Consider the following 255,864-nt stretch of genomic DNA (forward strand, 5'->3'; position numbering starts at 1 on the left):
TTTGCATTGTATAATTTTTGAATTTATACAAAATAGAAATTCGCTTTAATATCGGACTATTTAACATTGATCTGAACTCATATTAATAAAGTTTAATAAACTCTTATAATTTGAAAATGAAATTCTTTTATCAAAATGTAAGCCTATTTTCAGAATAAATTTATATTTTAAGAAATTTTTGATTTTAATAAAATTCAGCTTAAGTAATGTACTGAATTTTACAAAATTTTAAAATTTTACTACATGTACATTTTCACTGATCATAATCGTTCCTGTACATTACAAAATAATATTCTTAAATATGTAAATATACAACTGTATTTATTTCAGTATAATAAAATGTCGTAATATCTTTAAAATACATACAATTTTCATTTTTTTCTCTTCCCTTTCTCTATTCTATTAGAACTCGCCATAATATCTTATATATTATAGTTGATTTAATATGAAATTTAAAAAAAATGTGAAACATTTAAATAAAGCTTATTTAATCTTTATATTATAATTATTTTTTATATCTTTTCATCTTGATTTTCCATTATTATCGTTTTTTTGAAAAAACCAAGAAAAAATGAAACCGAATTTTAAAATTAAAACATATTGCATATTAAATTTAAAATTTAATACAAAACTCTTACAAGGAATAAAAATATTTTGAACGATAGCAACCTCAAATTTTTATCAAATTTTTGCACTCCCTATTCCACTTAATATTTTCTCTTGAAGATTAAATAAAAACTATCAAACATCTCTTAATTTATTAGATGGTATATTATCGTAACACTATACAAAGTAATGCTCATTTTTCCTCTCGTTTAAAGGATTCTTTTCAAAATTTCAGAATAATAACTGGAATATTGTGTGTAATTTTTCCAAAGCGGGAATTTTGAATTCATCAATCACTTTTTTCTATCAGCCCGAGAAAATAATATAAAAGAGAAACATTCAATTTTCTAAAGATTACTTTCATCTACTTGCAACGCTTGAAATAATAGAGAGAAAAATCAAGAATTAAAAAAATTAGAGAAAACAAAAATAAAAATTTAGAGAAATAGATCTTTTAAATTCTATAAAACGAAAGTCTTTTTAGTAGTTTGCCCCATTTAATTCATAGTGTATTTTGTCTTTGATTATAAAATGGAATTATTATTGAATTCATATTCAGGTGACAATTGCAAGTTTTCGTAAAAACTTTCTACTTACGAAACTATAAGTTACATTATACATTTACCTCGTTTGGTTGAGGAGTAAAAACACCCACAGCAGACATGCTTGTGTTACGAATCCAGGCGAGTCAGAATGGACAGTTTCCTGGTGAATATTATGAAATGTCTAATATTAAAAATATAAAAGCGGTAGGGAATATCTACCAAAGTGTTAATTTAAGATCATTTTCAAATTATCACAAAAATTTCACAAAAATACATTCGTTTTAAATTGTCATTTAGTAATTTTTGTAAAATATAATCTATGGGTAATATTAATGATACAATATAATAACAGGCTATAGCGTAAATTACAATTAAATTACATAAAATTTCAAACTTTCAATATAGCTATACACCTTCAAAACTTACAATTTTCTACAAATTTTTAGATTTTATTTCAATTGATTAAGATTTATTATTGAATTTTTAAATATTAAATTAATATTACGTTATATACCTATATATTTAATTAAATTGACTTACATAAAAAAAAAATTATGTAAAAAAATTAATTTGATTAAATAAATTGATTGCTTATTTCGTTTTTTTAAGGCGAACTATTTCATATTAATAAAATAAAATGACAAACATAAAATTCGAATAATGATTTTCTTAAGTAAAAAAAAAACCGATATGTAGGTCAAAATTTTGTAAATAGATAAGTAAATAATAATTATTTAATGGTTGTGTGTAATATGTATATATATATATGTATAGGTACTAAATTTAACTATTAAATTTATTTAATAGAAAGAAAATTACTTTTGCATGATTCCTTGACCTTACCATTTCTTTTAATGTTAGTATATATTGTAATTTACATTTGTTAAGTAAACTTTTAAATAAAAAATTATTTTAACATTGAATCAAATGAAAAATGAACAAAATAGAATAAAATACAAAAAATTGTTATTATAAATTTCCTTTGAAAAAGCAAATGTCCTTTTTCATTTCTCAAATATTTTCAAACTTTATTTCGTTAAAAAACAAAATTTTTTTTTTACAAAAGCTAAAGGTTGAAGAAGAATACAACCATATTAAAGCATTTATATGTAGTATATATACTGTATATGACTATATGCATAAATTTACATATTAGTTATGCTCTAAATTTCACAATTAATTAATATTACCTTGCCTTCAAGAAATATCGTAAAAAAAAATTTTATTTGACATTAAAAATATCAAAGAATTTTTTATTTTTTTCAATGATAACATTTCTATATGATATATGTATCTTCTTGAGATATAAATCTAGGTATGTATATCTTAAGAAATATTTACATAAACTTGTATTATATAAATGCATTCATTATGTGTCTAAACTTAAAAATCAAATCATACCACAATTAAATCATAACGTAAAGGGTTTTTACCCATAAACTATTTATTTACTATCTAATCCTAGCTAGCTAGTTGTTATAAAAAGTTTTCAACTAAAATTCATGCAATACAGATTATTAAATTTAAAAAAAAAAACCATTTGTAGAAAGTTTAATCTTGCAAATTTCTGTATGATCAACACTAAATCTTCGTTGAGTCTTGGTGGAAATCTACATGTTAATATTTATATAAAAATTAAACATAACATTTTCTAACAAATTCAATAAATTACTTTACAAAAATGCATTCAATTCATGTATACAGCTGCATGAGTATATACACAATATATAACCTTTAAGCAAAATGAATAAATAACTGTATACCAAATTTTATAATATTTCATTTTGAATAATTAAATATCACCTAGACCTACTATTACATTGATATTTAATTCATTAATCCTAAGATTTCTATATTTTATTTCAAATATATTAAGAAAACAAAAAAAAAAGAAACAGAGAACTTTATTTTGCCTCTATAAAGCTAAAAATAAAAATTCTAAATATCTAAATTGAATTTTTAAATAATACATTTTAAATTTTTTACGTACATTCAATGCATATACGCATATATTTATTTAGGCATCAATAAAAGCAACTTTAAAACATTAATGCATAAATTTAATATTGTTATACTTTTATAACATATATACACGGAACTTTTAAGCACCATTATATACCTATACTTTAATAATTGACAGATGTTTGTAAAATTGTCGAGCGTTAAACGTATATTAATATTTTACAAATATAGAGAAAAAAAATATAAACATCACTCCCTATAAATATGCAATAAATTTTGTTTGAAATTTAAATTGTCCTATAATATTATAGGAAGAAATATTATAAACTGAATATCGTCTTTTTAATTATAGATTCTCACTAAGAGTTGACCATAATCATGCATCTAGTGTAATTTGTGATGAGTTATCTGTAATGAATTAAAAATTTTATTAGGAAACCTTATAGCAATATGTTAATGAACTTCTAAACTAGAAACTTCGTATTTATACTTACGCATGGCAGATTTTAAAGTTACAGCATTATTTTGTACAAGAAAACTAAAATTAAATTTATAAATAAAAATTCGATTAGAAATTTTTTTACTGGTTATTATTTTATTCCTTGCAAATTATGTTAACATATAATATATGGAAAGTTATAAAAATTTTAATATTTTATAAACATTAAAAATTGCACATACACATGCAGACATAAAATGAATTTTTTAATAACAATATTATTACGCATATAACAATTTCTAAGAGTACATGTATAATACATGAATATATCAAATTAGAATCATTAAAAATATATTATATTATTGTGTATATGCGAATATTATGATATTAAATATAAAAATTATCCTGACAATACAAAATTGTTGTCATTTTTAATAATATATGACCTAGAAATCTCAACTTATCTTTCTTTTCTAACTATACATTATGATAAATACACACATATATCTAAACACATATTTTTAAATATGTAAATGGTATATATAATATTTCTATGTATATATCCACTTAAATAGTCTTATAGAAATCATTGACATCAAATATACAAATATTTACTTATTGCATATGTATTTGTATTTATAAAAATATTCAAACTTACATCCTTACAAACATACATCCTTATTATTATTTTCAAACTCCAATGGGATTATATTATGTAGTTAAACTATTAAATTCAGGCCAGATCTCAAATAAATATTCGCAGTCCTTAGAAATTTTCTATATCCATTTCTAATTTATACACATACACTCTTACATATTAATAAACACATATAAATGAATTAAAAACGAAAAGCATACACAAAATGATTGCTTTATAACCACAAAGCGAATGCAATACAAAAAAAAAAATAAAGACAAATTTATAAAAATAAATAATAAAATTTTATTTTTATGTAGATATAACAGCATAAGTGTTATATTTAAGTAGAAAATTATATATAGAGAAATGACATTATAATCGTAGCGTATGCTCGTTGTACGTTTATTTTAATATTATAATGGTACAACATTGTGTAAAATAATAACAATCAATTCAAATCAAATGATAAATTTTTTTTTTATTGAGAATTAAATAAAAATTTTTTTTTAAATTTTATTTATATGAGAACTTGTAACCATATTATTGCAAACATATACATAAAAAAACGCGCATTGAACTCTTTTTTTTTCTATTTTGCATGAAAACATATTAAAAATATTACGATTTATATAAAGAGGTTATTGGTTCAATTTAGAAAATAAAATAGTATAAAATTATTAGAAATGGAAAAATTAAAATTATTATTGTATATAAAAAATTTGTAAAATTTGCGTAAAAATTTTGTAATTTCATGGGACTGGTTACAATTTTACAAATTTGTAATTGACACTTTTAGTGCAATTGGAAGTTCAAAACTAGTTTTCTGTAATTTCTTAAATCAAGGAAAACTAATTTTTTATTAAAAATCATTTAAAAGAAAAAATAGATGATAGATAGATGAAAAAATAGATGATGATTCCAATTTCTGTGAAATTAATGTACAATTTTCGATGGTAGGCATATAACCTTATAACTAATGAAATACAAATTATTATATGAAATATGAGTAGTGGAAGCGGTTTCCTTCTCCACAGAGAATGTATGAGGACACTTAATTGTATGCAAACTGAAAAGAACTTGTGATTTATTTTCTATGGTAATATCATGAAAATTTTTTCTTTTATTCATAATATTCTTAAATTTTGTTGTTATTATAACTAAAAGTAAAATTAAAAAGTAGCTATTCTCATAATGCACATAGAAATAAAGTAACAGCGAAATACGATATTGTTATAATATTTAATGAAACAAGCTTGATAATAATAATTACTCAGTTAATAATTGGATCGACTCACAGTAAATAATGCATTACTTCTTGTTTGATATTTAAAAAGGAACGTAATTTTGCAGATTTTAATTTACTTTAATTATTAATGCATTTTAATGGCCATACCAAAATTACTGTATTACTTATATATATTAATTTTAATAAACCAGTATCATTAGATTCAGTTCTTCAATTTCAGTTCAGTAGAATTTGAATATTCCTTCAGTAGAAATCAATTCCCAGAAAAATAAATTACTCTACTAGTATTTTGTATTAAATATTCATATATGAAATATTTACAAAATCTATATAAATTAGAAAATTATGATTATACTTATATAATTTATGTAATATGTCCATATACACATTATATACAGAATCATAAATATATTAATAGCTATCAAATAATTATTTATTGTATTTTCAAGGTTTAAAATGAATGAGCTCTCCTAAATATTTGGTTATTCCATTTCCATATTTCCATTTAAATAAAATATAATATTCTATATATTATAAGAAAATCATATATTTCTTTCCAAATTCATTTTTATTTAAAATTTCGGAAAAAAAGTTATTCTATTCAGCTGAGCACTTAAATTTTTTTTTGTGTTTTTTTTTTACGATAAAAGAATTTTTATGTTAATGATACATTTATTTATATTTTAATAAAAAATTAGTCCATCATGTGTTTTTTTTTTTTTCAAATAAAAATATGTAATAATTTTTTTTTTTTGTGGACACAAAATTTATGTTAATAAAGCAAAAATGAATAATAGAAAGCATGAAATTTTTTAAAATTCTTAAAAGAACATAGAACCAATTCATTTGCTATATAAAAGATTAAATAAAAGTATTGGTATATAAAAGAAATATATAGGACAAAACATGCATCTAATTTACTTGACATGTAATTTTTCTCTCATCATTAATATTATAGTTATGTATGACAGAAGAATATTAAATTTGTATTAATAAATTATTTAAAAAATTTAATAAAAATTCCTATAAATTTCCTAAATTTCCATAAAAGCTTTTATTGTACAACAAAATACTTTCAAATAAGAGCAACACTTTTTATAAAATTACAAGAATTCTTAGATCTGCAATTTTTCAGTTAAAATAGTGAAACTCAATGTGAGTCGGAGCTGAAAGTAGTGGTCGGAGTATAAACTTTACCTAATATATTGAAATCGCATAGAAATGTACCTATACTCTTTCAATAATAACAACTTTCTTAAATGAGAGTATTCTACTATACAAATATAGAAAATAATTGCTGAAAACAAAAATATCCTATTATTAAATGCTTCTTACGATATTAAAAAAAATTATTTGTAAAATTAATTACTATGCAAAAAATATAAAAGCAAAGACAACCATGCAATTTATTATAAAATGCAATTACAATTCGCTGTTGCATTTTTCAATCAATAAATTAAATTTTAAAAATTTCTCGAATTCAAATACCTATGTAATAATAATAATAATTTTAAAATATTTCAACATTAATTGAATTTTTCATATAACATACTATTCATATACATACACTTGACTTAACCACAAAAATATTTTTATACAAAATATTTTGCAATCATTATAAAAGTGTTTAAATAATGTTGTAAATAGAAATTGAAATGTCCTTTTTAATTTTCATTGAAATATCCTGTTTACAAAAGTGCTCTACGCTAAAGAGTTGTCTGTCAATTTAAAGAAATTTCATCATTTTTTAAATATAATAGCCTGGGCCAAAATAAAATGTTTTATTTATTTTATTTTTTTTTCGTATTTTACTTTAATCATTTTTGCTGTATAATTGATTTATCATTTTTTTTTCACTTTCAATTTTTCCTCTTAAATTTCACATACATTTTATTTTTTCTTTTTAATTTCAATTCATTGCAGTTCTCCTGAATTTTATTTATTGAATTTTTTTATATTGATTACTGACATTTTTCGTTTTTGAATAAAAAAAAAAAAATTGTATCGAAAATTTTTTTTTATATGCTCCAACTTTTATTCATTTACTCCATTTTATGTACAAGTTTTTAAGATTTCTCTTCATTTTTTTTGTTATTTTTATTTTTTTATTGAATTCGAAATGAGCACTTCAAATGCCAACGATAGTTACTATCAAGATGTAATTTTTTTTAAGATTTTGCTTTTAACATACTCTACTGTTATATATCTATACTATTTTTTAATATTCTTCATACAAATACATGTTTGCTGAAAAATTTACTACATGTATGTTATTATAAGTAAATGCAAATTTATGTTGACTTAATAGTTGTAACTAACAATATTTTATTTAATAGCATAAATATAAATGCATACATATACATATATAACTTTATTACAATAACAATAATATAAAGTTAGGAAAAGTCTGCAGTTTCATTATATTATTTCATTATATTCTATATACATATATTCATTTGTACATTCATATGAATATATTGCTCATTGTATATAAAGGACAAATAAAAATGCATGAGAAAAGAAATGAGAAATATATGCATATACATATATAATATAACAAAAATAAAATTAAAATATTATATAAAAAAATCAAAAGGGACGTAAAAATATGTTTTATGACAATAGAAGAGATTCCATTTTAAGGGATATTAAGGGATAAAAATAAAAAACAAAAAAATTGTTATCTATATATTATTTCCATTTGCTTAGCAACATTATAATATTGTTATATTCTTGACGCACTGTATAACAATAAAAAAAAAATATAATATATTTTTTTTTTAGCATATAAGGGCTATATTACATTATATTATTTGTGTATGTAAATTTTATTGTAAACAGTACAATTAATTCGAAACTGAACAATATTTACAAATTTTCATATTATTGTAAAGTACTTAATTGCATATCATTTGGCTGAAAATATAAATTGAGAACGGTAAATGTGAAATGATAATAAATTTTTACTCAAAATGTAGTATACTTTTTCTAAAAAACAATCAGTAAACAAATTTTACGTAATATTGGAACTAAATTTGTAAAATAAATATGTAATGAAATTTACATACGTATTATTTCGGAAGTTTTTCTAATTCAAGTTCAGTGAATCTAATTACAATAAAGTAGGGACAAATCACTGATTTATAAAGTAGCACTTTCCCCTTTAATAGACGAAAATTCAGCTTTTATAAACAATCTATGTACTTCTTTATTAAAATAACTTTCATTCATATACGAAAATAATTCAAAGATTGCATACACTTGAGATCAGGCAAACATACTGCTTCTTTTCAATGGTTAATTACGTAAATCAGCAAAAAGAACTGCATTTTTTAATATCATGACATTTACAGTCAGTATTCTGCATTTATATAAATTTGGAAAATATTGCAGTATCTGCTAAAAATCTGCTGTCTTAAAGCTGCCAAAATTTCATTCCTTATAATGATTTTCTTTTTTGCCATCTAAAATATGTTTCACTCATTTAATATTCTACTGTATTTACTATAACCTTAATTGTACAAAACTATGTATATTACTTGAATGGTTTTACAAAAACAACAAAAAATTAAATACAAAATACAAAAAAAAAAAACGCTATCCAACTTGGCAAATGTCCTCATGACATAGAAATTTTTTTTTGTTTTAAAAAATTTTTTTTTTCTTTTTGTTGTTATTGCTTTAAAAAAATCCTTCAATTTTTATAAACATGTTACTCCAGTATCATGTTTATTTTCTACTAGAGTTGAAAAAGGGACAAGAATATTGTAGTTTTGTTTATCGTTTTTTTTTTAATATTTTCCTATATTAAAATCACTCATAAAAAGAGTCATTTACAATGCTATAGATTTTTTTTTTTATATACTTAAATTTTTTTTCTTTTACTTGTGGTTTGATTTTTAGATACTGTTTGGAAAATTTTTTGCCATTTCTTTAAAAAACAAAAATAAGCGTACTCTACATTTTCTATTCGACAGTGAAAAAAAAAACAAACCAACTTGAATTCTACTTAAAATTTCTTAACATTAGAAATTCTGTTTAAAATGTTTTTCAAAAAAAATTTTTTTTTAAAAGTGCACTTAACAAAAATATTCTACAAAATTTTTATATTTTTTGACTTTTTAAAATACATAATATTTTAATTCCAAAGAATCAAGTAAAAAGAAAATGAACTTTAAATTTTAAAATTATTTACAATTTTATGGATGCTATGTTGATTTTTGAGGTTTTTATATGTTAAGAGGCCCATTTTTTTCTTTCGAATTAGAAAAAAGCTGCTAGTTGAAAAAATTGGTGATAAAAGACTCAAATTGCCGCTGATTCTTCAAGTCAAAATATTTGGACTTAAATAAAAAATTGTAATAACTAACAATAAACTAGATCTAAACGATGTGTAGAGTACTCGCTTGTCCTATATGACGGTTGTAATATAAAACCTATAGTCATACTCAAATATGGTTTGATAAACACTATATTTGTCTAAATCAAGTGTAATGAGTATGGCCTCCGATATGCAATAGTTCAATGTGTATGCTTATTATCTGTATAAGTCACCAAATAAAACGCATCAGTTGGGTTCTTAGTTTGAACTATAAAATGAGTACGCGCTCTATATGAATACAATAATTATATGAACGAATGTGATATTTTTACTTTGATCTACGGAAATTAAAAGTTTAAAATTGAAAATTTTAAGTAACACGTAATAACAACAACTAATAATAAAGGTCTTATAAATTTCTTTAGAAATTATTCTTTGCTTTGTTTATTTTTTTTGTTGCACTGAAGTTATTTAAGTTTTAAGAAGTTTATTTGTTGCACTGAACAGCTTGCCTATATAATAAATTTATTCAAATAATTTTTTTAAAAATTCTATTCAAATAACTGAAAAACATAATAATTTCGATTCAAAAACCAATTTCTATATTCTTAACATGAGCATTTTAAAAATTTCCTATATACTATATACTATAATGAAAAACCTTGCTTGAAAGTTCCTTTATGAAAATCCTTCCATAATTTTGATTATTTTTTAACAAGAATTTTAATTTTCTTTTTTCTTTTCGGAAAATAACATATAATATAAACCGCGTCACTTCCCAAAAAAAACAAAACCATGTTTTATTAAAAATAAAAAATGGATAACATGAAAAATTCTTTTCATTTAAAAATCATTATTTTTCCAGTTTAAGCTGCATATGAAATTATCCCCAAGATATACAAAAAAAAAAAAATTAACCTCCAAAAAAAACTTTTTCTTTTCTGCCCTGAAAATTATTATATTTCGTATAAAATATGAAAAAAAAAAAATTGGAGGCAAAAAGTTTTATGATACCTCATAGATGCCAAAAATGAGTAAGTTCAGTTATATATAATTTTAGGTATATAAAATATTCCACAGCCCAACAAGGATCACAATATTACTGAAAGAGCAAAAAAAAAAAATAATATTAAATTCTGTGCTTACGAGTATAAAAGAAAAAACTTCTAAAATGAAGAACAGAAAAATCCAAAAACTAAAAAATTAAAAAAATGAATCCCAGAATTGCAGGGAAGACTAGGATAACTGCAGTAATACATAATGAAAAGTTTAAATGGTTATAGTTTTTTTTTTTGGTTTTCCAATTTTTATTATAAAATTATATTTGTGACCGGTTAACCATTAAAACACGGTTTTGTAGTGGCAAAAAAAAAAAATATTACATAAATTTTTTCATCTTTTTCCCCAAAAAGAATTTTTCATAATTTTCTGCATTACTCGAAAATTTAATCCATAAGGAATTTACATTTAATTTTATGTGTTTGTATATTTATAAAGAGAACACAATACAGGTATTTTACTAAAATAAGTTTTGGATTCAATTTTTATTAAATTTATATTTCATATTTTTTTAAAACTCTTTCATAAGATTACAAAGAGATCAGATTTGAATCTTTATTTCGATAAATTTTTATATTTAACGCTAAAGTCAATTATTCAAACTCATCGATTGCCAATATTAAAAAAAAGAAAAATTTACAGGTCAATAAATTGGGAAAAATATTTTTTTTTTGGTGAAAAATGTAATATTGAAATTAAGTCAGTTTTGAGCATTTCATACTTATCGAACAACAATACCATCACATCATGCCAATAATTTACTTACTCTAAGGAATCTTAAATGCACACCGACCCGTTCAAACTAGGACAAATTAAGAAATATATTTTGAATTATATATCTACCTATCGTAAATTAAGGTGGAATCTACCTATTGTAATCTAAGGTGGAAACCTTACCATTTTAGGTAAATATTGTATATAAGATGTCAAAGCTGTATGAGCAGACAAATATTAAAGGATACTTAATTTTAATTTTAATTTTAAGAATTTTAGCTTTGTACGCACTCTTCATTCTTCTATTTTACATTATTAATCTTCATTTAATATTATTAATAAGAGTAGAATCAAATTTATAATACTAATCTAATATTTTTATATTAATTTAAAAGTACATAATACGGAGGGCGGTAAACTTCAATTTAAACCAATCAAATATCCTGTATAACATTATTGTAATGGACCATGCATAAAAAATATTTCAATAAAAAGAAAAATGTTGAATTTTTTTTTTTAATTTAAATTCTATTATTTTATTATTTTTTGGGTTTTCATTTTTAAAATTTTAAAATTTTATATACTGGAATACAACAAATTTTTGTACAACATTGTGGGTTAATATGTACCTATATGGAGTTGTATAGGGTTATTAAACACAAAAAATATAATAGAAAATTATTTATCACAAAAAAAAAGGAAAATATTTTGGTCATTGAATTTTTTTTTTTTATTAAATTTACAAAATTTTGATAAATATTCATTCTTAAAGAAACACAACGGAATTAGCTTCCGAACTAATTATTTGAAATCACGTCTTGTTGAGCCTTATGATACACTTCACCTATATGAGGCATTAAATTTGCTTATAAATTAAAAATAATATTTTTATTTTTAATAAAGTTATGAGAAATTTTCTTATTTTTAATAATATTATTATAAGATATCCGGAATAAAAGTGGCATAGAGTCCCTTACATTTACTTGTCTTTTAACTGCAACTATTAAACAACTAAAACTATATAAAATCCAGAACTCAGATTATTAAAACACTCACTTGTTTTTATATACCTAATATTTTTATTTTTATAAAACGAAATATTCTAATTGACCTGAATATTCACTATTTTAAAGCATTAGTCGTTAAACCCTTATACCATATGAAGTTTTTATCTGACATATTCCACGAAAATAACATAATATTTAGCAAGATTTGAGAGAAAAAAAGATGCAGGATATGGATTAATGAAATGACATAAAAATTACACTCTTTCACTATTCAAAATTTTTTAGTGACCCTTTTTATATTAATTATAAAGATAAGAAAAATTTGTTATTCAAAACTACAGGACTCTGTTATATAAATGAATGTACAAACATACATACCTTTAATACTAGGAATAAACATTTTATTTTTATTTTTTTTTTCAAAAAGATTAAAATTTATTGTCTTCACTCAAAATAAGTGTATATTCATATAAAATATGTACACTGTAAACATAAAAATTTGTGTATATACATATTTGTTATATCTATATTGCGGGTATGATTGTTATTATGCAAAATATATATTATAAATTTTTTAATGGAATATTTTGAATTTTTTTTTTAAACAGAAGTGAAAACATTTCACTTTAATCTTTCTATCATCATAAATTTTTTTTTGTAAATATTCACATGAAAAATTAAATGTATTTTATATACCAACACTTTTAAGCCACAATATATTTATTGATTTTTCTGCAAAATATTAAAAATTTTTTTATTAATATTATGATTTATTTTATATTTTAATTCTAAAAATAAATTATTTTTAAATAAAAATCAAAAAAAAAAAAAAGTAGGTCAAATTTTTAATACGATACATATAATATTTTATTTAAAATTTTACTATTAAATTTGAATTAAAAGATTCCTAAAAATGTGATTGCTGTGTGATTCCTAAAAATAATTCCAAAAGTTATAATAATTATTGTTTAAAAAATATTTATAATTCATAATTATTAATATAAATAATGTGCTATATAATAAGCATTAATTTATAAGAAATTATAAGAAAATATCAATTGATTCGCTTTTATGCTAAGAAAAATAAAATTTTGTTACTGTCTTGCAGTAACTTTAAATTTAAACTGTTGTCTATAACTATATTTTTACAATTTCTATTTTATTATTACTTGCATCGCATGAATTATAAAAAAATTTCATTCATGCAATTTTTTGAACTCATTAAAAAGTAAAAAGAGAGAATTTTTATTTTATATCTCATATTAAAAGTTACTATTGTCACGATAGTGTTTAACTGAATTTTAATATTATTATTTAACCTATAACATTTGAGAAATAATTACCAAAAAATTCTTTTTTATTATTCACAAATTTTTAAAATAATCATACGGGACGATACAAATGTAATAAATCTCTTATATACGTATTATTATAATTTATTATTAAAAATAAAATTTTAAAATTCTATTATCGGTAACAGTTAATGACAAAAATATTTTATGACACTGATAATTATATCTCAGTAATAATTAGTAATATTTAAAAAATTAAAATAAATGTATAGTTGCGAGGCAAACGTGTTCTGTATTATAATGCCATAGAACTGCAAAGCGCACGTCTCCTTGATGTCCCATAAATGGAAATATAGGCTGATTGGTCAAAACTATTTACATATTGTGATGTATGTTTTGAAATTGTAAGGTTTCCTCTTCCACATCTAGATTTATATAATATAGTATGAGAATTTACACACAGATATCAGCAAAATTCTAAAATTTATAATTTTACACTGAAATTTTCTAGTTCGAAAACAGTCCAATTCAATGAATCTGTAAAAATAGTTTTCTTACCTTGGATATCCGGTGGTTATATGATTTTCTGAATTGTAAAATTTTGATTAAATGTTAGAAAAGGTATTTTAGATCTAAATTTATCAGGTTAGAATTGCTGCAATCGAATAAAATTTTGCTATATTATGTACATAATTTGTATTTCAAAACGCAAAATTTCATTATTTCTTAAAACCTAGGTAATTTTTCCTTATTTTCACAGATACTGTATAGCATTATTATTATTCTAATAACAATAATATGATAATAATATTGCAAAATATAAAAATATGATGATCATTCTAAAACAATATATATAATAAAGTGTAATAATTTTTGACGATAAAGGTCATCATTATTATAATAAAAATGATAAAATATATATAATAAATAATATTATAATAAATTTTATTTAAATAATAATAAAAATAATAATTGTTATAATCAAAAGTTTTACATAATAATTATTTTAATACATAATATTATTATGGACATGATAGCTATGGTATTCTAACACCACATACCTCTATATTATAACAATAATAATAATAATATGCAATATGATATTGATTATAAACATTATTATTATATAATATAGAAATAGTTGAAAGTAATAATCTTACATTTACAATTAATCTTAATAATAAAAAGCTAATCACGATAATAATAGAAATCATTTATTCTTTTTTTCTTTTGTTTTTATTTTTTCGTGCTGTTGATAATGATCATAATGATGATATTTTTTATTACTGATGACGTATTAATGTTTTTAGTTATGCTATGATAATAATGATGTTGATAAAATAGTAATGATAATAAATTTTTTTTTATTATTATTATTATAAGGCCTCTTGTATTTGTCATAATAATTTGAATTTCTTATAGTTGGTTTATTCTTCTATCAAAAAAAAAAAAACAAAATTTCTTTTTCGTTCAATTTTTTTTATTGTTTCTTCTATTTGTTTTTTTTGTGTTTTAACAATCATCATTATTATGAGGGTTCTATATATGTATGCATGTATATGATATATATGATTGCTATTTAAAATTATTATTGTGATACTGAATATTGCTTTCACGAACAGAAATCATCCTTGAAACCAAAGGACATTCAAACAATTATCTATTAAAAATATATATAATTTTTTTTTTCTTTATTTTTATTTCTTTTTCTTTCCCTTTATATTGCTTGTTCCCCTCACACAATTCTTTTCGTTGGCTTTATATTTTCTCTCTGTGTGTCCTTTATTATTTTTTTTTTAAATAATTCGAATTTTTTTCTCTGTTTTTTTTTATTTTTTTTTACAAATGTCTAGGGCAGTGTTATTCCTTTGTTTTTGATTTTTACTATTATTCTTTTTTCATATTTTTATTTTATTGTTTTTTTTTTTTTTTTGAATATAAGACACAATAATAATAATAATCAAAATAATGATAATAATAATGGTAACAAATAATAAAAGAAGAAAGAAGAAATAGTAATGAATATAAGAAAAAATAATAATAATAATAAGAAAAATATATAAAAATAAAGGAAAAAATAACAATTCTCTTCAAATATTTTAAATATTTTTTTATTTTTTTCTTTTGCTTTTTTATACAACAATTTTTCTTTTTCGTCCTTTTCTTTTTGTATACTTTAATATTTATATTTTATTTTGAATTTATATTTTTTTTTTCTTTGTACCTTATAAATTTTTTGCATTTGACAAAATACATGCAGAGAGAAGACCTTAACCGAAAAAAAAAACAAAAAAAAAATTTTCAGGATTCTTTATTGAAATTATTAAAACAAAAACAGGAAAATCAAAATGATTACCTACTAGTATTATAGAAAATGTATTGCATAGGTAGGTAGGTAGGTGTTTTATTGTTTGCTCTTTGAAAGAGACAATTCAGTCTTATTGCACAATATAATAATATTTGAATATATACATAATATATAAATATATGTAAATAAATAAATAAAAATATAATTCGTCCTTTTTTTCTTCAATTATTATTCTTATTGTTTTTGAATTCTTCAAATAACAATTACAAATTATATATTTGTTATATTTTTTTTCTTAAAATACAAATAGATGCAATTTTTGTTTTTAATTTATTCATATACACATGTATACATATTTGAATATGCAGATTTGCATACATACTTACATATATTATATACTATACATGTATAAATGGTAAAATTTTCTGATTTCTCTAATTTTTATAATGGTTTAAAATATTTATTTGGTAAAATATTTAAACAGTTATCATCTAACAGTTAAATTAACACCAAGTGCAGTTTAATAAATAAAATAAAAAAATAAATAATTGAAAAATTAAAAAAATATGACAAAGAAAAAAAAATAAATGAGAATTTAGTGTCATTGTTAATATTTTACATGGAAAACTAAATACACAATAAATATATTTTTTATAATATTGAAATTTTATATAAAAAAAAACAGAACCCAAAAAATAATGACAAGGAAAAATATTAATTATTTTTTTAATATTATTTAATTATTATTACTTTTTATCAAAAAAATTAAGGTTTCAAAATGGTTAAAAAATAAAAAAAAAATGGTTTAAATTAATTTTAATAAATAAATAAATTATGACTTAAAAATATGACTTAAAAGAAATTATTAAAATGCAGGGAAATTTTAAATTTATTGCCTTCATGTTTTTAAATTGCACACAAAGAGAAAATTTAAAATTTAAATTAAATATAGAATGAAATGCATATAAAGTCGAATAATATTTAGGTATGTAATTTATTTAATAAAAAATAAATAAATTTTTAAATGTAGTACGTAAGAAAAATTTAGTATTCGTAACGAAATTTATAAAAAAGAGAAATTGGGCTCAAATGTTCACGAATTTTCATTGCGTTATAAAAGCAAAAATTCACAAATTTTCATTGCATTATAGAAATTTTAAGAATAATTGATTAATACATTTAAAGCACATTTTAATGTGAATAGTAAAAATATTTCTCCAAAATGAACAATATATTAGTATTATAAGCTCACTGACAATATTTTAAATTTCTATAATGAAAAAATGAAAAAATAATTCCTTTAATTTTAAATAAAAATCAATATTATACTCATAAATGAGTAATGAAAAATAATCCCTTAGTTTTTAAAAAACATAATATTATTTAATTTTTACTGCATTTAGAAATTAGAGTCATTTCAATTGAGTAATTTTAATTCGACTGATTAATCAATTCTTCAATTGTGCATGATAAAAAATCCCCTTTAAACAACTTAATGAGATTGTAATTTAATTTCAATGCTCTAATATTAATTAAAAATTTTAGTTCCCTCAAGTATATAATATATTAATCATTTTTAAGCATTTTTAAAAAAAAAAAAACAAATGTTGAAAAAAAGTGCTTATTAGTTTCACTCTGCCTGTCCGCCGACATATTTAAAAAAACTCCTATATCCTCCAATATAGAAAACTGAAATTTAATAAGTAGATACAAAGATCTTTACCAGAAACTTATTTCTGTAAAATAAAATTTTTATTTATTTCTGCCTCTAAGAGTTATAGCCTCCTCTAAGGAGAGGGGCTATAACCCTTCTATACCACGGACTGAAATTTAAGTACCTTTTAGGCAGTTATAAAAAGTTCATTTCGTTAGAAGAAAAATTTTTTTTACCTCCACTCCTTCTCAAGTTATTGTCTCTCAAAATTTGTAAAATTTAAATTTTTGGTACCTTATATTACCGAACTTGCAAGCTTTTCCGAAATTCTATAAATTTTCCAAATTTTCGATTAAAAAAATATAATTATTTTTCTTAACTCACGAAATTAATCTTTAAATTTGAGCATTACAATAACGCATCTTTAAATTTTTTTTTTCTCCGCCCCTAAATATATGCAATTTTTTAAATTATTTTCGTATGTGAATAGAAGTAATTTTAATAATGTAATGGCTAACTGGATTGTTTTTAAAAACAGTATTTTTATTTGTTGAAAAGAAACGTGCTACATTGGTTCGACCCTACTCTATTTGTTTTGTATTTTAATTAAAAAAAAGTAGAACAAAAACGTTCTTTTTTTATTTAGGGTTTTAGTAAAACGAATCAATATTCTATATATGTAGGTATATTTTCATATTTTGTTTATAAATAATAATATTCTATTGATTTTCATTGCATTTAATTATAGAAAATGAAATAAAACGCACATATAATTATACACGTTCTTCTACATAAATTTTTTCCTTATATGTTTTTACGTTTATTAAGAATAATTTTATTCGAACACGAAAAAAAAAAAATTTTTTTTTTATTTCATTATAGCTACCTCAAAATTCAGAAATTTAATTATTTCATAATACTCGTACATTATTTTTATTCATACTCTCAATATCATACTGAAAACCGAATAAGAAAAAATAAAAAGAAAATAATATAAGTTAATTTATTAATATCGGTTATAAATCAACCATAGTAATAATAAAGTATTTGTATAACTGCTGTTTTTTCTTTTTATTTTCCTACGTTTTTTGTTTTTCTATTTCATTGTTATTTCATTTTTACTTTTTGTTTTTATGTCCTTTTTGTTTTCGTTTTTATATACTTATGACTAAAATGACTTTATGAAGTATTTGGAAAATATATTTTCATTTATACAGTCAGATTCGACTGTTTTTAGTCCTTTTTTTGTCCTTTCACCTTACGGTGATAATATGTTTCGATAAAGATATTCAAAGTTACAATAGAAATCAATTTATTCCAACTTGGAAATTACGATTTTTAAATTATAAAATATTTATTAAATTTGATTAACACAAAATGTCAGTATAAATTTCGTTAGTATTGAATAAATATTCCATCTTTAATCGCATGCCTAATGACGCCCTGGTGATTACGGGGGCGATAAACGTGCTGTACTCGGAACCATGGAATAAAAAATAAATTAAAATTTTTTGCAAATTTTCTAATAATTTTTCATTTGAATTCAACATTTTTAATTAAAAATGGGGGTGGTAGGGGGATTAAGTGGATAAATACAGAAATTCTCATAACTTCAAATTAAAAAATGACAATAGTCTTTGACTTACATTTATAATTTCTTTTGAATTAGTTTCGATTCTTTAGTAATATATGAACTATCTCACTCATTACAACCTGTATTGAGTGAGAACAACCAAATCCACTGAAATAATAAAAATTTATAACACAATTCATTAATTTTTATTGCATTTTGTCTCTTAACAACAAATTTTAAAATTTATTAAATTATTTAATTAAAAATTTATAAATGCCATAAAAATAAATTTCACTGTTAAAAAATTCCTCACGATATTCCAATATTTTCACTTTTGATTTTGTAATTTCATTCTTAGGAAAATAAAGGCCTATATAAGTCTACCTCAATATTCGACCTAAAAAAGCAAAACAAAAAAAATACTATGCTAATCTACTATACACAACCTCTGCCATTATACACAACTGATTTCTTCTATTTTTACCTTTATTTTGATTTTCTCTCTATTTCTAATATTTTTACAAATTAAAACGATAAAAAATAAAAACAAAATACAACAAAATCGGCACATAAAACTTCATTCTTCTTCTTTTGTCATATCAAAAGAAAAAAAAAAAAACAGAAAATAGCGTAAGAAAAATTAAAAATCAAAAAACAAAGTAATAAAATAAAATAAAAAGTACAACAATAAGGAAAAAGAAGTAGAAAAAAGTTCAAGGGAGCTATTAATATACCGCTCAAAGTATATTATAGTCGATTATGACTAATGATTTTTATGCTAATCTTTTTCTCTTCTCTTCATTTACGTCCCATCTATATTTTTATATTCCTTTTTACCATTATTCTTTAGCCCTTATTATTTTCATCCTGTTTCATTTCATTTATTTTATAATATTTCCTTCCAATACATTAAAATGGCCTTATAGAAATTTGTATAGGTATTTTTTTTTCCTCTTTATGTTATAAAATACTAGACATAATGTCTAATACAATTAAGTATTAGCTAGTAAAGAAAATAAATAAGATATTTGAAAAATATGGTAAAACTTGGTGCTATTCAATGTATCGTATAAGATAGAGTAATTAAGAAGTTAAAAAAGTTTTCAAAAAAGAAATAGGTATAGCTAAAGAGGTATAAAAGAAATAGAGAAGTTTGGAAGAAAAGTTTTGTAGGGAAAATTTAATAATATATTGTTTTGTAAGAGTTAAAAAATTAAATGAAAATTTTTAATATATGCGTAAAATTTTTGCTATTATTAGAGTGAAAAAATTTTCTTTAATCAAGTAAATCATTAGCTCATTAATTTTAATCTGAAATAATTTAAAAAATTTAAACGAAAAGTGATTTCAGAATACGTTGTGAGTTTCGTAAACTTAATAAACGTAAGAAATGTAATATTAGATTAGACACGTAAGAAATGTAATTAAAATAACATGAATTTATTTAAATATTTTTATAACAAGCTATTTTATATAAGAAAAGTATCTAAACTACTTAAAAATAAGTTTGTACTATTAAAAAACATATTCAACCATTTATTAAAATTTCATTGAATTGTTCCGCATCTTGTTTAATTCTCTTTCTTCCTGAAAATTCTTTGTTTAATTTGGAACTGGCATATTTTTTGCTATATTCCTCCAATATTTATAATTTCCAATTATAAAAATTGAACTCTATTAGTTGGACACATTTACCAGTATGTGAGGAATTTTGAATTAGGAATGGAGTATGAACATTATATAATTCTAATTAATATTAAAATTACTTAATGTTCATTTCTCATTTAAATGCTAATTTATATGTCTATTAATTTTAGTAATTTCAATTTTAAGAATTTTAATATTATTTACAACAAATTATTATAATAATATTCCCATGATCTTCAAAAATTAATTTATAATGATGACATTAAACTTATTTTAACCTTAACCTTTTAAAGTTTACTTAATATCATATAAATATAAATAAATAGAAATTTCTCATCATATTTGGACAAAAGAAAAAAAAACTTTTTTCACCTTTCTTATTTAAAATATGACAACAAAAATTTTTCCTCAGCCCCTCCTCCTCCCACATTTTAGTAATACGTGCCATTTTGTTGTTTATTTTTGCAAAATATTTCCTACATAAAACAACTACATTAATAGGTTTTATCATATTTTAACATTTTATTCTCTTAATAAAAATATTGATACCTATTCAAGTTATAACAATAAATAAAATAAAAATAAAATTTTTTAACATGACATGTAATTTTTTTTTATTTCTGATATGATTTAATATAAATTTTTGCATATAAACTGTTATACATATATAAATTTCTATATTATAAACTCACTTATACACACGTACAGAAAATTAGGTTCAATTAACTTTTAATAATATTTACGATATCTACGATATTGTGCGTATATTACAGCGTTTGTATGCGTTTAGGTATTTTTGTTATAATGTAGGTATCTAAAAATACAGTAATCTTAAAGTAGCTAAATGTAAAAATAAAAAATTTCTTTAAAGGTTATACAATAGAATAAAAAATAAATGAAAGAAAAAATAATAACAATAATAATGATTTTTCTTATCATGGAAATTATTTTTTGATAGACAAGCAAATTTTACTCTCTTTTCTCTTGTATTTCTCATGATTTTTGCTTTCCTGTAAAGTAGTATTTTTATTTTGACTTATAATGAACTACATTGACAACATTTTTTATAATCTACTTATTATTATGAGTGTATATGTGTTCTACTCTTATATTATTAGACTATGTATGTGTATATATATATATAGTAAATATTATAATTCCAATTCGGAATTTAGATATTTTACATAATAATATTATTATTGATTTTCCAGATAATTTATTTTTTATCGAAATTATGTTATTTTTCGTTTGATTTTCTTTTACAATTTTTTTTTTTTGGTTTTATTATTATTGTCAAGGTGTTTTCACGCGACACAAAACCATAGTAAGAACAAAAGTTGAAAATAATATTCGAACCTATACACATACCGCATTGTAAATTTAAGAATTCTTAATTAATAAAATTTCTAAGACTTTCAAATTAGGTAACAATATTATTGTAACTAATTTTAATTTATGCTATGAAGAAAACTATTCAAAGAATGTTAAAAATAATTTCTTATTTAATAATTTAAGTAAGAAATTTGATAATCTAAATAATTAGTTTAATAATTTTTGTATATACAAATTAATGAAACACTTACAATATAAGTGAAATACAACTTTTCCTATCGATTGTCGCCCAAGTATTCGTACTTATTCCAATAAATTAAACCTTCATATAATTTAATACAACCACAGAAAAACCACTATATAATGCCATCTCCATATATAGAACATATCAACTTAACGAATAATTTTGTTTAGCTCTATAATATGGCCCTCTATATAAAAAATTTCTATATTAAGGCCCTCTATTTAACGATATTTTCTATATAACAAACAAATTAAATTTGCCATTTCTAGCAAATATCCTTTCCATAATAACAAGCAAAAGAAAAACCTTAAAAATATTTTTGTCAATTCAACTAAATAATTTTGGTGACACTGCTCTCATTTATTTGAACTGCCACTTGAATAATATTTGACAATTTTAATGTGCCATTATATTAACAGTGGTTTGTATGAAAATGAATTACATTTTGGCTATAGTTTTTTGTTTCTATCAAGAAATTGTAGTGTAAACATTTCAGTATTAACTTTAAACTTTGGTATATGTACATATTTAAATTTCTATAATGAGTATGTTCATAACCTGCATATAACATACTATTTTTTCGAAACTCCCTACACTACAACTTCTTGTTTGTAATAAAGATGATATCTCTATATTACGAATTGTGTTTGCAATAAAAAAAAATCCCTATTTATTGAAATCTCTATATATTACGAACAAAAATTTTAGGAATTATTGTTGTTCGTTATATGGAAATTAAACTTTCAAATGGTTTTAATTCACTAGACTAATATCAAGGCATATGAAACATTCCAAAACTTTTCTTCAAATAAATATTAAAGTACTTATTTCGGTAATTAAATGCAACTTGAACTTGAAAATTTCCATTCATTTGAATTTTTACAAAATATTTTTCTTTGTAATACTAAAATTACCCAAATATGTGTTTAAGGGATTTTATTAAATAAAATTAAAATTATTCGTTTTAAAACAGCTTTCCTTATTAGATTTAACATAGAGATTTTTTTTATATATTTTAATTCAGTCAAAATAAAATTGACATTTTGAGAACTATTATACAAATTACATAATTTTCTTTTATACTAATAGTTAATGTTTAAAAATATTCATTAAGTGCTCAATTGCTCAAGAAAAATTTAATTAATTTTTTTTTTATTTTTAAAAATTATAAACAGTTAAACAATAACTTGAATACTTAGAATATTTTATGAAATTCACCCCAAAAAAAATATGAACTAAACATAATTAAAAAAAAATAAAAAAATAAAATTTCTACCAAATTAATGCTTCAAAAAGCGAAAAATTTAAATATGAAAAATAATAACAAAAACGTAAAAAGAAGGAGCAGAAAATAAAAAATAAAAAAAAATAATCCGAAAATTGAAATACACAAGAGGGTGTAAAGGAAAAATTAGGTTAATAAAAAAATAAATCGAAATTTGATAAGACAATGTTTATGGAGAAGGGGAGGAGTCATCGTGTTGTCGTCAGAATTTAACATAGATTTTCCAACAAAAAAAAATTTTTTTCATATAAAATATAAAAATAAACAGAAAAACACGTTTTTTTTTCTTCTATTCCATTTTCGTTACCACAAAAATTTGATTTTATAATTTTTGTATTACTACACGACGGTTGCATGAAAATTATAAAAAGATGGGGGTTGGAGGGGGAAATAACGATAATTATAGAAGCAAAAGGCACATTAAAGAAATTATGTGGGTGCGTAAAGACAAGAATTTTTGTGGTAAAATTTTTTTTCTTGCTTCTTACTCATTTACTTTTCGTTTTTACTTTCTTATTATTTTCCCCCTTATATTTTTGTTTTTTTTTTTGCTTCTTTGAGAAATTCTCATGCATTGTTAAATTTTGTTGTTGTTGTTTCTCTTTAAATCAGTTTAAGGATTTAATGGATTTTCAAAGATTTTTTATTTTATTGTTTTTTTGTTTCTGTTTGTTATTATTAATGATAGCCTTTCAAGAGAATAATTTTTATTAGGTTATTATTAATTCATGTTATTGTTATTAAATATTTATTTTATTTTTTTTTTTTGGTTTTTTTTTTCTCTAAAATGAAAATTCATTGTTAAATTATTCGTTAATAATTTGATTTAAATGATTTCATTTTATCGTTAATTTATATATATATATATATAGGTAAAATTACATACATATTATTATTATATTATATTATCTAAGTATTTTATTTTGTTAACCTTTATTGTAAAAAATTTTATGGATTTTCAATGAAATTATTATGACTTACTTTTACTTACTTATATTTAAAGTTATTAATGTAATTTTATTATATTAACAATGTTCTTAAATTGATTTGCTTTTCCTTTCTATGGAAAATTGATTTTGAAATTTTTAAAGTGTTTTATTTCGTACAAAACGTATATATTGAATTAATTTAGCCGAGAATTTTCAGAATAAATTCCATTTAAGCTAAGAGGATTATTCTTAAATGTGCATAGAAAATGGAAAATAGCAAAGGAAAAAAAAAATAAATTTTGAATCACATTATCTATTTTTTAATTGATTTCTTTTTTTATAAAATAAATTACAAGTAACACAATTTTACTCGTATTATTGCTGTAAAAATACTGTGAGAAAAATATTCTGGAAAAATTATTTAAAATTAAAATTTTTACAATTTTTACAAAATTCAAAAATTTATTAAAGGGCTTAAGCAGCTTTTTCATTCTATTAATCAGCAAAAATAAATAATTTTTGTTTCCGATTCTCCAACGAAAAGGCTTAAAATGAACAAAACAAAAATTCATAGGTGATTATTATTAAAAATCCAAAATTTTTCTACTACTTCTTTCATGAAAGAGTTTAGTTATTTCTATACCTAATTATTCAGTATGATGATGTAAATTTGAAATGGGATCTTTTTGTTTTTGAATAAAATTGTAGAGCCTAATTATTTTTAAAAGAGAAAATCAGTAATTAAAGTACATGGCAACAAATAATTGAGGAGCTCAGCACATAAGTGGCCTAAATGCAAAAAGGACATTTCGAGTAAATTACAATTTAAATATTTAAAAATTTAATTTTTAAGAAAATCTTTAAAAGGCAAAATCGAACCTATGACAAAATAGAATTAAATTTTAAAATAGAAGTAAATTAATTATTTTGAAAATATAGAAAAATTCTTTAAGCAATTACAGTTCTATTGAACATAATAACTCATTTTTGCAAAAATGTTAGATAGTCCACTAATATGGTAAATTGAGAAAACGAATAATTTTTTTTACAAATTCCCTTAATTCCAGAAGAAATCATTAAAATTTTTAGTAAATTCCCTTAATTTCTTCCAGAGCAAAGTTCATATTATATTACTTCCCAATTAAAAGTTTCAATATTCGATCAGTACAATTTTGAAATTTTTATAAGGTAGAGCAATTTTGAGTCAAATAGGCAAACAAAAGAAACCTAATTTTATATATAAAAGGCTCGTAGCAAATGCTGCTTTCTTTTTTCCTTAACTCTCAAATTTCCCATGATAGTTTCGAGAAAACTAGAAACTAACTCCGGTGTCAGAGTCAAATTTATTTTGTATATAGTATTTCATATTAAATAATCGTAAATTTTAATGAAAACAAAAGAAGTGCACATATTATTTAAAAAAAAAAATAATTATATTAGAAAATTCAAAGTTTTAAATTAGATAAATTTTTATAATTGAATTGAACTACTAAAACAAAATCAATTCTTAATAAAAATTAAGTAAATAAATAACAAATTGAAAAAATTTTTTTTAAAACTTCAATATTATAAGTTTGTACATATGTATGTACGTTGATATGACAAAAAAAAATTTTTTTTTTTATTGAAAACATTTGGCAATTATTTGTTTCTTTATTAAAATATCAAGGACATTTTGTCGGCAATCCAAGGTAATAATTGAATTGCCAACTAAAAAAAAAACAAGAAAGCTTCATTAATCATACGAGCAATACATGCAAAAAAAAAAAATTATTTAATTCCAATATTTGATCAACTGTTTAGCAATAGAACGTGATTCAATTTAAAAAAAAAAAAACTGCAAAAAATGCCTATAGTCACGTGTTTGATTCAATTTCTAAAATTTATTAAAATTTAGAACAATTTGACAAAAAAAAAACTAAATTTAAAGCAAATAAAAATTTTTTTTTTTTCAAGAATTGATTACGTTGTCCTCAATAGAAATACAAAAGAAAATTAAAAGAAAAAAATGTTCATTAAGCATTAAGATTTCTTTTTTTTTTTGTGTCTCTCTCCTCCTCCCCCTTATTTATTCTTTAAATTAAAAAAAAAGGGAAAAATTAAGAGAAAAACTTGAAATGGACTCTTTTGTTTTGTTGCAAATAATTGCATCGTCATCAGCACTACATCAAAGAAAAGTAACGTTGTAATAGTAAAAAAATATGCAACAGTAAGCAAATTTTCCACTAAAATGTCGCTGTTCTTTTTTACACAAAACAAATGGAAAAAAATTTTCTTATTCATTTTCTTCTCGCCACCATTTTTTGTCCTTTAATGCACATAAAAACAAAAGTAATTTAAAAAAAAAACCTGAGCAACACAAATTTTAATATTTTTTATTTTTATTTTTTTAAATTTTAATAAAGAACTAAAAAAAAATAAAAGTTTTTCTTCTTTAGAAAATTTTCTTTATTTTTAGCTTAAAATTTATTTAAATTACTTGGTTGAAAAGTTTTGTTTTTACTTAAGTTTGTACAATAAAAGGTAAATAAACCCCATATTTTTTCATGAAAAAAAAAGAAAGAGAAAAAATTAAATAATAGAATGCAGAATAATAGTGTAAAATTTTAAACAGTCAACACCCTAATTTAGTAATATGCGAATACTAACCACTCGTTATTTCACTACTCGTTACTTTGAGTATTCGAAGTAATTGGTTCTTCATAGCTCAAGAATTTCTCGTTATTCAATACTCGCACATATTTCTTCATATTGTGGGATAATCAGAATGTGAAAGATTGGTATCAGAATATTTTTATGTGTCGTTGTTGTTATTTTTGTATAGGTGCGGTTATTAAATGTGTTGTGTATTACATTAAAATATTATTGTACTTATATGTCGAACATGTACTTATTTAACAATAGTAAGTGGTCAGAATTAAAGAATTTTTTTAACATTTAAGTACTGTCAATTATTTATGTATGTTAAAGCGAGAACATTAGCGTGAACATATAAATGCTCTTATAAAAGAGATTTTCATATCCTGAAAACCATAGCTTCTACCGGCTTAATTCAAAAAACGTACTATCCGATCCTGCATTAGAAGCTAACGAAATAAGAAAAAATTTAAAAAAGTCCCAAAAAGTGGCAGCATTTTTTTTGGATCCTACATTTTAGGCAAAGTCGAGCAGGCTTTACTCTTAAAATTTTTATTCGCAAATTAAAGAGCATTAATTAAATCAAAATCTAAGAATATGTTTTTTGAATAATGTCTGTCCGACTTCTGGTTCTCAAGATACAGAGCTTTATTTCAGAGCCTTAAATGTATTTGTTACTAGTATGATTGATCATATTTCTCTGACCGCTTATATAGGTATCATTGAAATCACTTCTATCTGAATGAGGTATCATTCAGTCATTGAAATCACTGTTCTTTTTCACTGTGATTTGAACTATGAGCATTCAGGGGTAATCACTGTAATTGAAAAATCGTAGGTTTTATCTATCTCTACTCGGAGTATGCTGAATATATCAAAAAAAAAATTAGGAATACCGAGTAACGAGTAAAAAGTAACAGTTGTAGACCAATAAAGTAAACGAGTATTAATGAATACCACAAAGTAACTGAATCACACATTCGTACTCTAAATACCTTTTGAATAAATTTTAAGTACATTGAAGCTTAAAATTTTTGTATAACAAAAAAAAAATTGAAATCAAGGAAATTCACTTATTATTTTTAAGTATAATTATACAATCGCTATTGAAAGTTTTTAATTGCCATATATTCATCTTTTCTCCATGATATATATATATATGTATATATATATATATATATATATATATAATTTAAATGTTTACATTTTAATCGCTACATTATAAAAAATCTAGGCTGTTAATTATTTCTACAATTATTATTTAAATCTAAATATAGACCATTATTTAAAAAAAATAGGTTAACAAATTTGAGTACTTGAACTTGAAAATGTAGAGCATTAACTTATAAACAATTTAAAATAGCTTTATTATTATTACAATAATAACTGTTATACAAAAATAATTTACACAAATGAGTAATTAACATTGAGTTAAATGGACAGGGAAAATTTATGCAAACCTAAAGTTTTTTTACGAATCTGAATGATTTTCAAGATTACTTGGAAAATTGTGTTACTTCTTATCATAAAAAAATACTTACGTAGTAAGTAATGGTGCACACTAAGCGTAAAGTAGCAACTTTAAATCACTTCTATTTTCGAAATCGAATATTTTGCATAATTTATTAGTAATACCAATGTAGTAGACATTTTGTATCACTTTCTACAATCTGTAATGTAACCTATATTGTGTTACAAGTCTAAATGACCCATTATGGTATACCACCAAAGTAAAATATAAATGGTAATATCCGTATTATTTTCATTTTCCTACAAAAGTAAATTGTCATTACCCTTTTTTTATTTTCCATATTATTCGTTTATTATTTTTCATTATACACTTTTATTAGCCCATTACCAACAAAATTGGAAAAAGACTTTTCATTATTTTATCTGGCTCTCTTTTCATAATTTTGGCTATTCATGGATCGGTATATGCAATTTTTAATCCTTTTAATGTATTATACTTATATAAGGTTAAAATAAACTAAAGTTTCGGAACAGCAGAAAATGCAGTCTTCTAGATTTAGGAATATTGAAGAAACTTAAGAAAAATTTCCAAAATTTTTGGAATTATAAAAATGTTTAATAATAAAATAATTAGCTTTCACTAACTTATTTCTCTTGCAAATGATCAGTTCCTCGAAAATTTCCTTCTATCAAATATAACAAATATAATATTAATGTGGAGTTGACTTCTTCAACCCGGCTGATTGAACCGAAATGTTTAATTTTTCGTCTGGTTTTTGAGATGTTCAATAAAACGTTATCTTATAGAAGAGTAAATTCAGTATAAAACCGTTTACCAAAAGGAAATTTGCTGTTTTCAAAACCGAATTTATTTTAGTTTAAAATCCATTTTTGTTTTAAACAAAATAACACTAAATATGCATATAAAAACATTACAAACAAAAACCAAAGTATAGTGAACTAAACAGATTAACTTTAAGAGGACAAAAAACAAAAAAAAAAATATAAACGAAGGAAAATCAAAGTTTTCCATTTCATTTCTATTTACCCGTTTTCTTATATTTAACGTTTACAATAATGTATAAAAAGGAAGGAACAACGACAATAACAACAACATCAACAAAAAGGATCATAATGACAATAATGATACACAAAAAAAAAAAAAACAAAAAAAGTTTAATGTAAAGAATATCCTTTCATTTTATTGGATCCTTTTACACGCCTTTTATACAAAAATACATAACATTTACCTATATTACAAGAGTATATAGCTAAAAAGAAAACATATTGAGAAAAGTAAAGAAAAATTTCTTTAAATCTTATGTTTTCTATAATTTTTGTTTGCGAATAATATTATAAATTTGTTACTCCATTGATCATTGAGACTTTGTTCTCACAAGCTTTTGGTTTCCTTTATCCTAGCACAAGAATGCTGTAATCATTTAAACGCAAGATAGTCAGCCAGCCCTTTGGAAGTGATCTTCAAAGAAGTCATAATTCAAGCGTTTTTAGAAAGTTTGAAGACCGGAATTATTTTTTTTTTAATTAATACTAACCCCAGAGCTCTCTGATAGAAAGTGAGAACAAAAATGACAGTTTTATATTTGTTTTATGTAATGGCTGCCTTCTAGTTACTAGCCAAACATTATTGTTTTGGAGGTATTTGTTATACATATCTATTATTTAAAATGTTTCTATATGAAAATTCTTAAAATAGATGGAATTAAACATGAAGAGAATCCTGTAAAAATATTATAATAAAATAGAATAAAACTCTTAAAAATATAATTTTTTTTTGTTATATAAACAACACATAAGTTCATGTACATTTTTATATACGCAAGTATATACTTTATATACAATGTTGTAGGGTGTAGAGTGAAAGCATTAAAGGAAATCCTTATTAAAAAAAAATTATATTCTATTCTATATTTCTTGTTGTATTTCTTTTTTATAATATTATAAAAGTGAAAAAATTTTTATTTTATTTATTTTATTATTATTTTCACTTAGATTCTGTTTTTTTTTTGTGTACCATCTAAACATTCACTCAGGTATTATATAGAATATCCTTTAAGAAGATATCCACAAACATTTGTTTTTTTTAACGATTTATTTCCCGTTTTTTTTTTCCTATTATCCTCCCGACATAAAATCCTTTATACTTCCTACTTAATACTTTTGTATATATATTTTTTTTAAATTTTTTTTGCAGATATTTTTCAATATAATATTGTTAAGTTAAATTTTATTTAAGGTTTAGTGTAATAGTTTAGAAAAGTTCATTTAAATGATGAGCACCATGCGAACTTAGACTAAATATGATAATGCTTTTTTTTTCTTAACTATGTATTTTGAATGGTTTTTATTGAAATCGATAGGACTATTGATTGTATTCATATGAGGTTTATCGTGTATATTTGAGTGTATAACAAAAAATTCAAATTTTTAATTACATTACACATTTACTCTACAATTTTCTCCCCATTATGCTTGTTTGTAATTTTAAATTATAAATTTTCTGCAATGAAATAATTACAATAATAGTTATGAAACACAATAATATACGCATTTTTTGCTACATGTATAACAGAATTTCAATAAAAATATTTTATTCACAAAATTTATAAATAAGATAAATCACTTTTAGTTTAATTATTTAATTTTTGAACGAAATATAATTATGTCACAATTTTCTTTATGAATTAGATCAGTATGATTTCTATTACTGAAATTATCTATATTCTCTTTAAAAACTGTATATGAAACCATTAACTTTCTTTTATTTTACTGATTATTCTCTAATGGGTACTCAATTTTTTGCTCTTATAATTTTAAAATTTCCCTCTCTCTCTCTCTTTATTTTATTTTGGGTAGAATTATTTAAAACATAGTTTTCAAATGTTGAAAGCGAATTTCCTTCCGGAGCCCCGTAATTCTTAAGATAGAATAGTAAAATTCAAATAAATTAAAGAAGAATATATAGAAGAGGATGCAAGTTTTTACAGATTTCAATTAAAATGTTAATATAATAGAAATCTACAATAAAATAATAGATTCTTTCAGCGTTAACACAAAAAAAATAAATATTAATTACAATGTTAACAAAATTTGTAATCAAAAAATATTATTTATGGCAATATTTTTTTAGTTCTATTGAAAATATTTGCTCATATATTGTAGCCTTATTTGTTTTCAGACCAAAATTTCAATACCCTATGATGGCAACATATTTCCTAACTATTTCTAAACTAAATTTTTTTTTATCAGCAATTTGAGTTTTTTTATAAATAATAAAAATTCAGAGAACAAAATTCCTATCTTCAATCATATATTTTACTAGCGAAAATTCAAAAATAATATTTCATTCAAAATATTTTTAAAAAAATTGAGAATATTATAAAAATTCTCAATTTTTCAGAAATGCAATTTTTTTCGTACACATTTAATATGAAATATGACAAAAAAATTTTTTTTTGTCATATGAATTTTAACAAAATATAATATAAAAGTTTAAATTAAAGATTTCAATATATTCCTTAAAACTTCATAATGCTCGTTGAAAAATTTTGCTTTTGAAGCTTGTTTTTTTTTTTTGTTTTTTGCATTACATACAATTTATTTATATTATAAAAGTTCTTCCTGCTTTGAATTATAAAAATTGTATTTGTATTTTTTTTTTCTTCGAAATACCGCATTATATTCAACATTATAAATGTATATAGCCATCCATATATATATTGTATTATAGTTTTTTTGAAAATTCATCCAAACTACCTTTATAGTATAACTAAAGTTTTTTTTTTTTGTAATTTTTTATTTTGAATGCAATGGACATGCAAACGTACAACGTTGTATACAAATACGATAAAAGGATGAACAGAGTTTTTAAAATCTAACAAGAAGGGGAGAAAAAAAAATTAAAGTATACAAAAAATGGTATACAAAATTAAAAAAAAATATATATATACAAATGTTTTTTTTACGATTATGTGTTTGAATAAAATCTATATTATATATTATATACAAAAATTAGAAATGGTTATATACCTATTTTGTAAAATATTTTAAAAATTGTGTATGTACATAACATCTGCTTGTGAACAAATGCAATAATGCAATATTGCAACATCTTACCCGAAAATAAGAAAAAATAAAAATATTTCTATATAAAAAAAAATAAAGATAACTGTTATACTGAGGATAAATTTTACTTAAATTAGGAATAAAGTACTTAAATTCTAGGTTATATTCGAAAATCATCATTTCGTTTCTGAATTGTTAATTTGTTACATTATTGCCTGACTAGAAATTAATTTAACATTTTAATCAATAAAATACTTTCCAAAAGCATAGAAACCTCACTCATTCGTTTCTTGAATAAAATCTTTGACGTTAAATAAATTTCATTAAAAAAATTTAATATTTAAAAAGAAAAATCACCTGTTTTATAATGTGTATAACAGTTTAAACAGAACAATACACAGTATAACAGATGAAAATCTGATTAATTATTATAAGTCAATATTACGTTCAATTATTTTAATTTTATAGATCCTGCAAAATCAGTCATAAGTGGTTCGAGTAGCTGCCTTACAACTTGAAAATTTATTTGGCTATCTTAAAAATAGAAGCTATAGTATCGGAATTTTACAAAAGCAAATGTATTACTTAAACTCTTATGTGTCAATTCTTTTTTATTATATATAAACTTTTTTCGTTTTATAAAAAATCAAAATATTGAATTAATTAGAAAAGGTTGAGTGTGAAATGTTAATATTTTTCATGTTATACTGAACTATTAAAAAAAATTTATATTGCTATACTTGCCATACAATAAATTACACAGATAGAAAGAGCCTAGCAAGTCTTTCTTAATACAAAATTATTCAATTATAAAATTTCGAACACTTCATATTATTTCATGTCAGAAAATTTGGAATACAGGTGAAAATCATTTTAAATGTTTTAATTTAATTTTCTTTTCTTTTTTTCTCATTATGTATGAAATGTACTTAAAATATATTCTTGTATATCATACATGCATAGGTACACAATAAAAAAAAAATGAACTCAAAAGTTTTATACAGCAGAATACGTTTTTATTCTAAAAAATATCAAATAGATAAAATGTCCTGTATACATCATTGTATATATTTGCAGTTATACACAATCACGTATATGCTATATTATTGTAGTATACAATATATTATAACACTTAAAAACTTTAAATTTATAGGACTTATTGCGTATTTTTTTTATTCTTATATATTGCATACTTTGAAGACAAAATAGATTACGGAAGTTTTTTTTCTATTATCATTTTTCAATTTTTTATTTACAAAATAAAAATTATACAGTCATCATAAAATGAAATTAAAAATCATATTTGTATAGAAAATGTTTCAAAGGTCCTTCCGGTGCACCATTAAATTGTGGGCCGGCAATTTTATAAGATCGAAAACTACTAAGATTATTAATAAAACTGTTTTAGAATTTTAATGTATAAAATGTTCTAAGAATTGCAATATTAATTTTGGAACTACTTTGGAACTACAAAAATTTTACTGAATAAACAAAATTTAGCTCTTAATTTATATTAATTTTATTCACCATCTTAACTCCAATTTTAGTAGAAGAATTTCGAATTTTAAGCTCTCATTTCTTCTGATCCTGATACGGTATTGCATAAGCATTTTTTTCGTTTTAAGATTCAAAGGAAACATAATAAAATTCAATTAGGATAACAATGAATCAGCACACATTTCGAGTTGCAGTGTGTTTTATTTCACATGTATTTGTTCCATACAATCTCACCACAAAATATTGATATTATGAAAGTTTTATATACAGTATACTATATGTGATGTACCCATTGCAGCTGCCATCTCCAAACATACAAATACAATCTGCAAAATATTTAAAAAATTTTAAAATCATAATAAAAGCTGTGTATAACAAAAATATTTTTTAAAATTGCATATAAAATAAAAGCTTAAAAAAAATTTTTTTTACAAAAAATTTAAAACCAGATTAATAGTTTTTCCCTTTTCTTTTTTAAAGAATACAATCAAAACTTAAATAACTGATGAACATTATGGTTTTCCAATGATTACATACACCTAGATTATTTTACTGTACATAAATGAATTTTCATTGTGCATTATGATATGTGCATGTGCACAATATAAAGTTTTCTATAGATAAATACCTTCACTTACAATCATACGTACATACATATATTATAATATTTTTATATACATATACTAACTATTGAACACGTACTTTAATTGGAATTATAAAAATTTTAGCTTCTTTTTTTCTTCATTTTTCATTTTATTATCATTGTCTCGTGCCATCATATAATTTCCGTACTTTTTCATATTTTTTTTTTTTTTATTTTTTTTAAAACTTCTCTATACTTCATACATTTTATATTTTAAAACTCAATTCAACTACGATAATAGTAAATATATATGTATGTATTATATGTATTATATGTATATATATATATATATATATATATATATATTGCTTTTTCAGTACAATAATCTAGTCTGAATTTTATTCTTACTGTGCTTTTTTGCGTAAATGTCCTCTTTTATACAAAATTAATGTGTATAATTGAAGTTTGGTAAAGGGAGAAAACTTTTATACTAAAGTGGACAAGAGTATATTTTTGAAATAGAATTTTTTAAATGTATTACCCAAACATATCTATATAGGTGAATTTATATGATATACAAAAATGATATTATGTAATCGGTCGAAAATAGGGGCTTATCTTTACAACATATTATCAAAGGACGCATATAGCTACACATTTTATATTAAACTATGCAAGTATACAAAAATTTATAAGAGAAAAGAAATAAAATCAAACAAAATAAAGTCAATGAACGTTTAAGTGTAATACCGTATCGGGGTAGCCATTTTATTTTTTATTTTTTTGGTTTTTCTCTTTACTTTTTCGAAAATATAAAAAAAAAAATTTTTTTAATGGAGTTGAAACTATAAAAGTAAAGACAATATTAAATTTATAATCTATTCACATACTAACATACATGAATGTAGGCATTATGTACATGATTATATGTGATATAAATGCGTCCTTATACAAACATAATAATTTAAAATACAAAAATGAAAAATAAGAAATCAAAAAGAAATAATATAAAATTTTTCTTTTTAAATTGAGATTTAAATGGAATTTTACTACTTGTTAAAAGTTTTATTTTTTTTTTATTTAATTTTATAACTATTTCTTGCATTCTATGCAATTTTTTCTTGTTTACGTTATTGTTTTTTTCTGTTTTTCTTGTTATTTTCTACGGTAATAAAATTTATTTTTTATTCATCTCTTTTTAATTTCATTTTGCTTCGGTTATATTAAAGTGCAGATAATTTTAAAATCTTTAAAATATTTTATCTTTAAAAATATAATTTTTTTTAATTATTTTATTTTAAATACTGAGAAAATCTTGAAAAAAGTAATAATAGCCATTATTTTAAATACAAAATTTTTGATTTCATTAAAGTCAGTTAAATATGTTAAAAATATATATTGGAAAAAATTGCATACTTTCAGGATGTATGTACGATTTTCTTATGTTGTTTCATTTTGCGGTAATTCAGTTTTATCAGTACATTTTAAATCGTCAAAAACTTATGAATTTCCCTTTAAAATTTAAGCTGATTACATTAAAAACGATAATAATGATACGAAAGGTCAGATACAATAAATAGGTATACTTTATATAGTAATAGTTCTAAAAATTGCAAATGATTTTATCGACTATTTCTTATCGCAGGCTTAATTGATAAAAATATATAACAGAGATTTAACAAATTATAAGAGAAATTTGGAAAACGGTATGAAGTAAAGATAAAGAGTAAATAATACTTAAATTATAAGAGAACGCATTTAATTAGAACAAAATATTGTCATTTTTAGTTCTCCTTTATTTGAAATATGTATGTTCTCTTTTATCTAGTCTCTTATGTTATTTTTTATTCGCAATTGAGTTAAAATCTGTTAAAAATTATTGAATTTTTCTTTAAAACTTTTCAATTTTGGAAAATTTTTCAACATTCAATATTTGTACGTGGTGCTAGACATACAATATTTTGCAAATACAAATCAAAATAGTGGCATATAAATTCAAATGCACTTAAATTTCTCATGTATATACTATGATTTATGTAATGTTCATTTCAATATTTGCATATAAAATTTAGAAATTCAGAAATTTCAAGTTAAATCGAATTATAAATAAAACCCATATACATTTAACTTTGAACTCAAGGAACAAATACTTAAAATACACTATTTTAGTAATAGCTATTATATGATAATGAAATTTTTGCATAAAAAATTTTAATAATGTAATAATTAATTAAGTTAAAATTTATAGTTAATTTATATAAATTATACTATATATAGATAATAAATATAATAATTATATTCTTAAATTAAAATACCCAAAATAATGATTTGTACAATTAAAAATTAATTCCGAAATAATTATGCCCTTACCAACTCTTAATATTTTACTAAAATAAGCATATATACACAATGATATACGTCATATATTTACAAAATAATTGTAGTATATTTAATATTGCAAGGATAATTCTTAATATTAAAATAAGAATAGAATATTTAAATCAATAGGAAAGGATAATAATATTATCTATATTAAATGAATATTACTTACATAATATACCAACAATGTTCTCTAATTTATAATTTTCTGTTTTATTTTAATGATATTTTCTATAGAATATAGAACATGATGATATAGCATAAAGATTATTATCATTTCTGTCAAAAAATACATGTTTCTTATCCTTATTTTATTCAGTTCATCAACTTCAATTTTCAATAGACTAATATGCTAAATTTATATGAATATATATATATATATATATATATATATATATGTAAAAATTTTATACCTTTTTTTTATGGTTACATAACTTGATTTTAAGTAATGCTTTTATTTTTTTCTTTTGATACTGAAAAATTATAGATAAATGATATTAGATAAACAATAAATTACTTTAGTGATTTGTTTTATCATTATACAATTTAATTTTCATTATATTTTTGTTTTTATTGTTTTAGTTTATTAAATTTTTTACTTATTCTATATATGTGTACTTATACAATCTAAAAATTTTTGTATAAGAAAAGTGAATTTACATAATTGATTTTAGTAATGAATATTTTTTTGCTTTATTGCCTTAATTTTTCTCACAAACTTCGGTATATAATTATTCTTTGATTTTCATTAAATTTTTTTTTAAAACAAATCCTTTTCTTTTATATACTGAAATATTGTCATATTGTTTTGCAAGTCCCAACTTAAATTATTTGTTAACTATATTCAAAAAAACGCAATTTAATTTTTCTACTTAAAAAAATTAATCGATTTTAAATACATATTTTGTTAATCTGTCTGTTTGTCAAAAAATGTACTAAATCAATTTGTATAAGTTTAAAAATTCTTTCTCTAAAATTGCTTAAGTCTTATCTTATAAGTTTAAGAGCTTATAAGAAAAAAAAATATATGTTTTTAAGGCTTGAAACTATTTTAGTTAAAAGTAAACGAGTAATAGACAAAATAAAGTGTCCTGCTCAATAACAAATCTTAAAATCTATAAATAGCAAAGCAATTTTAATTTCCTATTCACACTAAAAACAAATTTGAATAGAATTTAAACTTGAATCTTACACAATCCTTGAAAATCTGCTTTTTATAACTTGTATTTAATTCGACTGCTATCATATATTTGTGTATTTTTAAGACTTAAAATGTTAAAAAAAAAACGAATTTCTTGCAAAGTCACATTTTGTTAATTATGTTATCGCAACCACAACAGAAGAATGAAATCGAAGAATTAAAAAAAAAAACAAAGATAATATCAAAAAAACGGCAGAAAACAACAAAAAAAAAATAAAAGAGTTTTTCACAATTTTCTGTTCACAAATTTTTTTACACATATACACAAAACTTATCTGTAAGTATAATTAAAAAACAAAAAAAAAATAAAAATAAGAGGAAAAAGTCACAAAAATATAAAATCAACTTTTTTTTTCCATTTTGTAATTTCCACTCCTTCTAACACAAAAATAAAACAACTACACCCCAAATTCAAAAAACAAAAATATTGTACTTTAAGATTTCCCTAAAATAAAACCCTGAACTTTCAATGAAATAATCCAAAAAATTTTGAAGGCCTCATTCTCTATTATTTTTTTTTCCATTAATTCACTCTATATTGTGTACCTACACTATTATTCTCCAATATTGCCTTACCTACTCTATAGATTCAAAGTATATGTAGTTATTAAAGTCCTTAAGCAAAAGTATTAGCAAAAAGTCAACCAAAAAAATTCATCCCAACATATAGTAACGGTATATAAAATAACCAAACCAAACCAGGAAAAAAAGGATTACTTAGCATAATTAGAAAAACAAAAAAAAAAAAATGAAAACAAAATTAAACTGCAAACATTAAGGATGTACTTTAAAAAACGATTAATCAGTTTTGCTGCTTGCTATTAACTTCGACGATTAAATTTAAGATTCAAGACAAAAATGTATTTGAAAATAAAATTTTCATCATGTACATAAGTATGTGTATACGAGTATAAGAACGTAAAACATAAGAAAAAAGAACAAAAATAAAACAAAATCATTTTTCTTTTTACTTGTTCTTATGTTTTGTTTTTTTTTTTTTGTTTTGATTACTTTATTTAGAAAAATTTTAAATTGAATTGAAATTTTTCCAAATCACATTCTCATTCTGCCGAGATTTTTTTTTTTTTGTTATTAATGATGAATGAAAAAAGCCACAATCACAAAAAAAAAAGATTTTTTTTTTAACCACATAAAAAGAAAATTTTAACAGAATGAAAACGATTAGAAATCAAAAAAACAAAAATTGATGGATTAAAAAGAAAATTTTGAGATTTTTTCAATTGATTTACCAGAAAAAGAAATATTATGTAAAAAATTATAAGTAACAAAAGTGTAGTTCAAATTAAAACACTATGTTTTAGGACCAATAAATATTTTGATTCAATTCAAAATATAATTAGAGGAAAAAGGACATGTTTGTTATATAGAATAGCAGAAATTTTCTAAAACTATACGTAACAAATCTTCTAGTTTTTCATTACAAATTTGTTTTTCTACAAAAAAAGTTTCTAGCTCATTCAGAGCTATAACCAATAACTAATTGTCATATTATACGGATCCTTGTAGCTTTATTTGTTATTAATATTTTTGCAACTTTCAGGTTCTAATATAAAAGAAACTATGGCATTTTGCATGAGCAATATAACTCGGAAAACTATTATCCATATTTATATTAAATCCGAATTAATTAATTTCTATTAAACATTTAGGCAATCTGAAAATTTGAAATAATTAAAAAAAAATAATCTTTGAATTTGAGTACATAATATTACCAAATATACTACAACATAATAGCGTATAATATTAATTTAAACGAGAAAAAATAGAGTTAACCATGACAACTCTGTGATACCAGTACGAATTTTTTATCCTATAAAGAAGAACAAATATACCACAGCTGACTATGGGATAGATTATAATTTCAAATTTCCGTATTACCATAATAGTTTAAGCAAAATTTTTCTAATGTTATTTCAACAGTTTCTAAGGTTTAACTATATAATTCTATTGAAGTTGTGTGGCAGCTACTACAAGCATTCAAGAAATTTCAATCGTTAATTCTGAAAACCTACGTTATGCAATGTATAACTGCAGTTAATAAATATTCAAAGCACATCATAATAAAATTATATTTTTTTAATTTTTCACATAAAAAATATTTTGTTACTAAAAAAAAATTTTCTAAAATTAAAAAAAAAAATTAAATAAAATCAAAGTTCATTTTTATAAAAATAAAAAGATATTCAGATATAATCCTTCTAAAGATTTTCAAGAGTCTATATGTGTTTACGAAAAAAAAGAGTATAGAAACGAATTAGTGTATAGTATAAGGTACGTGTTTAAAAGGCAATACTCAAGTAGTATTGAATTATCTACTGTAAATTTATTGAGGTACACATATATATTTACATTTTTCTACTATATTCTACATAATCAATACATTATGACATAAAAACATTTCCTACTATATAATAAAATATTGTAACAGCTTTCTATATCTATGAAGAAAAAAAAAACAAAAATTATTATTTATCATCATTGATATTATAAGATTTTATTTTTCCTTTAAAAATACATAACCTAAAAATTTCTATATTTAACAAACATATACATACATATTTTATTTGTTGATACAAGATGTTCCGCTTTTCCACTGTATTTTACTATCAAACATTTGCAATTCTTTCTAGCGACTGAAAGTAGTTTAATTATTATTAATCACAAGCCAGTGTTGCCACATCAGCCCAAATTTGAATTAAATTTCAAATTAGACTACAAAATTAAGAGTTCTTCTTCTAAAATTAAGCATATTTTCAATTTTGGCGCATTTTGCTTAAAAATTTAGCCCTCTAGCTAATTTAAGCTTTTGAAACCAACAATATTTTCATTATTAATTAATCATTGAATTAACTTCTCCAAAAAATAACATATTAATATATTGCTGTATAGACTGAGTAATTGTTAGCCTAATTAGAGAAAAGAATAAAAATTATTTACATATTTGTTGGATTGATTCCAAATAGGTACGCATGTAAATTAAACGTAACCCCTTGCGCGTTAAAATATGCTCGCATATATTATTATGTATACATATTATTCATTAATAATTTGAACCTATACAATAATATTTTTGTACAACACAAGGAACAAAAAAGCATAATAATAATAATAATAATAAAAAAATAGACAAGAAGTTTCTGTTCTATTCTGTTATTGATTTAACGTTGTCATCAATATGCTTGAAAGATAAAATAATTATTGTCAATGTCAGCATTATTTGTTATAAATTTTAATAGATTGTTATATAGTTTTGTATATGAGTAAGTTATTGTTATACATACATAATATAGTATTTAGCTATACAACTAAGTATGTATATATAAATTACTACTGTTACATGAATATCTACCGTTATTATATTATTTTACTACATTTATAATTTACACAAAATTATAAGAAAAAAAAAGGTAAACAGTTGAAAATTTCTTGAAAGAATAATATACATAAAATTTTGTACATAATTACACATTATATGACATTTTATATTGTGATATTATGTATAACAGAAATTTTATGTAAAATAATAATTTATACTTACCTTGTCTACCAAACATAATCATCCACCATTGTGTATATTATGTAAGTATAATGTATATTTACTATATGTTATATTATGCGTGAATAAACAATGATCATTAAAATGACATTTACCTGAATTTTCAACACATATACAATATATAATATATATATATACATATTGGCTTGAATGTGCTCTAATAATACTCATAAATTACTCATATTCTATTTTTAGTACTTTTCAAAAAAAAAATGGAAAAAGTGCTTTGTAGTTTCATTCTGCTGGCTGTCCGTCCGTCTGTGTATTTGTTTATAAAATCTCTTAACCCTCTAAGGTAAGAAGCTGAAATATTGTATACAAATATAATATATTCGCTAGAAACATAATTTTCTAGAAGAAAATTTTTCTTATCTGACGAAAAAATTATAGCCCGTCAAGGCTCTAAAAATCTCATTTTTGACTATCCTATAGAATAGAAACCACAAGTATTTTTCAAATTCTGGAAACACAGAAAAGTCGAGACTGGCTTCTCTTACCGTGATATACAGTATAGTCAAACATTAAAATGACAAAATGCCGTTGAAGTTAACCGTTATCTGACACCCGTTTTTTCAGATTTTTAATATCATCCGCATTTTATTTACCCGCATTTACCGAAATCCACCTTCACCCAAGTTATTGTCTCTCGAAATTTTTACAATTTGAACTTTCAACGCTTAATATTTGCGAAAGTAATTGCTTTTCTTAATTTCTGCAAAAGCAAAAAAAAAAAAACAAAGGAAATACCACGCAACCAAAAAATATAATAGTTTATATTGATTCACTTACTACGCCGTCGAATTCGGCCATTATGATAGCGCTTCTCTTAATTTATTTTTTAGTCTAATCCTAAATGTATGCAATCTTAGATATTTTTCGGTATGAAAGTTATTTTAGTAATGTAGCAGATTATTTTTAAGAGCAGTATTTTCATTTATTGAAAAAAGTGCTTATTCAAAAACCATTGGTTTGATTCAACTTTAATAATAATTTATTATGAATTATTAATTAGTTTTCTTTAACATAATAATTATAAACAATTTATTTGTTATACACGTACATAAAATAACATACAAAATTTTTTATAAGTTAATTGTGATGTGCATATAAAATGTAAATTTTAAAGATGGTTCCTGTTATTTGAAATATGGGCTTATTATCTTGAATATACTTCAGATTCAAATATGTATGTACTTATGTATTTATCATAATATGAATATTAATTATATATTATTTTTAAGTGGATGAATACAACAAAAGAACAAAATAAAATATAACATCCAGTTCAAAAGTTTTTACAAGTCTTACGCGTTGTATTATTATCTACTAACTTAAAACTCAATCAACATAATATTATTAATACAACATTACTATGATTGAGGGTATAGTTATGTTTAATAATTTTTATAGAATAAATTCTAATCGATTGATTTTCTCGATGACTACAATATTTAATAAATTTACAATAAAAATTTTGAAATAATGCAAATATAAAATCTGAAAGGTTAAAATTTTGTTTGGTGTTCGGTCAAATTTTAAAATACGTGAATTAATTAAATTCTCTTTTAATATTTTTAATTTTAGTTAGTTACAAAGCCGAGGCTGCAGCCTCAATACTGCCATTGAGCAATAGACCAAGAGAAGGCCCATCAAAATCCCTCCAAGATGCCCCTTGAATAATCCATTGAAGCCCCTTGAAAAAGATCACCCAAAGGTGCCCCCGAGAGCTTCTCCAATCGGTCGAAAAGCGTTCCCTCCTTCGTATTAAAACGGAATACTCGCATAGCACGTTATGCAAATCCTCCACTACCCCAATGTCTTGAAATCTCCAGCAGATATCCGATGAAGAAATCATCAGTCTCTTAGCCATCTTTTCCAAAAAACAGTGTCCCGACAAAATGCTTTCTGCAATACTGAGATCACCTCTGCTTAGTGCCATCAGCTCTCTCGTCGTTGTATGTAAGAATCTGTATATTATAATGTACTATTTATTTAATTAAAATTACCCCCATAATAATTAGCCCCTATAATAATATATTTTCTATATATTCACATTTTATTATAATACCAAATGAAACCTTATTATAACCCCTCAGAAATAAACCTATATACAACCATAGGTATCAATTTATTCCCATGAATATTAAATTTCTTATACATAGCTATAACAAAATTTACCTTTGATTAAAGAACTACATAAAATACATAGATGAGTTCAACATTGAAAATTTTATTTGTATCGTCTATGTTAAAAAAAAAACGAAACAAAAAAATTCAAAGATTATCTTAAGATTCAAATATTTGTAACCCTTAAGTTTGCATAGCCTACATATACTTATTTTCATTTTATTTTCTTATATTACTTTGATATTCAAAGAAAAATCAAATTTTTCTGTCCTCAACCCAATTTTCTCTCTAAAACAATACAAGATTTACATATTATACAATTACAAATAATTTTTGCATTTTCAACTATTTATTTTGCTTATAAAATCAAAAAATATTATAACAGATTTGTTAAAATTTGCAAAAAAAAAAATAAAAGAATGGAAAATCAACCTTAAAACTTGACATTTAAACGAATTATAGCTAATAATTTTTAAAAAAGCAAATAACAGGGAAATTTTTGTTCAAATTTCAAAAGTTTCATTTATTTTTTATGTACATGTGTATGTATGATTGTGTACCAATATAAATGTCAACGTCAAAGAAAAAAAAATGAAATAATAATAAAAAGCATGCACTGGCAACAGCTGTGATTAGAAATGCAGAATAATATTTTCTTTTTGTTTCTTTTCTTATTGTTATTAAATATTTGTTTAAAAAAGAAGAAAAAAAAAAGAAAATTGCTCACACACATTGAACTATTCCTTGCACACATGTCCTTGCACACGAATACACAAACCAATATAACAAATGAAGAAAATATATGAGTGTATAAACCACGAAGAAAAATTTTATTTCATAATTCCTTTGCACATTTCATTATTAAAAATAGCTAGTATGAATAATGTTAAGAAAATTTTTCAGTTGCTTATAATATACTGATTTAATTAGGATAAGTGAAAATTTGACAAAAGCTAATCAAAGCAAGCTTTAAAAAACAAAAAAACCTTCTTTGATTTTTCAAAGGATTTAAAATTCTTATATAATATTATAATTGAATACCCTTGAATATTAAAAGAAATTTATTTAAATGTGAAACAGCCACTATATTGTACATACAATCAAATTCCTAAGTTAAATAAATAAAATAACCTAATACAAATCGTATATAATTAATTAAAAACGGAATATAATTTAATTATATTTAAATGAATTCTTTGAAAAATGTCTCCGACTTTATTTAAAATAAAAATTTTAATGAAAATAACTAAAACTAGTTTACAATCATTTCACGTAATCACAAAAAAAGAAAAATCCTCTGTATATAATCTCTTTATGCTTCTAATTTAATTTCTCTGCAGATTTATTTAATTTATGGCAAAAAATGCTAATAAAAAACCTTTAACTGTTATACATATTAAATATTGTTGTATTCTGAAGAATAATATTAAAATTCTGCTTATAATACTAAGGAATATTAGTTATATAATTTGAATATAACACTATTGTATTCATTTTTACTTGCATGCATGTCATATTACCCGCCATTATACGCGATAAAAATATTGCACAAAAATATGTCAAAATTGAATGCATATTGCATTATTTTTCAAAAACAAAATTAGAATAAATTTTTCTAAAATATTATGAAAATTCTTTTCTTTCTTATTTTTCTGAAAAATTTTTAATATTAAACTTTAATTTCTCGTGTTCTGAATTCAAAAAATCTATAATATTTTGATAACTACATATAAAAATTTATGTATATTTTGTGTATTATAATTATAGAATTAAAGTATATTATAACATTTATATTTTGATTTTTTTATCAACATGTTACACTATAAAAATATATCATTATAAATCAAAGTATAAAAGAATTTTTCACATTAAATATTTAATGCTATAGTATAAGCTATTTAGTATTTATTCTTAAAGAATAAAATGAAAATACCACAAATTATAAAAGGAAAAGTTAAGAAAAACCAAAAAAAAAAAAAAACAAAAAATAAACTAGAAGGGCAAAAATAAAAATTTATTGATTTTAGATTCATTTTCTTAAAACAAAAGTCACGCCAACTTTATGTCTCTTCAGTTCGCTTTTTTTCTGCTTTTGCTGTTCCGGTATTAAAGTATACGATTATTTTTTTTATATACATATATTTCATTCATTTACATAATATACAAAATTTACATTGACATAATATACAAGTATAAAAGTATATGTGTATAAAATGTTGTTAAACCTAAAATACTTACGGTAAATATTAAATCGCACCCACAAATTAAAAATGTCATTCAGTTAAAATTAGGATAATCTTGAAAAACAAAAAAAAAAAATTAAAACATAGAGGTCGTTTATTAAGCATACATAATATTATGTATATACGAATTTCTTATGTAAGTTCTATGCGAATATGTATGCGATCAAATTAACATACAACACATATACAGATACGCATGATATACTAAATATAAATATAAGTAATAGTGTATAAATTTGAAATGGCATTGTCAGTTAAAAATATTACAAAATTTTTTTTTAATAATAGTTATAATAATTTTGGTTAGGAAATTAAATTTTTTTTCTTTTTTCTTGTTTTTTGGTTAAAAATAACTAAAACATGTAGTATAGTGAAATAGTGTAACATGTATAAATAGTTGTATATATATATAATATTATTACAAATATTATATTGTATACTTAATATAAAATATAAATGTCAGAAAACAGCAAAACTAATAATAGAAGTATAGAAATTCGAAAAAGAAATCAACAATTATTAGTCTAACAAAAACTGGGAAAAGAAAATGGGCGAAAAATTGTATGAGATAATAGGTATATAAAGAAAATTATGATTTATGGCGAAATATTTATCTACACATACATACATCCTTATAATTTACAAAATAGCTGATTTTATAATTAAGAAGAGAATGGAATATGATACTTTCGTGTTATAAAATATTGTATAACAATATTTATAACTTTTAATTAGCAAATTTTTATATTATATCTATATAATATAAAATTATATGCAAAAAAATTAATTTATATATTATACTTCTTATGATTGTATAACAGAGCAAACTGTTGAAAATAGATTTTTTTATAGCCAAAATAGCAATAAATAAAACATGTTCTCTTATAATAATTATTAAATTTATATAATATTAGATTTTGTATAATATTTTTATTAAAAAAATAATATACCAGAATAATTTGAAAATTAATCCGAAACTCTCTTATTTATTATTAACTCAACTACATGACTAAGAGAGCTATTCTACTTATACTCTCATGTACAATTATATGAGTAGAGTAGTTAAGGCTAATGACATTATTATAATAATAGAGAGTAATAAAAATGTGAAATCGATCATATGCTTTAAGCATGTAATATAAACTACATTAAATTTTACTTTTATATAACAGAATTTTTCGTTTCATTTCAAAATGACTACCATCTCAGTTATTCTATTTTTTACTCCTTCTATGAATTATATTATTATAATTATTATATAATTATAAATGCATTATGGAGTGTTTAATTTTAGAAATCTATTGATTTTATTCTCTTCTCAATGTTTACAAAAATTTTCGGAGTATATTATTATGTTGTCGTATTCTTATTTTCGGTCTGTGCCATAGTCGTATAGGATTCACATATTCATCTATTATAAATGTTTTGGGTAATAATCTGAGAGTATAATAATCTCTTACTATAATTTATGTGATAAAAACAATTCCTTTAAATATTTATTAACCGTGTTTTAGAGAATTATCAAAAATTATAATATTCCGTAATCCGCTAGAAACCGACCGCTCCACTTAAGAATCTAATATCTTATAATAATTTTCTACAAATAAAACTATTCTCACTACTAAGATTTAATTAAACTATAGTTGCATTTCGTCTCGACAAGAGATCGCATTTATTTTCCGGTGAGACAAAAAATTTAGAACATTTTATTCCTCGAGACGAAGTATTTTAATATGTACATGTTTTTATATAGAAAAAAAAATAAAATTGTAAGTGCACATAATTCATACAAAAAATTTAAATAATTTTTCTTAAAACTGACCTACTAAATTTTACAATATCATTATTTTCGAAAAAAAAAAAATAACAAGAAAAAAAATTTTTTTTTTTACATTAAATTCTTAAGATGACCTACTAAAAATCTTTCTATTAAAATTATTTTGTATAATTTTACTTCATGACTAAAGTAATATACATTATTAATGTTTGTATATTATGTATATTCTTATGTGCTTACCAAGAAATTAAAAAGTATGTAAATAATTATATAGTTGACCAAAATTTTACATTGTATAACACATATATGTTTATTATCTTATATTGCAATATATGTATGTATGTACATGGTATTTTAAGCTTGTAAAATTTTAGAATATTATAAGAGAAAATTGTGTCAATTATTCTAATTTAGTATACATATATATGGAATAATATAATAAATTATTAATCTAATGTGCGTTATATGAATTCTTTAGAATATTTTCATAAATTCTTTTGCAATTTATAATATTATTTTATAGTAAAATGTATACAAATTGCAAACATTTATATTTTAAAAATTAAAAAATATTCAGTATAGTTATATTACTCTTAAATTAAGTACTTATGAAATTATATAATTGCAATATCCCAATTATAATTTTGGTCTCACAGCGATTGCAATTAATGCTTCATTTTGTAAATTTAATAACATATTGAAGGATGGATTAAAAAAAATTGTGTATTTTCTCAAAAATTTATAGACATAGGCATGAGTATACAGCTTGTAATGAAAAATTGTTAATAGATATACTTGTGAGCAATAATATACGTCATAATATTTCGTTGTTTACTTACATTACATTAATTATTTTAGAATTTTATTTCCTATTTATTCTTTGATTCTTATTAGGATATGTTATATACGTAGATTGCAAACTCCCTCAAAGATATATTACGGCACCCCCTCCCCCTCCTCCCCGACCACGAGCGCTCAATTTTTCACCTAGAGTACCTCCCCGGGATACTCATTTGTGATTAATCTGACCAAAATTTCCGAGAAAACATCCCAAAAAGGCATCGTCGTCCTCCAGCGCACCCTCTTTAAAAGATCAATGCTTTACACTTATTAAGAAGGTGCATCAGATTCTCCGCCCTTCCTTACAGTTCCTGTTAGACCCATTAGTCCTTTATCCCAATTTGCTTGGGTGAGAATTCTCATAAGATTCCGTGAGAATTCCCACAAGATTCCTGGGCATCTTTACGATTGCCTGAAAACGCTTCCGTTCATTAAGATAACAATAATCTTCTGAAACTAATGTGCTGATTTTAAAACCTTTATCACTTTATAAACTATAAAAATTCTTAATTAAGAACACCCTAAATCATACTGTTGTTATTTGATAACATTTTTATGGAATTTTTATTCAAAGCATAATTTTAAATTTACAAATATAAAAATACAATTAACAGTAATATTATTCAATTTAATTTAAAATTATTTTCATTAATTTTATTATTTTATATGAAATGGCAAATATACATCCTATGCCATCTATTCTCAAAATAATGAAAAATGACAATACACAGAATTTATAATAACTTCGTTAACATTCTATTGTTGACATGAAAAATCGGGGGAAAAAAAAAATTAAACACACAGAACAAACTAACTGTTCCTTATGTTAACCAAGTGAAAAATTGATAAAGTTACATCATCACATAGAGATTTTTTCTTGTAAATTATTCTTCCATAAAAAACGGTACCATGATGATGAAAACGGGTATTAGAAAGACAAAAAAAGAAAAAGTAAAAAATAAATAGATATGGATTAAAAATACAGTATTTTTAAAAGAAAAGAGCAGAGAAGAAAATACATTTTTGATTCCTTTATATTTGGTGCATATCGTTCTCCTTTGAAATATTGAGAGAAAAGAAAAAGGAGAGAGAAAAAAAAATAAATTTGCATTCCTTTGCCTTTAAATTCACTTATCCTTGAATTTTATTCTTTTTGTTTTTAATTTTTATTCCTTTTTCCATTACTCTCTTTTTTTTTCTCTAGTAGCGCCAAATTATATGCAATTTTTACTGCTTTTTGATATTGTGTCTCATGTGTATTGAAAAAAATGTTACATTTTTTTTATTTTTTCCTTTTTTTAAAGTTTTTCATATTTGTTTGTGTTGATATTTTTTCTTTCCCTCAACATAACTGCACTTTACTATTTTTTATCGCCTATCAGATTTTTTTATCCCATCCTCCCATCTTTCATTGTTTTTTTTGTTTTTATCTATACCAAAATATACTTAAGAAAACGAGTGAACGTGATGTTTTCGCGTAAAATGATAAAAATGAGAAAAAAAAAATTAAATTTAAAATATAAGGTGTTTTATATACATACAAACATACTAAAATATAAATGCATTTACATTAAAAATCTTATATTATGAAAAAATAAACAAGAAAAGAGCAAGAAAAGACCAAAAACAAAAAGAGAGACAGAAAAAAAATAGAATTTATTGGTTCGGTGAATTCTTCTTTTCATGTTAAATTTTTTTTTTTTCCGAAAAAATGTTCTTATAGCTGATGGGAAAAAATTTTCTAAGAAAAAACAAAAAAAAAAAAATAAATGACACAAGAAACATAGAGAGAAAAGCAGAGAAAAAAAAAATAAAAAAAATAATAACAAAAAGGATGCAATTTTTTTTTTTATTATTTGATTTGTGTTATTTGCCCCAAAACGAAAGAAGTAAAAGAAAAGAGGAAGACGAGATGCAAAGAAGATGAAGACGAAATACAACTTAAATTGTAAAAATGCTTCAAGGATCTAAGGGTTATAGAACAACGATGAATAGAATTGGTTATAAATTTTTTTCTACTTTTTTAGTTTAGGCACTCAAATTTTTTTTGTTTTTTTTTTAAATATAATATATAATTTGAAGAACATGCACATAGGAGCAAATTTTATGTACCTATATATTTTATGTATACATTTTGTGTATATGATGGTGATGATATGTATAAATTTAAAATTAGGATATGAATGTGATGTTGAAATTTTTGTGATTTTTGTTTTTCTTCTTCTTATTATTATTATTCTCAATTCTTTTTCTTATATTATATTATTAGATTGTGTCTTTTTTAAGACTAAAACAGTAAAAATTTGAAATTAAATAAGAGAAAAGAGCAAAAACAAAAATATATTATAAAATAAAATGAAATAGAAAAAAAAATTATTATAATTGAAAGAAATAAATTTTCTAAAAGTGGAAATAATAATCAAAAAAGAAAAAATTTTCTCCTCATTTATTTCTTCTCGTTTCTTTTTTTTCTCTTATATAGTAATTGTGATAAATTATACTATTTAAACATGACCCATTTTTATTGAAAAGTTTTATAACCTCTACACTACATACATGATTATTATTATTATTATGCCTTTGAATTATTTAAAATGATTCGGAAATTCCATGCAGTATGCACAACTTATTATTTTTTATTATACTAAATGAAATTATTCTGCATTTTCTCTTCTCTTTATATATACATTATAATAAAAAAATAATATGAATGCTCATCAATTTTAAGAATAAGAATAAAAACAAAAATGAGACAGAGCCAATAACCTCATTAAAAAGAAAAATTTAGGAGTAATAATAAATTATTTCTAAAAGTATATATTATTTTTAAAATAATGCCTATGACTTCATTTTAAGCATTTCTCCAAAAATATTTTGAGTTAAGAATTTATTTTGAGGAAAACTATTACTTTGTAAATATTTTGATAATAAATTTTGATAGTAAATTTTACATAATTTACAAAATGAATTCAAAATTTAATAAAATTATGAGGAATTTTAAATAATAGAGATTAATATTTTAACTGAAGATACTTCTAGTTTATCGCTTCAAATTAATTATTTTCAAATCAAAGCATTTTTGAAATAGTCCCCATAGACAAAAATGAAAAATTCTACTCAAAGATGTACATGTAAATTTAAAATTCTAAATTAAAAGAGAAAATAATTATTTCATTAAAAGAGATATTCGTTTTCTTCAGATGATTCCTAACGAAAATCCTCTTGCAATTCCTCCAATCAATGATCAGTAAATACTCATTAATTTTACATTCAAATCTGATATATTTTTTCTTAATGTATGATTATAAAAGGCTTATATAATGGTACTTTAACAATTTCGCTTAAGAGAACTATTTCCTGTTCATACATAATGCACCTAATGAATTCTCTTTATTTTTCTCTTCTTTAAATTTAGTTTTATTAATCATTAATATTTTCATATCTGTATTTAAAAATTTGAAAAATAACTTCAAAGATATACAAAAATTGATTTTAAAAATTTTATAACATTAAAATCAAAGGTATTTATTTAAGTAATTTAAAAAAAAATTGTTGCAAAATGTCAGCCTTCATAGAAGTAGCTTTAAAATTTTTGCTTTGGAAATTGGAAAATAAATAAGTCAAAAATATTAATAATTAGATATACACATGCCTGTACTTTATATATTATAATATTTCCATTAACATATAAGAATATAATATGTATATATATATGTATATATAAACATAATACAAATATACGCACTTAACATAGGTTTTCAAATACAGAAAGTTTAAAAAAAAATGATTTTAATTTAAAAATCAATTTAAAACATGGAAGAATAAAATAAAAAGCAAAAACAAAATTAAATAATTTAATTATAAAATATTCAATTAAACATTTTATTAATTATAACATTTATTGAGTTGTAAACAAATTAATTTTATTGAATAATTATATTTTATGTCGACATGAGGAAAAAAAGAAAAATAAATTACTTGAAAATATGTCAAAATTAATCAAATAAAAATTAAGAAAATAAATCAATAAAAACACAGTAAAGTAAGAAAATTATGTGCCTCATAACTGTTGTAATTGGATAAAAACTTCAATAATAATTACTTAATAATTAATTATTATACGTTTACAATATTACTGGTGGCCTTATTATAGTTGAATTTATTGAATTGTAACTAATTAATTAAAATTGAGCTACTAAAGCAAATGCTACTAATTCATAATTAGTTTTTATGACAGTTTCTTTAAGTTCATTACCATGTCTAACGATCATTAGTGCATATTATTCCAAAATCCAAATATAGCCTTACACATATATAGCGTGCTATGTAAATAGTAATGTTAATTTCTATCCTTAATTTAAGCAAAAGTATATACCGCCTTCAAACATAAAGTATATTTCTACAACTCAAGGGAAAAATCCTTAAGTAGTATTCAGTTGGTTTTTGGAAAACAGCTTTTTCTTTATAGTTTCCAGATTATTGATTGTACTAATAATAGTTGTACAAATGTACTTGAGATTAACAAAATTGAGATTAACAAAATTGAGATTAACAAAATAAACCGCTTTCATTTTGTTTTGAATATTAATCTTTAGAGTTTTAGGAAGATAATATTGTTCACTTCAATTTATTTTGCCAGAAATTTTTCTTAGATTTCAGTGACTAAAGTGATAGTGTAGGTCAATAGACGGTATAAATTTTTAACTTAAGTCGTTTTTCCCTGGAGCTGTAGATTTATTTGTTCTAATGCAATTATTAATCTATTTCACTGGGCAAAAACAAAATGAGCTACTATTATAATTTAGTAATATGAATTTCGAATTAGTCACATTGCTAAAATAAATTTTAAATAAAATTTAAGTTTGCCATACTGTAATGCATGGGAATGATCTTTACGCTAATCCAAATTATAAAAACAATAAGAAAGAACTATTTTTAGATTCATAATTTTTTTTTTTACATTTTTTGTTTTTTTTTCCTCCTGACATTAATATTAACTTTTATTATAAGTCAATGAATTGAATAAATTCCATTTAAAATTATAAAATCAAAATCCTGTAAATTTAATTTGAAAATAATTATTTAAATTGATTTTGACATACAGAGACATATGTAAAGCCACATATATATAATACATAACTAGCTATGTGTTAAGAATATAGAGATATCAATCAAAATTTAATTGATAATTAAATATATAAACAAAATATTAATTAAAATTTAAAATTAATTAATAAACATTTTATTTTGTATATTATTAATATTTTTATTTAATATTAAAGAGTTCAGGATAAATAAAAAAAAAATAAAAAGCAATATGGCTACTTTTATAATGCAATTAATCTTGGTTTTTATAAGTAAAAAAAAAAAAAAAACAAAAAGGATAATTGATGGAAAATTTTTTATTTCACAATTAAATTGAAATGGTAATTGTAAAAATGTTTAATACTTAATTTTTATAAATATTATTTTTAAAGAATTTTAATATTGTAGAAATTTTTGTTAATCCTTTATATTTGAAATTAGACAAGAAATTATTGTCTTACCGTTTTTTAAGAAATTGCTCTTGCACATTGAAATAAATATTATTAATACAAATCTGTTAATATTGTTAAATAATATCTGTTATAGAATAAATTGTTTATATAAAAATTTAAAAGTTATTATCCTTAATTCGGATTTTCAAAGTAAACCAAAAGAAAATTTTACAATGAATGAAATATTTTATAGTATGTCCGTGAGGCAATTGTTGTTCAAAGTGCTCTATTATGCAAATCATATTTAAATATTTTATTTGTGGTATTCATACTCATATGAAAATTACAATAAAAACTTTTCATGAAAAGAACCTACGTCATGACACCTGAAAATTTAATTTATTTTTTTGGGTTTTTTCCTATTCTTTGTAAAGAGTGTTCAATATAAGCATTCCTAATGTAATTCACATTTTGTATATTGCATTTAAAATAATACTAACTTTATATCTGCAATCACTTACCGCAATCCCTACTGATTCGCAATCACAACTGATTCGCAATCATTTCTGATTGTATTGAATTTTTATTCTGGGTTTTCTTAAATTTTTATGGTTAATATTATTAAATAAATTATATATGATAAATTCCTGTAAATAATTAAATTCGCTGTAAGAAATTATTGCTGTACCACTCATACCGAAGTTGATACATGTATATTGCATATATAACTATGTAGTAAATAGAATAAATAACTTAATCTATTTACTTTTTATTCCAATAATAATATTATTAATACCCCAGTATACACATTGTTCACATTTTTTACTATAAAATACAATTTATATTTTTTCTATATAATGAAAATAATTTGATTTTCCCATATACATTCTCGTATATACATATGTATATATTATATTTTAAAAATTTCAGAAAGAAAAAAAAAATTCAATAAATTTTCTATTTTTAGATCAATAATTTATTTTTTGTTGTTTCTTGTATACTCCCTTATATCCCTGATTGAAATTATCGGTTCTTGTCGTCAGAGTTAAAAATAATTTTTTTCTTCATTTTTTTTTTTTTAATTTTTAATAGAATTTTCATTATTCAGATTACAATAGCACCTTTTCTATAATTTGATATATAATAATATTATATATTACAATATACAATGAATATATGGTTCACTTATAATCGCATAAAATCTAATTTTCCATTAATTTTCTTTTTCATTTTATACGTCCACAATATCAATCAATATATTTGATTTTGTATATACATACAACAAAATTCTAAATATATGTATATGTAACGATAAACAAATATAGTACAGTACACTATCAATTAATTATTATCCTAGGACAGTAAATAGTTACATAAAATATATGTACACGTATGTATAAAAAAGAGAGAGAGAGGAAGAGAAAGAATGTTATATTGTGTATACATTATAGATATGGTATTAAATTAAGGGATACACAAACATGCTGCTAAATATAAAAACTATGAGCAGAAATTTAATTTTTTTTTTCTGATTAGTTAAACATCAATTCGATTTATGCACATACAAAATTCTTTGTTGGAAAAATATTCAAAATATATCCTTTTTAAATCTATACATACGCTCATATGAAAACAAATATACAAAGTATATAATAGAGAATATTTATATTCGTATTTGCTAATCATGTATACCTATATAACTACACATAGATTTTGAGGTGAAAATTAACTGTTTACTTGAATGAAAATTTCTTTACCGATTTAATAACCTGATTTTTCACATGAATTTTCAATTTTCACTTAAAGGTATACAATTTTTTTTTTATCTAATTTTTTTTTCCTTGCTTTTGTTTTCGTATTTTTAATTATGAGCATTTCTAATCCTTCTATATACTTAAAAACAAAAAACAAAAAATTTTTTTATCCTTATTCCCTTTACACTCATATTCTTTACCTACATGTTTCTGTTTAATTTTCGGTGTTTTTCTATTATCATGGCTTATGCTCTACCAATATAAGTATAAAATATTGGAAATATTTGTATAATTTTAAAAAGAGAGAAAAAAAAGTAAAAAATATTTTAATACGAATATCCTGTAGCTATTTCAATATATCCTTAGGCTATAGACACAACATAATAAAATGGAAATATAATTTTTTCATTGAAATATTCAAATCACAAGAATAATGTAGAAAAACAAATTTTTTTTTTCTACCTTTAGTTATTGGAAAATTTTTTAGATTTAGCCATTTATGTCAGGTATTTTATGTCAATCATAAAATCTAATTGAATAACGTAGTAATTCCGAATATACATATAAAAGAGACAAGAAAGAAAACAAAAAAAAATAAGAAAAATAAAAGGAAAATTATCCGGTATAAAACAAAATAAACAATAAAATCTTATTGAAAAATTAAAGAATGAAAAATATTAATAAATTTAAAAAGAGTTGTTCAATTAAAATATTTGTATAAATTCGTAATTTATAATTATCTAAAATATAGTGAATAAATATTGAATATCTCAATTAATATTAGACATCTTCATCTTTATTTCAATTATAATTTCTATTTGAATTGAGAATAAACAAGATATTTAAATATAGTTACTAGCCCTTCATTAATTACTTCCGTGTGGCAGTTGAGTCATTTGCTTGATTGTAATCAATATTAAACGAATAAATAAAAATTCAAGCTATTCCTAAAATATTTCTATAAATGGTCAGCTATTTATTCATTAAATTTATTCAATATTTATTGAATAAATTTAATAATAAAACCTGAAATTGATGTGAAAATTGTGACATCACAATTGATACGCTATTAAAATATAAGTTCGCATAAAAATTTTAAAAAATTCAAAAACTCATACAAATTAACTTAAAATTATAGGTATTTTAAAAATTTATTAAATTTGTTATTAGTATACACAATTAGTATCCAAAAAATAATTATTATAAAATACAATATCGTAATATTTTCTGAATAAATTTTGTAACTAATTATTGGCATTGTATTATATTTAATACAATAGAAATACAAAACAAATTCTTTTTATATTAAAACATTTTCTAAATTAACGTCATTACTATTTTTACTGAAATTAAATTGAAAATTGTTACATCACAGTAATTTAAATAAAAATATAATCAAATAATTACAAGAATAATAAAAATTAATAAGAATTCATTCATGAAATAATTGTTTCAAAATAAATTAGATCTATAGCCATTAAAACATTCAATTATGTTTTATTCTATAGAAATTAATCTATTTAATTTATCATAATTGTATTTCATTATAAAATCAAAATTACTCAAACACATACATAGATAATATACCCTGAAATATTCTATTTATAATATACACTGAAATTAATTGTCTATTTATTATATAATTATGGATATCTAGTCTTATTTAAAATTAATTTTAAATCGAGTGAATTTATATAACATTATAAAAAATATTACTCTTATTTTGTTCTTTTCATGATCTAAAAAATAAGTGGCTATTGTTAAAAATAATATCTATAATTAACATAGCCATTATTTTTCTTCATCTCAACAATTATTTAAAAAATTGTTCTTTAAATTTCCCGGCGGTATCAGATTAGGCTATTCTGGCCTACTTCTATCTTACAGTAGCCGCGTCGATCTCACTTAATATAACCATTTTCTTTAAATTTTAATTTTGTGCTTTTGTGCTTAAAATTCAGAACATTCACATTACCGAAATTTATTTTAATGTTAATATTAAATTTATAATAAAAATTCAAGACTTATAATTTGAATAAAATTTTTTTTTCAAATTCTTAGGAATATATAAAAATTTCATATGTCATATATGTATCATAATTCTTAACATAAAATAAAAAATTCAAAAATATTTGCAATAGTAGATTCTTAAATCATCAAAAATATAATTTATTTTGAATTTTGAATATAATATTAATTAACTTATATACAAGAAAATATAGTTATCATATTCAGTATGTTAAATGAGGATAAAAAATTTTAAAAGTTCCATATATAATTAACTACACAAAATAATTATTTTTAAAACTCCCATTTTATATCTAAATACATAATATCCATCAAAACATTTAAAACATGAAAAATTCATGTTAACACATTCTAAATGGAAAAAATTCTATCACACACTCCAAGTTATAATTATAGTATCATCAATATTATAATTACTATAATACTTTTATAATTATATTTTTGTCAAATAAGTACTTCAATTATTATTATTTCTTTTGTATCCTTCTCCTATAATGCAAGTACGTGAAGTATTTTACATATATACGAGAGCAATTATCACATATTTATACTATTAGAAAATTATATTATATTATATAAGAAAATTATGTTCACGTACATGTACACGCAGTAAATGTTAAATCTAATTTAATATAAATTTATTTTTATATTTTTCTCTTATTTCAAATTACATGTTATCATCTTACATGTAAATAGATATCTATAATTTAACATTCTTAACTAAATATATTTTAATTTCTTTAGAAAAGATTTCTTTAGAGAATATTTCGCTCTAGATTCAATTTTGTTACATTTATTTTATATTATGACAATCATAACTATAAAAATAATGCACTAAAATATCCTTGATAATGATTTCACGATATAATTATGATTATTTTCATTTTTACAAAATCTTAATGAATTTTGATTTTCATTTTTCTTGAAAAAATTTATTTTGGAACAAATTTTTTAATTTTAAATTTTTTTTTATGCAAATAAACTTATAATTATGAGATTCTAATGAATGGTGGAAAATATATTTACAATTAAAATAATTTTATATCATTCACTGTATTAGATTTAACTAAAAAAAAGCTCCGGAGAGAGTTCCGGCTTCATAAAACAGCTAAGGTTCTCTAATGATAATGCAAAAATTTCATAAAAAATTTTAAATTTAAATATAATTACTAAAATTTACTAAAATTTTTTCTGAATCCTAAAAATTCAATAAAATTCATAAAGATTTACCTTTTTAATACCCTTTTAATTTGAAACAAGATTTCTTACGTATATCGTATGCTTACATATTCGAAATTAATGTAATCGAAATTCATTTACGAATACCTATGTACATATACGTTATGTATAATATACAATATTCTATATCATTTTAATTTCACATTTTAAGACAAATGTATATGTTCGGATATATAAAGGTATTTGAATATTATTATAGTATATATACGACTCATCTAAATCTGGATTATTTTATTAAGGAGAACAAGGATTTTTTTTTTTGAGATTTCAATGATTTTTATACTTAATTTCATTTTTTCTTTTTGTTTTTGTAAATCAAAACATATTGATTAGATTATATTCAAGCTCATTTACATTAATTGTTTTCACTTATACCATATACATACATGTACCCATTATACATTCATATATATAGTTTAACTTAATTTTCATTATGACATTAAGATATAAAGTGTATAGTGTTGGTGTCGGAATATATTGATATTATGGAATAATAGTATATTGATTCTAAATATACCACTATTTAATAATGAGTACTTAATGAATAAAAGGTGTATATTTTTTGTGTGTAACAGGGTGTTCAACGTTAAATGATGATCCCGTATCAGTGTAACAGAACAAATTAGTTGGATGTTTATAGTTTTACGTTCTCCCTCTCATGGTATAAAGTAAATTGTCTCTTTTCAAATACCTCTGACACTGGAGCTGTCATTGTACTATATTATTACGAAACAACATTAAGCTTTTAAATGATTATCAGTTAGTAACATACGAGTAGTTCTCCTTTTGATTTTGTCTTGTCGTTTCTTATACTCTATTAGTCCAGAAAATAAAACCAATTGGTGGCATCTTTAAAAATTTCAAAAATTTTTTCTCTAAATGCAATAGGTTAAGCATTATTTATGTTGAATTGAAAATGTAGTCCTGAGTTACACATATTTTATTTTCAAATATATGGTACAGAAGCTAGTAAAATTTTAAAATTAGTATGGTTTGGAAACACTATCTAGTCCTCATCACCCTATGCATTTATACACTAATACAGAATATGTATATCAATATAAATGTTATACATGTATAAAGAATAAAGACATTATTTTTGATGCTATAAAATTAAGAATTAATACAAGTTTTCTTTTACCACACACACCATCACACACTAACAAAGACATCCTTTTTTTTTTGTTTTTTTCCTTTCTTTTAGCATATAATCTTGTTATTATTATGCTTCAATTTTTTCTCTTTATTTTTTTTTTTTTTTTTCATTCATTTTTATTATTTTCATATAAGAGAACAGATTGATATGAAATCGTCTTTTTTTTTTTGTTCTCTTGTTTTAGAATTTACGGTAAATTAAACAAAAAATTAATTTCCGTTTACAATGTACTGAAGGCTAAATATAGATTTGCAATAAAAATAAGAGAACGGGGGAAAAAAAGAGAGAAAGCCAAAATTATTTGAAATAAAACCTCACATACCTATTGTTTCTATAAGGATAATTTTTTAGTGAGATAGGGGATTACAATTACGTAAGATGCTTTAATTTAATTTAATAAAAAATTAAAAATAAAGCTCAACAATTTTATCGTTACGTGAATGAACACTTAGGCACAACAAATATTATTCGTGTAGCCTTAAGGATATTTCTCAATTATTAAATGTGTGTTTTAAAATCACAAAAACAAAATCATAGAACTACAAATTTTATCAAATAAAAATAAGTATGAAATAAAATAAATTTTGATACTTTAACATTTTAATTTTAATAGAAAAGTAAAATATTTTTGCTAAATATCCACTTTAATTATGGCAAAAAAAAACAGTCGTCTTTGGTTTTTCCCACACATTTTTCCCAATATGAAAATGAAAATAATCCTCTTGTTTTTTGTAATTTCATATGTTCAACAAATCAAAATCAAAATTTTTGATATTTTGAAATTATAAAAGTAGAAAAAACAAAAAAAAACTGTTTAGAGATAATGAAGCGAACATCATAATACCACAGGCTATTTTAATTAATTATAATGCTCGAGGTATTAAATTAAGGATAAAATGTTTTTCATATGATAATAATATAAAATATATGCCTACAAGTTTAAATTAGTTTTAAGAATATAATAAGTTTTCATTTATGTAAAAATTTCACGATGCATTTGAAAATTATTACTAATCACAAAATGTCGCCTGAATGTATGCAATTTTTTTTTTTTTTTTTTCTCAATTAATTTTTTTTGATACTTTAATTATTTTTAATTGAAATCAAAATAGGAAATTGTATTTAATTGCGTTTAATTAATTTCTGTGTATATTAATTGACAAAACATATTTTTTGTTTGATAAGATATTGAAAATTTAAACAATAATTGTGGTAAATGCTTTATTTAATATTTTTAATATTTTAAACTCAATATTATAAGCTCATTTTTTCCGAAGAAAACATTTTTATAATTATTGTTTTTCACGTAGTATAACACTATCATAATTAGTGTAGGCCCTTAATTTATAAGGGTTCCAGTAAGCTATGGGTTTACGCTAATTATGATTATCATTAGCTTCACTCGCATAATGTAATTAGCCGACAAAATCAATGTTGAGTAATAATTTATTTTCAGTCGAAATATGTGTAATTCAAAAAAAATAATCAAAAATATTGTATATGATTTGAATTTCATTAAAATTTTAAAAATTTTAATTTACAAATTTTTCGATTATTTTGATTATTTTAATAACAAAAATGACCACATCACGTTGCGTTCTTGTCAACTATTCTTTTTTATTGTTTATTAAAATTTTTTAATGAAAATTCTTGACATTTTCTATTTTTTTGACATAGTTTTAAAAAACAAATTATTTAATTTTTTATTTTTTTTTTGAATTTACAAGTAATTAGTTAGAAACTAGAGGTTCAAAAGAATAAAAATATTCATAAACTTTTTGAATTAATTTTAATTAGAATTTATTGGTAAATTTTTTAAAAATTTGATTACAACATTTCATTAATTTATGATGAAATAATCAGCTTTGAGGAGCAGAAATATAGTAAAAATTTAGGTTTTCATTTTATAAATCTAACTGGAATATATGGAATTGGAATATTGAATTGATTCTATAATAGTTCTCACCTGAATTGAAATATTCATAAATTTTTAAAAGGGTCAACAACCATATTTACTTCAATTACCAAGACGGCTCGAGTAACCCAAGTGGACACTCCGGAAAACCATGAGCAAATCTGTAATAATATTATATTTCAAAAAATTTTTTTAAGTTCTACATATCTACCCAATATCGCAGATAATTCAATTCATTTGAAATTATGAAGATAAATTTTCAAGATAAATTTTCATTTCTTTTTCAATTTTCCATTTTAAATAAATATTTAAATAAAATTTCTAAGAAAAAAACATAATCATTTAAAATATACAAAAAAAAAATAATTATCATTTCTCTTCTTACAAAATTTGATTTAAATTAACATTAATGAACAATATTGATTGACATTTTGACTTGCCGATATTGAAGCAAGTTCATAATTTTTATTTCTTTATCGAATTCAAAAAAAACAATATTAGAAATTGTTTACTCATCAGAATCAAAAAAAAAATTCTGTATTTATTTTAACATTAAAGAGCTGTTAGCTAATCGAAATTTTTGAAAATCTGACTATTACAAATTTGAAAATTTTACTTTGTAATACAAAAACCTTATCGTAAAAATTTTAAGCTTCAAAAAAATACAATTCTCCTAACACAACACACTATAATCGACATTTTTACCCAAAAAAATATGAAAAAAAAAAAATAAAGTAATAAAATTCTACTCTGTTTAATGTTATACACACATACATTCAAACTATAAAAATTATGATAATGTAAACAAAATATATTTTAAAACCAATAAAAATTCATTCAGAATGAAGACAGAAGAAATAAGTGAAAAAATAGAAAAAGAAAAAATGAAATACTCAACATATTTTGAAAAATTATTAAATTTATCTGCTATGACGTACATTTTTCAATCACTTTTAAATTTATTATATAAGCAGATATTTTTCTTTTTTTTTATTTTTCTTTTCTTTTTCTGGAAAATTATCATAATAAAAGAGAATTTCGCGTGTTTTCATGCACATGTAGCCAAATTATATTTAAATTATATACAAAAAGCTATGTATGTATAAATGTATGTATATTTGAAAATATAATTTTGTGTAATTTTTTAAATTCGAAATTAAAATTATCTCATGATTTATTCTGCTTAAAAAAAATAATTCAACATATAACAATTATTATTGTAGCAAATAAATCAGAAATGCAAAAAATTTTTAAAAATTTTTAAACACTCAAATTTTCTATATCAATTTAATCTAAATAAAATCATAAAAAAAAAGAAATGGTAATTTTATAAACTTTAAAACAAAAGTTACCACACAGTTTGCTCATAATACAATAATCATATAACACATAAAATTTATTTGAATAAAAATCTCATAATATTGAACGTATTCTATTGCGCCTCTTTTTAATTTTTAAAAATTTTATTTTAATTGTACTTAAATTTCTAAAATTCTTTTCCAGTATAAGACAATTTAAACCTATATAAATGTTAGTTACAACACATTTATTTATATAATTACCGTAATAAACTAATTTACCACCCCTAATTAAAAAATAAAACTTAGAAATAAATTAAACTAGCTATTCTTAATAGAAGAACATAATTAAATAAAAAAAATAAAATACTTGAAAATCAGAATGAATTCTAAAAAGAAAAAAAAAACAAATTCTTGAGAAATTAAAATTTTCAAGTATAAATATAGCTCATATTTTATTATAGAACACTTTAACATCTCTTCAAAATTATTAAATTGTTTTAATTAAAATATTTTCATACATGTTATACATATTTAAGTGTTAACAACAATTATACATATTCAAAAATTCAAATTAATATATTATATGTGTATAACAGTGTATAACAGTTATATTTGTATAACAGTGATATGTGTATAACAGTGTATTAAAATAACATGTGTATAACAGTGTATATGAAATTTTTATTTTTATTTTATATGAAAACATTCACATTATTTATATATATGATATTTTTTTATATGATAAATTTATACTATTAGTTTGCATTCACAATCACGTAATAACTAAAATTCTTACACGAAGAAAAATTGGTCCAGATAACACTATAAGCAAATAGACACACGTCATAATATTCAATATATGAGTAATCAAAATTAAGAATAAAATTTACAGAAAATATTTTTGTATTGAAGTTGTACTTTTATACATTTCATAGTTTACTAGAACGATATATCGTTAGAATGAAAATATTATCTAAATTCTTTTATTAAATTTGCTCTATATTTTTGTTAAAAGTGAAAAATATGTCAAACGCGAAAACTTTTAAATATTAAATTTGAATTAAAATAACTTAGGAAAGAGAGAGAAAAAATAACCTTCTGTTTTTTTTTTGTCACCTTAACTTACGAGTTATATTAGTTCTGGGGTACATAATATAATTATCTTTCTAATAATACAAAATATTTTTTAATTAATTTAGCTTTTATACAAATAATTACAAAATATTAAAAATATTTTTCTAAATTTTTTAATTTACATCATAAAGTATAAAAACCATTTGTATGACAAAATATTTTAACATTAAAAATCCAATTTAATCACCATCTGAATTCTTTTATAACACCTTAAAAAGCACTATGGTCATAGATTTTGTATATATATATTCATATATAGCTCTAATTAATAATAAAGCATTAAAACGAAGGATCGTTTTAAAAATTAATCATCAATCCCTAAAAGTATGCAATTTTTAGGTTTAAGAGAAATTTTGTGTTTTAACATTTTGACAATTCATACTTAAAATTCATATTCAAAATTGAATTTTTAACATTCAGTTAATATCAAAATTTTCAATAATCACGTTGAACAAAGTCCTTTAATATTATTAGGTAAAATGTAAAACGACACAGTAAAAAAAAAAACTTGCATAAAAATCAATGAAGGGAATCAATAATTTTCATTTAGAGAGACATAACTATCATATACACAAAATCTTCATCACTTTTATCTTGTCATAAGAAAATATATCTAGACTATTGTTTTCGGCTTCAACTCATAATACAACCGAGTTATTTTTTTAAATACCTTGCGCTGCAGAAAAATAAAATTTTGGAATAAATTTGACACAAAATTGAAACATATTTTATAAAAAAGGATATTTAATTTTTTTTTTGATTAATTCAAATTTAATTTCCATTATTGGTATTTTTCGCTATTATTTTGGCATTTTTAATGAAGAAATTTAATTTCGTTTTATTCTTTTACAATTTGTTTTATGTATGTATATTTTGATCCCATTCATAGAACATAACAGGGAGTCGAAGTTTAAGTGAAACCACAAAAATATTTTCACACATACACTTAACATTTTTATTATAATATTATTTATTATTTATTTAAGTAAGTACATGCATATATCATACATATATGTATAATGTATCAAAAAATTATAATAAAATCATTTAAAAACCGGATATTCCCGCTGTTTGATACTTTTTATTTTCTCCTTTTATTTTCATTTGTTCCTGGTTTTTTGTTTTAATTTTTTGTTTTGAATTTTTTTTTTTTTTTTTTGAACAATATTATTACAACATTTATACGAAAATGGCTGAATACCACATATTGTGGATAACATTATTTTGATTACTATATAAATAAATATATAATATATGTATATATAAACACTTATATATTTCATATATAAATTCACAGTCATTAACCCGTACACATCAAAATATTTAAAGTGATTATAAATTTTAACAAGTTTTTTCGATTGCTTTCCCATTTTCCGAACATTTTTATGCTTACCATTTATAGGATAAATTGGTAGATTATACAAGTATAGGTTTATAATATAAATTGCAATTCTATTTACAAAGTTTTATAATAATAATTATAAAAGTGACATGTTGATATTAAAATTATGTAGCCAGAAATTATTCTATATTTCCAAATGGAGTTCAATATATAATTATTATTAAAGCACTTGTATTTATTTTTATTTTATATATTTATAGAAAAATAATGATATAATAAAAAAAAATTTACAATCAAACAAAAATAATGCTAATATAAAACTTAAAACTGAATTGTTGTCAAAGATAAGCCGCCACACAAAAATATTTTATTTAAATATTTAATTTTTACTTAAAAAAAAAAATTCTCCATAAATTTCATAAATACTTAAAATTATTTGAAAATTAAATAAATTTTTCATATTTAGCTATTTTTCATATTATAGTCAATATAAATTTTTAATTTTTTTTTTAAAAATTAATTTATCAAAATTATTTTTTTAAATTTTTCAGTTTTAGGTGAAAAAAAATCAAAAAGAATTTACCATTTTCGGGCTTATACTTTACCATATACTTTAAAATTATTAAAATTTCCATTTATATTAGAATATTATTTTGTTATACACATATAAATATAAATTTTCATAAAAGCAATTGAGAATAAGATGACAATATAATATACATACTATTAAAATCTCATTCCTATTTCTTTAACAAGTCACATGTTCTTTAACTGTTCTAACTCCAAAATTTTATATTTTTAGATAATTAACCTAAACGTCATAAAATCGAATGCTCTCTCATCTGCGATTAATATGTTACTGTTAATAAGACAAATAAAAGTGTTCTTAAATATCTGAAAATAATAATGCCAAAGCTAGATATTTTCATGATAAATTATTTGTTATTGCTAAATCTTTGATTTATCAACATCTCCCAACCAATAATTGCAAATTATCTAGTTATAGCATTAACCTCACGATATAAAATTCTATTTTAGGCGCCTTATTGCCTTTTTGTGCCCAGAAAAATTGATTTATTACCAAATATGGTAGTTTTATTAGACTATATGCGCGACAGTTAACCTAAGTGCAGTCACATACTTGAAAAATTTAAGAATAATCTATTAAATTAAATCCACAAAGTAAATTTTCATAAAAACAATAATAAAAAACAAAAAAAACCGAAAATAAAATTGTTATTGCTTGGAAAAAAAAAAAACTATTTTTTTAAATTGAAATTTCCAATTGAATTTTCACATGATTTTTAATAATTTTACAAAATAAAACAAAAAATACAAGGATAATACAAACATTTCCAATAAAGCTCTGACTAATTTTCACCATATTTTTTTTTTATTTTTATATCCTTAAAGCAGTGTACTTGGTATTATATAAGAAAATTTTTTTTCCTTTTCCTCTTAATTTTCGAATTTTAAATCAAAAATTTATTTTATAAAACAGAAAAAAAAAAGAAAAAATTTTGATTTTATTTTTTTTTATTTAATTTTTTTGTTTTTACTTTTTAGTAAAAACCCGTTGTCTACCAATTTCCTCAACGTTTTCTTATTTCGTCCTTTTTTTTGTTTTGTTTTCGTATTTTTTGTGTCATACTTTATTAGTAGTGACATCTTTGTATAAATTTTATCCTTAATTTTGTTACAATTTTCTTATTGTCTTGTATTTTTGTTTATTTTTCTTTAAAAATTGTCTTGATAATAAAAGTTGATTTTTTTTTTTTGTGTTTCATTATACGTTAAAAAACAATAAAACAAAAAATTAAAAGTAGGGCGAAGTATACAAAAGAAAAGAAGGAAAATAGTATGAAGAACAAAACGAAAATTTCCACAAGCATGAAAATAATAAAAACGCAACATTAAGAAAAGAACAAAAGGACTCAACTGAAAAGTAAATCGCGAAAAAACAAAAACAAAAAAACAAGAAACATTACTGTAATTCAATTTTTCTTTTTTCATCTTTTGAGGTTTCTTGTCGTTTTCTTCATACTTTTTAATATTTTTTTTTGTTTTGTTTCATGACTGTTGTTATGTGTTGTTTCCAATTTATCTCTTTTGTTCTGTTTCTGGTGGGTACCAACTGAAAACAGAAACCCAATTTTTTTTTTGTTTATTCTATACAACATATACGATGTACATACATTATTATTTATTGTTGTTGATTGCTATGTATGTGTACATTCATACTTAATCGAGAATATAGAAGTACAAGAGTAATGTCTTAAGTATACTTATACCTATATAATTTTCTATTCAAAAAAAAAAAACTAACCAAAATAATAAAAATAAAATGGCAAAATTGTTAAATGGTACAAGATATCAAATATCATCAAGATACTTTATATCTTCATTTCTCTATCGTCTTCTAAAATCTGTTTTCCTAAAAAATATACATACATACATATATACACGCATACATTATTGTATAAGTTATAAATTTAGTACAACTGAAAACAGAAAATTTACACTTTAATAATGTATAAAAAGTATAGATGGAAAATATATGAAAAGTGGTTCGAGAAGCTATACAAAAAAAAACTGATGTGATCAGCACATAACAGACCGCAATTGTTATTGTCTAGTCTAACGAGAATGTTGCAAAAAATTATGAAAATTCGTTTTAAAAACTTCTTTACAATATTCAGGATATTAAGTAAGCTTTTAGTTAACATCTCTCGAAAAATGTAAATTTGGCTCTTAGTAGAGTTTCACTTTGTGCCATCCTAATTCTCTGAACATTTTTGCCATTCTAATTAACTGAAATAATAAATTTCAAAAAATTCCATCATTTAGTAGATGTGATAAAAAATGTAAAATCACACTCCAGTGTTCAGTTTCCGTGCCTTAATCTTTATCCTGAATCCCTGAAAATCTTAAATTTAAATATTAAATTTTAAGAATATTGGTTGATTATTTCTCTTTATATGTGCAAAAATGAATAATCGGGCTCGGAAAATGATCCAGTTGTCGAAGCATGATATATCTCAAAAGTTAATCAATCCATGACATAGCCATTAAAAACTCACATATAAAATTTCATAAAAATCGGTTCAAACAAAATTTTAATACACGCGTGAACACACAGATATTAAACCCAAAAGACTAACGGGCCAACATCCTTCTAAAAATAGTTTATTTACGCTTCTCTGTTATGGAGGTGTGCGTCCCCACTGAAGACACGACATCTAAAATTTGTTGCCATCACATAACCTTCCTTATTGTATGCAATGTGGTTGTTAAAAATCTCTTCATTCCTACAAAACAAGGAGAAGAACATTTTAAGAATTTAGAAAGATTTGAACTAATTTTGAATAAATGTTTAACAAAACTAGTAACAATAGTAATAAAAATAAGAAATGGAAGAAAAAGAGAAACAAAATTTTCATTTCGAATTCCAAAGAATAGTGGTAAATCTTTAATTTACCAATAATACAATTTTGTTTGTTTTAATTTGAAATCGAGTTCATATTAATTTGAATTTGATTTTTATTTTAATATTCGAAAATTTTTCTTCCACAAAAATTTCTTGACGTGATTAATCAAACCTATAGAATTACCATAAATATTTAAATTTAAAATTTTTTAGAAAACAATACCCAAAATGCAGGAGTTAGCTCGCACGCCGAAAAATAACAATATACTAAAATTTTGAATGCATTTTTATTTTGAAATAATAGCTGATACAGGAACTATTTTGTATGAAATATAAAATATAGAAAATAAAAACCTGTACTTCACGTGTAAGCTGAATACATTTCAGTTCAAGGTATTGAAATTTTTTTTTAAAATCATGAAAAACACATTATTTAAGGATATTAATTTTATATTATTTTTAACACAAAATGAAAATCGCTTTGCTTTAATTCAAGAAGAGTTCAAATTTTAATATTTTTTTTTATTAAGGCTATTCTAACAAACATTATTATTCTATTTAAAAATTTAAATATGTTGTAGCTTAGCGGCTTTTAGATTTTCAAATAAAAAATTTGTTTATACAAAAACCCAAAACTCAAAATCAAAAAATTTTGATAAATCGAACACAGATATGTAGTCGAACAGGTGAAAATATTTCCATGTTTCGAAATTTTGTAAAAAAAAATCCACAAAAATGTGTAAATGAATTTTATTTTCACGATTGCCATACTTAAATTTTCCAACAGATTTTCATTTTAAATAAATCACTTTTTCACAATTTTATTAAATATTTTAAAAATTTCAAGAAGATTGTCCAAACATTCAAGAGCTTAAAAGTGTAACTATAGAAAAAAAATCCATGTTTTTTATTTTTGTCTCTTTGGCATTAGAAAGGACCTTATATAGATATACAAAAATAAAAAATTATTTTATTTATTTTTATTTATTTTTATTTTCAGCTTTGTTTTCTATTTTATTCCTCTTATTATAAAAGAAAAATTCAGGAATGCCAAAAGGACAATCTTTTATCCTGTTTAAGTGAAATAAATAAAAACAGAGAAGTGGTGTAGAAAAAGTCTTTATATATATAAATATATATATATATATATATATATATATATATATATATATGTATATATATATGTATATACATATAACATACAATATACCTTAGAAAACAACAAAATAATGTAGAAAAATTAAGAATTTAAGAAAAATAGAATATAAGGTTACTATTATATTTGTATACAGGATATTTTTAACGTTGATTCATATTTTATATTGTCATATATATAATATATAAGTATGTATAGGTGCAAATTCTTTTGTTCTTTAAATCTCATAATCTGTATGGAGGAGAAATATTTCGTGGTTGGTTTTTTTCTAAATTTTTCTTTTTTCTTGGTGTTTACCTCAAAAATGCAAGAGAAATAAAATTGATAAATTTTAAAAAATTTTTTTCATGTCAAAGATTAAAGAAAATAGCAAAAAAAAAACAAATAAACATAACAAATATTTATTATATAAATTCATATGTACATTTGTATATATAGAATATCTCTTTACAATTCTAATTATATATGCACATACTTATACACGGCTTCAATATAGATATACATATTTAGAGATTTTAGCAAATTGTAAGAAATTGTAAAGAATTATTGTGTGAATGGGAAAAGCAGAAATAGTTTTAAATTTAATTTACACCTGGTATACTTGTGCCCTTTAAGCATTTTAAATATTTACAATATAAAGAAAAAAAATTTTATAAGATTATTTAAGAATGATGATATTACGTTAATCTTATGTATATTTTGACCTAAAGATAAAAAATAATATTAAAAGTTAAAGATGATCATTTAAAATAATTTTTTTTTTATACAATTTTTACTTCTGCTAATGAAATGAATTAAATAAAAAGAGCGGTTTTATTATTTAGAAAAATTTGAAATATTTATCTTGCAAATTAACTGGGAAATAAATGAATAAATTTCATCATTATCTTAAAATAAATAGAAAATTTTCATTCATGAATAATAAGTGCATTTTAAATGTACTTGAATAATTTTAAAGAAAAACTACAAGCATGAAGACCAAACATTATTAGATTGAACAGTATATAACGGAATATATGATGTACATTTCCTAAATTTATATGTTAACTATAAATTTCAATGCTATAATTTATTGTGCAATTGGCTGTAATTTTAAAATTTATTATGAATTACAACCAAAAATAGTAATCCCTAAGGTACGGTTCTTTTGACCCGATATTCACAAAAGACATAAAAATTGTTAAATCCGTTTTTAAACTATAATATAGAGGTTTCAAATTTAAGACAATAATTATGTCATAAAGCTCAACACAATAATTATGTCATGTTAAAAATCAATAATGTCTAAAATCTAATCAACTTAAATATAAATTTTTATTCAAGATCAGTTCAAACTGAAATACATGAAATGCCCTGTCAAACAAATCAGCTAAATAACTTAAGAATAATATTTTTAATGACGCTTCTTTACTTATAAGTGTAAATGAATTTGCGTTAAAATTCTGCTTATAAAATTAAGTGTACTATCAATACTCCACTAGTTGCAGTTACAATGCACATTTATTCCACAATTATATTATTATAGTTAATGAATTTTCCTAATAAAAATTTTAAAATATGCTTATATAACATACTTTTTTTTTTCGAAATACATAGATAAAAAATCTTTATAATTAATTAAACTCCTTATATCTCATCATTTAAAAAAATTTCATTTGAAATTATGAATGTAAAATTATACAAGTAGCTAGCTCTTTTAATTCTTTTAAATATTATTAAAGCTCATAATACAAATTTAAATTCCTTGTGAAATATTTCTATATAGCTCTGCCAAAGATAAATTTGAAACAGTTTTTTTATTATATTATTATTGCAATCCTCATAATTTTCTATTAAATTTTCATCTTATATTTATTTCTTTTCATTTTTTTCATGCTTTTATTCACCACAAATACCAACATCATTTCCTTACGTTAAACATAGTTCCTTCGCAGCGGCAAAAATAAAATTATACATATATATATATATAAAACATTATTTATATTCTAATGAAAATAATAATCAAGAGGATAATAGAAAAACAAAACAATAAAAATGCAATAGAACAAGAAAAAAAAAGGCAAACCTGGAACTCATTTATAATCAATTGTTAATTTGATCCTATTATTTTTGTTTTCTTCATATATTCTTGCATCCTTTTAATACCACGCGCTGCTTATTATAATCTTATAAAACTACAATATTCTATGCATATTTCTACCTATAAATACACATTATATATTTATATGTATTATGTAGGAAAAATATATATGTATATATATTTAAATTTAGTATATAGCTCCTCAATGTTTATTTGCTAGTTGAAAGGCATTTCATTAACTTACTTCTGATCAATTGATTACGGAATTTCTTCATTTTATATAAAAATCTACTTACATATAAAATTTAATATACTCAAGTATATAGTATATGTATATAAATATAATATTGTATAAAAAGAGAAAAACTAAATAAGGAATGAACTATAAAATCAACTTGGGAGATGTTAAAAACCTTCATTGAAGAAAATATAATAGAATAAAAAAAAATAATAATATTAAAAATAATAAAGAAAAGAAGAGAGAAAACATGAGAAATAAAAAAGGTTTTCTCATTTTAATTCTTTTATTTTATTATCATAACATTATTAGTTCTATATACTCCTTTACTATAATATCTATAATATATTTGAATCCTTCAACTGTTTGTACATATTATAAAAAGAAAATGAAATAAAAGAAGAACAATATATATTATTCATTGGTTATAATAGCCGCTTTTTCTTATTTCTTCTCCAATATTATATTTAATATAGTTTTCCTTCGATTCATATAAGCACTAAATAATTCAGTAGGTGTAAAAAAGAAAACAGAAAATCAGAATCTTAGCCATAAAATAAGAAAGAGAGAGAGAGAGAAAAAAAAGAGTAAAAATTGGAAAAGGAATTTTTAATAAGGAGTTCAGACGAATATTAGTTTTTTTTTTTCTTATTGTTCCTTTTTATTATACAACATTTTTCAATTCGACACTAGAAACATGCGATATTATATTTATATACAGATATATATACAAACATGTATGTGTATATATGAATTTATTATTGATAAAGTAAACAATTTACGATTAATGAAAATATGAGAGAACAAAAAAAAAATATTTAATGTAATAAATCTAATCATGATCATGTCCGCTAATAAAATATTAACTAAATAATTTTTTTTTTATATCTACTTTTATTCTTTAATAATGTATTTTAAGACAAAAAAAATTATTACTCGGTGTTATTTTGGGCTGCAGAATAATATACATTAAATGGCAATGTTTAAATGGTGAATTTAATTTTGAAGATTATTAAATTTTTTAGAAACGCTTAAAACAATGCCATATTGCAAGATCAATGCTTTGTTTAAATTCATTAAAATACTTCTCAATGTAATGTGTATGTGATGATTCCGAACTCTTTAACATTCACAAATAATTCTCACATAAAATTTGAAAATTTAAAAATGTTTATAAAATTTAAAAATGTTATAAAATGTTAACTTTAGAACCATACTCATTAATGCGTGTAAAATAGTTAATCTTTTGAAATATTCAACAGAGTTGTTTTACTTTATTGATTTTATTCCATTTACTTTTAACAATATATGCAATTTTAATTATGAATTGCATACTTTTAGGGAAGTGTTAACAAAATTTTATATAGCTATTTGAAAATTCCGCTAACATTTTGTAAATATTTTTTTGAGAAATTTTTTAAAATACTTTCTTTCTCTTAATACACATAAGTAATACTTGAGTACTGATCATGAATATTCAACGGAAAATGTTAAGTATTTTCATATTTTCATATGATTTTTTTTAATGTCCATTTAAAATAACGCTAAGTATTTAAAGGAAAATAATATTAACAATAAGAATTGCTTTAATTCGTCATATTTTTTATTAAATTTTTCAATAATATTCATTCTTTTCTGACACCAATAATATTTATTTCTTACATAGACTTCAGATGAACACCCGTAAGTAAAAATAATGTTTTTGCTTGAATGTTTTCTACTAAGATGTGGTAAAACCTTTGTTGGAATTTTTGTCTTTGGAACGCACAATTCACATGCCTGATTATTCATTTGATTCACAAGGAAAATATCCCTATTCATATGAATTAAATAATTTTCAACCATTATCTATAAGAATCACCTAAAACTATACAACTTCAATCCCAAAAATCAATGACAGCTCTATTTAATTTTCTAGTTAGAGCCAAATACGATTTAATTTTAAATTTATCACAAATACATACGTATACCATACATAAAGAAATGATAATCTAGTTAATGTTAAAAATAAGAAAAAAATTAACCTCCTAATTTTAAAGTTCATACTCCTCTGATTAACCTACAATTTAATTTAATTGACATTTCAATTTATAATCACAACAACAATGTCATAAAATGAATTATCCTTAAATCTGTCTTTTTTTTTTGTTTTTCATTTCTACCTTAATACCACGCTTATAAATGCTTTACAAGAAAAAAACATAAGTGTTAAGAAGCAAAAAAAAACAAAAAACACGAAAATATTTTTACATGACAAAAAAATTCAGAACGGAAGGTGATAAAATAAATGAACACAACAAAAACGAAAAAAAAAACTTTTAGCATCTTTAATGAAATCAACACGCTTCCTGCTGCTAAGAAAACTCAAAAAAAAAAAAAAAAATTGAATAAAATTTCGAAATGAATACAAAAAAATTATTTTCGTCTTAGACTCCTGGCAATATTCATTTATTTTTTATTCACTAGTTCTTTTTTTTTCTACATTTTAAGACATTTATTTTCTACACGACAGTAGTTTTCTTTTAATTTGTAACTATTATTTTCGTGTTTTCTCTAAATTTTCTTATACTTATCTAAAAACTATATTGTATATATACTTGTATACCACCTAATGTTTAACACGGCAGGCACGTTCATAGAACTAAGCAAGAGAAAACAACAACAGTAACAATACTGTCATATTTAAAAACATATTCTTTTACTCAAAAAAGCAAAAAATGTGTTCTTTTACTTTCTCTCACTTAACTCTCTTCACTTCTCTTCTCTTAATTTGCAAAAAAAAAAAAAAAAACATTAAATGTCACGCTAGAATTATGAATATTTTTACATTAATAACGGTTGTGATTTCATTTACTTTCTCATTCTTACTTATTGTCTAAATTTATTCACCGTAATATTTTTTTTTGCTCACTGTTTTTTGATTTTTTCTCTCTTCTTATTCATTTCATATCATTTCACTTCCTTTTCTTACTTTTTAATTTAATCTTAATGTTTCATTTTTGTTTTGTGTTTTGTTGTGTGTGTGTGATAATTTTATTATGATGTTGTTTTTTTTTTTTAATTTTGATATTTTTTTTTTACCATTCTTGTTGTTGGGTATGCTTATTGTAGACGACAAAAATCTTTACTTCCTACTGGGATATATTATAGTTAACCATTTCCAGTTCTTATTCTCTATGAATATTAAGAGTGTGCTGTCCTGTTTCTGTGTTAAAATACTTATAAGGTTAATATATCTAAAAGTGGTTTTAATTTTTTTGTTTTTTGTTATTGTTTTCCTTATTTTTATTTCACATATTAGATAATACAAAATACTCGTTTTGTTTTTCTTAAAATATACATGTATTGTGTACTTTATTTATTATACAATTTTAATAGGTGAATGATTGAGTGAGTGAATGAGTAAGTGTATATGTAAGTAAGTGAGTGAATAAATGACTGTGTCAGAGCAAAAAAAAAAAAAGCCAAGAAGAAAAATGTTTAAGCAAATAATGTGTAAAGTGATTTAATCAAATGAATAATGTTTATGTTTAAATTGTGTATAATTTGGTTCTGTTCTTAATTATTATTAATGGTTAATTTTTCTTTTTTTTTTGGGAGATTTTGTATTACCTTGAATTTTTTCACAGTACTTACATATAAATTTCTTTTTAATATAATGAGATTATTTCCAAAATATTGTATTACAAATTAATTTACTTGTTTTTCTTATTAATATGTAATTATTGTAATTATTATATTTATTATAAGTTAATATATTTAAGAAAGAGTATTAGATTTGTGGAATTGAAAATGCTTCCATACAATTCATGGAAATTCATAATTTTCATAATATTTCAAATTACCATTATAATAATTGATTAATTAATTACTTTATAACAATTAATTACTCAACAAAAGGCATTGCAATTATAGTCTTTTATATAAACGCATATCTGACCAATAATTCAGTGGTTATGGCATCGATCTTTTAACCCAAGGATCTTTGATTCAAACCCTGATCACAGTACTATAATAACTATGCTTAATATTATATAGCTTTAAATATAATTTTATTAAAAATAAAATGTTTATGTAAAAGTAATTGTATATACAAAACCACAATATTCAATATTTTACACCAACAAAAAACAGACAATTAATAATATCAATTAGCTTCAGGAGACTCGTCACCGCTTGGTTTACTCAATAACTTTAGAGTCAAGTGTCAGTTTTTACAGGTCCTAGTGTAGAATTAGGGAAAAAATATATATAAGTATATAATATACACCCTATACATAGGTGTAATATATAAGAAGTAATATAAAAAAAAATATATATTCACATTTATTCAGTTATCTCATACTTTTAAATGAGAACATCAAATTTTGAATATTTGAAATTATAGGTTAGTTTTGACTTCGATTAAGAGTTCTATATAAAGTTATTGTTATTTACCCTGAACGGGTTTAGACTACCATAGTCTTGCAAAAGAACAGCACACAATTCTGCATGCTCCATATGAATTAGAGTTTTTCATAATCTTTAAATCAAGCTAATTGGGAATCAGTTTGTTTAATAAACTCGAGCATAGTTTACACAATTTATTATGAAAAAATTCCATACTCAATCAAGAAATCAATATATAAAAACTCATAAACTTTAAATTTATCAAACAATTTAGAATTCGATTTTTTTAATTAAAAGATCTGCTGAGCACACAAGTGAACTCTAAAAAAAATTACTCAAAGTTTTTGATTAAATTTTTAAACTATAATTAATGCATTATTAATTCTACATTTTTTATTTGTCAAATTTTTTTGTTATAAGAAGAAAAAATAAATGTCAAACTTTTAAATAATTTTCCTTCATTTCTTTTTTGTTTTACTTATTTCAAGTTTATTAAGCCCGCCTTCCCTTCCATATTTTCGTTTTCTATTTTCCTCACCATTTCTCTTTTAATGTCAGAAATTAATTTTTAAAAAAATCCTTAATATTTTATAAAAAAAAAATATTATATTCGCACAATACAAGTTTTAAAATTGTGTATAACAATTAAATTTAAAAAAAAAATAGGCAAGCAATCGAAAATGAAGAATATGAACAAAAGTTCAATTCCGGTTGCTTTAATATTTTTGTTTCAATTCTTAGAATTTTGTTTTTGTGTACATATTGTTATTTTTTTCTATTTTCACTTTGTGAAAAACCAATTTCAGTTTTCATGAATTTCTTTTATACTTGTGTATTTTTATTTTATTTTTTTTAATGCAAAAGGAAAATAAATTTTTGATTTTGTGTATAGAAAATAAAAAGGAAATCTTTAAGAAAAAAGTTTTACACTTCACGACTCTATTACCCAATTCCTCTCACTATACTCATTTCTTTTCTGGTTCTCTATATTTTGTAATACCGAGGTAGTAGATTAACAACTTACTATTGTTTTATTACTATACAATAGTTATTTTTTGGTAAAATTGTGTCAAAAAAAAGGAAAAAAGTAGAAGTGTATAGAGAACCATCGAACATTGAATTCATCTTTGATTCTTTGACATTATTTTCTAATTCTGATTCTCTACAACTGCTGTTTTTGTTTGACACTTTAATTTCTTTTTGCACTAAATTTCGTAAAAATAATTTTATTTTTATTTTTCTTTATTTTTTTGCTATAATTTTTAATTTTTTTTTATATAATAGTCCAACAGTAAAATCTAGTTATAACAGACAAATAATACAAAATCATTTTGAATGAAAAAAAGATTTTTTAATTGATGCACTCAAAAAGAAAGTAGTGAAAAAACTGGTTGAAATCGGGATAGTGCGACAAATAACATTTTTAATTGCACTGCATTAGTCTTAACACTAGTTGCGATTTTTTCAATCTAATGCTACTGAAAAAACCACATTATTGCTGATGCAACATAAAATTTTATTATTTTCGTAATTATTTTTTTCAGTCAAGACTATGCAACTTGACTTAAACATATTCTCTTTCCAGATTTTGTATATAGAAAAAGATAGCTATGTAAATTGGACAAAAATCGTCAGCATATATTTTAGATATTACAGCAATATCTTATATTTCACTGTTAACAGAAAACTTTACAGTGAGAGCTGTGTTATGAATATGTTCTATTGCTTGCTGAAACCATCATAGTATTAAGCTAAATGTTCGATGTTATGAATAAAATTTTATAAATATTTTATTTGTAATGTATACATATAAAAAACCTCACAAGGTCAATTGAAAATGTAGTCATAAAGTCAAGCTACATGTTCCAAATCAACTATGTATATCATTACTGAATAAACATGTACTCAAAATGGAAGCAGAAATATTCCTATAATTTTGTAATTTTTGTTCAGCAACTTCATTTAAAAGTAGCACTAATAATTTTAAACTGCTTAACTTTTAATTTAGGAATACAAAGGTTACACAAACGAAATTTATTTTAATATAATTTAAAAATATGAAATATATAAAGTATATTTGTACATAGACTATCAATATTTATTTAATTAATTCTATTTTGTTGTTATGGTGGAATAATTCAATTCAATATTATTACATTTAATAAAATCGATAATAAGCCTACTCTATTTGTACATGGAATTATTTCTGAAGATTAACATCATTAATTACGATATAATTAGCAATTATCATAAATTTCAATTAAAAATATCTGAATTGTACTGTACACATAAATAGTTTACCGTATTTACAAATATACTTATATGACAGTATAACATTATAACATTTTTACGTATTGTATATATACGGAAGAGAAATTAACTTTTAAAAGTAGAACAATCAGATAAAAATTCAAGATAGATGTATGTGAGTATATACATAAAAAAAAGAACAAAAAAAAGAGAAAGAAACAAATTAAACTGTTATCCTGAAAATATCCTTAAAGTATTTTTAACTTTTTCTTTCATTTTCTTTATGATTATTTCTTGGTTTTGTTTTTTTTTTTTGTTTTTCATTCGCATGAGAATTATATGTAAGTACCTAGACCTAAACTTTAGTTTAAGAAAAAATTTCATGTTCAATTTTAAACGTAAGTTTCGGCTTTTTTTTTAGATTTCTACTGTTTTACTTTCAAATTTTGATCCTAAAATATTTCCTCCATTGTTTCTTTTCTTGATAAAGAAAAAAAAATATCTCTAATTCTTTTTTTTTTTTTAATAGAAGAAAAACTTCTTTTCATAATTATTGAAAACTTTTTATTTTAAGGTTTTATGTTTTTTTTTTTGTTGTTTTAAAGAAACTTTTATATAAAATTTAGGTTACTAATTACCTGCTAGCATAAGAGCATTCAGTCTTCCCCTATATTATTCTCAAATGAATTAATTTTTAAAGTTTAATTTTTTTTTATAAGGTATTTTAAATAAATTACGATAAATAAAATTTATTTGCTATTTTTCTCAAAAATCGATTAAATTTTATTTTGAATATTTATTTTTGTGCTTAAAAGAGGTAATGAGTGTTGCAATTAAAATGTTCTAAATTAATTCTGTAACTAGATGAATATCAAATTTGTATTTTAACTTAAAATGAAATCAGTGTACAGAAGATAGTTGAAAATTCAGGAAGCATAACTGAAATGTATAAAAATTTTAAAAAGTTTCCTTCTTCTTGTTAAAAGCCTGATAGTAGTACAATAGTTAATCAGTTAATTATGTTAAATCTGAAACTTTGTTGTTTGTACCAAATAATAACAAGAATTTTGCACACATTTATATTTGACTTATAATATTTATGAGTCAACTTAGAGTAAATTTATAAATTTTGAATACCTTCATATTTTAATAAATTCACTATTTGTGTTGTACATCAAAAGTAGTCTCAAAAATTGATTCATTCCTTATCTTGCCCAAAACCAATTAATGCAGCGAAATGATATTAATTAAAAGGAATTTTTGTAGTCTTTCACAATTCCCTAGCCCCAGGTTCGAATTAAGGTTTCTTATTGCGTAAAATTTTTCTGAATAAAATTCCATGAAATCAATGTTTTTGCAAAAAAAAAAAAATAATTTAATTTTATTTTGAGATTTCAAATACGTTTTGCTACTAGTTTCCTATTTTAGATTTCAAAAGTATTACAAGAGCTCGTCCAGAAGTATAAAATTTTCATTGAAATTATTACATTGAGGAAATCAGAACACACTCAAAAATTCGATATGCCAAAAGTATACGATATTGAAATAATTTATTCAATTTTCTATACTAATATTAAAATTAATTTTTTACAATATATCGAAATTAAATATAATTTCAGCCTTAGTCAGGGATAAAGGCGGAGTGTGGCTGATATGGCACTAGGCCAAGTATACAATAATGGCTTGAAATTTCAAAATGAAACGTGCAAAAGAATATACAAATATAATATTATTATTATTATTATTATTATTATTATATTAATATCATAAAATATTATATATGAATGTGTGATATTAATTTTATTATATACAACCCACCGTTAGCATTATAAAAAGAAAAGCAAGATTAAAAATCATTCTATCTCTTATCTTCCTATCTTGGAAATCAATGCGTTTGCTATTTTAAAATAATTTTCTTCTTTTAGCTTGGTTTTTCTCTTAATAACAACAATTCATAAATATATACGGTATATATAAATTAATTATACTCTTCAAATACACATGCACCCACATGTATATATTAATTATATTTATGTATGCACAAATACAATTAATTTATTGTATATATAATATGTTCTTATAAGGAATATCACTTTTAAGATCTGAATTATCTTATTCAGATCTTATAAAAGTGTCCTTATTAAAGAACCAATCTTATATTTTTTTCTATTTTATAATATTATTAAAAAGTAATTTGTTCTCTACTTTTGGCTCTCATATTTTTTTTTAAGTAAATGAACAACTCACTTGAGTCACGTTTTTTTTTTGTGCTACGTATTTCTTTGTTATATTTTCTTCTTCCTATTTTATTCAATTATTATTAATAAAATCAAGAAAAAAAAAAAAACAAGAGAATCCTTAACAGATAATCTAATAAAACAACACAGAACAGTAAAAATTAAAAATGGCTGACAAGTTTTACACTTCTATATTTTATCAAACAAAATATGTGTATGCAATATGCATAAATACAATTGTGGTCCTCTAATAAGCCTTAATATAGCAACTATTGTATATATTTCTAATACCAATGCATTTTGTAATACACAATCATTTCGATTTCTAATATATAAGGCATATTATATAACATTTTATATGTGGTATATGAAGTATATTTTATTATCATTATCTCTAATAATAACCAAAACATAAAAATAATAAATGCAATTTTGTGTATAACAGAAAATAATATAATTTTCATTATATTTAACAAAATTTAAAATTTAATTTTTACGATAATGATATGGTCGAGCCGAAATTGTAAAATATTTCTGTACAAATAATTTGACGATAATAATAAAATTGTTTAATTATAATATAGAAGTAAGCTTTAAATTAATGCTTGTATAACACTTATCCATGTATATAAATGTGAAAATTCAAAAGTTTAAATTAGAATGTGTGTAATAAGAAGATTTGTTTCTCTTCAATTTAAAATTATAATAATATTTCAAAAGTAATGATTATATTTTATATTCAAAAGGAAAATTGAAATTTTTTCATTGATTTTTCTGCATTTGTTTAGAGTTTTTAATTTTAGAAAATTGTATATAATAAAGGGTACCATTAGATTAACAATCATTTGAATATTGCAAGCAAAATAAAGGGACAGTAATATAGAAAAAGACATAAAGAAAAAAATAAGCTTCTTTGATGATTTTTAAAAGTTAGTTCCAAATAAACTATTGTCATTCAAGTTATTATGATTAATTTTTTAGCACATATGAAATCAAGCAAAATTTCCAATTTCCAGCTCCTTATTTTACCAAATCTATAATCTTTTCAAAATTTAATTGTCTTGCTATTACAAAATATAATTATTTCATCTTAAATTTAGCCATCGAATTTAAGCATAATGTTATATCTGGCTATAATTTTAATACTATTTCCGTATTATGTTTTGCGTATAAGAACACTTAATTAAAATAAGTTGAACAAGTTTTAATAATATATTCTCGCTGGTCTAGATCTAGAATTTTATCAATTAAGGTAACACTTAACCTAATATGGTATATACTAAAATTAATATAAGATTACTGATGGTAACCTTAATTATAATATTGTTTGCTCTCCTTTGAATAATCTTTTTTATAATTTGAATTTCTTAACCACAATATAACAATTTTTTTTCTGTGTAGAAGAAAAATTACATATGAATTTTCTTTAATATTTGTTATTATTGTTCTTTTTCTTTTTTGTTTACTTTTATAGTTTTTAATCAATCACTTCCATTTTTCCTTTTTTACCATATACTCTATGATTATAACTTTAATAGTCCTTTGGAGTTTTTAAAGTCAAATTATAACAATCTCTGATTAGACATAATTTTTCTAAAGTATTTTCTATTTTTCCCCATTTTGTTTAATTTTTTATTCTTATTTTGTTTTTTTTTTTGTTTTGTTATTGCTCTAGAATATTTTCATAATATAAAAATATCAAAAATTTTCCCTTCTAACCTCAAAAATTCTTTTAATAATTTCCAGGTATACTGCATGTTTATTTTACTTGAACATTTTACCTTTTAATTTTTTTTTTGTTTTGTAATTTTTACTTTCAGAATTTAAACTTGTAATGGACAATACAATATCTAAATGTATAAACACATACTTAAATATATATATAGTTACCTACTTAAATATCCTTTTTTAACATATATTCACATATCCACAATTTCTCACATGATATTATAAAATAAAAGAAATAAAAATTATTATTATTTTCCTTTTGAAATGTTACAAGGATAATATGTAACAAATAAATTTAGAACAAAATATTATAGTGATAGAAAATTAATAAAACAAAAGAAAAAAAACAAAATCTGTTAGAGTAAAAGAAAAGGACATTAAAAAATTAAATGATATCTAAGCAAAAAAAAAAGAACATACACATCAGTAAACGTTCGTAAAAGGAGGAAAGGACAAAAAAAGGAAAAAGTCTAAAAGAAGAACAAAAAAAAAAAAATCTGCATTTAATAAAAATGTACAGTAGAGTAGAAAAAACTTTGGAAATTTTGTAAATTATCCATTACTTTACGAAAACTAAAAGAAAATTAAAGTAGAAAATAAAAAAATTAAAAGTAGAAAATATTTCGAAATAAATTCATTCATATCCTTTATACTCTTATTAAAACAAATGTTACATATATACACACAATTTTCAAAATTACGGAGAAACAATAACAATCTAAAATTGGAAAACTATACTGATTTTAAAAAAAGATATCGCATTATATTTAACTCTTTAACTCTTTTGTGTCTCACAATGACTAATTTTATTCACTTACAATTGTAAAACTTTATCATATTCCAAAAGGAAATTTATAACATAAGTTCTTAATTTATTTCTTAAAATATCATCGAGAAATTCTCTTTGATAATAATGAGAGTTTAATTATAAAGGAACATTTCTTAATAAAATTTTTAGACTCTTTCTATTTCCAATATTCTATCCGAATATTCATTATTAAAACTATTTACAATACTGATAAGATTTAAAAATGTTCTAAATGTACAAAGAAAAAATAATAGCCTTTTCACGCAGGACTGTCGCAAATCTTCTGTATACTACGATAATAATTTTCGAATTAAATTATTCAGTATGCACCTTTGATTAGTGCCAAAATTGCCTGCAAAATGCACATATTATACACTCGGAATTCGTACTTAAAAATAAAAACTAGACCAATTATGTTAAATGTTATGACAATTTTTAGTTCCTCTAGCACAAATTTTTTATTAAAAATTTCGAAATTTCACTTAAGTATACTAAATACGAAAATTTGAATTCAATAGTTTTAGCTCAACTAAAAGAAGAACATAGGCATTACCTACTGCAGTTGTAGTTTCATCATTATACTACAGAGAATGACAGGGTACTTTTCACTACTTATTTTCTAAAAATTAATACTTTCTACATAAAATGTACACGAGTTTGCTTAACAAATTTTGAATTTAATTCCAAAAACAATAAAAAAAAATCTGATGTGGTCAGCACATAACCGACCGCATTGTGTATTGTCTAGTTAAATGAAAGTGTTACAGAATATTATAAAAATGTTTGTTAAATACTTCTTTCCAATTTTTAGGACATTAGTAAGCTTATAGTTAACATACTTAGAAAAATGTAAATTTGGCTCTTAGTAGAGTTTCGCTTTGTGCTACTCGAATTCCCTGAAATGCTCGCCAGTTAGTTTCGGTAACAACCAGAACTCAAATATCAAATTTCAAGAAATTCCATCAATTTGTTCTGTGGATATGATGAAAAATGTAAAATCGGCCCGCAAATCAGTTCTCGAGCCCTGATCTTTCCAAAAAAGTTATATGTTCATTGCTTTAATAGTTTAATATGAGGAATTCATATATTAAATTTCAATGAAATCGGTTGATTATTTCTCTTTATATACACAAAAGTGTATGTTTGGCCCGTAGTAAACGTCTAGTTGCCGATGCCTGATCTTTCCAAAAAATTTACATGTTCATTGTTTTAATACGGGGAATTCATATATTAAATTTCAATGAAATCGGTTGATTATTTCTCTTTATATACACAAAAATGTATATTTGGCCCGTAGTAAACGTCTAGTTGCCGATGCCTGATTTCTTCCAAAACATACAAATTTTTGCGGACGGTCGAGCTGAGCTTATATTTAAAATTTCAAGTAAATCGGTTGAATATTTTCTTCAAAATGTTCAAAAATGTAAAATAGGCCCGCTAAAAAGTGCAGTTCCCGAGGCCTGATATATACCAAAAGTTGATCGATCCGTGCCATGGTGGAAACAAACTTACATATAAAATTTCATCAAAATCGGTTCAGCCGAACTTGAGATACACGCGTGCACACACAGACCGATAGACCGACAGACCGACAGACCGACAGACCGACAGACCGACAGACCGACAGGTTGCTAAAAATAGTTTATTTACACTTCCCTACTATGGAGAAGTACGTTCCCACCGAAAACTCGATATGCAAAATTTGTTGCCATCACATAACCTACCTATTGTTTACACAATACGGTCGGTAAAAATAAATCAAAATAAATAATATCTGATTGGGTTAAAATTATTTTAATTTTATGGCAAGTAAAAGTACAAAAATTTTTTGTATATTTTGAATGCAAGGATTTTTATTATTACAAATTGTTTATATTATTTTATATATGAAAGGATTTTCTTGTAAAAATATTAGAGACCTTTATTTCAAAAGTTTTGTATATTTTCTGTTTTTCTTTTTATTATGTTTTAACATTTCTCTGTATAATAATGAAACTAGTTATTTCCTTTTGATATACGATTTCCTGATTAAAAGATTATTTACATTATATCATTGTAAAGGTACAATTTATATGCATTTCAGTTACTTTTATTCAGTTTTACTTATTTTCATTTTTTCTTTTGTTTTGTTTTTCATTTCTTTTTACTAATAAAGCAGTAATAGTAATTTTTTCCCTACTTATCCTTTGTATATTATTACATGGAAATAAATTACAGCAATAACAATGGATATTAGGTTTATATACATTTATAAATTTATATACATACAGATACACAAATATACATTTTATTTATATTCATATAATACTTCAGTTCCTTTTGGTCCAATAAATTTTAGTATAGTATATATGGAAGAAAAAGCGGAACTAATGAAATTAATTGAAATTATAGTTAAAGGATTATAGAAATAGAAAAAAAAAATTATAAGAGACTATTAAATTGAAATTACGATATATAGAAAATTACGATATTTTGATTAAAAATTTGAAAATTTTTTTCCTAAATTTAAATTATAAATTTTATGCATAAAAGTGGGTAGCAATATTAGCAAGACTTTAGCTGTATTTATTGAATTTTTCCATTAGGGTATTAGCTAACATTATTTTAAAATGAAATTTCCGGATGGATTAACCAATTTAACCTCATAAATATAAAATTTAATTTTATCAATTTAAGCATATTATTCAGAAAAAAAAACTGTGGGTAAAAAATATAATATAAAATTTAAAATAAATAAATTCATTTAAAACTTTGTGGTATACAATTATTATAGAACTACTACTGAATATGATTTTACCATTAGGTATACAAAAAATAGTTCAAATTTGTAAATTATAGTAAATTAATTATACCATACCTATTATATTAAGTGGAAAAATCGTTTGGAGAAAACAAAATTTTCAATTATAATAAAGCAATTTATATACATAAACTTTTACACAAAAAATCTATAAATATTGGATGTGATTTTATGACAAAATTTTGAATAGGGACTGCATCTTTTTCTTAAAAGTAAAATAATCATTTAATTTTGTTCAATCACTAATTTGAGAGCCAAATACAGCGTATAGTATTCAAAAAAATGTATGCAACAACATAATACCATTGGTTAGAGGGTCAAAAATGAGTAAAATTTTTGTTCCGGACTAAGTGCCAAAGCTGAAAATTTCAATTATCTGAAAAATTATTTTTTGAAAAAATCATACTTTTATTATTTCTATTTCATTCATTATATACTTATACAAACTTATATAATAAAATCAAATTTATACATAATTATTTTAATATGAGTATGTATGTATTTGCCTTTATTAGCACAATTTATTGTAAATTTATTATGAGATAAAAAATTTGAAATATTTTCTTTTTATATACATAAAGTAATAAATGTAATAAAATTTAATAATAATATTAATATTTATAGTCCTTCCTTATTTCATTATGCTTTATATGCACACAAACAGGCATACATATTTCTACTTTCTATTACAATTATTATAGATTTTTATTAAATGTTTATACTTGACTGAATACTACAAAACAAAAATAAAAAAAATGTCTTACTCACCATAATGTTATTTATGATAAATTAAAATTAATTCATTAACTATAAATATATTAATAAAAGTATAAGAATAATAAAAAAAAAAAAAATTATTCTTGAACTTTCTACATTAAAAGAAGGCACACGACAAATAACTTGTATAGCGCAAAATAATAAGAAAAAGAAAACAAAACAAAAAACTACGCGTGACTGTAAAAGTAAACAAAATTTTTTTGTTTTTTTTTTTACTTGCACCTAAAAGTATGTTAAACGCAAGGAGAAAAATTAAAACGACAAAACAAAATTTTAATGAAGACTTTTTTTCTTTCTTTCTATTATCTTAATTTTTATAACCGATCTATATTGCCTAAAGGTTCCGTTCCGTTTTCCCCTAATACGAATTCATTACATTCTTAAGGTATATTTGTGCTTATATACAAATTTATAAAACATTTTTAAATATAATTCATTTTTATGTATTAAATACCATTTTTATACGGGTGTTACTTGATTGTCTTTTTCATGTTGTATGGAAAAAAAAAATATAATTATAATTAAAATGTGTTTGTATTGTGTTTTCAAATATGAATCTTATGAGATTTTTATATTAGAGTTGAAATGAATTTTGAAATTTGTCTGTATTGTAGGCTTGCGGCATTGAAGTAATAATGCAATTCCATCCAATGCTATAGATTATATCTAGCTCCCCGAATAAGTATTAGGCAATATGTACGCTACAAAACTTACGTTATTAATAAGCTCGAGTATCTTGTAAAGGTTAATCTCCAAAGTTCTTTTGTCATTAATGACTTGCAACGAAACAAGACTCGTTTTGTTTATGGATCACATACCAGCAGCATAATTATATATAGCAGAAAATCTCAAACCGATAATACAATAAATCATGGTGATTGTTAAGAAACCACATGTCTTCCTAATCACAAATCTTCTCAACAAAATGTTTTCATATTCTTAAAACTAATAATTTAAATCAAAAACTAAACCATTCAAATTATGATGTGATTCTCAAATTATTAGACAAAATTTGGATACCTAAAATGTTTAGAACTTCAAACATAAATTATAAAATATTATTCCAATACCATAAAAATAAAAGGCATAACTATACTTAACATATTGAGTGACCTTATGTATTACCAAAATACAAAAGTATAGGAACATGGTTATATACCAATGTTGCTCATTAAAAATTAATTTTTTTTAATATTTAATAAGAAAACAAAAATTTTCTTCGTTTTCCTTATTTGCTACATACAATACTCAAATATAGAATTTAAATATATGAGAATTATAGAGTTGATTTCGAATATATAAGATTGTTTTATAAAGATAAAATTTCTATGTTCCTATTATTTTTAAGGAACTTATATTATTTGTATAATGACGTAATTTATTTGACAAAATTTATAACCTTCATATTAGAATACATAGAGAAAGTAAAAAGAATTTTATATTTTATACTTATTAACTATTAAATGTTGAAAAATTTTTTTTTTCAATTCTGTGAATATTTTGATATTGAAATGGTAAAATTTTCTAGTTTCCTATATCATAAAATATTTTTACAAATGAAGAAATGTAAAAGTAAAAATTAAATCAATTTTTTTTCTATGATTGATTTCCTATGTCGACATCGTGAGAAGTAAGATCAGATCAGAAATTTAAAATTCAAATTTATTTAAATATTAAAAATGTTTTTATTAAACAAGAGATTAGTATAGTTGTTAACATACACCGAAATCTACTTATTAAAATTATCGAATCATATACCAATTAAATTTATTAAAAATTATTATTGCTAAGTATGTGTCCTTAGGTATTATTCACAGAATATATCTAATTATCACAATACTTTTCTAATTTAATATCTAATTATCACAATACTTTTCTAATAAATATCTAATTATCACAATACTTTTCATGAAAATTTATTTTCAATTCCAAATTTTCGAATTTTGTAATTAATCACATTCGTAATCTGAACAGGCTCCGATACTAAGACCAACTGATTTTACTTAGAATTTAAAATAATTTAAAAATTTTAAAATTCAAGTATACACTTTAATAATTGTGATTATGTTTTATTATATTTATAGCATAATTAATGAAAAACTAAAATTTTTACTTAAAAATATTGTAAATTTTTATAATTTCTTACAATGAAGCTTTCTTTTTATTCTAAATTAGCCATATCGAAATTCTTTAATATTGCAATATTTTATTGATTGAAATTATATTGAGAACCACAATATTCTAATTTTATCTACACATTTTTATTATATATAAATTAATTTATTTTAGTATTACTATACCATAATAATTATAATAAAGTAGACATATAATACTGCACAGAATATTTGATTGACCGATTTTCCAATTATATTTTCGGGGTTATTTTATTTTAACTTGAAAAGAATAAAAGAATATTATATTTTTTAATGAATATAATAATAATTTTATAGATTTAACATTATAATTTTATTTAATTTTTTTAAAGAATAATATTTTCATAAACTAAAATATTATACAATTACATTTTATATATCTGAAAATCATAAAACTATGTTGAAGGATTCATACACTATAAGAATATCGTGTAATAATAAAATATAATATAATTTATAAAAAGCGAAAACAAGAATTCATTTTAATGATTTTCTATTAAAATTAATCAAATAAATTTTAAGTAATATCTTTCCCAAAAACATAATCATAAAATATTCTTTTTTACATTCACAATATAAGGACATTATTTAAATGACATAACATAATTTTCTAATTTTATAATAGATACAAAGAAAATTTTCAATTAAATTTAAAAAAAAAATAAAATTTTTTTACTGAGAAAATATTTATTTAAGATTTCTATTAAGATTTCTAACAGTATCCAATTATTAAGATTTTTAAGTATTGCTTTATTATTACTGTTATGATATTGTGATGCCATGATAAAACAAAACTAAAAAATTATATTAAATTTTGAAAAATCATAAACAAATTATTATTACAATGATTGAAACAAACTAGAATCGTAAATATTTTATAACTATCCTGGATGTTTTTCGAATTTTCTTTTAAATATTGAATCAATAATTTTCATTAAAAATTATTTGAATTTTTGTTTTTTCTTGTAAAGATTTTTTCCTGTTCAATTATAGAATTTTTGTGTTGAACTTTATTATACACTATTAAAAAGTTCACCACATTCACATTAATTAAGTGCTATAGTAAAATTAATAAAAATTTCCAAATTTAAATGATTACACATGGCGAATTTTTATATTCTTATAGGTCAAAAACGAGTCTGAATACTTAGGCTGTTCAATTAAGTTATATAATTGAAACTACCCATAAATTCTGGTATGTATAGTCACTAATCGAAAATTCGTTTAAATAAACAAAATAATATTCCCCTTTGAAAATAAAGGAATCGCAGGGATCCCTTTCTTTTGAGAAGTTTAAAAATAATGTACAAAAATTCATAATTTTTTCTCTGAATCATGTGCATTTTCGTTTTTTTATTTATTAGGGAAATTCAGGAATTTAGGAAATTTCGGAATTATGTTTTGATCCTTAAACTCGTACAACTAGAAGGATTCAATTCAAAGCCCCAAATATCTTATTAAAACAAACATTACACATTAATATGTGATAATTTTTAGTTTTCCTTTAAGAAAATATTTCGTATATATACTTACATGTGCATAAAAGCTCTTATAATCTGAAAGATAATTAAGCATTTAAGCCTTTTATTTTTTTTTATTTTTTACTTTTTTTACTTATTTGTTATTATATTTTTTATTTTCATTTAATTGGTAAAATTTTTTTATAGAAATAAATCACAATATTCTTAAAAGAATATTTCTCTACTAGGTCAGAAAATTACTATTGCATTACACCATTACATATTTGTAATATAGGCGCAATAACATTTTCAATTCTACATAGAATATATAGAGAAAATCTATATATACTATTAAAAATTTTATGTTATAACCTTATTTTTTTTTTTTATTTTTTATTAGATCTTAAACATATTATATGAACGCATATAATTGTATTGATTTAAAAATTACATACAATTTTTGCGTAGAATACCACGAATTTTTATGAAAATATAAATATACGATATAGTGGTATTCATAAGAAAATTCCAAGCGAAATTATATAGAGTATATATACATGTAACGAAATGCAAGGGCCAAAGGGGACATGAGTTCAATTAAAATGAAATTTATTTAGTATATAATCATAAAATTTAATATATATATACTTACATATTTTATTATTGTGTGTACATAATATTTGAAAATTATGATGATTCAAGTATATTCCGCAATAGTATTTTTAGCATATAATATGCTTATGAATTAAATTTATAGAATAGAAACAAACACAGAAATGAAAATAAGAATAATAAAAAAAAATTATGTAAATAATAAAAATAGGACTAAAATTTTACATGTTATACAAAATCGGCACATGGCTGTCTATATATATGAATATACAACAAAATATAATATTATCTACTTTACATAATAATTTAGTGATTTTTTTATGAACAATAAAAAATAAAAAATAAAATAAAAAAAAAACCAAATGGAGGCACACACATATGCATCTGAACAAATTATATATAGATATTTGAATATTACTATATGTGTACGTATACAAGAATAAAAAAAAAATTAAAGGATAAGCGTGCATACATATATAAATTATTAAAATAAGACCATGTCAAATTTCAAAGTCGCAAGATATTATACTTTATGCTATAGATAATAAAACATTGACATGAATGTATTATGTATATATAATTATGTTATTATAAGTGACCGAAATCTATGTAGATAATGCGCACAGGGTGTGTTTTTGCTTATTGTTTTTCTTTATTCGATTCTTCTTTTATCTAAAAATGATTTTGGTGTGTCCTTAAAGTTTTTATATTTGGGAGTTTTTACATTTTCATTTCACTCCCGTTTTGTTACGATATCTTATTTTTTTCTCTCTTTTTCTGTTTATTTTTAAAGCTTAGAGGGTATAAAATAATAATTTTTCGAATTATTATAGTAGATCAATATTCTTAATTAATTATTCGAAAATGAGAGTAAATTTGTTAAAAAAAATTAATAATATTCATTTTTGTCAAAATAATTAATAAAGGAAAATTCTACAATCTATTATACTGTTCTGTTCTCATAAATTGTTGAGTGAGCAAAATAAAATTCAGCATCAACATTATACAAAATATTAAAAGAGTCACTCACTCTATTTACTGTTCAAAATAAAAACAAATACGTCACCCAATGAGAATTTCTTATACTTTGTTTACTTTACAATATAATTTCTCTGTCAAATCAATTTCTCATTCAATTGGTACTCAATTTTGTGTCACAAAAATAACATATTCAGTTTATTCCCGAATAATATGAAAACTTCTCATGAGTCATTTAATTTTTCCATCACATAATATTTTTATTGTATATGAGTACATGACCAATACTAATTATAATATTATTATTTTAAATTCTATTAATACTAAAAAATCTGTTAACATTATACACTGTTGAACGTAAAATAATTTATGAGTTTTATGATTTATAATTTATTTTTTAAATTAATAATTATATAAACCCTGTACAAAATTCTATAATATGAAATTTTTTTTACGATGTAGAAAACAGCACATCTATTAAAATATGCTATATACCATAGAAAAACAATAAAAGAAAAATTATATTTCCTTATGGAAAAAAACTCGTATATGCAAAAAAATGGACGGACATAACATTTATATCCTTATGTTTGACTGTTAACAATATCATGTATACACTGAAAATCTAATTTTCCTCTTTTCTTCTTTAGGCTGTTTTTTTTTTTTGGCCTTGGCTTCCTTTGTCAATTATTCTTCAATAATTATATGTATACACCTATATTATATATTATATACATAAGTATTATATATAAATTTCTTAAATAATAAATCCTCAAAAGGATTTATTATTTAAGAAATTTTTCATTAATAAAAATTACAAAAAAAAAAATCTACCCTATAATACAACAATTCTGAAAATTAATTTGGTTATATGGTGGCAATACTATTTTAGGTATAGAGGTGGAAGCGGTGATAAAATGAAATAAGGTTTAGGTTGAAAATACACATATAGGTTTAGGTTGATGATACATAGAAAAGATGATTTTTTTAATGACAAAAGATTTTTTAAATAATTTTCACTTTACAAAGATCAAATCATAATAGAAAAAAAAGTGGAAAACAAGAAGGGTTTTTGGGGGAAAATATGCGATAAGGTTAGGGTTTTTTTTGTGTTGTGTTGTAAAAAGAAACTATTTTTTAAAACTATTCGAGTTTTTTAATAGGTGCGTATGTATTTTAGAAATTAATTTACATTTACATACATATTTTATATCATTCAACATTATTACGTAATAAAACGGCATAAATAAAATTATTGGACAAGCATTAAATTTTAAATAAATAAAAAAAAAGACAGAATGTGGGAATTGAAAATTTAGGATCATAAAGAGAGAAATTCATTAAAAGTATGAATTTACAGTCATGTTCCACGTATTTGAATGCATACTCTTATACGCAGTTTAAATTTTCGTTAGATCGAACTTAATATATTCATTAACATGATTATTATTCGACTTGATTTCTCAAGTTTCCTTTTATTATATTCTCCTTATATTCGAAAATTCTATATTTCAATTAAATTTCCGAGTATTTTAAAGAGATTTCAACTACAGAAATTCGAATGTAATTTTTGAATTATTAACAAAATTTATTTACTTTAATACAATCTGTGCAAAATGATATCGAAAATGAGCGAGGTTTTGTAAAATAATTTTCTTTTTATGGAGAGTATATTAAAGTTTTTCATATACATTCAATCAACCTGTTTAATATTTTAAATTCTTTAATTTGCAAAAATATCTTATTTGAACTTTAAATTTCTCAATTATATTTTTGACTAAAATTGCGACCTTCCAAAATATTCATATAGTTATTTTGTAATATACTAAATATTGTAAAAAAATATACAATTTTTGAAATATTTCTAATCGAATTTCTCAATAATAATTTATGTTTAAAATTCCAAAAATTTTTACAAATAAAATAAAATATTCTCAAACTTAATAAATCAAATTTTCATTATATAGTTTAAATTGCTTATACAAATCGAAATACATAAATGTATACTTGTAGCACAATAAAAATTTTCAACTAATTAAAATTCAATGTTCTTGAATTTTCAATTTAACACTATGAATCATTGCATATAATATGTAAAATTCATTGTTAACACTCGAACATACTAAAAAAATTTTAGACAAAAAAAAAAAATTATAACATATGTTGAGACCTTGAATATTGAATAATAAGAAATTAAAAATTCCATTTTTCTCCTTTTGTTTGCATGTATATGCGAGAACACTTGTGTATACATAGGTTTAAAACATTATAGGCAAATAATTTGTCATCAAGATTATAACAATGATAAAATAAAAGAAATTTTTTGAAAAATTTTATTAGCAAACAATTTTTTTTTCTTTATTTTTTGTGAAATGTCTACAATAATTTTAAAGGACTTTCGAGGAACATAAAAATAAAATTATTCTTTTTTTTTACATATTTAATTATTATTAACCAAAATATACTAAATTTCATGTATATTTGAATAAGGACAATATAAATTCAATTATTTTCAATTTTAATCGATGACATTCTTGCTACAATCATATAATATGCATTGTATTTGGTTTAAAATTTTGCATACGAGTATAATGTAAAGATTAATAAGTATACATGTACACATGTAAACATATAATATTTACTTAGAAATTTTTATTAAAAAATAAAGTTAGGTCAAACGCGTGGTGTTTAATGAAGCACTTTTACCTTCAACAAGTGAAAATATTGCTTTTTAAAAGTAGTCTAGCTATGTACTACATTATTAAAATTACATTGATTCATATAAGAATATATTTTTAAAAAAAATTGCATACTTTTAGGGTGAGCAGTGTTGAATACATTGAAATAAACCAAAAAAAAGGTGAAAGAGGCATTAAAATAATGGTCAAATTTAAAGGTTAATTGCATGAGTTGAGAAAAATAATCACATTTTTTAGTGGTGTGTCATTTACCGTTAGCTTGCATTTATAAAAATTCGAAAAACTTACAGTTTCGGAAGAAGCAATTCACAATTTTTTAGGGGTTTTAGGGATTATAATTGTTAAAAGAGGGGAGATAGGTAAAAATTTTCTTCTACCGGAACTGGTTTTTGGTAACGATCTATTGCGACGTGAAATTGCAGCTTTCTTTCTTTAAGGTTGTAAAAGTTTTGTCAATGGACGGACTGGCGGACGGGCACAGTGAAACTAAAAATCACTTTTTTTCGAAATTTTTTTTGTAAAAGTGCTAAAAATCAAACAAAAATCAATTGAATCGCATTTAAATTAAACAAAAATTTTTTTTGGATTTAATTTGTTTAATAAATGCTATAAAAACTACAATATGAAGTATATTAAACGCTCTATGTGCTTGTATACCCAACTATATCTACTAGAAAAGCACATAGTTGACATTTTTCCTTATTTCAAAGTCATTTCGATCGATTCAATAAATCTTTTTTTTTTTGCGTTTGCCTCTACATTTTCTATTTGGTACAACAACAAAAAAAAATACTATCAAAAAAACCTGTATAAAATGAAAACAGATTGTAAAAAAAATTGTATTAAAACCGAATATGTGTGTCAAGTTTTTTAACAAAAAAATAAAAACAAAAAATATGCACTTGATTCAATTTATTAATTTCAATTCATTCACATTGAAAATTTTTGTTGAAATCGAAAATATTGTTAGAGGTCCTATATTTTATAGATTATACCTATAAAATATATAGGTATATAGATATAAATACAGGAAATCGTCATATTATACTCAAAATACAATGATTATTTTGAACGAAAAAAAAAAAAATTCAATGTAACTATTGATTTTTGAAAAAATGGAAATTAAATCAACTATTTACGGTGGCATGACTTTATAGATTTATTGAAATAAAATATAATGAATAAAAGTGGCATTTGAATAAATAGTGCGGTAATTTCATTAATATTAGGTTATTAAAACAATTTTATTTTTAAAATTTACATTTTCCAATATATAAAATAGAATCAATAGAGAAACGTTGAGACAATTTTGATTTATATATTTTGAAGTATGAATTATAGCATTTAATTTATAATAGTAATAATAATATAAAAGTAATAATTTTACCATTATTTGTTATAAAATTTCAATAAAAATTTTTACAGCCTATGTTAACTCACACTTTAATTCAGGTTATAGATGTTATGCGTTACAGTTAAAAGGGATTTATTACATAATTTTAACCATGTTAATTTTAATGAATTTAGATACTCTTTATATAGTACAAATGTTTAAAAAAAATCTGATGTGATCAGCACATAAACTGACCGCAAGTCATTGTCTAGTTTAGCGAAAACATTATAAAATTATTATGAAAATGGTTTTCAAACACTTTTAAATTTTAAGGATAGGCTTTAACATTACATACCAATAAAAATATAAATTAGGTTCATAGTAGAGTTTCGTCTTGTGTCATTCGAATTCTCTGAAAGCTTCACTTGTTAGTTTCGATAATAGCCAGAACTCAAGCATTGAATTTCAAGAAATTCTATCAATTAGTTCGGCGCAGACATGGTAAGAAATATAAAATCTGCCTCAAGTTCGGTTTTTGACCACTGATTTTTCAAAAAAGATTTTCTAAAATTTATGGATTCATTATTAAAGACAATTTGGTTGGTTTTGAAAAAATTTGGTTGGTTATTTCTGCTTCTACGCACAAAAGGGTAAAATCGACCCAGAAAATGGTCCAGTTCTCGAGGCCTGACATATGCCAAAAATTGATCAATAGACCAACAGATTGTCATCTCTCTTAAAATATTTTATTTAAGCTTCCCTACTATGGATAAGTGCGTTTCCACCGAAAACTCTATATGCACATCCACATCACATCCATCACATAACCTCCCTTATTGCATGCAATGGAATCAGTAAAATTGAATTTTTTTATTGAATGATTTTATAACAAATACTAATATAATACTTGATAATATCCTTCTAAAATAATTGAACATTATTTAATCATAACATAAAACCAGAGTGACTTATAAAATACGGGAAATTTTACAATATTTTAGGATTTTTTTCCTATAAAATCACATATAGGAACCAGTTACTTAAAGCATTTACTATGGAATAGAATTACACTATTCGGAGCCTATTTATTTTGTAAATTTAAGAGATCCTCTATTATATTTTCTCTAGACGTTAAGACTTAAATTTACTATAGAATTTCAAATTCTAATGTTTTTATAATAATTTACATTCTAATTTTAAGTTTTCAAAATTTCTCACAATCCAGCAAGCTGTTCAATTTCTCATAATCAAGCAATTGAAAATTTTCAAATATTTAATTTAATTAAATTTATATTACATAACGTACCCCCTATTCCACAACATATTTAAAATAATATATTCAAAAAAAAACTCGATTAGGTGCCACTATTATTCGTACAGATTAAAAATAAGCAAAAAAAAAAATAACATTTTCATAAATATTTAAACACGACCAAACTATAAAAATAAAATTTTTAATCTTAAAAAACTTAAAACTCTTATAAAAGACATAAGACGATAGTAATGGCAACACATAAAACTAAGATTTTTCGAAAAAAGAAAACCCACAGCAAAGTTATAAAAGACAAAAAAGAAAAGGATTCAAAAAATTGGTTTTTTTCCCTTGTCCTTTCTTTTCAATTCGAATTTTAATTTTTTCATTTTCCGCTCAAGTCTTATTATTAGTCTAGTGAAAATGGAAAAAAAATCTTAAAATAAATTTTTTTTTGTTTGCAAGGCCAAGCATTCAATCATTCAACATAAATTATTATAGATGGTAGTATGTACGATATGTGTGAACATACATGTATAATCGCGTCTATATATGTTTGGACAGATTACCATAAACATTGGCATATTGTACACATACAAGGAGAGAGGATATTTTTATATTGATGTGAATTACTTCCTTTTTTATCTGTAATCGATCAGGACATCAATTTAAAACAAAAACAAAAAAAAAAAAGACTAATATTATAAACCAAAAAGAAAATTGTTAGGAAAAGAAAAAAAATTTCGAATTTCCTTTACAAAGTCTAAACTTATTTTCTCTAAGAAATTCCATATCCTTTTCTGAAAATTACATATACATATATAGATAATATTATACAACATTTAAGTGAGTATATCTATTAAAAAGAAAAAAGAGGGATGAAAAAAATAGATATGATAAAGTTCTTAATAAAGCTAAAAGCATCGGAAAAGTCTAGTAATCGGTTTAACAGACTACAAAAGAAAAAGTTGTAGTTGCTTCTGAATAGTTTCAACATTCTATTTGGCATTTATACACCTATAACTTATTTCAACTCCTTATTATGATGTATTAAATCACAAAGTTCCAGAGTACTAACATTGGTGATTTGCTTGGCATTGGTTTAAAATTGAGTTCTTTTATCCTTTGCAATTAAATGATATTTACAATAATAACAAAATAGTAAATAATTACAGTTAAGAGATGTCACCAACCATCTGAATTAGTATTAAATGATCTTTGATTGATCTGCAAAAAATCCTCAAGTAATAATAAAATCTTGCACAAATTTTTGCTAGAAGAAAACAACAAAAAATTAGAAAATTTTTATGTTTGAATTAAAATTATTTTAAGTAATTGACAACCTGATCGTGTATCTCGCTTTTTTATTCACTTTTTTATTCATTATCGAGTCAAAATTCTCAATATTTTCTAATGAATGTTTCACTTATTAAAAAAAATTATCCATAACGAAATAGATTATCAGGCCCTTAATTTGAATTACTTCAGCATCCTGAAAACATTTTGAAAAATTTTATGAAAATTAAACCTAAAAATATGCATTTTGTGTCTTGATTCTGAAGTTAATTAACTATTAGACTCTATTTAGCAACAGTTCATAGTGATCCTCTCTTAAAATAAATATTCACTTCATTTCAATATAAATTTTAGCAACAAATATTTGTACAAATTCAACATACACCATGAACTTTCGTTATTATTTTGATGAGCAAAAACAATAAAATAAAATAAGAAAAAATAAAATATTTTAAATATTTAAAAGGGTAAAAGTAGTGAAAAAAAAATGATAAGGATTCTTGGCGTTGGTATTTCTTTTTGATATAGATTTATAAGAATTACTTAGTATATAGATTTAAATTTTAAAGTATAAGAGGCTAAGGGAATTTTTTATGGAAAAATTTAAAATTTATTGTACAAATTACATTGGGTAGGAATAATTTTCTGAAAATTCAGCGACGATTTCAGTAGCCACTCGCCCTTCGATTAAATAAATCAGAAATATCTGTTTCAGGAATAGAAAATTTTTCAACAGGTTCGAAAATTAATAATTAAGGCTTTTGATATTAAAAATTTCAATTGTATTATTTAACAATATTGTAGGTGTAATTTTGAAAAAGGATTCAAAATTTTTATTAAATTTACAAATCACTATATTAATACAATTAGAGAATGTGACGACCATTATTTAATTTTGGAAAATAATTCTTTCAAATCACTCTTAATGGAATAAGAGATAGCAGTTTAAAAAATATAAGAAATTCTTTAAAAATTTTTAAAAAATTTGAAAAATTTAAATTAAATTTAAAAATTCTTAAATAATAAAAGAAATTTCGATTATCTCATTTTAAAAATATTATTCGTCTTACAAAATTACTGAATAAATTTAATAAATAACTTTAAATTATCCTTTGTCTTATTCACACAAGACATTTTTTTTTTCCTTTTTAAATTATTCCAAAAAATTTAACCCATAATTTAATTTTTCATTAAAAAATTTGAATAAATAAACAAAAGAAAATTGTTCTTGAAAATAATTTCAATGTTAATATCATTCATATAGCTTTCTCTTTTTAACCAACACAAAATTATTTGGTTTTTCTTACTTTTTTTTTACTTTTATTTTAATTCTTACAACTTTTAGTTTTTTGTTTTTTTTTTGAGTTGGTTTTTATTTACAACTTTTATCACCTTGATCAAAACAGCAAATTTAATAATTAACAACATTTAGAAATTTAATTAATTTAATAAATTATTCAAAAACGACAACCGTAAAAAAACAACAACACTAACAACAAAAATTACAAGTAAAAAAAATTACTAACAAAAAAAAAATTATTTCATATATTTTTCTAAAAGGATATCGTCCTTTTTGTAAAAATTTTCTGCATGTATACGTAAAAATTTGCTGTTTTCTTTTGCTTCTTCTTCTTCTTCTTCTTGTTATTGTTAATAAATGCTAATATTTTTAACAGTATATTATATTTTAATTCATATTTGTAATAATTAATGTAAACAAAAAATACCATTTAATAATATAGTACATGTAGCATGCTATTTAATAAAAATGCAAATATAAAGTAAATAATTTTCACCTACAACATTTGAAATTTTTGAGAACAGGGTGAATTTCAATAAATATAATTATGAATTTGCGAAAAATAAATTGTGAGAAATTTACAAATAAATATAGAAATTTTACATGAAAATTTTATTAAGAAATTAAAAACTATAAAAAAAAAATGTCATTTACAAAAACAAATTTACGATATTTGATTAATATAGAGAAAAAATTTTCAAAATAACAATGAAAATGCAAGCTACATGAATAATACAAAAATAAGCCACTTAAACAAGAAACAAACTAAACGATTACTGCAATAATTCTTAAAAAATTTAACGGAATCGGAAATAGAAAATGAACTTTTCCGAAATATAGAAGATCTTTCGATTTTCACATATAACAATCAATTTCAATCTTCTCGTATAATAATAATTTTCTGAAAAAAACGATATTGTACCTGCAACTAACTCTCATCTCGCTCAAAAAATGATGAACATTTCTAATTGCTAAAATCTAACTGCAAGTTTTATAAATTTTTAAACATTATTTTATCAGAATATTCGGAAAATATATAATCCGAGTTTTTGAATGGGGTTTGCTGCAATCCTTTATAAAAATTGTTAAAAACAGCAAAAATTTAATAAAATTATGAATAAATCAAAATATTAAGCTTTATTATTAATTGTTATCATTAAACTTAAACACCTTGTATAAAATATTTTTAATATGCATATTTTTTGTACAACATGAATACATTCTTGTCTCGTCTCGCCTTCTACATAATTATAGTTAGATTTTTTTTTATAACTTGTAAACAAATTCTCTATTTTTTATTTATTTAAATAATTTTTACAATATTTTTTTTTCTTCTTATTTTTTACTCTGCTCATATTAAAATTTAACAATAATGTCGTTTAACATGGAAAATTTATTCAAATAAAATTTATGAAAAAATACAATTTTTATTATATCCTTTTACTCCATATTTTCTATTATAATTGAGCTTTTTTTCTGTTTATTTTGTTAAAAATGAGAAAGGAAAAAAAAATATATAAAATACCAAACATATTTATTGTTGAACGTGCCACTTACTAGCGTGTTATTTATGATAGTTATAATAAAAAAAATGTTAGAATAAACATAACAGTTTTTTTTTTTTAGACTAAAAAGCATACTTATTTTTTTTTTGTGTAAAATTTTATTATTTTTATACAAATATACTTAAAATACTAATTAATACTTAAAATAACGTGGTACAACAATTAGAAAATATGGTGTGGTCTTTAACACTTTTACATCATGATATTAATAATATATGCATAATAATAATAAAAGTAATAAAAAAAAAACAAAATATGGGTATGTTACCACTCTATTAGTAAAAAAAAAAAACAAATATGGCATTTAGTTTCGTGTTTATAACTAATTTCAAAGGAAGTTATTAAATTAGTGAAAATTTAGTTTCTTTAATTCGAAATTAACATAATATGATATACAAAAGTAGTATAGGTGCTTTCACAGCGTGTGTGTAAATGATTTGATGAAAAAATATTATTGCTTTCACGTTCGCGTTTTTATAAATTTTAACAGCTATAAATGACACAATTTATAAACTGTAAAATTGTCCTTTTTATTTATACTGTGATTTATTTAATTATTTTCTCAATTAATTTTTATATTTATTTCAAAATTAATATTATATAAAGCGTTTTAATTAAAATTGAAAATAAAATGTGCTACCAGTCTAAATTTGACTAATAGTTTGTGTGTTTTTTAATTAAAACGAAATTCAATTTTATTGAAGAAGACATAAAAATATCGTCAATTTAAATATAAAAATACATGGCTGAAAAAATCGAAAAGATAACGGTAAAAATATTTCTTGAAAAAAGAATCCCGCACAAGTTTTCCCCTAAAAGTATGCAATAAAATGGGAAAATAAAAATTTGTTGTTGTTTATAGAAAGTAAGTTTCTATCAATTAAATGTATTTTTTGTTTATCATTTACAAGCTTTTCAAAATGGCGACTTCAATACAACAATTGTAGTAGTCTTTACATGAAAAATCATAATGGCAGCGAACAATATTGGAATTCGTTAAACGTCTTTTCTGATTAAATTATTTGAGATTTAGACCTATTTAATTTTAAACTTTATTAAAGATTAATTTTTTTTTTTTTTGGGCTGACAACAAATGAAACAAATATTTTGAAGTGCATTATGATATTTTTAAAGATTCACTTCTGGAGTGAATGCCAAGAATGATTGGAAATTTGAATATTATAAAATAATATAATTAATAATACAGAAAGTAATAACAAAATTAAAATTAATAACAAAAAAAAATTAAAAAGAATTTTATAATTATACATTACAGGTATTTTTTTTTAAAAAAAAACATTAATGCCAATCAACAAAAAAACCATCTCGTCGCCATAATTTTATAAAGGAAAACTCATTTTTAAATATTATTAATTTTGTGAAAATTTATTAATAGCAAAAATTTTTGCTTTAAGAATTAGAAAAAAAAAAGAAAAACAAAATTTTTATAATTTTATTGAACTAAAAAAGGTTTGTAAGCATGAACTTGTTCATAATAGATTAATAAAAAAAAATTAACTTTATAAAAAAAAATTGTAATTTTTACATAAATTTTTAATTTTAAGTATAGTAGATTTTGAGTTTCATAATGCAATAAAATAACTTTTAAATTCAATTCGGAAATTTATATTCAAAGTGTACAAAATCAGAGTTCAAAAATTTGTACTTTAATTATAGAGAAATTAAATGCAGTATGAAATTCAAGAGCTAGCAATTAGTAACTTTAACAAAAATTATTTTGTAGTTTCTATTTCTATTTTTAATATTTAATTTTTATTTTTGAATCACTTCTAATTTAGTTTATAGTTTTGATAATATAGAGCTTTTCTATCTATTTTCAATTACTTAAATATATTTACAAATGTACTAATAAATAATTTTTTTTTCTCTTTTTTTTTCCCCTCCCACTTACTCATTTCATCAAAATGCTCGAATTTTTATTCTCAAATACATAATATACATATATATATATATATATATACAGAGCATTATCTCGTAAACTCAAACCTCATTTGGTAGCTGAAACTGTTAAATCATATATTAGCCGAGCACAACGAACTCATACACATCAATCTGGTGCTGCATCATCATCACAAGCATCACAGGAAAAGCAACCTAACATGGAGTTTTTACGTGGTGTTTATGCGTTTATGCAAGTGAGTAGATCATCGGTGAGTGTCGATATTTCCTTACTAATTACATTACTAATCACAAAAAAAATGTTTTTTTTCTCTTTCTATATTTTATGATTTGCTCAAAATAAAAAAAAAAACAAACCAAAAAAAAACCAAATGTAATAATGTTGTAACTATCTACTACTTAATATTTTTGAATAACCATTTTATTCATACTATTTTTTTTTTTAAATATATTAAAAATTAAAATAAATAAATATATATTACATATAATAAATTATGTATATTATATAATTTATTTGAAAAACAAAATATATGAAAAATCAAATTTTTTTTTTCATTAAAAATATGCAAAACAAAAAAATCAACGAAAAATATGTATATCGAAAAAAATATATATATTTACATATATAAAATTAAAATCAAAATATTTTTTATGAAATTTGTAAATTATATTAAAAAAAAATAATATTTATTTGTAAATTATAAAATTTATACATGTATTTCGAAAAAAAAATTCCAAAATTCTTTCTTTATTTTTAATTTTTATTAAAATTTTTATACTTGTAATATTTAACAAAAAAAAAAATTAAAAAAAAAAAATTCGAAAATAATTGTAAATTTTTTGTTTTCGTATGTTTAAATTTTCTTTGTTACTTGGTCTTCCAAATGTAACGAGAGAAAAATCACAATAATAATTTCGATTTAAAAAAAATTAAAATATAATAAAAAAAAAAAAAATATGTTGTGTCTGTGTGCCAAAAAAATTAAAAAAAAAAAAAAATTTTAAAAATAATTAAAATTTAATACAAAAAAAAAAAAATGCTATGCAAATAATAAAAATAAAATCAAAATTTCTTTTAAGAGAAATCGTGAGACTCGAAATCGTCCAGTTATTGTTGTTGACGTCGAACGGATTAATAAAGATTCTAGTCAAAATAAAACGAATTGAAGTAAAAACTCTATATATATACAAAAAATATTTCTGAAGAAAAAAGAGAAAGAAAAAGAACAACAAATATTGTATAAAGAGAATTTTAGTTTTATTTTTTTTTTTTTTGTTTATGTTTAGGAGAAAATGAGAAAATCTCTTTAAACAATTAAGAGAAAATCTCTTTAAACAAAAAAAAAAGAAAAAACGCAATTTAGAGTAATTAAAAAAGTAATTCAACATTAAATAAACTTAGCAGAAAAAAAATTTATATAAAATTAATAAATAAATAAATATAAAATAATTTGAAAAAAATTATATTTAATTAAATAGAACAAATATTTTATACCTATATGTATATACATACTTATATTAGATATGTTTCTTTGGTTCAAAAATTATTATTTATTAATTTTATTGAATATTACGATTAATTTTTAATTTCCTTTTTTATTTTTATATTGATTTTTAATTTTCTCATATTCATAAATTTGGTTTTTATGTGTACATATATATAATAATATATTTTATATATTTATATCAAAATTATTTATTTAAATATAAGTGAAAATTATGTATATAAATAATATCGTAAAAAATTACATTATAATATCGTAAATAATTTAATTTGTTTAAATTACAATTTAAAATCGTATTTCGATTTAAATAAAATTATTTTTTTTTAAATAAATTTCTATTAAATTCTATTAAATTCTAATTTTTATATTGTGCATAACAATATTCATATTCCAGTTGTATGAATAGAATTAAAATGTTCCATATTAAAATGCTATATTTTACGGAATACAAGAAATTTTTTAAAATACCTCATTACTTGTTTCCGAATTTTATAACTAGTAAATTATTAGAAAATATTAAATTATTTATTTTTTTTTTCACTTATATTTAAATTCTCCAAAGTAAAATTTCTTCAACACTATAACATTGATGAATGAAATAATACAATAAGTGTTATAAAATTTCAATATAAGAGTTAAAGAAATTTTCATTAAATTTTATTTGTTTGTAGGATAACAAAAAATATATATTTTATGTATATGTGTATGTGATATTATACGTATATTATAAAATTTATAATTCGTAATTAATTTTTTTAAAAAATAAAAATATCAAAATACAAAATATTAATGTATATATGTATTTATATATTATTTATATAATTATACATATTAAAAATAAAAATTAAATAATAAATTTAATTAAAAATAATTTACAAAAATGGAAAATTAGAAAAAAATGATTTTGTGGTTTAAAAATTAAATTTTTTTCATCTAGGATTTTAATAATTAAGAACTATGGGTTTTAAAAATTAAATTTTTAAATGGATAAAATTTATTGCATTTTCTTTTCATATTTGAATTATTTCGCTATTTTTGAATCTAGATCGATCTAGATAATCTATTATCTAGATCGAGAAAATAAAGATAAAATATGTATTTTTAAAATTTGTGTAACAACATTATATAGAAGGAGTAAAAATTTATTGTCCTCATAATGCAAATATAACAAATTTCTGGAAAAAATTTACAAAAAATGCTCCGTAACATTCGTATCGATATAATGCAGCTAGATTTTTTGACCTATTTATGAAATATTTAATTCTCTAAACTTTCCAATAATAAGAACAGAAATTTCAAAACACGTTTATTCCCTATAACCATTTATTGAAAATAAATATTATAATTCGCTTATATAGTGAGTTGAATACGTATAGATATTACACTAAGAATAAATTATTAAAAAATTAAATCGTTCTTAAATAAATTTTTTTAATATAGGTTAGAATATAATTAAAATTTTAATTAATACAGAATATTATACAGAACAATATTTTAATAATAATAATAATTACTTTTCTAAATTATTATTCGTCTTCTTAATTAGCATTATTTTTATAATCTTACTTTTATTCTTATTATAGAATAAAAAAAAAACAAAAATATTTTTAAGACATCTGGCAGCACTATACTTTCTAATAATAAAAGTTTTGTTGTTTTTTCTTTCTTATTTTTCATTTTATTTTAATATTGTTTTTGCTAATTATTATTTTTCTTTTCTATATTCACAATGAATCAAACACATTGTGGCACATAAAATTTTAATTTTTCATAAAGAAAAGTTGAAAGACATCTTACAAGAAAATCACAAGAAAATTTTATTATTATTATTTTTTTTTTTCTTTATAATTTTCTGATTTTCTATTTATTTTGTTTTCTTATTAGTCGTTCTGATAGTTTTCTTAATTTTTAATTGTTATTCCTTAGGATATCTTTTAATTCATTTTAATTCTTAATTCTTGTTATTGTTATTGTTTAGACACTAACTGTATATATAGCAGCTAGTATGCTAAATCTAAATTCTAAATTTTTGTTTTTTAATATTTTCTTAAAACTTAAATAATTATGTCACTTGTGAATTTTTTTTTTTATTTTCGCTAAAAATAATAAATGAAATAAGGTCACTTCTCCTTAAAAATTTATATATATTCTTTGTTTTACTGATATTGCAGCTTTTAATAGTGTTTGCAGTTTTGTGGTAGGTTTTTTAGGGTTTTAACAATAAAACAAAAAAAAAACAAAAAATTATAATGATAATAAAAGGCAAACAAAAACAAAGTCATCCCCAATTGTTTTTTTTTTTCAAATTTTTGTCGCTCACTTTTGTTTTTGATATTCCTATTGTTTTGTTCCACTTCAAATATAGAACGCCTAACATAGTTTCCGTTAATTTTTTAAAAAATAAAAAAATAAAAGAAATTACATGAAAAATATATAAAAATAAAAAGACCAAAACAGAAAAAAAATGAATCCCGAACACAAACAGTACAAAGATATTTTTTTTTAGCTAATGGTAAGTTAAAAAGAAAAATAAGATGAGAAAAAAAAAACAAAAATCTAACAAACCCAAGCGTTCCCAATTTTAGTTGCTATTTTTTTTTTTTCAAATAAAATGGAACGTTTTGATGCAATTTCTTGTCGAAACTAAAAATAATGCATTTTCTTTTTTTTTTTTGTACTTTTATTCAAGTTTTCCTTCTTTTGAATGATTTCTATAATTTTTTTTTTCATATTATTTAAGAATAGTCAGAGACAGTATAGTTAAGCAGTCAGAGTCAGTGCGCGGAATAGATGAATACGTTTTTATATTTTTTTAATAAAAAAAAATATAATAATAATAATAATGAAAATAAGTATAATAATAATAATATGTGTGTAAAACAAAAGAAAACCCTAAGTGTCTATTAAAAAAAAAAAAAAAATTCATATAAAGACAAGACGAAAAAAAAAAAGCATTTTTCTATTAAAATCTACACCGTACACTTTATACAATGCACATGTGTATTATATAGACAACTACTAATATATTTACATGCATATATACGTATGTACTTTTAATAATAATAAAAATAAAAATTTCTTTTTATTATATCCTTTAGTCAAAGGATAAAATATATAATAAAAAATTAAAAACAAAACGCAAGAAAAAAATAATAATTAAGTGGTTTGTTTTTTTACTTACCCTCACACGTATTATAATACCAATTTAAACACACACACATACACGCGCTAATACACTCACATAATAATAAAAATAACAATAATAACAATAATAAAATAATATTATAGACTAGGCATTTATACCGTCATTTTATATTTTACGACGTGTCTTATCAATATCTATCTCTCTCTCGCTTAATTTTTTTTTTTTACACACATATTCTATATTTTTATTTTATAGTTTTTTTAAAGTTTTCTTATAAAATGGTTGTGAAAATAAGTGGCTTTCTTTAAGAAAATAATAAAAAAAAAAAAATAAAATTTAAAAAAAAAATAAAATAAAATTATTATATTATATTTATATTTAATTATAATTATTATATTAATTAGCATTATTAATCATAAATAAATAACAAAAAAAAAACAACTCAAATTCAATTATTAATTATTAATTCTAAAAATATCTATTGATTGCATATACTAAAATTTATATACTACTAAAAAATAATAAAAAAAAAAAACAAGAATATCATTCGAATAAAAAAAAAAAATTAATATTTTTTTTTAATAATTTTTAGTTATAAATTGTATTATATTCGAAATAGAATATAAAAATATTAAAGTTTTATTCGAAAATTAAAAAAATATTCGAAAATTAAAAATATATTCGAAATATATTCGAAATAATCGTGTGTAACAAACAAAAATATTTCAATTTAAAACAAAAACGCGCACAACCAAAAATAAAATTTCAAAAAAAAACTCGAAAGGATGTCTCAGGATTCATAAAATTCTATTATTTTTCCTTATATTACAAGTTTTATTGTAAAAAGAAAGATAATCGGAGAACAAAATAGAAAATCAAAAATATTATAAAAATATTTACATTTGTGATATTAGAATTTTAAATGCAAATGAATGATAAAAAGGTAAATTTTAATTAATCTTATTACACTCATAATTACTTTTAACATATTAATTTTAATTAATGCAAAAAGAAATTATTTATTTATTTTACATTTCGTACTGAGCTGTATGTATAATGTAATAATATATAAACATAACATTGTTTGTATATTCCATTACATAAAAAAAATAATATTTAATTACTGTACTTAAATTTTAATTCTTTAATTTTATATTAATAATAATTAGGTAGGTTCTGAAGTTTTCCTTTTAATTTTCAATTTCTTCTAGCAAAAATTTTCAAAAAATTAAGATTTATTTCATACTGTTAAAAAATCGCCATTCTGAATTTTACAAAAATAAGAGCGAAAAATTATTTAAAAAAAAAAATTGCATATCTTTGGGGGCAATAAATTTATTTTACACAAAAAATGATGAACACAAAATATGCTTTAGGACAAGAAGAAATTAATTTTCATAAAAAAAAAATTTATATTTTATATATATATACGAGTTATATATATACGAGTATATATATATTTATGTAAACATATATGTACAAGATATTATTAAAGATAACCTATTAATATATTATAATATTTCTTTTACTCTATATGAAATTTTTTCAATATCACCATGAATCCTTGAAGTACAAATAGATGATATAGTTAGATAGTGAAATATCATTACACACATGTAAAATTATATATATATAAAATAATATATTAAAAATATTATTATATGAGATTTAGGACACAAAACAATTTTTTTTTGTCTATTTACTATTAGTTTTAAAATATTTTTGGTCGAAAAACTATTAGTTAAAATAAAACGCGAGTGATTTCAAAATTTAAGAAAAAAAATTACTACGAATAATCAGTAAAAACTTTAGTTGCTCCCAAAATATAAAACAAAATAAAAAAATTAACAAAACTATAGCAAGGTATAGTTACTACATACAAAGAAAAATACTTATAAATTTCTGATTAGTGTAAGTTAGTGTCAATTTTTTAATTAACTAATAGCTAGTATGAATTATTAAAACCAAAATTTAAATAAATTTTTACATAAATATTATGAATCCAAATAAAACGTCTCCCAATAAAAATGTATTACACAAATTTACAGTCGAGCAAGGATTAAAGGAAAAATTCAATTTTGTGTAATAATTTTTACGATTCATAACAATTTTACTCTCTATAAGAGTGGAATTTCTTGGTATATAAAAAGCGAAATAAATTTCATGAAAGTTATTCTCGATTCAAAACTTAATAAATGAGAGCTTATTTCAAATTTCTCTCAAACAACTTCAATTTTAAGGTCAAAGAAAATATTATTTGTTTACTCTTATCAAGATTCAACTGTATATTAAAATGAAATCTATATATGTACGAGTATATATTTGTACACTTCATAAAAAGTTGTATACCACCAATATATCAGCAGTATAAAAAATATAAAATTATTTTTATAATATCAAAACTTTGCATATGTCTGTAAATTAATACTATATGTTTTATTTACATAACATTTATAACACAATATTGTCCTTGATCATTTTAAAACAAAAGAAAGAAACCATAAAGCTTACTTTTGAATAACAAACAATATACTTAATAGAGACAACAATAAAGAAGAAAAATAATAATTAAGAAAAAAATAAACAATCAATAATGTCGCTGGCACTTGATAAAATCCAATTCTAATTATAAACAGAAAAAAAAACAAGTGTGATATAAAAAGAAGGGGTTATTTTACAAGTGGTCGTTCTGAGACTCTACGTGTATCCGTTTATACTACATTATGAATTTATTATTAAAAATAAAAAAAAAACTGTATTTATACTTTTTAAAATCTGCTTTACTAAATAATATAATTTATAAAAAACAATACATATCATCCCTGTTACAAAATAGTGTTATCTCACAAAATATGAATTTACAGATTTCGAGCGCAAGAATTTTTAAGAGCTATTTCAATTCACTACGTTGACTCTTTTAATTACGCACCGACTCTTTAAATATAATATTTTAATTGAAAATTGTTTTCTTCATATTTTCGTAGAATCATTTTATTTTTGATTGAATCAACTTTTGTTCTAGAGGTGGCACTTAGACATAATTAAGTTAGAAAGACGCATACATTAATTTTTTTCTAAATTGGTACAAATCGATTTTTATTAACAATTAGAGTGTCAATGTAGGAAAAAATGAGCTTAAACCACTTTCAAAAGCAAAACATCTTTTGCTAGAAAAATTTTTAATTATTTTCTCATTTTGATTTTAAATTATTTAATAAAATATCAAACAAAATTCTAGTAATAAAAGTCTTGTAATAAAATAATTATTGTTAGCTTTTTTTTATAAATAATAAAATAATAAAAATTTTAAAACCACAAAATTGTTTTAAAAATAAAAATTTATAAAAAAATTTAATTTAAAATCAAAATTTTTGCACAAATTTTCAAAACAATCACAAAAGTAATTAATTTTATAACATTTACATTATATATACTCGTATTTGAATATACTATATAAAAATTTGCATAATTTTTTATAAAATATATATACAAAAATATTTACATAAATGTATAATAATTCTACTTTTTTAATATAACAATTTTCTTTTTAATTTTAAGTTTATCTTATTTTGTTTTTTAATTTTAATTTATTTTTAGAAATATATTAACCACCAATAACTATATTAGATATATCCAATAATATTTGTAATTTAGAAAATATTTTATTTTTTGTTTATTTAAAATAATTTTATAATTTTAAATAAAATAAATAAAATTTCAGTTTTTTCAAATTTAAAATAAAAACCATAGCCAGGGATTTTATTATTTATTTAATAAAATAATTTTCAACTAATAAATATAAACTCAATATATATGTATACTAAGTATATTAAAGTTATACATATAATGAATAAATAAACCAATATCCAATTCATTTTCATTTCTTTACATGAAAATTTAAAAAATATATTTAATAAACAATTTAAAAAAAAAACAAAAATCGCATATAATGTAAATGAAATAAAGAAGAATAGAATGAAAATATATACAAACAAATATAATATAAATATTTTAAATAAAAGAAAGAATTAAGTAAATAAATAAATAAATAATATAAAAAGTTTAAAAAACAAAACATTTACCTATATATATATAAACATATATATACAAAAATGATAGCAGACGAGCAAAAACATCAAATATTATTTTATTGATTAAAACTTTTTAATATAAACTTTAAAATTATAAAAAAAAAAAACTAAATTTGGAAAAAAAAAATAAAATAAAAATATTTTAAACGATAAAAAATTACCGCTCTATTAAAAAATTGTCCTGCATTAAGAAATATAAAAAAAAAAATTTTATAAAAACTTATCTACTTTAGAAAAAAAATTCGGACCTAACAATTTTTGTGTTTTCCTCTATATAATTAAAATATATGAACAGAATCTCATTTTTATTCATTTTATTTTTCACTTATTATATAAACTTGAAAGTATATACTACAAACTTGAAAGTATACACCATTTATATATATCACAAGGATTTATTATAATACCCATATTTTTCATTCATATATATCGAAGAAATATATAGTTGAAATTAAAACAGCTCTATATTAATTGATTCATATAATATATAGCTACTGTGAAGCAAAAATACTCTCATATGTATCAGAAAATTAAAGAAACTCTACAAACAAAATAAAAGCATCTCAATCATCTTTTAATACAAAAGAAGAACAATAAGAAAAAGAAGAAGAAGAAAATAACACACAATCAATTTACAACACTCAGGAAAAACAACAAAAAAAAAAACCTTTACAAAGAAAAATAAAAAGAATATGGATAAAAAACTTAAAAGATATAATATAATTAACAGGCTAACGAAACAATACAGAAAGAATATATCTTGATGATTAAGAGAAGCAAAAAAGAGAAAGAAATATTTCATAATACAAAGAGTAATATATAAGATATATTAATACATATATATCACTATATATCATATAAATTTATTATAAATTATTATATATACCAAAAAAAAAACAAAAAAAAAAAGAAATTACTGGTTAATATTAAAAAGAGATAATTTGCCTGTGATATATACATATACATAAAAAATATAAAAAAATACTTAGAGATTGTATACACATACGTATTATACATATATATATAATAAAAGAAAAATTAAATATAAATACGAAAGATAAAAGTAGATTAAAATCATACATCAACATAATAAAAAAAATTATTTCATACATAAGGATTCAAAAAAAAATTTGCATACTTTAAGGAGTTACTCAACGAATTTCATTCAAACTAGCTATATTTTGTTATTCAACACACATTTTTTTCATCTTTTTCTGATAATCATTCTATATATACCATATATAGAATATCAAAATAAAGCACAAAAATAAAAAATATACAAAATTTTTTTGAAGAAAGAAAAAAATCATCGAAATTATTTTATATTGTAAATATTGATAGTTAATATTACATATTTATTACATAAATTAAAGCTGCTATGCAGTTTAAGCATTTTGTATATTAAAACTACTGTATAAATTATATATAATAAAAACAAAATAGCATTCGCCATAAAATATACAAAAAAAAACAAAAAAAAAAAAAATTTATATTTATTTTTAAATTAAAAAATTCATTAAAATACAAAAAACAAAAAACCGAAAATTTTTTATATAAAAATCATCGATTTTCGAATTTATATATACATATATGAATAGCTATATACAAAACATTTATATATAACAAAAATTAAAGCTATATATAGAAAACTTCGTTGTTGAAAAAAAAACCAAATACATATCTTCATTTTTCATTCAAAGAATTTAATCATCGCCAACGCAAATCCATAATATATAAATTAATTACACCGCTATATATAAAAAAAAAAACAATTCAAATCAAACAAACAAACTTTTATTGACTTAAAGCTGACAACGCAAAATAATCACAAATAACTATAACATAAACTACAAAATAAATATAGTAATTTTACTATATTTTCTATTAATTTTTACTATATTATAAAATTAATTAAAAAAAAAAATAAATAAACTTTTTATTATTTTACAATAATATTATATAACAAAAAAAAAATAGTGATCGAACCTACACGATCTAATAACAAAAATGGTAAATTTTTTAAATTTTATTTTACACTTTTTTTATAAACCTATACAAAATTTATTTTCTTTCCAAAAATTTTTATTTTTAAATATATAAAAAAAAAATTATTAAAAAATAATAGTTTTTGTTTTAAATATTTTTTTTATTCTTTCGTTTTGTTTCTTTATATGATATTATTAATTAACTACAATATTAAATAGCGTTAATTTAGTTCACTCTTTTTTATATTAATTACAATATTTTTAAAAATATTTAAGATAAAAAAATTTTTTATCATTATAAAAATAATATTTTACAAAAAAAAAAAAAATAACTAAATTTTATTTTTTTTATATTAAATTAAAATTAAGCTGAACAAAATTTTTTTACAAAATTTACACAAATTTAATTATATTTTAGTTTTTTTACAAATTTTTTTTAGTAAAATTATTTTAGTAATTTTCTACGTGTATAATATGGTTTAGTAAACCTCATTCAATTCTGAATATTTTAAAAATACAATGTCTTTTTAGGACCTGATCGTATATCTCGCTATTTTACTCGCAAAGTGAGAAGAAAATGAGTAACTATAATATTTTTGTGTAATGTAATTTTCGATTGAGAAAAATTGCATTAATTTATCACAAAACAAATAGGCACATAAATACAAATTTTATTCACTGTGATTTACTCGTATAACACAATTATTCATTTTTTTTTGAATGTGAGACGTTCAGTCCATAATTTAAGAAAAAATGCAAAAATTTAGTTGAAAAAAACTAGTAATTTTATTGGAAAAATGAAATATCCATTAGTAAAACGAAGAATTCTATTATGAAAGTGGACAAAAAGTGGGTAAAAGAGCATGATATACGATTAAGTTGTTAATTTGAGTTTTTTGAGACTCCTCATTCTCATAAATTTCTCTTACCCAATATATTTCTTGAAACCTTTCATGAATAAAAAAGATAATATAAATAATACTTTAATATTAGGGATAATGTTTATAGCATCGCTCGCAAGTTATTGTTTTCTTAGTACAAAAGAGAAATAACTTATAGAAAATAATATAAAAAATTACTCTGTATATATCATTATAGAATTAAAATTAAATAATTTAAAGCTACATATACAATATACTTATTTTAAGATTATTTAATAAAATTTCAATAATTCTCAAATTTAAATGCTCGAATCCACTGTTATAACAATCACAAATTTTAATCATAAATTTCTAATAAATTGGGAATATGAATTTCTTTATCCTTTTCAACTGCTCATCTTTAAATCCAAATATTTAGTTACCACTATTATAATAACCATCACTTATATTAAATTTTTTTAATAATTTCATTTAATATAGGCCTTGTTTTTTTATGAAAAAAGAGTTGTTATACGAAAAGTTGAGACTCTCGAATAAAATTTCTCTTTTCTCAATTCAAGAGAATGTTTAATTGTATTTAATTTTATTTTATGTGACGCAAGACTGCAATATTAAGAGAATACTTACCATTTATACACGTAGCAATATTATAAACCTTTTATTATTAAAATTATAATTCAACAATTTGCTAATATTAATAATTTTAATTACCTAATACTAATTGACTTTTTAATAATTTTTATTTTTTTGTAATTTTTTCTATATTACAATTCAATTTTTTTTCAAATAGAATTAATAAAAAAAAAAAAACACAATTTTTTGAAACAAAATAATATTTTTAGAAGAATAAAAATAAAATTTGTAAAACAGTTTCTTAATGCAATTTTTTTTTAAATAAACAATTTTTATTAATTTAGAAAATATTTTTTTTTATTTAAATTTTTTCAATTATACCTTCTTTATTTTTTTATATTTTTACTTTATAATTTTAAATATTAAAAAACGATGCTACAAAAAAAAAATTCAGTTTATATAAATTAAGCAACAACAAAAATTAAAAAAAAAATTTTTTTTTTCTTTTTGTTTTACTTGTTGGGGATGCAAATAAAACAATATTACTTATAGGGTTCAAAAAAATTAAAATTAAAAATACCATAATCAATCGACCCAATCAAATCATCATCAAAACATCGATTTTTATACTTGTATTATAATTATATTCAAACATCGATTTTATACAATTATCATCGATCTATATACATATATATATATATCATAATTCTTATTGTACATCGATCTTTATGTTTTTTATTTAAAATCGTCCATAAAAGTTTTTTTTTCATATCTTATTTTAAAATATTTTTGTTCTATTCTATAAACCATTAATAATAATTAAAATATACATTAAATACCATACTCTCCCATATTTCATATAATATTAATTACCATAAATCAATCCATCTATTAAGTCTAACTTAGGACCTAGACTGAAAAATTATATATATATCTAACTGTTGTAATTTTATAAGTGTTTTTGTTTTTTTCAAAAAAAAATAAAAATGTGGTTGAAAATATTTTATTTACAATATTATTTCTATTAAAAATATTTTTAAAAAATTTTTATTCTAAAGTTATTGTTTTTTAATTATTTTGTTAATTCAAATAAATTATAAATGAATTTTGGTTAGTTTCTAAAATAAATATAACAGTTTAAAAATAATTTTCTTGAATTTTTCCATAAACCAAGTCTGAAAAATAATTAAATATCAATTTCTGAAGACCATAAAACATAAAAAAATTTATTCACCTTCTACTTGAATATTAGAGCAAATAGAAATTATAATAGGAGAAGAATTTGATTATATTTACATATTCTTTTATAAATAATATTTTTAATAAACTCCTAAAATATTTGAAAAATGAAATTTCATTTACAAAAATTTTCAAAAATATTATATTTTAAATTAATTTTTATTCATATAACAAATTAATTTAATTCGAATATAAAAATTAACTCAATGTAAAATGCATTAACAATAATTAATCTTTATTTCAAGGATTAATAATATTTAAAAATATATCAATATAAAGTTGTATAACAAGATTGTGATACAAGAAAAGAATTGCATGCAACTTCAATCATACAATATTTGCATTTAACAATCATATATCGGATGTTATACAAGACACACATGTATTAATTATAATGCGTGATTTATTAGAGTATATTGAATGTGCATTTAATTTCTGTCTCGTGTGTAATCCCAGTAAAAAAAAAATTCTCCACAAAAATAAAATTACAATTTGTGATTTGTCACCTTCTATTCTATTATTAATTGTAAAAAAATAGATATATATGCAAATGGAACTGAGGCCCTCACATGTTATTTATTCTATGATTGTGCTTAAATTAAATTTATTTTATTTTTTGAAATTCATATTAAAATAACTAAGGTGTACTCGTATATAAACAGTCTAAGTCCAAAAAATTAAATACATAAAAAACAAAAAATTCATTTCTTGAATTTCATTTTAAATTAAAATATACTTAAATTATTTATTTTATTTAAATGAACAAATCTTTAAAAATTCATAATATTTCATTCTTAATATACATACATCCATTTCTATTATTATTATTTAAAAAATTTTTTTGAATAAAAATAAATCAAAAATCCACAAAATAAGACCGTAAGAAGTATAGAATAAAAAAAAAACCATATTCATTTTTATATTGCATATACCATTTCTCTTTTTATTCTGCCTCAAATAAATCATTGTTATATCATTAATTAAAATAATATAATCATATATATGCATATATTTATATAACAGAAAATAGAACAAATTATATAACATAAAAATTTTTCCATTATTTTCCATTTTCTATAATTAAAATGCCATTTTTCTCGTACCAATATAACACAAAATATTTTCATTATATTTTTTCTCTCATGAAACATTAGTATTTGTTCATCATTTCTCAAAAATTCTCTCTCTCTCTCTCAACTCTTATTTTGCCATTAATTTCATATTTCCATAACATAAATAATATTATATTTTTAAACTGATCAAAATTTCATCTTAAAAAATAAAAAAAAAATCATAAAAACAAAATACAAAAAAAACAAAAATACTTAAAATTTTTTTTGTTGTTTGTACATAAATTATATAAATATATTTACATTATCATCAACCACATTTTCAAAAAAAAAAAAAAATATTTTATATAAATCAAAATTAAACAATAAACCAAAATAGCCTCCTAATAGGTATATTCTTTATTTTTCCTATTCTTTTCTCTTTAAATCCCTTTTAATTTAAAATTTCCCATTGATTCTTTTAATTTTTTTTCTCTCTTCCCAACTCTATACATTCAAAAATCTTATAAGTTTAACCTATTACTTAAAATATATGCTACATAAGTACTTCTTAAAACAAAATATTGTAGTCTATAAAAATATATTCCAAATTAATAAGATTATATACATAGTATGCGTATCTATACATATACATAAATGTGCGCATAAGAAAACAAAAATATTATTTTTCCTAGAAAAAAAAAATACCATCGCATGAAATCCTTTTATTTATTATTCATCCAAACTATATTTATCTATATTTTATGTTAAAATGTTTATAAACAAAATTATATACAAGATATTCCATTTATAAATTCAAAGATCTCATACTTGACATGATTCTAACTTCTAATCGATTTCAACTTTTATATTCTACAATTTTAATATTATATAAAAATACCAATAGTTTTTATATAACAAATTTGTATTTTGGCCATATTACAAAAAAATTTTTTGGTTTACTTACACTTTAACTGCTACGAGTATAAATAATCATTCTATAAATAATTTCAATTGAATCCTAAATTTTGTAGCTCTTAATCCAAATCCGATATTGTGATAAAATGAATTCGATCTCCAAATAATTTTTGCAATGATAAACAAGAAATTGCAATTTAAATATCAAAATTGTTTTTATTCTGTGATGTCATTTAATTTTACAAGATCTTATTAAATACAGAAACACACCGAGTTTCATATTTCTTAAAATTCTTTAAGCTTCTCTTAAATAATTCCAAATATACATGTACAAACGCACATAACAATTTCAATTTTAACGCAAATTTTTTTCATTCAATTCATATCCTTAAATGTGCTATCTTGTATAATATTATAAAACTTATGTATTATTTATAAATACCAATTTAACTTAAAATATAAAACAACATATTTTAAGGATTGATTATCAAGATTTGTTTTTAAGGAAAATACTATAGCTATTCTCAAAAACGAAACAAATACAGAGTCCTTTAAAAAAAAAAGAGAAACAGAAAATTGAAAAATTTCAAGAAAACTAAAAAAAAGAACCTATAAAAAATAAAAAACCCTTTTTTCATTTCTGATTAAATCTTATTATTTCCCAATTCCCTATATTAACTATCATTTTTCTAAAACACACAAGCACACTCGTATACATTACACACATATACATATTATATGCAATTCGAAAAATTTTGTATAAAGGATATCAAAGTTAAAAAAAAACAAAAATCAAACTTGGAAATAAAACAGAAAAAATAAAATAAATATTAAATAAAAATACGACCAGAAACAACATAAGGAACCACTATCCAATTGATTTGTTTGTTTGTATGTAAAATGAAAAAAAATAAAACAAAACAGATACTTTATAGGAAGAAGTACTTTATAGGAAGAAGAGATAAAACTAAAATTTATTATATTACTTAATCCATCAAAGACAATTTTATAATAACAGCAACAAGAACAACAAAAACAACACAATAAGAGAAATATAACGAAAATAAATAAGATAAACTTTACTTCTTATCTTCTTCACTCTTCTATTTTTCGCTCACTCTCTCAACAACATAATCAATTCGCTCGCATCAAATTTTCAACAGAACCAAAAAAAAAAGAGATTTGTACATAAAATCATAAGAGAGAGAAAATCCAAAGAACCTTTTTTTGGTTGAAAAGTAGAAAAAAAATAACGATAAATAAAAAGTAGAAAAAGGAAAATCAAGTAAAAACGGAAAAAAAGGAAAACTTAATGGGAAAACAGATTTTCTTCAAAAAAACCGCAACTTACTTGCACAAATACACAAATACACAAGGACTACATTATTTTAGAATAAACAAATTTAATAATATAAAAAATTCAATATGGTACAATGTTTTAAAATCAAAATACAAAATTACCATTAAAAGTTTGATAGGAACTTGAAAAGTTTATAGATTTTTCAGAAAAAGAAAAATTTAAAGTATTCTTTGTTTCCTTGTTTTTAACAGAACAGACTCATCAATGCAAGATGAAAATTAAATTTTTTCTCTTTTATTAAAAGAGAAAAATAGCATTGTTTCTTCTCTTAAATTGCAATGCAAATTTAAGAGGACTTGAATTAAAAATTTAAACCTTAACAAGTAGATGAAAGAAAAATTATTTTTATTTTTTACAGGAAAATTATGAAAAGCAAAAGCTTTATAATTAATTATAGCATTTAATTTTCAATTTTATAAAATTAAATTAAACAAAAATTTGTTTGGAAACAAATTTTACTGTAAAAAATTTTCACTTATACTCTAATTATTTTTTATTCAAGCCACAAATTTGTCACCATTTTTATTATTTTGAAAACTATTCGAAACAATATCCTTCAAATTTTAATATTAATATTTTAATAATATATAGTATATAAGCTCATAATTAAAAAATTTTTGACAAAATTCCACAGGGATTTCTATTAACTATTCCTATTCAAAACCATATCCTCATATCTACGTTTTTAAAAATTCTTACAACAAAATGATGAAAACACAAAAACTTAATAAAAAAAAAAAACCAAAAATTTGTCGGACATATTAAATTTTTTATCATTAAAAATATAAACTAATCTTTTGAATTTTTTTTTATTAAATTAAAATTTAAAAAAAAATATAAAAAATAAAAAACAACATACATACAAAGTATTTAAAATAAAATAATTTTTTTGTTCAAAAAAATATTTTTCTTTTGCTCGGATGCTTAACATTTATGCTGTCTACTATATTTTACAAATACTATAAAATTATCGATAAAAATAATAATAATAATAAAACAGAAGAGAAAATAAATTTTTAAAAATATATTTTTATTAAATATTATTTTTTTTTTAATTCATATATTATTACATATATATATAACAAGTTAATTACTTTTAAATATAAAATTATTAAAATAAAATAAAAATTTATTGTTTCTTTAGGAAATTATTGAAAAAATATTAATTAAAATAGGAAAAATTTTTAAAAACAAATATTTAAAAATGATAACTTTAAATTTTAATTTAGTTTTAAGTAGACGATAACAATAAATATGAATAAAATGAATAAATATTATAAAAACCAACATATATACAGAATTGAACTAAAATAATACAAAAATTTTTATTAACAAAATGTTTAGGATTTATTAGTAAATTAATTTAATACTAATTTTATTACTTATTGTTTGATTTTTAATTTTTAATTTTATTAATTTATTATTTCCTATTCAAAAATTATTATAATTTTGAGCACAATATATTTATTTACTTTTAATATTATTATTTTTAATTCCAATACTCGTATAAATAAATATTCCTGTCCCTATTGTAATTGTTAATTATTTTAATACAATATTCTAGATTTAATATTTTCTTATTCATAAAATTCAATTATAAATTTATTATACTTAGATTACGTATAAAATTTTAATTTATTATTAATTTTCATGTTTGATAATATTCCATAATATTGTTAAGAATTGCATGGTTACCCCATGTCATAATTAAAAATATATAATTAGACTTGTTAACATTTAAAAATTTATGATATTTTAAAAATTTTAATTTAAAATTATATTTTAATAATAAATTATTTTTATCAAGATATCAATTAACGTTAAGCATAAAACACCAAATTCGAAATTTTATAATAAAGATAAATTTTATTATACTTCTAAAATTTGGCATTAAATATGAGAAATTCTTGACTCTAAACTATATTTAAATCATTCGAAAACATAATACTATAAGGTTAACTTGAAATATTTTTAATATATTTTATTTTACCACGATGCTAAAATTTCAGGCTTCAATATTTTGATAGATATTAATGCCAATTAAACTGTTAAAGCTAGTTTGCATTTAAAGTCAAAATTTCAATATTTTTCTATTTTGTGTAGAAATTTATTTATACTGAAATGAAATAGAATAAAATGGTATATAAATTTTTCTATACGGAGCTGTACAGTTTATAAAAAAATGTATATTTATATATATGTCAGTACAGCAGAGAAAATTTCCTACTCCATACAAAATTTTCTATTAGTTTTTTTAGAAAACTGTTTGAAAATAGATGTTCGAATTGCAAAATAATGACAAATGAAGATCTTCAAATAATTTTTATCTGATCAGATAAATAATTAATGATCTTAAATTTTCAATTACTTGGTCTAAATAATATTGACGTAATTTCAAATAATTTTGGACTTAATCAACGACTTACTCAACTTCTTATTAAAACAGTCGTTGAATTCCTTAACCATTATTTTTCTGAAATTTATTTTTGCTAATTTTATTCTTTTCTTCAGCAATTAATCCCATTCATTTAATTTCTTTTTAATTAAGTTTTTCTTTTTCCATTTAATTTTTAATTAAAAATGTTTTTTTTTCAACAATTATTTCCCGTCTTTTTGGAACAAAAAAGCAAGAAACTCAAAAATCTTAAAATTAAAATAATCATAATTAAAAAATCTAATCATTGAAAATAAATTAATAAAAATTACTATATTATTAAAAATAATATACACATAGGTACTATATTTAAATTTTTTAAAAAATTTTAAATATATTTTTAAAAAAATTCAAATTATAGGGTTTTAAATTTAAAAATACTTAGAACGGATCAAGTTTGCTAAAAAACCGTAAATTTTATTATCGGGATTTATAAAAAAAAAATTAATTACAATCAAAAACTATAGTAACCATAAATAATATGATTGTATAGAAAAAGTACCATTAAAATATTTAAAAAAAAAAAAACAAGGAAAAAAATTATCATAATTTAAACAAAATGAAAATTTTATAAAAAAAAATAATAATAATAATAAGAAACCGTTTCTTAGCTCTTTTGCCCGTGTATATGACTGACTTTTATTTAAGTTCATTATTTAATAAAACAAAAATTAAAATTAAATTAAATTTATTACTCATATTGATTAAATTAATAAATAATTTAGAATATAAAATTCATACAAGATAATATAGATATATAATTTGTAATGGAAATATTAAATAATATAAATGAAATATAATTCAAAATTAATTAAAAAATTTAAATAATTTTTATAATTTTTTATTAAATTTTAGTTAATTTTGTTTTAATTAACTTATTTTAAATGCAAATATGTCATTTAATCACATATATATATATATATATATATATATATATACAAATAGAATACAAAATTCGGTTCACAAATTTCAATATATCACTGTCCCATAAAAATGTTAAGAGCAAATATTAATTTTAGGAATTGTAGCACTAAAATTTAATGCAATATTTAAAAACTTTACTTTAAAAACTAAGATTAAATTTCTAGTATTGAAAATTTCGTATTTGTTCCCTTATTTAAAACTGACCGTAAATTTTATGAGAATATTATAATTCACTCAAATATCACTCAAATTTTCTCTTTCTCATTTCTCTCACAAGCAGAGCGTAATTGGTTTTTTGAATAATTAAAAGAAACTCTGGCTCGTACTAGATATTCAGATCAGTGACGATTGTACTTAAAATCATATGGATTGGATTGATCCGGATTAAATTTGGTATTAATATAATGGACTCGACTATACAGATTTGAGAATAAGTTAAATTACTTCAGTTAACTCCAAAATCAATTACATCTCGGTGAACTTGCATAATTTTATTCCTTTGCGGATAAATTAATTCTTAATACTCGATTCTAACCATGTAATAATACTACAAAAGCAGGCCTTAAACAATTTTTTCAGGCTATTGCATTTAGCTTTATTTTTTGATCTTAAATATAGTACTTTCTGTGGTGCTCTAATTAGTTTCCACTTTGCACCACGTAAAACAAATTATTTTCATAGGGAATCTATTAAAATATCAATAATTTATATAACAAATTTTTATTTTTACAACAAACTTGAAAGATCTGATAGCGTATCTATATGTCTTTATAATATTTATAATCAAAGCAAATATATATCTATATAATATGTAATAAGTATAATATTTTGTGTAATAATTTTAACCAAAAAAAAAAAATAAAAAAAAACTTAGTAGAATATATTATTTTATATAAGTAGTTATTGCTTCGCATGTATATGTTAAATGTGCAAAATATAATTTTTATAATTATAAATAAAATAACAAAGTGTATACTTTAAAATATAATAATAAATGTGACGTATAATTGCTAAAATCGCTACAAGAAATATTTATATTTTTATAAAATTTTGAAATATTAAACTAGGTGTTATTATTCACACAATTTTAATTACAAATACAAATTATTATGATATTTTAAATGTTCACATCAATATATAGTTATACTAGTATAATATAAGTTAATTGTTCGTAGTTATATATACGTTCAAGTTAGAGCTATAAATAAAATAATAATAATTATTTTCACCTAATTATTTTGAACACAAAGTTCACAATTAAAATTCATAATTCTAACAATAAAATATTGTGCATTCATTCCTTAAACACTACAGAGTGCAATAATATTAAATGTACAAATTCTTATATAAATATAAATCTCTCACAATATTTAATTAATTACATAATAGTAATATACAAAATGTATTCAATCAAATGTTATTTAAAAATCACTTAAATAATTTTAATGTTTATTAGCTTTTATACCAGCAATTATTACTTGAAATATCGTTTTTTTTTTTGTAAGTGTAATATTAATATACATACACATATTATGTATAATTATAAGAAACACTATAATTTTAATAAAATTTACATATTTTATTAATTCATTAATAATTATTGCAGACTGCTGCTTTCTCTTTTAATGATATATGGTAAATGAAAGAGCTGGTTGTAAGTACGTTGATTGATGATTCTTAAATACAAGAATTATGTTTTATATATAAAGTTTAAAATAGAACAATAAGAAATCTGAGTCTGTTACGATTCCTTACCAAACCCAAAATATCAAAGAAAATAATATTAATTAAATTAGTAAAGGCTTACAATTAGTTTTTTATTGAAATGGCAAAACGACTTGATGGAAATTTTCACATATAATTACTCCTTATCGGACCGTATAATATTTACCAAAAATTTTCCGATATAACATCAATATGTTCAATTTTAATTAAAACGAAAAATAGTATTTTCACAAGTATATTCAAGTTATTTGCTAGTTACTTGCTAATTGTTTTCAAGTAATTCAAATTCAAATTTCTCTTAAAAATTATAAATAAGTTTAAATGTTTCACAATAATTTTTCCTTGATTCGTTGGTTGACGTGGGTGGTTCAGCAGATCCAAATCGCATCCAAATTAGCACAAATGTGCCATTTTATTATGACTACCCCAAGACTACCAGGCCATCATTAAGAATACAATTATAAGTGGCATAAATTTTTTTAATAAAACAAAATTTTTAAAATTTTTCGGAAAAATTTATTCTAAAAATAGTAAAAATAATGTTCTTTAAATATTGAGGAAGAAAATTCTAATGCATATATTGTTAAAACACCACTTATAGTTAAATGTTTTAACGTTATAACTACAATGCAACATAACCACAATAAACTACAAGAGATTCTAGTTAAAAAATTATAATAGAAAATATTTTACAGATTTTCAAAATTACTTTTATAACTCATATTTCATTATTTCAAATTGTAGTAACACTTAAGTGACTTTTAGGTTACCTAGGGCATTTTTTTCCAAAATCATTTTTTTCAATATCATGACGTAAGTTGTAAAATCGCACATCTAAAATAATACTGCAATAAGACAAAACAAAACCAGAATGAATTAACATATAGCTTTATAAAACTTTTTATAGATTTTAGAAATGTTAAAGGATAAATAAATATTACAAAATTTGATGAAAGAACCATACATTTTTTTAAAGTACAACGAACTTCATCCATCATTTCAGAGAATTTTGTGATTTATTAAAAACAATAACGAATCCTCTTAAATATTTTCATCCATTCGAAAAGAAAGTTTGAGATATAAACTCAAGTATATGTTTCTAGTCAGCATCGATTTCTAAGTTGATTTAACAATGTCAATTTCTCAGTTCCTTCGTCCGTCTGTCTGTCCGTCCCAACTATAACCCAAAAACTAATTTAGCTAAATTTTCACAAATGATTTATTATAGTTAATTCCAAAACTCTATTTAAATTAAATATGATCGAGTCACTGATTCGGGTAGCTACCATACAACTTAAAAAATTTATTTGGTCATACTTCAGAAATTCAACACATAGTTTTGAAAATTTGTACTTGCTGGTTGTTCATAGCTGAGAAACTCTTAAAGCTATAAAGCTGAAATTTTAAATAAAATATTTTGATGATGTGGCCATCATTTTCAGCAAAAACTCTTTTGGTTTATAAAGGTATTTTCAGTAAAACTCTTTTAGATTGTATGGGTTTACATGGTAACGCTATATGTATAAAATAGCAGAAGATACTAGACACATAAAGTTGTTTTGATTGCAGTGGATTTCGTTTCGAAAATATATCAATTCTTCTCATATTCCATACATACAAAGCAAAGCAAAATTTTAAATTTAAAAATTAAATTTTTCTGAAATGCAATAATCTTACTTTAGGTGTGCGCTAATATTAGTGTCCATATTTTAAATAAGAGTTGGTAAGAGATAAAAAACAAACATTAAAAAAATTAATTTTGTTATATTCAATTTTTATAAAATCTTTTTGTTTTTTTAATAAAATTCAAAATATTTTAGTCAATTAATATTCAAATAATTATATACTAATTACTCCATATTTGTTTACATACGTAAAATGAAAATCAATAGATAATTATTGACTCAAAATTAAAATAATTATTATTAGTGTAAAAAAAATAACAAATAAATTAAATTTATAATAACTATACTATTTAGTTATTAAATTCACAAAAAAAACTCTTTATATCCAATTTAATATATAAAAATAATTACAAAAGTGTAATATATTAAAAAAAAATAAATATATATAGATAAACACGGAAGATTAAAACTTTATTATAAAACACAAAATTTTAAATTTAGTAATAAATAAAGTTAATTAATAAATTAATTTTTAAATAAAAATCATTGTTGTGTAAATAACTTGTATATGTATGTAATGTTTTTTTTTTTAATTTTTATATTTTTAAAATATTCTAAATATTGTTATAATTTTTTTAATTTTCCTATATATATATGTATATTACTTTTTTATATTTTAAATTATTTGTTTTTATAATTTTTTTTTTCCTAGATGTTTAATATTATTATTTGAATATAAGATCTATTTTTTTTTTTTTTGAAAAAAAAATTTACTTTCATATTTTGATGTTGTGTATACTTTATGTTTATATTTATTATTTTAAATATTTGTATATTATTTTGTATAATATTATATTATAAAATAATATGTAATAAATGGACAGCATATATGTTGGCAATCGAGCAAAGAATGTATAAAATATATATATACATATTTAATTTTATTATTATTAATATACATATTTGTATTTAAATCAAATTTTTTTTTAACAATATAATAAACTAGTATATGTATAATATAAATATATTTATGTGATATAATTTACAAAAAATGCCATAAAAAACATAAATACCATAATATATGATCAAAATATTCACTTATTTTTTTTTTGCAAATTTTGCAATAAAATTCTAATATTTTTATACCATAAGTTTCAAATTTAATTTTTAAAAATTAGTTACTAAAAATATCTGTATAAAAGATAGCCCATCTTTGATTTAACGTAATCTAATAAATTTATTCGAACATATTTACCACATAAATAGCTCATATTATGTACATTTTAAATTCTACCTAATATTTAATAATTTAATATTAATTAATTATATTCATAATATCAAAAAAATTTTAAACAAAATTATTTTTTATATAACGAACACTCCATATAATTAATTCTATATTGTATTCATCTTCCGAATCCTTTTCTGAAAATTCTTAATTTTATGAATTTGATATTTTTTTTATTATGAAACAAACTTATGAAGTTTAAAATATTTGATATATAGAAATTCTACTGTATAACAGATTATATTTTAAATATTATATTATGTATGTTGAAAATTCTTATATTGGCATGTAAATATTTGTAATTGATATTAATTTAATAATTAACAAAAAAAAAAAAAGAAAGCAAAAGAATAGTCTATATTTTTTTTTGTTTTGAAAAATACTAACAATATTAAACTAAACAACATTATATACATAATAATAATAAAAATGCAATACATTATACGAACATAATCTCAAATATTGTAGTCTATTTTATGATAGAGTATGATAAAGTTTCACCATATTGAATTAAATTATACACTTAGCGAAAAACTTAGCGAAAGAAAACTAGACAAAAGAACAAAATATAAAACAACAAACAAATAAGCTTTTCATTATCAATAACAATATTTAGGCTAGTGGTTTCAAATACAAAATAAATTATGTTGTTTCAAAAAAAAAAATTCAAAAACAAAATTATTAAAATTTCAAAAAATACACACACACTATTTTTATTATAATAATTACCAACACAATTTTACCCATAGTATTTGTAGTACAACCCTGTCTCCCAACCATTCTTTCTCTCTCTCTCAATTTGCCTTAATTATTTTATATTTCTCACAACATGATGAACTTATTATCATCATTATTATAGTATATAAAAATAAAATAATATATTTAAAAGAAATGATATAAATAAATAAATATTTATAAAATAAATATATATTAATATAAAAGTATAACAAAAGTTTATATTGATAAACAAATAAACAAAAACCGAAAACCATAGAAAATGAATTAAAAAATAAAAAAATTGAAATTTCGATAATCAAACTTCAATATCAGAACTAGATATAAATTTAAACAAAAAAAAAAATATAATAAAACTATCAGAAAAAGCAAAAAAATAAAAATACTACAAAATAAAAAATTTTTTATTTTTGCACCAATTTCCAATATTCAGGCAACAAAATTTTTTAATTTAAATTCAATTTTCAAAAAATAAAAATGCAAAAATTAAATGCAATAATAAAAAATTTATTCACCTCACTTTTTCACCTTTCACTTTTTATATTCATACAAAGTATATAAAAATATATATTATATAAAACCACTTTTTGTACAACAAAACTTTGGCTAGTCAACAACAACAAAAACAAAACTCATATAAAAGAATTCAAATTTTCTTTTATTATTATTAACAAAACTTTCAAAATGCGCATTATTCTTATATTTTCATTATAAATAATTAATTAAAAAGAAATTACTTTATTATGCAGAAATTCAAAATTATACAATTTTTTCTTTAAATTATAATCAAATATACTATTTTTGTTACCTAATGCTTCTTCCCAGACCAAATAATGCTATTAAATTTGAATGAATTGAAAAAAAACAATTTATAAAAATTCTTTTATTAATTTTACCTTGCAAAATTTTCCTAATTTAAAAATCCGTTCTTAATCACATCATCTCTATGTGAAATATTAATTAAAATTTATTTCAATTTAATTCAATTATTCGGTTTTAATGCAAATAAATATATTACTTCTCACAAAGCGAAATAGTCACCCCGAAAAGTATGCAATTTTATTGCTTTTTCAACTAAATCCCGTTATGCTTCTCAAACCAAAGAATTTCAGATTTGGGATGAAAAATGATAGATTTACGCAAACCATAATTTTTTTCTCATTTAACTCTTGAAATTGCCGAAATCAGGTTCTATAATCCAATTTTCCAAAAAAACATTTAATGTGATTCTCGGACATAGTTTCTGGAGCTTGATTAATCATACAAATTGTAGTATTAAATTTAACTTAAAAACCGCCATCTTACTACAAATAATATAACAGTTACAATAATTAATACAATTTTCAAGCAATACAATTTTCTTTAACATGGAAAACTGCATCCATATTAAAAATCTCACATATACCGTGAGATATGGTCACAATTCAAGTGCTCCTTATTGTACGCATTGCATAATAAATAAAATAGATTTCCCAATTTTCTTTATTATATTTCCTTTGTTTCTCCTTTATCATTAAAATACTAAATTGCAATACTTTTGATGTTATGTAAAAATTTTAATAAAAAAACTTTCAAAATGGAAAACATTTTAAATTTGGCAATAATATTTCTGCATTTTAAAGTTTCAACATTTATTTCACCTCACATCACCACCTTTTCACGTTCTTTCCATTATTGTATTAACGTATATTTTTTACACAACAATAAAGAACAATAACAAATAGTATTAATAAAATTTACAATACACATTTAATAATATTATAAGTAATTCACTTTTCAGCAAGAAAAAAAAATTCAACATATTTGATTTCTTAATCATTCAATTATATTATTCATTCTTAATTCAAATTCACTTATATTAAAAATGCATTAATCACAATATTATTATTAGCAAATAAGGGTATTTTTCATCTTTTTTGAATTTTTAAACATAAAAATCAAATAAATTGTATTTTGTTTTTATTTATACATACTTGAAAAATTCATTGTTTTTTGTGTTTTTTCAATAACATTGTATTTTTTAATAATGACAAAATTATTTTTCTCTTCACCATAGTTATAATTCAACACATTTTTTTCTCTTTTTGTTGTCCATTTGACATATTCGTCATTTATATAGTATATATATGTATGGTATAGCTAATAATGAAGTATAATATTTAAATACATTAATATAAATAAATAACATTAAAATATTTGAATATTTTCATATTTTGAAAAAAAAAATTTTAGTTTATTTTACTAGAAATCATTGTGGTTTTGTCTAAGCAGCTAAAAAATAAATACCATTGCCATTATTATATACGAGATTTCATTTCATAAATAAAATTAAAGAAATCTTAAATATAAAAGAAAATCATCACTAATTTTAAAAAATTTTTGGATATTAATTTTTTTACAACGAAATTACAAATTTTGTAACAAAAAAATACTTTTTAATATTTTTTTTTTTGCATTATACAGGAATATTTTTACTAATACAAATCAAAAACCAGTTCACAAATTAAAAAAAAAATAGCAGCCTTAAAATTTTTGAAGCTCAGAAATTGATTCAAAACAGAATATATATATATATATATTTTTACCAGTGTAACTTAGCAGCAGAAAAATTTTTTATTTTAGTAATTTTTTTTTTAATTTCAAAATAATTACTGTAAATAAAAACTCTTTGATTTATCTATTATTGAAAATTTTCTGGTATAACAAATTTAATCATCATGTCTTTAATCTTACTCGCGAATTAAATTTACCATTTAAACGGTACCATAATTTGGTAAAAGCGACAAAGAAATAATTACTTTTACACAGTTTGTCATCAAATCGTAAACAAAAAATTGTAAAAATGTAAAATATATTAATTGTCGCTTAATACATTCTTTCTAGTAAGCATCTATTTTGAATAAGTCTGGATTCAAATAATTGTTACATTCAATGAATTTGTTTTACTTTGGAAACTGTTGGAAACATTTCAGAACCGGTCCTATTCATATTCAATTAAAAATATATCATATATCATCAACTGAGTTAACTGTTATATGATATATCATATATCTAATATGATATATATATCTATATATGTTTTACTTTGGAAACTGTTGGAAACATTTCAGAACCGGGCCTATTCATATTCAATTAAAAATATATCATATATCATTAACTGTTATATATATAACATGATATATTAGATATATGATATATCATATATCTAATATATCAGTAAACTGTTTCCAATTATTTATATATGAAAAATCGAATCGAATTTAGAAATTTTGTTTTTATATGTGCTATATGGAAAATAGTACTGACAAACTTACAAAGATTATAGAAAATTCAAACAAAATATAATATTAAAATGTGTTCATCGAAATTTATTGGAAAAATTCACTTCCAGTTAGTTAAAACTCTATTAACTAAAACCTTTTTAAAAATTTAGTGTCATTGAGTTATCAAGAGTTAATCAAATACTTGTAATTTTTTTTTAACAACACAATATAAAGTGTTGTCACAATTTTGACAAAATACATAAACTGTCTTACCAGAAAATCTTCAATTATCTCATAAAAGTTTCCATTATAAATTCCATTATATATAATATCTATCACTGTCATTAAATAAAATTCAATTTTTCTTATTAAATGTGGCTTTCATTTTGTTGCGATATTATCAATTATAAATTACTGTGTAAATATGTGTATTTAGTTAAATGTTAAATATCATTTTTGTGAGCTTTCAAAAAAAAAAAAAATAATTTCTCATAAAAAAAAAAATTTTTAATTTTTTAATTGCCTTTTGTTTTTTATATAAATATTTTTCAATTTTGTTATTATAAATGTTAAAATTGAAAATATAACTTATAAATTTGAAAAATGTATAATAACAATTTTGAAAAATATAACACTTTTCTCACTATTATATTATTATTATAAAATATATGAGCTCTATATAATCTCACACTCATCTTTCACTTTATCACGCTTTCTCTCACTATCACCTATAATACTCACTATAATAGAATATTTTTATAAGTTATATTACCAAAATGTGATGATTTGTAATATAAGTACTCAAAAATTAAGATTAGAATACTTAAATTTTTATTGAATAATGTTCGTCATATAACAAAGAGGGAGTTTCGCATAAGGTGGCAAAAATATTTTCAAAAATGATTCTTTAATAAATGTCTAGCAAAAAATACCAGATTTTTCCAGCATATAAATAAATTATTATAACATCGGAACCATGCAACATACAGTAACTATCGGAGGCTTGTTTTACAAGCAATTTATTATTCTTTACTTTCAGTCTTACAATCAATTTGATCTGAACCATAGGTCAGAATAAATTCAATATTATAATTGACTTCAATTGTATTTAAGTTTCAAAAAACCGAATCATCACATTTTATAGTAATAAAATTTCATAATCAATATAGCATATATTAATTCACATACAACTTTTGCCGCACACATTTAATTGCTTCTTTAAAAAATATAATATCAAATTTGCAATAATAAATGTACATACACTATTGAAATACACAATTAAATTAAAATTAAACATATTATATGTGCAATGAAAGCTTTTTATGTGCGTTAAAAAAAGTAAATATTTAAAAAAAAAGAAAAAATTCTAAAAAATTATTATTTTTAAAAATTTATTTTTATATGTTTTATGTGTATATTTGTATAAAAACTTTTTAAATCACATCCTATATTCACCATAGATTTTTTGGTTTTTATATAATTTTTATTTTAATAAATTAAAAAATTTTCGTTAATAATATAAAATATTTTTGCAAAATTATTAGAAAAGTAGTTAAAATTAATAATAGTTTCGGCTGATGTTAATTGAGACTTTTAAAATTATATATTTATTTAAGATCCCTAGTTAATTTGTACAGCCGAGGTACCAGTGCACCGAAACCCCATATAAGAATCTATTGTGCGCCCCTCCCCCCCCCTCCCTGAGTGGCGCATGCCTTACAATACGCGCTCGAGACCAACCGTCCTGATGAACTCAAACACCTTGTGAGACCAGAAATACTGCAACTCCGCCACCGTTAGAGGAAATCTTCCCAGCACTTCTCTTATGAGCGAAAGCGTCACAATTCCGCGAAATGTCTACCCCATTCGCACTATAGAATCTGTAATATGTCTTCACTTTCGAGGCTCAGCCTACTGAAGTACCCCCATTCAATTTCTCATCTAATTTCCGAAGCACTTTCTGACTATAAAGTATTATTAAGAGTTAGTAGATCTTAAAATTAAAATGTTCTTGTGCTACATTAGTTTTTTGATTAAAAGATTAAATTTATAATATAAATATGTTCGAACCTTTTTTTTTGGAACGAAATTGAAATGAGTCGGGAAGCTTATTCAATAAGTTGAAATTTATAGAATAACAAATGAACCCAGCTTATTAAAGTATTTCAAAATTATTTGAATTTTTTTTATTTATTTTTACTTCCATCTATATTATTTGAATTATTCAGAATACTTTAACATAAACTGCAAGCATTCATTTTTTTTGTATACAAAGTTTTTTGTATTCCTGTTGCAAATTACATCGTATGTCCTTTTTCATAATACATTTTTAATATAAGATTTTAAGAATGCACTTTACACTATTCACCTATGCAATATTAATTTATTTTTGCTATCGGCTTTACATTAACGCATGTTTATTATAAAATATATTGTATTCATTACATAGTCATATTATCAATTTTCATATTATTTTTAGTATATGTACTATTTTTTTCATATAATTTTAATAATTAAAATTTTCAGCTGCAATACCTGCTGGTAAAATCCTAAAAAAAAAAAAAATTTTCTGAAAATTAAAAGTATAATATTAGTTTTTTTTTTAATATTCTAATTAAATTATTCGTACGTTTTTTCCTATTTAATAATTAATAGTTTATTACCCTCGAGATTTTTATAACAAAATATTTGATTTAATATTTATGAGTACAAAAATTTAGAGAAAACTTTTTTTAATTCTTAAAATATTAATAATAAATATATCTAGATTCTTTTTTTTTTTATTGAATATTTAAAAACTGGTATTTTTTTAATGAACAATATTTAATTAAAAATTTTATTATATTCAAGAAAAACTTATGAAAAAAATAAATTGTGATGATTTCAATTTTAATATTTAAAAAAAACACAAAATTAGTTTCATTCATTTTGATGTCTAATATGAGGTAAGCTAGTTAAATCACCTTTATTTTTCATATAAATCATAATAATAAGCAATTGGTATATAAGTATATTAAAGTACATAATATTAGTACACCCAAAATAATATCGTAACAATAATTGAGAGACTTATTGGTGTAATCGAAAAAATAAACTATATTTTGTAAATTTTACTGAATTATTAAATTTCACTGAATCTTAAATTATTAGTTATTCTCAAATTGGTTTAATGCAACAAGATATACAATAAGTGATAGTTCGTTACTTACTGAATTATTAAATTTATCAAAAACTTATTGAATTTTTTACTATTGAAATTTAATTAAAATTAGATATTTAATTTAATTCAATACAATTTTCAATTTTATTGTATTTACATTTCAGTGCTTAGATTATAACAAGAAGTTCATATCAAATACTTGTCGAATTGAAATTTCTGAGGAAAATTTAAATAATTTAATGTAAAAATATTAGTCAAATTCACAAACAATCTTTGTTATTTGGGTGTATTCAAATTATGTACAAAAATATAAATCAAAATTTTCTTTATGTTCATCAAAAATTGCATCTTTAAAAATCTAAAAAATTTCTATTTTATTATTTTTTTTTTTTCATTCTATTCACTATTCTATTCTAGTATAGTAGAATCATGCATATTTTTCTATATTTATTTTCTTTGTATAGTTTTTAACTCATATTTACTCTTCACTTTTTCATTGTATCTAATTTCGTTTTTTCAAAAATCACCCTGTTCAAATTCACATATAAAATACAATGAATATTTTCATTAAAAAATGAAAAACAACTTAAAACTATAACAAATATTTTTTTTTTTCATATTCTCAAATCAAGCAAAGGATGCACAATAAAAAATTCAGCAATTTTTTTTGTTTTTCAACATTTCAACATTTTAGTCAAAAAAATTATTCACCATAATTTTTTTTTTTTCGTTTTGTTATACTGTTAAGAGCATAATATTTTATTCTATATAGTTTGTTTTCTTCATTACTTTTCATTCCATATTTTAATAGCATTAATATTATTCTCACATAAATTATGTTTATTGAATCGCTCGCCCAAGCCAAACAAAAATTCACCACTACCACCACCACCATCTTTTATTCTCATTGTTATATTGTTATTAAATATAAATAATTTTATCATAGTTCGTTTGTTTTTTTTTTTATTTTTTAATAAATTTCATAAAAACTGTTATTTCATTATCAAATCACTATATCAAAAAAAAAAAAAAAACAACACCGATATTCAAGTCACCATTTTTAATGCCAAAAATATATAAAAGACAAAAAAAAATTAGTAATATTATTTTGCAGCCACCTTTTATGGTAATTTTTTAAAAACAAAAATTAATTTATAGTTTTAAAAAAAAACTGAAAGTAAAAAAATTTGTAGCCCCACGTAATTTTTATTATTTTTTTCTTTAATTTTTTTTTTTTAACTTTTTTCAACTTTCAATTTAAAATTAAAATCTTTTTTTTTTATTTAAAAATTACTGAATATCTAAAATTAATTAAATAAACGCTACTGTATAATGCAAGTTGAAGGAACTATGGTGTGATTCGTTCATACGAAATTTGAATTATTCACACACGAAAATTGTGTTAAAGAGTTAGAGATTAAATAGTCCGAAGTCTTAGAATCAAACACTAGAAGTAAGGGGTTGTATAATTTTTTAATTCTTAAAATAATTATGGTTCTATAACTAAGTTCACGGTCGAATATATAAAAAATTTCTGTTTTTAATACGTAGGCCATAAACGGGTCATAATACGTAGTGGCCACTATTGATTTGACGCTGAAAAAAAAAAATTGTGTAATAGCCGGAGTCGAGATGCAAATTGAATTTCAAGTAGAAAAAAATTTTATGTGTGATCGAAGTCGGAGAAAAAATTAAATCAAAATTTAAAAGAAATTTCAAGTGAAAGCTGAACTCCGAAAAATTTGATAAATCGAAACTCCGAAAATATCTGATTTACATCAATAATTTTCGTTCTTTTTTTAAGTTGTAAAATTTTCAAAAAATTAAAAACATTACAATAATCCCCAATTGTGGTACTAAACCACATTTTAATGGAATTTTTTAAGATCTTAGGCTAAGAATATAATTAATGCAATATTATTATTTAATACTAAATATCACCCATAATATTAACTGCAATATGAGAACCCTAAAAGTATGCAAATTTCTCAATTTTAAAATTATGGTTATAAATCAATTTTTTTAAGAGCCTTGTAACAACATATTATTATTTCCAATTTCTTTACTCTGAAAACATTTGTTCAAACTAGGAAATGACAAAAACCTACCAATTTGAAAATCAAAGTTTTAAATCCATTAATAAATTGTGGGTAATTTTACCACATTATAGGCAATCAAAATTTACCACATTATAGACATTCAATTAATAAAATATAGAATTTATAGAGAATATAATTTTAAATTTTATTAATTTAAAAAAATAAAACGAAAACCATTGAACGAATTAAATTTTATATACGCAAGAAGAGCTGAGATATCAGAAACCATTTTCAATAACAAAAAAACTTTATAAGTAAAAATTTTAGTGTAAAATTTTATACTTAAATGTATATTATTCTTTAATATTTAAAATTCTTAACATAGTGTTAAATTTAGAATTTTAAAAAGAACTAAAAATTCATATAGCTACTTCTATTTATTTTTTGATTATTTTATACATTGCTATATTGAAACATTTTTCTAAATTATTCGTTATATAATATTAGAAAAAATTTCTATATATACGATAAATATACATGTACACCTATGTTATTTTCCCTTAAATTCTTATTTTGCTTCACGTCTATTCAAAAATTTCATATTCAAAAAATATTATACCTAAACATTTGCATACAAAACATATATAAATATGTATATATAAATCAACGTTTTGATCCTTCTATTTTGTTATATTTCAAAAAAAAAAGAAAAATTTCAATGTTGAGTCTTTTGTACACACTTATTTTTTTTTTTTCATTTTATACAGAAATTGAAAATTTCATTTATCTAAATCATTTCGAATAACCAGGACCCAACCCAAGAAAAATTTTCTAAAATAAATTTATAAATAGCAGAAATGTAAAAATACTTCATACTTTTTATATAACAAATAATGATACATACTTATATATATATATATATGTATATAAATATTTTATAGTTACTTTTTATAGTTGATGGTTGCATCTAAAATAAAACCAAAATATTTCCTATTTACTTTATTTTTTAACCAAAATGATTTACAAAAAAAACATACATTTACATAAAAAAAAAAAATATTTACATAATATCGTGTACATATATACGAAAAAATATTTATTCATATATCCTTAGGGTGTTAAAATGATGGAATGGTAATTGAACTATACAAGAAAAAAAATTTTTCTAATTTTAATTTTTCATTCTGTTTTTTATATAGTTAAGCTATATGTGGGTACCTAAGTGAAAATTTATATTTTCATTTTTTAAAATTTTTACTGTATGGCATTTTGTTGAAGTAAGTGGTTTTATTTGAATTTTCCTTGTTAGTAAAAATGTATTAGAGTTTATGGAAAATAAAAAAAAAAACTTCTTTCAGCTCCTTTAATTTCTTTAACACCTGTAAATTTTAAACGATTTCAAAGAACAACAACAAAATATCTATTCAAATATTTACATTATAACAGTATGTATGTATGCATTATATATGTATTCAGATTTTTTTGAAAAATTTACCTTTGATAAGAATTTAAGAAAAACATTCAAAAATCTTTGAACCCATATTAAAATTTAACCCAAAAAATAAAATAATTTGAAAATTTTAATTTATAAAAATTACCAAAAACATAGCCATTACCCATTATGCATATAGAATAATATAATATAAAATTTTCGACAATTTGCCAACTTTCATTGGTATATTCTAGAGCTCAATTTCTTATTTTTTGATGTATATATACGATTATGTTTATATTTTGTGTAGAGTGTTTTTATTGAGATATATTTGATATAAATTTTTGGTGACAACAATTTAATTTCCTTATATTAAAAATCTACTACTACTTAGATGTATATATGCAAATGAGGATATTTTATATATATATACATATTTAATTTGTATATAAATTACACAAGTTTTTTTTGTTAATAGCATTTTATTAATTTAAATTTTATAAATTCTTTAATAAGTTAATAACAATATGGTAGATTGTGCATAAAATAGAAAATTTCCAATATTTTTAATAATTGTCATTTTACATTTTACTATACATTGAGAATGTTATAAATGTAGAGAACTTATTTTATAAAATTCTCTTACCCGAAATTTTGTTTCATTTCGAAACAAATAGTATCTCAAATCAATAAATTTAAAATATATTTACAAGTATTTTAAATTGAATTCAATTTGGTTAGATTTTAATTACATCATAATATTATATTTGAAATTAATTCATGCATTTATATAATATGGGTATAAAAAGTAGAATGGTGTATTCACATATATGCATATAATATTACATTCTTCTTCTAATGAGGTAAATACAAAAGGAAAATTACCATATACCTTTAGAAAATAACAGATAATAAAAGAGAGTACCTATTTGCTACATAGAATTAAAAACATAAAAATGTCAATCTCTTTCATTATTTTTTCCCTCTCTTAATTTTTTTTACCAATAAATCTTTTAAAATAATTTCAATTGTATATAATTTTAATACAAAACAACACCTGCTGCACAAATCGACTCTTATATTTCAAATAAAATAAAATAAATAAAATTACAAAAAAAAATATAAAATTAAATTATTTATCAATAAAATTTGAAATATAAAAAAAATAATGAAATTTTTATTTATATACTATATTTCATTTACTTCATACCTTCATATTCAGGTACTTTATTGTATATAGTGTATAACTGGGGAAAAATTCATTTTACTCAAAAAAGAAAAAGCAAATATACAAATAATTATTTTTTTTTTTTTAACAAATTCTCTCAGAACGAGAAAATTATTGAATTGACATTTTAAAATGAAAATATGTAAAAACAACAAATAATAAAAAAACAAAAATTTAAATTAACTTTTTTATATTATCCTTTATTCAATTCTGTTCTCTAACCAAATTGAATTTTTTCGTACATATATTAAAAAAAAATAAAAAACAAATTCAATATATATTCTTAACAAATTTTTCATTCAATAAATATTTTTCAATTTAATAAAAAATAAAAATATATAAAAATTTAAAGAGTATTAGTAAAAACCTATGTTAAATTTTTTAGTGAAAGAAGTAAATTTAAAAATAATACACAATATGCATATATATATACATATATATATATATATAATAATATGGGTACATCACATATTTATATACATAGGTAAATTTATCTGATTTGTACATACATACTTTATTTAATGTGTGTTTCATGCTGGGAAAACTTACAATCAAATTTTATTTAAAAAAAAAAAACAAAATTTCGAATAGAATAAATTTTATTCAATTGAATTTCAATATTTTAATTTATTTAAAATTTGATATATATATTTAAAATATATATTTAAATTAAATAGAAATAAAATGAAATAAAGAATATAAAAATGAAATACCACAAAAATATTGAAAACCATAGAGATTTTACAGGATTTTAATGGGACTCGAGCATTTTCTCAAATATTTTATTAAATATGGTTGTTATTAAAATTCTCTTATATATATATGTAAGAAGAAAATGTCATCTATTAATATCTAAATGCCATTCAAAATTTAAGCAAAAAAAAAATATTTATATTATAAAATTTTGAATTAAATATAATAATTCTAATACTTTGCAAAGGAAATACAAAATATTTGAATTAAAAATTACACAATTGTTCAATAAAAATTTAGTCTTAATTCAAGCAAACAAATAAGTAGTATTGAGCAATCAAATAAGTTAATTTTAACTCCTAATTGAAATTTACTGTTTCAATTCAATAATTTATAGCCGACAACTTACTATGTTGACAATTTATATACCTATCTCAAATTTCAATAATTGTTACACATTTTCTTCACAGAGTACTAATTTTTTAATTGTTTTCACTGTGTGAATTGCAAAATTTTACGTATACTTATTCTATAGGTAATTTAAAAAAAAAATGGCAATACTCTCAATATATACTCTTATTTGACGCCATAAAAGATTTTTTTTTTGCATTATACAGAGCGTTTAAGCTTTAAATTTGTTAAATTAATTATTAGCACTTATTTACAATTATTGATAAATCTAGAAATTCAAATAAATAAATTTAAATTTAAACAAATATTAGAAATTTTTAAAATCAAAACCTTTTAGTAAAAAATATGGTAAGATTTTTTAAAAAAAGCGGTAACTATTTCATTCCAAAATTTCAATCTCTTTTTACATTTTGGAATGAAATTAGAATAGTATCCTAAAAGCTTAAATTTCTAATTTCAATACACTATAAATTTTATTTATCCAAAACCCAAGAATTTGTTTCATTAATTTCATTTGAGATTTTATGAATCATTTTAATAAATTTGTATTATATTATAAAACCAATTTTTAATATCTCTATTTAATTATTTCTATAATTTAATAAATTTTAATACAAAAAAAACTAGCTAATTTTAATTATTCTTATTTAAAATTTAAAAGTGCAAATGAATGTTCCAATTATATTAAAAATTTTCATTAATTTAAATTCTCTTAAATTATATTTTGAAGAAAATTACTATAGCTTCTCTTAAATCTCTTAAAAATAATTCAAAAAAAATCTCTTAAAAATAAAAGAAACTATTTAACTTTAATAATTTGTTTTAATTTAATAAGAATATTTTTGTTAAGCAAAATCTTACCATATTACAAACAACAAAATTTATATAGAATATAGAATTAAAATTTTATTCATAATTATATTCAAAATTAATTAAATTCAAATTTATTGGTGAAAATAAATTAAAATTATGAATGAATTATTAGAAAAAAAAAAAAAAACAAATTCTTCTTTTAACATTAATTCCTCTTTATTATTTTATATTTTAATTTCCTCCTTTTTCTTTATATAATATTTTTCTCTTTTATTAATTTATTTATTTATCAAAAAAAAAAATTAAATATATAATTAAAAACCAAAAAAACACTGTAAAATGAAGCTATTTTACATTTCCGAACAGAATAAAAAAAAAAATTTTAATATTTTTCTTTTTCCATTTATTTATTTTTGATTCTGCTACTTAATAATTATAATTATTTTTATATTATTTACATATATATATATATTTATATATATATAAATATATATATATTTAAATAAAATGAACAATTATTATATTATTAATTTAATAATATTTTTCACATATAATTATTATTATCGTTCAAATAAATTTTATCACATGAAAAGCTTTTAAAGGACTTTTTAATTTATTTACATTTTTTTCTGTTTTTGTTTCAACAATAATGATTATTCAGAGCAACAATAACAACAACCACCAAAAAAAAAAAAAAAAAAAATTAAAGACAATCCACCAAACAGAAAAAAAAATAATAATAATAATTTAAAATTTATAATTTTACAACACAATCTACAAAACAAATAAAATTATTAATTTTTGCAGTAAAAATTATGCGATACAACACTAATGAAATGGAAAATCACCAAAGTAACTTAATTATAATATGATGGAAAAAATAATTTATTTTAAAATAAAAAAAATAATTTATGATATTTTTTATTGGTTTTTTTTTTTTAATGTTTTAATTTAAAACAATCACAAAATTAATATATATTGAACATTTTTTTATATAGAGCTAATTAAATGGAATTATTTTAATATATAAATACAAAAGATTAATTTTTATTTCAATTAATTTTTATAAAAACTATAATATATATATATTTTTTTTTTGGTTTCAAACTCTTCTTGAACAAAAAATAAAAGAGACACTTTCTATAACTATATAATATATTTATATATACACCAAAAAAAAAAAATCACCACCATTTTACCACCTTTATTATTATAACAAGAAAGAAAAGTTCTTTATCTTTGTTTTTATTTCTTAAATTATATTTTGAATTATTATTTTATATATTTATTGTATACCATATATTTATATTATTATACATAGTAGAATTCACATTTAATGCTAAATATTTTAGAAAAAACTTTAAATTTAAATAAAATTTTTCACAATTTTTTTTTTTTATAAAACAATCGAAAAAAAAGCAATCGAAAATATAAAAATCGAAAAAAACACACTTAGCAACAAAAAAAAGGACAATAAGTAAAAACTAATAATAATAACAATTATACACCACCAATACCACTACAACCACTGAAAATCTTCACTAAAATAATAAATAATATATTTATATATAAAAATATAATATATTTAGATATACTCGTATATACTTTGAAATATTTTGAAATAAAACCAAAAAAAAAAAAAAAATTTAAAAATAAAGCCACCACAACTAATCAAAACAAAAAAAAAAAACAAAGACAACAACCACCACCACCCTCTCACTAAAGCATTAAAATTGAAAATATTTCGAGAATATTTACATATACATACATATTTAAATAATATTAATATATATATATATGTATATATATTCTATACTATATATATGTATATATATATATATATATATATATATGTTATATATATGAATATATTTTTAATTTTTTAATACATATTTAATATTTTTTTTTTGCGTTGAATTCAAAAAGCAAAAACCATTTTATTTTTTCTCTTTTTTTTTCTCGTTTTATTTGTTTAATTTTTCGTACTTGTTTAGTATAAAACCACGAATTTAGAAAAAAAAAATGCAAGTTGCAAAAAAAAATGGCTATGGTTAAAGCTAAATAAAGTGTTATCAAAAGCTAAAAAAAAAAAAAAAAAATTTTATATTTTGTTTCTGTTTTTTTAGTCAACTAACATACATACGTACAAACGTACAAGTATTATCCACATGTTTAATATATAAGCATTATTACAGTAAAACATGTTTGATAAACAAAGAGAGCTTAGAACAAGCAATTTTTCTTTTTCAAAAATTTTTTTTTTAGTTTAAATTGAAATTTTAAATTTTTTTTTTTTTGTTTTGTTTTAGAAGAAAAAAAAAATTAAAATAGTCAGTGCTAATTAAAATTTAGTAAACTTTTGATTACAACAAGTATTATACTACTTGTATGTTGTTGAAATTTATTTGATTTCATTGGAGTTTAATGAAAATAATTTGTCCAAACATTCATCAATTTTGTTCAATAGAAAAAATTAAAGAAATACCATCTAATTCTGATCAAACACAATCTTTGAATATAATATTATTATATTTGATATTAATTAAAATTGAAATTTTTCATTGATGACTTCATCAAACAAAATTTTTTTAGCGTATATCCTAATAATAAATTTAACCGTATATTTCAATAAAATCCTAAATTATGAATAACATTAAAAATTAATACAAAATTAATTAAAATATCATTCATAGAATCGGATTTAAATTTCTGTATGACTAGGTGAAATTTATTTCATTTCAAACATGTTTGATTCAATTAATCTTGTATTAAGCATACAAAATGTATTAAATTTAGTAATTTTAACAAATTATTTCTTAAAGTTTACTAATTTTTGTTTAACACTGGCCATATAATTTTAAACACACGCATATTTTAATAAAAATTAAATTATTATTTTTGGAAACCAAAAAAAAAAAACATTTTTTTAATCACATATTGTAATACCACAATTTTTATATATATAGTCATAAAGATCATTGTAGTAAGATGATCAGCTTGAACTATACACCTTAAATTTTTTTTTTTTTAAATTAAATTATAGAATTTCAATAATTATAACACAAATTGCAACTAAAACAAATAATAAATATCGATCCTGAAATATTAAAATATTAAATTTGCTATTATATAAACTAGTATAATATAATGATATATAAATGTATCTACACAATATATTATATAATAAAGTAATAATTAATAGTGAACATTTTACTTGAATTTCTCTTATTATTTTTTTGTATTTTTTTTTTTTTTTTATTTAAAAATATTGTATGAAATTAAATTAAATTTTTTTAAAATTCGGTATGATAACTATATTAAATATTGATATTATGTTCGAAATATTGTACATGCTTGTATAAATTAAATTCCACAAAGAAACATTGAATACTTTTTGTTAAATTATTTAAAAATTTATTAAAAATTTTTAATAATACTATAGGTATTATAAAATTTACAGAGTATAGTACAAATATAAGCAAAAATGGTTATAATTTAATTCGATTTCATACAAAATTTTTTTGCAAAAAAAAAAAGTTGTTGTAAAATTTTTTTAATAATCATACACAAAAATATTCTGCTAAAGCTTTAAAAATAACTTTTTATTTTAATATTTATAGAGAATTTTTTTTATACACCTTAATAGTAAAAAAAATTTAGTTTTTAATTTTAATAAATATTTTTATAATAAACATTATAAAACAAAATCCACCAAAGTAAATAACACCACAGTAAAAATAAGAATGAAAACGAAAAAAAAAATGAAAATATTTTAAAAACTTTTTACTTAATATTATTTTTCCATTTTGTGTTTTTTTTTCAACTCAACTTATTAATATCGTAAAAACACGCTAGTTTTAATTTAAAACAAAAAAAAGTACAAGAGAAAAACAATAGTAAATAACGTAACAGTAATTAAATTGTATTTTTTAATTTTGTTTTCTCTCAAATTCAAATATTTTTTAATATCGTAAAGTAATAAATAAATTTCTCTTTTTTTTTTTTTTTTTGATTTTTTAAAATAAACAATAATTTTTTGTCTTATCTTATAAAAAAACCAAACAAACTTTTTATAAATAAATAAATTTATCGCTCACAAAATGTAATTTATAAATTTACACACACACACACAACTCACTTTTTAAATAATAAATAATATATTTATTATATTTATATATTAAATTACATAATATGGTATGTAATTATTAAAAAAAAACATCGAAAAAATAAGTTAAAAAAAAACGAACTCAAATAAAAATACAAAAATTATCGAAATTTCATATAAGCAACGAAAAATATGTATAAAAAAACATCGAAAAATGTATAAATTTTTCTTAAACTTCGATTTAATTTCAATGATATTTTAATGGTATTTAAAAAAAAAAAAGTTATTAACGAAAAAAAAAACATCGCCTTAAATCAACGAAGACATTTTATTAAATTGGTTATATATGTAAATGAGCAAACTTGGTCTCGAAAAAAATGGGGGAATCGAAAATAACTGATAAATGAATATCGAAAATATCGAAACAAAAAATCAAAAACAAAATATGAGTAGGAATTTTATTATTTTAATTATAAATTAAAAAAAAAAAAACAAAAAAAAAATTATTTTATTTTTTTTTTTTTTTTGCATCAATAATATGTGAATTTAATTGGAATATCAAAATTAAAAATAATTAATTATATTATATTATATTATAAAATTTGTATAAAACAAAAATAAAATCACACATATTATGTTATGCTTAATTATACGAATATAAGAAAATATAGATGAAAATCAAGTAACTATTTTATTTTTAACAAATTAAGTGTGACAACACCATAGTTAATAGTTAAGAGAATATCATTTAAAATTTGTATATTTCAATTTGTCTAATACGAGTATTATTGAACCTAAATATAATTAATTTTTAGTATATAGATTAAATCTAAAATTAATTATAAAAAAATAATTATTATTTAATTAAATATTAATTTAATTGAATTTCTTAATTTAAATTTCGTTATTCAACAGAATAACAGTTTAACTTGATCAAAGCTCTGATCCTGTTCGGAATTCTGTAATTAATTGAAAAACAAAGTATTAAAAATTATGAGAGAAATAATACGAAATTTAAAAAGAATTTCTCTTTAAGATTTCTCTTTATGAGACTTCATTCAAAGTTGCATTACAATAATCAACAGTATTAATTAATATATACAAATAACATGCTACTCGTAATAACATTTTAATTTTATAAATTGAAAATAAAAATAAAAATATCTTCTCTCTCAAAGCAAAATTATTGTTGTCACTCGAAAATGTTAACAATTATTAAATTATTTAATAAATAAAAATAAAAATGCTAATTATTGCAGAAAAAAAATTTCATCTATATTTTATTATAAATGTTTTTTTTTATTAAATTTGTACATTTTTTTTTTTTTGAAAAAATAATTTTAAAAACTACTACAATTATTAAAAAGAAAGAATATAAATTTCTTCAATATGTAAGAATATTTACGTATTAATTTTGAGAAAAAATATAAAAAAAAATTTATATGAACATAAAAAAAAAAATATTTTGAAATCAAAATGTAATTTGCATTCCTATATTTTAATCTAAAATTTATTATGTTAATAGTATTTTTGGAAAAAAAAAAGAAAAAAACAAAAAAAAAATATTTCTTATTTTCTTTTTTATAAAGTAAATTTTTTTTTTTAAAAATATTAAACCAGAAATAAATTTAATTTTTTTTTTTTAATTTTTATAATAAAAATTCTGCAATTACAAAAAAAAATTTCTTTTTGTTTTTTGTATTTTTTGATTTTTTTCTAATTTCTTTAATTATTTAAAGAAAAAAACATTTTTATTTTTTTTTTTTCTTTTTAATTTTATTATATTCCCGAAATAATTGTTGTTTTCTTTTATTTCTAAAAAAAAAAATTCACATCAATTTTTTCACCACTTGCTTTAATTTTTACTCGTTATTTCTTCACATCTTCACTCACAATCACATAATATAAATTCAATAAAAATATTTTTTATCTTATATGTTGTTCAATGCTCATTTTTCTGTTTTTTTTTTTTTTTTTGTTGTAATTCATAACAAGCTCAGAATTATAAAATTTCAAAAGAAAATAAAACTCAATTAAAAACTCGCAAATTTCACATCACCATTATCACCACTCTACTTACCACTAACTACTAAAAAAAAAAAAAATAAATATAACCACTAAAATCACTTTTACCACTCAAATTTAGAAAAAAAAAAAAAATAATTTAATATTTTTTTTCTTTTCATTTCTCTAAAATAAAATTAAATGTTCATTGTTCGTTCTCGAAAAAATGCTTATTAAATTTATAGTAGAAATTTTTTCTATTTTTAATTATTTTTGTTTTTTTTTTATTATTTTTTTAATTATAGTTATATTAAGTAAATAAATAATTTAAATTTAATTATTTAATTTTTTTTTCTTATTTTAATTTTGTAATTTTTATATTCTAGTTTTTTTTTCGCATTTTCATTTAAATAGCGAATTTTAAACATTTTCTATCTATTTACTTTGCATGTCATTTTTCATGCCTGCTTTTTAAAAAAAAACAAAATGAAAAAAAAATCATTCAAAATATTTTTTTTTCTAAATATACATTCATTAATTTTATTTATTATATTTTTTGTTTTTTATTTAATAATTATTATTAAATATATTTTTAATTACTTAATAATTTTTATTAATTTAATTAAGTTCCACAATACTGTTAATTAACTATATTCACTTAGTGAATAAATAAATTTATTAATTACAATAATAATTCAATTGAAGAGAAATTATAGATTATTCCCAAAAAAATTTCTCAAATGTCATCGAAAGAGAAGAGTATTTAAGTTGAATTTCACGTAATAAGTGAAATTAAGAGAAAATTTTAAAGCATAATTCTAAGGTGAATTTCTATTCAATACTTTTAAATGAGCGTCATCAATATTAACAATAAATATTAATTAACAATATCCAAATCAAGTATGACAATAAAATATTTCTACAATATTTTATAATTAGTATGAATTAAATTTACTTTACCATTTACATTATGCTTTTTAAATAAGTTACATTTAAATATGAAAAATTACAAATTTTTATACATACAATATGCTAATTCATTTCAAAAATTTCTCAAAATCTGAAATATAGGATATGATCTATTCAACATTTAGAAAATTCGTATCACAAAATTTATTTCAAAGAATGTGTTATTCTTGTCTTATCTTCGACCCTATTCGCAAAAACCCTATCTAATGCCATTTATCCCATGTTTCTAGCCCTTCTCAAAATACTCGTACTTTTTCACACCTCAGAAGTAGGTATATAATGCAAAATAGGATGGTTTTTGAAGAGTTATACGAAATGTGAATAAAATAAATAGAATAAAATTAGAACTTGTAGCCAAGTGGGTAGCATGCTATTCTCATAACCAGAAGGTTATTAGATCGATGCTTGCCGAAATATTGTCATATTTTTTTTTTACTTTAAAACCAATTCAATTAAAATTTTAAATATAATATAAAAGGAAACAATTCTTTACTTATAATAAATATTAAAGGAATGAATTGCTTTTAAATTTTTTGTCTTAGGACATAATTTATCAATGATCACAGCTTAAGAAAATTCATTATGCGGTAAAATATAAATTAACCCATTCACCACCAACTATACAATTTATTATTAGAATATATTTTTGTATTAAAATCATAAAACACATAATATATGAACTTAATTGCCATCCATATAATAGTTATGATTATTAATAACCAAGGAAAAACAAAATTATGTAACTAACGACTTTTTGTTAATAAGTAACTATATTAAAAGAAATATATTTAAATATATACAAATAGGAGTTTATAAATAGTAAAAAAAAATTTATACTTGATATTTAACAATTTTTTTTTTCTCACATAAATAATAAAGATATGAAATGACCTCCTTTTTCTTATATATTTCTTTTTAATAATTTTTTTTCTCTTTTTTTATGTCCTTAACTAAATCATATTTTTTTTTTACAAGTAATGACCATATAATAACGGATATTATACATAAATATTCTTTAGAGAGAAAGGAATAGAAAAAGGAAGAAAAATATTAAATTCTTCTTGTTTTTTTATTTAATTTTTTTTTTATTTTGAAAATTATGATAACTACTCATATATAGTTAAATGATAACCTTGAACAATTTATTACGGAAACTAAAAGCAATTCCTAAATATTTTTTCCATATATTTTCTTCAAAAAAAAAAATTATATAAGTAATAATGATTACAATAAAATCAATGAAAAAGAAAAACTATAATTTTTTCTTATTTTCTATATTTTATTTCTCTATTTTATTCTATGGTGGAATTTTTGTAATTATTAAAAAAACAATTCTTAAACCATGTGTTTTATACTAGGAATTTTATACTAAACATTGGTGTGGCAATGCCATTTTCCTTGTATTTGTTTTCCTTGTATTTTATATTTCAAACCCAAAATTTGAGAAAAATATTGTATATAACAAATTGAGTGCATACGAAAAAAATTCTCTTTTTTAATAATTTTAAAAATTTTCAATTTATGAAATTATTTATGATTGTGAAGAATAAAAAAATCACAAAATTTTCACTAATTTCTCTAATTATTATTTGATCGTAAAATTTCACTAAATCTCGAATATATCAATCTGGAAAGAAAAAATTTTTTATTAATTTATTTTTGAAATAATTAATAAAAAAGGCTAACGCCATATATACATACCAAGCTGAAATTTATTTTCCGAAATTTTGATTCGGGAAAAAATTACAAAACAATTCTTAATGTTTTATGACATTAAGTAGACCAATTGTTTTAAATATTTTTTTTTTTTTCAAAATATTACTAAATTTTAAAAATACTAGATTAAAAATTCTTTTTATAATCGACATTTTTTAAATTTTGAATAGAACTTTCATTTCTTAAAAAATTTAATGAAATAATTTCAAACAATTCTATGAATTCAAACAACAAAAATCAAAACTGATTAACTTCCTAACATAGTTTTCAAATTTTTTAATTTTTGCCTCTTTTTCCCATTATGAAATGTTTAGTGACCTTATATGATGCAAAATTAAAAAAAGCACAGGAGATTATTATGCATATAATTATATACTTCTTATTTGATATAGATACGACAGAATTCAACGATATAATTCAACGATATTAGATTTTGTTTAAACTCTTAGAATTCATTCTATTGGAAGCATATTATATTATGCACTCCATTCCATATTAAATTTTCCCCCCCTTTCTGTATATAGTTATCATAATTTTCAAAATTAAATAAAAATTAATAAGTATATTGTATACTCAATAACTCCACATAGTATTCAGAATCATAAAAAGTATGTTCTCATACTCAAATCATAAAAATTTTTAAGTACGACATTTATTCATGTTTCCGCATACGTATATAAACCGTATATCTATAAACAAAGCATATTACTATTATATTCAATTAACAGTGGAACTAATTTTTATTATTACGAATTGATTTTTTATTATATAGTTTAATATTTTTTATTTATAGTTTGTTTATGATTTTTTTTTTCTCCTATTTTCTATATTAATCAATTATTTTTTTTTTATTTTATATATATTTAATTTGCTTTTTCACAATAATCACGCTCGTTCAAATTAAATTTGAGAGTAGTTAATAATTATGTTCAAAAAATACAAAAATATTGAGAGTTTTATCAATTTCAATTTCAATTTTACTATTTATATTTTAACCATAATTATTATTATTATAATAATATCAAAAAAAAAAAAAAAAAATCATAATTATAATCAACCTGTAATCAATAATAATCAATTTTCAATTTACATTTCCATATTTTTCATATTAAAATTTCATTCATATTCTTAACATTTTGTTTGTTTTATTATTAAAAAAAAAAAATATCATAGAGAGTAGAAATTATATTATCCTTTACGGTTATTAATATCATTATGTTAATATTTTACCATTTCATTTTTTTTTTTTAATTTTTTTTTTTATTACCAATTTCCGTATTCTTCTATTTTTGGTTGTTGGATTTTTCGTCTCATATTGATTTTTTATTACAAATTATAATTAGTAATTATGTTTTATTTTAGTTTTTGAAGTTTTTGTTATTTTTTTTTCATTTATACAGAGTGTTTACAAATATTAGAGTCATTACAGATCGTAATGACAATAAAAATATTTTAATCTTAAATAAATGAAATGGAGTCCTTTAATGTTATATCTTTTATTAAGCTCAACAATTTGTTGATAATACTATTGTTTATAAAACATAAAATTTTAATTATCGAACAAAAATTAATTGCATAACACAAGTATAACATTAACTTCCAACATTTTTCTATTTATATTCATGCTCATGCCATGCTACTATTGTTTATAAACAATTAAGTCGCTCTTCTTTACATTAATAACTTATGGCTTGTATTATTGCAATTTTAAAAACATAAAATAAATGAGATTCAAATCTCTCTAATCATATATTTTATTCTCTTTATTTCTCTTCTCTCTTAATATTGTATAAAAATTTTCAAATCATACAGTGAAACATGGTATGCAAAAAGTGTTTTTTTCATATTTTCAACTCAATAATAAAAATTCAAAATTACACTCTGTATATAAAAAAAAAATAAATAAATGAACAAAAAGTAATAAAATTATTAACGTAGATCATTCCATTCATCCCATTTACTTTTTTTATTAACATTTCTCATCCTTTATTTTTCATAATGATATGTCCTTTATTTTTCTCATATAAAATTCTTTATAAATACCTTCATACTATAATATGATCAATTTGTTTTTTTTTTATGTCTGAAAAATTTTCACCTAATCCTTTAAATTCCAAACAATTTTTGTATCCTAATCTTTTATTATTATTATTTTTTGTTTTATATAAAAATTAAAATTTTTTTCTATTTACAATTATTGATTAATAATATTAATTAAAATTTTATTTTAATTTTGTTTTATAATTTCTTTTCGAATTTTTTGGGTTCTTTTGAATATTTTAATTTTTTGGGTTTTTTTAACCACAAAAAAAAAATCAATATCAATTTTACCATTATTTTTTACTAAAAGAAATTTTTTCTCTATATTTTATATCTGTTATACTACTACTACTACTACTACTACTACTCTACATTAATTATGACTTCAAACATAATCATAAAATCTACAAAAATTCATGTTGATGATGGCCAAATAACATTTTCTTGATTTTCAAATAAAAGGTGTCTCACGTTAAAATTGATTCACCTGTTTTCCGATTACATACAAATGCAACTGTCATACTCTTGATTACATTTTCAATAGCTGTTACAACACGCCAATACGTTGGTAATCCAATAGACTGTGTTCATACAAGGTAAGTATAAAATGAATTTTATTTAATAAAAAAATTGCATATCATTAAGAATTTATATACATAATTTTCTTTTTTAATTTTCTTTCTTTTTACATAAAAACATGTTATATTAGTTGTCATACATTTTGTTTACGATTATATATTACGACATTAAAATGTTATGTACCTACCTAATATAAATATTAAGAAAAATGCAGACATAATATTTTCAGGTTTGTGTCTTGGAATAAGAGAACAAATTTTATTCAGGAATTTTAATTGAAAAATTTTATTAAGTACACAAACCGTATTATTTCAGTATAAAAATGAATTGCAATTTTGTTATACAAAAACATTATATTTCATTGTAATACAGTGATTCTCAAAATTTAATATTATGCTAGAAAAATATTTTTTACAAATTTTACGATATTAATAATTCTTCAATTATTTTATATTAAAGATTTCATGAATGTATCGATGTATTTATTATTTTAAGACAGTTTAATTATTTAACTGTTATATTAGTAATATATACATAAAATTTTAATTTTAAATAAACATTATGGGTACAATTTCATATTTTAGTAAAATTTAATATTTTAAACAAACATTAAATTTTATACATATTATATTATTATACAAAAAAAAAATTCAATCGAAATCATCATCGAATATAAATTCAAAAATAAATTTGAAAAAAATAATAAAATTTAAAAATAATTTTCAAAAATTCATTATTAATATATGCCATACTTTTCTTTTTATTTATTTTTACAAAATTTTTAAATTATGTAAATGCAAAAAATCTTTAGAGACATTCCGGAAGATGTCCTCAATACTTATTGTTGGATACATTCAACATATACAGTGGTTGATGCTTTTATGAAAAAGCAAGGTGCGGAGGTGCCTTTTCCAGGCGTACATAATTCACAAGGACGAGGTCCATTAACAATAAAACATACAAAATACTATCAATGGGTGGCGTTTACCCTGTTTTTTCAGGTAAGTCTATATTTTTTAATAAATAATGCAAAAATAAATTTTTCAATTCAATTTTGTAATTAAAACATTTTTAATTATAAATGTATGAAGAAATTTAATATTAACATATTTTAATATTTTATAATAAAATTATGCAAGGATTTATAAAGGAAATTAAATGTGATAATGAAATAAGTATAAGAAGTCTTTACTTATGCTTATTTATTTGATTCTGAGAGTGGCTTATAACTTAATTTCTGTTATACTTCTCTACACCAGCTGTTGTCTTTTTTAAAACATCGGTTTAAAGGAATTTTAAGAAAGGCAGAAAAATTTATTCCTATAAACCAATATGTAGAGCAACACTTCCGAATACTGTGCAGAACAATACCGCCAAATAATGTTTGCGAAATTACACTTACACTTTCGCATGTAAGCTATTATGAAGTTAGAATATTTCATTCTTGAATAGAGTTTTCTACAATTACCCTTTTAAATGAAATTTAATTATCTAACAAGAAATAATGTTCTTTTCTTTTTATTGTTTACGAAAATTTTTACTTGTAGTGTTGTTGTTGAAGTTTTGTTCATGAAAAATAATTGTTTAGAACAAGGATAGAACTATAGAGAACTGTTTTAATACAATCCTAAACTGAATAAATGAGAAATCTCCTATTATTTTAATTCTTTAAATGTATACTAGTTGTCTTATGAATGTTGAACTACATAGAATGCTGAGTAATAAAAAATACTTGAAATTTTAAAATAATTATTGCACATTCCATGTAAATTATAAGTCTACAATAACATAATAGGTTTATAAAACATAAAATTGAACAATATTTTGTTTTATTTGTTTAAATAACTCAATAAAATTATCAATAATAATATTTTATTACATATATACAATTAATATGCCTGTATATAATTATTCTATTTCAATTATTTCTGATCATTTTAATTATAATTCACACTTTACTATTATAATTATTATTTTATATTCGTATCAATACAATCAAATGTAATAATAATAATTATAATCATTTCATTTATAAATTACTTATAATTCCTGTACAAAAGTATAAAGACTTCCACAAAATAATTATAAAAATTTGCTCCGAGATATAGGAACATATATAATACGAGTATATACAATAAGTATATACCAATATAATAATTAAAAAATTTCTATAATATTTCAATTATCATGTTATAAAGCAATAAAAATAATAATTTTTTATACACACACACATAATATATAAGCATATATTCTACCTTCTCCTACACATAATATTATATGGTTATACATTTGAATTCATCAGTTTAGCTCTTATTTTGGATATACGTCATTTTTAACTTGTTGAATTAAATATATTTCTTTGTTGTATTTCTGACGGTAATTTTTCGTTACGATTTTTTAAGATTTGTCCTATCTTCAATAAGTTTTATAGATTTGAAAATTTTATAAATTAAATAAGTTTTATAGATTTAAAATATTTAAAATATTTTTATAGTTAGTTTGGGATTTCAAATTAATATGAATCCGTTTCTAATGTGAAGTTATATGAATATTTAACAATTCATTGTTATTCAGTTTCGGAAACCTCTATAAATATTTATTTGCTGAACACCATGGACTACAAAACTAAAATTTTTAAGGAATGTGGCATATCATAAAAGAAATTTACGAAATTATTTTCATAACATTGTTTAAACTTATATTTTTAGCTCTCAAAATTTTAAGGAATAATAAAAAACGCAAGACGTCAACTTGATAACCACAATGTATGTTATTAAAATTTACAAAGCAGTTTTTGAGTAATTAAGTTTTAAAGTCATTTTCTCCAAAAATTGAATTTGAAACGCTCATCCGAATCTAACACTATGCGAACAAATTATAAAAATAATGAGTAAAAAGTATGTAAAATGAGTAAAAATATTTTATTTTTAATTTATACATCTTTCATTACTTCATATTTTTATTATCCCCACACACACATACATACATACACGCATGCATTGAAAATATAATATAATTAACTTCTATCATTTTATGTTTAACAAATTAATTTAATTTTCAAAAAAAATTTTTAAAATATTTTACACAAAAACATAAAAAATCCCCCAATTACACTTTTGACTACTTTAAAAATTAGAATATTTACCACATTTTTGACATTTATAACCTCACTTTTACACGCATTCAATTAAATATGTGTATAAATGCGTGTATTTATTTTGTACTTTATTTTTGTGTTTACATAAAATTGTAAAAAATTCATTATTACATAGACTGAAATTACAAAAAGAAAAATTTATTTCATAGTTTAAAACAAAAAAAAAAACTCAAAACAAAAATTGCCTTTATTTTTTGTTATTATATTTTTCCTCTTCATCCCATAAAAATATTAAATTTTTTAAAAATAATTTTAAATTACAAAGAAGTGGTTGCATTTTTGTATGAAATTTAAAGAGTATAGAATAAATAATATTTTTTATTTTTTCATTTTATGATGGAAAGAAATGATGTTGTTGTTTTTCACGCAGATTTTCCGGAATAAATTATAATTTCATTGAATTTCAAAGTGCATTGTAACTTAATTTCGAATGTGTAGATATACACCATAGATAGAGCATGGTGTATATCTACACTTTCGAAATACAGATTGTAAACAAACATACAATATAGCACTGCTATTTTATTTTGTATAACACAAAATTTTAAAATAGAAATAATTAAAAAATTATTATATACACAAATTATGGTTTGCCTACAATATTCTTACATAATATATGAGTGTATGAAAATTTAAATTTTTTTTTTTTTTGAAATATCAAAGGGGTCGATAAAACTTTTATTTTGCAGTAAATTTTATAATTATTATATGAATTTACATTGTTCATATATTAAATATAATAGGTAATTATACAATTTTTAATGAAAGCACTTTGTTTATATATTTTTGCAGAATATAACATATATATATACATAGATCATTTATGTAATAGAAATTTAAAAAATTATTGAATAAGTAATATTAAATTTAGAAATATTATATTAATATAGGCATAAGTATATGGTAGTTGACTGCCATTGAATCACGGTACTAATACTATCGAAATAGCAGTTGTACCGCAGAAAATATTCCTGATTATTTCTTATAAATTACAGTAAAATAAACTACCAAAATTTCGGTATTAATTTCAAATGTTTACAGGAAACTTTTCTTTTCTCATAATTAGAAATTAAATATTTAGGTATTTTAATACTGTATTTATTGTAAAAAGAAATTTCGTAAATTAATTTGAATTCCAGTTTAAAATTCATTCCAGTTCATTATATTTTATCACGTATACATAATCTTACCATTTGTATTTTTGTATACGTAAACTTCTTTATTTAATTCTTCCATTTATTGCACAGTTTGTTCATCAAATAGTGTTGTAATTTTAAATAAATCTACTAAAAATTTTAACTCTTTAAAAAATTATTCTCTTCTCTTTAACAAACTGATGATTCACAACCTATTATATTTATCTTTCATCTTATAATTTTTTAATAAATTATTACTAATTGTCTCGCCTTTAGTCATAAAAGTATTTCTCTTCAAATAAATTTTTCTCTTCTTTAAATCTGTTTTTCCAAAAATTTCTTTTAACAAATTTATATTAAAACCATAAGTTAATCACAAAATTTTTATTAAATTATTTAAACCATTTAAACCAAAAATTTTATAATTTATATAACAGTTTATATATATATATATGTTTGTATGTACTTGTGTACAAATATGCAAAAAATTAAATTCTCATTAACAGATTTTTTAATTACTAGGCAAAACATTTTTTTTTTCTTTAAATTCCCCAAAAAATAACAAAACTAACCAAAAACAACAACAACAAAAAAAAAGTGCCCATAATCCATTAACCCCTTTTGATTCTATCTTATCCAATTAATTCTCTCTCATTTAATTTCATATCCAAAAAAAAACAACAAAAAAAAATTAAATTCACTCTTTTACTCTCCTTCTCTATTTTTAATTTTATCTTAAAATAAATTTCCCTAATTTATGTCCTTTTTAATTGACCCAATTTTTCTTTACAATTTAATTCTTCTTTTTTTTTGTATTTTTTATTTTCATTCCTTTTCGGTTTGTTTATTGTTTTGTTTTCTTTATTTTTTTATTATTCTCTTCCACCTGATGATAATCATGTTTTAATAATTTGTTTTTGTTATGTTTATTACTTTAAGAAGTAAAAATAATCTGAGCGAAACGTTGTTACCGAAATTATTAGGCATGAATGGAAGAGAAAATGAATTTAGTGCATGGAGAGAGAGAGAGTAAGGGAGAGAGAGAGAGGAGGGAAGGGGAGGAAGAAAAAAAAATATGAGTTTAATACCCTCCTCCAAGTTATACTCTACAATCTACAGTAATGATTTAAGATTATATCAAATTAACAGTATAATAAAAGGCCAATTAGTATAATATTAAAGATAACAATTTCTTGAGGGTGTTAAGTGAAAACAAAAACAAAAAATATATAAAAATAAGAAAAAAGCATTTAACGTCTAAATAAATCTAATAGAATCCTGTCAACATAATTAGAACCTTTTTTTTTCTTCTCCTTGCTCCCCTTTTTCTTTTTATCATCTTTTCTTCTCTTTACTCCCATGTTTTTTCTTTAATTGGTTATAATTTTGTATTAAGATTTTAGTGTTATTATTTTATACATGTACATCATAATATCATGTACATTTAATGTACATATATATATATATACATATATATATATATATATATAAAGATAATATACCCATGTTCTTGTATATACAAAAATATTTTTCTTTTTGTTATATTTGTGTTATATTTTGTATATGGAAACTTAACACAATAAATTTGTGTGACATTTGACACATTTGATGACTGCCTTCGTAATTAATATCCCAAATTTTTATGCTGTTGTTTTTTTTTTTTGGTTTTTGATTGTCTTTTTTTATTTTTCTTTATAATTTTATAACAATTTTTTTTTCTTATTCTCATTATATTTTATTTGGAGAAGTTGTAAATGTTTTGGATTTTCTTTTCCTTTTTATTTTATTTCTTTCCTTTTTAATGTTGCTTGCTGTTCTTCTAAATTATTGAGTATATTGTATATAAGTTGGTTTATCCTTTATTTATATGTATTCATTATTTTAGATTTAAAAGGATATATTATATCCTTTTTAAATGATTTTAATTGCTTTTCCGCTCATTTGATATTTAATCCTTTCTGTATAGAGACAATATTACAAAAGAAAGGATACAATGTATATGTGTATATATACAATAACATTATTATACTTAACAGTATATAAATGTCACAATAAAAATTGTGATTTCATTATTGTTGTTCTTTGTTCTTATTCTATTGTTATTCTTTCTATTTTTCTTTTTATATTTATATATACAATTTTCAAATAATTGTTTTCATATTTTTTTTTCTTTTCTTTATTGTTTTCAATGAATTTCATTTGTATTTTTAATTTGAATTTGTCAACTTGATATACATATAAGAAACGGTGAGGGAGCAAAAGACAGAGAGAGAGATATGTATGAGTAAATTGAAGAAAAAAGAACAAGAAACAAAAATTTTTTTTATAAGGGGGTTAATTTATTGTGTATTTATTTTACAAATTATATAATCGTTTGTCTACACCGGAAATCAATTTAAATGAATTGTTCTGTTAAATAAGGAAGAAAAATAACGAAAAAAAAAAAAAATACTCAAATTAAAAATAAAAAATCACATTTTGTTTTGTCATGAAATTGTTATAAAGTTTTAAATGTCAAGGTTTTCTTTTTAAATAAAACCACAAAACCAGAAAGCAAATACACAATATATAAAATGTAGATAAGATTGTTGTGTAATGTTATTTTTAATACCAGAAAAACCACATATTAAGAGGGTTATAAATTGAAATTCATACAAAATTGCATACTTTAAGGCTTGATTGTTTCATTTGTTTTATTATTCTTTTTTAACAAATGTTGTAGTCATTCATGCTAACAAGAAAATGAAAATTGAAAGAAAAAAAAACAAAACAAATAAAATTTATCGTTCACATTGAATTTTATTTTCAAAATAATTCAAGGTTAAGAGGGAAATTTTAAAAAAAAAATTTCAATGTGCGTAAATGTTATTTGTTTTTTTGTTTTGCGTAAGAGATACGTTTTAATTAATTGAACTTAAATATGTACTTAATTTGACTAATTTGTCTTTCAGAATAAATTAGAAATAAAATCAATTATAGGAACAAATAACAAATAGGATTTTATTAAATTTTATTCAATTTAATTTTTTTAATTTAATCTAATTTTAATTCAAAAAATAGTTTAGCTAGTTTTTATTTATTTCTGAAAAAAGATCGAAATTTACCTTTAAATCAGCTTAGTTTCAATTTAAGTTTTCTAAAAAATCTGCAATGATTCATTTACAATAGGTAAATCAGTGCATTTTTAAGAAGTGAGTCATATAGATTTATCATTGAAAGAATTATTCCGATATAGATGTCAGTAATATTTTTATGTAGAAATTAATTTACAAATTTATGATATTCAGGATTTTAGAATAAGTTCAACTCGTACATTACGAGAAATTCAAAAATATTCAAACTACAAACCAGAAGCAGCTCCTCTCCTCACATTAATAGAATTCGTGCAATGTATTGAAATATTTATTTTAAAATATTGAAATAATTATTTTTTCATTAATCATTTTATTTGCTTATGTCTAATTTTAATTACATAATATTCTGGTGTAGGTTTAAACATTTACCTTTATTAAAAATATTATTTGTGTAATAATACGCATTATATACTAGCATATACTCTACAGCAGTCAAGAACAAATTTTTTACATCAATATTTAATAATATTCATATAAAATGAATATTTACAGAAAAAAAACAAGGACTATGACAATTTGAATAAACTTGGTCTTGAACTTGATTATTGTCCTTATTTTTTTTTTCTCCAACTGCTCCTTTATTTATAAAGAAAATTTTTAAAAGAGAAAATTATTTTTTGACTAAATTATTATACTTGTATACAAGTATACTTACTAAATGGCATTATTCCAAAAAGAAATTATTATCATTTACCAAAAAAATAAATATATATCTATGTATGTATTATATACTTAATTCAATGATATATTAACACTAATGTCTAGACAATTGAAAATTGAAATTATAAAGGAATTTTCAACAAAAATGGACAATAATATTCATACATGTTCTTCATACAAAAGTTAATAAATATAAATTTCATTGATCTTAAAAAATCCTTTCATTACTTCTTAAATAAAAAGAAATATACAAAACATTTTTTCTTTTCAAAATAGAAAAGAATCACTTATAAACTTTTATAAATAATTTTCCTTTAAAATTTTAATTAAATCCATTTTAAGAGTTATTTATGATAAGGAAATAAAATATCATAATATTCTAGTATATAAATATAATATGGATATGATATTAAGAATCTTATGTTTTTTTTTTTGCCAATAAAACTACCATTTATTGCATACTTCATTCATAAGGAATATGAAAACCATATGGTTTCCTTTGATTTATTATTTTGAAAATTTAAACAATTTTTGTAATATTCTTTCCGTAGAACACAAAAATTTTATATAAATCTAATTGAAAGGCTCTTAAGGAATAATATACTAATAAAATATTTTGAGAGTCTCAAAAATAATTACATCTAGTTCATGTTGTAAATAATACTGTAATATGTAAGTAATTTTAGAGTAAGTAGTCATTTAGGTTGTAAAAAAATAAAAAATTTTTTTATTAGGCATAAGAATGTTCTGTACATCTCACAAATCTTATGTTGAATTGGAAAACTTTAAAATTAATTTCAACAAAAAATTTTATGTACTTAAAAAAATTTTGTAATTTTTTGTATTAATATTGTTTTAAATATATCTAAAATAATTGGTTCCCCTAATTATTTCAATTATTTTTTTTATAATGTCTTGAAATTCATATAGTATAACACTCGATTTCCTGGAAAAAAAATTCCAGTCATTATTTTCGAATTTGCATTGAATTATGTATAAATATTAGGAATTTTTATTTTGTCTGGCATTTTCCTCCTACATGCCAACGTATGGTATTCAATTGTTTTAATTATTAGAGTACGGTATTCAATACAAAATAATTCAAATTTTAAATTGAATATTAATACAAAATTTAAATTAAAAAAAATATTGAAATTTTATTCAATAAAAAATTTATTCTCTAAATTAATTCAATTTAAATAATTAAATTTCAATGCTCATTAATACTTAATATTATGTTATTATTAAATTTTATTTGCCTATCAAATTTCATTAAACTAACTAAATTTTATCATCTTTAAAATATAATGGTATTAAATAGCCTATTGTTATCATTCTATATGTATAACAATTTTTAAACCATTATCACCAAAAAAAACAAAAAATAATTTCTCTTGTAAAACATAAAATCTTTGTTATTATTCTTGTTATAATTTTATCCTTATGTCGAAATAAATTATTACATTATTATACCATATTATTCTTATTTCCTAATTTAAATGTGCGACGTTGTTACACCATTATCGGCATTTTAATACGGTATTTATAGAAACAAAAAACAAGAATACCCGCAAAAATCATTCTTGGGACTTTCTAAAATGTTTTCTTTTTTTGTTATTTGTAATTTTTTCCTTGTTCACTTTGAAATATTTTGATGATTCTTGAATTACAAGAAGATTCTTGATTTTCAAGAACATTATAATAATATATTGTATAAACAAAACATATACACTCAGACGCGTAAAATACTTATGTTCCCTATCATTCTTTTAAAAGTACATTTACTTATACCCATACATTGTACATATATTTATATATATACAATAAGCTTAAAGAAAATTCAATAATTTCCGTTCGTTAGCATATTTTCATTCCTCAATATAAGCATCATATTTTTCTCTTGCATTGTTTATTGATAACTCGCGATGTGTTTTGAATATCTAATTTTTTCTCTTAAATTTGCTTTTTTTGCTCTTTCTTCTTTTTTGCATATTTGATTTTATTTGAAAAATCAGATACGATCGAAAATCTATGATTCCATAATGTTTTATAATGGTAACATTATACATGATATTGTTTCAAAAAAAAAAAAAAAAAAAAAAAGAGAGAACAGCAACTAAGGTGAGGAGAAAATAGCAGAAGAGCAAAAAAAGGAGAGAGAGAGGTGAAAGCGATACTGTACAGAATTCATATGAGAAAATATACCTATTGGTATAAAATAAAGAGAATATGATTGATTTTCTTTAATAATATATTCAAGTTGCTAGAAGAAAAACTCACATCTGCTGTGCTGATGGTTTTCAAGTAAATAATAAGTGACATTAAAATTACATATGTATATACATAAGTACAAAATTTATACATAAGATATATAAGGAAGAAAATGAGAATAAGGATAGCTAATTTTTGTATTCCTTGCTTATATTTCGAATTTTTACATTTTTGTTTTTTAACTTTTTGTTACTATTATGACGCGTCAAGGATACTTAGGAAAAAACTTTTTTCACTTTCTTTCTCTTCTGATTTGATTTTTTCTTTAGTTTCTTTCGTCAATAAAGAAGAATTTTCTTTTTCCTGGAAAACGCAATTTTCTTTTAACTTTTTTAAATATTTTATATGTATAATAGAAGAATATTGAAGAATATTGAATATAACTTGTGTTTAAATGATTCTCAAAGGATATTATAAGAGATGTGTAATATATTTTTAGAAATTTTGAAGAAAAAATTAAAATCAGAAATATTTTTTGTTGGAACTTTACAAAAAAACAAAAATGTTTCCAAGTTTTTGTTTAAATACCGTAAAGTGAGAAAAGTTAAAAGCAGATTTATTTATTTTTTTTCTTTTTTTGGTTTATTCATCCTTTTGCATTCCCAATGAAAAGTTTATAAGAAAAGTAATATATTATATATATAACGAAATATTAATATATATATGTATATATAACATATTTAATGTGAACATTAAAGGTAAAATGTACATACATGTATATGATTGAAATTTTTGATATATTTCACGTGATATTTCGAAGAAGAAAAAAATTTTTTTCAAAAGCATACACAGAATAAGATTTTCGTTTTATATACTCGTATGTGTGAAATATATTTACATAGATAAATATATCCTTGCGTACATGATATTTTATATATTTTTAAATTGTTGTAATACATAATATATTTATTTAGCTATTTGTTAAAGTATTAAAGGATGTTTTAACTTTTTAAGTACATATAATATGGTATTCTATTTTTAACAAATTTCTTCTAAAAGTGTTATAATTTTTTTCTTAAATTAAATGATTCAAGTATTTTTGAAGTACATTTTGAATATTAAATGAGAATAAGATATAGTTATGTAATGTATAAATAATAAATACTTAAAGGAAAAGAAAAAAATATATTTACTTTTAAAATTAAGAAAGAAAGTATATTTTTGAATTAAGCCGAAAGAATTCTTAAGAAGAATTTTAAATGCAAGTTAGTTACTTAAATATTTTACAAAAAAATTTGGGTATTACAAAAAGACATTTATTTATATTAGTAAAAGAGTTAGATTATAAAGTGTAAATTGTGGATTTTAAGGGGAGCAAGTGGAGTAAGAGGAATTAAATAAAAACAAATTTAAATTCTATTTAAACAAAAAATTATTATTATTCACAATATACGATATAATGTAGACTTGAAGACTTATACAACGAGTGCAACATTGCACCGCGACCACGTACAAGGAGAGTGCAGGTTATACCCTACAACACATGGTCGAGACCCACCCTCCTGATGAACTCAAGCAACTTATGAGGACCAGAAGACCGTAACTCCACCACCGTTAGAGCAAAGCGCCCTAGCACCTCCCCCCTCTAAGAGTAAGAGCATCACACTCCTCCAGGAGGTGAACATATACAAAAATAATTGAAATTATTCATAATAATTGTACTATATTTTTATTATTCATAATATCGTATATTACTTGTACTACCATATTTACATAAAATGAAATGGATGAATTTTATTATATTCATATTAAGGTAATTAAGAAATTTTCCGCCCAATTTCTTTAACTTTCAGTGTCATCATATTTTGTATGCAAATATACACGAATATCATGAATGTGTATCGTGCGTTAATATTATGTAGGTGCCCATATAAACTTAAAAACCGTAAAAAAAATGCGATCATCATCACATTCATATTGCGATTATTAACATTTAACAAGAACAATTTACCTTAATGCTAAAAAATCTAATTCTTCTTCTTTAGACTAAATATGTCTCAAAATACTCCTCCACCTTCCCTCTTCTACCACTTTTATTTTTCCCACTTAAAAATTCAAAAACCTCAAAAAAAAACAAAAACAACAGCAAAGTCAAAAAAATATAAAAATTGCCCAATTTAATTTTAACACTATTTCGTGTGAAAACTATTTTTTTCTTTTTCTTTTATTTTATTAATAAAAAAAATGTTAAAATGTATACAGTTAGTTTAAATGCGGACAATTTAAACCTATAATGTATGTATATATATATAGGTATACAATATTAAAAGTAAATAATGAATGAAAGATGAAAAACAAAAAAAAAAACAAAAAAATGAACAGGACCTCTTGAATAAAATGTTGGAATTTTTTTTTATTTTTTACTTTTATTCCTTTTTTTTATTATTTTATTAAGGAGAAACAACACTTTTATACCTCTAAATTTTTCACCTTCATATCTTTTTGTATTTTTTGTTTTCTTTATTTTATTTGTATGGAAAATTATAATAAAAAAAAAAATATAGAAAAAAAATTTTTAACTAAAAACTTATTCATACCTTTTTATTTTTTCTCCTTTTTTATTGTTTACTTATGTTTTTCTTTTTCTGTTTGGGTAACTTGTTTTTAGTTTTTATACTTGCATACTTACCATATACCTTCTTTTTCCTTTTAACATTCTCTTGAAAATATTCTCGCCTCCTCCACACCTCCCCTCCACAATTTACACATTTTTAATATTACTTAAATGAATGTGTTATATTGTGTATTTATGTATTCATATAATATTAGGTACACATACAGAACAAACATTTATTGTATATAAATTAATATACAATATAATGAATATAACAATAACAAATATTAGGGTATATACGTCTGTATATAAAAGAAAAATATTGTATTGTTGTATTCTTGTATATATATATATATATATGTATGAGACAAAACCACTCAAAACACTTGTTGATTCGGATGGGTATAACAAACGAACACAAAAAAAAAAAAAAAATAAAAAAAAATAAAAGTTGAATCCTTGTAGTTTTTTATTTTTTTTTTTTGTTGGTTATTTTATGTATGCTTCTTTGTTTTATTGTTAATAACGTGTTTGTGTTAAGTGGTTTTGTTTTATTAATAATCAAAAAATAAAGGATTTTTTTGTTTTTGTTTTTAGAATTAAATTTTCTATTACGAACACGTACAAATAAAAAAGTTAAGTACTCATCATTTTATTATTATGTTTTTATTATTTTTCATCTCTTGATTTTCTCTTTTTATTGTTGAAGAATATAATTTGTTTAATTTGTGTACATACATTGTACATATATAAGAAAAAATTTTTATAATTGAAAATAGAATTTGTGCTTGCAGTTAAAGGTCAAATTTTTATTTTTTATAACAATTTCATTTTTTTAATAATAATTTTATTTATACGTAAATTAATAATTTTAATTGTATATGAGAAGTTATTCAAAATTTTATTTATAATTAAATTTAATGATATTTAAAGATTTTAGGGTTAATTTGTTGACAAACCTACTCTAGCGGGTTGTCAATAACTTTTGAATAAAATTTGAAATTTATAACACTCAATTTGGGGGCTCTGTGCCCCTTAATTGAATGTTATGTTTATAGTTTACTAAAATGAACAATAGATTCTCAATTAATACTACCTTTAAGTATTAATATAATTAATCATAAATTTATAATTTTTACTTTTACATATTTGTATTTCAAATGGAAACGAGAAATCTCATTTTATAATGATAATTGGCTCTTGAATCAATCTGTTGTCTAAATGGAAATTGACATTTTTTTTTCTCCAATTATTTTCCCTTATTATTAGCTGTCTAAATTCTCTCAATTATTTTCTTCAAATATCAATATTGTCTAAACTTCTGTGAATTGATTTTGATTGCAATTTTGAAATCAACTTTTTAAGCTACAACACGCCTAATTTTTTCATTTAAGAATTTCGAATATTATTTTGACTATTTACACGTCCATATGGAATTTTATTTGGATACTCATAATCGTGACACTATTCTAAAAAGCAATTTAATTAAAATTTAATTTTAACAGTGTATGATACCTCTCAAGATGGAAATAAAATCAAAATAACAAGAATTACAAAACATTAATCCGCATTAATCCGCAATCACTTTATATACAAACTAAGTTTATAGTTAAATTTCTATTCAAAACTACTGCATTGCAACCATAAATTGAAATTTTTATTAATGAAAACCAAGATGCAGTTAAAAAAAGTGGCAAAACATACATTAAACAAAATATTTATAAATAAAAGTCCTTTACGCATTTTTAGTTAATAACATTTAATACAACTTTATCTCCTGAGATTTTTGAAAGCCGCCGATATTAGATTACTTAGCTACCGTCTAATGAAGTAAATATGCAAATAAATCAACATTTAAGTATACTCTTTTTAAAATCACTATTTATGGATTCATAACGCACACAACCATAAGTACCCTATAACAGGTATATTAAAAACAACTTAATGCGTATACATTAAAAATTATTAAAAATACGCATTATATTAATAAATTTGTCTGCAATATATCCTTGAAAAATTATTATATTTAATATAAAAGGGTTTAATATCCTGGGGGTTTAATTAATCAATTTTTTATTGTTATAAAAACAAAATCCATTTATTAAAAGTACACCTTCTAATAATGAATATTAACATCACATTATCACACATTAATTGACTTAATACAAAATGAACATAAGGATAATAAGTGTATATTATAAAAGGATTAAGTTAATTTTTAATAAATATTGTTTACAACAAAAGCTTTGATAAAACAATAATAAATTAAGTTTTGTAAAATCAATAGTTTATAAAGTAGCACTTTTCCATATATTTTATATTCAGAAATTGCATACATTTAGGATGAGAGAAAAAAAAAAATTACAAGAGGCGTTAATGCTCGAGTTTAAGAGTTATTGTATGAGTTACGAAAAATAATATTTTATTAATGACATTGCATTTACCGTTAGCTTACTAAAGTAAATATATTTGCTAATATCTAAGAGTTGCTAAAATTTCTAGACCATAATAGAAATCACTTTGTCTTTTTTATAAATTAATTGTGCTATACCACAATAGAAGAAACTTACCTCTACTTTTCTGCCATTGTAAAATTTGAAAAATATTTATGGTTTATTTAAAATAAATGGCATTTTCTGGTCTTTGAGGAACGGTAACTTTTAAAGGGGGGAAAATAGGTAAAAATTTTCTTAAATGAATTTAATTATTCCTAATATTAATTGCAACATTCTATCTTCAAGGGCGTAGAAATATTTTTAAATGGGTCTACGGACGGTCGGATAGACGGACTCACGAACCGAGTAAAACTAATACGCACTTTTTTCAAAATTTTTTTGGAAAAGCACTAGAAGGGAACTTCAATTAGAATTTTTATAATCAATATTGCGTATAATCATAAATTTTAGAAAATTGTCAGAGGTCAGCAAGAGCATCACATCCATAATTTTAAGAAAAAAGAATTAGAAGAAACAGTTTTTTCCGGTAAATACAGTTTTTTCTGTGAGCCATAGGAGTTTCTCTTAAAAAAATAGTATTGAATGTCACTCAAAATTCACTTTATGAATTGTATATGTACATCCCTTTTTTTCCTCTATTGCATTACATTATTTTATTAATCAAATTTAAAAAATTTAACAAAAACTGCTCTAAAGGTAAAAATTTATAATTTCAAAAAACTATTTTCAAGTTCATAATATTTATTTCAAAAAAAAAAAAAATTGTCTCCTATAAAATGCATCACTATTGCCAATAATATACTTGTTATTTATTTTATGCAAACTCCCAGTGGCATTTCGCCATTAAATTCTTCTCTTTATAAGAGAAAGTCAATATAAATAGTTTATTATGCATCATCACATCATTATCATAATAATCAACCAATCTTCTTCTTCTAAAACGTATGCTTGTCTTCCACTCTCGCCTGATCGTATTTAAAATTAAAAAAAAATAATAGTGCAAAAAAAATTTATTTGTGAGAATTTACAAGAAGAAATTCAATGAAAAACAGAGAGATAGAGAGAGAGAGATAGAAAAAGGAAATGTGAGATTAAAAAAAAACTAACAAAATTCTTAACATAGAATAAAAATTATAATAGCAAAAAAATAGAACGAGAAAACTCGGAAGTTCGAGCACAAAAAATATTGAATAATAGAAAATAACAAAAAAAAAGAACAATAAAATTATCATACAATATGTTAACAGTTAGTAAAAAAAAAACTGACTAGCCATCATCAGCGACAACAACTACTATGTAAGCATAATATCTATGTTGTTTCTCTAAAACATTAATCTATCTCATTTTCTCTCATTTCATCTCGCACAATTTCATTTATACTCAACTAAGCTTTATTATTACTCAAAACAGAAAATACCAAATAAACTCAAATTAAAAATAATATAATCATGTTTATGCTGCACGCACACAACAATAAAAAAGTAAATAAATAAAATAATTCAAAAAATTAAAATAAAAAAAAAAATCACTATAAAATTTCAATTGCTTTACTCGCCGCTTCGCTTCTTCTTAATCTTGCTTGGACACTGAAAAATTTTGTATGGTAACAAAATTTTTTGTTTTTTTTTGTGTGTGTTTGATTTGGTCTCATATAAAATAATATTAATGTTTGAGAGAATTCAAGAGTCAAAAATTAAAAAAAAAAAATTCGCCAGAGCATATTAATAAAGTATTGGAATGAAAACATAGAGGAAATTGAGGAAAATTTCTTTTTTTTTTTTCTTGTTGGTAGTTTGGGACAAACAAAATTTTTTCTATTTTCCGTGTGTGTGATTGAACAGCAACTTTTTTTTTTCTCTCAATTATTTTTACATAGTTTCGTACTATAAAAATACGCTCACTAATATGAGATTTTGTATGAAAAATAAACACAAGTATGTATAGGAAATGAGCCGAAAAAATTGCAAACAAAATAAAAAAATTTCAATTTTTTTCCAAAATAACTACAAAAAACAAGAAAAAAATCAAAATTTTTCTATCGAAAGTTTTTCTCTGCTAAACTGAAAAAAAAATTAAAGAATCACTCAGTCGAATATTAGGCGTCGGATTAAACATATTAAAAATGTTTTAGCATCAAAAATCGAACAAGAATATAGACAGAAAAAAAAAATCATAATAAAAAAAGAAAGCACATAAAAATACGCGTAGCGTTTAATTTACGTTTCCGTTACGTACGCACACATACTATTAGCATATAGACAAACGTACATAATATTATGTAAATATTGTATATTTTTTGTAAATAAATTCAAAAAAAAATATTGTATGTGTAAATGTATAAACTTTGAAATTCATGATTATGACATGTGAGTGCGTACGTACATATATATGAATATGTATTTAAAATATAAATAATGCGATCGTACTTTGAAACCACCGACGTCGGTATCGTCATCAACAAATTTTGACATTTTAATCAAATTAATTACAATTGTTTTTTTTTTTTTTCATTATATTTGTGATTTTCTTATCATCTTTTTTTTTTAATTTGGTGTTTCGCAATTAATTATTTAAAAATAATTAAAAATTAATTTGAGAATTAATATTTAAATCACACCTTTTTTTGGAAATTTTTGATTATTAAATTATTTGTGTTAATTATTTAAGAAATTATTAGTAAATGAAAATATTAATTAATATGAAATTTTAATTGAAATTATTATTTTTTGAAAATTATCAAATTAAATTTAATATAATTTTCTTTTATGTAATAGCGTTCATGAAAAATATTCAAAAATTTTAAAATTTTTAAAATTTTGAAAATTCATATTTTATTTTTTTCTCTCTTTTGTTTATTTTCTGAGTGTACTGATTTTTCTTTTACACACATGTATACGCTATTATTAAATATTTTCTCTATTTATACATTTATATTGTATAAAAATTTTTATAATTGAAAATATTTTCAAAAATTACTTCTATTATACTAAATTTTTAAAAATTTTTATTGAAGACAACAAAAAAAATTTAAAAATTCTGCATTTTGTAAAATGAAAAATTTCACATACAAATTGAATATGACAAAAAAATAAAATTAAAAACTTTTAATTTATTTTCCAAACAAAAAAAAAAGTGAACAAAATTTACAAAAAAATATTAAAAATAATTTAAGAAAAAAAAAAATTTTTTTAAAATGCATTTTAATTTCAATTGGAAAATTTATTGTGAACGCCTGCGCAATATAATATTTAATATCAGCAGCGATATGAGCGATCAAATACAAAATCAAATCGAAAACAGAGCAAAGTGTTCTGGTTTTAAATATCAAAAATTAACAAAATACTATAATAATAAAAAGAAATAATAATAATAATAAAAAATTTAAAATAAAAATCACAAGAGTATAGAAAGTAAGAATAGAAAGAAAATTCAATGTGAAAAAAAAAAAAGAAGAAAAAATTTTTTTATGTTTGTTTTGTCGGAAAAATTAAAAATTTTCATAATTTTTGAAAAGTGAAAAAAAAATTTTCAAATTTTTTTTTTTAAAAAGAATTTTTTTTTTTTTTCATTTTATTTATTTATTTATTTTTTGTTTTTGTTGTTTTTTATTTTAATAGTTTATTTTGTTTGTTAAAAACGAAAAAAAATTTTTTTTTGTATTTTCAAATTTTAAGTGTATACCTACGTATGTACGTAGAATTCTAAATTCAATTTTAATAAATAAATAAATAAAATTGTAAAAGAGTACAATTTCAATTCTTTAAATTCTTTTAAGTTCATTTTTAAGAAAAAATTTAATTGAAAAATTTTAGAAAAAAAAAAAAAAATGAATTATTTTAAAAGTTATTGAACTTGTATTATGAATTTTAAAATTCTAATATAAAAAATACTAATATAAAAAAAAAATGGTCATATATTGTTGAGTAAATATATTTGAGTATAATAATAAAACATAAAGAGAGAAATGCCAATATTCTTTATTAATTAAAAAGAGAAATTAAAATATATGTATGTGATACGAATATGGTTTAATCAATAATGTTATACTATGCTGTAATATACATATAATTTGAATTGAATTAGAGATGATTAAGAATAGTAATTTATTATAACAGGCAGCAATTTCTTTTTTTTATAATTAATGTTTTAATAGTAGTGTTACCAAATATTTGTTCTTTCTTGTGGGATTTTGCATAATTTCTATAGCTATGAAGAATATAATTTGTGTATATTCAATTCGACTAGCAAAATTTTTAAAAATATTATTTTTTATTGTATTATATCGACGGTGAAATGCACAAAATTTTCTAAATATCAAATTTTTTAAAATGCCTTTTTTTTACATCAATATTAATTTCGAATAGTTCACTTTCTGTAGTGCAGGTTTTAATCACGAACCTGTATTAGTTTCTAAGATCGGCGTGATACAAATTTATTAAATGCAAGATTTGAATTATTTGAAAAAAATATCTAAGTGCTTTTTCTTAGAATGATTCTATTACAAAAACTGATATAGTGATGAAACGCGAATATGCTCAGTTGTTATTAGTAATTTTAATACTATTAGTCATTTTATACTAATTTAAATAATTTAAGTAATTTATTTAGAAAACAAAAAAAAAACAAATAATAAAAATTTAACTATACAGCGTTATGCTAATTAACTGGCCTTTTTTTCGAAAATTTTTAAACTTTCAAAATTCTCCCTTGAAAAATTTTAAATTTGCTACTTAGCATATCTGTGCGTTTCACCACCAATATATATAAAAATTTTTATAGAACATATAAAATCGGGAAATTTTATTCTATATTAAAAAAAAAAATATATTATTTGCATATTAATTGACAATTGCTTTATAATTAAATCAAACAAAATTATATCTCAATCATAAAAATTAGGAAAATATATTTGAATTCGAAAATTTAATAGTAACAAATTCAAAAAAAAAAGAATTTTTAAAAGTAGATACACACAAATATCCAAACATATATTTACAATTTGTGATTGACATTCAAGTACTAAAATGATTTACATCAGTACTCATAACCTCTCTCTATAATATTTTCAGTAATAATTAACTAACTACCTTCTAAAATATAAAAAAAATAAATTAAATATTTTCATTAAATTTGCACTTAGGTGCGATTTAAATAATTTGGAAACCAGTTTATTATCAAAAACCTATGTACTTGTATACTCGTATAGTGCTTTCTTTAAAAGCAAGAATTTGTTTGACAAAATATTATGACCATTGACTCTAAAATTTAACAAAACTAAATTTATAATTTTATATAAAATTAATTCCATTTATTTATAAGTATAGGTTTATCAATTTTATAGAAACAAATAATAGAAATTTTAAGTAAATACGTATAACAGCTGAATTTGATCATTGAATGTTGAGCTACTTTACAGATAATGTAAATAATAATCATGTATAAGTTGCTACGTTAACATCATCTGTTAGATTAAAAATTAAAATGTTATTTAATTAGATGTAAATCGAATTCTTAGATTTACAGATGCCACAACACGAATTACAATATAATATTATATTTTTTAATAATATACAACCTATATTACCGATTATTAATTAATTTCTTAGCTCAATTGTAAGTGGATAAGGTAGGCTATATATTAATTTTCCGACACATTGTAACTAGATTTCAATCAATATTATAAGCTTTTCCACTAAATATTCTGAAAAATTCAATGAAATTATTAATTACCTATAAATTTTCGGTAGAAAATAATTTTTTTACCTCCCATGAAAGTCGAAAATCAATATTAATTAATACATTTTAGTTTTACTTCATTGCTCATTTGTTCGTCGAATATAATTATTTAGAAAACTTAAATTTTGAACTTTCTATTTTAATAAATGACCTTTCTATTCAATTTTTAATAACGTTTCACTAGTCTTAGATCAGAAATATTTTCTTTCTGTTCTTAACTGATCTCCGTCTAAATAAGTAAAACAATAATTTTGCTAAGAGAACTATATGACTGCTTAATGAACTGAAAAACAATTTTTGTTTTTGCATTATTGTATACATTTTCCTTGAATTTTTCATTTTAAATTTAACACAATTCTTTTTTTCTTCAAATATATTTTAAAGACAAACATTATATACGTGATAAATGATTCTTTAATAATATTAAAATATATTTAATAAATTTGAAATTTATTATTTATAAAAGAAAACCAGGAAATTCTTTTGTGTCATATTTATCAACTTCAAAAAACAAAAAAAAAATTAATAAAAAAATTTAGAAAAAAATGTTCACATTTAAAATAAATTTTTTTTTAAAAAATTTCTTTGAAAAATTTTTTAAAATTGTTTTTTTTTTTTTAAATTAATAGAAACTTTGTACTAAAATTTTCTTAACTTTTATACACAATGACGATATTTATATACCTATATGTTAAAGCAGAAGTTGACAAAGTTCGGCCCACCACAGAAAATCAATATTATTTTAGCCCAAAAAAGATTGCCGATCGCTGTCTTAAAGTATTTGTTGTGTTGCACAAACATACACTTCTTAAATACCAAGCTCGTTTAAAAAAACAGCGGTGTAGAATATGAAAAATTTATAGATAAAAAAAGAATTATTAAAATCATTTTTATAAAAATATAAAAAGTTTTATAGCGGAAAATTTTCCGATTTTGTAATTAAAATGCACTATAAACTTAATAAAATTATTTTTTTTTCTGCTATTAAACATTTCTTTGTAATTTTGCCCCTCATTCAGGTTTCAGGGTCATTAAGTTTTGAATGACTTTATTCATTTTAATTTGCTCTGATTTTTTTTTATTTTTAATTAATTGATTCAATTTCAGATAATTAGCAAGACAATTTGGTTATTTGAAAAATCATAATGAAAATATAAAAAATGCATTAAAGCATTAACAAATTTTCTTTTTTCTTTTTCAGTTTTTGAACAAAAAAAATTTTTTTTTCGGGAATTTAAAATGAAAATTTCATAAATTTTGTTAAGTGAAAAACAGAAAATTCTCGATGTAAACTTAATGTAGTTGTTAATGTCAGTCATCGGGTTTTAGTAAAGTTTTTCAATATTCAAATATTCTGAATAAAATAAAATTTAATTTTTAAAAAAGTGAAATTGATAAATCAAATATTTGTTTTTAATGTTAAAGAAGTCGAAATATTAAAATTGTAGATTAAGGCCAGAATTTCGCATGATTTTGATCTAATTAGGAAAATATTAAACTATTTATTGAATAAAACTTTATGAATATCTTGAACCAGCTTAATTTTATACGGCTTCTAATAGCTTCTATTGTTAAATAATTTTATTATATGATTAAAAATTTTAAAAACTGATTGTGATATCTTCAATGAAATGTTCAATATAACTCTTATTCCATTTACATAGCAAATATTGCTACAAGCACAACTAATAAAATGCATAAGTTTAGCTTTGTTTCTTAAGGAGTATGATTAAACTAATTCGATACATTTTGAACTATAAATATTTTAATAAACAATTTTTGTACTCAATTACTTTATACCTTGACTTTGTAATAAAAAATATTGCCAACCCTATTTTTTCCCAATTTTTGTTTTGCATTTTAATTTTTTTTTTAAATATAAGAGTCGCTTGAATAACTTTTAAAAATTCTACAATATTTTGATAATCAATTTCTTTTAATTTTATACTCATTTCATTTAAAATTTAAAAATTTTCATTGCTTTAAATAAATATGTATGTATGTATGTATATATATCGTAAAATAGACATAATATACATGCATACAGATTACAAAAATACTTAAAATTTTAGGGAATTACTATATGGGAACACCCATTATTTGTGTCAAAAAAATTTCTGCTTCAATGGAATTCTGCTTTATTCTTTCTACCTCTTTTTCCATCTTTGAAAACTAACACAATTATATAAATATAGAAAGATTCTGTAAAATCAGTAGTATCACATTACAATGGTATAATATAAATATTACACCAGAGTTGTATTATTTACAACTTAATTCGGTTTAGACTATAAGTACAGTTATATTTCTCACTATTTAATAAGTGCAGTTATAATTCTCACTATGGTAGTAAAACATATTTGTGCTCTCTCAATTAAATTTTAAATCGATTTGGCTATTCTTGTTCAGCCCAGTGATTATATAAAAACAGATTCTATAATTGAGAATATCTAAAATGCACAAGAATAGCTTATTATTGTTTCAGAGCCAGCCAATTCATTTAATATGACTAACATTTTAAAATTGACTTCAAATTTACATTTAAATATTTTTTAAATAATAAGTGTTATAAACTTTAAACATATAGTAGACTAGTTCCAGAATAAAATACAATAGACTCTAAAGAATTTTAATGTTGAGAAAAGTATAACATTAAAATTTAAAATTTTAAGAAAAAAGAAAGAAGAAACAAATTAAGTTCTAAAAATAACTTTTTTTTTTTGGTGTTTTAGTCTTAAAGTTAACTTGGAAGATCTCAAAGTTTAAATATTAATACAACCATTTTATTGTGTATACAATACAAAAACAAAAATAGAAAAAAAAACAATTTAATTGTATCTGGAAAATTTATGTTTTTTCACCTAAAAATTTTCATTATGCTTTCACTCTTTATTTTTGTGCCCTGTACTCTGTTATTTTATTGTAAGTTTGCTTTTTTACGTAGAAAAATTTTTTAAATACATTTTGTTTTCAAATTAAATTTAAAGTTTGTAAAATATGTAAAATAAAAGGAGTGAGTGTATTCCAGTAATTATTGCCTTCTCCTGCATTTACGCTGGACTCATATCAATTATTTCATTTTTGACTCATATCAATTTATTAAATCATTTTTGACTCATATCAATTAGAATTTCCAAAACCCAGGACTAGAATAAGATCGCATACAAATTGTAAGTAGCACTTTGCTCTCGATTGACTGACCTTTATTCCCAAATCAATTTTATTCATTTAACGTTCTTTTACCTATTAGGAACATCTTAAGTTAAGCAAGCTTTATAGTAGTTAAAAACTATAGTATTTTTGCTTTTCATTAGATTCGAAAACTATAGTATTTCGTCAATTAAATTAAAGGTATTAAAGTATTCATTTATTTATTATATGATAATGCTTCGTGCCTGTACCAAGAAAATAAAGAATTAATAATTAAATTATACTATGATATTAATTCAATAAAAACCAAAATTATACTATTTTTTCATTCAGTAGACGCTCTTATTAGTTGCCGTTTTTATTTTTATAATTATTTAACATAGTAAATAATTTATTTACTGAATTCTTTTGGGAATTCAGTTATAATGTCAATGAAATAAAATTCCCAAGATTAATATTTCGGTTATAAGCTAGCATTATATTCAACAGTCATATTTACTTGACCAACATTAAGACCAGAAGACAAAACCCATTTGCGTTTATGAAATTTAGAAAATTGTTAAGATTAAAGGCACATCTAATTAGTTTTTTGAAGACCCATAGAAATTGTGTACAAAGATGAATTTGCACAGTTTATAACACTTTAAAAGAATTAAAATTCTCATAACCTTTAATATTTTTCCGAAAATTATTTCAATTATATACTCAAATTTTCACTCGTTTATGTATTCAATGTAGCATTTTAAATTTATTAATTTTATAAACGGAAAATTCTTTTGTAAATGATAAATTTATAAGCAAAAGCGCCTATATACATGTAAAATAACATTTGTATTTTCTTTGTTGAAAAATTTTCAAAAATAATCCAAAAATTGTTTATATTTTAGCAATAATTTATTTATACACTGACAATTTTTACATGAAACATCAATTAGAAATAAAATAATCAAATAACTAATTTTTGATTAAAAAAATATTTTTATAAAAATATTTCCTATTTTCTTATTACAATAAAAACTAAACTAAAAATATTACGTAAGAATTTTCACTGTGCATTTTTATTTAAATATTTAACAAAAAAAAAAAAAAATAATTTTTTTCATTCATTCTAAAGATAATAATTTACATAAAAGTTTGTTTAAAATTTATTAAAGGAAAACCTAAACATATTACTAAATTTAGTTAATATAAGCAAAATTTTTTGTTATAATTTTATTTTCTTTACAATTCTCTAATGAATATTCAAATCGATTTCCAATCGCTTGAAATACATACACATATTAAATAGTTTTTCAAATAATATTAATATTAGTATAAAAATATGGGTGCGCGATTGATTATATTTGAAAAAACCAAAAACAAAAAAAAATATAAAATAAATATTTTAGTAAAAAAAATAATGAAAGAATTTTCATTAACTTTCTAATTGAAAAATATCTTCTCTTTTTTAAATACAATATTAAAATAACAATTTTATAAATAAACAAAATATAGTTTTAATATTAATATTATTAACCCTTTCTTTCCCATCTATTACCGATGAACAATGAAAATCTAATTCAAGTCACTCTAAAACACTCTAATTAAAAATTAATTCACAATTAAATCCGGACACATACTTTAATTATTTAATATTTGCTACTTTGAATTCTTAAGAGAACGAAGTTTAATATAATAGGGAATATTTAAAATAATAGGGAAATTTAATCATTATTGAAAGACCTTAAGCCCCGCAATAAAACAGTATTTCACTAAGCACTAAAAAAAGAGTATAGAAAGCCCTTCTACATTTCAAGAGTACATTTTCTATATCAGGGCATATCATGTGGATAATTTTCATTGTATACAAAAATCATTGATATTTTCATTATCAATTGTTTTGATTGAATAAATCAATGCTATATAAGAATCTTGTTTGGTTTAATTTACAAATGACAATCCTATAAACTAAAAATTGTTTTATCATTATTATATAATAACAATTGAATTGCATTCTAAGCAAATTTTAAAATTTTCCTTATTAGCTACAACTTTGTTAATTAAAGAAAAATGAAAATGTTGATGCAAGCAAAAACAATTCTAAAGATTTGTCATTTTAACAAAGAATCACGTACAAAAAACATTTATCGCACATTTGCTGCAACAATGACTTAACTCAAAAAATACGAGTTCTGAATTATGTGTATACAGAAATAAACGCTCTAAATATTTCTTTTTAGTGGAAAAACACCATTCCTTTTGATTGAAAATTGTTCCTTACAATAAAATCTAAAATAATGCTATAACGAGAAAAATATAATATCTCAAAAACTTTAAAATTAGTTTTTTCTCAAATAAACAAATTTTGAGTTGTACCAATATTGCAGCGTACCAACGACATGAGAAATGTAATAAAACAACAAAAGATACATAATATATGTGATATGAATATGTAAAAGAAAAGTGATGCAAAAATTTACATATTATGTATACAGAACGTGATTTGTGTTATACATATATGCTGAAAATGAATTTTTGAATGTACAATGCGTTTCATTATGATTTATATAGACTTGCATCCAATATATTCAGTATATGTTTCATATTGTATAAAATATTTGTGTGATTTACAAAATTTATCTATTTATCGGGAGTATTTCTTGGAAATTTCAAACTTTCATTAATATAAATGAATAAGGTAACAACAATTAGTTATAAAGAAAAAATTTAATTGAATAATTGTTTCCAAAATAATTAAAACAAAATGAAAGCTAAACTGAAACAAAAATATAATAAATTAAATTCAAAATAAGTTTATCCATTCGAATCAGGTTCAACAAATCAGGAATCAGATTTCGTAGAATTAAAATTTCAATTCGATCACAATCACTAGTAATATTTTATGGTTCATAATCACTTACGTTCAATAATTACATGAATATGATATTGCAATATAGTAATAAGATATTAAGCATGCTCAAGTTAGCTATTGATTAATGTTAAGAGATTAACAAAAAATTTAGAGTATTATGCCCCTAAAAGTATGCAAAATTTTATTTATTAAATTTATTTTTAATAATTATTATTACAAATTGATAAATTCCAAATTTATAAAATATAAATTATATACAAATTTATAAATTATAATTGATTCCATTAATATTTATTATTTTGCTTTTGTTAATAGAATTCTATATTGTACAGTAAAAAAAAAATAAATTATATATTTTAATTATTTTTTAACTATAAATTTTCATTTAATCTGGATTAACCTTATTTTAAAAATATTTTATCAAATATAATAGCAATTATTAAAAAAATAATAATAAATTTTTTAAACATATTTTAAACATGTTGACTGATTAAAAAATTAAAATTCAGAAATATTAATCCTTCAAACCCTTATTTTTACTCGTTCTGGTTCATTTCCCAGCAAAAATACTTTAATTTAAAAAAAAAAATTCAATTTCACTTTAATTTGACCTTAATAAAAATTTAATCATTTAATAAATTTTCCATTTTTCTTTGGAATATAATAATTCATTTTATATCCAACTTACTTTTAATACATTATTATTATATTCTTGTTATATAATATTTTATTCACGTATACAAAATAAATTTAATATAATATTATAAGATCACATATAATGATTATATACAAAAATCTACTTTAGATAACTTCTTAAGCAACAAATTTTTTATAAATTGCTAAAACTATAATAGTATATTCTTAATCCTATATCTAAATAGCCTATAAATTTATATGTTATGTGAAATCCTTTTATTTTAATCAAATAATTCAGAAATATTAGAAAATTTTATACAGATACTCTAAATATAAATTCATTTCTCTTGTATGTTCTAAAAAATAATTATACTCAACAATATAGGCTTGTAACAATATAAAAATATTTCATAATTTCATCTTTTTTTGAATTCAAGAAACCGAATACATTAAATAAATTTTATATTTTGAAATAAAATTAAATACCATCGAAAAATAAAAGTGAAAATATTCTATTTAATTAAGAAATAATGTTAAATATAAAAAACAACAACAAAATGAATTAGTTTCCTTTTTTTTAATTTTATATATAAATATATTTTTATTATTTATATTTTATCACACAAAGTGCCTTTATAATAAAATAGGAAGCAAAAAAAAAAGTGAATTATGAAAAAATCATAATTTTTTTAGATTAAATTCAAAATACACACAAACATGCATACATAAATGTATGTATATATGTATGTATATAAAAATATAATAATAAAAAATAAATAAATAAATTGAATATAATAAAATAAATTCAAATAATAATAATAATAAAAAAAAAATGTCCAAATGTGATAAAAGTGCCAAAACAATTAATAAAAAAATTATAAAAAATCATAATAAAATAAAAATTTTGAATTATAATAAAAAAATAATAACGACGGTGCTTAATCCTTTAATTTCAACAACATTAAAATTTTGTCATCGTTGTCGGCGTAAATTATTACGTAATCAACAACGACGACGACATCAACAACAACAGCAACAACAAAATTTACAAAGAGAATTTATTCAAAATTTCAATAATAAAATAAAATTTTTTACAAATAAATTTAATGAAAGAAAATTATTATATTTTCTATGATATTTCACCAAAAAAAAGAAGAAAAAAAAAAGAGAAGGGATAGGAAAATATAAAAAAAATCCCCATCTTAATTTTCAATTTAAAGAAACAATAAATCTTAAAATTTAGTAACACTTTAAGAATTCAAAAAAATTTTCTAAAATAAATTTTTGGAAAAAAACAAAATTGAGTCAATTTAAATTTAAACAAGTCAATTCTTATGATATTAAATCATATTTCATAAAATAGTATATACTAAATAAGTATACATAAAATACATATGAAAAAAATAATAATTTAAAATATATTTTCTTAAAATTTTATTAAAATTAAAATAATTATAATATAATATATACATAATCTTATAAAACAGAAAAACGTCCTTAATTAATTATTTAAGTAATAATTATATTATCATTATTATAATTAAAGCAATAATAAAAAAATATAAATATTAATGCCATATTTAATAAAATACTCATTATTATATAATTAGATAGATATTTAATAATAAAATCAAAATTAATTAAAATATAACAAAAATATCATCTACATATAACATATATATAAATAATTATAAAAGGAGAAAATTAATTATTAATTAAAAATATAATCTAAAAATTAATATTATTTTTTTTTTGTTTTTTTTTGTAATAAATATAACTGCATTTCTAGAATATCAAAACAAAAAAAAAATTAAAACAATAAATGCAGTTTATTAATATAATTTTAGATCTTAAAATAAAATGTTAGATATATTTCGTGGTCTAAAAAACCTTATAAAGGTCAGTACTATTAAAACTGATTCACCAGTATTCCGTTTGCATTATTCCATCACTGTGATGATACTAATGGCATTCTCATTAATTATAACAACACGTCAATATGTTGGTAATCCAATTGATTGTGTACATACAAAAGATATTCCAGAGGATGTATTAAATACATATTGTTGGATACATTCAACATATACAATAAAAACATTATTTAATAAAAAAATTGGTTATAGTGTACCATATCCAGGTATTGGTAATTCAGAAGGTTTACCTGGTGATAGAAAACATTATAAATATTATCAATGGGTGTGCTTTTGTTTATTTTTTCAGGTTTGTAAATATAGAAAAAAAAAAAAAAATAAACAAAAAAAAAATTATTTATGCATGCTTTCAAATTATTCATTTTATATACCCTATATAAGTTTATTATAATTTATTTATATTAATTGTAATTTATTATTTACGATATTATTTTTTTTTTATTTAAATATACCATTTTATGTTTTAATAGTATAATTAATTTTTTCGAAAATTTATTCTTTAACAAAAAATTTGTTTTATATAAGAAAATTTGAAAAATACGGTAATTAAATATAATTAAAAATTCTTTATATCGTAGAACTCTTAAAACTCGATTTCACCTTAATATCAAAACGAACACAAAAAAAATTAACCCAGTTAGATGTTGGGAAATCTTAAGTAAATAATATTGATTTCCAAAATAATGAATCTCCTCAAATAATAGGAGATTCAAGTAATATTAGTAAAACTGTACATATTTTATATTGGACTGAGAAACAATCAATTATCATCAGGTTTTGGAATTTTATTTCATTAAATAAATTTTTTAACCTAATACTCTATTTAAAATTTTAATAAAAATTTATAGAATAGAATTTTATTTTAATATAAAAATTTTTAAAAAGTTTCGAAAATATCCCATATTTAATTTATTCTCTTAATCTCTCTTGCTCTTAAATGTTCATATTGAATCGAACCAATCAAGAATTTTTGAAATTTACTCAATTTATTTACTCATTTCTCTATACTTACGCATTCAATTTATATATGAACAAAATTTTGTAATTACTCTTATTATTCAAAATAATTAAACTTTTCTTTTAAATATGAAAACAGAGATGAGAGGGAATTTAAATAAGACAATTTAAGTAACATAACAGTACATGAAATATTTATCGTATAATAATTGATATTATTATTATTGTTAATATTTCCATATACACATTATTATGAATGAAAATATTTAACATTATTATATTCGTTTAAAACGGATATTATATACAATTTCCTTTTCCGATTTATATTGAATGTTATAAAATTTTGGATTTATGAATAATTTTTTGAATTATCTCATAAAATTTCAATTACTTTAATCAATTTAAATTCAATGAAATTTAAGAAAATCTAAAACTAGATAAAATTAAAAATCAAGTAAAATATTCAATTAAATATTCAATTCAAAAATTTTCCTTCAAATTTTTTCAGAAATTTTAAGTTTTAAGTAATTTTGTTTTTGTATATTTTCGGGCCTATTATTTAAATTTATTTTTATTATTCTTTCTTATTTTTTGTATATTTAATTTTTGCTAAAATTACAAATATCTAATTACACCCTTGATAACATTGTTGAAAATTAAAAATAGAACACAAATACCAATTAAAATATAATTTATTTTAAAGAAACAATAATTTTGCAATACCATATTAATCAAATTTGCAATAGTACTTTATAGTCTTACTCAAAAATATAACAATATTATTATGTATTCAGTGAACATTATATTGAAAGCAAATTTATAATGAATACTTAAATGAATATTTATTTCAAAAAACTCTTCCTATAGTAATTCCGAATTTCACATAATTTACTACACAAATTTTAATATATTTTTAATATATACCTTTTGCTATCACGAACACGATCAAGTAATAAAAAATATAATATTATTCCAAAAATATAATATTATAAATTTTTTATTTTCCAAATTATTATTTTATTATGGTAATAAATTTGTTAATTTAGAACAATCATTTAAATATACGAAATTTTTTAATACTAAAATTTTAGTAAAAGAGAAAACAAAAAACTGCTGAAAATACCTGTGATTTAATCACATTTCAAAGTCACTCATATAATCATATATAGGATATTAAAAAATTACATTTATGAAAAACATATGGCGCATATTTCTTATTCACATAAAAATCAAAAAACCAATATTAGTTTCATTTCACTTTTACTTTCATTTCATTTCATTTAGAAATATTAAAAAACATATAAAAAAAAAGCATTCATGTAAACGACCGCAATCGCTTTCAACGCAATCAAATAATAATATTAACGACGTGGTCGGAATAATGCCTACAAAAAAAAATATATATATATATACAAAGAAAAAATGGAATTATATATATATACAAAAATATATAAAACAAAAAAAATTTTATGGTCGAATCCATCTGATCTTTACTTTGATGTTTTTTAGACCTGATATTTAAAATCAAAGCAAAAAAAAAAAAACAAAATTTTGCTTATTTTTTATTGTAAATTTATTTGAAGGAATATTTTCCATCATTAATGTTTCATCAAGGCAAAAAATCAGCAAAAAATCAAAAAAAAAAAAAATCCGCAAAATAGCAATAAAAAATAATAAACTAAAAAAAATATTAAATCATTTTCATCAAAATTCGGAAATATTCCTTGACTTTCAAATTTACAAAAATACCATAATAGTAAAAATAAATAAAAATCATAACATTTTATTGAAGAAAAAAAATTAATTTAAAATTAATTTATAAAAAAAAATCAAAAAAAATAAAAAGAAATAATAAAAAAGAGGAAAATTCATTTTCATATGAATTATTTAATCTCTTTCTTGTCTCTCTCTCTCTCTCTCTCACTCTCTCTCATTATTTCTGCAAAAATATGGTAAGTACAATAAGGTGTTGGTTGAATTGAGTTCTGTTTTAAAATTTTTTGAGTTGTATTTTTTTTTTGAGTGACTTTGATTTATGTTTTACAAATATTTTAATTAAATATAAAAAATTGTTAAGACTACACAATATTTCGGAAACATATGATTTCAAAATTTGAAAATATAAACTATATGCACATACATATTATGTGACAATGTATATAAATTTATATAAAAAGTACATAAACAATTTATTTTACTTCGATTATATTACATAGCTGCTGCAATTATAACAACCTTAATTACATATTACGAAAATTAATGTACATAATTGAAAAATACTGCAAATAATCGTTTCATTTCTGAAATTTCGAAAAATTTTATGGTGTCTTGTATTGCTGTAATTCTAAAGCAGTATCGGAGGTAATTCTATAAGTGATCGGTGAAAATCATAAATAAATTTGTCAGAAATGAATCTTTGAAATTTTCGTTTGATATGTTAAATTTTACCAGAATGCAGATCTAATGATCATTTTCTTTGTACCATCACTATACAATTTTCATTTATAAAAATTCTTTTGAACACTCTATTCGGAATCATTAGTAGTGTATATATATTTAAAACAACAATAATTTGTTTTAACTACAACTAAAACACCACTGATATGAAGATCAAATAAACGAAATGTGTCCCTTTTATGGAAGAAATATTTGAGTAGAAATATTTCGGTCCCTTGGAATAAATTAGAGTACCTATCCTATGTATTAGATTTCAATTATTTATTTACTGTAATTAAAATACTGCTATACACATTTATATAGTATTACATTAAACTAAAAATCATAAATAACATTTACATAAAATGAGGTTCTTATTTTTCCAAAAATATTGAACAATTTATTATAATATCGTTTCTGTTCTACAGAACTGAAAAATTAAATTATCTAATGCCATTCAATTAGCTTCAATAATCTTTATCTTATGAGAAGCTCAAGACTAATGAAATAAGAACATATTATGTTTTATCCACTAGATTAAAAAAAAATATTTTTCCAATTTTTAACTTTTAAAACATAATTATTGTTTCGGAGGAATTATTTAATAATTTACAAAATATAATATACATGTATGTACTATCTGTTTATCAATGTACCATAAATATAGAATACTATATAGAAATGTACTATTGTATATACTGTATAGAAATGTACTATGTACTACATTTCTTTATAGATAATAAATAAATAGCAATTTTTGTATAAGAAAAATTTGAATTTTAAGTCAATTATGAGTACGAAAATTTCGAAGATTTTCGAGAAAAAAAAAATGTAAATTACCATGATAACAACTGATAAAAAAATTTTAAATATTTTTTTTTCAAAATTTTCATTCCTAATGGTAAATTGGAAAGAAAAACCAAAAAAAAAAACAAGAATTTTTTCATTTTTCCGGCAATTTTAAATTCTTTAAAAGATATTTAGATTTTTATTCTACATAATAGCATTTAAGGTTTAAGAATTTTTAGGCTGTGTGAATAAACTATATATATGTTTATTGTATATATTATATATATATAAATTCAGATATATATATATACATGTTTACGTAATATTTACATATAAAAATCACTCTTCATCTTTTGTTTATCTAAACTAAATTTCAATTTAGACATTTTTAAAGCAATATTTTGACTTTTTCTCTTCTTTTTTCTTGCTTAATTTCGTCTTCTTTATACGTTTTTTTCAATATATATTAAATTGTTTAGAGAAAAGAAAAATAAAATCATAAAACAAAAATTATTTTGAAACAATTTACAATATACAAAATGTTTTAAATGAAATGTCGATATAAACTTTCACAGTCTCCTTCCTGAGTTTTATCCACAATTCAATAAGCAATATATATATATATATATATTAATTATACAATTAATACATATCACGAGTAATATGTGTATGTGTGAACCATATAATATATAGAAATATACATATATATATATATATATATATATATATATATATATATATATATGTATATTAAGACACTACATAATATGATTCTACTATGATCGACATTAATGTTTACGTAAAACTTCTATAATAACAAAAAAAAATAAAAACTCTTAATTTAATGGAAATTGTTTTAGCATTAATAACCAAGCCAAATTTATATATAAAAGTAAGAAAATAAAAAAGAAAATAATTTAATTTAAATTAACTCAAAGGCAATATTAAAATAATTATAATAAATTGCATATCTATCTTGAATCTATTTCCAAATCGAGAAAGAAAACATGTTTATAGAATTCGGTGTATTTGCCTACATATAATTTCTATATTGGTAACATTATTAAGACTGATAATTATACAAATCACCATAGATAATCATAATGACTTTCATTGAATGACCCATTTTTAATTAATTCGATAATCTTGTCAAAAATTCTATATTACTGTTAAAAAGTGGAAAAACCCATTTAATTTTAAAAATTAGGGGGTCGAATTACAAATTATTTATGGTTCCTTACATTATATTAAGAACAAATTAAAATACATAACAGATGCAAGGATTGCTACCTCATTTCAACACAAATTTTTGCTTTATTTAGGTGAAACTCGTTTAACTACACACAACAAGTTATAGATGACAACAGAGAACGAGAACGTAGTTTGAGTAGTAGAGATATTACTCTTATCCAAGACTAAATTGCTCCTCTTTGTTGATTAAAATAATATAAAATTACACATATATTTTACTAGCAGTAAAAACTAATTTTGATTTACGACAGATTTATATTTAAGACAAATTCCGTGATAAGTTGTGAATTTCAATTTGATAGACTCTCAAAAATTTCTAATAAAAAATTTTTAACTACAATGAGGTGCAAGAATATGCAGAATTATTCACATCCGTTAAAAAAAGACTTATTGAATTTGGAATTATCTCAATACCTTGCTTGTTGTATGTCATACGATCAGTAATTATTATTTTGAATTAAACAAAAACTGTGCGTGTAACCACATTTACTACATGGTTAACAGTCTACTTATCGAAAATCATTTATTTTCTCTTGTTTTTCAAAAAAAAAAAAAAAATTTCTGACCCTGAAACACGTTAAATTTTTTTTTTCTATGATTCTATTTAGTTTTATTTTATATTTACATTAGTATATTGGCATTCGTTTTTGTAACTTGTGTATATAAACACCTTCATAAATATAATATAAATATTTTTATTATAAACTTAATATAAAAATATTTTTTAAAATTGTTGTAAAATTATGTTGTATTTTACTAAATAATACATTGTTGTGATATTTTCATATTAAAACAATTTTCTTTGAATATATAAATATACACATACATACATACGTATATCACGGAGATAATAATATGGATAATAATTATGTATTTTGGCAACTAGTCATAACTCCCAAAGGAATAAATACTATTGGGAATTATTTTTTAACATACATTAAGTTAAAATTCCATTGAAGATTGTAAATTAACAGAAAAAAATAAAAATTTAAAAGCCTACACATACTAGACATTGAAAATGAAAATAAATTAGAAATAAAATTTAAGTATTAAATTATACATGCTCTTTTGAAAACAGACTCCGGAAATTTGTTAATGAAATATAAAACTGTATTATTCATCAAAATTTACTGTTTTGCCTTGAATTTGTGATCAGGTTATTTTATAAAACTGGTCTTTATGTTCTTGGCGTGAATTTTCTTTTTAGTTTTCTTTTAAATTTAATAAAAGTAATAATTTAAATTTTGTAAAACTTGAAAAACTCCAACAGGAATCCTCTCTTGATATTGCAAAATCGTCTTCATTCATTACTTTGACAGAATAATATCAAAATGTTATGCACACCACCCCACCCTTTACCTCTTTAATCTCTTTAATTGAATTGAGGATTGAGAAACTGTAAAATTGTACATAACTAAAAGTAATTGAAAATTAAATTACTACTTAGCAATTTCAAATATTTCAACGAATATCTTTATTATTTTTTTATTTAATAGTATTCCAAATAAAACGTCATTCTGTATTTCTCTTTTTCAATTCATTGAATGATAAGAAAAGTAGAATATTTTACGTGTCTCGTCTTTTACCAACAATATCACTGAATATATACATATATAAAAATTTTAAGAATCTCCTAATAATGTTCCATCCGAGCAGGTACCAATTCTTGTAAGCGTAAACATAAAACATTTGTGGAAGATTCCGTAACCAGATTAAAATTATCATTTAACACGTCATGTCTCAGTTTTCGGAAAATAGCAAAAGAGGAGTCCTTCTTCATTCACTTTGCTAATGTCTGGCTTTCATTAGAACCAAATTACTCTTAATAGAGAAGAAGGACACTGGATTGTCTGGTTTATGAGTCTTTGCTTTTATATCTTTTGATATGAATGAGTCTTTACTTTCATATCTCTTGTCGACCAGTCATGTTTCAACTAATCGGGAAGGAATTAATCATTTTATTTTATGAAAATGGGTATTCTAGCTAAATGCTGCTTCTCAATTCAGCTTTGAATGTATTTTAATAAAATATTACTGTGATCAAAATATTGCTTGAAGAAGGAAATAGAAAATTCTTACAAATCAAAACTCACAATATTGGCTTATAATAATACAAAAAGGATTATAATTTTTTTAAGGTTATACATAAAAATCTTATGGACTTTATGTTCTAAATTCCAAAATAAATTTAAATTATTAAGTGTTTTTACGTATACAAAACATTTCTTTTGTTTATAAATTATTATTGTTTTATTTTTTATTATTTTTATTTTTTTTTGTGCTGTGGTTTGTGTTTAATGTTTGACCAAATATTTTATAAATATTTTGAAAATTTTTTGTGTTTTTTGTTTTAAAAATTGTTTTTCTTTTTGTTTTATTTTTTATTTTATTTTAAATTATTATATTGAATTTATGAGAAAATATACAACAATATTTCAATGTCTATTTTTATTACAATATATTTATTTGTATACGATAACAACTATAAGTTTAGTGATGGTCCAATGGACTGTTTAATATTTAAAAAAAAAAATAAAAAAAATAAAAATTAAAACAAATTAAAAAAAAAATATCAAAATTCTAAATCAATTAAGCCATCTGTATAATGTTTTTATTTTTTTATATATTTTTAATAAAATAAAAGAAAAACAATTTTAAATATTTCAGAATTCATTAATCTTAAATGAAATATAAAGAAAGAACGTTAAGAAATGATATTTTAACTTAATTAATTTATTACTTTTTTGATAAAAAATAATGTTCAAGAGTTTTTTAAGAAAAACAAAAGAAAAACGGAAAAGAAATAAAGAAGTTCATTTTAAGTTTTTTTTCTTTGGTGTAAAAACTTTCCTTATGAATGGACGGACATCAAACATTCCATTTAAAATCTTAAATTAATCCCTTAAAATTTTGTATGAACTATAGATATAAAACCATGTTTTCTTTGATTTAGTTTCATTTTTTAAAATATATACATAGTAAATTTGGTTTAAAACATGAAAAATTAATCAGTTCGTATTTTACATACGAGTATTCTATGCTCTTAGAAGAATTAAATAGTATTGTCCTTCACAAATGTTTCACAAGAGAAAAACTAATGTTCTATGGTTTTGTTAAGTAATTTTTTATTCTTGGAAAAATTTTAAAAAGAAATTTGTTTTATGTCATTGGTACATAATATATACATTCTTTGAATTTTTACATATTACAAGGTTTTCACAAAATATAGAAACAAGATAATTTTTATTATAATATTTGAATTAAATAAATTATATTGAATTGGAAACGATAATAACCAAAAATTAAATAACAAAATTTTTAATAAATAGAAGAATCTTTAAAGATTTTTATATTAATTAAATTTGTTTAGAGATCGTCATTACCTTTTAGGAGTATGGAAAAAAAAATTTCAAAAAAAGTGCTTATTAGTTTCAGAGTGCCCGACCGTCTGTCCATCCGTCCGCCCGTGGACATGTGTACAAAACTTCTACATCTTTGAGTATAGCAGCTGAATTGGGATAATTGTCCAGGCTTAGCAGCGGTATATCATAAATAAATATTGTTAAATAATTAAATATAATTAATTAATAAAGGCAAAATGGCTGCTAAAATTAACCGTTATCTGAAATCTATCTTTTTTCAAATTTTTGATATTGTAGCGACCTAAAATATTGTCGACTTCTAGATATTAATAAATTTCTTATTTCGATAGAAGTAGAATTTTTTTTTTCCACCTCCGCCACCTCTCAAGTTATCGCCTCTTGAAATTTGAAAAATTTTAATTTTCGGCAACATATATTTTCGAAACTACAAACTTTTTTAAAATTCTATAAATGCAGAAAGTTGTCATCAAAAAATGCCGTCAAAAAATGTAATTATTTTTCTTAACTCACGCAATTAACCCTTTTCACCTTTTTTTTTTGCCTCATCCTAAATATATGCAATTTTTTAAATAAACTCGTATAGAAATGAAAGTAATTTTAATAAAGTAGTACATTGTTTTTAAAAGCAGTATTTTCACTAGTTGAAGGGAGAAGTGATACATACATTACAAATCATTTGTTTGACCCAACTTTATTAGTAGAAATTCAAATTTAATTGACTTAAGGTTGGTTCATTCATAACTCTGTTAAATTGCTAGAACGCATTGAAGTAACACTTTCCCATTCAGAGAAAAACCAACTAACTAATATGAATTCAGTGTAGTATTCAGTGTATCGAATATGTAACTTCATTGCAATTAGTCGAACTCCATTCAATATTCTTTTAAATGAAATATAAAAATTAATTAAAATTAAATTATTTAAATAGCTTTTAATGGTGTTTAAATTTTCTTAATGAATTTTTTCATTTCTTACAATAAATTTAATTCGTCCCCCTAAATTGTTTTTAGCAATATAATTTTATGTCACTTTTTTACACTATTTTAATAATTATTTTTCAACCGTTTGTGGTTGTCTTTTTATCTTTTTAATAATTTAATTTTAATATTTTTAATACTATTACAAAATGTTTCACAAAATCCAATTAATTAGAAATTTATGATAGTGTAACACCTACGTTTTACGTTATTTTTTCTTGCTATTAAAAAAGGAACAGAAAATTTAAAAAAATTCATGAGATAATCCCTATAAAGCTATTAATATGAAAAAAATTTATCAGTTGAGTCTATCATCAACTATTATCAAATACAATAAGTTTTTGGACGAAAAAACCTAAAATATGCTCATTTAATTAAATTTAATGGTCGGTTGAAAAATTATTTCCATTGATGTAAAAAAATGATACAACAAAATAAAACTGTTTTAGTTGTATACAACCGAGTTATACTCGTAACCTAATGATTGATTCTAAGGTTAAAAAAAATTAAATTTGAAAAAAAAAAAGTTAAACTGCTGTTGTAATCTAATATTGTTCTCACAATTTAGTAGAACTCTGGTGAAGCAGAAAATAAAGGAATTGTTATTAAGCAAAATTTCTAACAAAATCATTCTTTAAATAAAAACTAAGTTCAAAGCGCCTTCGTGAAAGGTATATTAACTTTGGTATGGAGTTTGTACCTATTTGGCGAGTTGTCTACCAAAAATTCTGCGTTGATATACACATGTCCATACTTCTGTTCATCGAATCCAAACCGTCCAACTTTCTTTGCCAAGGACATTTGCAATTGTAATTGAACCAATTCGAACGTTCTGGTAGCAGCCATACAACTCAAAGAGGTTATTTTGAATGTTACAAAGACAAATAGAGATATTAATATCACATTTTTTAAGGGTGTGTCCGATTACATTCATTTTAAAAATTTTAATGGAATGGCTGCATTTGTTCGGGTAACTACCACAAATCTCCAGAATCTCTAAAAGATCATCAAAAACGGAAAATTATATTCTTAACAAACGAATGTGAAAATAAAATTTTCTGGATATTTTTCATACTTTTCCAAAAAACATAAAATTGAAAACAAAAATAAAATTATAACACAATTAAATAAGAACAATCAAAAATAAAATAAAGAAGAGAACGTGACTTGGTAATGAGTTTAATAAAAAAAAATGTCGCTGTCGTACCGTCACCAATTTTAAATACAAAATTTAAAATATAAATGATGAGATTATCAAAATATTAATATGCATATAAACATATACGCACATATACCAAAGAGAATATGAGATGTGAGACAATCGCCGCGCTAATAAACTATCAATATACTCATTTTATGCAAAACTATACGTATATATGCATGCGTATATGTTAGCGATATTTTTTAGTCTGGTTAAAATACATGTGTACATACATATTAAAATGTCAAAAAAGATATATATATATGTATATACATAGCTGTTTTTTTTTTGTTATACGAAAAAAAAACATAATTTATCTTCAAAAATAAAATAACCAAAAATTCAAATATAAGAACATTGCCTATATACTCATAGAATATCATGAAAGAGGTATAAGAAATGACAAGAATATGGGATGAAAATAGGAAATTGTATACATTGTATATATATATATATATACCGTCATGGTATGTATAAACGAATGCCAAAAACACATGTTACAAAAATTATTATGTGATTAATTTAATTATAATAGTATATCACTTAGCATAATATATTTAACGTGAGGGTGTATACCTATATCTACATAATATTCATATATGTATATACTACATTACATAAATTTTATTAATATACATATAAACGTGTATAGTGTTCTTCTATTTATAATATTTCTAATTTTAACTTTGAAAAAACACAAAAAAAAATCTCTATTAATAAAATTTCGTAATAAATACAAAATTTGATTTTTGTTAACTCTTCATTATACACACTTTTTGAACTTTTAATCAAAAAATTTATCATTATATACATTATGATAACATTTTGTCCGAGTTATCAGCTGAATGGGCTACAATTGAAACAGAAACCACTTATTATTTGGATACTTGTCAAGGCTTACACCAAAGCATTTGCTACAAATACTTCTAATAAAAGAATATATTTTTGATCTGGGAATTCCAAGGCATTTTTCTTTAATTAAAATGCACAATTAATTTAATATATTCCATAAAATAAAAATTAATACACAATATAGATAAAATTTTGCAAAAGATTTTCTTTTCCGTTTTCCTTAAATAAATTAATTATTAGTTATTGAATGGTTAGAAATTACTACTATCATAATAATGCCAACAGCAAAGGAAAATATTTGTATGAAATTCAATTGCAAATTTCTATCAATTAAATTTTTTAAAATAAATAAATTGATAAGAGTGACAATCGTTTTTTTAATAACCCTCCAAAATTGAAAAATTATTGTGATATTGGGCTGAAAGGATAATTTCTTTGTGAAATAGTAAAAAGTAAAGAAATCTAATTAAAAATTTTTCCCATTTTGTTTCTTCGAGTAGAACAACATTCCCCAGCTCTAATACAGTAGTTTGAAATAAAATAAAGGAGTCGAATGGCAAAACAATGGAATGAAATATTATTGACTATAGTAAAGTTACGATTTCACATACAATTTTATGCTCATAGAATTTTTATATATGACGAACTTATATTTTATGTCTCTGTTATATACTTATTTCACATTTACTAGTTTTTTAAGAAGATTAATGATACGCGTAATTCCGTCATATTATTTCAATAAAACACAAATAAAATGTAATTTTAAAATATAAAATTTTGCAATAGATCAAACAAAATAGTAATAACACTATGAATTCTTTCAACATTCTTGAATTTATAATCTTTAAAAGAAATAATTTTGTTAACACGTGCTATACTTTCTTTTATACGGATATACTATATATATAATACATGAGATCTATAAATTATAATGTAACAATAAATCACATTATATGACCTTTACTAAAAATTCATCATTATAGTCCGCCCAAAAATAACATTTCCGGTGAGTAAAAAAATATAATTAAAATGAAAATTTCCAAGATATTTTCGAAAGAAAAAAGAAATTATTACTCATTTCGCTATAGAAATTTATATACTGTTTTATGTTCTACTTATTTTAATATTGCTTTTTTTTTTTATTTAACTATTAAATTTTTCGAAAAATTTTTTCTAATCCACAGATAAATAAATTGTCAGCACTGTACCTCTATTGCATAAATTCCAAAACAAAAACAAAAAAAATTCTTATAAAATTTCCAAAATTATTTTCTTTTTAGAAATTTTCTTGAATCATCAATGAATATAATATTATTTGTGTATAAATATGCATGGTGTTGTGATTATTGATGACTATTTCAAAAACTCGTATGAAGAAATATAAATTAGAGAAATTAAAAAATATTTGCTATATTAATATTGAAATGTAGTCATAATACAACTTTGTAAGAGGCCCAGCTCTTGAATATCTTCAAGTTCGAATCATGTTGACATGGTGTATAACACTATCATAATTTGTTGTCCTCAAGAATAACGACATAATAGTTTATTTTGTTAAAAAAATATTTTCCCAATTTGATTTAGTGAATTGCATTCGAACAAAGTTTAATAGAAGTTTGATGGAGAATCATACATTGTTTTATCTATCATTTATCTTCATTTTTGCAAGAAATTGAGTAATTTGACTCCGGTTTCTATACCCACGTAAATATTGCATTGAATTTATTCATGAATTGCAAACAATTTTTCACAAATATCTTATATCTTATTACAAATAGCAGATTTAAGTATCTAAACTTCAATTTCTGGAGCATTCCAATGCAATATTCGAAAGTATGGAATCAACCGCAATTACAATTATACTTTTACCAACAACAAAATTGATTTAAACTTTTACCAACAAAAGAACTGATTTAATAATCTATATATAAAATTTTTTCATATATATATTTATATATTGCTAATAGAATTCAAAATTACGAGTTAATATTATCAAAACTATTATTAATAAAATTTTTGACCTTACGGAATTATTAAATTGAGTTGACTGAACTCACAAATAAATCTGTAATGTCTAATTATGATTAACTATACAAAATAATTGTATATAATCATTAAGATCATTATTTAATCAATAAACCCAAACCATATGCAAAATCATGAGTAACGTAAAAATTTAATCGACCAAGAGCAGATGTTTAAAAGAAATTTATATTTATATTGCATTTAAAAATAGAATATAAATATAGTTTACATATTTCATAAAACTAAAAGTATGTGAATTCAGTAAAAATTTATATGATAAAAAAAAATGAAAAATTAATTTTTTTTTTTTTGCCCTATTTCACTTTATTTGGAAGCATAGGGCTTCCACAAAGCTTTTCCATCCAACTCTATTTTACTCTAATATTTTCATTTCTGCCAAAGTTTTTCCAGCTGTGGCTAATTTCTGGGGATTGTTTGTCTCCATGTTAGTCGTGGTGTCTTCATACCCCTTTTTGCTTTGTGGTTTCCACTCTTTAACTATTGTACTCGGCCCCCTTCAGACTATGTGTTCAATCCATTTCCATTTTCTTCTTCTGATCTTTTATAAACTTTGTTCTATAACATTAAAAGTTATAGGGTTTTAAAAGAACAAACGAGTGCCGTGCAGACTGATGATGGTTAATGAAAAAAAAACTTTCAATACCTATTTATAAAAAATTAAAAATCAATTACTTTTTCCATATTATTATAGCAATAAAAAATTATATTCGTGTCAATGAAAATATGAATGAAAATTTTAGAAAATTAATGTCATATTTTCAAAATGATGACCGCAATCATACACATTTCAAATATATTTCCTTAATTTTTATTATTAATAAAGATCAAAGACTTGAAAAAAAAGTAAAAATCAAAAATGTAAATGAAAAAAAAATGAAAAACAATAAAATGAAAAATTTTTTTTCTTTAATTTCACTATAAAATAACTCACGTGCTAAATATTTTTATCAATATTCTATGTAAAAATTTATGTGAACGTACTCGTATAAACTATAAGTGGCAATATGTACTTAACCAAAAAAATGTTTTCAATAAATTTTAAATATTCTTGAAAATTAAAGAAAATTCTTAAATTTTTATATGCATACCTTATATTTTTTCAAAAAACTTCGAACTAAGAGTAATTTTAGGCTAGAAAATAATACTCATTATAGGCCGTCTTGTTATCCAGAACCATAAAATTTATAACCAGTATAGAAAAAATATTATTTTTGATAACTGCTCTATAAATCGAAAGTATGCAAAATCAGATCGCAAATTTTTCTAATTCTTTCAAAATTAGAATTTTTTCAAATTCAATTCGATTTAATATTTAATTTTGTATCCATATTGTAAACTCTTTTATTCTATCAAATATTTTAAAGCCATATGGTACGTCTTTATGGTATATTTTTATAATTTTAAGAATAAATGGCAGCTGTAATAAGTTAATGATAATTGGCATATTAAAAAGATTTGTTCTCCCCTTGTTTTTTATTATAATTGACGGACTCACATCAATCTCATAAAATAATTTTATATACAAAAATTTCTCATAATTGTTCTTAAAATTATAAAATTTTATTGTTATATTATTCAATAACGAAAAGTATGTAAGTATAAGAAAAGAATATTTTTTTTTTTATTCCAAAAAATTTTAATTATTAATTTTTGAGGTGTTTCTTTTTCGTTTTGAGAAAAAAAAGAATATTCATATACAGTTAGATGTAAATAAATGTGTTTCAAATTTAAAAATTTTTATAATTAAGATACCTGGGATTAAGTTATCGAAAATGAAAATTATTTAAAACTTGACCCTAAAATTATGTATTCAAGAATAAAATTCCATAGCAACTTTAGTTCTGATTTTTGTAGAGTAGAGAACTACTTGGGGTCTTTCACATCAGTTAATGTGTTAGTAAGCCTTTATTAAAAATAATTTTTTTTTATTAACTACGTTGAATACAATATACCCCGCAAAATGTGCAATTTTTATTTTTAAAACCATTAACAAATGAATACCTTTACGGCTCTGCATTGTGCTTTATTTTAATTTATCTTTATTCTTTTAAGCAATCGACATCAGAAAAAGTAGTATAAATCATTTGTAGTATTATATTCTAAATCAAAAATCATAGTGTTCATCATTCTAAAATCTAATTGGGCTAATATAATTTAATTTACATATTCTTAATACCAAATTATTAAGCAATATCGTAAAAAGTTCAAAATTTTTTCAATTGTATCAAACTTGTTATATGTATATACCAAAAAATAAAAACATCTCAGTTCAATAAAACAATTTTTTTTTACAATAAAATTTTTAAAGAGTATTTTCTCTACTCTAAACTAAAATTATCAACACTCAATCAATATAAATTCAAATTATTCTTTTTAAATGAAATAAAATTTTTGTATTTAGAGGGTTAAAGTTAAAATAACAATTGTTAATTTTTCTGTTTTATAATTATGTTTATTATTTTTACATTTCCTTTCGTATATATATATATATATATATATATATATATATATATATATGATATATATATATATGTACCCATATATTTTTAATAAGAAAATTTTATCCAAGAAACATTTAAAAGTATTGACAGCTGCATTTCATTTTCAATAAATGCTTCAATTAAAATTTCTTTAACATTTTCAAGGATCGTTGCACTTTTCAATTAAATAAATTTGTAATAAATTTTTTTGTAATATTGTGATTTTTTTTGTGAAAAGAAAAACTCTTAGTTTACATATAAGAATCATGCAATTTTTTTTTTTGTTTCTAATTATTATTGAAAGAAAAGAAAGTGAAAATTATTTTTTTAAATGTTTTGTTTTTTCTTTTACATCCTGATATTTTTATATGTTAATTTTTAAGTTAACGTAAACATATGCGCTGTGGTATCTTCTATAAATAGTTTAAGCAATTAATATGTGAGTTTTACTGAATAAAAAAAACGAAAAAAAATAAATTAAATACTCATATTGAAAGTATTGAGAAGAACAGAAGATCTTCAAAAGAAAAAATTAAAGCAAAAGTTGCATTTTCTAAAAATAGAAAAAAAGCAAATAAATTCAAAAGATTTATTGATTTCAACATTTCAACAATTTTGCTTTCTCCAATATAATCACTATACAAATTAATATTATCATACATGGCATGCATATATGCTCTGCCCATATACTCTTATGGATTCCTGTGAAAACATCTATATTATAAATATAGCACAATTTTATATTTTATTCTTTCATATAGTTTTGGAATTATTGCAGAATATTTTCTCTGTTTTTTTTTTTACAATAAATACAAATGATTTAGAAAATATCAAATGATTCTGATAAAATTCAATGGAAATTTTGAAAAAAAAAAAAAACAATATAGAAAATTGAAAAATTTTTTTCTTTATTTTCTCTATATAAATTTCTCTTTGTTTTTCTCGGTGTTTATTATAAAACAAACATTAATAATGAAATTGGAGAAAAAAAAACTGGAACACTAAGATAAATAAATCTTATAAAATGAACTCTTTTTTTTTTTTTTGTATAAATTAAATATTGAGTCATTGTTCTTAATTAGGAGTCAATAGAGCAAAAAGTACTCTCTGTTTTAATTAACCAATTAATATTTATATACAATATACTGAAACATTATATAAACTGTACAATAAATTTTTTGTTTTTTTTTTTAAATATTGTGTTGATGAATCAATTTATTAAATTTGGTATGTGATTTATTTCGTGTAAATTGGTTTAATTATATGTAGGTTTTAATTATTCATTTTAAATTTATAGAAGAAATTATAGTAATTTTTGTTATAGTGTAAATATCAAGAATGTTAGTGTGGTCCCGTCAAAATGAGCCAAGATAAAGTAAAATGCAAGCAAATTATATCTAACTTTTCTTGAACACCTCTGTCGTTTATTTTTGAGCCCCCTAATTTGGGTGTGGACAACACTAATATTTAAACGTATTCAATTTAAACGTATAAAGTTTCAATTATATTGTTATTCGAGTTCCGATTCTGTCACTGACTCACTGATTATGATAAAAACTTTAAGGCTACTTTCTGAAGTTTTTAAAAGCTCGAATATCATATGTAAATTAATATCAGTTCATTGAAAACAAACATGTTATTAGGAAGATGAAATTTTTGTGTTTAACAAGAATTCTTATTCTAATTATTGTATTACAAAGCAATATTTTTATTATAAACTACTAAAACACATTTTGTTAGGAAATTCAAATTTTTATAATTTGCAAGGGTTTTCAATAAATAAAATTGATGCATCTGGGAATAACAATATTTTGTTATACTTTTTATTACTCATTTCCGTGAGATCAAATTTCTTCGATTTTCAAATATTTATGATATTTTTGTTATTTCGAAGGAAGTATTTTTTACAAAGACAGTTATTTATTATTGTTTTTAAATGTGCTGATGTTGGAAATTGTTAAATAATGCAAAAATTATCCAATATAAACTTTATTCACGCTTAATAAATGTACGTTAAAAATTTTGGAACTTGCTAGGAGAGCTGAGATGATTGTGGCGGATGTTAGAGGTATTGCAATATATTTGAAACTAACATAACGGATTCAAAGTGTTTTAAAGCATAGAAATTAGCGAAACTGGTCCTATAGTAAATAAACAAGTATTTACACAACAGATCTTACTTTGCAAACCGAAGTTAATACAGTTTTGAAAACCGCAATTGACTTTGGTCGTGGTGACTGTATTAACGATCCTGATTTTAAAATTGACAACATTCAAAAGCAAGTTTTCGGGTCCTATTGGGCATGTGAACATATCTGTAGAGATAAAAAAATATGAAAGGCTTTCTACTTTTATTCTTTTAAGAAAAATCCTTTTACAATTTTGCCGAACGGTTAAAAAAATTCGCTTCATCTTTCGCGACCGGGCTTCCTGAATGCACTCAAGTACATGAACGCTCGAAACTGACTCGTGGTCAATTTGTATGGAGTCTTAATTGAAAAGTAAATGCTGACAGCTAAAATAAAAATGTCGAGCAAACTTACAATATTCTTTGTTTATTTGATAATCAAATACTTATATACTCTATGATACGAGAGCAAATTCCGAACCAATTTACTTTGCCACAACTTTTTACGGAGATCTATATACTTTTTACGGCAGAACTTAGAGAAAAACTGACTCACAAACCATTCTCTATATGTAATTAATAATACGTCTCCAAGATTTAATTGTCACAAGTATCGAATTATTATTTTCTATACGAGTTCGAGTTCACTATCAAATTTGACTTTTCATTACAGTAGTTGTAATGACTCACACTCGATTTCAGTTTGTTTTCGATTTAAAAATTTTAATTAGTTCGCATTTAGTATCATTATGAACAAGTAAGAAAGTCATATGGACTATAGTACATAAATAAAATAACAAACACAAAACTCATAAACTCATTTCAGAAATTACTTTATGTGCTCATTTTTACAATAATGTAACAACTTTGTCAGATCCGTTGCACAATGAAGCCTTTTTGTAATTGAATTACTTTTTAAAATTCTCTTAAGTGGAAAGAGTCGCACCACAGATTTCAAAAAATTGACTTCCAAATATATTTTACAAGAACAGTTTATACAAAGATTTTTTATATTTTAAGACGAGGTGTTAACTAGTTAGATTTTCAAGATATACTTCGAATTGAAGAAGAAGAGAAAATTAGTCCAAAAAAAGAAAAACTTAGAGTACTTGATGCAATTTATTGATCCTTTGGTTCACAAATTTTACAAAAAGATTAAGACTGGAGATTTAGCAGATACTCATCCATATTTAGTTGAAGAATCCGAGAGAGAATAAAAGATACTGTCACCTTTCTTAAGTTTAATGAAAAAATTATTTTTAAACTTTTAGAAATAATTTTTACTTGAAGTTTATTCATTTTTTACCTCAATTTATGTTTTTAATGACAATGATTTGAAAAAAGAGTGAAAAATCAAATAACGTAAAGATAATATATATATTTCTTCTCTTTTTAGTATAACTTAAGTCACCTAAAACCATATCTTCAGTTTTGCAACAACAGCTTAAGTCGACTTAAGTTTGACGAAAATGCAAAAGTAATTTTTCACAAATCGCCTAAGTCGAGATACGCTTTGCAAAGTGCAATTTATAAATTTTGTATAACCGCCTATCTCACTTTTTTTATAATTATGAGAATACTATTAGTTGTTTTACTTCAGATTATGAGTTAATCGCTTCCTTTTTTAATTATCTTTCAATCAAAAAAAAAATTGGTTCAAAAAACTTCATAACTTTTTTCAAAATTTAATTTAAAGTTTAAAATGCATTTATCTCGAAATCACTAAAACAGACTTAAGTCGTTTGTGCTTGAGGCCACTGATATGTAAATTAATATCAGTTCATTGAAAACAAAGTAATTCTAAAACTAGGAACTCTTACCCCCAAATTCTTCAAACTGAGAAAAGGAAATTTTTACGATAATTTCGTTTTAAAGATCCTTTTTATGAAAAAAAGTTATAAAATACTAGTTTTGTAAATAACAATTCGACAACATCTCGTACCAAACTGCTCTCCCCGTCGCAGCAAAAATCAAAAGTAGTTATATCATAGTCAGTGAGCGCGTCCTTTGTCTTGTTGAATATAACACTTTCAGAATAATTACATAAATATATCTTACGCATATTTACATACCTATGTAAGGTATATATAATATTATCAAGTTCTTTAAGTTAGCTTGAATTAAAAATTCAACAGTAAAATTTAACCTAAAATATTTCCCCGTAAAATGTTGCCATAAGACGAGACCACATGGCTGGTACCATCAAAATATTGATCAAATTAATTATGTAGATCGAAGTTTCTAAGTTTACCAGCCCTAAGCCTACAAGCCCTATCCATTCATATCAAGACTTTATTAACTCTACATTCTTGGTTCACATATGTAGCAAGAGATGCTAACAGTAAAAATTTCACTAACAAACTAAATTAAAAAATTTTAAAATAAAAAATATATTTAAACCCAAAAAAAAATATTTTCATAACATACACCTTATACTTTTAATATGTATTTAATATACCCTTACTAATAAAATAAATTTGTTTTCCTTAAATAATTTCTTAAAAATGCAATAACATCAAATTGATTAATGATTTGGCAATTAACCTCTTTAAACAATTTCATTTTATATACGAACAGAAATACAATCGATCATTAATTTTAAGTACATATTTTAACAAAATTCATTGCATTACACTTTAATGAATTTGTACTCTTTGAATGAATTCTTTAAATTATTGGATACTTTTGGAAATATTTGAAGATCCAATTCTGTTAAAATTTTATAAAAAATTTTGTAAAACTCTTAGTAATTTTAAATAAATTGCCAACAATCTAATCGATGTAAAATATTTTAAAATTGAAAATTTTAAAAATTAAAATAAGACGAAAATAACAACATAATATAGAAAAATATTTTTCAAGAATTAAAATGAAAATGAAAATTTTATCTATTGCCTATTCTTAATGTTAAATATCGTTTGTATTTCTTTAAACGCTAAAAGTTTCTAATATGGTAAACTGAAAAAACGTATATGCGTATGGTTCGGATAATTGATTTTCAAAGTTTAATCGAATAAGGAAAAGTATTCCTTTTATTGATTGAAATTTAAAATTATATAATATTTTCAATTTGATAAAAATAATAATGAAATGAAATTTTTCTATCATTACGAGTATATTTAATTCCAATTAAATAATAATCAATAAAAATCATAATGGAGAATGTTAAATATTATTTTGGCATTATTCCAAATATACTGAACGTAGATAATAAAATGTAAAGAGTAATTTTTTATTTTCTTTAAAAAATAAATACATAGTTTAATAATATACTTTACAAAATAAATTTATTCTTTTAAATATTTTAAGTAAATAAAAAAAAACCGCATAATAACTGCAATTTAAAAAAGATCCGCAAAAGAAAATATTTATTTGACTTTAATAGCATTCATTTTAATTTTGCACAAAATAGATTATATTTTGTATACTTAAGAACAGTATTTGATAAATCATGTGTGCCAGCTACAATGTTCTATATAATTCTTCAATAAGTACATATAAATTATTTTTTTTAATAGTATTGAATAAAATTAAGAAAAGAACAGCATGTTCTTTTATTATAATTTGTTATTATAATATTGAAATAATAAAAGTTGTATGAGACTTGAAAATTGATGTTCCTGTCTTTTTCATACTTTCAAGACATTTGAGCAAAAATAAATCATTTATCAGTTTCAGTTTGCAATATTTCGAAAAATCACTTCATCTTGGTGATCTGATAATAATTTTATATAGCATTAGTTGCACAAACTTACCCCGTGCGCTCATTCGTAAATAATAAAGCTTATGAATATCTTCTTAACAAATAATATAATAGTGTGTAACATGTAAGTACAGTCATTTAAAATATTAAAAGACTGAGTCGACCATGTAATCCATCATTAATTAACGTGTCTTTTACCTTGTTTTTCACTCCTAAAAGTATGCAGTCATACAACATTTTATAATACTAAGTACTAAGAGTATACATACTGCAAATACACCATCATTTAAAACAAAAAATTCTTATAAATCTGCTATTGTACAAATTAAATATTTTATTCAAATTCGTAATAACATCATTAAAATTACAAATATTTCCACCATTTTCTGTATTTGTCTTAATTAAAATTTTAATTTGAAAACAACTAATAATCATTAATTTATAGTCATATAATTTTAAATCAAATATTTTTTTTATATTAAAGTAATTTTCCTTTTATAATTTCAATTAAAAAATAGGACAAACATTTATGAAACTACAGAAAATTACACCAATTTACAACGTAGTATACTAATTATGTACATAATATAGCATTTTAAGTGTATACGTATATAGATACATACGGTTGTCACATTAAGAACACTGTCTTCATATTATAAAAACTAAAAATAAAATTAGAGTTCCAAAAGTATCACATTTCTCGAAAATATCATCGCAAATCAATTCTAAATTATGATTTTTTTTCTCCCAACATATTTAATGAAAGTTGTATAACAGTATTATAGTGTACTTTATTACGAGTATATGACGTATAATTGTGTGAAAACCTATTAATAAAAACAGAATAAATTAAATTTCAGGAAATATCAAGTTCATGGATCTTGTCTTATTCTTGTTTATTAAATAATATTTATGAGAATTAAAATAATAATGAACACACTTATTTTCATATTTTAATTTTTGTTGTAAATCAATATTTTATATTTTACGCATATAATTTTATATTTTACGCATATGTAAGTAATTAGATCATTTCAACATTTTTTATCGACCGCATTGAATACAATAAGGGGGGTTATTGTGATGGCACAAAATTTCGGATGTCAAGTTTTCGGGGGAAATGTATTTCTCCGTCTTATGGTAGGGACTTTTGACTTCCATATTACGATATGAAATTAGGTGCCAGCAACTTGATACTTATTACAGGCCAATTACAAGTTTTTGCAGATACAAAATAATTAAACGATTTCTTTGAAATTTAATATATGAATTTAGGATGTTAAAAGAATGAAATTATAAAATTTTTGCGAATAACAGCGTTCGGAAATTATACTGGGAGCCACATTTACATTATTTAGCATATCTAAGAAGAAACAAAGTGATGAAATTTCTTGAAAATTAATATTTGAGTTCCGGTTATAAAATAATTTCAACATCTTTTTACAGAAAATTTGTACAATCATTTCGAATATAATAAAAAAGACCATTAAATATTATTCAAGATTTTAATTTTAAATTGAACTCCGATTTTACTTAAATGAATATCAATTAAAGATTATCATGTCACTATATACTACTATTTCAATGCTATCTCAAGCTGATTATATTTCAAAATTATACAGGTCACGATACTTTAGTCAAAAAACCCTTGATTAAATTCAATGCCCCGATTACGGCAAATCAACACAAATCAAATTATAACAGATATTTATTCGGAAACAAAAAGTATTCAGAACAAGTAATTTATAATTTTAAATAAGAACTTTAAATATGTTTAAGAAAGAAAGATCAAAATAAAAAATGTAAAATTGTCAATTACGACTGCAGTTCCATATTTTTTTAAATCTTCAAATTATTCTCATATATTTTTACAAAAAAAAAATTTTTGGCAAGCATCTTAAAAAAAAAAAACAATTTTTTTATTTTTTTATTTTTTTACCATTTAACACCTCGTAATGACTAAGAGTTCAATTATTTTGTAAATCAAGGGTATTACAATTTTTATTTTTTTTTAAGCAATTAAAAATATAAAAATTTGCAATACCTTAGATTTTTCAAATTATTTTCTATATGTGTTTATTATGCAATATTCTCAATTTATTTTATTTTTCATAAAAGAATGGCCATTGCCAAGAAGAATTTTTTTTTCAATTATTTTCTTTATTAAATTCATTTTGAAAATTCCATGATCACGATCACTACACTATTTACAATATTCAAGGTACCATTACGTTTTTTTTGTTTTCTTATTTAATGAATCAACAAATTTGATTGTATGATTTTTAAAATTTTTTGATTCTCATTTGAAATTTTAAACAAAATTCTATTTTATTGTATACGTTTATTTTCTTTAAAATTATAAACGCCTTAAAAATTTATAATGTTTATGAAGAGGTGAATTTAATTTAGTGCATCATTGCAAAAAATTTTAATTATTGCAATTGTAAAAATACGAGTGTAGAGAACTTTTATTGTATTTTTTCATTCTAACTTTGATCCCTTGAAGATTATGAAAAAAAAAAATTTGTTTTAATTTTTGGCATAATAACAATTTAAAAAAATACTTAACATTTTCTGGGACAAGTTCAATATACAAGAGGTTTGAAAAAAATTTTCATTTTATTTAAAATTATTTATTTTTATAGAAACAATAAATTCTCATATAACGCAAGTACTCATTATATCATACAATCATAGTATCACCTTTTTATAAATATAAATTATATTTTGGCTTCATTTTCAAGGTGTATTAATAATTATTTATATAATTTTTTTTCAAAGAGATAAAAACATTTTTGTCGGATTGTAATTAATAATTAACAAAAAATGTGGAATCTGTGAAATGTGTGCAAAATGAGCAAATTCAAATAATATATTATTTGAAAAACAAAGAATATACTAAGAAAAATTTGCCAGAATTTGAAAATATAAAATTGTCAGAAGCACACTTTAATGTTGATTAATTAATTTAAAATAATTAATTATTGAAAATAGTGTGATAATCTTTAAATCTCACGATAAAATTATTGTTAATATAATCTTTTTTTAATTTAATTTAATAAATTTTTAAATAATTTTAAAAAATCAGTCATCAAATTTATCATGATGTATATTTTATCGAAAAAGAAATATTCACAACTCTCTTACAAATTCGGAAATATAAGAAATTAAGATGATGAATAATCAGAGGTATGAAAAGACTATTTCAAGTGTTAAATTTTCTGTAAAAACTGAAGTCAACCGTCTTAAATAATTTCCCCGTCCCAAACATAAAAAAATTTACATAAATCGCGTTTAATATTTTTTCTCAATAATTTAATAACAATAACTCGACATTCAATTGATTTGAATAAGACACGAAAATAGATCACATATAATATCATCACATAGAATATTTTTCTTTAAAAACTATATTTTCATATTTACAAATAAGAAGCAAAATTGAAAAATTCTATAGGAAAACAGTTTTGAAGAAAAATTTTTCAGAAATTCTAAATGTTGTAGGCCATCTTGTGACAGGTAATAAATATGTTTCGAAAAAGAAAACCCAGGCAACTTAAATATCAAAATAAAACTAAAAAATATTGTAATAATTATAAAACCCATAAATTGTATGCATATATATTTTGTATATAAAGCCTAGCATACATATTGCTTCAGTTTTCGTCAATATATATAAGGTGTAATTTGTAATGTCGAAATAAATCTAACTCAAATGGTTCATAAAAAGAAGACTTGCAAATATCTTGCTTTTCTTTTCTATCATAAAAAAGTAATAATTATAGTAATAAGATATCATGTAATATATAGGATATAATATATAAGATATCAAATTCACAATATATACAAAGAATTCTTAGAATTGGCAGCAAAATCGAACAAAATAAATATATTAAATATACAAGAAAATAATATCATCGTGCACATTAAAATGTAATAGAATCAAATTTTGTTAAAATAATATAAAATTGTATTTCGGCAGAAAATTCCATATGATCTGCTGAACTGTATATATACAATTATATAAAAAAATTTTTTGATCCCAATTTAATATTTGTCTTATATTTAATTGATAACTTAGTTATGATTACTTTATTATTTCTAATATTATTTTATTTCAAAAAATAATTTAAAAAATTTCAAAATAATTCCTTTATTAAGCAATAATTATACATATATTATGACAAATTTAAGAGACATGTAAATGGACCATACTATATCCAAATACATAACTTAAAATATTCTTCGTAATTCTTAAATTATTTCAAAATATTTGAATTGCATAAAATGAATTTGAAAAATACTTATATATATATAATCATTGCATGTTATGATATAATGTACATATAATAATGAAAACTAAAATATTATCTAATAAAAAACAATTAATATTCTAAATAATTTTCATAATCAAATAATCATGATTTTCATATAATATACAGAATATTTTTATATAAAATAATTATGAAATTTTAATATTTTTATAAATAATTTTATTTTTAAATTTTTTACCACAATAATAATCATAAATATACATACATACTCAAAAATATAGGGGTTAAGGTCGGTAATTTCTTAACATATACACATATATATAACATATATACATATATATATGTATATTTTTTTAATTTAATTTTTCATAACAATGTCACACTCCTATAATTATAACATGTGAAAAAAAAAATAGTGGTTATGGAATCTTCTTTTATATTTTTTTTTTAAACATGACGTTGACAATGGCAATGACGTATAAATATATTCCGGACATAAAAATATTTAATTTTTTTTTTTAATATGTATGTTACCCTTGAATTTTTTTAATCCATTTGGACAAGCATTTTTTTTTGTGCTGTTGAAAAAAACAGAAAACATTTGAAAGAATTTTTTTCTTTATTTGTGATTTCTTTTTATTTTTATTCTAATTAATAACACAGATTATAATATTTCTTGTCGCCCAGTTTATAATATTTTATATACATGTATTATACAAAAATATACATATTATGTAATTGTAATAATTATTAATAATTGAAAATATTTTAAATACCAAAACATCTTAGTTTTGCATTTGAATGTTGAAAAATTTGAATTGTGAATTAATGGAAAATGAACTTTAATTATAAAAATTTCATATTTATTTTTTAAATTATTAAAAAATTACAAGGATTATTTTAATTGTGATAATAATAATAAATTATATATTCAGTATGTATGTATTTAATTTGCAAATTTTTAATTATTTTCTATGGATATTATGAAAATTAACATGTTCAAAATTTATAATTTTTCACATTTGTCGCAAAATCCGGATCTTGTTCAGAAATAATTTAAATGGATTCATATTAATAATAAAAAAAAAAATCTTAAATTATAAATGTAAATTATTTAGTTGAAGATTATATTCCTAATTTGTTAATGGTAATAATTATGTGACATACTACGTCGTATCACAGATAATACTAGATTGGAAGTTTCTCTTTCAGTTATTATAATATTCTCTCTGCGAAAGCGTTCGTTTCTTTTCTTTTCTTATACATGGAAAATTACATTGAAAAAATCTTTTGCCTTTTAATACATTATAACATTTTTCCCCTTATATCTTTGCACATCTGTATATAGTTCTTCCTCATTATTGTGGCCATACATAATCGTTTCAATATGTTGTTTCGTTTTATTCTACAAAAACAAAAATTATTATATTTTGGTGTTTTTTTTATCTTTTAATTAATCATTAATTTAAATTTTTATATTTCATAATATTTGTTGTTTATAGTTTCAGAAAAAAGTATAATATAAAATATATATTTAATTAAATTCAGCTATAGTATATTACAAACACTTAGTAAAAGGAAACATGGTTAAAAGAAAATTGATGCAGTTTAGTGCTTCAAACAAAACGAAATTTCTCTTGTTCTAGAATCTAGATCATCATCAGAATACTATCAGAAACGCTCACCGGAAGATTACTTATGAATAGGGTTTACTTAAAAAAATTCTTAATCAATTTGGAGCGAATAACGAAATACCAAATTTATTATAACCCTTACACAGATCTAAATATGATCAGAAATGTGTAATACAAGACAAATTAAAAACAAAACCGAAAATAGCTGACATAAAACATATTATTTATGTATATAATGTGTGCTTTATTATAAAAATGTATACACATAATATTATGTATAAAACATCAACCTCCTGTGGTTATACTAAATCATTGTTAAACATAATATTTATTTTAATTTTTAAACTAAAAATTATCCGATTTATTTTATTTTATTTTTTTTTTCATAAAAACAATTTAAATAAAATTTAAAATATAGGAAAAACTTATATTCGAATTCGAATATATTCTATTATACAATATGACATATTATATATACATGCATACTATGAAAAACATAATTTGCTTGTCATAGCAATAATCTTGTAAAATTTCGTTAAATTTCTTGTAATTTCTTGTCAAGCTTTTATTTATGAATTTGACATTATGTCAAATAATTTTTTCGAAAATACAAAAATATTTTTTGCCCACTATTATGTATTATTTTTTTAAATAAGATATATGGCGTACGTATATATACATATATTATATGTACATATTATACGAATTTATATTGTTCTAATAGAATATATAATATAATATAATATGTACATACATATGTATCTTATAATTCCACATGAAAATATAAGAAAAAAATTACTATTAATCATTTAATTTATGATTTTTTATATTTGGTACAAAATCAGATTAACGGTGGTCCATGATCTCTTATACGATAAAAATCGCTACTTGTCAAAAATTATAATTGTTTGTTGGCTTCTATTCAACACACGAGATCTTTCTTAATAATATTTACCGCACTGTAATTATTATACTTGTATATTTACATAATTTGATTATATGAATGAGAAAAATTAAAATAAAAAATAATCAAGAAAACAAAAAATTATTTAGCAAAAGTTTCTATTTTACAAAAGAATACATTTTATATAGAAAATGATATTTTCAAAATATTCAACATAAATTTAGTTAAATTAATGTAATTTTATGATATTACGATATTATAATAATATTACGATATATCGTAATTTATTTACGATATTAATGAATATCGTAAATTAAATCTGTACAACGAATAAATTATATTTATATTTATATAATTAAAATATAGCTATTAAAATAAATTTTATTACAGATATACATATAGATATCATATATTATATACTATAAATATTCATTTTTAACGTTCATTATTATAATACGTTCAGTGGCGGATCGTAAAAGAGTTCGTGTAAAAGAGTCCCCAACGATTTCATTTTAATTTGCAATTTCAATTATAAATATTAAAATTTAAAAAACAAAATTTAAAATGCTTTTGTAACATGAATTCCTTGTTTTATAAGTTAGTCATGCCCAAGTATTATTTATTGGGATTTTTCGGAAATTACATCGTATTTTCTTTTTCACTTAATTGCTCAAAGCGCTTTTATATTTTTACTTAAAAATATTTAAGTCACCTATACAATGTGTATCGTAATTGTATCATTTGAGAGCAGAAATACCTTCATGCTGCAATTTGTTATAAATTACACACCATTTGATAAAAAGAGCCTGTAATGGAAAATTAATAAAAATACAATTCGAGAGAGAAATGTGAATGTGTTTAGAGTGGCAAGAATAAATTATTAATAACTATAATTTCATGCAGAATTTGATATTTTCATTAATAATGTGTAACTTGTTTTAGAATTATATCATCACGACACCTTAATCCTCAAACAAAATATTTCAATACGCTAAAATCTTAGTTTGTGTTAATATTTTAATTTCTACCAATAGAATATATTAAACCATATGATATTACTTTTTAAAGGTGAGACAACAAAACTACTTATACTAATTCCATATACTTTTTAAAGAATTTAAACCGGTCATTCCTTTCTTCCGACTTATTTTCAAGAAGTTCGCATAATTTGTCTTTAAATTTTATTATGTTGTGATTTTGCCGATTATGCGCTTCCCAAAAAAAAATTTTACCTTCCGACGCTTTTAATTTTATTCACTCGCCCCTGGATTTTGAATCGAATTCAGTGTTCCTAATCTATATCAGGTTGTAATATTATTTTGTATTTTAAATAGCAACAATATCTTTATAGAATGAAATTTATGCAATATAAAATTTTGCAAACAGATGTAGAATGTGTAAACGTCAACAAAAGAAAATGAAAGCATTTATTTTTTTTTTTGCACCATTTTGCTTTGAATGACAGAAAAATAATATACATTGATAGGTCAAGTCAAAAATATGTCAACAATGGAATTGAATTTTTTGTTTATTCAATTTTTTACTGCAGAAAGAAAACTATTATAGCATTTATATATAACAGAATTATATATATATAAATTATAATTTAAAAAGTTTTGATAAAATTGCTTAATTATTAATATTAATTTAATTCGAACAACATGAAATGTTAATCGTATTGTAACTTTTTCTATAAAACTAGATTTAATTGAAAAATTTTTAAAATCTTAACACAAAATATTACATAGCAGCAAACATTTATTATCAGTTTTATAACTCTAAATACTTAATTTTTAAAAAACAGACACAATAATCTTAAGTATGTCAAAATTTTTTGATTGCAATTTTTAAACGATTATTCTAATTTTATATTTAGGTCAAAGACCATACACTTGTTTTTTAAAAATATATTCCAAAAAAAAAAAAAATTATTTTTTAATTTATTTTCATTATTAACGAATATTTTAAAACGAGAAAAAAAATTAAAATATTAAAATGTTTATAAATTTTTTTTAAGATTTAGATTTTAAAACAAATAGCCAATAAAAGTGAATAATTGCTAATAAATTGGGAGAAGAATAGGGAATAATCCAGTAAAAAAGTATAAAGAATTTTCTCTTTTTGAGTGAATTCCCAGGAAATTTTTCATATAATATACTTAATATCAATATTAAAAACTGCTTTTCTGTTCTAGAATTTTTACTTATATTTGAAAATGTTTATTTTAAATACAAATCCATCCCGCCATTCGTTCCATAAACATTTTAATGTTGGATCCACTTAATTAACACTATATTACTAACATAACACTAATGTTGCATAAGAAATTCTTCCATTTAAGTTATACTTAAATAAAATTTATTTAAAATCTATCTTTAGGACCAGCTTTTTCTTCCTTATTATTTTCAAAATTTTGAAAACTATCAATTATATTAGAAATCGAATTAAATCTAAAATTCCGATTCTTATCAAAACAATTATCTTAAAGTCGTTTTTTTATATCTTCTGTAAAATTTAAAATTTGAGTTTAAAACAAAAGTATTACCAGTGGTCCGATTTATTATCCAGTTTGAATAACTTTATATACACACTATATAATGAAAATTATCAAAAAAAAAAAAAAATTACGTGGGCTAAATTTTATGACCTCATAAATTCTATACTATATACATACATACTACGTATAAAATATAGTATTAATTCTTTTCTTTTTTTTTAATACTCTAAAATATTCTTTATTATTCATTAGAGAATTATTATAATATAGTAATATTTTAGTATTTATATATATTATATTATATTAAATAGTATTTTTTAAAAATTTCATAAGAAATATTTGCAAAATTTATTATGGATTAGATTATGATAAAAAAAATTAGTTTTAAAATAACTTTAAAAATGACCTGTTCGAAATTTAAAACGATTTTGTTCTCTGCTTTTATACTTTGCTTAAATTTTAAAATTTGTATTGAATATATATTTTTTTTTAGTTGCAAGTAACAACCACCTGTACAGCGTCGAATGTCCTTCATTTTCTTCGCAATTCCAGAATCTATGTAACCTAAAAATATTCATAGTTTGTATAAAAAGTCAATAATTTCAACGTTTCTCCTCCTCAAAGTACATCTGCTTACACTAATAAGATATTAAAAATAATAAGATTTTGATTCAAACAACATCAAATTTTTGTTGTACTAATTCAAATCATCAATTGCTTTGTTGTTTCAAATCATCAATTGCAACTTTGAAAAATATCAAATTTTTTGCAAATTTTTAAAAGCAAAAAACACGCAATAACTATAAAATTAATAAAAATTTTTAAAATTGCTTTAATTTAATACCAAAATGTAATACTCAACTCCTATAAGTATGCAATTTTTCTAAAAGTTATTAATAATAATAATTTCGTGTACTCAAAATAAGCTTTTTAATATTATGTGCTCTCTTTTTACACTTAATTGTAATGCAAATCAGGAACAATAAAAAATCGATATATCCCAAAAGGTCTCAAAATATTCAAAAATTTCCTTCAAAAATTTTAATTAATCAAAAGTTTCTTTCGTATCAAAATGATATTGCAAATTATTTATACTTTACTAAAACATAATATTTAAATAGAAAACTGTAAAAAGTAAATTTTCCAAAAAAAAAATTTAATCAAACAATTTTCTTTTTCCATAAAAACAAAAAAAGACATCTCATCAACTCATAAGTTATGCGTGTCTCGAAAAAATGACAAAAAAAAAACTTTTTTTTTTTTCACTAATATTTTATTTTTTTACTACTTGTGTATTTCCCACGCATATTTATGACGGTGACCAGACACCTCATCATACGAGACATTTCATCATTGTAACATTTCATCATTGTAACATTTCATCATTATAGCAATTCATCATTGCACATTTCATCATTATAGCAATTCATCATTATTGTATTTCATCACCATAACATTTTATCACTGAAGATGGTCGCCCACAACCAAAAAAGAAGAAGTATAGGGAATTAAATGATAAGATAATTGCAGCTGTACAGGGGTATTACAATGAAGAGGATAAAATGAAGTACTTGAGAATATTAATTAATTTGCAGTAGCAGACCATAAACTCAAAACTTAATCTAGTCAGTCATGTTATTTTTTATTATTAACCCTTTTTTACAGGAGTCTATGCACCTGGCGAGTCAGAAAGTTGGAAATATTTTCAAGAAGTGATTTGATACATTTTTGTGTGTTTCGACATTAAATTTGTTTCATGTGTAATGTCTTTGTGTTTTACTGTAATGAATTCTGTTGTGGGATAATAGATATATGAAATAAAGTCAAAAAAAAACAAAAAACAAAATTGCCTGTTTGTGGGACAATCCTTTACGTGGCAAAAAGGATAAGTAACCAAAATTAGTGAAACCAATATGTCCTTTAATTTAATTACCTGTACAAATTTACTTTACATCCTAATCCTCTTAAATTTTTGTTCCATTAGTTGCACTATGCAACAAAACTGCAAACTGCTTCAACATGTTGCCAAAATTGCTCAGTATGTTAATTGCTTAATTACACCTACATGTACTTATGTTTGCAAAATGCACTTTATGCAATGATGAAATGGTGATGAAATACAATAATGATGAATTGCTATAATGATGAAATGTGCAATGATGAATTGCTATAATGATGAAATGTTACAATGATGAAATGTTACAATGATGAAATGTCTCGTATGATGAGATGTCAGGGAACCATTTATGACGTATACAATCTTCATGTGGATGCTCCTAATTTCTTATATAAATATTGTCGAAAATTCGTCATAAACAAAAGGCCAGAAAAAAAATTGTACCTATATTTTTTTTTTCTTATTTGTTTTTCTGCTTTCTTTTCGATATTAAAAATAACATATCGGAAAAATTTATTTTGCTGCTTTCATAATGCAAGAATAAGAAAAAGACAAAACAAAAAGCCTATCCATCATGCTGTACAGGCTGTGAAACAAAATAATTTTCATTTTTTCTGATTTTACAGGTGGCCCTATAAAATTCATTCTTTTTTCACAGGAAAAATAATATTTAAATAAGTATTTAATATGGTTGAAATTTTTAAGAACAACCTCTATCTACCATATTTTGTATTTCATACATTTATAATTACAAGAAAAATTTATATTGTTTAAATTACAAAATAATTTTAATGATTTTTCTGCTGAATATAAAAAGTTTCTAACCCAAAACTTTTCTTATATTATTTATTTTTTATTTAAATATATATAGGCAATATTATTCTATACACCGCGGTGGTTATGGAAATCCTGGGAAGGTGGGAAAATACATGCACTAATTATGGACTTAGATATAGGAATATGTTCGGAAGCTGAAAAGAAACAAAAAAAGAAATTACTTCTAGATTATTTATGGGAGAATTTAAGGTGAAAAAAAAATTTGTGAAATTTGATATCTTATAAAATTTTTTACAAAATATATAAAATTTTTTTATTTAAAATTTCTTTAATTAATTTTTAATATATTTATTAATTTTTTATTACGTTTTTAGGTATCACAATTGGTGGGCCTATAGATATTATATGTGCGAACTATTAGCGCTGATAAATGTAATAGGTAAATGAAAACAAATTATGTAAAATTAAATTTGTTCGTATTGCTACATTGGTTAAATTGAACAAGGAACAAATTTCGAATCGGAATTAAACCAATCAGCTGCTCATACGTTACTTACTAAGATTGTAGACTAATATGACCTAATATTAGTATAATACTTAAAGCAAATTTGTAAAAAAATTCTGCTTTTTAAAATTCGAATGTATTATAAATTGTTGTAATTTCCAAATTATTGAATTAAATATGAAAAGCTGGAAAAATTTACACAGGATGTAACGTATCAAAGTGCACTGCCATATATAATTGTATAGGCCCTCATGAGTAACCAAAAATTTTGTATGCAGACAATGTTGACAATTTTATGGGAGAATTTATGGTGAAGAAAAAATTTTGGAAATTTGGAATCCTATAAAATTTTTTAACTCAAGCTGCGATATTCGAACTATAAAATCATGTGATTCCAAATTCTGAACGGATTATAACTAATGTAGATATTTATAAGAAAGCCCTTATTTTGAGGCTGTCATATCATATTTAATAATTTGCCTATGTTGAAAAGGCACGTTATATTAAAAATTTTGAAAAGCAAAAAAAAATCAGTCAAAATTGAATTTGGATCCTGTAACTACGAACCTGTTGAGCTGTGAACATTGTCTCCATACAAAAGTTTTGTCTACTCATGAGATTCTACACAATGGTATATAGCAGTACACTTTGATACAAGACAACCAGTATATATAGTTTAATTATACGAGTATAGAAACATGAGCAATTTTATCAAAATTATAATTTCTAATACTTCATCGCATTTTTTTACACGTATACCAATTATTATCCATAAATTATATCACTTGCTAAAAATTTATTACTTTTTACTTATAATGATCTTAAAACATTATTTGATTTCCTTTTAATAATTTATATTTTAATGACATAATTAGAATAATGTCAAAACGAAAATAGCATGAAAATAATATATAAAATATTCGACTTTTTTTTTTATTTAAATTTTAATATACTTAAGATAAATAAATCAAAGATTGTCTAGAAAAATATCGAATTTATAAGAAAAAATAATTAATTTCGCAAATTTCAATTTAAATAGCATCATAAATTAATAATTTCAAAAGATTTACAAATTATAGAAAACTAATTTCAACCTAGTTTATTATGAAGGTATTTATTTGAAAAAAAAAAGTAAAAATTTTAAAATATTATCAATTTATTTTCCGTCAATTTTAATTTATTTAATTAAAATATTAAATTATATTGAAAAATTTATTACATTCTTAAAAACTAGTGCTATATTTTATGATGATATAAATTCTAAATGGAATTAGTACAATTGACTAGGAAGTAAGATTTATTTGCATTTAAAATAAATTTTTAATCTGAATATTTGAATTTATTAGGTGATCTTAATCAAATAGTTAAAGAATCTAACCTTCCTTGTAAAGAATTCACAATTAATCAACAATAATGTTATTCCATAGTAAATTAAATTAAATAAAATTAAAAGCTATAATTAGAGAAGTTAATTAAAAACGGTTAAATGAAAATTATTCCAGTAATCGAGTTGTTATGCTGTTGTTTTTATTAAAACATCACAAACCTTTCAAAAAAAAAAGCCTTTATTAAGATATTTCATTATTTTATTTCAAATTGAAGCCAATGTTAATTAAAATCTAATTTAGAAGAGTTCTAAATTTAATAAATTATAAATTGTTATAAAATACGCAAAATACTCGTACAATATGTTTCATACATTCAAAATTATTTTTAGGTCAAATGTTTTTAATGAATCGATTTTTCGATGGGGAATTTATGACATTTGGTTTAGAAGTTATAGCATATATGGAAGCTGATCAAGAAGATCGAATGGATCCAATGATATATATATTCCCTAGGATGACCAAATGTACATTTTTTAAATACGGTTCAAGTGGAGAAGTAAGCATTTTATTTTCATTTTTTTTTATTATTTTAATATTGAATTAAATATTAATTAAAAATTGTGCTTCGTTTTCTTTCTCTTGATTAATTTTAGGTGGAAAAACACGATGCAATATGTATTCTACCGTTAAATGTTGTTAATGAAAAAATTTACATATTTCTTTGGTTTTGGTTTATCCTGTTAACATTCTTAACGACATTAACACTCATCTACAGGGTAGTTATAATATTTTCACCGCGAATGCGGGTATATTTATTTCGTATGCGATTTAGGTAAATAATAATTTTTTTTTGTCAATTCTTATACAAATTTTAAGTATAAAACAAAAATTTTTAATATAAATTTCATAATTAAATAAAATCAAAATTTCTTTAATTTTTACTTTAAAAACTAATATTTTTTTTTTCTTTTTTCAAATTTGTAACAAAAAAAAAAAAAACAAAAAATTTTAGGTTAGTGCGTCGAGATGCTATTGAAATAATTGTCCGTCGATCAAAGATGGGCGATTGGTTTTTATTGTATTTATTAGGTGAAAATATAGATACAGTTATATTTCGTGATGTTGTACAGGATTTAGCAAATCGTTTAGGACATAACCAACACCATAGGGTGCCTGGCCTAAAAGGTGAAATACAGGATGCATGATATTGGGAGTACTGAGAATCGTTAAAATGCTAAATTTTAAGTAAAATTTATTATGAAAAAAAAAACGAAAAAAAAAATCCAAAAAAAAAATGTAGTTAAATTAAAAAAAACCAAAAAAAAGAACAAAAAAAACAAAAAAAAATAAAACATTTTTTTAAAAACAAAATGAAAAAAAAAAATGTAATTTTTAACCCTTTTGTATTCAACTATAAAAATATCAAATCAAAAATTTACTTAAACTGCCATTTTATTAAAATTTCAATTAATAATATTATTAAATTATTTTTTTTTGTATTATTATTATTATTTAAAATTTTATTAGAAGAATATTTTAATTTATTTTGAAATTATAATTTAGAAATTTTTTCAATATTAACTTTTTATTAATTTAAGTAAAAAGTATGACACAGTAAAAATAATGGCGTCACAGTATAAAATTTTAATAGTGATTTTCTACTTAAAACTAGATGGCACTCTAATTTTGTTTACCTTGACGATAATTAAATAATTGCTATTTCGCAAAAAAAATTTCGATATAATGAAATTCAATTTATATAAAAAAAAATGCCATTTTCAAATATATGAAATATTACTGTGTTTTAAATTTAATTTATGTATGTATGTATGTATATGTATGCAATAATTGTGATACTTGACGAAATTTTGATATTTTTCTATTTAATTTTAAAAATATATTGATTTTAATTTGATAACTTAATATTTTTATATTATGTATATCAAAAGGGTTAAACATACACAAAAAAAAACTAATAAAATCAAATAAAATAATTTAAAAAAAAATTGAAAAAAAAAATGAAAATAATAAAAAAAAAAATAAACAATGCATTTATTCCAAATAAAGGCATTAAATCGATATTTATTATGTTAATAGTGTTCTTATTAAAATTACAAAAAAAAGAAAAAGAGAAAAAAAATACTAAAAAAAAAAAATAATAAATTAAAAAATCGTTTTGTTTTTTAACAAAAACATTATCAAAAAAAAGTAAAAAAAAAAAAAGAGAAAAAACTTTTTTATACCAAAGGACTCAAAATATTAAAAACAAAAAAAAAAAATTAAAAAAAAGGGAAAAATTTTAGTAACATATTATTATAATTATTAATTATAAAAAATTAAAAAAAAAAGTATATAGTTAAGTAATAAAACAAAAAACAAAACAACTTCTCTGAATAGTACTTATGTAAATTACATAGGTAATTTATTTCTCTTTTCGTTTATTATAAAAATTATTCTTGAAGTAAATAAAACGAAAAATTGATTTTGAAAATTATTTTACTATTGTTTTTTTTTTTTATTACAAAATAAAGGCAAATAATGTTTAAATTACATTTTATATTTCATATGCACAAATTATAATTGCGAGACATTTCCAAATTAATTTCTTATTTAATTGCAATAAAATATTTCATCATTTTTTCCTATACTCTCATATGTATAACAATTTTTAATTAATTATGGAATTTAAAAATCATAATAATTCAAATATAATTAATTTAATTATTTATTAATGCCATCTTATAAAATTTTTTATTTCATTATTATGAATTATTTCATTACTTATTATTTTTATTCCTGTATTACACTATATTACTATTATACAATAAAAAAAAAAGAAACAACTACATATCTATTACCAAAAACTAAATTTTATAAATAATTCAACTAATCAAAATTTAAAATAATTCCAATTATCATACGAGTATTCAAAATTTATCACTCAATTTTTGCTATTTTTTACTCAATTTACTCTATTACTTAATTTCTGTTTATTAATAATTATACATAATTTCCCTTCAAATAACTGTATAAAATAGTTAATTAATAGTTATATAAAATAGTTAATTATGAAAATAATAATTACAAAAGTTATATTAAAAATATTTTTTATTTTGAAATTATTTTTTCATGTAAATTTCAAAATACATGAGTGCTATTTTAATTCAAAATGTTAAAATTATGTTAACATTTTCTTTTTGAATAATTTCAAATTACAATTAATTTATAATTGCTATTGTCTTCCGTTGTTACTGTTCATATCCGTTGTTACTATTCTAATTATTTTTCTAATTTTGTATTTTTATTATTATTGAAATTGAGTTAAATAAAATTTTATATTTCCTTTGAAATTCTTTTCGAATTCTTATACAATTCAAATATTTTACACAATTTTATTTTATAATATATACATAAATAATAAAATGTAATAACTACAATATTTGCCTTAAATTATTTCCCGATTATTTATTAAAATAATTCAATTACATAAAAAATAAATAAAAAAAAAATAAAAGGCCTAAAATATCAAATTATAATATTCATAATAATAAAAACCAAAGCCTTATTCTACATATTGTAAAAATAAAAAACACAAAAATTATTTATCATTTTTTTAATAATTTTATTTAATCACTTCAATAATCCAATTTTATATATATAAAAAAATAATCAAGAAAAAACAAACACAAAACAAATTACCTATGTAATATCATCAATAATAAATTAAATTTAAAAAATCCAAAAAAATTAAAAAAAAAAAAACGAGAAAACTTAATAAATAAATTAGTTTTTAGCACCGTTTATGTTATTTAAACAGTAAATAAACCAAAACAAACAAACAAACAAAAAAAAACATAAAATTTCAAGAAAAAGTTCTAAAAATCGAGTATATTATATAAAATTTATTAATTAATAAAAAAACAAACAAATAACACACAAAAAAGAATGATTATTTTAGTCAAAACTGATTTCAATAATATATATATATATATATATATAAATTATAATAAAACGAAAACTCAAAAAAAAAATCAATACACATATATATATATATACATTTATACATATATATATTAAATAAAAAAAAATAAACTAGTCTTAAAAGATAATCAAAACCAAAGAAAAAAAAATAAGTAAAGAAATAAAAAATTTATAATAATAATAATAATAAATTACTTAATAATAAAAAAGAAAACAATTATATAAGTATTAAAAAATCAGTATATGGAAACCAAAAAACAAAAAAATTAATTAAAAAGAAAAAAAAATTTTTTTTTTCATAATCGAGAAATCCGATTGATATCAAAACCAAAACACTTAAATATTATTAAAAAAAAAAACCAAAAAAAAAAAATTAATGAAAATTGAAAATATTAAAGAACAAAATACAAAAAACAAAAAATATATAATATATAAAATCTTATACTATACATATTATATTTAATGAAACAAAAATACAAAAGATATATAGAAAAATATTAAATTATTTTATTTTACGAGTCACAATTACAAAAACGAACAATATTAATTTTAATTAAAATCGGAAACTGTTATATAATTTCAAAATTTTTATAAAATTTGTTTTTTTTTTTTTTCTGAAATTATATAATTATTATAGAATTCGTATTCATTAAAAACTTTTTCATTGCCGAATCGAATTTTTAATGAATCGATTTTTCGATATGGAATTTATAACATTTGTATATGCGTTAAGCGTATAAACAAACACTTACTTTGCGCTTCTCACATCCTTAATCTTGCAAAAAAAAAAATTAGTATTTTTCATGAAAGAGAAAGTATGAGAAACATAAAAGAGAAGATGTAAATAGTATGCTCATAGAATATACACGTGTAAACAGGCCCAATAATATTATTCACATATAATTAATTTTAATTTGTTCACTTTCAATTTATTCACTTTCAATTTATTTTCATTCAGCATTCGTAATTTTTATATAGTTCAACTACCAATTTCTCAAATAACTGTAATTATTTAATACAAAAAGAAATTATTTGTTTTTTATTTTAAATAAAATTAATTCGAATTTTAATTATTTTAAAATATTTTGAATTAACAATAATAATTTGTTTTTAAAATGTACAAATTTCCTAATAATTAATACATTTTTTATATTTAAATTAAAAATACAAGTAATTATTATTATTATATAATATATTGGTATATAATTTCGTATTGAATTTCCTTAAACCATTACCTATATTAGGAGTACTAATTTTTCTTTTTAGAAATTTTCTTTAAATTTATTAATTAAATTCAAAAATATTTATTAAATATTTTTAATTGTATATATCATTTATTTTGACTGTTAATTTATTAATTACTATATATAGTCGTCCAATAAAGATCGTATAGGAAATGGGTTAAGGTATATTTGAAATATCAATAAAATTTAAAATTTTTTTTTTTATTTTGATTTTTAAAATTTTTCATTTTTATATTCATAATTAAATGTTATTCCCGTATATTTCATTCAAACCGGATCTTTTCTTAATGTGATTCGTATAAATAAAAATTTAATTAAAACTGAAAACAAAAAATATATTATTTAAATATTAAAATAAAATAAAAAAACCAAAAATATATCACAATTTAAACAAAACCAAACCAAAAAGAAAACAAAAAAAAACTCAATAATCTTTTTATATGAAAAAACTATATGAAAACAAAACAAAAAAACTAATTAATAATAAAATTAAAAATTAAAAAAATATATATAATAAAATAAAATTAAAAAATTGTAATAAAAATAAATAATAAGCATTTCCGTCCAAGGAAATTAGCTACAAAAAAAAAATATAAAAAAAAACAAACAAACAATATGTATATAATATATTATATATATAAACAACGTATTTATATATGAATAAGTAAATAATGTATTCAAAACCCAAAAAAAAAAAAAAAATAAAATAAAAACTTACAAAAATAACAAACAAAATTAATATATTAAATTTCAAAAAAAAAACATCAACAACATTTATATTGTATGTAAATTTTCTCTTTCAAAGTTTTCGAATACCAGCAAGAATGCCACAACAATATAACAATAATATATGATTATATCACAATCAAATATAATAATAGTTATACAATATTCAAAATTTTGTAACTATAATTCTGTATCAAAATTTCTCTCCTTTTTCCTCTCCGTTTCACTCTATATATATATATATACTAAAATATAGTATACAATAATATAAATACAAAAAAAAAAATACAAAACTGCCATGCCAGTAAATGCATTAAAAATATTATACAAGTTAAATTCAAGCAAATGTTTGTTTACATATACGATATCAATTTTTATGATATCGAAATAATAATTAAAATATTAAAAAAAAATTTACTATTATATGCGTGGTTCTAAATAAGTAACCAATATTTCTAAATTAAAAATAATTTCACGTAAACTTAAATTAAAAATGAATATAATTTTTTTTTAAAAAACACAACTTCATAATAAATTTCAATATCGTTTTTTTTTCAAATTATTCTCTTTTCAAATTATAATATGGAAACCAAATAATTGGAATACTATGCGAATCGCACAAATCGAATTTACTTGAAAAATCCTAAAATTTTTATAAGATTTAAGATAATTTTTGTCTATTTGGCATATGATTTGGAAATAGAATTTCATGAAATTTGAACAATTTCAATAACAAATCTATGCTATACCTCGATTATCCCTATAAAATTGTGTTTTTTTAATTCTCTTTAAAATCAACAACAATATTAAAATATGTGATGACTATATAATAATGACTCATATTATGATATTTATTAAATTATATTAAAAATCGATTATGAATACTGCCCAAATATCTATATATTATGTATATGCATAAATACTATATATAAATTTAATAAAATATTCTTTATTATATAATAACAAAAGAGAATAGACTATAAATTATAACATAGCACTGCCTTTAAAACTGTGCAGTTTTAAATTCCATTTTAAAATAATTAAAAAACTTAAGAAAAATATTAACAATTAATTTTTAAATTAAAAAAAAGAAAATTGTTTTTTTTTTTTTTTAAATTTCAACAATCCAATATAGTATGTAGTATGCACCTACATATATATCTACCTTAACGATAACACATAAAAAAAAAACCTTTATTCACCTAAAAATTTAAAAATACATAGAAAATTTTCAATTAAAAATAATAATAAAAAATTTAAAATATTCGAAAACTTTGAAATAAAAAATATTCACATTATAAATTTTGTCATTGAAATTAAAATGAAAAACACAAAAAATATAAAACCCCATATCTGTTGATGGAACCATACTTTTTTAAATTTATTCTTACAATTGATTCAAATACATGAATATAAAAATAAACAAAATAATATGAGAACAAAAAAAGAAAAACAAATTTTACAATATTTTTAAAAATCGCAGAAACTTAAAATTCATTCTACAAACAATACCAACACGAATCAATGAAAAATTAATATTAAACACCAAAATGCAATTTTAAAATTAACTTTCATTTAAAAGAACTAAATCGTGTTTTAATTTTAATAGACTTTGTTAATTAAACTTTAAGTTGATCTTAATTGAAATAATAAAATTTAGCTCCTTTACAATATTTTAATCATAATATAATGATTTATATATTATAGCATAAATGCGCCTTCTTCTCATGATCAAATCTCAATTAATACTCGTATCAACAATAAATAAAAATTGTGAATTCAAATTGTGAAATTAAAAAAAAAATTATTTTAGAATTCCATTTAAGCAGCTTTCAAATTGAAAATTTATTCTATATAAATGCAAAAATATTAGGTATCTATATATTATATTTCTTGTGCTTTAATTAATATATAAAAATATTTAATTTAAAATTTTAATATTATATTAATTATTATATAATTATATAGCTATATATATACATATATTATTCTTCTATTCTATAATATAATAGTTTAAATAGCTTAAAAATAAAATAACTACATATATACTGTTAAATCAACAAAATTCATTTTGAATTAACAATTTAGTTGTTATTTTAAATTTAATTCTTTATATATTATATATAAAAATTTATATAGTTAACTTTTTTTTTTCTAAATAAAACTTAAAACAAAATTCAAAATAAAAAACTTCTTAAACTTTCCATCATCAAATTACATAATAATGTATGTGTGGATCCAATAAATAGTGAATTTATAGTTTCTAAAAATTTAATTAAATTTATTAAAAAATTAATAAAAAAAAATTGTATATATAAAAAATTAAAATTTATACATTTTATCTTATAAAGCTTTTTTATAATTTTTCCTATATTTTTCCCCATTTTTTCTAATATTTTTTTTAATTATTAATAATTAATTAATACTATTAAAATTAAGTCAAAAAAAAAATAGAAAAATTTAAATTGAAAATTTTTAATATTAATATTTTTTTGTTTCTTTTAAAACTGTGATAGTTTCAAAATAATTTGTGTATATGTATATCCGAATACATACACACATTTAATTAATATGCGTGTATTAATAAATATATAAGTATTTACTTGTACTCTATATAATAATAATAACGAACACATTAATTTCGTAAACAAATAATAGTTACCTATTTGTATAAATAATATTATATACATCTGATATATATACCCATGTATATATATATATTATATACCATATATATATTATAATGTATATATACTATAATGTATATATATTATATGTATATATATTATAATGTATATATATATATATATAAACACATGGGTATATATAAAAATTCGTATACACATATACATATAGTATTTAAAATATTAAAATTTATGTTATTTGTTAAAATTTGATATATAAAAATTAATTAAGCTTAAAATTATTATTAAAATTTTTAAATACTTAAATACTTAGCAAATTGAATACATATAATAATAATTTTATTTTATTACCATTTCAATTTTATTTTTTAAATTGCTTTATTATTTTTGAATAATATAATATTTTCTTCTTTATATTATTTATCATATATAAGTAGGTATATATTAAAAATAATATATAATATTATAATTAGCAACAATTCTAACTTATTGTACGAGTTTATAACACAAAATTTTATTATATATAATTCTATATAGTAGTTCTATCTATTATATTCTTATGCAATTCTATGCACCAATTATTATATGTAATATTATAATACCAACAAACATAATACGAATATGAGAAATATTTTACAAAAGCTAAGTAATTAATTTTCTTTTCCTTAAATTTTTTTCGAATTTCTTACTGCAAACTCTGAGCAAAGTTGATTTAAGAAAAAAAGATAAATTTTTTAAATGAAACACTTATTTCATTTAAAAATCATTATGTAAAATTTTTTTCGGTAATTGAATTATAATTGATTTTCAAAACTCGTACAATAACAATATATATTCATTAAACAAATTATAAAAGCAATAATCATTGCTTCCGCAAAAAGCCACAAAAGCCAATGGAAGTCAAACTTTTATCTAAGCATAAATATACTCGTATATATACATTTAAACTAATCATAATAACAATAATTATATTCTTTATATTATATATAGTCTTATATTTTATTTTTTTTCAAATTGATTAAAATAATTTGGAAGAAAATAAAAACCCAAAAAAAAAAAACAATAATTTTTAATTAAAATTACGTAAATAATTTTAAATTTTATAAATTTAAATAAAAAAAAATAAAAAATTGACTTAAAAATAATTAAAATTAAAAAAAAATTAATTTTACATATATATATATATATATATATATATAAAATTAAAATAATTAAAACACTGCCATTATGCAAAAATTAAAATTGATTTAATTGAAAATTTAAATTGAAATTGAAAAAACAAAAACAATTAATCAGAAAAATAAAATTGAAAATCCAAACTAGTTGTTCCTTATAGAAAAAAAAATTAGAAAAGAAAAAAAAATTAAATAAATTGTTTTTATTTTCATTATAAATATATTAATTAATTGATAAAAAATTAAGCAAAATTAAAACGAAAGTAAAAGAAAATTTATGAAAAAATAGAATTTGAAATGAAAATTTGCAAGAAAATTAAATAAATTAATAAAAATATTTAAAATAAATAAAAAAAAAAAACTTGTATAAAATATATAGGAATTTACAACACCTTAAGCCTTAAAAAAATACACACACACATTCATTTCTAATTAAAAGAAGATTTAAATTTAAACAAAAAAAAAATCTTCAACTATTAGAAACCATTATTAATCTTTTTATTACACACATACAAACAATTTGTTTTTTCTTTCTTTATTCTATTTAAAAATTAAAAAAAATAATTTATTAATTTTCTCTCTTTTTTTTTTTTGTAATTTAAAAATTTGTACTAAAATTTTAAAATTTAGTAAACACAACAAAAATAAGGAAAATTTTTTTTAAAAGTATGGATCTATCAATAAAAACAAAAATAAAAATAAACATTAAAATTAATTAATAATTTATATTAATAAATAAATAAATAACAACAAAAACAAACTATACATCTGCAATTTAAATAATATATATATATATATATGTATACACATATATATTATACATACATAGAAAATTAGTACATACCTATACCATTATATTAAATAATAAAAAAAAAAATAAAAGAAAAAATTCACATACATATACATACATTTATATGTATATATCGAAATATATATATATATATATATATATATGCATATATATATATATATATATATATATATATATATATATATATATTTATACATTAAATATATACATACAATAAAATTATATAATAAAAAAAAATTTTTATTATGAAAAACAAAAAATAAAGAAAATTGAATGAACAAAAAAAAAAAATATTATAAATAAATTAATTAAAACAAAAAATTAAGAAGAAAAAAAAAACAAAACAAAAACATGTTAATTATAATAGGGATGATATTAAAATTAAATAAAATTTAGCAATAATTATAAATAAATTCAAACAAAAAAAAAAAAAAGAAAAAAAAAATGAAAAATAAATTTTCACAGAACTATTTTTTATTATAATTTTTTTTTATTTTTTTTTTTTCTTAATATATTTTGTATAGATGTTGCAAATGTTATTTTGAATGTTTTTCGAATGTCTTTTTATTTTTTTATTATTTTTTTTCTCTCATTTTCTTTTCCAAATATAGAAATTCTCTTAAAAATAATCAAAAATAATTAATTATTAATTTATTTATTTTTGTACGAATTCCAAAAAAAAACAGAAAAAAAAACAACACAAAAAAAATACAATAAAAAATTTAATTTTTTTTTAATTTTTATAATTTTAAAAAATTTTTTTTTATATATATATATTATAATAATTATATAAATAATATAATCTATGTACGATAAAATGAAAAAAAAATTGTTAGTATATAAAAATTATTATAATGAAATGGAAAAAAAAAATGAAAAAAAAATGGAATACTTGCGAAAAATTTAATATTAATAAAAGAAAAAAAAATTATCTAAATATTTAATAATAATAATAATAAAAATGAAATATAGTAATTAAATAATTTAATATAATAATTAAATAATCATATTAATTATTTTAGTAAATTTAATAAAAATAATAATTTTTTCTTAAAAAAAAAAAAAAACAACAACAAGTTTTATTTTATTTTCAAACAGTATATATATATACATGTATTTATATCTATATATATAATATATTTGTAAACATATATACACTATATTAATATATTATATATTTATATACAAATATGTAATAAAAATAATAATATATATCACATTTAATCCCTTATTACAAAAACACAAAATATTTGAGAAGGAATATTAAAAATATAAAAAAAGCCATATTGGCTTTAAATTTCTTTATACACATTATACCTTGGCAACATTAAATAGAAAACAATTTTCCACACTTTTTAATATTTAACACCATTATACATATTTATATTTTTACCATATCCGCATTATATAAAAATATTAACCGTAACGAGCAAACTTATAAACCAAAAAACACATTTATTATATTTCATATTAAAGAGAGAAAATAACACACTTGTATACAATATAGAGAAATATCAAATTTGATACTCTTATATTACGCTTTCTATTTTAAAGAGAACTTTAAATTTATTGCCTTTATGTTTTCAATAATTTGTATTGTATAACAATATTGACATACACTACATAATTAATATTGCTGTATTGCTAGTACGATTGATATTAGTAACACTGAATAGCTTCATTAATTTGAAATCACATTCACCACTATATACAAATTAATAAACTATATGTAGAGATAAATACATTATTATAAAAAATTAACACACTATACATATATGCATTTATAAGTTACTGCAATTTTGAGAAGCTACAGAGAGTCTTTTATAATAATATTAAAGAGTTGGTATCCTTGTCAATGAAAAGAGAAGAAAAGTACTAAAAAAAAACTTGTATATTCTATCAATAATCTAGTTTAATTTCGATTATTTTATTTACAATAACAAATGCCCGTACATATATTAAAGACAGAAATAATAAAAAAATGAGAAACTGAATTAAAATTTTGAGATGAGTAGAATTATTTATAAAACTTTGAAAAAATTTTTAATATTATGATGTCCAAAAAAAAACTCTTAAATGAGAAAAAAATCAACTCTATGAATGTTATTAGTGTAACTGATGTTGTTTCTTTCAAAGAACTGAATGACAGTGACATTATGCATCACTCTCAAAATGTCATCATATCTTAAATTGACATAAAGTTTTAGTATGACATTTGCAAAAAAATTATTCACAAATTTATATTTTTTTGACTCAGAAACTATGGGTATAAAAAAATAAAAAATTATAAATAAAGCAACGCTATCCTTTTATTTTCTTTTTAGTCTTATTCATTCAAAAATGACAATTATTATATTTGTATTTATAATTATATTTTATCTATTAAATATAAAATACACAAAACACAATCATTACACACATTTTAATTTTAAAGAATTCATCTACTGTACACTGTATAAACAATTTATTTTTTATTTATTTATAAATTTAAATATTTTATTGAAATGATTTATTAAATTATCAAATTAAAATTTATTTACTATAAATTACGAATGGGAAAATGTATAACAATTTTTAATTTCTTTATCATATTTTAATAATGTATACGAAAGTGTATATAGTCTCCAATTAATATTACCAAGCATCAGTTACGAACATTCTTAAAATTTAAAATTCTTAAAATTTTTTCAAATTATTTATGACGGTATACACATTAATTAAACATTGTATTTAATTCCAAATTATACGAGTACCTTTTATTTTAACCCTTATAAAAATGTTAAATACATTTTAAAATAAATAAATATACTATTATTCTTATAAACTGGGTAAAAAATTATCATTATTCTAAAATATTATGTTAATTTAAATTATACGGTTTCAATATTGAAAATTTATAGTTATTTATATTAATAATAAGAATTTCTCTATTTCAAAAACCAAAATTTTCAGAATTTTCAAATTCCCATTCTTATATATTATAGTATCCAAAATATCGTACACAAAACAACTCTGCATAATAAAAGTGTATTTTGTCAATGCCATTACTTATATTGCCAATAAAATAGTGACAAATGATAAAACATTGTGAAACAATATGAACTTTTATTATTAAATTTTTAATAATTTTAATTTTATTATAATTTGTTTTCCTAATTTATTCGTAACACTCATACACAAATAATTTGTTATTATTACTTCAGTTTGTATAAAAAAATTAAATAATAAACAATATAATTGAATTAAGTATTATTAATAATATAAAATCAAATTATCAGAATAAGCATAATATAAAATAATAATAATAATAAAAACAATTAATTTTCATTAATTTAATTTAATTTTTTTGTGAAAAATTTATTATAATTAGAAAATTCTTTATAAAATTTATTGCAGAAAAAAAAATTTAATAATAAAATTAATAATTTAAAAAAAAAAATGAAAAATTACCAAATTTAGCAATACTTTCAAACAACGAAATTAAATTAAAATTTAAAAAATAAAATAAACTGAAAATTTCAATAAATTTATAAATTAATAAATAAAAATAAATAATAAATTTATAAATTAAAATATTTAAAAGGATGAAAAAAAAATAAATAAACAATTTCTTAACACAAATTGTAAAAATATTTTGAATAAAATTATTAATTATTCGAGTTAAAAGAAAAAAACTGATTAGAATTAAAAATTTTGTTTAATAAAAAATAATTATAATTATATAGTTAATTCATTAAATTAATTATACTAGAGTTTGTTATAATTATACTAAAAAAAAATTAAGAAGAAAATTAAAAAAAAAAACATTTGAAATAAGAAAATGTTTTTTAACTATAATTTATTCAAAATACATATTTTATTATGTGTTTGTCGCATATTTGCTCGTGTTCATATTATTCCAAAAATTTTAATTCAAATTTATTAATTATAATTTTATAATTTCTTAATTAATTTATTTCTTTTTATTAATATTAATATTGTATACGTAAATTACAATTACATACATATATGTATATATATATAGATACATTATATAACTACAAAAATAACACTCATGAAAAACTTACATAATAACAAATAAAATGAAATAAAACGAAAGAAAATATCATTAAAAAATAATAAAACAAAAAAATATTTAAAAAAACTTTTTTTTTTTCATTCAAAAACACACACACACTCTATATTGTTAATATGTATAATTGTTATAATTGTTCATTTTCACTTCGATTATAGGTAGACATATAAGTTAATTTAATTTTAAATAAATAATTAAATAACTATACATAATTATAAAAATACTATACCCCAATATAAAAAAATGGAAAAGAAAAATAGAAAAATATCTTAAAAAAATGCGCGCGTATCAACAATGAAAATATTGATTATTGTAAATATTTATAATTAATAAAAATTACACATACATGGTTATTTAATTAATAACCAATACATATTTATGTATATGCATATAAAATGCCTACACGTAATATAAAAAATTTATAAAAGATTTTCAGTTCTAGGAAAAATTTTTTTTTCTAAGAAATTTGAATTAACATTATTTTAATATACTAAAATAAAAATTCATTTTTCATTATAATTTTTTGTGCTTTAAAAGTGTTACAAAAAATTAAATTTATCACCTTCTTCAACTCGAGTAGAATATTATGAATCTCTCCCGATAACAGCATATTCACAACCTATATTTATTTAATATATCAAATTAGTAATCAGCTATTTCAAAATCAAATTCTCTAATTATATTTTTTCAAAATTTCATATTCTTTAAATTATTATATTTCAATATAAAAATTCATAATAAATTTAATTTAAAAATTTTGAATCTTAATTTACTCAAAACAAGTTTTCGAGACTTATATATAGCACAAATTCCTCAATTTTGTTATAATAAGAATTGTGTTCAAAATAATAATACATTTTGTTGGTTATCATCATCAAAAATATCTTCCAAATAAAATAATTTTCAATTTTATTTTCTGATAAATAATTTATAACAAATATCGTATAACTTTAATAATTTTCATTTAGCAATTTAAAATAATATTAATATACACAATTGTATATATTATATAATATTTAGTGTGTGAATAAATTGCATGTACATAAAAAAAATTGCTTTTACAAATAAATTAAATAATTAGCATATAAAATACAATTAAAATATATTTATTAGAATTAAATAATAATAAATAAAGAAAACAATCTTTTCATTTTGTAAAATATTTCACATCAGTAATAAAAAACATATGAGAAATTAATTAAAAAATTAATTAAAAAACAAAAACTGAAATAATTAGAAAAATCAAATTTTTATTCTCATTCTCTTTTTTTTTTTTTGGTTTTTATATTCACATTTAATTTTTTAAAAGTTTTAACTTTTTCAAAAATAAAAGACATTTTCACTTTAAAAGCACAATACACTATATAATTTGTAAAATACTTTTTACCTTTATATAGGTAGTTCTATAAAAAAAAAATTCAATAAATTAATTAAAATAAAAAAGGGAAAATATGTATATTTATAAAAAATGTTTATAATTTTAATTTGGGTTATAAGAGAAACGCAAACCCTTATCTATGGATCAATTCTTTAAATTTTCTTAATTGCTATTATTATAAAATAAATGGTAATAATAAATTTTTTCACATACAATTTTTCTTATGCATACAATAAAAAAATTTAATTTATAATTTAATTATAAAATATATATATATATGTATATATATTTGTTCTATATATTTATATACCTAATAAAATAAAAACACAATTAACCCCAAAGAAAACACTAAAAGGAAAGCATTAAATTCTAAATGATTAAATATGATAAATACGATCATAATAATTATGCGTTTTAATTCTCATAATAGCCCAAATTCTTTAATTAGAAAATTATAAATAATAAACATTTATTATACATTATGCACATCACACATGCATACATTAAAATAATAATAATTATTAAAAAACTCCTCCAAATTATTAATTAAATATTATACCAATTTTAAATTATACATAATAATACTAATAATAATATTATACACATAATTTTTTTAATAATAATTATAAATTTAATTTTTCATTCAAATTTAAACAAAAACACATTCCATCAAATTTAATTTTTTGCATATACATTCACAAATCCATAAATAAATATATATAGTAAGTATATACAAAATATTAATAATTAAATTAAAATATGACATTAATTAATAATAAAATTAAAAATAAACAAAACTACTCTTTCTATCTCTACTTTTCTCAAATACACTGTAAATATTTTAATAAAAACCAAAAACTAAAAAACAAACAAGAAATCATTCGTTATTTTAATTAATCATTATATATATATATATATATATATAGTAATAATTATTATATAATTAAATTATTTTATTGTTGAACGAAATTATATACCATTAAAATATAATAATAAACTTAACATAATATATATTTTTTATTATTAATATTAATTATAATAAAATTTCATAAAGAAGAAGAAAAAAGAAAAAAGGATTTGATTAAAATCAAAATAAACATAAAACAGTAACAACAAAACAAAAAAACTTCAAAATTTTTTTTATATATATTATACATTTTGTTTCTCTTTTAAAAATATTTGTATATAATTTTTTTTTATAAATTAAAATAATGGTTTCGTTCTATATATTAATAAATATATAGTTTTATAAAAAGTTTAAATATCAAATAATAAACAAAATATTAATATTTAAAAATTATTATACAAGATGTTTCTAATTTAATATTTTTCATAGATTTTCCAAAATAAAATTCTTGATTTATTAAATTAAATATAATAAAATTATATTTAATATATTAAATTAATTTTAAAAATTTTTATTTTAAATTTTCAATGATTTTAATTATAAATTATTATTATATTTGAATATAATTTTAAATACAATCATTTTGATACATAAAACTCTCCTATATAACAGTTATAATAATATACAATTTATAGCTTATAGCTTTTAAGTTGCAAAACTGCAACTACATAACATACTCAAACAAAATTCACTTACTCGTATTCTCTTTTAAATACCAATATACATTGCATTTTGAAACAAAAATTTGCGATCAAACCTTTTGTATGAAATAAGTGATGTATGAAATCATACAAAATAAATGTACATGCTTTTGAGCAAGATTACAATTATGTTTATTTTCGAGTATTACATTAATATTAAGTTAATTAAATTAAAAACTCAATATAAAAATATAGCAACATCAAAATATTAAGAATATATATACAAAAGCATCCCCCATGAAATCTTCAATAATATATTATAATTTAATATATTATAATTAAAGAAATAATATACAATATATTTTAATTAAATATATTTAAATAAAATATATATATGTAATTAAATTTACCAACTCCATATAATTTAATATTAACATAAAAATAACAATATTTAATTATTTAATATAGTTATATAATTTGGAATAGTTTAGTTTCCAAAAAAAAAAAAAACCATTTAATCTTAAATCAAATAGTAAATTAAAATAAATTTAATTAATTATTTAAATAAGTGAAAACAATAACAAATTAAAAACAAATTCTTTTTTATTTCATATGAAATATTTAATAATATTGTGGAATTTCATGGCCCTATTATAATAAAAAAAATATTAATAATTAATTATTTTTAAAAATTTTATAAAATTTATTTTATTTTTAATTTAATTTTTAATTTGATATTCCCATTTTTTAGTTTCTATAATATTGTTAAAGAGTAGAGAAATTAATTTAAATTATTTTTTTTTTAAATTAATAAATTGCACTTTAATTAATAATTTATATAATATATTTTCACCTGAAAGCAGCTAATTTTATGCACATAATATATTGAAAAAATTTAGCACTTTACAAAAATTATTACTTTAATTATAATTAAAATATTAATATTTCGATAAAATGAACAGTTTCGAATACCATTAATACGGATTACGGGAATAAACAAATTCTTTAAATTACAATTTCGAAAGATTTTCGAAAATTTTTGTGTTACATACAGTGATTTTGAACTCTTAAACTTTGACATTTTCTATTATAACAATAAATTGAAATGACTTGGTTTTATATTAGAAAAGAAAAAAGAGACTATTATTTTTTATTTATTAAATTAATATGATTAAAATCAATTCCGTTCCCTATATATTACAAATGTAATAATTTTATGAAAAATAATCAATCTTTCCATTCGTACAATCATTACAAATCTTTGTACGTATATTCAAGAAATTGTTGTATCTTGAAAATTTTAGACCGCGGACTATTAATAATTATTGTTATAAACAAAATATTATTGTTATAAACAAAAAAAAAATAGAATATCACTGTCGTTTAATTATAAACGGGATGTATTTGAGTAGTTTTATTAAGTTAAAATAAATTTAATTTTGAAAGTTATACGTGTATAATAATTATAATAATGAAAATATTTAACATTTTTATTTTTTTTTTTATTGTTATACATAAAAACTGTTATAAAATATAATTTTTGTTTTTATTTGAACAAAAAAAAAAAATTTTTACACAAAACAAGAAAACACTATTTATACATTTAATACACACTGTATAATATTTTTAAAAGCTGGTAAGTACTCGAGTAAAATTTTCTCATTTTATTACAAAATATACATATTCTCTTTGGTTTATTTTCATATTTGCTCCTTAAAGTATGCATATATGTAAATTGTTTGGCATAATATTTTATAACTTATTTGCATGCCATGAATATTTTTATTTTTACTCTATATAACAGCTGAAATTTTAAATTATTTTAATCATTTAATTTTGAATATTAAAAACTTAACTTTATTCAAATTTTTCGACCAAAAATCAATCGATATTTTTGATTGTAATGACTCTGATTTGCTGCAATTTTCCAAATAATTTTTTTCCCACTTTTTAAAAATTTCTATAATTTATGATTAATTTTATGTTTTTATTTCAGAATTTATTCTTTAAATATACATTTTTAATGAATGCAAATTATAAATGTTATATAAATTAGAGTATGAAATTTCACATATTTTATATTGATTATTTTTATTAAATAAACTTTTTAATATATTTTAATCTTCTCTAATATCATTCATATATCTTGAATTCCATACATTTATTAAAAACTCAATAAGAAAAGAAAAAAACCAAAATAAATCAAATCCATTTAAATCCAATCGTATTATTAAATTGAAAATAAAATAAAACAATATAAATAATATTTCCATAGAATTAAAAAAAATCCAAAATTATGTACCAAAAAAAATAAAAATTCAAAATGAAAAAAAATTTAAAATATCCAAGAGAAAAAAAACTCATTAAACATTTTCCAAAAATAATTTATATTTTATCAAACAGCACTTTTAAATAACAAAGAAAAGTAAAAAATCAAAATAAATTATACATATTTAAATTTTCACACTCAAAACTTAAACACATAAATTATTATATGACATAATATACCAACCATTACATAATAAAAAACCATTATATACATTATACATACTATGACCGCTTTCTATATTAATTCATCCTAAATACTAAACTGTTATACATATTATATACATAATTAACAAATAATTATTATTATTATTAAAATATTTTCTGACATTTTGCTTATTATGTAATTTATTTTTCTTTGATTGTTTTTTCCCAATTAATTTGCTTTTCAGTTATAACTAATATAATTCAATTCCTTATTATATAATAATTAGATCTAAAACCAAAAATTCTAATAATAAATAATATTTGAATAAAGAAAATCAAATTTTATTAAAAAACTCAAATAATTACGAAAAATTATTTCAATTTTTATCTTTCTTAATTATTTTCTTCTATACATATAATACATAAAGTAACATAATCATATTAATTATATTTTATAATAATAAATAATATAATTTTGAAAATTTGCAGAATTACATTAATTTTTGTTTTAATAAATCCTAAAGACAGTAATTATATAAGTTTAAATAAATTATTTTAAAATTAGCATATTAATATAAGAAAATGTTATATAAAATATAGCTAGAAATTTAAATTTTTATATAAGTTTCATATAATTATATATATAAATATATTATGTACATATATATAAATTTGAATTGTTTATCACATTTTGTTTAAATATTTCAATTAATTTTTTTATTTCTTACTTGTAGTTTATTCCTTAATAAACTACAATTATTTTAAATAAAATTCCTTTGGTATATACATATATATATATATATATATATACATATACATATATATATATATGTATATATATTTCATATAGAAAAAAATTTATGATTATAAAAATATTCAGAAATGCAACATACATACATTACATATATACAGTTCATAAACTTATTAATAAAAATTTTATATAACTATAAAATATATCATATATAAATTAATTATATATAAATATATATGTATATGTATATAAATAAAAGCTTGAATCCTATTTAATAGAAACAAAATACAAGTATATATAAAATTAAAGATAATTAAAAAAAAAAAAACAAGAAAATTGCTAAATTTTTTCGCTTGATTTTCATCAGATAATAAATAAACTTGCATATATATACATAAACGCATATATATAACATATATATTTGATTATTATATATCGCATATATATATATATATATATATATATACGAGATATATATGCACGCATTTGCATATACTAGATATATGTGTATATATACCAGATAAATATATATATAATATATATATATATTTATATTTATATTATAAAAAATCAATAATAAATAAATTAATTAATAAAAAAAAATAAAAATAAAAAAAAAATTGTTTTCAGATTTGAAATGAGCCTTAATATTTACGTCTTGTAGAAATAAATTATTAATTAAATTAATAAATATGTATATATATATATATACACTCATATACATATGCATATATATATATATATATATATATATATATATAGGTGTGTTGTAATATACCATGCATATAATATACATATATGTGTATATATATAAATATATATGTATGTTTGATTTGAAACAATATTATTAAATTAAATTAAATTAAAAAAAAAAAGAGAAAAAAGAAAACAACAAAAAAATTAAAAATTAAAATAAATTAAATTAAAATTTAAATAAAAGAAAATTAATAATTTAAAATTAATATTAATAATTAAATACAATTAATAAATAGAAGAAAAAAATCAGTAAATTGTAAAATAAACAAAAAAAAAAAACAACATATTATCATAATATGCTCGAAAATGTTTTATACTGCCAATTTATTATAAAAAAAAAATTGTAAGTCATTATGTAATACAAAAACAGAAAGAAAAATTAAAAATGAGAAAAATGAAAAAAAAAATAATTAAATAAAAATAAAAAAAAAAAAAAAAACAAAAAAAAACAAAAATTTTTTATTTTGAATTTCAAAATTTATAAATCAATTAATAGTCATTAAATTATAAATTTATTAAAAAATTCAAAGTGAAACAGCAAATCGAGAATTAAAAAAACTTTCATGTATAGTATTAAGTTTTTTGAGTCCCCCGCGTCCCTCGCGACTCCCTTATGTCATGGTCAGTAGTAGAATCAGACTTTATATACTCTGTTTTGTTCCGTGCAGAGCTAACATGCTTTATATTTTAATTGATTCCCTTGAATAAAGAAAAAAATACATCACTGTCTTGCATTTGACATGAAATTTCGATCAATTCTAAAATTCCAAGGCTATCATGCAACAGAACTATGTAATTAAACTTATTTCAATACAAAATATTAGTCATATTAAAAAGTTCCCAACTAAATTCAAAAATTTTACAGCAAAATTAAGGTGAAAATAATTCTTTCAATTTTTTTCCTTATAATAGTAAAAAAAAACTGTAAAAATTACAGTTATAAAATTCTGTTATTTCAAGTTAAATATGAAAAAGAGAATATTTCAAATTTTCTAATTTATTCTCTTTACTGAATATAACACATCTCATGTTTATTGGTAAGTAATGCAACGAATTTATATAGTATATCGTATACGATATACATTCTGCTTTCTAAAACTAAAGAAGATAATCCAAAAAAATTGCATAAATTTAGGATAACAATCTAAACAAATTCTTGATAAACTTTAATGTTACATTGTTACCACACTTTTAGCTGCGTTTTTTTTTATTTTAGTATCATGGGTGATATCTGATTCTTTTGCATACATCAGTTTTGCATGCATAAATTTAAAAAAATCTGCTTATCAATATTGTAAGGTATATGATTTTGCATTTCTCTCTATTAGCTTATATATGCATCATTTACCCAAAATTTTCCATTTATTCACTTTGGTGCTACAATTGCTATAGATTATATAAGCATTGTAATATTAAAATATTTTACATATTTTAAAAATATATTAACATATAAAAATGTGTGTTTTTTTTTTTGTATTTTAACCTCAACATTAATCACATTTGAATGCATATACATTATATAAGAACCTAAGGTTAAAAATAAATTATAAATCATTTACACAAGAATGTGTATAGATATATGAAATATGAATAATGTTCAACGTAAATTTTAATACTCTTATGAAAATATTATGATGAATGTATGTAAAATATAAACATATGTATAGTATGTACATACATAATTATGTACATTGTCAATTGTACATGCAAAATTTTATAGTAATAATGTACAGAACCGGACTTAAACTCTTTTATCTCTTATAAATTTAAAATGACGGTACAAAAAACCGCATAGAAAATATAAGAATTTACGTTTATAATTACTCATTTAAACTGCAAGTTCCATAAATTTTTAACTTAATGACATTAACGTTATTTAGTTTGCTAGTTGGAATAAGTTTTCAAAATAATTTTAAGATTTCAAATTTTGGAAAATCTTTCAGTGTAACGTACTCCAAAATTCGTTGAAATTTTAGGCAAAAAATTTATGTATTTCAATAAAACTTGTGTGGCTATTGAATTAAAAGAAATTTTGCTCTGCGTGACTTACATACATTCAATTTCAAATTTAATTATAGCCGAACGGACTAAGTTATTAGGATCTTAAAATAAATTTCAAAGACAATTGAGTCCCAATGAATAAGCTATGGAACATATTGAAATTTTCTTGTTGGAGTTTTGCTATATATCAGCACTTTTTCATCTACCAAAGCATCTACGAAATATCGATTGACAATTGAGTAAAATATCTTCAAGAAGATATAAGTATTCGAAAAACATATATCTGAAAGAATAATTTACACAAAATTGCTTAATACGCGTAGGGCTCCAATAAATAAATCAATTGATATCCTAAGATTGAAATGAATAATTTTTTTTTACTTCCAAGTTAATTTTTTTTTAATTTCTTCCCATTTTAACTCACTTTTTTTTTATTTTAAATTTCGTTAAGTATTTTTGTAGCTTGCGGCGTTAGTGTTAATGTATTTTCAACTATAAATATATAACTATTTATATGTATATAATATAATAATATTCTTATACAAAATTTATTTTATTTATACACGAAAAATGATATTAAAATATTGTAGTAAAAGATAAATTATTTTCATCTTTTTTATTCGTTTCTTATATGTAAGAAAATAAGAAAAGGTAGTTATATTTTATGACTTTTTAGTCTAGTCAATCAAAACTATTTTGTTATGACGTTATACTAGATTTATAGTTAAAATGAAAAGAATATATACAAACGAAGAATTATTTCTCTTATATAAGTTCTTTTTCTAAATATATACATATATTATAGTCTTATGTATTTGCGATTAATTCTATCCCAACTAGCTCGCTTATTTTAAAAGAATCGAAAAAAAGAACAAAAGACTTTCAAAGTACGCTTAATATTAAGCAGAATATTGTTGCTTTTTATAAATTTTTGAATATAAATCGTAGTAAAAATTATAATTAACATGATGATTCTGAGAATTTTATAAGAAAAAAGAAGTATTATTACTATTACTACTATGATCAGATAGACATCCTCTTGCAAAAAAACAAATACATAAAAATAAATCGTATGTACTGAAATTTGCTCTCGGATGTGACCATAAAAAAGGTATAAATAAATTCGATTGTAATTAGATATTATAAATTTTTTTTCAATATTTTACTAAGTACATTTCCTTATTATTTTTAAGTACATTTTATTTTAAAATTTTCTATATTAAAAAATTTAAATGTTTTATCAACATATAAGAATTTTGTAGAAATAATTGTGTGAGAAATTTTCAGAGAACATGAGGCTGCTATATGAAACGCTATCATAAAATAAATTCACATTTCAAATATGATGGATTTTGAGTTTAATTTACTTACAACACGTATCTTTGCTAATTGGTAAAGTAATCTTAGTACAGTAATCTAAGTATATTTCTTTCTTGTCAAAAACATATTACATTGATATTGTAGTAGGAATTTAATAGAAGAATATTTTCTACATTCACAAATTGAGAATAATAGACAATTTCTGTGAATTTTCCATGATAAAGATGTGACGGCCAGCCATATAATATCTGAAACTATGCCGCATTAGACCGAAAAATCGCATGTGTCAATAGAGGTAAGCGCTGCAAAAAATATTGTTATAAATATAAATTTTATAAATATTGTTATTTAAAATGGAGTCGATTCTTGCCCAAAGAAAATTTTATCTAATATAGAAAAACAAATTATTCCACAAAACAAATTATTTTATTCCACGAAACAAACTAATTATGAAATAATGAATTCACTTTATATAAACAGATATAAAACTTGAAGGCTTTAAAGCTTATGTAATTAGAATTACCGTGCGTCACATAACATTATTTGTTATGACAAAATGTTTTTATGTATAAAAAAATTTATTGCTTTACTTTAAAAGGCAGCTCTATCAAAAATGATTGTATTTGTTTCAGCATGCTTATAATGCAAACATTTTTTTAAATATTAATTCTTTAAGAATACATTCTTCAATATTCAATAATTTGTCATAAAAATTAAATTAATTAATTTATTACAGAATGTAATAAACAAAATTTATATATAAGGCAACTTGTATAAATTTTTAAGAAGATTAGTTGTAAAGCATTGAAAAACTGCAAAGAAAACTATTTTATTAGAATTTTTGAATTTTCTGTTAATTTTTATTTTTAGATTCTATTTTAATTTTAATGAATGAATTTAACTAAGATTTAACTAAATTTTTCTTATAACTACATAATCATATTTTATTATAACTACATTTATTCATCTAAAGTTTATGAATAAATTTCAACTTTCATTTACTCTCGCAGAAGTTTTGTAAGATTTCCGCAAAAAAATGTCGGTAGATAGTTCTAAACACAAATATTAAAATTTTTTCTTTTCATATTGAAATTTGACAATATTACCATTAGCAATACAAACAAAATACAAAAGACTCAAGTGAAGAACTTGAAAAATTATTAAAAATTTGAAATTCTTAATATATTCGAAACCAGAATTGAAAAAAATATTAATAATTAAAAATGTAATAATTAATAAGAATAACAGTGATTTATGGCTGTAAATATGAAAAAACGGGTTTTTTCATATCGAAAAGTGTGACTTTGCTTTATTGCATTTTAATTTTTTTATTTTCATAGTGTGATTTGCTTCTTAAACCGTAAAAAATTTTTTCATCTCTTAAAAATTAATTATTAAAATATTTTTTATATTTATTTTCTTCTCTCGTTTTTTATTCATTTTTGTAAAATGGTAGTTATATTCTATATTATAATTTGAACTTTGTAGCGAATGTGTACATTGTAGCAAAAAACTAAAAACAATGGTTATGGTCACTTACTTACACTTGATTTATTATTTATTTTTTGAATTTAGCTTAGAAGATTTACCTTTACGTTTAAGCCAGTACAAAGAAAGAAAATTAAGATGATTTAATGTTTGAAAATTATTAATTAATTTTTTTTTTGTTTTTTAAACAAAAGAATGTGATTTTTTTATGCTTATTTTAAATTTATTTGGCCTCATTTTGTTAGATATTTTTAAAACTAACTTCATGCATATATAATACGTTTAAAAATGTGGTTAATAGTTGTTCAACAAGAAAACCATAGATTTTGTTCATTTTAGTGACAATTTTGCAAAATTTTCATACATTTTAATATTAATTGAAAATAAACATGTCGAAGTGAAGCCATGCAAATCTTGTTATTTGTAGATATGAATTAAAAAAAAAAGACATTTGACAACACTGAAAGATCCGCTTTTGTATATTGTTAAACAACTTAATCCAAAACAAAATTTTAATACACTTGAAAAACTTATCATGCTACTGCTAAAATCTCGTAGCCCTATATGTATCCGTAACAATATATTGAGACGTTGTTTGTTTAATATTCGCAAATAATTTTTGTGCTCATCCAAATGAAAAAACTACACCATACTAATTTTATGGAAAGACGCAATTTCATTTTAATTGAGTCCAATCACAAGCTTGATTCTAATGCCATACTTGAAACCAATATCAAGCAGAAGAAAAAACTTTTTCACGCTGTACAACAGAAAGCGAAGTTTAACTTAAAATATGTGAGCATGATTAAACTTTTTCATTAATATGAAAATATTCTATCAGTTCCAATTACTTTATGCTAAGTATTCGCAAATCAAACAATGCCGTATATTTCGAATTTCATATTCATTTACAATTTTTCCATATAAATTTCATTTAATTTTAAATAAATTGCTTTTGCTAAAGAATCTTGAACAAACTCACTAATTCTTATGTGTCTCACAATAAAAAATAAACTTACAACAATTTTCTCCTGACAATTGTGTAAACAATTCTTAAAAAGCTTGTATCGCTACTTGAACTCAAAATGCCCACATTAAAAAAAAAATTTGAAATTATAATTTTTTAAAAAATTAATATTCTAATATCCGCATCTATTAATTTAAAAATATGTACTCAACCTTAATAATTTGAACGTAACCAAAATTATGTGATCAAACACAAATATTAAAAATCCCGTTAAATAAACTAAAACTTTAAATAATCTTACAAGAACATTGCTCTTATCTTAATTTAATTATCAAATTTTAAAATAATGATATTTTAATGAGAATTTAATATTCTTAAAAGAGATTAAAATAATCTTAACTATTCACAAATATATCCAAAAAAAAATAAGAAAATTTAAAAAAAAAAAGCTTTAACATTATTTACTTTTAGTTTTACTCAATTTACTTCTATTTTCCGCATTTAACTTAAGAAGACCAATGAGCATATCTTCATATAAAAAACAATAAATAAACAACAAAAAAAAATACTATAAAATTTTAATTTTATAAAATTTCTCTCACTAAACTTTTATATTAGTTTTTTTTGAAGATTTAACCTTAATTTGATTTATTTATTAAATTATGTACCAAATTACATAATTAAACTGTTTTACCATTTATAACACTGTGCGTAAAAGACCATGAATTGAAAGAAAATTTAAAATAAAGCCTGATCGTGTATTTTACACGCTACTTTACTCGACAAGTGAGAGGAAAATGAGTAACTGTCATATATTTGCAAAAAATCCAATTGAAAAAATGAATAATCTTATTGGAAAAATTAAATATCCATTACAAAATTGGAGGATTCTAATTTGAAAGTAAATAAAGAGTGACATGAAAAAGTAGAATACACGATTAGGCTCGCTTTTCCACTCTTCAAATGAATAATTAGAAAATCATAATCCTTTGCTTTTCTAATGAATATTTAATTTTTCCAATGAGATTACTCCCTTTTTCAATTATCAACCGTACGTCTCATTTTCAAAAACAAAGTGATTAAATTTTGTATACATTTTAGAAAAAAACGATATACGAAATACCGAATAATTCTTTTCATTCAAAAATTACATCACACAAACGCATGATAGATGCTCACTTTTTTCTAACTTGCCGAGTAAAATAGCAAGATTCTTAGTCTCCTTTTGAATTATCTATATTTTCCAGTTTACATAATATAGTGTCTAAAAATATAAAACAAAAAAAATTAAATCTATATAATGTCACAATATTATATTAACCTTTTTTCTCTCTATATTGCCATTTTCGAATTTTTTTCATATTTGAGTACTTACTTTTGTCGCTTAACTATGTTCTTTTTATGCTAACTGGATTTTTTCTTTACTGTCCCAGAATATTACCAATTCGAAAATTACGTTATTGCAATTCCATTATATATATATATATATATATATATATATATATATATATATATATATATATATATATATATATATATATATATATGTATATATATATATATATACATATATTCCTTTACATATAAAACAGAAATTAATTGAAAATTCGAAAAAAAATTTAAACTAATCCAAATTTTAGAATCGCTATAATTATTCAAAATTTTAAAATTAATTTGGATTGAAAATGATTTCATAAATAGAGAATTAATAATTTAAAAAAAATAATAATTAATTATTACAACCTACAAGTCAATGTGTGTATGTTTCTATGTTAAATATTATGTTTATTAAATTTTATTGTATAATACTTGCATGTGTATACATACAAAGCTTTTGTAACTTTAACGTTATTTATTATACAAAAAGAAAAAAGAAAACATAAAAACAGAAATAAAATATCATAATTAAAAAGAGTTATTACATCAACCGTCATGCAAATGCCCATAACATACATATTTATATTTGTACATATGGTATACAAGTACAAGTATGAACCAAAATAAAAATGTACGATAAAGAACATGGTGTTATGTATGTAATATGAAAATATAATTAGTGTTATACCCCATTCAATTTGTTCATCGTACTGAAAAGTATATAAAAACAAAATGGAAAAACAAACAAAAAAAAATCAGTTTTTGTTTTTTATATTCTTTTTTTTATTATTATTATTTTTATGTACACTTACTGTAACCGTATAACGTTGAATTTTGCGTGTTTCATGGATTTTTAATGAATGCAACAATAATACCGATAATATAAAGACAAAAAAAACTGATGATTTAATAGCGTTTGTACACATGCTCATAATTGAATTTTTGTTGTTATTATTGTGTTATTTTATCTCCATATATACAAATTCTACAATATATATGATATATTACAAATTGGTAAAAAGATATTCATCAAATAAAAATTATTAAATTTGTCAGATGAAAAACAATAACAAAATAAATTATAATTACAATTTTTCAATAAAATTAAATTTAATCAAAAAGAACTCCAGTGTATTTATTCAAAGTCTGTCTCTAAATTAATTCAAATATTTCAAAGGGTTTTACAAGCGGGTTAATTATAGTTTAAAATTCTAATTTTCATACATTGTGTATTTCAAGTTGTTAAGGTCGTACTCAGTTTCAAGCATATCACGTAATATATAGGCCATACAGGTTTTTTTATGGCATCATACCAGATTTGGAAGAAAATCAGAACTATGTCATATTTTGAAATGAGGTTTTATTTATTAGTAAAGCACCATACGAGTATGTTAGTATTTAAGAAGATCATTTATTAAAATTGTAATTAAATGTTATAAAGCTAACATTTTCATATAAATGTATACAGACCAAAAGTTTCAAATGTTACTATATTACCACTTAGTTTTGTTAACAGTTGATCAAAAAAACTTCCAAAAAAAAAATTACGGAATGAGTTATTACTAAAAAAATTTAATTCAGCAAGGTCCTCTTAAAAACATTCTATTATGTAGAAAAGAGATGGATAAGTAAGAGAAGTTAAGAAATATCAGAAACTGGAGTGGAATTATAACAATCGGTAAACTAATACACGCAGCGCAAAATCTAGAAGAATTTACAAATATAATCAAAAACCTGCAATAATTCAAACAACCAAAAAGGAAAAATATGATCGCTAACATCCAAGAGTGGATAGGCAGCTGAAAAAAAAGAAGGTATTAGGTAGAAGGTAGGTCATGTTTAGAATATTTTTTAAACGGCAGCCAGTGTTACGATATAATTTTTGCATTTAATTTAAATAAAATTATAATACATTTTTGTATTATAATTATAACGTCATTATAATAAGTTCGTGTATGCGTCAACATAAACATCATTTCAATTAAAATATTTTTCTTTTAAATGTGTGAGGGAGGAAATAATTTTTAATATTTCTTTTTCTTTCCAATTTTATAAAACAATTAATTGTTCATTAAGGAAATTACAAACAAATGAATTTTTTCTTCTGCTTTTGTTTCTTTAGTATTATTATAAAAATTATACCTTTTAAGTTTTATCTTTAAATGGAATTTATATATTTAAGAGTTATTATAATAAAAATCAGATGCATTTCCTAGCCTCATTTAGCTATTCAATTCATAATAAATAATTATTTTTTTTTTTGTATATGAATTTGTGTAAAATTTTAATTATATAATTTACTACTGTTATTCTTTATTAAATTTTTATATCTAAGCTCATTGTGAAAAGTGTGTATATAAAATTGCAAAAGTTCATATAAGCAGAAACAAATTTTTATAATTACAATTTAATTATATGAAAATGAAAGAAAAAAAAATGTTAACGCTACAATGCAATATACAAAATATTTAAAATATTAAGAAATAATTTGAGTGAGGGTATTGACTTTATTTTCTACATTTATTCTGCTTAATATAATTTCAATGTTATATAATTAATTTTACAAATTAATTTCATAATAATTTGTATTTATTTATTTGCTATAATAAAAATTTAAAAATATCAATTGGATAACTATTGAAAATTTGCAGATTTTTGAAACTATTTAAGAATATTCTAAAATACTGTAAATTTTAAATATATTATAATGTAAAGTTAATATAAAATCTATAAATTTTCAGAAAAAAAAAAAAAAAATTGCGAACCAAATTGCAAAAGAACGGAAATTGTTGTTTTCTGAATGAAGACTTTCGATTTATCAAGCGTTTTTTACAATCAAAGGCATTTCATTATTGTATTTTATACACTTAAATTTTAAATAAAATCAGATATGTTATATATTAAGAAACTATATTATCTTTAAATTTATACAATTAAATTATATAGGCCTTATGGATAAAATCTTGATTTTTTGTCTCAAAAACACAAAATAATGGATGTAATGGCACATACAGCATATATTGCCTTTAATATATTTACAATATACAATCAACGAAATACCACCACCCTCTCGTACGTCTCGTATCGCGTCATTTTTTGGATTTTATACTGATTTTATTATTAATGGAATTAATGTTAAAACAAACAGTGGTACTGCCCTGATACTAGTGGATAGTACCCCTGGTACCACTGGATTTTTGTCTTCTTTCATAATTTAATTTAATACTTTTTTAAATGACAATGAGGAAGGTCTGTACCGATTGAATTTCTAAAAATTTTAGAGAATATATTTTTAATAAAATTATGCATTTTTTTTTAAATTATAAAAAGAAAATGAGAGCTGCTCTCTCTACGCAGTGGCCTTATACATACCAGGGCAGTGGCTATACTTATAATTTAAAATTAATTGAATTGAAGCAAAATTGACAACAATTTTAATTTTATCTTTTTAATTTTATGATTTTAATACTAAATACGGTGAAGAAATTATAATTATATGATTTTCAAATTATTATTACCAAAAGAAAACCAATAAAAAATTCTTAATTCTTTGTTTTTTGTTTATATGCGAAAATTTTTATCGAAAAACTAGAACCATAAAAACCATAATATTTACCCCAAAATTTTATTTTTTTTTTGTTCATAGAGTAAATAAGCGCGAATATTTTTAATATAATGTTAAAAAAATTTCTTATATACTTCCGATTATTATATTTTTTTCAATAATTATGATAAATGTTAAAAAAATTATTATTGATCCTTAATACTTGATTAAATCAACTTAAATTTTGCTATAGAATATAGAAGCTTATAGATTTAATTGAAAATCATATATTTCATTTTATTTTTTATTTTTTTTTTCTTCTTTTATTAAATACAACTGAAATTGAATGGTCTTAATTTGAAATTGATTATACTATCATCTACATATATATACAATATTTTATACCTAAGCCAAAAAAAATTTATAAAAAAAAAAATTAATTTTCTTTTATGAATTTTTTTCAAAACTCACTCATCATACAAAAAAATCTAAACCATACCATAAAGAATATCATTGAAAAATCAAATATATAAAAGAATGGTAACATTACCGTAGAAGTAGTAAAAAACAACAAGGAGAAAAAAACGACATTATAGAAAAAAAAATTCAACATTATTAAAGTATAACAATAACTGTATTTTTTTTTCCCGAATTCAAAAAGATAGGTTAAAAATAAGAACCACAGAAATATTTATCCTACTTTTTTTATCTAGATAAATAGGAAAAATACTCTAAGATCAAATACAATATTTTCACTCTTAAAATTGTATCAAATTATTCATGTACGTGTACGGATGTCTGTACATTGAATATGCAATATATATATATACAAAATATTTATACAAAACTTACATATAAACTAATTTAATTTAAAAATTTTTTTTTCTTATTTATTTTATTTTATTTGCATTAAAATAACTTGAATGTGACTCAATTTTAGTTTCGAATTAGACATAAAAAAAAATAAAATGTTAGAAAACTGGAATTATTATTAATAAAAAAAATTAAAAAAAAAAATCAAATACAAATTTAAATGACAAAATTTAACTTTCGCAATTCTATTTCGGATGGTATGTTTTTTCTCTGCAATATAACCTAAAAGTTCAGTATGCAAACGACACCAACTACGAGAAATATAATAGAGATACATCAAGGCGGAAAACTGAAAAATTGAGTACGTGTAAGAGTTCTATATTTTCTTTAAGAATCTTAAATAGAAATAATTTTAATAAAAATATAACTAGTACTATAAAATCTTACACTGAGAAAAAACGCATAACACAAAATTCAAAAATTATTAATAATTATAATTATAGATGACTTCAAGTTAAGAGGGGCGAAAATCGTAACTTAATGAATTAAATTGAAATTACAGCAACTCATAAAATAACAAAAAAATATATTTTGGAAAATAAATACAATAAATATACGACAGAGTGATGCTCTTAAAATTTACCTTAATTTCTGTACTGTTCTTTCGTGATCATGTACCATTTTTAGATAGATTAGATTTTTAGTGATGACAAAATTACGGAGTAGTAGTAATAATAAAAATTAATTCGTAGTGCGTGGATTATGCATTACAAATCAAGTATATCTTCAAAATATTAACTATTTTGGGAATATAATAAGTTATTTAAGACTGTATTCAACTACAAAATATGGACAATTAGCTTTATTTTAATTATTAAATAACTTTGCAACTGGAGCCTACAAATCAAATTATCGAATGGTAATTTGACTTGCAATTTCAGTTGCCATATAATGAAAATAAATCATTTAAAAAAAAAAAATTTGCTTCAACTCTTATCAATTACAGGCCAATTGAATCAAAAATAAATTTTTCTACCAGTGAATCCTATTTCTATTGTTTTTATGTCTCTAAGTATATTCCTTCATACATATAAATAAAAAAATTACAGACTATATAACTAGCATTTTTTTCTTACTTTTATTGTTTTTTTTTTTACTCTTCTACTCTTCTCTTCTTTTATTTTAGCTGTTATTTTTAAAAACTTTTTTCTATATTTTACTTTTGTTACTCTTATTATTTAACTAGTTTATATGTTATGCAGTTTTTTTTTTCTTTTTGCATATTTTTATTAATCAAATTCAGAAAGAGACCCAAAAAGATCAGAAAATTAAAAATCTCCATAACTTTTGAATAAAAAAAATCATAAAAAAAGCTTATACATATTATATTACTTGCATAAATGGAATATACATACATACATGTACAAAAGATACGTCGTTCGTTTGCAAGAAAAACTGGGTAAGTCGAAAAAGAGGGATTTTTGAATTAAATATTACGCACCAGCAAGAAACTTTCATTCTGTTTACTCAAATAATTTTACAGATTTTGCGAGACGTGCTACTTTAATTAATGGTCTTCTGTCAGCAATTTCAGATTATGCGTTGCTGTGTAATATGTGCGTGCGACCTTTCAAATTAATACGTTTTTGCTCGATATATTTGCTCCAAATGTTGTTGTTCTTAAAAGTAATTTATAAAAAACTAATTTCTAAACTAAAACAAAATTATGGAAATGTATCATTTAGTATAATTAAATAATTGTGTAACAATTAATAATTCAACTTTAAAATAATATTATGCTGACCAAATCGTACCTAAGTCAAAGATTTGGAATTTCAATTCAACCCAGCATTTTTACTGTGATGCATGCTTCAGATTTCAACAAAGCTCTAAGAAAACCATTACAATATTTTAAAAACGAATATCTTAATGTTCGGTAGTTCCTTATAACAATTTTTGGGTTAAGTTCTAATCAAATAAATTCTTTAAACGCGAAAAACAAATTTTTTTTTAGTTATACTATTTTCCATCCCAATGATCGCCTCTTAATATAATGTTATTTATATACGGACAGTCTGTAAATATTTATATAAATATATAACAAAAAGCTGGCTGAATTAAATAAAGCTACATACACAACAACATGAG

At 20.9% G+C, this 255,864-nt stretch overlaps 1 protein-coding gene across 4 annotated transcripts; it reads left to right on the forward strand.

Annotated features, from left to right (window-relative positions):
* The first annotated feature begins 16,984 nt into the window (after window positions 1-16,984).
* Window positions 16,985-221,996, forward strand: LOC129611435 (innexin shaking-B). 4 transcript variants are annotated; one of them, XM_055524580.1, is made up of 9 exons: window positions 16,985-17,124; window positions 105,089-105,275; window positions 154,837-154,970; window positions 155,765-155,954; window positions 218,906-219,060; window positions 219,186-219,250; window positions 221,034-221,200; window positions 221,298-221,476; window positions 221,657-221,996. In XM_055524580.1, the coding sequence occupies exons 2-9, from the start codon at window positions 105,225-105,227 to the stop codon at window positions 221,847-221,849; spliced, it is 1,134 nt and encodes a 377-aa protein (XP_055380555.1). In that variant the 5' UTR covers window positions 16,985-17,124; window positions 105,089-105,224; the 3' UTR covers window positions 221,850-221,996. The 4 variants fall into 4 exon arrangements, with proteins under 4 accessions (XP_055380555.1, XP_055380556.1, XP_055380558.1 ...); XM_055524581.1 differs by lacking the exon at window positions 16,985-17,124 and adding an exon at window positions 104,462-104,574; XM_055524583.1 differs by lacking the exons at window positions 16,985-17,124; window positions 105,089-105,275 and adding an exon at window positions 110,397-110,617.
* Window positions 221,997-255,864: the final 33,868 nt, after the last annotated feature.

This window comes from Condylostylus longicornis, unplaced genomic scaffold (genome assembly GCF_029603195.1).
Source record: "Condylostylus longicornis isolate FDR11 unplaced genomic scaffold, ASM2960319v2 ptg000049l, whole genome shotgun sequence".
Taxonomy (NCBI): Eukaryota; Metazoa; Arthropoda; class Insecta; order Diptera; family Dolichopodidae; genus Condylostylus; species Condylostylus longicornis.

Excerpts from the sequence above, each read along its gene's own strand:
- LOC129611435 (XM_055524580.1), top strand. The coding sequence starts at position 105,225 with ATGGAGTTTTTACGTGGTGTTTATGCGTTTATGCAAGTGAGTAGATCA. Across the intron at positions 219,251-221,033 it reads AGCGCTGATAAATGTAATAG|GTCAAATGTTTTTAATGAAT; the intron begins GTAAATGAAAAC and ends AATTATTTTTAG. Across the intron at positions 221,477-221,656 it reads TTATTTCGTATGCGATTTAG|GTTAGTGCGTCGAGATGCTA; the intron begins GTAAATAATAAT and ends AAAAAATTTTAG.